Source organism: Pristis pectinata, chromosome 3, assembly GCF_009764475.1.
Source record: "Pristis pectinata isolate sPriPec2 chromosome 3, sPriPec2.1.pri, whole genome shotgun sequence".
NCBI lineage: Eukaryota > Metazoa > Chordata > Chondrichthyes > Rhinopristiformes > Pristidae > Pristis > Pristis pectinata.
Window position 1 is genome coordinate 70,014,507 of NC_067407.1, and position 260,336 is coordinate 70,274,842.

Sequence of the window (260,336 nt, forward strand, 5' to 3'; positions counted from 1 at the left end):
CCCCCCCCCCCCCCCGCTGCATGAAAGAGTTGCCCCTCATGTCCCTTTTAAATATTTCCCCTCACCTTAAATCTATGCCCCCTAGTTTTGGACTCCCCTACCCTGGGGAAAAGACTGTTACAGTCCCCCTTATCTATGCCTCTTATAATTTTAAACATTTCTATAAGGTCACCCCTCATTCTCCCATGTTCCAAGCAATAAAGATCTAGCCTGGCCAACCTCTCCCTATAACTCAGGCTCTCTAGTCTTGGCAACATCCTCAAATCTTTTCTGCACTCTTTCCAGTTTAACCACATCTTTCTGACAACAGGGTGACCAAGACTACACAGCACTCCAAGTGCTGCCTCACCAACAATTTATACAACTGCAACATAATGTCCCAACTCCTATACTCAGTGATTGATGAAGGCCAGTGTGCCAAACACCTTTTTCACCACCGTCTACCTGTGACGCTGCTTTCAACGAACTATTCACTTGTACTCCTAGGTCCCTCTGTTCCATTACACTCCCTAGTGCCCTACCATTCATAGTATAAGTCCTACACCTGTTTGACTTTCCAAAATGCACCTTCTCATATTTATCTGTATTGAAATCCACTTGCCACCCCTCAGTCCACTTCCCCAACTTTCTTCACCATCAACAACACCTAATTTTGTGTCATCTGCAAACTTACTGATCAAGGCTTGTGCATTTGCATCCAAATCATTTATATAAATAACGAATAACAAGGGTCCCAACACCGACCTGAGGCACACCACTAGTCACTGACCTCCATTCAGAGACACTACCTACAACCACCACCCTCTGCTTCCTAACTCTAAGTCAATTTTGAATCCACAGTGGGGGAAAAAAAAATTCCTCCTAATTTCAGACGTGAATCTTTGGAATCCTCTACCCTGGAAGGCTTTAGTGGGTTGGTCATTAATTAGTGCAAGAAATTATCTTGTTGAATGGTGGAGGTTTGAGGGGCCAAATGGTTCTACTCCTACTACTTAGGATGTTAAAGTAATTTGAGGGACTAAGGTTTTGAAAGGTATATTATAAATGCAACTCTTATTTTTGGTACCATTCCTTTCCACTATCTGGCACTCCAAGTTTACTATGCAATTAACAAACAGGTATATTACCTTAAGTACACTCCATTTGAAATGCATTCACTGGATGTTTGAAGACAATTACTAATGTTTTCTATACTTTTAGTCCCCTCTCTTCCCGCTCCCACTTTGTGACAAGTACCATATATTAACAGAAGTAAGCAGGTTCCATGGGTGCACTGGACAAATTCAGAATAAACTGCCAATTCCTGCAGTGGGGAATCTATCTTTTACAATTGCAGAAAACAAGACAATCAGTAACCTTGAATGAAAATTACAAAAAAAAAGTCTGAGATAATAACCAGAACTCAGACAAAATATACTTAAAGGCTTCTGGGTGATACAGCAAATGTCTTTGAAACCATGACTAAGGGCCAAAATAAGAGGGTCATTGATAAATCTAAACAGCAAATTCAGAGCATTTTCTTTCCCTAGAGACCAGCAAAACTATGCAAATCACTTTCCCCAAGGAACAGAAACAAGAAAGATGCATTTAAAAGGAAACAAGACAAGGAAGTAAAAAACAAGAATTAGTTGGAGAAAAAGGTCAATGTGGATCTACAGCACCGCAACAAATTGGGCCAACGTGACCAGTTTCTGTGGTGTACACACTACAAGATGGTGATACACTTTTCAGATTAATGTAATTGTTTTCAGATAATTCCTTTTTGACAGTCCTTTCTCTTTGAAGATAATCCTTTCTGGAAAATTGAGCATGCCTTTTTAGATGCAGACTAAAGAGTATAAAAGAATTTACTAGAAGCTGCATCAGGTGTAGCTACAATGGGGTGCCTACTCAGTAAAACTATAACTCAGAATGAAAACAACGTGCTTCAGTCATGCCACATCTAAACGTGCATAATGGAAGACAACAAAACAGCTAAAAAGAGGTGGCAGCTCTGAGCATAGCCCTGTACTTAGTTACATTGGAGAATGCAAAACAGATGGCTGAAATATTTGCTAACATCTTCAGTCATTAGTGCTGAGTGAATGATCTTCCTCAGCTACCTTGGTCTCTACCTCAACAAAACTTCCTTCTCCACTCTGTCCTGATTCAGGGTTTTGACCCAAATAGTCTACAATTCCTTTCCTCCCACAGATGCTGCTTGACCGTTGAGTTCCTCCAGGTTATTTGTTGCGCACTATTCATTTTGATATTATACTCAAATTATCTCAAAATAAATTCTTATGAACTTTAGTCATAGATTCATACTGGTCCATGCTGACATAGTCTTACATTGCTAGTTCTTTAAAAACAAAAATCCCAATCCTCTGGTTTACTACTAGCCCTTGCTACTTTACATGCCCTAGTTTTCAATTTAACTTAACTAGCTGTTTAATATCTGCCACTGTTCATCTGCTGACTTATTTCTTAGCTTAATAACCCAGTTCACTCTAGACTACTGCACCTTCATACCATTGTAATTGCCTTTAAGTCATTTATAGACACTGATTTTGGACCAGGGTTGCTCACCCTCCACATTGTGGTCACTATTTCCTTAAGGATTCTTTCCACAAGATCTTTTACTCATTCTTCTTCATTACTCATGACCATATCTAAAGTAGCCTGTTCCCAGGTAGGTTATGTAATACACTGCTCTAAGAAAAAGTATACCGCTCTAATATCTCTGATATACTGCTCCCTGAGGCACTCCACTCAACAATACCCTTGCCAGTTTGGTTTGTCCAATCAATTTGTAGATTAAAATTTCCCATAATAATTGCTTCAATCACCTGCTTCAACAGTGTTTCCTCCATCCAAATGCATTATGTCCATATATGACAGCACAACATTGATTCCATTTGGAACTCCTCAAACAATGAAGCAATGAAGAACAACATGCAACAAAATCTAGGCAACATTCAGCGGCATGAGCTGCTAAGTGTCAAGTTAGTTGTGACATAAAATGACAAGCAATGACCATCTCCAGCTAGAGGAAATGTTCTTTCCCTTGTTGTGCAACTGTATGACCATTACTGCTCCACCCCTCCACCATGAACATCTTGTGCACCTTCATTGGTCTGAAACTTGTCTGGACCAATCACATAAATATTGTAGTTTCAACATCAGATGAGAGTAAATGATAGCTCACAATTTGCCAAAACCCTTCCACCAACTGCAATGCACAAGTTAGGAGCAGAAGGAACATTCTCCCTTTGCCACCTCCTGCAAGTTTTCTTGCACAACACACGCTATCCCGACTTGGAAATGTATCAACAACTTTTCATTGCAAGAATTAAGCAACATTGGAACTCCTTATTCCACAGCACTGTGAACAAACCTTCACAAGGACAGCAAAAAATCAAGGCAGCAACTCATCACCACCACTTCAGAATGATTTAGGGATGGGAACTAAATTTTGTCCTTGCCCACAATAACATTTTAAATAACAATAAAATGCCCATGACAGAAAAGAGCTCAAGATCTACCAATATTTAAGTCTTCAAACCTGATCAAATGTCATCAAACACCCATCACTTTCATGATTGAGGCTCAGATTCTACTTAAATTGAAGACTTTCCTACTGAATAATAATAATCTCAACACCATACTTCCTCTGCATCAAGCATAGCCTTGAAGAAACCAAAAGCTTCAGTGAAGGACGATGATCCCTAGGTTAACTGATAATGGTTAGCACCCCACCAACATCACCCAGCCAATGATTTTATCATGGAGCTCACATACAATCTGGATTAACCAGCCTGAACATAGAGTCATGGAACACAGAAACAGGCCCTTGGGCCCAACTTGCCAACCTGAGCTTTTGCCTGCATTTGGCTCATTTCCCTCTAAACCTTTTCTGTCCACGTAATTGTCCAAATGTGTCTTAAACGTTGTAATTGTACCTACCTCTACCACTTCCTCTTGCAGTTAATTCCATAGACCCACCACCGTGTGGAAAAGTTGCCCCTCAGGCTCCCTTTAAATCTTTTCCCTCTCAACTTAAACCAATGCCCTTGTCTTAGGCTCCCTTGCCCTGGGAAAAAGATGGTGACTATTCACCTTATCTATGCCCCTCATGATTTTATATACCCCTAAGTTTGCCAGGAAACAAAAAGTCCCAGCCTTTCCAGTCTCTGCTTATAACCCAAGCCCTCCAGTACCGGCAACATCCTCGTGAATCTTTTCTCCACCCTTTCCAGCTTAATGGCATCTTCCCTATAGCTGGGCAACCAGAACTGCACACAATCCTCCAAGCGCCGTCTCACCAATATCTCAGACAGCTGTAACATGACATCCCAACTTCTTTACTCAAAGCTGTGACTGATGAAGGCAAGCATGCCAAACGCCGCCTTCTTCACCACCCTGTCTACCTGTGTCATTACTTTCAGAGATCTGTGTACTAGTACCCCTCAGTCTCTCTGTTCTACAACAGTCTCTGGGACCCTGTCATTCACTAAGTCCTATCCCGGTTTAACTTCCCAAAATGAAGTTCTAGATTTTTTTCCACAGTTTTATTCGCGTGGCCTGATGGTGCAGCAGTTAGTGCCGCTGCCTCTCAATTCCAGGGACCCAGGTCGAATATTAACCTCAGTTACTATCTATATGGACTTTGCACATTCTCCATGGCCAAATGGGTTTCCTCTGGATGCTCCTGTTTCCCCTCACATCCTAAAGAAGTGTGGTAAGTTAATTGGCCACTGTATATTACCCATTAGACAAAAGAATCAAAGGGGAGTTGATGGTTATATGCGAGAAGGTAAGTGAGATAGAAATGAAACTGATGGGGTGGCCCTGTTGGGAATCAGCATTGACCCAGCAGGCCATGTAGCCTCCTTCTCTGTCCTTGTAAGTAGACTTAGTCACGACAATACAGGCAGCAGAGAAGTACTAATGCTGGTGCACTTACTGAACACGAAAGTTATGTCAACACAGCAACTCGGCTCAAAGCAAATCATGGTTCTAAGACTAAACTTACAAAATTATCTAGGAGGCCATTGAGGTTCAATCTTGCATTTACTTCCTCAGCTATAAAGTGTGAAGTCCAAACTATCATTCATGGCAGCCAAGGCACTAAAAATGACACTTGTGAGACAAAAACAAGCTTATTGTGATGTTGATCCCGCACTGAGTGAAGCCAGGATCTCAGGATTGACAAATGACAGATCTTCTACTGCAAATGGTCAAATCAATTGCTGGTACTGCCGATGTAGATTGCTGACATGTATTTATGTTGCCAGGAAATAATCTTCAATTGCACTCTTCCTACATCATGCAGTTAGCAATAATATTTGTGCATGTCAGATTCTCTGGAACAGTTTCATCTCAAACGTTTTGAAAACTGCTCACACAGAACCTGTCACCGTAATGTGGATCTGATGTTGGACCTATACTAAACTTTACTACTTCCATGGATTTAATAACCTGAACTAAGTTACTACTTTTGGCTCCCGGGGACAACTGAAGGCCAAAGTTAGTTTCAAGTTGCTGAGAAGGTGGGGGGAAGAAATGCGTAGGACAAAGGGAATGTCTCTGATAGGATGAATGTGGGCTCGCAGTGAGGATAAGTTGCAGAGGTCAACTGGTCAATGTGTTAACAGGGCAGTTAGAAGGAGAAAAAAATGAACAAAATTTAGAAAATGAGGGTAGTTAGAGACTGAGGATAGAAAGGAACATTAAAAGTTGCAAAATGCAGGGCTGTAGGTAATTTTAGCAGATCAGACTAGGTTAATGGAGACAGAAAAACTGAATCAATGTTACAGATGGGTGGCTTATAGCAGAAATGGCCAATTCTGACTTAGAAAGCAAGTTATAGAGTCATACAAGACCCTTCGGCCCAACTCGTCCATGCTGATTGTGTTGCCCAGCGAGCTAGTCCCATCTGCCTGCATTTGGCCCATAGCCCTCTAAATCTCTCCTATGTGTACTTATCGAGATGGCTTTTAAACATTGCTAATGTGCCCACCTCAACCACTACTTCTGGCAGCTCATTCCAAGTACACACTACCCCTTTGTGTGAAGAAGCTGCCCCAATGTCCCTTTTAAATCTCTCACCTCTGATCTTAAACCTATGCCCTCTTATTTTTAGCATCCCCTCCCTGGGACAAAGACTATGTGCTTTCACCCTCCCTATGCCCCTCATGATCTTATATGCCTCATGACCTGAGTTATCTGAAGTCAGAGCATTTGATAGGATCCAGAAGGCTGAAAGATGGAAGGGCAGATGTGTTCCTCAAGCCTACATTAGACCTGACTGTACAGCCTAGGAGGCCACAGAGATCAGTCAGGGTGGAAGTGGGATCCACTTTAATTCTCCACTATGGCTGCTTACCTGGGTCCTGTTAGTGGCCAAACTGAACCTCAGAAATACATTATTGGTAAATGCCACTTGCCAAAACTTAGCAGTCATTTTCCTGCTGAGTCTGTTGGGTCTGGAGGCAAATGGCTAGACTGAATTCATCTTGCCTTCTGTGGACAGCACATATCTGGGCAATTGTTCACATTGAACTGAAACAGACACAGTTGTACTCAAACAGCATACACAGCTGGTTCTGGGGCAAAGTCTTGAGCACTGTAGCTAAGGATGTTGTTAGGACATAATCTTTATCCAGTGGACTCTTGAAATCATGCTGGGTGAACAGAGGGATTCAAGTCTGCTGCTGAGATGTTGGAAACCCCAAGACCTCGCCCCCACCATCTTGGTAGAAGATGTACCAAAAGCTTTAGCCTTGTTCTTGACACTACTTACTGGGCTTGCAAATGAGGATGAAGCTGCTCATCAAGCCTCCCTACCCATCTCTCTCTACCCATCACCCACCATCCGCTGTCTCCCAACTCCACCCCTCCCCCTCCCACAACTTGCTCCATCTCCATATCATCCCCCTCCTCACCTGGGTCCACCTATCACCTGCCAGCCCCTGCCTCAACCTTCCCCACTTTATACTGGCCTTCTTCCTTCTACATTCTCAATCCATATGCAGGATCTCAACCCGAAATGTCAGCCATTCCTTTGCCTCCACAGATTCTGCCTGACCCACTGTTTTCCTCCAGCAGATTGTTTTGTGCTCCTCTTCTCATCAGTTATTTAAGTGTTCATGACAGTTCTTGCCAAGTTGTCTGTAGAACCTTGACCTGATCTACGGGCTACAAAATGAAGTCAGGCAGCATCGCCGACAACAGCACATCCCTTCTCAATGAGCTTAATGCATTCTATGCAAGTTTTGAGCAGAAGGAGATTGGTATGTCACCACCCACCCCGACAGCCTCCAATGCACCTAAACCTATAGTTACCATTGAGGATGCAAGATCAGTCTTCCAGAGACTGAAGCCGCGGAAAGTGTCTGGCCCAGATGGTGTCCCTGGCTGTTTCCTTAGATCCTGTACAGATCAGCTGGCGGGAGTATTTGCAGACATTTTTAACATCTCCTCCTTGCTTCAATAGATACACAACATGTCTATGATCCTGTGTTGTAGCTTCACTTCATCTTCTACAATCCTCTGGACCAGGCTGGCCTCCTGTCTGATTGTAATAGTAGAATGGAGATATCGGAAGGGTCATAAGGTTCAAAGGTGGGGTGGAATACAGTTATACTGCTGATTCTCCACAGCACCTCATACCCAATTTCGAGTTACTTTTTTCTGAATCTACACAATCAGTACAATGGTGATTCTTCACAAGAAAAGGTCATCAGGACTTGCAGTGGTTGCTTCTACTAATACTGTTACTGACAGGCATTTGCAGCAAATAGATTGATGAAGACAAGGTGAAACAAGCTCTCTCTCGCACAGTCACCACCTGTCAGTGACCCAGTGTAACAACAAGATCCTTCATGACCCTGCTGGTAGTGGTGCTACCAGGCCATTAGCAGTAAAGTTCCACAGAGTACAATTCTTGCTCCCTCCATGTGGTGTTCAATATGCAGCAGCATTGATTCAGCAGCTAAAGTAGGTCAGCAGATGGCAAGCAGGAGGTTCTCATGACCACTTCTGCACCAGAATTAGGCCATTTCTTCCCTGTTGCATCCTTGATGAAGTTGTAGTGTCACAGAGCCCACTCCAACCATTAAAACATCCAATTACACTAAACCTACACTAACTCCATTATATTCCCCTCACATTCCCATCAAATCCCCACAGACTCTGCCACTAACCGACATGCGGGTCATTTACAGCTGCCAATTAATCTACCAATTTGCACAATTACAAGAGAATGTGCAAACTCCACATAGACAGCAGAGGTCAGAATCAAATCTAGGTTGTTGGAGCTGTGAGGTAGCAGCACTATCTGCTGCTGCACATACCACTGGCATTGAGAAACTTTGATCACGAAGTCAGAACTTCATCTCCCTCCAGCTGGAAGAGGACATGCCAAGGGACATTTGAGATGTCGTAATAGTGACCACTTTCAACAAAGGAGACAAATCAGATAGTGGAAACTCCAGAGGGTCTTCCTGCTGTCATTCACAGGGAAAGTCATCACCAGGGTCCCTTTCAACTCCCTCCAACTTGTGTCCAAAGTGCTGCTCTGCAATCTGCAGTGTGAATTCCATCAGAAGACACTCACACAAGCTCACATTCAGAGGCTGAGCTCCAGGTCATTGTTGACATGTTCACTGAAGCTCGTGAGAGAATGGGGCTTATATTACACATATGCAAAACAAGGGTCCTCTGTTAACTTGTACAAGACTGTCTGACAATAAAGGTCCATGACAAGACCCTGGAAATCTGGACAAACTGCCATGTTGCCTCAGCTGTGGAGATGCAGTACCCAGATGACATTCAGCTGTCTGAGTCATAGTCATAGAGTAGTACAGCATGGATACAGGCCCTTTGGCCCAATGAGTCCATGCTAACCACGGTGCCCACCCAGCTAGACCCAATTTCCTGCATTCGGCCCATATCCCTCTAAGCCCCACCCCTCCATGTACCTATCCAAGTGCTTCTTAATTGATATTATTGTACCTGCCTCAACCACTTCCTCTGGCAGCACATTCCATATACTCACCACCCTCTGTGTAGAAAAAGTTGCTCAAGTCCCTTTGAAATCTTTCCCCTCTCACCCTAAATCTATGCCCCCTAGTTTTGGACTCCCTTACCCTGGGGAAAAGAACATTACCGTCCACCTTATCATAATTTTAAACATTTCTATAAGGCCGTCCCTCATTCTCCTATGTTCCAAGGAATAAAGACCTAGCCTGGCCAATCTCTCCCAAAATCCCCGTAAATCTTTTCTGCACTCTTTACAGTTTAACCACATCTTTCCTACAACAGAGTGACCAAAACTGTATACAATGCTCCAAGTGCAGCCTCATCAACAACTTATACAACTACAACATAGTGTCCCAACTCCTATACTCAATGCCCTGACTGATGAAGGCCAGTGTGCTAAACGACTTTTTCATCACCTTGTCTACCTGTGATGCTGCTTTCAACGAACTGTGCACTTGTACTCTGTTCCTAGTGCCTTACCATTCATAGTACAAGTCCTACACAGGTTTGTCTTTCCAAAATGCATCACCTCACACTTATCTGTATTGAAATCCATTTGCCACTTCTCAACCCAATTCCCTAACTGATCAAGATTCCCCTGTAATCTACGATAACCTTCTTCACTATCAACAACACCACCTAATTTCGTGTCATCCACAAACTTACTGATGAAGCCTTGTGTATTTGCATCCAAATCATTTATATAAATAAAGAATAACAGGGGTCCCAACACTGACCCCTGCAGCACACCACTAATCACTGGCCTCCATTCTGAGAAACAATCTTGAACTATCACCCTCTACTTCCTACCTCCAAGCCAATTTTGAATACACCTAACCAGCTCTCCCTGGACTCCATGGAACCTAATCTTCCAGACCAGCCTATCATACAGGACTTTGTTGAAAGCCAAGTCCAAATAGACAACACTACCCTCATCTACCTTTCTAGTTACCTCTTCAAAGGACTCTAACACTACTTTCCTCGCACAAAGCCATGCTGACTCTTCCTACTCAGACACTGTCCCTCAGAATTCCCTCCAGTAACTTCCCCACCACTGATGTCAAGCTGAGCAGCCTGTAGTTCCCTAGCTTGTCTTTGTTACCCTTCTTAAACAACAGAACAACATTAGCCACCCTCCAGTCTTTGGGAACTTCACCACTGCCTAACAATGAAGCAAATATCTCCACAAGGGCCTCCACAATTTCCTCTCTAGCCTCCCACAAAGTCTGAGGATGCACTTGGTCAGGGCCTCAGGATGTATCCACCTTAAAGCACTGTAAGGCTGTTAATTCCTCCCCCCAGGTAATATGAATTTCCTCCAAAACATCTCCACTAATTTCCCTTACCTCTTGAACAACCATGATTTTCTCCTCAGTTAACACCAAGGAGAAATATTGGTTAAAAATCCCACCCATCTCCTGTGGCTCACCTACAGATCCCCCACCTCAACATCCTGTGCCTGACACCCTTGTTCTCACAGGGACTCCCACACCAGGGTGCTTCACCGACAGTGTCCCCACTTCAACGCTCCCAATACCCAACCGTTACCCCCACCCAGCAAACCTCCCCAGAAAGGCCGGGGGCCTGTACACAGCGGACGTCTCTCTTACTGACGCGTGTCCAGCGACTGTAGGCATGGGCGGGAGGGAGGCCGGTGGCCAGCCCCCTGCAGCAGCAGACACAGCGAGCCGGCAGCGACATGGAGCAACCGGCTGGTCGATGGCATCCGCAACTTCCGCTCAGGCACGGCGTGCTCCTCCCCCCCGCGCAAGTGCGCGATGGCGTCATCGACGACGCAGGCCGCGGCGGGAATTGCAAATCTCTTAGGGGAGAACTGAGTAACTCAGTAACTCCACCCCAGCCCAGAACGTACGTGGTCACAAACAGGATCTATTCTCGTCTTCGCTATACTTGAAATAACATTGTCCTCTAATGCTCTCAGACCATTTTTGGGAAGTCAAACCAAGACATATAGTGAATGGTGGGGCCCTGGGGAGTGTTGTAGAACAGAGGGACCTAGGAGTACAGGTACATGGTTCCCTGAAAGTGGCGTCACAGGTAGAAGGTAGTGAAGAAGGCGTTTGACATGCTGGCCCTCGTCAGTTAGGGCACTGAGCATAAAAGTTGGGACGTTATTGCTGGAATTCTACAAGACGTTGGTGAGACAGGACTTGGAGTATTGTTTATAGCTTTGGTCACCCTGTTAGAGGAAAGACATCATTAAACTGGAAAGAGTACAGAGAACATTTATGAGGATGCTGCCAGGACTCGAGGGAGTGAATTATAGGGAGAGGTCAGGCAGGCTAGGAACATAGAAAATTGAGGGGTATAATAGGGTGAACGCACATAGTCTTTTTCCCAGGTAAGGGGAACTACAACTAGTGTGGCCTCATCTATATTGGTGAGACAAAAACAGAGACTAGGAGACCGTTTCGCAGAACACCTGCACTCTGTCCGTAACCACAATCTGCATCTCCCCATTGCCAGTCACTTCAACTCCCCTTCCCACACTATCACTGATATGTCAGTCCTCGGCCTCCTCCACTGCCAGGAGAATTCCAAGCGCAAACTGGAGGAACAGCACCTCATTTTCCGACTCAAAATCTTGCAACCTAACGGCATGAATATTAAATTCTCCCACTTTAAGTAATCCCCACCCCCACTTCCCCACAACCCCCCCAACCATGCTTCTTCTCTTCTTCTCTTTCCTAGCCTCTCTTTTTTCCTACCCCTTTTTTCCTTTCTCTCCTTACCTTTGACCCATCCCCCAGCAGATCTGCTCTCCCTCCTCTCCCACACCTGCGCCCACCCCACATTCCCTCTTTTGTTCACCTATCACTGCTCTGTTTTTCCCTTCTATATATTGGCCTTCCCCTTTTCCTATCTTTAGTCCTGAAGAGGCGTCCTGACCCGAAACATTGACTGCCTGCTTTTCTCCATGGATGCTGCCTGGCCTGCTGAGTTCCTCCAGCATCAAAGTGTTTTACAACTAGAGGGCATAGGTGTAAGGTGAGAGATGAAAGAATTAAAATGGACCTGTGGGGCAACTTCTTCACTCAGAGGGTGGTCCGTATATGGAATGATCTGCCAGAGAAAGTGGTTGAGGCAGCTACAGTAACAACAGTTAAGAGAAATTTGGATAAGTACATGGATAGGAGGGGTTTAGAGGAAGACAAGCCATACGTGGGCAAATGGGACTAACACCATTGTCAGCATGGATGAGTTGGGCCAAAGGGCCTGCTTCCATGCTGTATGACTCCATGACTCAATGGTTTTATGCAGTTAGAATAAACAATCTGCATTTAATGTAGTAACATTTCCAAAGTTCTTCACAAGAGCATTAGCACACTAAGTTTAACAAATGACAGGAGAGATGGCCAGATAGCTTAATCAAAGAGATAGATAGATCATAAGATATAGGAGCAGAATTAGACCATTCAGCCCATTTAGTCTGCTCTGCCATTCAATCATGGCTGATTTTTTTTCAACTCCCACCTTCTCCCCGTAACCCTTACCAATCAAGAACCTATCAGTCTCTACCTTAAATACCCACAATGACTTGGCCTCTACAGCCCTCCGTGGCAAGTTAAGTTGTAAGATGTTAAGTTATATCTTAAAGAGGAGGCAAAGATTTAGGGTAGAAATTGGGAATGGAATTCCTGAGTTTGGTCCTTGATACTGCAAGCAAGACCACAAATGGCACAAGTAAAATTGGATATGCACAAGAAACCAGAACATATGAGCGAGGAGTAGGAGGACACCGCACAGCCCCTCAAGCCTACTCTGTTGTTTAGTGAGATCATGTCCAATCTGGTTGCAACCTCAACTTTGCATTCCTGTCTACCTCCAGTAGCCTTTCACTCCCTTGCTCACCAAGAATCTCTTCACCTGCCTTAACAATATTCAAGGACTCTACTTCCACCACCTCTGAGGGAGAAAGTTACAAAGACTTATGATCCTGTGAGCGGGAAAAATTTGTGTCATCTGTCTTAAATGGGTGATCCCTATTTTTAAACAGTGATCCCAGTTCTAAATTTTCCCACGAGTATAGAGATCTGAAAACCTTTGACGGGGTGGAGTGGGGGGCTAGGGAATGGTTACAGAGATAGTGGAAGGTGAGACCATGGAATGATTTGAAAACAAGGATGAAAATGTTAAAATTGAGGAATTGCTGGACCAGGGATCCCTCATGTTTATGAAGGATGGAAATGGGATTAAATCCATTCATTTTTTGGGATCTAGGTGGCACTGGCGAAGTCAGCATTTACTGTCCATCCCCAATTGCCCTTGAGAATGTAATGTTCAGCTGTCTTAAGTCCAAGTTATTAACATACATAAAAAATACAAGGGCCTAATACTGAACTCTACAGAATCAAATCTGACTCATTGCTACCTAACCAATCTTCTCTCAGTCATCAGCAAGGTGTCAACAATGCTATTAAACAACATTTACTCTCCACTAACCTTCTCACTGATGTTCACTTTGGGCTCACCAAGATCTCTCTGCTGCAGACTTCACAGTTCAAACATGGATCAAAGAGCTGATTACCAGAAGTGAGGTGAAAGTGAACGCCCTTGATATCCCAGCAGCACTTGATTGAGTGTGGCATTGCGAAAATGAAGTCAATGGGAACCAACAGGTTAGCACTCAGAACTGCTGCTTCACTAATTCCCTTCCTTCCATCATGAGGTCAGAAATAGGGACACTTGCCAATGATGCTATTTAAGGAAGTTTAAGGAGATTCGGCATGTCATCAAAGAGTATGACAAACTTCTACAGATGTACAGTGGAAAACATTCTGACTGGTTGCATCATGGCCTGGTATGGGAACTCCAACACATAGGAACACAAGAGGCTACAAAGAGTAATGGACTCAGCCAGTTCCACCACAGGTACAGCTTTCCCCATCATCAAGAACATCTACAAGAGGCGATGACTCAGGACCCTCACCATCCGGGCCATGACCTCTTCTAATTACTGCCATTGGGCAGGAGGTACAGGAGCCTGAAGACCCACAGCTCACGGTCCAACAACAGCTTCTTCCCCACTGCCATCAGGTTCTTGACACAACCTGAGAAACCCTAATTCTACCTTGGATGATATTTCCATCAACTTGCACAAATGTTGTTATGTTTTATTTTGTTTATTCTGTTGTGTGTAAGTCATGTATAATTTATGTTAATTTAAGTCTATGTAATTTATGTTTTCCATGTTTGCAATGTACTGTGCTGCTCCTGCAAAAAACTAATCTTCATAGCATCCATACCCTGGGTATGTCTGCCCATGGCAATAAACTTGAAACTTGTTTTGTCTTGGATAACACTGAGTTTCTTCACAGTTGCTGGAGCTCATCCAGGGAAGTTGAGAGTATTGCACACACTCCTGACATCCTTTGTAGACAGTGGAAGAACCTTGGGAAGTCAGGAGCTGAATACATCACTGGAGAATACTTAGCCTCTGACCTGTTTTTGCACTTATGTGGCCAGTGCAGTTAAGTTTCTGGTCAATGGTAAACCCAGAGTTGTTATGCTGGGATATTCAGTGATGGTAATGCTGCTGAATGTTGAGGAAATGTAGTTAGAGTCTATATGGGAGATGATCATAGCATACAATTGTACAGAACAAATGTTACTTGCCATTTATCAGCCTACACCTCAACATTGTCTTGGTCTTGGTATGTGTGCGGTTAATGGCATTGTTGTCTGAAGTGAATGGAAGCAAGCACTATGGAATCACCACAGCAAACATTTCCTTTCTGATTTTAAGCTGGAGGAAGAATCATTTGTCCTCCTCCCTTATACTTTTCCAGTAACACTGCAATTTTTACTCCTAATAAATTTATTCCATTTTCTTTCACACATTGCATTTCAATGGAACAACAAATCACAACCTGAACAAAAAATCCTTTTGTTATCTGGTTCATTAAATCACTATCTTTTGGTTATCTACACTCTGCCATTACCAACAATTTCCCTTAGTTACTCTGCTAAAATTCTACATAGTTCTGAACATCACCCATTGCCTTATTTTGTTGCAAGAAGTTCAGCTTCTCCAGGATCTTCATGTAGCAGAAGTTCTGTATTCCTGGTACTCTTCCAGTAAATTTCTTCTAGTCTCTTTAAGACCTTGACATCCTTTCTAATATGAGAACATAGAACAGTACAGCACAGGAACAAGCCCTTTGGCATATAACCTCTGTGCCGAACACAATGCTGAATTAAACTAATTCCCTTCTGCCTGTATAGGGTTCCATATCCCTCCATTCCCTGCATATTCATGTGTCTGTCTAACAACCTCTTAAATGCTACCAATGTATCTGCTTCCACCACTTCTTCCAGCAGCCCGTTCCAGGCACCCACCACGCTCTGTGTAAAAAAACTTGCCCCGCACATCTCCTTTAAACTTTCCCCCTCTCACCTTAAAGGTATGTCCTCTAGTAGTTGACATTTCTGTCCTGGGAAAAAGATTCTGACTGTCTACCCTATCTATGCCTCTCATAACCTTATAAACTTCTATCTATCAGGTCTCCCCTCAGCCTCCAATTCTCCAAAGAACAACCAGAGTTTGTCCAACCTCTCCTTATAGCCAATACCCTCTAATCCAGACAACATCTGGATAAACTTCTTCTGCACCCTTTCCGAAGCCTCCACATCCTTCCTGTAACAGGGTGACCAGAATTGCACACAATACTCCATGTGTGACCAAACCAAAGTTTTATATAGCTGCAACATGACTTCCTGGCTCTTATACTCAATGCCCTGACCAGTGAAGGCAAGCATGCCATACGACTTCTTTACCACCCTATCTACTTGCGTGGCCACTTTCAGTAAGCTATGGACTTGGACTCCCAAGATCCTTCCGTACATCAATAACAGCGTCCTGCCATTAAATGTATACTTTCCCCTAACATTAACCTTCCAAATGCAACACCTCACACTTGCTCAGATTAAACTCCATCTGCCATTTCGCCGCCCATATCTGTAACTGAGCTATACTCTGCTGTATCCTTTGACATCCCTCTACACTGTCCACAACTCCACCAATCTTTGTGTCGTTTGCAAAGTTACTAACCCAACCATCTACATTTTCATTCAAATCATTTACATATATCACAAACAACAGAGGCCCCAACACTGTTCCCTGCGGAACACCACTGGTCACAGACCTCCAGTCAGAATAAAACCCTTCCACCACTACCTTCTGTCTCCAATGGGCGAGCCAATTCTGAATCCAAACTACCAAGTCATCATGGACTCCACGCATCTTAACCTTCAAGGTCCCATGACCTTGTCAATGACTTACTAAAATTCATGTAGACAACATCCACAGCTCTGCCTTCATCAATCACCTTTGTCATCTCCTCAAAAAACTCAATCAGGTTTGTAAGACACGACTTGCCCTGAACAAATCCATGCTGACTGTTCCCAATTAGGCCATGTTTTTCTAAATACGCGTAAATCTGATCCCTGAGGTGAGCAGAATTTGCCGCAGATGGAGCTAGCCAATGATTTGTCAAGCTTTGGCATAACTTCCTTAATTGTTTTCTACTCTTAAGGTCAGGTATCCCTGATATTTTTTTCATTAGCCTATGTTCTGACACCTCTAAAGGTTTGTATACATATATAGTACAGCAAAGAGACGGGCCCTTTGGCCCTGTGCTGACCGTGATGCCAAAGTGAAATAAATCCATCTGCCTGCACATGATCCACATCCCTCCATTCCCTGCCTCTTAAATCTTGCTATTGTATTTGCTTCCACCACCATTCCTGGCAGTGTGTTCCAGGCATTTACCAATCTGTGTGAGAAACTTGCCCTGCACATCTCCTTCAAACTTTCCCCCTCTCACATTAAAGCTATGACTTCTAGTAAAGCTATGCCCTCTCCAAATGTCCCTGCTGTGACCCCTTTAAAATCATATTATTAACTTTATACCTCTCTTCATTCTTCAGAAGCTTTTAGCTGTCCAAACAAAGAGCTATTATAATGGAAAACTCACTCAGCGTCAGGGACTGTTTACATATAGTATTTCATGTGAATATGCAATTGCCTTTTTTCAATGAAGGCAAGCACGTGAGGAAATCTTGAAGTTTGTATTTTGCCATCTGAAATCTAACCTCACGGTAAATATTTACTCCCATTGAAACCACCTTCCCACCTGATATCCCATTATAAATATAATTCCATTATAAGTATAATCCCACTGTGACTATTGAAATTCTGCTTGACCACCTGGAACATAATTCAAAATTGTACCAAACCACTGACACAGATTCCAAACAGGAGAGATGGAGAGAACAAACTGAAGCTCTGTTTGCTCAGGTCAGGGAAAGAAGGGGACTGTGAAAATTAATATTAGATCAATTACGCTTGTTACTTGCTAGTGGGGTTTTACCTTAAAAGGGGACTGCAGTCAGAGGAGGATAAACTTTTCATTCACCAGCAGATGTTGGCAGGTGGACCATTGTGATAGAGCCTGCAGTTGGCGAATGGTGATCTGATCAATTGCCAGAAGCCGTTCCCAATTGGATCATTGGCATATTGTATTACCACTAGCAATCGCTCACAATCGCACTTGTAATCCCACGATGTTGTGCCAAACCAATGAAATGCCTAACTAAACTAATCCCTTCTGTTTATACAATGTACCTATCCCTCCATTCTCTGCATATTCATGTGCCTGTCTGAGAGCCTCTTAAATGCCTCTGTCGCATCTGCCTCCACTACCATCCCTGGCAGTGCATTTCAGACACCCACCACTCTCTGTGTAAAAAACTTGCCCCACACATCTCCTTTGGACTTACCCCCTCTCACCTTAAATGCATGCCCTCTAGTATTAGACATTTCAACCCTGGGAGAAAGATATCAGCTACCTGCACTATCTATGCCTCTCATAATCTTATAAGCTTCTATCAGGTCTCCCCTTAGCCTCCGCTGCTCCAGAGAAAACAACCCAAGTTTGTCCAACCTGTCCTTATAGCACATGCCCTCAAATCTGTACAGCATCCTGGTAAACATCTTCTGCATCATCTCCAAAGCCTCCACATCCTTCCTATAATGGGGCAACCAGAATTGAATGCAATACTCCAGATGTGGTCTAACCAGAGTTTTATAAAGCTGCAATATACCATCCTGACTCTTGATCTCAATGTCTCAACTAATAAGGTTGAAGTCGAGTTTATTGTCATATGCACAGGCACATGTATCCACAGGTACAATGAAAAACTTTCTTGCAGCAGTGTCATAGGCACATAGCATCATATAAGCAGCATTCACAAGAAAAACATAGATTATACCCAAGCATGTCATACACCTTCTTTACCACCCTATCAACCTGTGCAGTCACTTTCAGGTCACATATTTCACCCAAGACAAGTCATTCACTGTTTTATAGGTGATCTTACCAAAAGAACAAAGTGAGTCTACAGATCATGGCTTCTCTCATCACTTTGGTGCTAAAATGTTAATAGACAGGTTATCAAATGTAATACTCGTAAAACCATTCCTAGGTGACAAAGCAGCATTCCCAAGAGAAAGTTGTCAACTACCTGTTTTTAATTATATTTTCTTAATGTGCTTCAGAATTACTTGTGTGTGCACCAAACATCTTTCAATTAGATGTCAAATAGTGATATTAGACACTATTTTGTAATATGATTTTCCAACTTTTATTTTCCAACATCCATAATCACATTGTAAAGCTTGCTTTCTTTAGAAGCTCTGGAAGAACTTCACTGTTCACAACAATGAAACAAGGCCTCTCCTTTAATCAAAGTTTATCATGAGTGAATGCTTACAATCTGCTTCCTCAGCCTCTGTATGAATTGCTACCATAGAGACACATAGGCCTGGAGGCCAATTCTTATGCAAATATTGTAGCTACAGCTTATATCTCAGATAATCTGTACATTAAATTTTAGTCAAATCTCCACACAAGCCTGGTAGAGAATTGTCTCTTACAATGCTTAACTTTTTAAAGTATATCCATGGAAAACTTAAAATTGCATTGATAGTAAAATTGACAAAAATGCTTTGTGTTTTTAAAGAAACTAGATGAATACAATAAAACCAAATATTCTAACATATTTAAAACGCAATGTCTGCACAAAGTTCTTGATCAATGTAATGGTCTGCATTCCAGTGAACACAATGAGGCACAGCGGTAATTAACTGCTGATATTATCCAGTGATCTTCATTGCTACTAAACAACAAAGTTTATTCACAATTTATAATTGTGTTTTAAATGCTATCTTCCAAGTTAGAGGACAAAGTCCAATGCTTAAAAAGTAACTTCACATTGATAACTAGCATTGCTTATTGTGAGAAAAAAAGATACCAAACCTACTAAATGACAACACAGAATATACACAGAGTAAAATTGGTAAGAAAACACTCCACAGTTGAACTGAGCCAGTAAAACCAGCAAAATGATTCCAGACCTATTCTGAGACAGAGCTGTGACAGGCCTCTAAAAATTACTCAATCAGCTTCCTACTGGAAGGAATGTGTTCATGTTTGTGTTAATTGGTAGAAGGATAATAGCTCTCTCAGCATTAACCAAGTAGACCATTAATGCTCTATACGGGTGACCGTCAACTCTTGACTCCACTGCTTTTTTAGTAGAAGATAAGAAAATTGTAGAGGAGATGATACGGAGTGGAAGCACACATACCTATACATTTAGAGGACAAGAAATGTAAGGGCTTCCAGAATTCATGGAATTGCATTTCAGTGGATGTCACCACCTTCAGAAATGAAAAGGGGAAAACTGAGGAAAGGGGACAGGAAGTAGTTCAATGGTTTGAATTGTGTTTAACATCAATTCTGTTGATAACTAGACTGTCAACAACAAGTACTGATTAAGATGACCTGAGCTGCTTTTTATACAATTTCTGTTCGTGAATCCGAAGCTCTGAATTGTTTTTAATTGTAATTCTATTATCTTAAAGACTTAATTTAATCTAGAAAAAAATTAAATGAAGATGGTGAATTTCATCAGATCTTATAAGATTCCTTTACCTTTGGTTGCTAATACCTCAACTACATCCCCAAGTGGCAGTGGCACTTCTCTGGTAATCTGAAAACAAGATCACAGGAGTTCACTTTGCAGACCAGAAAAGCTGCTTGGACAACAATTATGCTGTCTCTGCAATAGCCACTAATCCTAAGAAAATGAACTAGTCAGAACAAGTTCGGGGAAGGGCAGAATCTCTTTTGAACAGGTGTTGATCTCAAGGCATTCATCCCTTTTTATTATTAATTTATTTTGGTGCAAATCTAATGCCAGCCCTTCCCACTAACAGCTGGCAAAATATACCCCGAACTTGGTACTCATAGCTGGAATGGAGGGTTAGCAGGATTCCACATCCCGAAGAGAAGCAGCAAGCATGAACTAAAATTACCTTCCAAATTCCCTACATTCTGGGGAGCCAAGATAATTGAAAGAACAAGTAATGAACACATAAAATAATTTTAATGCTGAGCTGCCACTGTATGAAAGTTAGTACTAGAGCCTAGCTACCTGACTGGACCTAATAAGAATAGCGTGTGTCAGGTTCAGATCAGATTGAGCATGAAAAAACATTGAGTCATTGGGGGCCAGCTTCTGAAATAGGCTGACTACATTTCAGTAAGTGTTCAATGGTGCGTGGAGTGGATGCACACTGTGTGCCTGAAATGGAATTCCTAGATAATGGCACTTACAGCAACTGGCAGGTTGGGTTGGTATGAAAATAATTTTTGGACTCAGTTTTAATTTGGATGGGCCATGGTTTTGAGTGGGGTTTTAATTTTATTCCTGAGCACAACACTGCCCAGGACTATCTACACCAGCTGGCACTACACTTCATGATTTTAATTCTTGTGGAAGTGACGTGCAATGTTATTGTCATTTCTCTTCTTTCCTTCGCATTGGGTGATCAGGCCAAGGAAGGGGATAAGAGGATGAGAATGAGATGGTTTGAGATGGAATGTATTTTACGGCAACAATGTAAATACCAAGAGGAGAAGATACTTCAAGTTTGTACAACAGGTGGTGAATGAGCATTTGTCAACTTTTAAAGCCCTCATCTTATTTTAATCATTATTTATCAATGAGGAAAACAGTGGACAAAGTGCTGTTAAAAATAAATAATGAATATTGACAACACATTATCAGCCAACGACTAGGATGTGGTGGCAGGGACTGTGGTTTCAATTTAGTCTCCACACTCATGACTACAATTACAGCAGTATCCTGAACACAGCAAGATTACTTCTCCAGAGAAAAAAAATCACTGAATGGAGCACACAAAAGATGCTGGAGGAACTCTGCGGGCCAGGCAGCATCTATAGAGGGAAATGGATGGTTGCTGTTTAGAGTCAAGACCCTTCATCTGGACTCCAGCAGATTCCAACATCTGCAGTCTCTTGTGTCTCCAGTCACTGAATGGAACACAGTCACATATTGCAAATTGATAACTTCTATACCAAAAAAAATTGCTATCCAATTGTTCAATTTCATTTAAATTAAGTGTTAAAAATAAATCCAATAATTCAATTCATGATGACGCCCTCCTGTAAATTGCAAATCCACACTCAACAGAATTGTTAATTTATAAACATTGCCCCATCAGAACTCTGGTCTGCTTTTAAATCTTAATATTACGGCTGCAATTGAAAGTAATACATCATCTTGCCATTAGTATAACTGCCAGTGACACTCACAGTAAAGAAAAGCAGCACCTTTTTGCCTCTGGTCTCCTATCTTAATCCCTCTCTTTTTGTGTATGAAATCCATTTTTGTCAAGAAGGGAGTGTTGCACCACTGTTCAGGGACAGCACTACAGCAGTACTCAGTGAGGTCATCCTGGATTGGCCAACGAGGGCATATGGATAGAATTTAGGAATAAGAAAACAGCAATCACTTTGATGGTGTTGTGCTATAGGCCTCCTAATAGTGGGAATTAGAAGAACAGACACAGAGGCAGATTGCAGAAGGGCATAAAGCAATAGGGTTGTAGTAGTGGGGGATTTTAATTTTCTAAATATTGCCTGGGATTAAGATATCTTTACTAGTTGCATGTACATCGAAACACACAGTGAAATGCATCTTTGCATAGAGTGTTCTGGGGGCAGCCTGTAAGTGTCATCACACTTCCGACGCCAACATAGCATGCCCACAACTTCCTAACCTGTACGTCTTTGGGAGGAAACCAGAGCACCCGGAGGAAACCCATGCAGACACGGGGAGAACGTACAAACTCCTTACAGTCAGCAGCTGGAATTGAACCCGGGTTGCTGGCACTGTAATAGCATTACGCTAACCACTAGGCAAGGGGCTTAGATGGGGAGGAATTTGTAAAATGTATTCAAGAGGGTTTACAAAGCATATGTAGAGACTCCTACCGTACTTGACCTTATCTCAGGGAATGAGGATAGGCAAGTGATTACATGTCAGTGGGGGAACCCTTTGAGAACAGTGACCATAGGTCAGTAAGCTTCAAGGTAGTCATGGAAAAACGACAAAGTTAGTCATCAAAGTAGTGCCCTAAAATGAGGAAAGGTGAATTTCAACAGCCAGGGTCTGGTTGGAGGTCTGTGACTAGTGATGTTTCACAGGAATCTGTACTGGGCCGTAGGTGTTTGTGATATATATAAATGACCTGGATTAAAATGTGGATGGGTGGGTTAGTCAGTTCGCAGATGATGCAAAGATTGGTGGTGTTGTAGATAATGTAGAAGATTGCCAAAGGATACAGTGGAACATAGATCAGTTGCAGATATGGCAGATGGAGCTTAATCCAGCCAAGTGTGAGGAGTTGCACTTTGGGAGATCAAAAATAAATGGACAGTACAAAGTTAATGGCAGGACCCTTAACAGTGTTGACGTACAGAGGGATCTTGCGGTCCAGGTCCACAACTCGCTGAAAGTGGCTGCACAGGTTGCTAGGGCGATAAAGAATATGTATGGCATACTTGTCTTATTAGTCAAGGCACTGAGTTCAAGAGTCGAGAAGTTATGTTGCAGCTTTATAAAACTCTAGTTAGGTTGCATCTAGAACATTGCATTCAATTCTGGTCACCCCATTATAGGAAGGATGTGGAGGCTTTGCAGAAGAGGTTTACCAGGATGCTCTCCTCAGCACATGCAGGAGGGCATGTGCTATGAGTAGAGGTTAGACAAACTTGGGTTGTTTTCTCTGGAGCGGCAGAGGCTGAGAGGAAACCTGATAAACGTTCATAAGATGATGAGAGGCATATAGAGACAGCCGGTATCTTTTTCTCAGGGTCAAGATGTCTAATACCAGAGGGCATGCAGTTAAGGTGAGAGGGGGCAAGTTCAAAGGAGATATGTGAGGCCTAGTTTTTTTTATATACACAGAGCGGTGGGTGCCTGGAATGCACTACCAGGTATTGAAGGCCAATATAATACAGGCATTTAAGAAGCTCTTAGACAAGCACATGAATGTGCAGAGAATGGAGGGATATGGACATGGTGTAGACAGAAGGGATTAGTTTCATTAGGCATTTAATTACTAGTTTAATTAGCTCATCATAATAGCATGGGCCAAAGGGCCTGTTCCTGTGCTGTACTGTTTTATGTTCTATATCCCAAAAGTACTTTAGGACATAATGTGATTCCATGGTAAATGGAATTTTTTAAAAAACTGCACATGATATAAAGTGGAAATAAAAAATATAAAATGCTGGAACCACTCTGCAGGTCAGGCAGCATCTGTGGAAAGGGAAGTAATTAACATTTCAGGCCAAAGACCCTGTGATTCCATTGTTTAGCACCTTCTTGTATTTAGCCTTATATCTCTCATTCTTCCAAACACTAGCCTAGCCTTCTCAACCTCTCCTCATAGGACAAACCCACCATTTCAGAAACCAGACTGGTAAATCTTCACTACGCTACCTCCATAGCAAATATAGTCTTCCTGAGAACTAAAACTGTACACAATACACCAGGTGTGGTTTCTCTAATATCCTATATAATTGTAGTAAAAGATTCTACCTCTTGTACCCAAATGCTCTTGCTATAAAGACCAATAAACCATTTGCCTTCCTTTTTGTCTTTTGCACCTGCCTATTAGCTTTCAGTGATTTGTGTATATGGATACCTGGGCCCCTTTGAACATCAACATTTCAGTCTCTCACCACTTAAATAATACACAGCATTTCTGATCTCCAACCAAAGCAGATAACCAATCGTTACTATAATAAGTACTGTGGCGGCACGGTAGCATAGCGGTTAGCGCAATGCTATTACAGCGCCAGCGATCAGGGTTCGATTCCCGTCGCTGTCTGTAAGGAGTTTGTACGTTCTCCCGTGTCTGCGTGGGTTTCCTCTGGGTTCTCCAATTTCCTCCCACATTGCAAAGACGTACAGGTAGGTTAATTTGGGTTTAAAATGGACGGCGCGGACTCATTGGGCCGGAAGGGCCTGTTACCACGCTGTAAATAAAATTTTTAAAAAAATTACAGGAATTACTTTTCAGGTCAAATCTCTTCCCACAGATATGGTCTGACCTGTTTTGTTTTATATTTCCAGCACCTTCAATATTTTTTTATTTTAGAATCAAAGGGTCATAGAGCTATACAGCATGGAAACAGGCCCTTCAGCCCAACTCATTTGTGAGGACCTAGTTGCCTCACTGAGCTTGTCCCATTTCCCTGCATTTGGTCCATATCCCTCTAAACCTTTTCTATCCAAGTATCTGCCCAAATGCCTTTTAAGCTTTGTAATTGTACCCACCTCTACCACTTCCTCTGGCAGCTTGTTCCATACTCATCACCCTCTGTGTGAGAAAGTTGCCTCTCAGGTCCCTTTTAAATCTTTCCTCCTCACAAATCTATTTTCACCTCATGTTACCACATTATCTTCCACCTGTCACTTAGCTTATCTATATTTCTATATCCACTTGAGGCCTCTTTGCGTCCTCAATACTTCCCATAATTTCACTTTGTTTCATGTTGTCTCCTCAGCCAAATTGTTGATATTGGAATTAAAAAAACCCTTTCATTCCACAGAGACACAAGAGATTACAGATACTGGAATCTGTGGAGGCAAAGGGACTGTCCTAATGCACTGTCTTGACCTGAAACATCGATCATCCCCTTGCCTCCACAGATGCTGCCTGACCTGCTGAGTACTTCCAGCAGATTATTTTTCGCTCCTTTCAGTACAACTGTAAGTGCTCACATTATATTTTTCCATTATTTAAACAGAGTGTTTGGCATATTTTAACCCACAATGATGGACTCGCATTTAATCATTAGCAGCACCAAGCCCCTGCCTCAGGCACTTTCCCATGTCAACCTGACAACTCACATCTACCTGGACAGGTGTTGCTTGGCTGACGTCTAAACATTCCCAACTTACTCAGCCCAACCTTAGAGTGATAATTTCACAACATGCAGAATATATCCTTCTAGAAGGGAAACAAAGCATTAAGGGCATCTCTACACAAACCCATGGTGTTTCTCAGCATTAGGTCCCTGAGAAAGTCCCCTTCTGCCACCAACAACCACCCTGGAAGTAGTGCGCATGCACCTGGCTGACGGCGGTTGGGAGGGTGTGGAAGGAGAGGTTTCTGGGTACCCAGCGCGAAACGTGGCGGAGCGGCTGCCGCTAGTTGATTGGCTGCCGCACGGCGGCGGTTGCGCGCAGGCGTGCGGCAGCTCGTCCGTAACCGTCAGTAATGGGTGATGTGGGGCTGAGCTGCGGAATCAGACGGTGAGTGAGTGATTCCGGATCCGTGGGGACCGGGGCTGTGGACCCGGAGTGATTCCGGATCCGTGGGGACCGGGGCTGTGGACCCGGAGTGATTCCGGATCCGTGGGGACCGGGGCTGTGGACCCGGAGTGATTCCGGATCCGTGGGGACCGGGGCTGTGGACCCGGAGTGATTCCGGATCCGTGGGGACCGGGGCTGTGGACCCGGAGTGATTCCGGATCCGTGGGGACCGGGGCTGTGGACTCCAACTGCTCCACCCACTGTTGTTTGGCGACTGGGTCGATGCTGCCGTCTTCCCGTCGCGGGAAGGCGTTCCTATTTAAATTAAACCAGTTGCACAGGCGTCTGCAACGTGGATGAAGATGCGTGTGGTACTGGTTCCCGAGGGCAGGTGTGGGGGTAGTGGTCTGCAAGGACTGGTCCAATGCCTCGCATGCAGCACTACGTAAAGTAAATTCGAAATCTAGCTCTCCAACATCTAAACTACTTGCAGTGGCTGATCCCACACCTATGTCTGCAGCTGGTCCAGTTGGGAGATGGCACCAGTGTGGAGATTCAAGATTCTTCTGTCTTGTGTTGTGAGAAAAAGTAGGCAAATTGTGGCTATCCCAAAATGGATAGGTCAAGTGGAATTGCTTCATCACAATACATAGAATTTGTAGCTCAATCATTGTTTCTTACTTGTGAGGAAATGCCTAGAACTACTAAGGATGCTCCACAACTTAAGAAATGTGCAAATTCATGTTCCATTATTGTATGTTAAGCAAGATAGTGTTGAGGCAAGCTTTAAGTAAAATAATGGCTGTGATTGTACAATTTAATGATATTCATATGTTGAATTTTGTTCAATGCTGCAGAATACTTTTGATGCAGCTTTATTGAGTTGCATGTCATAGTAACTGCTGTTAGAGTAATAGCATCAGTATGTATTTAAACCACTAGTTTGATTTACAGTTGTTCTGAATTAATTTCACCAAAAACTCTTGAGAGGTTACATATTGGAGAAAATAATCACTGTTGAAATTAGGGTTTTCACAAAATCACTATCCTTGGAAGGAATGCAATGAAGTTCCTCAGTGTGATTTTCTGGGATGAGGGTTATCCTATGAGGAGAGATTAAGTAGACTGGACCTGCATTCACTAGATTTTAGAATAACGAAGATGATTTTGATAGGGGAGATGTGGGAATGACATTTCCCCTGATTGGGGTGTTTGGAACACATGATCACATCTCATTCACAACAGAGATGAGATTTTTTTCAATCTACATTGGTAGTGAATTTTTGGAATTCTCTATGCATGAGAGCTGTGGAGACTCAATTGCCAGGTATACCGCAGAAAAGGATCATTGCAGTTTTGGATATTAAGGGAATGAAGGGATGTGGGATTAATGCAGGAAAATGGTGCAGAACTGAAAGATCAATCATCATCTTGTTGAATGACAGCCCAAGCTTAGATTTTAATGGCTGTTTGTATTTTTGTTTTGCAGTGATAACCATTTGTGGAAATAATCAGATCATTTTCACTGATCCAGATATGTCCGCTGCAGAAAGTATGTATTTGGTTCACTTACAGAGTCTGAAAGATGAAAAGAAATCCATGGCTTTTGCTTGAAAAATCTCATCACTCTCTACATTTTACCCACCATGTGGAAAAATAAAATGTAAAGGTTTTACAATTTATAGGAAAGGACTTTGATTTTCATTTGTGAGGACATTTCAGATATAAACCTTGAAATTATCTTGTTGTTTCAAACAGCTCTTAACACTAAAATTACTAAGATTTTTGATACAAGGAAACAATCATCCTGTAAAGTGCCTTATTACCAGACAGCTTCCTGGTAAATTTGTATAAATCTTATGTTGTACACTCTTTATTGCATCAACATCATCCCAAAGTTATGCAGTCCAAAATTGTGCCCAATGCTCCAACTGTAATTTTCAGCTCTTGTATTCTTTACTCAAAGCCATTAAATAAACATCATTATTAAGATGAATTTTTGCCACTATAGTTGGAAAACAAAGCTTTGCAGATCTTGTGTAATATGAAAGAAGGAATAGTTCTTCATCTAGTAAAACCATGAAAGGTAAAACTAGATGTTAATTTCACCAGGCTACTCAAATTGATGTCTTGCTTCACATTATTAGGAAAGATGTTTACACTGTAGAGATGGTATAGCATAAGTGTACTGGGTGGGGCTTAATATCTGGAGGTAAGAATAGAAAGTAAGACTTGGAACACTTGTTTTATTTTAACATAGAACATAGAAAAACTACAGCACAATTCAGGCCCTTCGGCCCACAAAGCTGTGCCGAACATGTCCCTACCCTAGAAATTACTAGGCTTACCCAAAGCCCTCTATTTCTCTCAGCTCCATGTACCTATCTAACAGTTTCTTAAAAGACCCTATTGTATCTGCCTCCACCACCGTTGCCGGCAGCCCATTCCATGCACTCACCACTCTGGGTAAAAAAACTTACCCCTGACATCTCCTCTATACCTACTCCCCGGCACCTTAAACCTATGTCCTCTTGTGGCCACCATTTCAGCCCGGGGGAAAAGCCTCTGACTATCTACCTGATCAATACCTCTTATCATCTTATATACCTCTGTCAGGTCCGTCCCATCCTCCGTCGCTCCAAGGAGAAAAGGCTGAGTTCCCTCAACCTACTTTCATAAGGCATGCTCCGCATTCCAGGCAGCATCCTAGTAAATCTCCTCTGCACCCTTTCTATGGCTTCCACATCCTTTTTGTAGTGAGGTGACCAGAATTGAGCACAGTACTCCAAGTGGGGTCTGACCAGGGACAATACCTCTTGGCTCCTAAATTCAATTCCCCAATTGATGAAGGGTTGATTCAATTGAGTCAGTTCCCTGACATATGCCTTCTTAACTACAGAGTCGACCTGCGTAGCCGCTTTGAGCGTCCCATGGACTCGGACCCCAAGATCCCTCTGATCCTCTACACTGCCAAGAGTCCTACCATTAAGACTTTATTCTGCCATCATATTTGACCTACCAAAATGAACTACTTCACACTTATCTGGGTTGAACTGCAACTGCTACTTCTCAGCCCAACTTTGCATCCTATCTATGTCCCCCTGTAACCTCTGACAGCCCTCCACACTATCCACAACACCCCCAACCTTTGTGTCATCTGCAAACTTACTGACCCACCCCTCCACTTCCTCATCCAGGTCGTCTATAAAAATCACAAAGAGCAAGGGTCCCAGTACAGATCCTGAGGTACACCACTGGTCACCGACCTCCACGCAGAATATGACCCTTCAACAACCACTCTTTGCCTTCTGTGGGCCAGCCAGTTCTGAATCCACACTGCAATGCCCCCTTGGCTCCCATGCCTCCTTACTTTCTCAATAAGCCTTGCATGGGGTACCTTATCAAACGCTTTGCTGAAATCCATATACACTACATCTACTGCTCTCCCTTCATCGATGTGTTCAGTCGCATCCTCAAAAAATTCAATCAGGCTCGTATTTTGCCACAAAAGAGGAAATCAAGTAGTGATTTGATGGAGATATTTAAAATGGAGGGAATGAGACAGTGTAGATAGAAGCAGGTTACCACAAAATCTTGGAAGTTGTGGCCCATAGTGTTGATGCTGTTTATAAAAGGAATATTTAAGCCTTCCAGTACTAGGTCTGTAGCTTGGTGGTAATGTGTCTTCAAGTAGAGATCCAAATACTTATATATGTATATGGGTCTCTGCCTCTACCACCCTTTAAGACAGTAACTGTTAGACTTCTGGATAAGAACATTTTTCCTTATTTCTGCAATTATTCTATCCATTCCTTAAGTCTTTGCTTCCTGGATTTTGACCCCTCTGCCAAGGGAAATGGGTGCTGCCTATTTATCTAGGCCCTTTCATAATTCTATACAGTCTATACTAAGTCTCTCACCCACTTCCCTTTTAAGGAACATAGCCTAGCTTAACCAACATTTCTTCAGCTAAAATTTTCCAGTCCTGGCAACATCCTTGTGAGGCTCTTCTGCATCCTTCTGCACCTTTTCTGTAATATAACCAGAACTGTGTAGTTACTGGAGATCTGACTAACTAGTACTATGCAAATTTCTAGCATAACCTTCCTACTCTTATTTTTTGCCTTGTGTAAAAAAGAAAAGCATCCCATGTACCCAACCACTTACTGACCTGTCCTGCTACCTTTACAAATCTGTGGATATACATCCCATCCTTTCAGTATCCTCAATATTTCCTTAATGGATGGATCTAAAATGATCTGCAAGATTTAAGTTGGGCTTTAGAACAGAGAGCAAGGGAAACCTGTTGTGCAGAGTTATTGACTGAAGCAGGCAATGAATAATTAAAGAAGAGAAAATATGATTTAAAACATGTACTTAAGGCAAAAAATAAAGATGTTTGGAAATAAAACAGGTACTTGGGATTCAGACAATTTCAGACATGTTGGGTGAACAGTGTGGACTGAACGTAGAACAGTACAGTACAGGAACAGGTCCTTTGGCCCACGATGAATGTGCCGAATATGATGCCAAATTAAACTAATCCCTTCTGCCTGCATATGATCTATATCCCTCCATTCCCTGTATATACATGTGCCTATCTAAAAGCCTCATAAACGCCACTATTGTATCTGCTTCCTCCACCATTCAGGCACCTATCCAGGCACCTACCACTCTGCAAAAAAAAACCCAAAAAAACTTGCCCCTCAAATCTCCTTTAAAATTTCCCTCTCTCCGCTTAAAACTGTGTCCTCTGGTATTTAATATATTCACCCTGGGAAAAAGATTTTGACTGCCTATCCTATCTATGCCTCTCATAATCTTATAAACTTCTTCCAGGTCTCCCCTCAGTCTCTGATGCTCCAGAGAATACAATCCAAGTTTGTCCAACCTCTCCTTATAGTTAATACCCTCTAATCCAGGCAACAACCTGGTAAACCTCTTCTGCACCCTCTCCAAAGCCTCCAGATCCTTCCTGTAATGGGGTAACCAGAACTGCACACAATACTCCAAGTGTGGCCTAATCAAAGTTTTATGCAACACGACTCTTATACTGGATGCTATACACTACCTTTATCTATCTACTTATGTTGCCATTTTCAGGGAGCTGTGAACTTGAACCCTAAGGTCCTTCTGTACCTCAATGCTGTTAAGAGTACTGTATACTTTCCCCTTGCATTTGACCTCCCAAAGTGCCAAACCTCACACTTGCCCAGTTAAATGCCATCTGTCACTTTTCTGCCCATATTGTAATGGATCTACATCCTGCTGTATCCTTTGACAACCTTCTTCACTGTCCGCAACTCCCCCAATTTTATGTCAACTAGCTGAGCTTAGTGGTCTTGTGTGTAATTGTATACCATTGAGATCTATAAGAGTATGAAGTGATGGGACAAATTTGAGAGTGTGAGCTGTAAGTGCCATAGTTGAATCTTAAGTGTTGAGGCTTTGGTTCAGGGGCTTTGGTGAGAGGAGGCTGAGCAGCAGAGAAGGATGTGGAGGATAGATCAGTGTGGAGCGTGCTAATATGCTCGGGCATTTTGAGATAAAGGAGCTAGTTTTGGGTCTCTTAAAGAATATTAAGGTGGATATCCCCAGGGCCTGATGGGATATACCCCAGGTTATTGAGAGAGGAAGGAGATGAGATTGCTGGGGTTTTGACCAAGATTTTCGTGTCCTCTCTAACTACAGGCGAGGTCCCAGAGGACTGGCGAGTAGCTAATGTTGTTCCGTTATTCAAGAATGGAAATAGGGATAATCCTAGTCTCAAGTCAGTGGTAGGGAAGCTACTGGGGAGGATTCTTAGGAATATGATGATGACCATTTGGAAAACCATGGCCTGAATAGGGACAGTCGATAGAGCTTTGTGCAGGGCAAGTCGTGTCTTTCTAACTTGATTGAGTTTTTGGAGGAGTTGACAAAGGTGATTGATGAAGATAGAGCTGTGGATGTTGTCTTCAAGGTCCCTCATGGTAGGTACATCCAGAAGATTAAGATGCATGAGATCCATGATGACTTGGCTGTCTGGATTCAGAATTGGCTTGCCCATAGAAGACAGAGGGTAGTGGTTGATGGGACTTATTCTGGCTGGAGGTCTGTGATTAGTGGGACCACAGGTCCATGAGGTATGTTTGTGATATGTATAACTGACCTAGATGAAAATGTGGATGGGTGGGTGAGTAAGTTTGCAGATGATACAAAGATTAATGGTGTTGTGGATAGTGTAGAAGATTGCCAAAGGATGCAGCAGGATCTAGATCAGTTGCTTTTCACGCTCTTATAGACCTCGATGGGGTACAATTACATACAAGACCACTAAGCTCAGCCAGTCGACACAAAATTGGGAGATTTGCAGACAGTGAAGAAGGTTGTCAAAGGATACATTAGGATATAGATCAGTTGTAGATATGGGTGGAGAAATGGCAGATGGAGTTTAATCCAGCCAGATGTGAGGTGTTGCAGTTTGGGAGATCAAATGTAAAGGGACAGTACTCGGTTAATGGCAGTACCCTTAAGAGTATTAGTGTACAGAATGATCTTGGGGTCCAAGTTCATGGCTACTTAAAAGTGGCTGCACAGGTTGATAGGGTGGTAAAGAAGACATATAGCATGATTGCCTTTATTAGCCGAGGCAATGAGTTCCAGAGTCAGGAAGTTGTGCTGTAGCTTCTCAAACTCTGATTAGGCTGCATCTGGAGTATTACATTCAATTCTGGTTGCCCCACTATAGGAAGGATGTGGAGGCTTTGGAGAGGGTGAAGAAGAGGTTTACCAAGATGCTTCCTGGATGAGAGGGCACGTGCTATAAGAGAGGTTGAACAAACTTGGGTTGTTTTCTTTGGAGAGGCTGACGGGTGACCTGATAGGGGTTTATAAGATTATGAGAGGCATAGATAGAGTAGACAGCCATTATCTTTTTACCAGGGTTGAAATGTCTAATACTAGTGGGGATGCATTTAAGGTGAGAAGGGGTAAGTTCAAAAGGGATGTGCGGGGCAAGCTTTGTTTTTACACAGAGAGTGGTAGGTGCCTGGTATGCACTGCCAGGGGTGGTAGTGGAGGTAGTTATGATAGAAGCATTTAAGAGGCTCTTAGATAGGCACCTGAACGTGCAGAGGATGGAGAGATATGGACATTGTGCAACAGAAGGGATTATTTTAGTTGGGCATTTAATCACTAGTTTAATTAAGTCTTCCTGTGCTGTACTATTCTATATTTTAGTCATACAGTTCTTGCAAAGAATAAGAGTTGTTACCTGAGGCCTTGAAGTTAAACACCATATGTGGTTTTGTTACAGACTCTTGATCTTTTCCCTTTCCTATTTCTACAAATTTTTATCCAGTGCTTTAACTTTTCTGATGCAGGTATGGCTAATTTTGAAGAAATAGAGAAGATGGCTGGACAGCATCCTAAACCTGTAGGTCTGGTTCTCGAATATGGTACTGCAGGATTCAGAGCAAAGGCAGAACAACTTGATCATGTGATGTATCGCATGGGCTTGCTAGCAGTACTAAGGTCAAAGAAAACTGCACGTACCATTGGTGTAATGGTCACAGCCTCCCATAATCCAGAGGTAATATTCAACAGTCAGTGTGTGGGTTTAAAGGGAATCCTGCTTATCATCATTTTAATTTTATTATCTGACTGTGTAGTTGCTGAAACCTAGCTGTAATTCTGTGAAGTGGTTCCATTATAACCACAACACTGTAATTCTACCATGATGTTATGTCCACAAAAAGCAGGACCAATTCAGCTGGGCCAGTTACCGCCCATGAACCTACCATCTTCCTTTCTTTTCTTTTTCAATCTTTTTATTAGTTTCCAAATTAATACAGATTAATATATTACATCGATGATTGTACATGTAATACAAAGAGGTCAAGAGAACAATCATGGCATAGATAATCATAAAGAATAATAAAATATAAAAAAAGTCTTTAGATCTAACGATCTCTTAGTAGATGAATATAATATAAAATAAAGGAAAGAAAAAGATTTATTGTGTATATAAAAGAAAAGGAAAAAAATCCCCAAATCAATAAAAAATTGTAAGTAATATAACAAACCAAACTAAAAAGAAAATTTCAAAAAAAAGACAAAAAAAAGAAAAAAAAAACTGGACTGAAATTTCTCAATAGAAACAGAGTAATATGTCGTCAACTCCGTTCCTCTAAATTGAAAAGTTAGAACCTACTATCTCCATCTTTAGCAAAGCAATAGTGAAAGGGGATATCATCAGTGCTAGTGAGTAATATTCACTCACCTGCTCATTTTAGGTACTATCACAGCTACTTTGCTCAAGGTTTCATTACTGTCTTGGTTCAAACATAGACAAAAGACCTGAATTCAAGAATTGATTTGAGAGGTACAGTATTTGACATTATGGCAGCATTTGAATAAATGTAGTCTTAAGGGGCCCCTTGTAAAGTGAAGTGTGCAGTGTATTTAAATATGTAATTAAGCCATTGGAAAGCAAAAGAAGACAAATGCTGGAAACTTAAAATACAAACAGAATATGCTGAAGTTGCTCAGCAGGTCAAGTAGTATCTGTGCAGAGAGATACAGTTAACAATTCAAGAGTGATGACGAAAGATCATTGACCTGACATATTAACTCTGTTTCTTAGAACATTAGTAGCAGAAGCAGGAGTAGGCTATTCAGCCCTTTGCTCCTGTTCTTCCATCCAATAAGATTATGACTGATCTTTTACTTCAGTGCCACATTCCTACACAAACCCCATATCCTTTGACTCCCTTAATATTCAAAAATCTGTCATTCTCTGTCTTGAATACATGCAGCAACTGAGTCTCTACAGTCCTCCTGGGTAAAGAATTCCAAAGTTTACAATCCTTGGTGAAAAAACTTCTTATCTCGGTCTTGAATGGCTGACCTCTTTTCTTGATTCTGAACTGGATCAATCACATTAATGGTTTATATGAGTATGGGAGCAGGTCAGAGATCGACTATTCTGTGGGGAGTAGCTACTTTCCATCAACTTTGAGGTAAAAATTACTGGAGGATAGATTACTCTGAATTTCTGAGATGAATGAAGTTGATACCACTTAGTAAGACTAAACAGCTAGCTTGTATTGAAGCCCACTTTAAAAATTCCTTTCACTACCAACATTTAAAAAGCAGGACAAGAAAGACTGAAAGGGAGGTAAGCAAGGGACAGGCTAAAAAACATGGTGGGTCTGATGGGCTGAAATGTGTTTTTTTCAGTGCTAGGAGTATTATGGGTAAGGAGGATGAACTTGGAGCCTGGATCAGTACATGGAATTATGATGTTGTTGCCATTACAGAGACCTGGTTGTGTGATGGACAGGACTTGCAGCTCACCATTCCCGGGTGTGATTGTTTTAGAAGTGACAGAGAGGGGGGTAAAGGAGGTGGAAGGGTTGTACTGCTGATAAGGGGAAATGTCACACAGTACTTGGAGAGGATATCCACAACGGCAATTTGGGTAGAGCTCAGAAATGGGTGCAATTACACTGATGGAATTATATTATAGGCCCCCCAGTAGCCACTGAGAGATGGAGGAACAGATAGGTAGACAGATTATGGAAAGATGCAGAAACAACAGGATTGTCATTGTGGGGGACTTTAACTTCCCCAGTATTGACTGGAACTTCCTTAATACAAGAAGCTTAGATGGGGCACGATTTCTTCAGTGCATGCAAAAGGGATTGTTGAAACAGCATGTGCAGAGTCCAACTAAAAGAGAGAACATACTGGACCTAGTTTTGGGAAATGAGCCAGGCCAGGTGACAGACCTGATAGTGGGTGAACATTTTGGGAATAGTGACCACAACTCATTACGCTTTAAGATAGTTATGAGTAAGGACAAAATTGGATCTTGCGGGAAGGTACTAAATTGGGGGAGAGCAAATTACGATAGGATAAGACAGGAGCTAAGGGGTGTTGACTGGGAGCAGCTGCCGTCGGACAAGTCCGTGTTTGACATGTGGGAATTGTTTAAAGACCAGCTGATCAGAGTTCAGGATTGACAAAGTTCCAGTAAGGAGTAAGGACAGGGATGGTAAGGTAAGGGAACCTTGGATGACCCAAGAGGTCCTAAATTTAGTCAGGAAGTAAAAGGAAGCATATGTAGGGTTTAGGAAGCTAAAATCAGACTGGGCCCTTGTAGAATATAAAGGTAGCAGGAAAGTGCTCAAGCAGGCATTTAGAAAGGCCAAGAGGGGCCATGAAATGTCCTTGGTGAGCAGGATCAAGGATAATCCCAAAGCATTTTATACTTGTATTAAGAAAAAGAGGATAACCAAGAAGAGGGTAGATCCACTCAAGGATAAAGGAGGGAATTTGTGCTTGGAGTCAGAGCATTTGGCTGAGCTACTACATGAGTACTTTGCATCGGTGTTTACCAAGGAGAAGGAATTAGAGGATAGTGAAAACAGAGGGGCATGCTAATGTGTTGGGACATTTTGAGATTAAGGAGGAGGTAGTGCTGGGTCTTCTGAAAAGTATTAAGGAGGATAAGTCCCCAGCGCCTGATGGCATATATCGCAGAATATTGAAAGACACAAGTGAGGAGATTGTTGGGGCTTTGACAAGGATTTTTGAGTCCTCACTAGCAACAGAGGACTGGAGAGTTGCAAATGTTGTGCCTTTGTTCAAGAAGGGAAATGGGGATAATCCAGGCAATTAGAGGCCAGTGAGCCTCATGTCAGTGGTAGGGAAGCTACTGGAGAGGATATTGAGGGATAGGATTTAAGTTTCAAGTTTGAAGTTTATTGTTGTCATGGGCATACATACATAGGGTATAAATGACATGAAAATTAGCTTCTTACAGCAGCAGCACAGTACATTACAAACATGACAAATATAAGTTAACATAAACTTAAATCAACATAAATTATACAAAACTTACACATGCACAAAAATAAACAACAAAAATAAATGACACTAGTGCAAGATTGAGAGAGAGAAAAAGTATAATCCGAGTTATGCACATTTGGAAAGGCATGACCTGCTTAGGCACAGTCAGTATGGCTTTGTGCGGGACAGGTCATGCCTTACAAACTGGATTTTTTGAGGAGGTGACAAAAGTGCTCGATGAAGGTAAGGCAGTGGACATTTTCTACATGGATTTTAGTAAGGCATTTGGTAAGGTCTGTCATGGTAGGTTGCTTCAGAAGATAAAGGTACATGGGATCCATGGTGAATTGCAAGTTTGGATTTGGAACTGGCTTGCCCATGGAAGACAGAGAGCAGGGTTGGAAGGCTGTTATTCTGGCTGGAGGCCCGTCACCAGTGGTGCTCCGCAAGGATCGGTGCTGGGACCTCTGTTGTTTGTGATATAAAGTATATCAATGACTTAGATGAAAATGTAGATGATTGGATTAGCAAGTTTGTGAATGACACCAAGATTGGTGGAGTTGTGGATATCAACTCCAAGGACTATCAAAGAATACAGCGGGATATAGATCAGTTACAGATATGGGCAGAGAAGTGGCAGATGGAGTTTAAGAGTTTAATCCAGGCAAGTGTGAGGTGTTACACTTTGGTAGGTCAAATAAAAGGAGGAAGTATACAGTTAACTTAGGCCCCTTAATGGCATTGAGGTACAGAAAGATTTTGGGGTTCAGGTCCATAGTTCACTGAAAGTGGCTACACAAGTGGATAAGGTTGTAAAGAAGGCATATGGAATGCTTGCCTTCATTGGTAGTGGTGTTGAGTATAAGAGTAAGGAAGTCATGATGCAGCTATATTAAACTTCAGTCAGACCGCACTTGAGTATTGTGTGCGGTTCTGTTCGCTCCATTACATGAAGGATATGGAGACTGGAAAAGGTGCAGAAGAGATTTATGAGGATGGTGCCTGGATTAGAGGGTATGAGCTATAAGGAAAGGATGGACAATCTTGGGTTGTTCTCCCTAGAGCATCGGAGGCTGAGGGGAGACCTGACAGAGGTTTTTTTAAATTATGAGAGGCATAGATAGGATAGACAGTCTAAATCATTTCCCCAGGGTAGAAATGTTAAACACCAGAGGATATGCTTTTAAGGTTAGAGGGGGGAAGTTTAAATGTGATGTGAGAGGCAAGTTTTTTACACAGAGAGTGGTAAGGTGCCTGGAATGGGTTACCAGGGGTAGTAGTGGAAGCAGGCAGTTTGGTGGAGTTTGAAGCTTTTAGATAGACACAAGAACATGAAGGGATATGTATGATTCACAGGAGGAGGACGTTTAGTATAAATTGGCATCAAGATCGACACAACATTGTGGGCCAAATGGCCTGTGCAGTGCTGTACTGTTCTATGTTCTAACACAACAGGAAAGGTAACGTATAGGTTTAAAGAAAGAAGTCTAATGCAGGAGTGTAGACCAAAGATATGGAGACTCAAGTTTAAATCTCATAGTAAATAAAAGATTAAAGCTGGTATTGCATCACACCAGGTCAGTTGAGATCAGCTAAATCATTAGTTGGGATTTAAAACTGAAAGTTTTCTAAATCTTCAAAATTCCAATTAATGGGATCCAGTTAACCCCTACTGTTTATGCAGTATGAAACTGAATTACTACTGTAATATTTGCAAAGTGATCTACTGTAAGAATAAGCTCTACTTTGTTGCTTATACAAATAATTTGGCCTGCAGCCCAGACTCATCCTCCCTGCCTGTATCTCTGGAACGACTGCATGAGTCCAATTGTACTCAGTCTCCTGATCCCCGAGTAGAGTGGTGGGGTCTGAATGGCTGGCAAGCACCAGCCAGCATACCACAGAGGTCCTAACCCAGGAACTCCAGATGGCCTTTGACAGCTCATTGGCTTTCAAAAGCTTTAATGCAGTTTTGAAATCTTTGATGGTTGGGGACATCTAGGAACTATTTAAATAGATTTAAATAACTATGTAAACTAAAATTATTGAAAATTTTAAAAAATACATGTAATAAAAACATTCAACTACTAACAAATAAATAAAATGATTAATATAAAGTAACTCAAGTAATTATCCGGCATTATTTTTATCCATAAAGTCAGTGAGTCCATTCTAATGAATGGGGTTGCCATTTGGATGCCAGTCCTTCCTAGTGCAAAGTTGTGAGACTGCATGTTAAGTTTATCCAGCCCTTCTCTTTGGCACCTCCAGTAGTGCAGGAGATGGTCAGATGAACATGCACAGAGGGCACTGGTGAGACCAGATGTGGAATACTGTGTACAGTACTGATCTCCTTATTTAAGGAAGTATGTTAATGTTTTAGAAACAGTTGAGAAAAGGTTTACTATGGGATGTAAATTTAGACTGGCCGGGTTGTATCTGCGGTGGGGGACCTTGATTGAGACATAAAATCCCGAGGAATCTTCACAGGTTGAATATGATGAGGATGTTTCCTCATGTAAGAATCTAAAACTATGAGGGTCAATGTTTTAAAAATAAGGGAGTCAGCCATTTAAGACAAATTAGGTGATTTTTTTTTTCTAGGAGGTTCATGAGTCTTTGGAACTCTCTTCCTAAAAGAGCTGTGGAAGTAGAGTTTTTAAATATTTTTAAGGCATAGATACATGATTGATAGGCAAGAGCGGTGAAAGGTTACGACAGGGAAATGGGAGTGTGAAATTGACGTTACATTCAGATTAGCCAGCATTTTTTTAGGTGAGAGAGCAGGCTTGATGGGCTGAGTGGCCATCCCTGTGCTGACCAAAGTGCAACCTCTCTACATCAAGCCTTGGTGATTCATTGCTGTGGGAGTGACAGCAGAGCGCAGGGTTTGATGCCAGATTCCTGGCACATCAGCATTCAGGCTGAGCAGATGTCTTTCAAAGCGTAAGAGAGTGTGTACGTTTGAGTGTTCAGACTGGAGGACCAAGAGCGCTGTAATAAATCAGCAATCTACAGAGTGGTTCCAATGTTAGTGTGAGATGTACTGAAAACTAAGTGGTTGGTAAACACAACAGCTTAATAAATGTTTTGGAAAAACATATCACCTATAAGAACATACAAATCAGCAGGAGTCAGAGATTTGGCCACTTGTGCCTACTCCACCATTCAATAAAATCACAGTCACTCTTTTGCGTCAGCTACTTTCCTGTACTAATCCATATCCTTTGATTCTCTTAACATCCAAAAATGTATTGACCTTTATCTTGAATGTACTCGATGACTGAGTCTCAACAGTCCTCGGGAAGTGAATCCCAATGTTTCACTACGCTCTGGATGAAGAAATTTCTTCTCATCAGTCATGGTTGGCTAACCCCTTATTTTGAAATTGTGATCCTTCGTTATAGATGCCTCATCTGGGGGAAACATCATCCCTGTGTCTCCATTCCCCCATCTCAGGAATCTGGCAAATCTTTGTTGAACTCCCTCTATCAGAACTATTTCTGCTCTTGGATCAGGAGAGCAAACCTGTGCATGTGTGGTCTCACTGGCATCCTATATAGTTTCAGTACGATCTCTTTACTTTTGCACTCAAATTCCCTTGTAATAAAGATCAACATACTGTTTGGGTTCTTAATTGCTTGCTGCACCTGCATTGGTTTGTGTACAAGGATATTGAGGTCCTTTTGAATATCAACACCTTATACTTTCTCACCATTTAAAATACCCTGAGTTCCTCTTTTTTTTCCATCAGTGTATAATGAAGAACTTTCTACCTTATATTCCATCTGCCATGTCCTTACACATTTACTTACCCTGTTATGACATCCTCACAACTCACACTGCCACTTAGCGTTGTATCCTTAGAGGTATACAGCATGAAACGGGCTCTTCAGCCCAACTGGTCCATGCCGACCAAAATTCCCATCTAAGCTAGTCCCATTTGCCCATGTTTGGCCCATATCCTTCTAAACCTTTCCTGTCCACGTACCTGTCCAAGTACCTTGGTGACATTGGCAGCAACGTGTTAAGTCTTTGCACATTTTCAGCATATTGACCTCATTAATTAATTAACAAGAAATTGGGAAGAAACAACAGTATTAGTCAACATCTCCAGATCATGCTAAGCTTTAGTTTCTTGCCTTGTACAGAACCATTTTAAATTATTCCTTTCCATTACAGGAAGACAATGGAGTGAAATTGGTTGATCCACTAGGAGAGATGCTTGCATCAACCTGGGAAGCGTATGCCACTCAGTTAGCAAATGCAGAAGAACAGGATCTAAAATCTGCTTTAACCAATATTGCTGAAAAGGAATCTGTAAATATGCAGGAAGAGGCTCGGATTATTCTTGGCAGAGACACACGGTATGTGTTACGGTTCTATGATCAGAGATATAGTTGGAATCGTAGAACATCTAATTTATTTCTCAGTTTGAGGGAGTGTGAAAGACTCAAAGTGAGGAGTTTTATCATTCCATTGTTCCAACTTTGTGTTAATGTTTGTGGCAGTCATTTTCATCTGAATAGCGTAGCAAGAAGGGAACTTTAAACTAACTCGTGAATTTTGTTTTACTTCTGTGATAGTATCTCATCATCATCTTGGAAATTCCCTAAATATCTAGATAATTAATTCATAGTTGATGAGCAAAAGGGTGTTTGAATTTCAAGGCATCAGACTTGGTACAAAACTCATGGTCAACTGGGAAGCTGTGTCTCCTGCCCTCCTATAATTCTTCTAACACCTGGACCACCTATAGCAGGCAATTATCCTGCTAGGCATCTCAAGAACACATATATATGGGATGTTGTCTTGCTGTGGTATATGTGTTTTTCTTTGGGAGCAGCACAGATGAAAACTGTTTTGAATTGTGGAGGCAATGGGCAATCCAGGCTTTGGAGCCATACAGTAGTGTAGGCAGTTTAGCAACTTTGTTCTACATTCTACGTATATAGACAAAAAATTTCAAATTCTGGAAATCTGAAGCAAAAACAGAAAGTGCTAGAGCATTCAGCAGGTCAGGCAGCATTCTCGTGGAAAGCAAGACACAGTCAGTGTTTCAGGTTGATGAATAAGTCATTGGCCTGAAACATTGACTCTGTTTATCTTATGAATGCTGTCTGACGTGGAGACATCTACCTTGGTCTTCAGAAGTATGGTCATTACTTGTGTTTGGTCAAATTTCCAGAATTGTCAGTGGCTTTGGAAAGGCATAGATGTAAGCATCAACGAAATATTGTGATGCAGGAAAGCAAAATTTGTCAACTGCTGGTTATCAATATTGACAGTTGATGGAACACCTACTGATGTGGGTCTCTTTTTGAAACATTATTTCATACTGATCTTGAGCACCATCCATAAACAATCCCTCTTGACTCAATCAAATTTTGTTTCAAATCAAACATTCACAAAAATGATGTTGAGGTTGTAGTTCTTTTTGTGATACTTGGCCTGAAGCCGCCCAGCTGCAAAAGTCATATTCATTGTTCTTCCAGCAGCCCAAGTGCTCTCCATTATTAAATATATGATGTTTTAGTCATGCGTATTAGTTGGAGTTTATAAGAATGCTTTTAAAAATGGAAATATTGCATCTACTGCATATCCATTATTTGATTTAACTATTTAAAAAAAAATCAATATGGTTGGTCACACTTAACCTATTCTTTTGAAATCCATACTAATTACTGCATTTTATCTTTTTGGTCTTCAGTTACACCTTGAATTTTGCAAACAACTTCAGCTTCTCCCAGCCAGTCCAGATATAGAACATAGATCAGTACACGCAGGAACAGGCTGTTTGGACCCCTGTGTCTGTGCCAACTATGATGCCAATCTAAAACTAATCTCATTTGTCTCCATATCCATCTATTCCCTGACTATACATGTGTCTATCTAAATGTCTCTTAAATATTGCTATCATATCTGCTTCCACCACCTCCCCTGGCAGCATGTTCCAGCCACCCATCACTCTGAGTTAAAATAAAATGCCCCTTACAAATCTCATTTAAACTTTCCCCTCACTTTAAACCAATGTCCTCTATTATTTAACACTTCCATTCTGGTGAGGGAGTGGGGGGTGGTGGGAAGACTCTGACTATCTACCTTACTTGTGTCTCTCATAACTTTATAAACTTCTATCAGGTGTCTCCTCAGCCTCTGACACTTCAGAGAAAACCATCCAAGTTTGTCCAACCTCGTCTTATAGGCAGTATGCTGGTGAACCAACTATTGCACCCTCTCCAAAGCCTCCACATCTTTCCTGTAATGGGGTGACCAGAATTGCATACAGTACTCCAAATGTGGCCGAACTAAAGCTTTATACAGCTGCAACATGGCTTCCCGACTTAAAGATTCAGTGCCCTGACCTATGAACGCAACCGTTCCGTACGGTGCTGTTACCACCTGATCCACTTGTGTTGCCACTTTCAGGGAGCTGCGGACTTGTACCCAAGGGTCCTGCCACTTACTGCATACTTTCCTGTTTCCTCCCAAAATACGTCACTTCACACCTATCCATGTTAAACTCCATCTGCCATTTCTCTACCCTAATTTCCAACTGATCTTTATCTTACTGTATCCTTTGACAACCTTCCTTGCTATCCAGAACTCCACCAATTTTCGTGTCATCTGCAAGCTTCCTAATCAGATCACCTACATTATTATCCAAATCATTAATGTAATAACCGAGGTCACAGCTGGTCACAGACCTCCAGTCAGAAAAACACTCCACCACCACCTTCTGACTTCTGCGACCAAGCTAATTTTGGATCCAATTTACCAACTCACCGTGGATCCCTTGTGACTTAATCTTCTGGACCAGCTTACCGTAAAGGACCTTGTCAACTGTTTTACTAAAGTCCATGTAGACAACATCCACTGGCTTATCCTCGTCAATTATCTTTGTTGTTTCCTCAAAAAAAACTCAAATTTGTGAGATGGGACCTCCCCCTGCACAAAGCTATGCTGACTATCCCTAATAAGTCCATGCTTTTCCAGATTTGAGGAAGTCCTATCGCCGAGAATCTTCTCCAGTTATTTCCCTACCACTCATATAAGGCTCACCGGCCTATAACTTCCTGGTTTGTCCCTGTTGTCCTCCTCAAACAAAGAAGCAGCATTGGCTATTCTCCAGTCAGCCAACACCTCGCCCATGGCTAAAGAGGATACAATGATATTTGTCAAAGCCCCAGCAATTTCCTCCGTTGCTTCCCGTGATATCTTGGGATAGATCCCATCATGCCCTGGGGATTTATCCACCTTGCAAAGTACTCACCAAGCATCTCATCCACTTCCCCTGGTTCCACACATAATTTTCCTTCTTTATCGTTGAGTGGACCTAGCTACCTTCTTGCTCATGGTATACCTATAAAATGCCTTGGGATTCTCCTTAGTTTTACTTATCAAGGATATTTCATGGCTCCTTTTAACCCTCCTAATTTCTTGTTCAAGTTCTTTCCTGCTTCCTTTATATTCCTCAAGAGCTTTGTCTGATTTCAGCTTCCTAAACTTGCATATGCTTCCTTTTTCTCTTTGACTGAGTCATACAGCATGGAAACAGGCCCTTCGGCCCAACTGGTCCATGCTGACCAAGATGCCCATCGAATCTAGTTCTATTTGCCTTCATTTTGCCATTATCTCCCTAAACCTTTCCTATCCATGTACCAATCCAAGTACATTTTAAATGCTGCTTACTTGTTGAATACTTGCTTCAACCAATTCCTCTGGCAGCTCATTCAATATACGGACTACCCTCTGGATGAAAAAGTTGCCCCTCAGGTTCCTATTAAATTGCTCCCCTCTCACCTTAAACCAATGCCCTCTAGTTCTTGATTCCCCAACCCTGGAAAAAAGACTGTGTTCATTCACCCCATCTGTGCCCTTCATGATTTTTTTATACCTCTATAAGACCACCCCTCATGCTCCCACACTCCAATGAATAAAAGTCAATCTCTCTATATAGCTCTTTCCCTTGAGTCCTAGCAACATCCTCGTAAATCTTTCCTGCACTTTTCAAGCTTAATGGCATCTTTCTGATAGCAGGGTGAGCAAAACAGGACACAGAATTCTAAATGTGGCCTCACCAATGTTTTGTACATCTGCAACATAACATCCCAACTTCTATATTCAGTGCCCTGTTTGATGAAGGCCAGTGTGCCAAAAGACATCCTTTGAAACCTTTTCACAGTCTTAAAGTATGTTCAATGGGAAAAAATAAGGTGAGACAATAATAAAGTATTGAAATTGATGGAAACGTGAAATAAAACAAAATCTTTGAAACACCCAGAAGGCCAGGCATTATCCTTGGAAAGAATTAACATTTCAGTTAGATGCTTTGATGAAAGGTTAATCAGAATACATCTAGAAAACTTAAACTTGCTAAGATCAGTACAAGAGAATATAAATAACACAATGGGTAAGTTAGTAGGATCAAAGACATCAGGGGAATCTGAGATGCAGCTGGCTCTTAATGCAAGTTGAAGTACACAGGAATATGAGGTTTGCTGAATAACTTTCTCTTAACTTTTTTAGATATTCATATTTACAAATAAAAAATGTTTTAAAAGGTCACGTTAAAGCAATCGTTAAACAAAATCAGTTGTTGTTATTTAATCCAGTTCTAGCTATCGCTTTCTGGTGCCCCTTTATAGCAATAGTGCCACAAGTAGCAATTTATTGGAACAAACGTAATGACCAAGTTGCAGGTAAATGGATTGGAGTTGATTCCCCAAAAAGTACAAAAGCCCTCATGTTGCTTTTCTGCAATGATGAGGTACAGGAAGGGAAGTTAGTTGACATTGATCTAGAATGGGTTATTCCTTTCTGAAAAACTTTCTGGATAAATTGGAATCCATTGTGATTCCCTCTTGACCAGTTTACCCATACTTATCTTGTAGACTAACTTTACGGTTGGCTTCTTAGATCAGAGATTTCTTGATTCTTCTGGAGAAAATCCTGATGGTGGCATAGTTTTGTAATACTCCAGTTAATGAAAATCAATAAAAAAACAGCAGATGCTGGAAATCTGAAATAAAATCAGGAAAAAAAAACAAACAGCAGGTCAGATAGGTAGATAAATCCCCCAGGCCTGACAAGATATTTCCTCGGACCTTGAGAGAGACTAGTGTAGAAATTGCAGGGGCCCTGGCAGATATATTTAAAATGTCCTTAGTCACGGGTGCGGTGCCAGAGGACTAGAGGGTAGCTCATGTTGTTCCGTTGTTTAAAAAAGGATCTAAAAGTAAACCAAGTAATTACAGGCCGGTGAGCCTGACATCAGTAGTAGGTAAATTATTGAAAGGTGTTCTGAGAGATCGGATATACAAGTATTTGAACAGCCAAGGGCTGATTAAGGATAGTCTGCATGGCTTTGTGCATGGTAGATGGTGTTTAACGAATCTTGAAGAGTTTTTTGAGGAGGTTACCAAGAAAGTAGATGAAGGAAAGGCTGTGGATGTTGTCTACATGGACTTTACTAAGGCCTTTGACAAGGTCCCACATGGGAGGTTAGTTCAGAAGGTTCAGTCACTAGGTATCCATGGAAAGGTTGTAAACTGGATTCGAAATTTGTTGTGTGGGAGAAGACAGAGAGTGGTATTGGATGATTGTTTCTCAGACTGGAGGCTTGTGACTAGTGGTGTGCCTCAGGGATCTGTGCTGGGGCCATTGTTGTTTGTTGTCTATATCAATGATCTAGATGATAATGTAGTAAATTGGATCAGCAAGTTTGCTGATGACACTAAGATTGGAGGCATAGTAGACAGCAAGGAAGGCTTTCAAAGCTTGCAGAGGGATCTGACCCAACTGGAAGAATGGGCCAGAAAATGGCAGATGGAATTTAATGCAGACAAGTATGAGGTGTTGCATTTTGGAAGGACAAATCAAGGTAGGACATACACAGTAAATGGTAGGGCACTGAGGAGTGCGGAGGAACAAAGGGATCTGGGAGTTCAGATGCATAATTCCCTGAAAGTGGCTTCACAGGTAGACAGGGTTGTAAAGAAGGCTTTTGGCATCCTGGCATTCATAAATCAAAGTATTGAGTATGGGAGTTGGGATGTTATGGTGAGGTTGCATAAGACATTGGTGAGGCCAAATTTGGAGTATTGTGTGCAGTTCTGGTCACCTAACTATAGGAAGGATATTTGTAAGATTGAAAGAGTGCAGAGGAGATTTACTAGAATGTTGCTGGGTCTTCAGGAGTTGAGTTACAGGGAAAGATTGAACAGGTTAGGACTTTATTCCTTGGAGCATAAAAGAATGAGGGGAGATTTTATAGGGGTTTACAAAATTATGAGGGGCATAGACAGAGTTAATGTGAGTAGGCTCTTTCCACCTAGATTAGGAGAGATAAGTACGAGAGGACATAGCTTTAGGGTGAAAGGGGGAAGGTTTAGGGGGAACAATAGGGGCAACTTCTTCACTCATAGTGGTGGGAGTATGGAACGGGCTGCCATCTGATGTAGTAAATGCGGGCTCACTCTTGAGTTTTAAGAATAAATTGGATAGATACATGGATGGGAGAGGTCTGGAGGGTTATCGACTGGGTGCAGGTAAATGGGACTAGCGGAATAACGTTTTGGCACAGACTAGAAGGGTCGAATGGCCTGTTTTCTGTGCTGTAGTGTTCTATGGTTCTATTCTATGGTCAGGTGGTACTTATAGAAAGAGAAACAGTTAACATTTCTGGTCTGGGACCCTTCATCAGAACTGGGGGGAGAAAAAGCAAGTTAGCTTTAGGTGCAGAGAAAGTGAGGTGGGTTAGTTTGTATTTGTAATGCTTTTGCTCTCTTTCTGATTGAAACAGGCTATTCCAATATGCCCGTAATTTCACCACCTGCCGAAAACTATTCCCCCAACAAATTGGAAGAGTGAAAAATAGGGCTTTTTACTTTTGGACATTGTATTCTTCTTCAGTAATTATCTGCAAGTCTATATTAAAAATCACAGTGCCTTATTGAGTTTGAATATTTGCTTTCTCTGTATATTGGAAAGAAAGACTATTTCTTGCCAATATTGAGAGATCAAAGGACAGGAAACAAAACTTTATAACTTTCATTTGAACTGAGGATTATTTGTCTTTTGGCTTTGAGTTTACCTGACTGATGAATTTTGTACTGAGTTAGAGATGCAGATTAATTCACCCGATTGTGACCAATTAATTTTCAATTCATGACTCAACTTAATTATGAGGTGATTTATAAGAAGCTGTAAATGAACAGCATGCTTTCCTGCTGTATGATATGAATACTATTTATCAGTTTATTTAACAAAAATGAGCTGCATTTCTGTTTGTATGTGTGCGTGTGTAAGACTGTTTGTTAGTGCTCTGGTCCTGTAATTTTGTGCTCTGAATGTTTTTCATCTTCAGGCCCAGTAGCCTAAAGCTTTCCCAGGCTGTTGTTGATGGTGTGTGTGTCTTAGGAGGAGCTTATCAAGGTATGTGCTGAAGTTAGGATAACTGTTAATTCTTCCAAAAGTGATCATATAATGTTCATTTAGTTCTGTTTGAATGTTAAAATTATATTTTAACCTTTGAGCTTTGATTAAAGGTACAACCATAGAACGTAGAACAATTACAGCACAATTCAGGCCCTTCGGCCCACAAAGCTGTGCCGAACATGTCCCTACCCTAGAAATTATTAGGCTTACCCATAGCCACTTCAGGATGGCACCCAAAACATTGACAAATGAAGAAATTGGTTGCCATTAAGTGCAAAATGTCCAGTGAGAAAAGACAATCTTTTAAAATCCTTGTTAAAATACATCCTATTTTAAGCTCCTCTCCAACAATTTGGATCACATTGTGTGTCAGTAATTTCACATGACAGAGACCCTGGATATTCTAGTGCCAAATTTGTCAGAACTGACAAAGATAAAATGTCGGAATGATGTTATTGAGCTGTAAGTTTTAAGTTATGTGATTCTCTTTGTTGTAGACTATGGCCTTGTCAGCACCCCACAGCTGCACTATATAGTTTGCTGTTGGAATACCATGGAGCAGTATGGAACTGCAACAGTTGAAGGATATTACCAGAAACTTGCTCGTGCATTTATTGCCTTGATGAAGCAGGTGATTTATTTTTCTATAAGGATTGATTACTTACAGAAAAGCATGGAAGTTAAAAATACCTATTGAAATTTTCAAATAAAATCTAAACTCTCCTAAGTGGTGTCTAGATTTGACAGCAATGTGATTGATATAGAAGACAAACAGAACTATTCTTTGAGCAACATTTAAGCCAGTGCTATAAAGATATATTCATTCCAAATTGATCACAGCTAGATCTGTTCCTAATCACTGAACAAAGAACAGTACAGCACAGGAACAGGCCTCTTGGCCCACAATGTCTGTGCTGACCATAAAATTAATTGCATCTGTGCCAAATGAAACTAATTGCATCTGCCTGCACATGATCCTTATCTCTCCATTCCCTGCATGTTCTTAAATGCCTCTTAAACTCCACTATCGTATCTGTTTCCACCACCATCCCTGGCAGGACATTTCAAGCACTTGCCCCGCACAACTTCCTTAAACATTCCCCCTCTTACCTTAAAGCTATGTCCTCCAGTATTTGACATTTCTACCTTGGGAAAGAGACTCTGATTATCTACTCTTTTTATGCCTCCCATAATTTTATAAACTTCTATCAGGTCTACCTCCAACACTCCAGAGAAAATAATTCAAGTCTGTCCAACCTCTCCTTATATCTTTAATCCAGGCAGCATCCTGGTGAACCTCCTCTGCATCCTCTCCAAAGATCCACATCCTTCCTGTAATAGGGCACCCAGAACTGCACACAATACTCCAAATGCAGCCTAACCAAGGTCTTATACAGCTGCAACATGACTTCTTGACTCTTGTACTCAGTGCCCCGACCAATGACGGCAAGCATGGCATACATCTTTACCAGGCTATCTACTTGTGTTGCCACTTCCTTTGAACTTGTCTCTTTTCTGATCATAAACAATGGGTTATCAATTAAAGGAGAAACTTTCCACTAGCTGGAACCATTTCAAATACAAATGAAGGTGATTGTATTAGATACAGATCAATGAACTCAGATCCAGCTCATCACTGGAAGAGTTCTTGAGTTGATTCATCAAGGACCTTCTCTCTAATGAAGGTGGTGATTACACACTATTCAGTTTCTTTTGCAAGATGTTATTATGAAGTAGTCATTGGCAAGTTTTTCAGGCATGAGGTGTTAATTGGCAAGTAATATTCATCCCAGATAAATGCCAAGCCATAACCATAACAAGAAGGATTCTTTAACCACAACCATGAAAATCCTGGAGGGTCCCTGTGGACAGTGACTGGGTACCCGTGTTAAGTGACTCATCTCCTAATTGTCCAAAGCTTTTCCACCATCTAGAAGATACAATTCAGGAGTGCGATGGAATTCTCTCCAGTTGGCTAAATGTCTGTAGTTCCAACAGCACTCAAAATTCAACACCATACAGGACAAATCAACGCGTATTCTCCTCGCAGCTTCCCATCTCTACTTTCACATCATCTGTAAATTTGGATGGATTATACTTGTTTCCTTCCTCTAAATCATTAACGTACATTGTAAACAGCTGCAGTCCCAGTATTGATCCCTGAAGTATCCCACTGCCACCCTGAAAATTATCTCCTTATCCCTACTCACTGCTTCCTGCCAGTTAGCGAATCCTCTATCCATGCTAATATATTTATAAGCTCTTAACTTGCAAAGTAACCTTTTGTTTGACACCTTGTTGAAAAACACTTAAAAATGATGTCTACTGGTTCCCTTCTGTCCACTCTGCCTGATGTTTCTTCAAGGAGCTCTGATAAATTTGTCAAGTTTGACTTGCCCTTCCTGAAGCCATGCAGACTCTGTGTGTTAAGGTGATGACTTTGCAAATATTCGGCTTAATAATTGATTGTACAATTTTCTAGTAGTAAACCTCTCTTCCTTGTTATCATTGTCAATTTTTATACTTCTCACTTGTTTTCCCTCATAGTTTATTTAGGTAATCTTTTAGTGGTTAGTTACAAATGGGAACAGGCCAGTGATGTCTCACCCAGATAGATGATAGTGAAGTGGCATTGAAGGAAAATAGTGTGGCCCTCTGTGTCAAGGGCTGCAGGAAGGTCAAAGGACAAGGGTGATATATGTACTCTGTCAAAAATCACATCGGATGATTATTAGTGGCTTTGATAATAACCATTTAGTCACAGAGTTGTGCAGCACAGAAGCAGGCCCTTCGGTCCACCATGTCCATGCTGCCCACTGTACCCATCAAGAATAATCTCATTTACCCTCATTAAGGTTGTAGTTTTCTGTGCCTTGGCAATTCATATACTTGTCTAGATGCTTCTTAAATGTAATGAGAGAATCTGCCTACACTACTCTTCAAGCAGCACATTCCAGACTGCAGCCACCCTCTGAGTGGAAAAAATTCCCCCTCCGATCCCCTCTAAACCTCCTAACTCTCACCTTAAACCTGTGCCCTCTTGTCTTAGATAGCTCCACTATGCGAAAAAGATTTTTACTATCTACACTGTTTATTTCCTTCAGAATTTTGTACACTTCTATCAGGTACCCCTTTAGCATCCTCTGCTTGAGGGAAAACTATCTCTCCTTGTAACTCTAGTGCTCCTTCCCAGGTAACATCCTGATGAATTTCCTCTGTATCCTCTCCAGTGCAACCATATCCTTTTTATAGTGTGGCGACCAGAATTGCACACAATACTGCAGCTGTGGCCTCACCAATGTTTTGTGGCAGTGGTATTATGGCAAATTTCCCTGGAGACATCCAAACAAGAAGTTTCCAGAAAGGTGGAGACTAATATGTGAGACCACGGCATATTTGTGGACTTTGGAGACTTGTATCCAAGTTTGTCGTTGATACAAACGTAGGTGGGAAAGTCTGTTGTGAGGAGAACACAAAAGTTCAGCAAAGGTGAAGTAGGAAAATGTACAGATGTTTACTTTGGTGGAAAGAGTAGGAAAACAATATTATTTACATGGTTTGATACTAATTCTGATGATCTGAGAGATCCAACTGTTCTTGTCCATGAAATGCAAAGTTAGCATGTAAGTACAGCAAGTAACTCGGAAGGCAAATGGGACGTTTGCCCGTATTGTGGGAGTGTTGGAGTATAAAAATAGGAAAGCCTTGCTACATCTGTACAGACATTAGTGAGACCACACCTGGAGTACACTGTACAGTTTTGAGGGAAAACTATCTCTCCTTATTGATCTTATAATAAGATCTTCTTATCAGATCTTATTGAAATACAAGCTTCTGTGGAAATATTTCCCCTGTGGGACTTTTAGAGCTGAGGGACATACCTTGGCAGAAAAGATTGTTCAGTTAAAACTGAGGTGGGAATCTCAAGCTCAGAAAACTTCGGATCTGTATCAAGTATATTCAAAGCTGAGGGAATTTTTGGACAACAGGGGGATTGAGGGTTATGGTGATCAGGAAGAAAAGTGGAGCCAAGGCCAATGATCAGATCTCATTGAAAGGTGGAACAGACTCAAGGGGCCACATCGCCTACTCCTGTTTTTTGTATTCTTTGGAGCTTTGTTTATATAACCTCACAGATTTTAAACCCTTGTGATATTCTCATGAAGCTCTCCCATATATCCTTGTGCCAGACAGTGAAATTGATACTTGCACTTCCTCAGTGAAATGAAATCCAAAATTACTGGCACAACAGTATATTTACAATGATCCATTAATCAGACCTAGCAGAAGAATTTGGAAATTACCAAGGTCAGACTGGTGAGCTACCTGAAGGTTACAAACTATCCAGGGCAGCTACCTTATGGAAGTGATGAGATATGGATGTTGAATACTGGGCCTAGCTTCGATCATTCATATATCAACTGCTTTTTCAACATGATATGGTTTCTGATAATTCAAGCTGCCTAACCATTGGTCCAAATTTCAGACATTTAAAAAATACTCAGGTGGGAAGGTATGATGATTTACTAAGATATTCCAATGTGAGATCAGTCTCAAACACATTATTTTGATGTCTCTCAATGTTTCATTTATCTGCAGGTACCTTGCCATCCAGAAGAAATGAGACAGCTAAATGTAGATGGGGCAAATGGTATTGGTGCACTGAAACTAAAGGAATTAGAGACTTATCTTGAGAAGAAGCTGAAGTTAAAGTTGTGTAATGATGGTACAACTGGCAAACTCAACTACCTCTGTGGAGCCGATTATGTAAAAGTTCAACAGAAGCCCCCTCAAGGCAAGTATTAATGTTTTTTCCCCCACTTTATACAAGTTTACAGTATTGCACTGTACAATCCATCATGTTTTTAACCACTGAAAATCAAAAATGCAGAGGTTGCATATCTGAAATGAAATCAAAGTGTTGGCAATACCCTGCAGACCAGGCAGCATCTGTAGGGAGGGAGTAGGTAACATTTCGGATCTTAGTGGTGGGTGCATGGAATGCACTCTAGGCAGAGGTAGTGGGGGCAGATACATTAGGGACATTTAAGACCCTCTTAGATAGGCACATGAATGATAGAAAAGTGGAGGGCTATGTGGGAGGGAAGGGTTAGATAGATGTTAGAGCAGGATAAAATGTTGGCACAATATTGTGGGCTGAAGGGCCTGTACTGCGCTGTAACGTTCTGTGTTCAAGAAATGTGTTTTAAGTTGCGAAAAAAGGAAGGAGTGGAGAGAACAAAGGCATCTGTGATAGGATAGAGACCAATCCTTGTGATGCCTTCTAGTTAAGAGGAATGAGGACAGGTAGAGAAAGGAAAAAAATTGGTAGGTAATGCTGGAACTACGAGGTACAGAACACAGCAGTTTTTGGAAATCTGAAACAATAGAGTGCATGAAATGGCCAGTAGATCAAGGAGCATCTGTAGAGAGTGATAAACTGAGTTAATATTACAGGAAGATGATCTTGCATCAGAACTGGTCCGTCCTGGTACAAGTAGGAAAGGCTGGTTATTCAAAATGGTTGAATTCAGTATTGAGCCCCAAGGGCTGCAATGTGCTTAGACAGAAGATGAGGTGCTGCTTCCTAAAGCTTTTGTTGGGACAGTGTAGGGAACAGAATGGGAGTGGGATGGAAAATTAAAGCGACAAGGTGGAAGCTCAGGATAAAGTGGTCACACAATCTGCATATTGATTCTACAGTGTAGAGAAGACCACTCAGTGAACACCAAATGCAATGTGCTAGATTGGAAGAAGTATTAGCAAAATGCTGCTTTAGTGGAAGGACCATCTGGGTCCCTGGATGGTGAGAAGGCAGGATTTGAAAAGGCAGATGTTGAATCTCCTGCAGTTGCATGGGAAAGTAGTTGGTGAAGAGCTAACCAGCGAGTCAGGATGCTGAAAAGGGAGAGGAGGCGAAGGTTATAAGATGGAATCTCTTTGAAGATGATAGATGATCCATTGAATCTGCAGGCTGGTGGGATGGGAGGGGCTGAGAACAGAAGTGTGGAAAATAGAAATGTATTTGAGGGGCCTGTCAACTCTGCTAGAGGGGAATCCACATTCATGAACGAGGAAGGTATCTCAGAGGCACACGAGGCCTCGTCACCAAAACAGATGCAATGGATATGGATAAATGGGGAGAATAGAATGGAGGCTTTGCAAGGGGAAGGCATGATGTAGTTGTGGGAGTCTTTGTAAAGGATATTGGTTGCTACCCTGTGCCCTGCAATGGAGGTAGAAAGACCAAGGAAGGGAAGGGAAGAGTAAGATGTGGAACATGTGAAAGTGAGAAAAGGGCAGAAATTGGCAGCAAAAGCAATGAAACCTTTGAGCTCTGTACCAGCTCAGGAAGTAGCACCAATAAAATTGTTAAAGTACTGGGGAAAGAGTGGACAGAGGGGCTGTCAGTAGGACTGAAACAAGGACTGTTCCTTGTATCCCCTCAGATATGGGCATAGTTTAGGGACGGGGGAGCTCCCATAGAAACACCTGTCACTTGGAAAAAGAGTGGAGTTGAAGGAGAAGTTCTTCAATGTGAGGCTGAGTTCAGCCAGGGAAATGAGTGCGACGGTGGAGAGGATGAATTGTGTCTCTGTTCAAGGAAGAAGTAGAAGGCCCTCTGATCATCCTGGTGTGAGACAGAGGTGTAGAGGAATTGGATGGCCATGGTGAAGGTGAGCTATCTGGGGCCAGAAAACTGGAAACTGTCAAAGTGACGGAGGGCATCAGAAGTGTCACATATGTAAGGGGGAAGTGAAAGGATGGGGAGGATGAATAGAGTTGTGTCAGGAAGAAATGGGTTCTGTGGGCAAGAACAGGCCAAAACGACGGTACTTATGGGGCTTGGGGAGAACGTAAAACAGTACAGCACAGAACAGACCCTTCAGCCTACAATGTCTGCACTGAACACAGTGTCAAATTAAATTAATTCTCTTCTGCCTGTACGTGATCCATATCCCTCCATTCCCTGCATATTCATGTGTCTAACAGCCTCTTTTGGTTTGGAGCAGAACCTCCCTACTTCTGTAGTCAATGTTCTGACAAAGGAAGGCCGGTATCCTATATGCTTTGCTACCTGCATTGCCACCTTCAGGAATCTAAGGCCGCCTTCTCAGAATTCCCTTTGTTCTTCAATACATGGTGCATGTCCTCACCTCGTTCCCAAAATGCATCATCTCATACTTGTGTGGATTAAACTCCATCTGCCATTTTTCAGCCCATTTCACCAACACGTCGATATTCTCTGCAGCCTGAGACTTACTTCCACACTATCAACAACTCCACCAATCTTTGTGTCATCCATGAACTTACTGATCTTGCCTCCCATATCCACATTTAAGTTATTCACGTATATTACAAACAACAAGTGTCCCAGCACTAATCCTTGTGGGACACCACTGGTCACAGGCATGTAAATGCAAAAAAAACTCTCTGCCATCACCTTTGTTGGATTAGGGTCTGAATTGCTACTTAGATTGTTAGTTTACTTGTAGTTTAACTTTCTTTATGCTTGCTTATATGTTTGTATAATCATATGTTGGTTTGTAAATTTTTAGTAGATTTTTAAGTTTCTTTGTAAGCCTGAAATGTCATGACAGCATAAATCAACACAATCCTTGTTGTTACTATCAGAGAAGACTTCCTCATCTAACCAACTTAAGCTAGTTTGCAGTATAAAGGGACAACATGAGGTCTCCAGTCCTTTGTTCCTGGCTGCTGCTTACTGTTACTTGCCTGCTTTTACTTCGTGTTACTTGCTGTTTCAAGCTGACACTGCTTGACCTGTACTTTGATGAACATCTAATGAAACGGCTGTAACCATAAGATTTGCACCTCATTCTTGACTTCCGAAGAACCTTCTGGACAATACCTCCAATATCGGAAAGCTATCAGGGATGCCAAGAGGCAATACCGACTCAAAATAGAGTCCCTGACCAGCCGTCAGTTATGGCAGGGCTTACATGCCATAACAGGCTACAAGACGAAGTCAGGCTGCATAGTTAACAACAGCGCATCCCTTCCTGATGAACAACGCATTTTATGCGTGTTTTGAACAGAAGGGAAGTGGATTGTCACCATCCACCCTGACAGCTTCCAATGCTTTTACTTCACAGTGATCACAGTGGAGGACGTAAGATCAGTCTTCCGGAGAGCGAACATGAGGAAAGCACCTTGCCCAGGTGGTGTCCCTGGCCGTGTGCTCAGATCTTGTTCTGATCAGCTGGCAGAAGTATTTGCGGACATATTTAATCTCTCCCTGCTTCAATCTGAGGTTCCCAACTGTTTTAAGAAGACCACTATCATCCCGGTACCGAAGAAAAGCAAAGTAACGTGCCTCAATGACTACCGACCAGTGACTCTGACATCCACCATCATGAAGTGCTTTGAGAGGCTGGTCATGGCGCACATCAACCTCAGCCTCCCAGACAACCTGGACCCACTGTAATTCGCCTATCGCCGAAACAGGTCTACAGTGGATGCCATCTCCCTGGCCCTACACTTAGCTCTGGAGCATCTGGACAGTAAAGACACCTATGTTAGACTATTGTTTATTGACTACAGCTCTGCCTTCAATACAATAATCCCAAGCAAGCTTGTCACCAAACTCCAAGACCTAGGACTCAACACCTCCCTCTGTAATTGGATCCTTGACTTTCTAACAAATAGACCGCAATCAGTGAGGATAGGCAGCAATACCTCTGGCACAATTATTCTCAACACTGATGCCCTACAAGGCTGCGTCCTCAGCCCTCTACTCTACTCCCTATACACTCAAGACTGTGTGGCCAAATTCTGCTCTAACTCCATCTACAAGTTTGCAGATGATACCACCATTGTAGGCCGTATCTCAAACAGTGATGAGCTGGAGTACAGGAAGGAGATAGTGAGCTTAGTGGAATAGTGTAATGACAACAACCTTTCCCTCAATGTCAACAAAACAAAAGAGCTGGTCATTGACTTCAGGAAAGGGGGTGGTGTACATGCACCTGTCTACATCAATGGTGCTGAGGTCGAGAGTGTCGAGAGCTTCAAGTTCCTGGGAGTGAACATCACCAACAGCCTGTCCTGGTCAAATCACGTAGATGCCACGGCCAAGAAAGCTCACCGGCGCCTCTAGTTCCTCAGGAGGCTAAAGAAATTTGGTTTGTCCCCTATGACTCTCACCAGCTTTTATTGATGCACCATAGAAAGCATCCTATCACGGCTTGGTACGGCAACTGCTCTGCCCAGAACTGCAAGAAACTTCAGAGAGTTGTGGACACAGCCCAGTGCATCATGGACACCAGCCTCCCCTCCTTGGACTCTGTCTTTACCTCTCATTGTCTTTGTGTAGCAGCCAGCATAATCAAAGACCTCACCCACCCAGGACATTCTCTCTTCTCTCTTCTCTCATCTTCCATCAGGTAGAAGATACAGGAGCCTGAGGTACCACCAGACTTAAGGACAGCTTCTACCCCACTGTGATAAGACTATACGATGAGATGGACTATGACCTCACGATTGACCTTGTTGTACCTTGCACCTTATTGCACTGCACTTTCTCTGTAGCTGTGACACTTTACTCTGTACTGTTATTGTTTTTAACCGGTACTACCTCAATGCACTCTGTACTAGCTCAATGTAACTGCACTGTATAATGAATTGACCTGTATGATCGGTGTGCAAGACAAGTTTTTCACTGTACCTTGGTACAAGTGACAATAATAAACCAATACCAATACCAGATCCAACACAGTCTTTTTTTCTGTTGCCAAGCCAATTTGGATCCAGTTTGCCAACTTGCCATGGATCCACGGGCACCAGCCTTTTGAACCATGTGGGACCTTGTCCGCGGCCTTAGTAAGTTCATGTAAATCACATCTACTGTCCTTCTCTCATCGATACACTTTGTTACCTTTTCAATCAAATTAGTCAGACAAGATCAGCCCCTGACAAAGCCATGCTGGCTATCTCTGACTAGTCACTGCCTTTCAAAGTGATCATTAATCCTGGCCCTCAGAATTTTTTGCAGCATCCTCCCTACCACTGATGTTAGGGTTATGGTCCTATATCTACCAGGCTTTTCGCTGCTGCCTTTCTTGAAAAAGGAGATCTTGTGTGCTGTGCTCCAGTCATCTGTTACGGCACTTGTAAAAATGTTATATGTTAGCCACTATTGTGTAAAATTCTCTATTATTCTTTTGAAATGGTGAATTCTTCACACATTTGCAGTGGAAGCAGTAATATTACTGCCAATCACTATTCATAAACATAGTCCAAGTTCACAATACCTGGAATTAAAAACTATCTGTTTTCAGTGTTTCTGTCATAAGTGATCTTTAGATGATATCATTGAAAAAAGGAGATTTTCTGTTTAGTGCCTGCTCTATCACTGTGGAAAGTGTTAACAGCTGCATTTTTAATTGCTGCAGGCTTAGATATGAAGGCAAACGAAAGGAGCTGCTCATTTGATGGTGACGCAGACAGAATTGTATACTATTACATTGATGAATCCGGATGTTTCCACCTTCTTGATGGTGATAAGATTGCAACTTTAATTACTACATTTTTAAAAGAGCTTCTTGCCAAGGTAAAAATTTTCTGTTAGTTCATTGGGGTATACTTTTCAAAGACATTGATTCAGTCATTATCTGTAGGGAGAACAGTCTGAAAAGTCAGACTATACTCCTATATTCTGTCCACAGATGTTGCTAGTGTGGTATGTTTCCATAATTTTCTGGTTTTACTTCAGATCTTCTGTTTCTGCAGTTTGTTTAGTTTTAATATTTGTATCATCATAAAGAACAAGTCAGGAAATCCTTTCTATATTTGGGAGTCAACAGTTTTGAAATCAGGTATCACCTTTACATAATTAGTCTTTTATGATAATTGACTGCAAGCAGAAAACACTGCCACAATTCACAACTTTTGTATAAGGAGGAACTAAAAAAAGCAATCAGCCATGGATGAACAGCAAAATACAGCATGATTGACAACTGACCTTGAAAGCTAAACATAATTCCATCAAGAATGTGAGAACTGAAAAAGGAAATCACAGAAGAAATTTGGTACTGAAACCAACAACTGCATTCAAGAGCCTGAAGAAGTTAACCAAAGCACACCAGACAAGAACTATGGCAACAGGAGAGAAGAATGGAAGATCACTAACTAAAAACACTTAAGTACACTAAAATTTGCAAAGGAACTTTTAACTACAACACAAAAATGGTACCCGAGGTTCTTGCCAATTTGAAGCTGATGAAAATTATAAGCTACATTTCTAAAGTCATTAGAAACAGGAAGAATGGAAGCACAAGTAATATACCTCCAGAATGTTTCATAAGTGTCAACAAGCAAGCTTCACCGAAGTGTTTCTATAAAGGGGTCTTCTTCAATGCACAAATTACCTCAGCATCAGCTTAATCAGCTAACCATGGGTTAGCTGATCATCCTATTTATGGGACAAAAGAAAGAAAGAATGGTAGGGTGAAGGAACCGTGGGTGACGAGAGAGGTGGAACAACTAGTTAGGAAGAAGAAGGCAGCATACATAAGGCGTAAGCAGCAAGGATCAGACAGGGCTTGCGAGGAAGGAACTTAAGAAAGGGCTGAGGAAAGCGAGAAGGGGACATGAAAAGGCTTTGGCGAGTAGGGTTAAGGAGAATCCCAAGGCTTTTTTCTCGTACGTAAAGAGCAGAAGGATGGCTAGGGTAAAGGTAGGTCTGATTAAAGACAAAGGTGGGAGGATGTGCCTGGAAGCTGTGGAAGTGGGTGAGGTTCTCAATGAATACTTCTCTTCAGTATTCACCAAGGAGAGGGGTCTTGATGATGCTGAGGACAGTGTTGGTGAGGGTAATGTTCTAGAGTATGTAGATATCAAGAGAGAGGATGTGTTGGAGTTGTTAGAAAATATTAGGACAGATAAGTCCCCGGGGCCTGACGGAATATTCCCCAGGCTGCTTCGTGAGGCGAGGGAGGAGATTGCTGAACCGTTGGTTAGGATCTTTGAGTCCTCGTTGTCCACAGGGATGGTAACGGAGGATTGGAGGGTGGCGAATGTTGTCCCCTTATTCCAGAAAGGTAGTAGGGATAGTCCAGGGAATTACAGGCCGGTGAGCCTTACGTCTGTGGTGGGTAAGCTGTTAGAAAGGATTCTAAGAGATAGGATCTATGAGCATTTGGAGAAACATGGACTGATTAGGGACAGCCAGCATGGCTTTGTGAAGGGAAGATCTTGCCTCACAAGCCTGATAGGGTTCTTTGAGGAGGTGACCAGGAAGACTGATGAGGTTATTGCAGTGGATGTGGTCTACATGGATTTTAGTAAGGCGTTTGACAAAGTTCCGCATAGTAGGCTTCTTCAGAAGATCAGAGGCCAAGGGATCCGGGGAAGCTTGGCCGTGTGGATTCAAAATTGCCTTGCCAGTAGAAAGCAGAGGGTTGTGGTGGAGGGAGTGCATTCAGATTGGAGGGCTGTGACTAGTGGTGTCCCACAAGGATCGGTTCTGGGACCTCTGCTTTTCGTGATTTTTATTAATGACTTAGATGAGGGGGTAGAAGGGTGGGTTGGCAAGTTTGCAGACAACACAAAGGTTGGTTGTGTGGTGGATAGTGTGGAGGATTGTCGAAGATTGCAGAAGGTCATTGATAGGATGCAGAGCTGTTCTGAGAAGTGGCAGATTGAGTTCAATCCGGAGAAGTGTGAGGTGGTACACTTTGGAAGGACAAACTCCAAGGCGGAGTACAAGGTAAATGGCAGGATTCTGGGCAGTGTAGAGGAGCAGAGGGATCTGGGGGTTCATATCCACAGATCACTGAAAGCTGCCTCGCGGGTGGATAGGTTAGTTAAGGAAGCTTATGGGATGTTGGTTTTCATAAGTCGGGGGATCGAGTTTAAGAGCCGCGAAGTGATGCTGCAGCATTACAAAACTCTGGTTAGGCCACACTTAGAGTACTGTGTCCAATTCTGGTTGCCTCATTATAGGAAGGATGTGGAAGCGTTGGAAAGAGTGCAGAGGAGATTTACCAGGATGCTGCCTGGTTTAGAGAGTATGCATTATGAGGAGGGACTAAGGGAGAGAAGGAGGATGAGAGGAGACATGATAGAGGTGTACAAAATATTAAGAGGAATAGATAGACAGCCAGCGCCTCTTTCCCAGGGCACCAACGTTCAATACAAGAGGGCCTGGCTTTAAAGTAATGGGTGGGAAGTTGAAGGGAGATATCAGAGGAAGGTTTTTTACCCAGAGAGTGGTTGGTGCATGGAATGTGCTGCCTGGGACGGTGGTGGAGGCAGGTACATTGGTCAAATTCAAGAGATTGCTAGATAAGCATATGGAGGAATTTAAAATAGAGGGATATGTGGGAGGAAGGGGTTAGATAGTCTTAGGCAAGGTTTAAAGTTTGGCACAACATTGTGGGCCGAAGGGCCTGTATTGTGCTGTATTGTTCTATGATTCTATGTTTATTGTAAGGAAATATGCCATAAAGTCATGGACTTCAAGGAAATTTGTGATGGGGTTTGATGAGAAGCACTTGGTTCAAAGTGATGAAGCAGGAGATTGTTAAATCTGTGGTGACACTTAACAGTATTGCAGCTATACCAAGGAGTGCTGATTGCCAATAATTTCATCAAATAGTTTGGAGTTGTTGAGCAGTGCACAAAGTAACCTGTTGTGCCTTTTCAACCTCCGTCTTGAATAATTCAAATAAGGGAGTTCCTGTGAAATTCTGTAAGGATCAACTGTCTCTTGATTTCTATTGGACTACAAGGACATCCGAGGAACTTGGATAAATAACAGGCAAAACTGCAAGAAAATGTAGAGTCAAAATAAATGCAGAGAAAAGCAAAGTGCAAGATATTTTCTGAAATCACTGACAGAACAGCAATGGAAAACCTGGAAGGAGTAGCAGAGTAAATATCGGGGAGCCACCATTGCAGAAGACTTAACTTCTAAAAAGGAAATCAGACCAGAATAGCCATTGCCACCAGTATTACACTGAAGATAAAGTTACATCTTTTGCATGCTGTAATCATTTCTGTGTTACTTAATGGCTGCACAGCATGGATCTTAGAAGAATGTTGAAGAACAAAAATTGAAGCATTTATAGTTTACTGCTGTTTGTGTCATAAACTAAGTTCTAGCCCCATGAGTCAGTCAGAAATATTTGTTTAGCTCCATTGATCCATTCACGTGAAAGAAAACCATAGGCTCTGGTTGGTCACCTAAGAAATTGGAATTTGCATTTCATTGTTAGAGGTTGTTGGGGAAGGCTGGATTCCCTTACCAACAACATAATGCAGACTGCTGTGGTTAGAAAGGGAAAAGGAGGTAGACCCAAGAATAATTGGGAAACCAATATCAAAGATTGAACAGGACTTCAGCCGAGTGTGTACAATGCTAGTCAAGCTCAGGATTGAATGGAGGAAGGTTGAAGCTGCATTTAAGGTTTCCTGGTCGTCACTGTGGCCTTGGAACTGGCTAGACTTAGTTTATTAAATAAATGTTTTGTCCTCCTTTCTACCATTTCCCCTAGTTGCATATAAACCCTTTTATATGGCTATTCTGATTTGTATTCTCTAAAATCAGTGATATTTAGATTAGTTATTTTCATGGATATGAACATGTTTTCTTGCCTAACTGTGTTATGAGCACGTGGTTTATTAATTTAAACCTGATGGTCCTTGCTTTGCTCCAAAATGGCTGAACAGGTGTTTTACAGAGTGGCTTTTTAAATCCTCCGTGTACCCTTAGTGATTTCCATTTCATCTTTTCTGTTTGCTCTGACAGAATCTATTCATTGCATTCACCTGAGCACTTGTTCTGTTAGGTTGCTATGACCTCGTCATTCTACATAATGTACCAATTTGCTGTGTATTTCTAGCCAGTTCAGGCTGGGCTAGGGAGCTAAATTGACTAATGGTCTTGCTTCAATTGGATAAACTTCTTGATCAAACTGAACAATTTAGTTTCTAATAAGTCTTTCCACCATCTACAAGGCACAGGTGTGGGTATAATGGAATACTCTTCACATGCCTAGATTAGCATTGTTCCAATTCTCAAGAAGCTTAACACCATCCAGGACAAAGCAGCTGCTTGCTTGGCACCCTATCCACCACACTAAACATGCATTCCCTCCAACACTGGTACACAGTGGCTGCAGTATATACCATATAGATGTCCATAGCAATGCTCATCCAGGCTACTGCAACAGCATTTATAAAACCTGTGACCTGCACCACTGAGGACAGGGATAGTGGATATACGTTAACACCACAACCTGCAGGTTTCCAAGTCACATAGTAACCTGGTTTGGGAATGTATTGGGAATGAAAGTCCTTCATCATTGCTGGGTCTAAATCCTGGAACTCCCTCTCCTGGAGCACCTTCACCAAGAAGGACTGCAGTGCATTAAGAAAGAGACTCTCCATCTTCTCAAAGGCATTTAGGGATGGGATCTAAGATGCTGGAAAATGAATAACTTTTTAAAAAATCGACTAGACTTGTTTCAAATTAAATTCCAATCAGGCTAATCCAAATGACAAATTAAATTATTTAGGGAGGAATTAGAATGAAGCATTTGTGGTTTGTCAAGCCTCACTTAGGGAGGACAGCTGCTGCCAGAAAATGTCTCCCATGCTCTTGATACCTTGTGATTATGAGGGACTTCAACAAAGCATTGTGCTGTTGCTGTTAGAGAATTCACTCCTGAATGAAGCAGAGGTAGGGTCTTGGAGGAGTGACTTCCATTCAATTTGGGTGCAGATTTTGATCGACCCTTAATTCCTAAACTAACATCAGAAGTTCAGTTTAATGTGAAAGAGATTTATATGAATGTCAAATAATGGTACTGTAATTATGGACCAGACTTGCTGTAGTAATTGTGCTGTTCTTGCTCAGGCAGATTTGGATATGCAGATAGCAGTGGTACAGACTGCCTATGCAAATGGAAGTTCAACAAGATATATTGAAGAGGTCATGAAGGTAATAAAGTTCTGAGATTGGATTTTTCCTCAACCCTTGCTACTTTTGGAAATTACTCATAATGGCAGCACAGTGGTGTAGCCAGTGAAGTCACTGGTCCCCAGGTCCAGCAACCTAGGTTCATTCCTGACCTCGAATGCTGTCTGTATGGAGTTTGCACATTCTCCCTTTCTCCCTGTGACTGTGTGAATTTCCTCCCAGGTATTCTGCTTTCCTCCCACATCTCAAAGGCATGCAGGTTGGTAGGTTAATTGTCTGCTGTAAATTGCTCCTAGTGTGTAGCTGAGTGGTAGAATCTGGGGAGGGGGGGAGGTCATGAGAATGTGGGGAGACTAAAATGGGATTGGTGTAAATGGATGCCTGAAGGTCAGCAAAGCCTCAGAGGGCCCAAGAGTCTGTTTTCCTGTATGGCTCTATAAACAATTCAGTAATATTGCTTTAACATGTAATTTTACCAGAGTTCCAAAAATCAGTGAAGAGCAGAACAAATCAAGTTAAGAATGGACACTGTTCCATTGTGGATTTAGAAATGTCATCTCCTGTTGGCTGATTACTAATGTATATGCTTGTGGTTTTTGTTAGGTTCCTGTACACTGTGTAAATACAGGTGTGAAGTTTTTGCACCATAAAGCTCAGGAATTTGACATTGGGGTTTACTTTGAAGCAAATGGCCACGGCACAGTAAGTGACTGAACGGAAAGCTTATCTCACCTGTTACAGAGTGCTTAAGTTGCAATATGTTTGGAACTGAGAAACTACTTGTACTACAGGCAGAAATTATGGAACTAAAAAAAGCCATATTGCAAATTTCTCAGATTTGTTGTATAGAATGGTAATTAAATGGCATGCAATGCTCACAAGGAAGAGTTAGTGTGGCTGTTCATTTACACATTTCAGTACCCAGTTAGAGGGAAACATGGACCAGGCACAGGCCTAGTCCCGACCACCCTCTTCCTTTGACAAGTTTATGCTAAGAGAAAGGTTTATGGTCAGGCAGGAAGGATAAACAACATTAGCTGTCCACAACAGCCACACAAATGTGCAATGTCAAAATATGCCACTGTACTTGCAAAAGGAATGGTTTCCATCTTAATTTAATCAGCTTGCTGTGGGGTGAAAAATATTCATTACATTCTTCACAGAATATTTAACTATGTAGGTGAACCTCAAAACATCAGACGACAGGGAAAGTGAAAGATGATGATAAACCTTGAATATTCACAATCACTGGGCTGAACCTGCTGAGAATAATAGTAGTGTTGTGGAAAAGTGTGCTTAACCCCAGTGGAGTTAATCCCATTACAATTGCAGTTTGGAATGCCCATACGATAACATATAGTGTAGCGGTTAGCATAATCCTATTACAGTGCCAGTGACCCAGGTTCAATTCCGGCCGTTGTCTGTGAGGAGATTGTACATTCTCCCTGTGTCTGCCTGGGTTTCCTCTGGGTGCTCCGGTTTCCTTCCACATTCCAAAGACGTATGGGTTAGGAAGTTGTGGGCATGCTATGTTGGTGCCGGAAGTGTGGTGACACTTGCGGGCTACCCCCAGAACATTCTACACAAAAGATGCATTTCACTGTGTGTTTCAATGTACATGTGACTAATAAAGATATCTTATAAAAGCAAATTTGTTCTTGCTCTAAATCAAAAATAGCATTGCAAATTAAATACTCCAACTCACTCCATCTCAAAGTGGCATTATGCATTTGGGGAGTAAATAAGAAATCTCTGCACTGGAATGGAGCCTCTCAGTCTGCCTGATAGAAAGGATAGATTTAAAATGCTGTCCTTGGAATTGAGAATGACACTTTCAGCAGTACTGCATCAAACAAATTTGAAATGTCTTGTCTTATTTATCCTTGCTTAAGGTCCTCTTCAGTAAGACAGCTGAGAGCAAAATCAGACAGATGGCCCAGGACAAAAGCCAAGTGGGAGAGAGAAGCAATGCAGCTAAGATGCTCGAAAATACCATTGACCTAATTAACCAGGTGAGTAAAATTTGGTAATAAAGCAAGTTGTGATTTGATATAATTCCCTTAATTCATGTTGGTGGATGATTTGCATAAAGGAATGCAAAAAGAGCTCGGACTGACTTGTCTCCTTGATTTGTCGAAGCTGCTGGCATTCGCTTGCTGCAGCAGAAGAGAGAGCTTGGGGTGGTGACAAGCAGCTAGAGGTGTTCTTGGACAGGTAATCGTGTAGAAAGTGAATATTGACATTCTGAAATAGAATCATGGTTTCAGCACAGAAAAAGGCCATTTGGATCATCTAGTCTGTACTAGCTCTGTATCAGAGCAACTGCCTAGTTCCATCCATTGGCCCTTTCTCTGCAGGCTTGCAAATTTTCCCTCATTGTGTATTTATCCACTTCACTCATGGCCAGAATGGAACCTGCTTCCACCAAGTAGTGCAAACAAAATCAATCTGTTTCAGCAAAGTCTCTCTTCCTGACGGGAAGTGTGAACAGACGTAAAGGATTACTCTTGGCTTTGTTTGGGAAGATCTACCTTGGTGTTTGAAGACTTCATCCTTTAGTTTATGAAGTGCACTTATTAATGCTGACTTTACAGACAGTTGGTGATGCCATATCAGACCTGCTGACAATAGAGGCCATCCTGTCCATCAAAGGCTTAACGATCCAGCAGTGGGATTTCATTTACACTGACCTTCCTAACAGACAAATGAAAGTAAAGGTGAGTCCATGCTTTGCACTACATTCATTTAACAGATCAGAGGTTTTGAAGGGTTGTGGATTGTGGGGACGTTGTTAAGGAAAGGACTTTAGGGTGTCCAACAAGCTTCAATGGTAGCACTTTTGGATCCTGATACAAATGGTGTGGGTGCTGGTCTTGGAGACTGGAGAGCATGATCTTGGCTGACACTTCAGTGCAGTTCTGAGGGAATGCAGCACCATTGGAGATGTGATCTTTTAGGCAGGGTGTTCAGTGACTGCCCTCAGATGTTAAAGATCCCATGTCATTTTATGTTGTTTTGTTGTGTCGGATTATTTAGTTGTTACTTCTTTTCCACAAGAAACATGCACAAATTGTTCTCAGAAGTTCACTGCATCATAACAGTAAATTAGCTTTAAAGATAACTTTAATTGATCATAAAGCAATTTGGGATGACAGTAACATCCAGGGTTTGAGCATTGCTAAGTATCTTGAAGATATCTGTAGTTATAGGTCAATTCAAAATGTGAAGAGGGAATTTCAACTGGAATCCACATGGAATAAGGTGGATTGGGACATTTGCCAAGGAAGGCGATGTGTGTTGGGGAGGCAAGTTTTGTTAAATACTGAAAAAACAAGAGGGGAAACAGAAAGGTGAACAATTCAGAAGAGAAACAAATCTCAAGGATGGAGAGCAGAGATTCTTCAGGATGGCTATTTCTGGAAAAGAGTGGCGCTGAATTAAACTAGTATCCAAAAGCAAGAGATAAAAACTGGGGCCTTGATCAAGATGTCCTCTCTAGCCACAGGCAAGGTCCTAAAGTACTGGCAAGTAGCTAATATTGTTCCGTTACTCATGAAGGGAAATAGAGATAATTGTTGAAACTATAAACCAGTGAGTTTCATGTCAGTGGTAGGGAAGCTTTTAGGGAGGAATCTTAGGGATAGGATTTATAAACATTTGGAAAACCATGGCCAAATTGGGGAGAGTCAGCATAGCTTTGTGCGGGGAAAATCGTGTCTTACTTGATTGACTTGATTAAATTTTTCGAGGTGACGAAGATTATTGATAAAGGTAGAGCTGTCGATGTTGTCTGTATGGATTGTGTCTATATGGATTTTGTGTTGTCTATATGGCTCATCCAGAAGATTAAGCTGCATGGGATCCACGATGAATTGGCCATTTGGATTCAGAATTGGCTTTCCCATAGTAGTGGTCGATGGGACTTATTTTGGTTGGAGGTCCATGGCTAAATGGTGTTCCACAGAGATCCGTACTGGGACCGCTGCTGTTTGTGATGTATATAAATGACCTGGATGAAAATGTGGCTGGGTGGGTTAGTAAGTTTGCAATACAAAGGTACAATATGAAGATTGGTGGTGTTGTGTATTATGTAGAAGATTGCCAAAGGATACAGTGGGACATAGATCAGTTGCAGACATGTGCAGAGAAATGGCAGATGGAGTTTAATCCGGCCAAATGTGAGGTGTTGCACTTTGGGAGATCAAATGTAAAGGGACAGTACACACTTAATAGCAAGACCCTTAACAGTGTTGATGTACCAAGGGATCTTGCAGTCTAAATCCATAGCTCCCTGAAAGTGGTTGCGTAGGTTGATAGGGTGGTAAAGAAGGCGTATGGCATGCTTGCCTTTACTTAGTCAAGGCACTGAGGAGTCGGGAAATTATGTTGTAGCTTTATAAAACTCTTGTTAGGCCACATCTGGAGTATTGCATTCAGTTATGCTCGCCCCATTATTGGTAGTATGTGGAGGCTTCGGAGAAGGTGCAGAAGAGGTTTACCAGATTGCTACATGGATTAGAGGGCATGTGCTATGAGGGGAGGTTGGACAAACTTGGGTTGTTTCCTCTGGAACAGCGGAGACTGAGGGGAGACTTGATAGAATTTTATAGGATCATGAGAGGCATAGATAGAGTAGACAGCCATTTCAACTCCAGGGTTGAAATGGCTAATACTAGGGGGCATGCATTTAAGGTGAGAGGGGGTAAGTTCAACGGAGATGTGCGGGGCAAGATTTTGTTTTACACAGAGTGGTGGGTGCCTGGAATGCACTGCCAGGCATAGTAGTGGAGGCAGATGTGACAGCAGCATTTAAGAGGCTCTTAGATAGGCACATGAATGTGCAGAGAATGGAGGGATGTGGACTTTGTGTAAGCAGAAAGGATTAGTTTAGTTAGGCATTTAATTACTAGTTTAATTAGCTCAGCACAACATTGTGGGCCAAAGGGTCTGTTCCTGTGCTGTACTGTTCTATGTTCAATGGAGAAAGATTGCAGACAAGTGCAGAGGGATCTAGGTGTGCTTGTGCCTGAATCACATAAAGTTAGCAGGCAGGTGCAGCACATAGTTAGGAAGGCAATGGCACATTGGCCTTTATTGCAAGGTATTTGGAGTTTAGAAATTGGGAAGTATTGTTACAATTCTATATGGTGTTGGTTAGGCCTCTCCTGGGATACTGCAAACAGTTTTTGTCCTCTTACCTAAGAAAGGATTTGCTAGTATTGGAGGCAGTCCAAAGGAGATTCGTTAACCTAATTCAGGGGATGTCTTATCATGTGACTGAAGAAATTAGACCTATATTCTGTGGAGTTTTAAAGATTGAGTGGTGATCTTACTGAAACATATAAGATCCTAAGGGTCGTGATGGGGCAGATGTTGAGATATTTCCACTGGTTGGGGAGTCTTGAAAGAAGGGACATTGATAAGCTGTCATCATTTAAAATCAAGATATGTAGAAATTTCTTCCCACTGAGGGTAGTGAAACTCTGGGATTTTCTACCCAGAGTTATGAAGTATTTAAAATGGAGATGGATAAAGTTTTGAAAGACTGGGTATTGAAGGCTCTGGGGATCTGCCACAGAAGAGGAGATAAGCCTGCTCTGTCATTCAACGCGATAGTGGCTTGAGGGGCCTAGTGGGCTTTGCTTCTCTTGTGAGGGTGTGAAGAAAGGACCATCACTCCACAAGGACTGTACAATGTCTCTTCACAGGTAGATTGGTGACATATTTATAATTTCTGTTGCAGTGTGCAGATTGTGAATGCACAGAGATGATTATTTGCAAATAAAACTGCATTTAACTATTGTAAAACCTGTGTATCAAATGAGAAAAGACCATTGCATTACTTATTTCCTCATTTTTCCCTTGCGCTTCTACAATGTTGATTCATGATTTTTGCTACTTTTGTAATTCCTGAAAGACCAGCTCTACCTGAACCTAATCTTCCATGTATTATAACAGATTGTGATAACAGTAGAGTGGAGCTTTTTACTTGGAGGTCCAATGGATGCCATTCATCATATACTGAAAAGGAACTTGCATTTACATAGTGTCCTGATTGCACCTTCCACCCTCCCCCCACCCCCTAGGATGACAGAAACTCCTTCATATTTCAGATACTTTTACAGAAAGTCAGCATTCACTGTGATACAAGTAAATATTGCTATTTGGGTATATGGTACAGCATGAAAAAAATGACCAGTTAGTGTGAAATAAAAACAGAAATCACCAGAGCAGGCAGCATCTGTGGGGAAAAAAAAAACAAATGTTTTGTGTTGAAAAGCCTATATCAGAACTGGTAAAGAGTAAGAATTAGTTGGAAGTTACAGGAAGGACAAAGGGAATGTATCTGACAGGGTGAGACCAGGGATACTGTGGTGATGTGCTGTTTACTCACTAGATGGCAGTTCATGAAACAACAAAGGGACATGTAAAAGCTGTGAGCTGCGGATTTGATGTTACAAAGAACTGAAACCAAAAGGAGATTGTTGTAAATACACAGTAGTCCATGGAGAAAGAAAAACAGTATTACAGTTGATAACTATACAGCAGACTAGCTAATTCTCAAAGTGAGTTGCCTAGGATTGTTGAATTCAATATTGAATCCACTATCTGCAGCTTTTTGCTGACTACTTAATATGTATTAGTAATGTTTAATTGAAGGAGGAATGTTGGTCAAATCGAGAACATAAAATCGAACATAGAAAACCTACAGCACAATTCAGGCCCTTCAGCCCACAGAGTTGTGCTGAACATGTCCCTACCTTAGAAATTACTAGGCTTACCCATAGCCCTCTATTTTTTTTAAGCTCCATGTACCTATCCAGAAGTCTCTTAAAAGACCCTGTCATATCCGCCTCCACCACTGTTGCTGGCAGCCCATTCCACGCACTCACCACTCTCTGGGTAAAAAAAACTTACCCCTGACATCTCCTCTGTACCTACTCCCCAGCACCTTAAACCTGTGTCCTCTTGTGGCAACCATTTCAGCCCTGGGAAAAAGCCTCTGACTATCCACATGATCAATGCCTCTTATCATCTTATATACCTCTATTAGGTCCCCCTTCATCCTCCGTCGCTCCAAGGAGAAAAGGCCGAGTTCCCTCAACCTGCTTTCATAAGGCATGCTCCGCATTCCAGGCAGCACCCTTGTAAATCTCCTCTGCACCCTCTCTGTGGCTTCCACATCTTTCCTGTAGTGAGGCGACCAGAACTGAGCACAGTACTCCAAGTTGGGTCTGACCAGGGACCTATATAGCTGCAACAATACCTCTTGGCTCCTAAATTGAATTCCATGGTTGATAAAGTATGCCTTATTAATCACAGAGTCAACCTGTGCAGCTGCTTTGAGCATCCTATGGACTCGGACCCCAAGATCCCTCTGATCCTCCACACTGCCAAGAGTCCTACTATTAATACTATATTCTGCCATCATATTTGACCTACCAAAATGAACCACTTCACACTTATCTGGGTTGAACTCCATCTGCCACTTCTCAGCCCAGTTTTGCATCCTATCTATGTCCTGCTGTAACCTCTGACAGCCCTCCACACTATCCACAACACCTCCAACCTTGTGTCATCAGCAACTTACTAACCCATTCCTCCACTTCCTCATCCAGGTCATTTATAAAAATCACAAAGAGTAAAGGTCCCAGAACAGATCTCTGAGGCACACCACTGGTCACCGACCTCCATGCAGAATGTGACCCGTCAACAACCACTCTGCCTTCTGTGGGCAAGCCAGTTCTGGATCAACAAAGCAATGTCCCCTTGGATCCCATGCCTCCTTACTTTCTCAATAAGCCTTGCTGATATCCATATACACTACATCTACTGCTCTTCCTTCATCAATGTGTCTAGTCACATCCTGCTCCTCTTTTGAATGGTGCATGGTATCATTTATCAGGCAGATAATATTTTGTTCTCACAATTTGGTATGGCAAGGAAGGATCAGCCTAGATCATGTGCTCAAGTGTCACAGTGTGCTCCTAACCTGCAACCTTCTGAGTCACAGAACTACTGCTGTGCCAAGCTGACCAGTTTGTTCTTTAAAGAATATATATTATTTTATTCTTTATCTGCTGTAGTTTGGGCTGTTATATCTGTCAGAGTCTTCACAGTTTTATAACAAAGAATGCAAGAAGTAACTCATTTAAGTATGATCAGGGAGCTTTTGTGTCACACCTCAGTTAGTTTTCTTAATGTGGAGTATTTTTTCCACTGAGCTTTGGATACATGCTAAAAACAGGAGTCCCAGCCATCACTATTTTATTTCCACACTCCAAACACTGCTGTATGTTTTAATTTGTACTAGGTATTGGACCGACAAGTGATTACCACTGTGGATGCTGGAAGGAGAGCAGTGTCACCTGCAGGGCTGCAACAAAACATTGATGCTCTGGTGACGAAATACAGCCTGTCACGAGCCTTTGTACGGCCATCAGGTACAGAAGATGTGGTCAGAGTGTACGCTGAAGCTGACACTCAGGTAAGACACTAAAATGTGTAGCTCCAGTGCAAAAATAGTAGAATTGGATGAAAATCAGCAACCCCTCATTCTGCCATTTCATCATTGGAGTTGCTTTTTCCCTAGTTTGGGTAACCAGTCCTCCCTGCAGCACTGGAAGGAGCTTTACCACAAGTCATATTCAGTCTTATACATTAAATATTTAGTAACACAACAGCATCAACTGTGACTGAGAATATGTTCTCCTAAATCCAGGCAGGAACATGAAACATTCAGACTATCTGAACTAAGTGGCTATCTATAATCAGGTCAATTTACAGCAGCCTCAAATCAACAGTTTTCACAATTATAGAACTGTTAAGATTCTCAGATACACTTTTTGAAAGCCCTCTATAATATCAACCCAAATCCATCGTTCATTGTACAACCCTAAGCAGAGGTTTGGTTTAATCAGATGATGCCTCTGAGTATTTATTCTATATTGGAAAGGCAGAATTTAAGAAATTGATACCAGCAGAAATCTTATGTAACCCATCACACTCACATAGAAGATTAGACTGGAACAAAAGACATCAAGTAGCTATCTCGCTATTTGGTACATTTGACTGACTGAAAACTTGATTCACACATGGTCTCTTGCCATTGGAATTGTGTGCTCTGGCTCCCTCCTCCAACTGCTTGGTTTAACCATTAATAATACCTGAATGAACTGAGGGAATTTCCTATATCTGCTGTATAATTAATGTCAGAGTAAAGTAAATTTTTCTCCCTGTAGACTATATAGAATAATTCCATCTCATAATCTGGAATGTGTGTTCTGGGATTTCTTTTCAACAAACCTATTTTACCTCTGGAAGCATCACTGAATTTGAGTATGATCTTTATGAATTGCACACATTTGGTGCCTGTATTTAAATGTGTCAAAAGTAATTCCCTACTGCGGCGTAGGTGACTTGTTACTGAGGATGAAGTGGGAGTCCTAAATTGAATAGATTTTTCACACATGCTTATAGAGTGTGATTTTTACATTTGTTTTGCAGGCAAATGCAGACACTTTGGCATATGAAGTAAGCCTCCTGGTGTACAAAATGGCTGGAGGAGTGGGAGAGGAACCCAAGTTGCTGCATTAAGAAAAAGTGGTGAAATGTTTTTTTGCACACTTTAGGTGCATCCTTATATTAACACTACATACAGGTGGTGGTTCATAGGAATTCCTGATGCCCTTCAAAACTAAATGTGCAGATTCTGTCACAGAATACTATTAGGTCTCTCAAAAAATTAATTACAACATTTCATGAATGGTTGGCCTGGATGTAAATACAGCAAGGGGACAAAACTCTAAGAGCAGGAGCTTCTACTTACAGTATGTACTTCATTTCTCACAAACTGGTAGTTTGAGGATTGAGGGAAGATGCAAACGTGGAGAATGAAATTTGTACAGCTTTGCAAGTTACCAGTCTTAACTGATGCTTGCAAAATAATATGTAAGGCTTTCTTTTAATTAGGAGGGAGAAGAAGTTCCATAGTTTAGTTTACTATTGTAAGGATACTGTGGCTATCAGTGAAGAAACACACTTGTGTACCATATGCATTTTTAAGTTCAGAAATCAGATTTATTTTGATGATTAAACTTGTATCTTGGTAACATTGCCATAAGGAAGGTATTGGGGGGTGGGGGCTCAAAAATAATTCTGGCATATCGCAAATTATGGATCCTGGAAATTATTCCTGCCCTACTTATATTCCTGTGCTAATGAATGAATAGGACACTAAAGATGTGGCTTAATTACAAGGTGTCTTTTCTGAAAATAATGAATTGTTTTCCTTTCTGCCTCTAAATGCTTTCTAACAAGTAAGCTGACAGAAACCAGTCGACCATTTGCCTGCTCAGGGTGATTGTAAAGTAACTTTTAATGCTGGCAGAATTCTTTAATAAATGTAACCATACTGTGATGAAAGGGCAAATGTTGTTCTGTTGAAAGTACTTTTCCCTACCCCTGGGGATTTTTTTGCTCAAAAAAGTGCAATATTCACTTATGAAAGTTTTTGATTTTTTTTAGATCTCATTTTTCTAAATTTCACAAAATCAAAACTACTTTTGGAGTAAATCACCAAACAACTCAATACTTTTAATAATAGGGTTTGAATAAATAGTTTTTAAACCATCAGTTATCCATAGTGGCTATTGGTTTCTGCATTTGTAGAGTCAAGAATGGATGCTGGTCTTTATTCAGTAAAAAAATAAAGTTTTATCTAAAGATTTTATAGTTCCTCATCACAGCTGCTGTAATGGAAGAGTAAACACATGTAATTCCATCATATTATGCTGTTTATTATCAAGTTATGTGTTCTGAGGAAAAATAAACATGATATTAATTTTACCTTATTCTCTGTGTAACTGCATCAACTAAATGTCTTTAAAACAATGGCCCTGAATCTCTCTGGGACAAAATGTGGCAGATTACAAGACTGAAAGTAATTGAGTCTGACTTTGTCTTAAGTTTTATTGAAGTAGTTCATCAAATAATGTGTGGCCCTCAGTTTACATTGTGCACAACCTACCTGAAGGTGCTTTCAACAGCCCAGAGGGATTACTTCAGCTCTGTCCTCCTTTAAATTACCACTGCTACACAGCCTAAGTTGGCTGCTTCAGATGGTATTTTTCTCACCACCTGGACTGGCAGCTTCTTGATACTTTTCACAGCTTTGATCTCTTCCTTCCATAGTCAAATCCTCTGCCTGTAAAAGCGTGTCTTTATCTGCACAGATCACAATGCCCGTCTTACAGTATATTCTGTACTCTGGTACAGACAAATACAGTCATAGCTGCAAGAGTCAGCATTCCATACCCAAAGGTACCTGCAAAGATCAAATTGAAACATTGTGGTGGAAAGCGGGCTTACATTACTTGTAATAGGAATTAGAAACATAGAAAACCTACAGCACAATTCAGGCCCTTTGGCCCACAAAGTTGTGCCGAACATGTCCCTACCTTAGAAATTACTAGGCTTGCCCATAGCCCTCTATTTTTCTCAGCTCCATGTACCTATCCAAAAGTCTCTTACGAGACCCTATTGTATCTGCCTCCACCACCGTTGCCAGCAGCCCATTCCACGCACTCACCACTCTCTGAGTAAAAAAAAAACTTACCCCTGACATCTCTATACCTACTCCCCAGCACCTTAAACCTACGTCCTCTTGTGGCCACCATTTCAGCCCTGGGAAAAAGCCTCTCATCACTTATACACCTCTATCAGGTTCCCCCCTCATCCTCCATCGCTCCAAGGAGGAATTGTATTGTACCATTTAGTAGCTGACAAAACAAAGATTTAATAAGTTCTGCAAATGGACACCAAGTGCATTTATTTAGAATCAAATGGAATAGTACAGTAATTTACATTCTAGACTCCATGATCAAAAGGAGTCAATGATACGATGACCCAATTCAGCATTCAGAACTCAATCTGTACAAGTAAAATTTAATTACATTTTAGTTCCTTATTTAAATACAAACTAAAATATACACCTGGCAGAGAATTTTTTTTGAATGATTACCCTCACTCCAGTGGAACACCATTATGCTTTTATGACACTTTCCAGAAAATCTTTCTCTAGTACTTCCTCAATTTTTTGTCTAGCTTTGTTCCAGAATGTCTTCTGGCTCTCAGTTTTAATGTCTTTGTGTGCAAATGAGTTTGTGCATGGGACAGGGTTCTCTGAGTAGCCAGTAGACCTGCTTGTGATTTTGTTGGAGAAAAACTGGCTGAGTACATTGAAGAAAGGAAGCAGCTGCTCGATGCTGCGGATGGAGTAAACAGTCAGGAGCAGATGGCCTGGTGCCCACGGTAGCGTCCTTCCCAAATTATCATCCTCTGGATTTTTCTGAAATAAGCAAAAGAATTTTGCAATGAATGGGATTCTAGTTAGAGCATGACATGATCAACCATAGCATACTCGAACTTTCCATAAGCCAGGAACTACACTAACTGCTCAATTCAATGGGTTACATAAAAACTCTTCTACAAACCGTTCACCTTACCTCTTTACAGTCCTTACTTTTCACTGTTGTAGCCCTTTGTCCTTCCCTGCATCAAAATATTGTCTCTTCCAACACATCCTCAAAACTGCACTCCCTGTTTGAAATCAGGACTCCCCTGCCTGGTATCCCTGTTGTGGGATATCTGCAACCACACTTGCCTTTATGGTGGTGTGGCTCCTATTGTCCTGCTGGCTGTTCCAGGAGGTGGAGTGATGAGTGAGCCACAGATGGCAGAACCCTAGGCTTGAAACTGTACCTCATGCTGCCAAAGGCCTTTTCCACTGTTTCTGCATGTCTGAGGTCAGAGACATTTAGAAACAGGTGAAAAATATTTTTTTTAAAAATCATAACACATTCAACTTTTGTAAATTAATAATAAAAAATAATTAGAATAAAAACAACAAACCTCTCATTTTTTTTAAAGTGAAAGCCACAGCTTCATTTAAATAAATGGGAGCATGCTAGATGCACCAGCTATGATTGATGCAAAACCTGAGTGACGAGATAAAAAGTATGTCCAGCCTCTCCACTCAGCACAATTAGGAACTGCACTAGACTCAGTGGAAGTCCAGAATGTGCTAAGAACTCTCTGGTTTTCACAGCAACAGCTAGCTAAAAATCAGTGTAATCTGGCCCACTGTAATTATTTTCAGTACAGAAAGTGTACAACAGAAGCCAGTCAGTCTAAAAGCCAACAAACTGAAGACCTCTGTCTGAAGGTTCTAAAAGATGGATACATAAATGGTTATCTTCCAGAACCCCAGAGATTCCAGAATGGTCCCAGCAAATACAACAACATTGTTCAAGGAGGGAAGAATTACATTGAACAAGAGGCCAACATTAGATGTTGGGAAGTGTTGGGCACTGATTATTAGGCAGAGTCAACACAGTTTTATGAAAGGGAAATTGTATTTGACAATATTAGATTTGTTATAAGGTTACACCTGTACAGTACAAGGGAATCACTGGGTGTACTATATTCAGATGTTAAGACACAAGATGCCACCCAAAAGATGAGGGCTCATAGGGGTGAGTGTGATATTTTTGCATCACTGGAGTATTGGACAGAAAATAGAGATTATGAGTATGGCTTCATTTAGAGGTTGGCAGGCTATAACTGGTGGGGTGCCACAAGGATCAGTGCCTGGACCTAAGCTTCCTTGAATCTTATTCCTTCATCTAAATTACTAATGTATCCAAATCTGCTGTGGAAAGAAAACTAAGCGAAGGCCACACAGTAAACGTAAAGGGATGTAAATAGGCTGAGAAGGGCAGATGCACTGTGATCAGGGTAAACGAGAGATTCATTTGGATGGGAAGAACAGGCAAACAATACTTATTGAATGATGCAAGAAACAAGCTGCTGGAGGAACTTAGCGGGTCAGGCAGCATCTGTAGAGGGAAATGGACAGTCAATTTTTCGGGTTGAGACCCTTCATTTTGGTCCAGATGAAACATCCCAAAACATCAAATGTCATTTAAACATTGTAATGTACCCATCTCTACCACTTCCTATGGCAGCTCTTTCCATTAACCCACCACTCTCCTGTCAACTGCAATTATACAGGGCTTGGTGAGACCACAGTTAGACTATTCTATAAAGTTTTGGGTGTAATCGGTACAAGGAGAGAGCCTTAGTATAATCCATGGGAGTTCTGTACTCCTATACCTCAGAGGTAATGAGAACTCAGAGTACTCAAATCCTCTTGCAATAAAAGCCAACAACCCATGCTTTTCTAATTGGGCCATGTTAACTCTCATGGCAAGTACAAAGGCCATATACATGACATCTATTTTCTGAACAAACCATTGTGAAGATCCTTGTTTCTCTTAATTAAATTAAGTGTTACATTAAAAACATTGCTTTGCTAAATAGTAATTGGATGTCTTGAGAGTAATACCATATTTCAATGCTGTAAGTACAATGTATTTTGCAAATAGTAGTCTGAGCTACTGAACAGGGCCCATCCAAACCAACCCAAGCAAGTGTCTTCAGCAGGGATGGAGGAAGAATCCAAGTGGAGAGAAAGGAAATAAATACCTTTGCTCTTTTCCTCAGCAGTTTGGCCAATCTAACCACGTAAGGTTTGAATTCTCGTTGGTGAGTTCCTTGTCTGCGAACCTCCAGCCCTGAATCATCAGATACTTCTGGAATGAAAGCCCAACGATACCTAAACAGAGTCAGAGTCAATCAGTGCAATGCATTAAATACATATTTTCAAACATTTTTCCAAAGCACGCAGAAGACAGAGCTCTAAAAATACTGAACAGTGGTAACCTAAGTACTGACAGTAGTTGTTACTTGCATCAATATCCATACTTTGGTTATCCAGGTCTAGATCCAGAATGAACATGAGCTAGGAGAGTCCTACAGGTTAATACTGCAAGTCCCATCAGTAGTTTGGTGAGTGAAGTCTCAAATTATATACAGTCTATAAGTTCCAAACCTGAACTCTGTTTTTCATAATAATTCTCTTAGGCAACTATAACTTTGCATATAGTTCCTCAAGTACACGCTGAGATACATCAAGGAACTTTCTATGTTGAAAAATCCATGATAGTTAAATTACCAAATGATTCCAATGTATTATTGTCTAAACTGGAGGAATGCAGATGAACAGCAAAATAAATGACAGTAAAACTCCAATACCCTGAATGCTTGGGACTTTGGTGGTGCCAGACAAGCAGATTTTCTGGACTACTGGATGTTATAGAATCATAGAACAGTACAGCACAATACAGGCCCTTCAGCCCACAATGTTGTGCCGACTTTTAAACCTCCCCTAAGACTATCTAAGCCCTTCCTACCACATATCCCCCTATTTTAAATTCCTGTCTTTTTTTCACCTCATTTATTTATTTATTAACAGAAAATAAAATTATTTCCTGTTAATACCCCAACAAACTTTTGATTCACTTTTAAAAAGTGTTACACGATATATAAAATTTTCCAGTGAATCCACAAAGTTTAAAGGGAGCTTAGGATCTGAGGATCTTAGGAGTGGGGAGGGAGCGTGGGAACGGGGAGCCCAGCGAGTGGGGAGGGAGCGTGGGAACCGGGAACCGGGTGACTCCAGAGGGAGTACAACAAATATCATCTGGTGAGCCAGATGCTGAATCATCAGGATGTCCAAATAGTCGGATAGCAGATTTATTAGAGTTTTATTATATCTTTTTAGAGGAATAAAAACAGAAAATGCTGCAAACACTCAGCAGGTCAGGCAGCATCTTCAGAGAGAGGAACTGAAGTTTGCTGAGTGTTTCCAGCATTTTCTGTTTTTATTTCAAATTGGTAAGCTGGTTTATTATTGTCACATATACTGAGGTACAGTGAAAAACTTGTCTTGCGTGCCATCCATAATTATTTCATTACAACAGTGCATTGAGGTAGTCCAAAAGAAAATAACAGAATGCAGAATAAAGTGTCACAGCTACAGAGAAAGTGCGGTGCAGGCAGACAATAAGGTGCAAGGTCATAATGAAGTAGATTATGAGGTCAAGAGTCCATCTTATCATGCTGGGGGACCGTTCAATACTCTTATAACATGGGATGGAAGCTGTCCTTGAGCCTGGTGGTACGTGCTTTCAGGCTTTTGTACCTTCTGCCTCGTGGGAGAGGGGAGAAGAGAGAGTGCCTGGGGTGGGTGGGGTCTTTGATTCTGCTGGCCGTTTTTCTGAGGCAGCAAGAAATGTAGACAGAGTCCATGGAGGGGAGGCTGGTTTCTGTGATGTGCTGAGCTGTGTCCACAAGTCCCTGCAGTTTCTTGCGGTCTTGGGCAGCGCAGTTGCCGTACCAAGCTGTGATGCATCTTCCTATGGTGCATCAATAAAAATTGGTGAGGGTCAAAGGGGACATGCCAAATTTATTTCTTTCCAGCATCTGCAGTTTTTCATATTTTCATTTACTTAAGAGGGTCTGGTTTGGAAGGGAAGTTATCTTAAATAAAGAAACTGCCTGATTCAGTGAAGCACTGACACAAAGTTCATGAAATGACATTACAAGGGACTAAGCCTTATAGCAAGTCGAAATGTCAGGTCGAGACCCTGCATCAGGACTGAGAGTGTAGAGGGGAGATAAGCCCGTCTAGGGAGTTTGGGGGGAATGGTGGAGCAAGAGATGGATCCAGGCAAGGAGGGGTGATAGGCAGATGGAGTCAGGTGGGGGAGGGAGGGATGGAGATAGTGACAGAGGCTGGGAGGTTACAGGTGGGGGCAACAAGGGGCTGCAGATGATGGAATCTGATAGGGAGGGAAGGGGGTGAGTGATACCAGATAAGGGAGGGAGGGATTGTGGGCAGACAGTGGGGGAGGGGATAAACCCTGTGTCAGGGTAGATTCAAACCTTCACCACCTCAGGATTATAGGGAATTTACAGAACACAAGTCTGCAAAAGCATTGATCAATGATTAAAGAGAGGTGTCTTGTACTCTTATCCAGCAAATATGTTTCCTCCTCTTACCGCGGATAACATCCACAAAAAGGGTAGTGATTTCAGACATGTTGTGTGCTTGTAAAGAAGCAACACTTTGCCAGTTACTTACATCTGAAACTGGGGAAGGTTTTCAGAAGGTAAGGTCAGTGCCAAATCCAAGAATTTGCACGCAGAGAGATAGAGGGCAAGCCAGCGCTGATTGTTGTAGGAAGTCGAGAACCCATTGCCGCCCATGTAGGTGGTTTCCAAACCAGACACAGATGGACCTGCAGTCCTGAAATGTAGAAGTGATTGAACATGGTAAGTGCTTACACTGTACCTGGCTCCCTGTTGCTGGCTGCGGCACAATCATAGCTCAGGGTTTTGGTTGCGATTTGCAGTATCCTGGAGCATTTCGAAAGGCCTCACTGGATAAAAGTCTAACACAGAAGGACCCCGTTTGTCCTTCCTGCAGATCTTTTAGCAAAGTGCTAATGTGTATTAGAGGAATGCAAAGGAAACCAGTATAATGTTACATATGATTTCATTAAGCACCTTGATGTTTGCTTGCCCTCAAACATATTCTGTTGTTTGTAACGACTAAGAATCGTCTCCAAAGTGATGTTTTAACAACAAGACTTACAACCATGAAAATACTGTAATTCATATTCAAACTTCAGATGGCAGGTTTCAGGGCAGGGACCAGGCACTAGTTAAAGTGAAATCAATCTCATTTTCAAGGCCAACATCTCAATAATGATGTTTAGGGTGAGAGCATTGGGTGCCCTTCCCCGGAGACTCAATCCTCTGAAGGTTCAAGGAGAAAAATTCATCAGAGTGGAAAGTCACAAGGCTATCAGTTTCATCGAGAAAACTACACTTACACGAGGAGACAAGAGGTCAGAAAAGAAGCAGAATCAACTGCGGAGGTGAGAAGGGATGGTCAGTAGAGGGGACGGCAATGAGCTGATACGTGATCTGTCATCCTCAGGGTTTAAGCATAAAACTGGCAACCATGAAAATAATACTGTTATTTAATTTCCAGTTAGGAAGTAAAACATCAAGTGGAAATGGCAGATGTGCTTAACAGAAAAACTATACAGCATTATCTGCTTAGATTTTAAAAAGACTACAGTGATTACACAGATTTAATTAAATTAAAAACCAAGTGGGAAAAGTTGAGAAATATAAACATTCTTTCAGAGAAGTTCAAGTGACCATGAAACAATGAGCTCTCATCATTGTATGGCATTCATTAAGTTTGAACTTGAATATTGCGCAGGATTGTTAAATTGTTAAGTAACTCAAATAGTCTCCCAGTATCTGATGAGAGGAAGGTAATTCAGTCAGTTTCAGACTGACTGACGAGACTAGGCTGGCATCCTGCACTTTCCTTCTCCCAGTGGAAAGGACGACCAGCCTGTTCCACCAGCACGGGTGGTCGGACTTTAGAAACTTGCTAAGCAGATGACAAACATAAAACTCTGATGGGCAGTGGGAAACCTTTACCTTGAAATGTCTTCATCTGCTGTCAGCTCCTGTTCAATCAGCAAAAACACCTGGACCTTCAGCGAAGGAGGAAAGAGGCAGAAATGATAAATGCATCCTCACGACTGGTTAAACAAAGCCTGCTGTTCCCTTGCACAAAAACTCTCTCCTCATTGAGGAGGAAGACCATGTACAGTGCAACAGAAGAAGCAATGTTGATATAATGTCTTCCCCTTGACATGACATCCATGGGAAGAGATCATACAGCGCCCACTTCAACAACATCAGCGTTCACTGCTGAAGCACTGATCAATAAACAATGTGCTCAGGCCCTCTAAGGATTCTGTCACCCACTCTGCTGTAATTCTCAAGGCAGTTGGGAGGAAATGGCCAAGGACGAAACCGAGTCTTGAGCAGGAACGATTGGGCAGAAACGTTCAGCTAGCGGGATTTGTGCATTAAACACACGACTTTCAGAGAATGCGGCACTCAGCAGGTCAGGCAGCATCTCATAGAACATCGAGCAGTACAGCACTGGACAGGCCATTTGGCCCATGATGTTGTGCCAATCTTGATGCCAATTTCTACTAAATATCCTCCTCCTGTGTAGCATCCATATCCCTCCATTCCCCTCAAATTCATGTGTTTATCTAAACTCCACCAAACTGCCTGATTCCACTACTACCCCGATAATCCATTCCAGGCACCTACCACTCTCTACGGAAAAAACTTGCCCTTCACCTCGCCTTTAAACTTCCCCCCTCTAACCTTAAAAGCATGTCCTCTGGTGTTTGATATTTCTACTCTGGGGAACGGATTCTGACCATCTACCCTATCTATGCCTCTCATAATTTTAAAGACCTCTATCAGGTCTCCCCTCAGCCTTCGACACTCTAAGGCGAACAACCCAAGTTTGTCTAAGCTGTGGAAAAAGAAGCAGAATTAACTTTTCAGATTGAAAACCCTGTGTCAGAACGTTAACTTTGTTTCTCCCTCCACAGATGCTGCCTGACCTGCTGAGTATTTGCAACTTTTTCTGTTTTTATTAACAATTTCCAGTGTCTGCAGTTGCTTTGATTTTCACAGTGATGTTTCACTGCCCTTCCTGAACTTTCCCATACATTCTAGACCAAGGACTGAGCAGTGGTGGGGTTGATACAAGAATGCAGAATGAATAGTTTGCTTCCAACAATGTAAACTGAGCGGGGAAAATGCATCCTGCTGGAGCTTCCTCTGGGAGGAGAGGGAGAAAATGGAAGGGAGGGGAGGCTTGGGACTGCATTCATATCATCATGGTTAACTTACCAGTTCTGTGATCATAGTGGGCCACAGGGAAGTGAGGTGACGTGCCGAGATCCGTAACAACAAGACACGGAAGAAGAGGAAAACCTGTGCGTGGAGCGTGGGGACCTGTGGCAGCCGCAGACTTTCCACCAGCCGTTCTGGAATAGAGCAAAACACCCCGGGAATTCACCAGTTACGTCAACGGTCAAAGACAATGCTCAATATAATAACACAAAGGAGGATTTTAGAACTGTACTGCTGCCACAAAACAACAAACTTCACAACATATGTCAGTGATAATAAACCTGATTCTGATCCTAGTAGAAAAATAATGCCAAGTTATTTAATGTTACTCTGCATAACCGAAATCAGAGGAGGAAGGTTTAGACTGCAGGAGAGATGTGGTCTGCTCAGTGAAGCAGCAAATGGAACTAAATCCAGGGAAGTCCTAAGGTGAAGCATTTGGGGAGGTGCAACAAGGCGAGGGAATAAACAGTGGAGTGGGAGGATAGTGAGTGGTGGAGGGACAGAGGAACCTAGGACTATAGGTTTGTAAAAAGTAGCAGGACAGGGCAATAAGGTGATTCAGAAGGCAGATGGGATGTTTTTCTTTATTAGCTGAGGCAAGGAATAAAAGAGTAGGGAGGTTATGCTGGAACTGTGGACAAGACTAGTTAGACCACAGTGTGAGCACTGTATACAGTTCTGGCCACCACACTATAGGAAGGATGTGATGCACAGGAGATGGTGCAGAGGAGATTCACCAGGATGTTGCCAGCACTGGAACATTTTAGCTGTGAGGAAACACTGGAACAGAGGAAGCTGAAGGAAGATTTAATCTACAAAACCGAGAGGTGTGGATAGAGTGAATAGGAAGAACCTGCATCCAGTAGTTGCAGAGTCAACAACCAGGCAGTATAAATTTATATTATTGGTATCAGGGTTAGTGGCGAGACGAGGGAACTTGTTTAACCCAGCGGGTGCTATGGTCTGACATTGCCTGAGAGTGTGAGAGAGGCAGAAACTGTCATACTGAAACAGTACTTGAGTGTGTAGTTGAAGAGGTGAGACTGCAGACCCAGTGCTGCAAGGGGGGAACTTCATGTGGAGAGTAATTGTTCAACCAGGATGGGCTAAAGGGCCTCCCATGTCACAAATGTTCGATGATGAGTGTGATGGTAAGTGTATCAGAGGTTAAAGGGATGATGGGGAGCTGCCGATGAGAGGTGCAGAATCACCTGTGACCACAGAAGGTTGCAACCAGTACGTGCAATGTGCCCTGTTAAAAGAGATCTTGTTTCTCCTGTTTCTGTCTCTGATGCAAGGCCATTAACCTGAAACAACACCCGTGTTTCTCCCTCCACAAATGCTGCCTGGACTAGGTTGTAATGAAATCTAGAGTTGACCAGTCCTTGTGAAACCCAGACTGAGTGCAAGAGGGCAGTTGAAGGGGAGTATGCGCCACTTGATGGCAATGTCAATGACATGCTCCCCCAGTGCTGATGATTGACAGTTGATGAATTAGGGATAGGTGGCTGGATGGACTTGTCCTGGGATCTATGGACAGGATACATCTGTGCAACTTTCTACACTGTCACACGGATTCTTGTGTTGTAACTAAACAGGGTATTGAAGGATGGCTAATTCTAAGGATAGTTTCAGTTTAATTCAGCATATATTTTGTCGCAGACATCATGGGCTGAAGGACCTGTTCCTGTTCCAAGGATAGCTCTTCAGTATTATGGCTGCAATGGCCAGTCCTGCAGTCTTGGCTGGATCCCATGCACTCAGCCACTCCCAGTGAACCTATTAGCTGAAGCCTTGTTTCAGCAGGAAGCCAAGATGACACATCCACTTAGCACTCCCGGCAACTTGTCTTTAGCACTCCTGTGCTGAACTCACCACTGCTGAAGATGGAGCTGTTCTTGGAACCTCCTGGTCCCAATGGCTCTTTAATTGTCCAACACCATTCACTGAAGATGACAAGATTGCTGAGATCTCACATTACATGTTGGTTGTAGGTTTGCTTTGCTCTGTCTACAAGATGCTGTTTTCATAGGTTGACACCTCCTTTTGGATTCTCTGGCTTCATAGTAATGATAGAGTGAGGGATATGCCCCAAGGCTGCACACAGTCCTTATGAGTCCTGTGCCTTATGGTACTTATTTTAGATTGTCAATGCAGCTATTCCAGTTGCTATGATAGTGCTGCCATATGATGTAGCATCGTCAGTGTGAGAATGAGACATTGTCTCCACAAGGAATATGGACTCGTCCCTTCCAGTTATCTCATGGACAGACACAACTGCCACGGTAGATTGGCGAGGACAAGGGTACATAGGTTTATCCCTGGTGTTGGTTCACCCGCTTCCTGCCAAAGACCCAGTCTCAGTAGCCATGTCCTCTCCCCAGCTTGTTCTGGGGAGGTGCTCCCAAGCCACTCCTGGTGACGAAGTCCCTCCTCCCAGAGTACATTCCGTACCCCTGCTACTTTTCATGCTTCTTTCAAGTGTTGTTCAACACGGAACAGCACAGTTGAGAGAGAACGGTGGGTGGAGTGTAATCAGGACGTTTCCTTGTCCATGTTTGATCTGATGCTATGAGACCATGGGGTCTGGAGACCGCATCGAGGACTCCCAGACCTTCTGAACTGAATGTCACTGCGTTTGCCCCTGTGGCAGGACTATCCTGTCGATGGGGCAAGACATACCGAGGGGTGGTGATGGATGACACTGGGTGAAAGGTACAATTCTGAGAGTACAATTATGGCACGTAGTCAGAGTACAATTATGGAGTAGTCAGAATCAGAATCAGGTTGGTTTGTGGCAGTGGAAGACATAAAAGTCACTAACAGTTACAAAAATGAATAAATAGTGCAACAGATGAATAACGTGATTGCCTTCATGAGTTCGTGGACAGTTCAGAAATCCGATGGCGGGGGAAAAGAATCTGTTCCTGAAACATTGAGTGTGGGTCTTCAGGCTCCTATAGTGATGGATGCTGCCTTCTTGAGACACTGCCTCTTGAAGATGTCCTCGATGGCGGGGAGGGTTGTACCTGTGATGGAGCTGGCTGAGTCTACAGGTGGTATTTGTGGGCAGCTGTCCAGTCCCCAGATGTTAATGAGGTGGTCTTTGCAATGTTGACTGGGCTTGACAGGGTACACATAGAGGACATGTTTCCACTCATGGGGCAACCAATACTTGAAGCCATTCATATAATGGAAATTCAGGAGAAACATCAAGGCCAGAATGAGAAACTCTCCCCCAAAAGGAGTGGCTGAGGTGAACAATATAAATTCTAGCTAAGGTCGATGGGGTGCTAAAAGTAAGAACACAAGAAACAGAAGCAGGAGGATTCATTACACGAACTAGCTGACCCTTTATTATGGGACTGAGAACCCAAGTTCTGGACAGCCCAGCTAAAGGAAACCCCTGCATCTACCTCATCAAACCTTGTCAGAATTGTGCAAGTTTCAATGAGATCACTTCTCATTCTTTTCAGCTCTGGAGATTAGAGACCCAGTCTGCTTTACCTATCTTCATAGAACAAGAACTTCCCATTTCAGGAATTGATCTGGTGAACCTTTGCTGCACTTCGATGGGGAGGCCAGTCCTGTCCACAATATTCCAGTTGCAGTCTGTATAATTGAACCAAGATGTCCCTTCTTTTGCAATAAACAGCATCATACTGTTTGCTTCCTAATTTCATTCAGTTTGCTGCTGAATGTACTAATTTCCAGTTAGGGCAAGAGAAGTGGGCAGGGGCTTATGCAGGATTTAGAGCCCGGCATGGACCTGCTGGGCTGAGTGCACTCCTTCTGTCCCTTGTCAGACTTTGTAATGTTCTGTCACGTAGTTGAAAACTAGTTGGATTATTACATGTATCAGCAAAACCTTACAGTTTTAGAACATTCAAATCTTTCAAATAATCAATATGAGCAAAGCCTTGTTTGAACAGGCCAAACTGCAGACAGTTTACTGATATATATAAATTGTTTTGGCTTTACCAGGCTGACAATATCACCACGATATCTCTGTGAGGTAACACTTGTAACTTCCCCTGCTTTTGAGTGTGCACGCTACATGACCCCAGTAGCTCTGGACAAGTGCCACCAACCTTGTATGTCTGGCAGATACTTCTGGTATTGGTCCACTTCACTGCTGAAGATGGCAAAGGCAAGTCTCTTCAGCAGCATCGCTCGCTGCTCCAGCTCTGCCTCACGACTCGCAAACAGATTGAGCGAGCTGCTCTGTGCTACTGCAACTCGAGCTGTGGGAGTGCAGGAGAAGCCATGAATACACTGCAGCCACTGGCATGACTCCTACTCACCTTCAGTTACATGTTTCACACACTCCAACCTGCAATCCTTTCAGCAACCTGCCAGCTCTGATGAAAGGTCACTGAGCTGAAACACCGAGATATCTGCAGATCTGCCCCAGCATTCATCAGCCTCTTCAGTAACTCCAACAGGGAGACTGTTTCTGATGCTTGGCCTACTTATTGGCAGGAATGAGCTGGAATTTCAGCTCCCGTTTCACCAAAATGCCAGCATCTCCTCTACATTTCAGTGGTTGATACGAAAAGCCAATTTAAAAACTCTCATCATTCTACATTTAACATTAAATATTGAGAGGAAACAGACAAGAAAATAAGGGCCTGGTGAAGTATAAATACACTTCTTATTTTTCAAAGGAAAATGTAAATGCCTAACGAAGGGCTTAGGTTGTGTTTACTGGTGCTAGCTTGGACTGTTTGTAGTTCCACTTCCTTTACATACATGGGGCAACTCTATCGATGCTCATATTTTAGCTGATGTTGAACTGAGGGCATACTCTTCTTCTGCTCTCAGCTGCGTTACTGCAGCATTGGTCACAAGAGAGGGGAGACTTGTTAAACAGGCTTTCAATGGTGTGACCAGCAATGTACCCAAACTGTCTTTAGCTCTGAAAAATGGCACGAAGTTGATGCTGGGCTGTGCATACATATTACATGTCCGTCATTATGTATGAAGCACTGGGTAATATCTTGATGTCCTCAGTTCAATTGCAGCACTTTATGCTCCACATGACTCTCCTTTCATTCTATTTCATTTAATTAGCACCATGATATTCTATTCTTTCTCTTTAAGTTATGTAGTTTCACCTTAAATTGGCTCAGTTATTCCCCGTGGAAGACAGTTTCACAGCCTAACTGCTCTTTGGGTGAAGATGTTTCTGAAACCTCTCAGATTTAATGGTGACTACCTTACATTTATGACTTTTGTAACATGGGAACTTTTTTTCTAGTGAAACATTAACAGATATTGCCCAACCTGCTGAGTGTTTCCAGTATTTCCAGCTTTTATTTAACACTTTGTCTTGCCTTAAGGTACCACTTTACATCAATTGTTGATATCACCCTTCAGCCTTCTCCCTTCTAGAAGAGAAGACAGTTGGACAGGTACATGGATAGGAAAGGTTTAGAAGGTTATGGGCCAAACACTGGCAAATGGGACTAGCTTGGAAGGGAATCTTGGTTGCATGGACCAGTTGGGCTGAAGGGCCTGTTTCCGTGCTGTATAACTATGACTCGAAGAGACACAACCTCTGCAGCACTTCTGGTATCATTGTTTTGCATCGTCTCAACCTCCATTCTTTTCAGAATGTGCATAGTTCTCAAAGTGTAGCCCAATTCTATACGTTTAACTAAACAACTTCTCTGCTTTACAGCTCTAACAGTGCTTTGCTTGCTTCTGTATTAACCTGCATTAACCATATAAAAGTAGTAAGGTGGATGGGCTAAAGTGCATTTACTTAAATGCAAGAAGCATCAGGAATAAGGGTGATGAACTGAGAGCTTGGATAAGTACATGGGACTACGATATTGTGGCTATCACAGAGACATGGCTGACGCCAGGGCAGGAATGGATATTGAATATTCCTGGTTTTCAGTGTTTTAAAAGGAATAGGGAGGGGGGGAGAAGAGGAGGAGGGCTGGTGATACTGGTCAGGGACACTATTACAGCGGCAGAAAGGGTGGATCATGTAGAAGAATCCTCTCTAGAGTCAATATGGGTGGAATTTAGGAACAAGAAAGGAGCAGTTACTCTACTGGGAGTATTCTATAGGCCCACTGGTAGCAGTAGGGATACTGAGGAGCAGATTGGGAGGCAGATTTTGGAAAGATGTGAAAATAACAGGGTTATTATTGTGGGAGACTTCAACTTCCCAAATATTGATTGGCACCTGCTTAGTGCCAAAGGTTTAGACAGGGCAGAGTTTGTTAAGTGTGTCCAGGATGGATTCCTGTCACAGTATGTTGACAGGCCGACTAGAGGGAATGCCATATTAGATCAAGTTTTAGGTAATGAACCAGGTCAGGTGACAGATCTATCGGTGGGTGAGCAGTTGGGGGACAGTGACCACTGCTCCCTAACCTTTAGAATTGTCATGGACAGGGATAGGAGCAAAGAAGACAGGAAGATATTTAATTGGGGAAAGGCGAATTATGGGGCTATAAAGCGAGAAGTAGGGAGTGTAAATTGGGGTGACATTTTTGAGGGGAAATGTACTATAGAGATGTGGTCGATGTTCAGGGATCTTTTGCAGGATGTTAGGGATAAATTTGTCCCGGTGAGGCAGAGAAGGAATGGCAGGGTGTGAAGGAACTATGGGTGACAAGGGAGGTGGAACAACTAGTTATGAAGAAGGCAGCATACGTAAGGTGTAAGCAGCAAGGATCAGACAGGGCTCGTGAGGAATATAGAGTAGCAAGGAGGGAACTTAAGAAGGGGCTGAGGAGAGCAAGAAAGGGACATGAAAAGGCTTTGGCGAGTAGGGTTAAGGAGAATCCCAAGGCTTTTTACTCGTACGTGAAGGGCAGAAGGATGGCTAGAGTAAAGGTAGGTCCGATTAAAGACAAAGGTGGGAAGATGTGCCTAGAGCTGTGGAAGTGGAAGAAGTATTCTCAATGAATACTTCTCTTCAGTATTCACCAAGGAGAGGGGTCTTGATGACACTGAGGACAATGTTGGTAAGGGTAATGTTCTAGAGTATGTAGATATCAAGAGAGAGGATGTGTTGGAGCTGTTAGAAAGTATTAGGACAGATAAGTCCCCGGGTCCTGATGGAATATTCCCCAGGCTGCTTCGGGAGGCGAGGGAGGAGATTGCTGAACCATTGGCTAGGATCTTTGAGTCCTCGTTGTCCATGGGGATGGTACTGGAGGATTGGAGGGTGGCGAATATTGTCCCCTTGTTCAAAAAAGGTAGTAGGGATAGTCCAGGGAAATACAGACCAGTGAGCCTTATGTCTGTGGTGGGCAAGCTGTTGGAAAGGATTCTAAGAGAAAGGATCTATGAGCATTTAGAGAATCATGGACTGATTAGGGACAGCCAGCATGGATTTGTGAAGAGAAGATCTTGCCTCACTAGCCTGATAGGGTTCTTTGAGGAGGTGACCAGGAAGATTGATGAGGGTAGTGCAGTAGATGTGGTCTACATGGATTTTAGTAAGGAGTTTGACAAGGCTCCGCATGGTAGGCTTCTTCAGAAGGTCAGAGGCCAAGGGATCCAGGGAGGCTTGGCCGTGTGGATTCAGAATTGGCTTGCCTGTAGAAAGCAGAGGGTTGTGGTGGAGGGAGTGCATTCGGATTGGAGGGCTGTGACTAGTGGTGTCCCACAGGGATCGGTTCTGGGACCTCTACCTTTTGTGATATTTATTAACAACTTGGATGAGGGGGTGGAAGGGTGGGTTAGCAAGTTTGCTGATTACACAAAGATTGGTGGTGCTGCGGATAGTGTGGAGGGCTGTCGAAGCTTACAGAGGGATATTGATAGGATGCAGAACTGGGCTGACAAGTGGCAGATAGAGTTCAATCCGGAGAAGTGTGAGGTGGTACACTTTGGAAGGACAAACTCCAAGGCGCAATACAAGGTAAATGGCAGGATTCTGGGCAGTTTAGAGGAGCAGAGGGATCTGGGGGTTCATATCCACAGATCACTGAAAGTTGCCTCACAGGTGGATAGGGTAGTTAAGAAAGCTTATGGGATATTAGCTTTCATAAGTCGTGGGATCGAGTTTAAGAGCCACGAAGTAATGATGCAGCTTTACTAAACTCTGGTTAGGCCACACTTAGAGTACTGTGTCCAGTTCTTGTCGCCTCATTATAGGAAGGATGTGGAGGCGTTGGAAAGGGTGCAGAGGAGATTTACCAGGATGCTGCCTGGATTAGAGAGTATGGATTATGAGGAGAGACTAAGGGAGCTAGGGCTTTACTCATTGGAGAGAAGGAGGATGAGGGGAGACATGATAGAGGTATACAAAATATTAAGAGGAATAGATAGAGTGGACAGCCAGTGCCTCTTTCCCAGGGCACCAATGCTCAGTACAAGAGGGCATGGCTTTAAGGTAATGGGTGGGAAGTTCAAGGGAGAAGTCAGAGGGATGTTTTTCACCCAGAGAGTGGTTGGTGCATGGAATGCGCTGCCTGGGGTGGTGGTGGAGGCTGATACGTTGGTCAAGTTCAAGAGGTTGTTAGATAAGCATGTGGAGGAATTTAAGATAGAGGGATTTATGGGAGGAAGAGGTTAGATAGTCTTAGGAGTGGTTTGAAGGTCGGCACAACATGGTGGGCCGAAGGGCCTGTATTGTGCTGTATTGTTCTATGGTTCTATATGTCCTGACCTTAGTCATGAATCTTATGTAATATAAGCCTTTTGTAAAACCAAATATAGTTACAACTACTACAATGTTCTTATTTCTATTCCTGTTAGTTCTTCAATAATTCAATGCAATTAGACACGATGATCTCACCCTTTTAACTCCATGATTTATAACAATATCATTTCTTTATCATATTTTAATGTTATTTGTCTTCTCTGTGTACTTATGTTATTTCATTGTTATTCTCTATGTTTTTCTATACCATCTTTGGGAATGAACCATAGAACAATACAGCACGATACAGGCCCTTTGGCCCACCATGTTGTGCCGAAAATGAAAAAGGAACAGAGTAGCTCAGGTCCCTTCGTGGATAAGGATGGGGAATTATTGACCGGAAATAAGGAAGTGGCAGTCTTTGAACAAATCCTTTGCCTCTTTCTGCATGGTACAAGACACTAAAAGCATCCTGATAACAGTGGGGTCTTGCTGCGTTTAAGACAGACATGAGGATACATTTTTTTCTCTCAGAGGAGCGTGGATCTTTGGAATTCTCTGCCCCAGAGAGCTGTGGAGGGGGAAGCATTGACCAGGCCAAGGTGGTCAGAATTTTGTTCTACCTGGGGAACAGGCAGGCAGTGGACCAGAGGCCAAGACCAAACCTTACTGAATGAGGGAGCAGGCTCGAGGGACCACATGGCCAACTCCTGCTTCTACCACCGGGAAGGGAAGAAATATCATCATAAAATTAGGAGAGGGAGAAATATTTCTCTTGATATTTGTGTGTCCATCTGATAATTTATTTTTAAATTCCTTGAACTAATTTATCACTGTAGTTTCTCTTTGCCTTCCAACTTACTTTATTCCTTGACTTCTATGTGTTTCAAACAATTACTTCCGCTTGGCAGTTGCTTTCATTCCACCGTTAGGTGGTCTACAGGGTTCCCATGTTTAATGTGATCAATCCCTCTTATAGAGGGAGTGCATAGACTTCACAAACAGATTTGGGCAAATAAGAATTAAACACAGAAAATGCTGGAAACACTTAGCAGGTCAGGAAGCATCTGTGGAGAGAGAAACAAGAGTTAATGTTTCAGGTCTGGCTCCTTCATCATTCTGAGTGTTTTCAACATTTCCATTTTTATTTCAGATTTCCAGCATCTGCAGGATTTTTTTGGATTTCATTTTGTGCAAATAAGGGTCAAGGTAAAGCAAAAGGGAGAAAACAAAACTTGGTTTTATCTGAAGCCTCAACTTCAGGTTGCATCCTTCATAATAATTTCTTAAATACCAGTGATTTCTCTTCACTAAAACAAAGTTTCCAATTAAACAATATGGTTATAAATAAATGTATGTTGTCTGAAATTCTTAAGTCTTTTATAATAAAGTCTGCGCATTTTGACTGGAAAAGATATCAGGTTGCACCTGCTGCAGTAATGAACTCATAGTTAATTAATTATTCAACTATTTTATTTGTTGGCTGTACCCTCAAAATATTTCACAGAGGGAAGTACAAAAATATTTCTGTTACATACAAAATGCTGTCAAGCAAAGACCAACAGGTGTGCAATAAAGGCAGAATAGAAGGAGCAAGATCAGTAAATCAATCTCAATGCTTACTCATGAGATCCCGGAATGTAGTTTTGTCATGAGTCATCAGGTGATCTATGATGGCTCTCCAACTGCAAAGTGTGAAACACAAAATCTATTAAACCTACTGTGGAAGAGTTTTCTTAAATCAAAGTGTGACATCACTTAATCAATTTATAAATGTATTGAAAATATTTTTTAGCCTATTTAATATTGTTCAACCAGAGGTCTCCCCTTCTTTTTCCTTGTGGGGTTTCTGTAGTTAATCCAAATTTGGGACTTTTATGTTTAGTTTGCATTTCTTGTTCTCAAATACCATAAATTCCAAATTCTCATCTTCAAGATTAGAACCAGAAGAAGACTTGGTCTTTTTTAAATTGAGATCTCCTTTTGGTTATGAAGAATGATTTGAATCCATTTATGTTGTGAAAACCAATCCATTCCAAGTTATTTCCTGTATGAAAACCATTAATACAGAACACTTAATTTGCAGAGTTTCTGGGGAAAATTGTATAAATGTCAGTAACATTATTGAATGAATAGTGCATGCGTTCATAACAACCTTTTGGATAAGTATCAGAGAGGCCCATGCCTCTGCATGCTCCACTTTGCACACGTCCATTAATACCACATAACTTCCATATTTGTGCCTGGTGCATCAGATCTTCCAGGGATCTAATCCCAAAAGCCACATTCTCTCTTCAGAAATATGTCCAACTGTTTCCTGGACCTGATTATGAAACTTGCTTCAGTGGCTTCCAGTAAGACATTACATGGATTTTATTATTTATCAGATAAAGCCAAATTATAAATAGCTATTTATTGGCCATCTTTAAGATAGATGGTTATTTATTCATCACATGAACATTGAAATTCACAGTGAAATATGTCTTATTGTGTTACTGAGAATGTGCTGGGGGCAGCCCACAAGTGTCGCCACTCTTCCAGCACCAACATAGCATGCTCACAGCTCCTAACCCATACATCTTTGGAACATGAGAGGAAACCAGAGCACTCGGAGGAAACCCATGCAGACTCGGGGAGAACGTATGAATTCCTTACAGACAGTGGCCGGAATTGAACCTGGGTCGCTGGCGCTGTAATACCATTATGCTAACAGCTACACTACCTTAGTCCATGGAATTTTGAGGGATAGTGAACAATTTTCTAGAGTTAATGTGTTAATTACTTTCACTGACTTGAAAGTCCACACTTTAACTAGGCCACACCATCTGGTGAAACTTGCATTAATTTCACTGATGCTTGGAATAATTGTGATCACTTATCTCAACAGTTTACATAGGTGACGAGCAAATAGAGTGAGAGGTGTTTCCTCCAGACACATTGAAAGCAAACAGCACATAACGACTTACTGACTAACACAGGATGCATCCATCTGAAAGAAGTTAGGGTCCATAAAAAGATCAAATGCTTCCTTTTTCCAAGCCCTCCTGGTATACTGATAGCCACTTAGGCTGCTGACCAACTGCACACAGGCTCGGTAACTCGGGGCATTGTGGGCACTAGAAGGGAAAGACAGACATTTCAGATCCAGAGAAAGCTGCCAAACGGTTCACTCCGAATAAACACAAAATCCCCATCAAAGACAGCTACAAAAAGCAGGAAAGCTATCCTTTCCTTAGTCCCTTGATGCACAAAGTTAATTTCTTGCTCCACATTGAGTTTAATGACTCACAAAAGCCAAATGGATTGGCTATTCTTGCCTACCATCCCTTTCCACTTGTATATTCTGCCTGCTGGGCACATCCCAGTAGACCAGACTATACAACGCACAGATGTACAACATTACAATTACATCTCAAGATTACTCCCTGTGCCATGTGCTAGTGATGGCACAAATAGGAAGATAGGACAACTGAATGTGTGGCTAAAGCACTGGTGCAAGAGGGGACAGCTTCAAGTTTTTGAATCACTGGGATCTCTTCTGGGGCAGGGGTGACTTAGTCAAGAAAGACGTTGCACCTGAACTGGAAGGGGGCCAATATCCTTGTAGGGAGGTTTGCTAGTCCTACTCAAGAGGGTTTAATAAGGCAGGAGGGAGTAATTCAGTGGAGCAGGTGGGGAGGCTGACCAACTGCATACAGTTACGTAGTGCACGCACGTATGTAGAAAATAGAACAGGCAAGTCCAGTGGGTCGAGACAGGAGGGGAAGCATGAGAGGGCCAATAGGCTTAACTGTATTTACCTAATGCAAGGAGCTTCACATGTAAGGTGGATAAGCTGAGAGTATGGATCAGGACACAGGATTATGTTATTGTTGCAATCACGTAAACATAGTGGAGGGAAGAGCAGTGTTCCAGGGTGTAGAAGCTTCAGATGTGACAGAGGGGCTGCAAAAGAGGAATGGGGGGTGGAGTTGGAGTTGAGCTGCTGATCAGGGAGACCATTATGGCAGTCCTCAGGGAGGATATCTGGAAACTGTATGTTTAAAATTTAGGAATAAGAACACATCTATAGGCAGGTTGCAGAAGGATGTAAAACCAAAAGGGTTGTAGTGGAGGAGGATTTTAACTTTCCCAATATTGACTGGGATTGCCTTAGTACAAGGGGCTTTGATGGAGTGGAATTTGTAAAATACATCCAAGGATGGGTTCTTGGATCTTTTTTTTAAGCAGCCCTAGCCACCCTCTTAATACATTGATAGAATCTCTTGTGATTTTGCCTCACCTAGCCTACCAGATCCCTCTCATATCCTCTTTTTACCCTGCTAACTTATCTCTTAATTACACTCCTACACTTCTTGAAGTCATCAAGAGATTCACTAGTTCCCAATTGCTATCTGCAGTGTATGCCTCCCTCTTTTTTTTTAACCAGAGCCACATTATCTCTCATCAGCCAGGGTCCCTGAAACCTTCCAGCCTTTCCCTTCATTCGAACAGGAACATCCAGGCCCTGAACTCTTGACATCACACTTTTAAAAGCCTCCCACTTGGCAGACACTCCTTCCCCTGCAAACAATCTTGCCCAATCAACCTCTGCAAGATGCCCTTAATGGCTCCAAAATTTGCTCTGCCCCAGTTCAGGACCTTAACTTGTGAACCGACCATATCCTCCTCTATTCTAAAACTAATAGGATTATGGTCACTGGACCCAAAGTGCTCGCCGACAGACACTTTTGCCATTTGCCATTCCCCTGAAGTAGGTCCAGTGTCACAGCCTCTCTAGTAGGTCACTATTTATATTGATAAAGGGAACTTTCTTGGACACATTTCACAAATTCCACACCATCCAAGGCTTTTACACTATGGTTGGCCTAGTCAATATTAGGGAAGTTAAAATCTCCCACTAATACTACCCTATTATGTTTACAACTAGCTGCAATCTCTCTACGTATCTGTGCCTCCAATTCCCGCTGACTATTGGGGGGCCAATAATACAATCTCAGAGTGACCCTTCCCTTCTTGTTTCTGTTCCACCCATATGGCCTCACTAGATGATCCCCCAAGATTATCCTAAGGTCCTTTGTTACATCCTCTTTCATCATGAAGGCAACTCCCCCTCCTCCCCTCTCACCTGTACCTCTGTCATGCCTGTTGCATCTGTATCCTGGAACACTGAGCTGCCAGTCCTGCCCTTCCTTCAGCCATGTTTCTGTTATGGCTCTTACATCCCAGTCCCCAGAGCCAATCCATGCCCTGAGTTCATCCACTTTACCTGTTAAGCCTCTTGCATTGAAATAAATGCAGTTTAAACCAACGGTCTTTGGTCTCCCTTTACTGTGCTCCTGTCTATTCTGCTGACTAAATTTCCTCTCATAGGCTACTGTTTTATCCCCTGATTTCTGCTCAGAGTCCTATGCTCCCCCTCCCGCCACTCTAGTTTAAACCCTCTAGAGTAGCACTAGCAAATCTCCCAGCCAGGATATTGGCCCCCCTCCAGTTCAGGTGCAATCCATCTCTCTTGTACATACTAAGTTTTTCCACATAGTGGGTGGTGAATATTTAGAATGACCTGTCAGAGGACATGGTAGAGGCAGATACAATGACAATGTTTAAATGGCATTTGGACAGGTACTTGAATAGGAAAGGAGTAGAGGTTTATGTCGCCTACTGCAAGGTAAATTGGATTAGTGTAGATAGACATAATGGTCAGTGCGGGACAAGGTGGGCCAAAGGGCCTGTTTTTCTGTGCTGTACAGTTCTATGAATCTCTGATTAGCAGCACATTACATAGACAAGGAAGTTTAACTGTCCCTTAATGACCACATCATTTCACCCGATCAGAGAAATTCACTTTATTCCATTCTTTCTCCGGACCCTCGCTGCTACCAACATAACTTGCTTCTCTCCTTTCTCAGTTCCAATGAAGGGTCTTGGACCTGAAACGTTAACTCTGTTTCTCTTCCCCCAGATGCTGCCTGACCTGCTAAGGATTTCCAGCAATTTATATTTTTATGGAGACTTCTTGATCTGCAGTTTTTTTGATAAGCATGCGTTGAATTGCAGTCCCACTAATGCACTCCTGATACATGTAGGACAGGTGTGAAACAAGTCATTAGTGCTGGTCTCAGAGTCAAAGATAAGAATAAAATAAACAACTCCGACAGATATTTTCTCCAAAAGAGGAAATTGTTTCACTTGAATCACAACATAAGGCAGCACTTAAAATGCAGTCACTTGGATTCTACAAAACAGGTTTTATAAATGCTGACAATATTTTGAGAGAGCACCCACTGTTGCTGAACAGATGGTCTGTAAGGAATGTACAGCTATGTTTCAGTTAAGCAATTAGTGTTGGACACCTCACTGGCATATCAGATACCAATGAAGTGGAAGCACTGGAGCTTGAAACTGTGGTCTGTACGGGTCCCCTGGACGTCTTGTCATGCTGGGTGTAAAGCAGAGGACAAGTGAGGGATTAATTCAGCCAGTTTTCCAACTCACTGCTGCACTGCACATTTGGGAAATAAAAAAAGTGATTATTATGCTGGAGTAGAGAGACATGGAGGTACAGGAAAAAAAATTCTTAAGGAATGGAAATTTTGACCTCATCCAACCACCTCCCTGTACAAAAACAAACCCGACAGAGAAAATGGTTCAATTCTACACCGAAAACAATGCGTAACAGACATTTTGCGCAATCTGAGAAACATCAATTGAAAGTTTAATTGCAAGGAATTCATATCTGTTTTCTGGAGACACAAAAGACTGCAGAGGCTGGGATCTGGAGCCAAGAAACAGACTGCTGGAGGAAATCAGTGGGTCAACCAGCATCTGTGGAGGCAAAGATATCATGGATGTCTCAACCCAAAACGTCAACCATCCCTTTGCCTCTACAGATACTGCCTAACACACTGAGTTCCTTCAGCAATATGTTTTTTTGCTGCAAATCTGTTTTCTGTTTACTTAAAGATCATGGTACAGTCAGCAACACCGAAAGTTACAATGGGAAATCAGGAGACACACAAGCTGGATATGCACTTCCAAGAAAAGGTCCACACTGGGCAAACTTGGCTTACGAATAACAAAATCACAATTACATTCCATGCAATGGGGTAAGTTGAATACCTGTGATTGCGAAGGTAGGGCACCACATAGTACATAATATTAACAAGTAATGGAATTACTTTTTCCTTTTCATCACTGTGGAAAACCATGTCCAAAAGGTGAGCCAAAACCTGAAAGAGAGTGGTACAGAAAACTTCAATGTCCACTGATGACTCATCAACTTTTCCAGTGTACTTTCATTATTTATAGCTACAAATACTGACCTACAATATACAAGGCCAACAAATACTGAAAAATTAATTCTGCACCAACATTGCAAAATTGCAACATAAGCATGAGAAAATAAAGTTTCAAGAAAGGTTTTACTACAGTCTGAAGATTTAGGCTGTCATGGGCCAAACTGTGCTGACTGTGCTTCAGAGTAACAAGTATTCTTGGATTAGCTAACCCTTGTATTAAACAGGCCAACTGGGGAGTCAAAGTGGGCTGAGATTCCCCAATGTTTAAATGGGACATTTTTAAGTGAGGTGATTATTTGATCTATTTTTAACTGATTTTAATATTTTTCATCATTGTTTAATGTTTTAACACACAAAAAATGTTTAAGAAAAAGCTGGAGACGCAAGAGACTGCAGATGCTGGAATCTGGAGTAACAGGTTAAGGCCTTTCATCTGGACTTAAAGATAAGAGGGGAGATAGCCAGTATAAAGAGATGAAGGGAAGGGGTGGAGCAAGAGCTGGCAGGTGATAGGTGGAGTCAACTCTCCATTTCCCTCTACAGATGCTGCCTGACCTGCTGAGTTCCTCCAGCAGTTTGTTTGTTGCTTTATAAAAAAGCATCCCAGCTTTGGGAATTTCCAAAGTATCAAGGGCTGTCTGGGTGTTTTGCAGGTAGTGTCTCTACATCCCTGAGGTTTCACTACCTTGAAGGTGGAGACTAAGCTCAGTCCTCACCATCCTGGCCCAAATACAGCTGGATGCAGCTCAAACCCAGCTTGGTTTGGCCCCACATGTTTAGAGATTTATCTGGTGAGAATTTCCCCTGCTTTTAAAACAGCCAAGTGGCAGGCCACTGCTTCCCACGCCACCGCTTCCCACGCCACCGCTTCCCACGCCACCGCTTCCCACGCCACCGCTTCCCACGCCACCGCTTCCCACGCCACCGCTTCCCACGCCACCGCTTCCCACGCCACCGCTTCCCACGCCACCGCTTCCCACGCCACCGCTTCCCACGCCACTGCTTCCCACGCCACTGCACTCAAACAACAGTCCCCCTGTCATAAGGAATCTGAGCTTTATTCACAGTCTGTATCTGCCAGTAATGTTTCTTAAAGTTGTATTGGGGATCTCATGTTGACTGGGTGAGGTTTATCCAGCAATTTATCATAAGAACGAAAAAAGTCTCAAACTACTTATCAGGCTTTAATAAACTGATGAGGGCAGGGTGGTAGATGTTGTCTACAGGGACTCTAATGAGGTCTTTAACAAGGTCCCATGTGGTAGGCTGATCTGTAAAGTTAGGATCCAGAGCGAACTAGCCAATTGGATACAACATTGACTTGGTGGTAGGAGTCAGAGTGTGGTAGTGGAGGGTTGTTTTTCAGATTGGAAGCCTGTGACCAGTGGTGTGTTGCAGGGATCAGTGCTGGGTCATATACATTAACAATCTGAATGAGAATGTGGGTGGCATGATTAGTAAGTTTGTAAATGACACCAACATTGGTGTAGTGGACAGTGAAAAAGGTTGTCTAAGGTTACAACAGGATCTAGATCAACTGCAGAAGTCAACAAAGGAATAGTAGATGAAATATAACTTGGCCAAGTGCAAGGAGTTGCATTTTGGGAAGTTAAACCAGGGTATGACATATACAGTAAATGGCAGGGCCCTGGAGAGTGTTGTAGAACAGAGAGACCTAGGGGTACAAGTACATAGTTCCCTAAAAGTGACTACACAGATAGACAAGGTGGTGAAGGCGGCGTATGGCATGCTTGCCTTCATCAGCTACGGCAACAAGTACAAGAATTGGGCGACGTCATGCTACAGCATACAAGGTGTTGGTGAGACCATACCTGGAGTGTTGTGTGTAGTTCTGGTTGCCCAGCTAAAGAAAAGATGTCATTAAGCTGGAAGGGATGCATGAAAGATACACAATGATGTTACCAGGATTGCAGGGCTTAGGGTGATAGGGTTAACGTGGAAACCAAGGTCTTAAATTTAAACAGTCAGTTACCAGGTCTGAAAGGCACTAGCTGAGGTGTATTTGAAAATCAGATTGTACGATGTGGTAGCAGATAAATAATGACAAACATTCAAGGAAATAGAGAGACACAGCATGGAATCAGGTCCTTTGGTCCATCGAACATACCAACCATCAGCCACCTGTCCACACCAATCCTACATCAATCCTATGTTTTTGTTATTCTCCCCACATTCTCATCAACTCCCCCCAGATTCTACCATTCACTTACACACTAGGGGCAATTTACAGTGCACATCTTTGGGATGTGGGAGAAAACCAGAGCACCCATTGGAAACCCACATGGTCACAGTGAGAACAAGCAAACTCCACACAAAGGATCTGAAGTCAGAATTGAACCTGGGTATCTGGTGCAGCAAGGCAACAGCTCTACTAGCCGTGCCACTGTGCTGCTCCCTAATTAGTTCATACTTCTCAACTGATACGTATTCCCTACTGGAAAAGTATTAGCTGGAAAAATTAAAGATAATATAAGATTACTAGGCTTACAATGTTGTCCAAAAAAATAGGTAAGCTGAAGGTTTGGAAGTGTTAAACATCAGCAAAGAAGTTATTATTTGCTAAATCTCAGGCTAAGAAATTGATTTAAAAAAGGACCAAAATAGAATACAAGAATAAAAACTGATTTTAATAGTTTCTGCAGGTAAAAAAGGGAGAGAAAAAAAGAAAAAAAGTGAAATAAAGAGGGAAAGAAAGCCCCCTTAGAGGCTGAGTTAGGAAAGATTATAATGGGGAATAATAAAATGTGAGAGCAAATATTGAGCAATTTATTAATTCTATTTTTTCACAGCAGAAGACACAATGAACAGTACAGGAAACTATGGGTACTATGACAGTGAGACTCTAACATAATTAATGCTGACAAAGATAAAAATACATGAGAAATTAATCTGACCAAAAGCCACCAAACCCACTGGCAAACCAGTTCATCTGGATTTTCAGAAGGTATTTCATAAAGTACTAAATAGGAGGTAATTACACAATTCTGAGGTTCACTGATTGGCAGTCATACAATAGGCTACATGAATCTGTGGTTGGGCCTCTGCTATTTATAACCTGTAATCTCAGTACAGTCATGTATCATCTACAATCAGGTGAAAGGACCAAGGGTAATATATTCAAGTCCGCAGATGATAAAAACTAGAGAGGAAGGTAAGCTGTGAGAGGTTTAGAGACTGGAGTTGATGCAGCAGCACGACAGACTCAAGCAGCTGTATGGTTTAATACTAATCCTCTTCAAGTTTGAATTTTTTTAAATGATCTATGAAATGTTAAGCAGTGTTTAGGATCAAATTTCAAATAAGTTCATTGTCCAGCAATACACATTATTGAGGGAACTTTTGCTGGACAATACATTCCCTTAATTAATTTTTATACTTCATTTTTTTTAAAAGAAGCTGAATGATCAAGATTATATTCAATGGTGTGTGGACAGCTGGTTCTTGACTGTATTGGAGTAGTTTAACAATACTGGAAACTGCTATGGTTGGGAGCGGCTGAGTCACAAACAGCTTATGAGCAATGATACCCTTCAGAACCACCCATTATCAAACAGAAAGCTACAAACCAGGGCTTTCTGCAATGACTCCATGAGTAGTTGCATTTTGTTTGGTTCTGAGATGTACTGAGGAAGTTGGCCAAATGTTTGATCCTCAACCCACACTGCAACCAGTGGGAGGCATAATTACTGGATTCTGAGGAGAGGGCCAAAGGTTAAAATCCTGATGGCTACTTTGCATGAAAATATCTGAGGACAACATCAGGATCAGACACAATTCCCTCAATGTTGTATCAACAGAGTAAAATAGGCTCACACCAAGAATCTTACAGTGGTCAAGTACCAGAATGTTCCAGTGAAAGTCAGTGTCTTCAGAGGTGGGTGGGCGTACTGGAGGAAAGAGAAGACATAAGCAAGATGCAAAGATTTACATACCTCAGCTAATAAGGTCAGTGCATGCACACTGTAGACAGAAGGTGCTATATTGGATATCTCCATCACTGGGGTCAACATGATATCTGGAAAGGGTAGAGAACAGAACAGGATTAACTGCAAGGTAAAAAGATACTTCATGAAAGCCAATAGTACAATGATTTATTGGAGCATTTCCTCTAAGTAACAATTGAAGATTACAGTTCGTGGTCAATCTAAACTACAAAGATTCATTTTGCCTCCTCCAATTCATCCTTTGACAATATCCCTGACCATCTCCCAGCTGCAATGGAAAGTCTAGGACTACATTACTGTAAATGTAAGAGATATAATGGTCACACTTTATTGTCAATTACAGAGGCCAACGGTGCTGATGAGCTGGAGGAAGACTACTCCCTTTAAGTGAGGAGGTTGTAGATGGGGACAGTTGGAAGTGTGTAAGGTGTTAAACATGTGAGTATTGGCTGCAGTGATGAGAGCGAGAGAGGAGGTGTGGGTGGGTTTGGGGTCTGGATATAACAACAATATAAACAGAAATTTTGGAAGAACTCAAGTAGCATCTGTGGAATGAGAAACCAGACGTTTCAGGTCAAAACCAGCTTTAATGAAGGGTTTTCAATCCAAAACATTAACCGATTTCTCTTTCCACAGATGATGATCGACTAGTTCTTCCGGCATTTGTTATTTTGTTGCAGATTCCAACATCTGCACTTTTACTTGTTATCAATGGTCAGTAATAATAACAGGAAATACTGGAGATACTTGGTAGATCAGGTGGCATTGATGGAGAAAGAAATAGTCAATATTTCAGGTCAGTGATCCTTCATTAGAACTGGAAAAGCGAGGATGCAGAGTGCAGAGGGACTGGGACAGAGAGAACAGAGAGAATAGGGTGGAGACCAAGGTTGGCTCAAAACTTGGCTGGTTCGCAGTACCACAGCCAGGACGTTGCTGGATCCAGTTCTCTCAGTCATGAAATGAATTGAATTGGCAGAAGTCAAGATGGATTACCCACTTGGCATTTCTGGCTGATCACGGTTGCCACCTTGTCTCTGGCACTCACATGCTGGGTCCTGTCATCACTGAAAGTAAGGACCTTCTTGGAGCTTTCTCCACTACCATTCACAACTAAACATGGTAGAACTGCAGGATTCTGATCTGATCCATTGGCTGTGGGATTGCCTAACTCTGCCAATTTCATGCTGCCTTGCAAGTATCTCATTTTGAGATGTGCCAGGCGCTGCTAGCCTGCCTTCCTATAACTCTCACTGAAGTAGGGTTGTAACAGTAGATGGAGGGCCAGCTGTGAGATTACACACTGTGATTGTGGCCATTTCTGCTCTTACAGATGATCCACAGTGCCTCATGGATGCCCACTGTTGAGCATACCCATAGAGTAAACCAACATCCTTTTGGTATTGATGTAGAACACAGAAACAAGCCCTTCGGCCCAACTCATCCTTGCCAACCAAAATGTCTATCTGAGCTGGTCCCATTTTCTTGCATTTGGTCCAAATCCTTTTCTATCCATGTACCTGTCCAAATGCCTTTTAATTGTATTTGCCTCCACAGCTTCCTCTGGCAGCTCATTCCAAATACCCACCACCCTCTGTGTGAAGAAGTTGCTCCTCGGGCCCCTTTGAAATCTTTCCCCTCTCCCCTTAAACCTATGCCCTCTAGTTTTAGACTCCCCTACCCTAGGAGAAAGACCATCCACTTTATATACCTGATCTTATAGAGCTATATATATCATGATTTTATATAGCTCTATAAGATCACTCCTTGGCCTCGCACGTTCCAGGGAAAACAGTCCCAGCCTCTCCTTATCACTCAAGCCTTCCAGTCCCAGTTACATCCTTGCGAATCTCTTCTGCACCCTTTCTGGTTTAATGACATCCTTTCTGCAGCTGGGCAACCAGAACTGTACGCAGTACTCCAGGTGTGGTCTCACCAACGACTTGTCCAGGAGCAACATGATATCCCAACTCCTGTACTCAATGCCCTGACTGAAGAAGGTGAACAAACGTCTTGTTCACCATCCTGTCTACCTGTGTTGCCACTTTCAGGAACTGATGTCCCTATACCCCTTGGCCACTCTGTTCTACGACATTCTCCAGGGACCTGGCATATACAGTTCAAGTCCTAGAGTGACTCACCATTTCTCTACACCAATGTCAAAAAGATCCTGATTGGCACTGTATAAAATTGCACAAATCAACATCTAAGCTGCAAGTGAATCATGCATGATTGGCCAGGGATAAAGCACACGGTCTTTGCATCAGCACCGTTTTAGTGCACATTTTCAATGGTGATTGAGTTCTTACTGCGAGATGTCCCAATAACGTTTCTCCAATCCTTAATAAGGATTAACTGAGCAACCATTCTGAGCAGTTCACATTGGCAGTACAACATAAAGGATTCTGTAATCCCTAGAGAGACGTGCTGTTGCCTGCCTTGTTCACACAGATCCAGGAACCCCCGTAGAAGGTGTGAAACTGTGTCAGACTGCTGATGACCTTTGAAAATCAAACGAACTGCAGTAGCTGGAAACCTGAAATAAAAGCAGAAAATGCTGGAAACACTTGGCAGGTCAGGCAGCATCTGTGGGAAGAGAAACAGAATTAACCTTTATGTTGAAGACCCTTCATCAGAACAGGGAAAGGGAAAAACAAATTAGTTTTAAATTGCAGAGGGTGGAGGAATGGATGAATAAGACAAAGGGAAAATCTCATTTAGGGCAAGGCTAAGGTTGCCATGGAGATAGGCTGTAGATGAAATCATCCAGTTGATATGCAGGCAGTGAGAGATGGAGAGAGAACATGAACCATAAAGTGTGTGAAATGCAGGGCCATGGGAATACCCAGAGGTGAACCATGATGGACCACAGATGACCTTTGTCCATTTGTTCATTTTGTGGCTTAAAGTCACTGCTGTTTTTTCTTTGATTCAAAGGAGATTTCAGATATTTTCCATATTTGTATCTCCAGTCAAAGAAATTCCAGGTTTTGACAATAACTTCACCTTTTAGTATTTTCTTTGGAGATGATAATAAGTACATTTTTTCAGTTATACTGCAATGCCTGCAGCAAGAGCTCAGTTGTCATTGAAGGTCATTGCGAACTTCTGTCACTACCTCCCAAATTAATGACTATTCGCGTCATCCCAGATGACTGTTCCATTCTTGGGTTTCGCATGTGCCTACATAGAGTCGTAGGGTACAGAGACAGGCCCTTCAGCCCATCTCATCCGTGCCAACCAAGGTGCCTACCTCAGCTAGTCCCATTTGCCTGCATTTGGCCCATATCCCTCTAAACCTTTCCTATTCATGCACCTGTCCAACTGTCTTTTAAAGATTGTAATTGTACAACTCCTCTGACAACTTGATCCATACCTGTATACCCACTACCCACTGTGTGAAAAACCTGCTCCTCAGGTCCTCTTTAAATCTTTTCCCTCTTACCTTAAACCTATGCCCTCTAGTTTCAGACTCACCTACCCTGGGAAAACAACTGTGAACATCCACCTTATCTATGCCCCTCATGATTTTAGAAACCTCTAAAAGGTCTCAGCCTCCTCCACACCAGGGAAAACAGTCCCAACCTACTTAGTCTCTCCTTATAATTCAAGGCCCTCAGTCCCAGTAACATCTTTGTGAATCTTTTCTGCACCCTCTCTAGCTTAATCACATCCTTCCTTTAGCATGGCGACCAGAACTGCAACCAAGTGTGGTCTCACCAACGTCTTGTACAGATGAAGGCAACGTGCCATACACCTTCTTCACCACCCTGTCTACCTGTGTCGCCACTTTCAGGGAACTATGTACTTGTACTCCCAGGTCTCTGTTCTACAACACAGCCTGGGTTCTTTTAATATATGCCTTTTAATCATACCTTCAACATCTCTTTCCAGGTTGCTTCCTTCTACAAGGATTTGTGGAGAAGCCTTTACTTCTAGGTTCCTCCTGAGCCAGGTGGTCTGTTCCAGGGAGGAGCCTGCAATGGTCCCAATGGCCTCCACTATCTTATGGGTGACGTCCTAGGAAACCAAAGACACACACAGGCTGCTGATGTCATGCAGGGGAACAGAGATGCAAAATCTATTAATTCAGCAAAATCTATTAATAAAGCATATCTACACAATGTAACTACTCTGACCTGGAGATCTCTTTGGTCCTTTTTGCTTTCCAAGTTGGGATTTTTCATGATGAACTCATTGAGCACTCTAAAGACACGTTAAGAACAAACTTACATTAAAAAGTCTCCCACATGCTCCAAACATGCAAAATGTTAGACACCCATTAATTATTTTCTACAAGGTGGTTATTACTTTATCACCAAACATGGCAGTCAAAGTCCCATCAACAGTAATCGATTGTGGTGATATTGATTTACGGATGAATAATTACCAACAGGTACACACGATGTCTGTATGTACTGATGCTGCCACTGTGCTTTAGATGTTGTAAATCGCACACCACACTTATGACAAATGGCTACATTACCTTTATAAATATAAACATTCAAAAACTTTGGATACAGATTATTAAACAACGTCTAAGTGCATTACCTCCATTAGAAACACCAAGCCCACTGAACTAATTACCGAAGAATCAAAATGGATTTGCAAGGCACACAGAGTCATGGAACTGTACAGTACAGAAACTGACCCTTGAGCCCACCACATCTATGCTGACCATTGTACCTCAACACTATTTCCATTTACTGCATTAGGCCTTCTATGCCTTGGCAATTCAAGTGCTTGTCTAGATGTTTCTTAAATGTTGTGAGAGTATCTGCCTCCACTACCTCTTCACACAGCATGTTCCATACTCCAACCACCTTCTATGTGAAAAAATTCCCCTCAATATCACTATTTCTAAAACATATAAGATTAGATGAGCATTGAGAGCACAAGCAAGCATTTTGCCAACACAAGATTAACAACTTTACAATTCCTCCCTTCATAGTTGAGTAACAGATGACCTGATATTTTGATTTTCCTTTTCTATCACACTTCTGTTATGCGTCAGGTTGCCATAGGATTAAGATGCCAAAGATTGGTGGGCCTCCCTCATATTCTATAATGACAAAAGGAGGTGGCCATTTGGCCCATCAAGTCTTAGAGCAATCCATTCCCCCCACTTCACTGTGACTTATTTTCTCTCACATGTCCACTAACACCCCCCTGGTTCTTCCACCAACCATCTACATCAAGTTTAGTTTACAGTAGCTTTTAAACTAACAACCATTAGGTCTTATGTAGTCAGTATAAAGTGGCCCACTAAAACCAATATAAAAGCAGCTTTAAAGCCCCTGTTGTTGAGACATAAAAATGTATCCCGTGCTGACCACCTTAAAGTTCCCTTCACAAATTTAGTTGTCCTTCTTACCCAAGGATGAGGAATTGTCCAGGTGGGGGGAGATAAAGTTGAACGGAATCCTTCAGCAAAGTCAAAAGTGATGGCCAGCTATCAACTAAAGTCTGTACTGGAATCCTGCAAAAGGGAAAGTAGATCAGCTTTATGGTGTCACTTACCATATAGTCATAGTCATAGAGTTGTACAGAACAGAAATAGGCCCTTCAGCCCACCATGTCCACGTTGACCATTTAGCCCATCTATATTAATCCCATTTGCCTGCATTAGGACTGTATCCTTCTATGCCTTGTCTACTTAAGTGTCTGTCTAAACACCTCTTAAACATAGTGATTGTATCTGATTCCACCACCTCCTCTCGCAGCGCGCTCCAGATATCAATTACTCTATGTGTAAAAAATTTATCCCTCAAGTTCCCTTTAAAATTCCTTCCTCTCACCTTAAACCTATGCCCTCTTGTTTTTGATGCCCATAGCATGGGTAAAAGATTCTGACTATCTACCCTATCTGTGCCTCTCATAATCTTATATACCTCTAACAGGTCACCCCTCAGCCTCCTTCACTCCAGGGAAAACAAGCCCAGCCTATCTAATCTCTCCCCACAAATAGTCCTCCAATCCAGGCAATATCTTGGTGAATTTCCTCTACACTCACATCCTTCCTATAGTGTGGCAACCAGAACTGCACACTATAGGTGGGGCCTAACATGAAAATACTTTTCCTGGGCAGCTTTGGTCAATAAATTACTTTGAACTGGAAAATGGGCTTGAAAATTTTGCTGGAAAAACTTTAATACCATTTTTAAAAACACTATGCATGTTAGTTCTCAAATACAACCATCCAAACTGGAAGACCTCTCAGGAGAGGTGAAAGATGCACACAGCCACTGCAGGCAGATCATAATCAGGTTTCTTACCACTGACATATGTTGTAAAATTTGTTGTTTTGCGGCAGCAGTACAGTGCAAAAATTACAGAAGTTACAAAAATAAATAAATAGTGCAACAGATGGCCTGGTAATGAGATTGCAACTGTCAGCTCCCCAGCTACCCTGTGGTTAAGCCATTTTATTATATGAATGACTGGCATTAACACAAGAGTTAGGGCTGACTGTGAGGTAGAACAAGAGCACAGTGAGGAGCTCATCAGGTACAAGCAATGTGTGGCAAAACTAAAGCCACAGTGATTAGAGTAATATTGCTGTACAGAAAAAAGCCACAATACCTAGCATATTCTTTATATCATCTGTAGGTTCACTTGTCTTCATCATAACTGGGACAATGCTGATTCTATATCCTTCTATAGTATGTTTTTATTCTAATTCACAGAAAAATCTAGATGCATTGCCTTTACTTTGCTCATGAAAATCCATCCCAATTTACTGATGCACTAGAATACTCTTAACTTATTTCATCTTCACATGGCTTTAATCAGATTGGATTGAACTGAAGTCCAGTTATAGGGAACCCAATTTTTATTATACAGACTGGGAGGGAAAATCACCTGGTTAGTATATATACGTAGTGTCACTAAAGCAAATTACCTTTGTACATATGCATAGAAAAACTGCAGCATACAGACTTCCAGTGAGAGCTGTTTCTGGAACATATGGAACATAAGACAGTTATAAGATGCACACTGAATATTAAACAGAATTTTTTTGCATCACATTTAAAAGGTAACCTTCAGTTACCACCATATTTTGATTGGCATCTGCCTTTACCATACCTGCAGTGCCCTCTGGTGCTTCACTGGACACACAGGTACTCTACTGCAGCCAGTTGAAAGCAAGGTTTAAAAGCAGTTAGTCCAAAGAAAATTGGTGCAGGGGAAATTAGTTTCCCACCCTCCCGCTCCCCCCTCCCCCCCCCACCAAAGAATTCTTCCTCCTAGAGAAGAGGACTAGGGCTTCAAGGACATTGTGAGATTGTCAGCAGCAGTAAGAAGTGGAAAGTGACAGTGACTGAATAGGAACTGATTTACCTTGGAAGTGATCGGGGAGGGAGAAGAAGGTTGGTGACCCTAAACACCTTCCTATGTTTACCCAATGATACATTGTTTTGAGCAGAGTTGGCACTGATTAAGACTTAGTGCTTAAACAGCTAAGACCATTCAAAATATAACATGGTAGTCAAAATAATGACCAATGATACATTGTTTTGAGCAGAGTTGGCACTGATTAAGACTTAGTGCTTAAACAGCTAAGACCATTCAAAATATAACATGGTAGTCAAAATAATGACCTAACTTAAAAATTTTAAAACTGGAAGATCATTTATACACAAGTTGTTAGCTCTTGTAACAAGGGCAAAACGAGGATATGAGAAGGATCTGGCAGGCAAGGTGAAGCAAGATCCCCAGAGATTCTACAGGTATATTAAGAGTAAAAGGGTGGGTAGGGAGAGAATATGTCCCCTTAAAGATCAGCATGGCTGTCTGTGTGTGGAACCAAAGGAAATGGGTGAGATTTTTAATGAATATTTCTCTTCAGTTTTTACTGTGGAGAAAACAGTAGAGATGAGGGAAATGAGTGGGGATGTCTTGGACCACATATCAATCAGCAGGGAGGTGGTATTGGAGGCTTTAAGTGCATTAAGGTGGATAAATCCCCAGGGCCTGACTTAGTGTATTCTGGGACCTTGTGGGAAGATAGAGAAGAAATTGCAGAGGCCCTTGAAGAGATTTTTGCTCCATCTCTGGTCACAGGTGAGTTTCTGGAAGACTGGACAGTGGCTAATGTGATACCATGGTTTAAAAAGGGTAGACTAGGACTTTATTCCCTGGAACGTAGGACATTGAGGGGTGACCTGATAGAGGTACACAAGATCATGAGGGGCATAGACAGGTCGAAAACACAGTCTTTTTCCCAGGGTGGCGGTGCTAAAAACGAGGGGGCATAGATTTAAGATCAGAGGCGAGAGATTTAAAAGGGACATTAGGAGTAGTTTCTTCATGCAAAGGGTGGTGCGTATTTGGAATGAGCTGCCAGAAATAGTGGTTGAAGTGAGCACATTAGCAACATTTAAAAGCCATCTCAATAAGTGCATGGATAGGAGGGGTTTAAAAGGGGTTTAGATGGCTAAGGGCCAAACATGGACAAATGGGACTAGCTCACTGGACAACGCAGGCGGCATGGACGAGTTGCGAAGGGCCTGTTTCCATGCTGTATGACTATTTATTTGTCTGATTAGTAATATATAAAATTATAAAAATACAATCAGCATCCTACAACAAGGTTCTTCTTCTTGTTTCACGATAACAAACCATTATTATTTTCATGCGACATGTTTTTAGAGATAAAGTGTGAAGTTACTTAGAACACAAATTAGAGATTAAAAAGATGGATAAAGATATGATCAGAATAAAGCAATGGAGAAGTGACCAAAGGAAAGGTGGTATAAGGAGAAAAGGGGATGGCGGTCAGAGTAAAACAACAGCAGCAATCACTTCTGCCTTCCACCCCATTGCAGACCAGCTGAGTCTTAAGTGAGACAGGAGGCTATTTGGCCCATCGAGTCCATGCTTGCTTCCAGCAGCACAGCATTCCCATCAGTACCATTCCACCTCTCCTACTTCCCTATATTCTCTCAAATAACCTTCAACTTTTTATTTCTGTTGCCAATTACCTACACTATGGGGCAATTACAGTAACCAATTAAGTAAGCTACTAGCACATCCAGAGGAAACCCACACAGTCACTGGAAGAACATGCAAATTCCACACAGACAGCAGTGGAGGTCAGGATTGAACCCAGATCAATGGAGCTATGAGGCAGCAGCATTACCAGCTGCATCACTGTCCTGCACTGACTTTAGTAGGAATGAGCAAGGGCAAGAGGGCCCTTGATCAGATGAAAGAAAAACATAACCAGTGAGGCTTACAATGCAGAGAAACTATGGATGTCGATGCATTTTGTCAATTCCTAATGACTCCACTGCTTATTTTATCCCCTCTCTTGGTCAATACCTTGAGACAGCCTCTGAATAATATTGCACACTATAGCATTAAGACCATACAGTGTGGGTACATTATTCAGAAGTTGCTGGTGTCACTACATGCTTTTGACCATGAGATAGGATAAAATGAGCAGTAGAGAATATCAAGAGTTTGATAAAATACATCAACCAGTGCATTTGGAGTAAGTGCAAATGACATGGATTGTACATCAATGATTTATAGCACTTACAATGTGGCTTTTAGAATTAATATTCCACATACCTTCTCCTTGGTTGAGGCTGGAGGCTGTTTTAAAACTTCCTTCACAGTCTGGATAACTGTCTCGGCTCTCATTATACTAATTGAGCGCACTAGTTCCACCAACAGTAACTGTTCAGAACAGGGTACAGGAATAACCTTCAAAAATTAAAGTTAAAAGTTATTTACCTTTCCATGTGCTCACATAAATCAGCGACAGAAAGTCAGCCAGTTACAACAGTGGTGATGATGGTAACTGCCATCAACCATGAGTGTAATGTGCTCAGGAAACTGGGAGACACTAAGATCTGCAGTGCTTGTGAACTCAGGCACAGATTTATAGGATAATAAAAGTTGAAAATTATTTAATTTTCAAATGCCTTCATATAATACAACGCAGGAGGCCATTCGCCCCACTGTGCCTAGTACATCAGAACTGAAATTAAATCTGTAAAGTTGTGCCCAAAAGTACAGTACAGTGGAAACATTTTCATACCTACATGGCAAATTCCCACCAACTATGCGACTTCCCCTGCACCCTTCTGAGCTACTGGCTGGTATGCATTTGCCATTTGCTCAACAAGGAATTCTCCAGAATCAGTTAAACAACAAACAGATCTTAGACAAGGTTCTTAGTGGTAATAAATTAAACATTGATCTACAAGGGTAATCTTCATGAAGATTTATCTGTTCAGGCTGCCCTAAAATGGGGTTCTTTTCCTTGGGAAGGAGAGTGGGAGAAAATCTGATCATGATATTTACAATCATGAAGGGTATAGACAGAGTAGATTTGGAGAAACTGTTCCCTTTAGTGGAAAAATCAAAAACTAGTGGTCACAGAACGAAGGTGATTGGCAAAAGGACCAAAAGTAACGTTAGGGAGAAATTTTCAGTCACATAGAGTGACTGGGGATCTGGAATGCATGGCCGGCTTCAACCACAATGTTCTCAAGGGAGTTGGATAGATGTCTGAAGGAAAGACTTTGCAGAAAGACAGGGAAAGGTTGGGGGAGTGGGACTAGTTGGGTAACTTTCAGATAAAACCAGGATAGACTGAGGGGTCAAATGGCCACTTATGGTGCTGTGATTGTTCTGTAATTCTGTGAAGCTTTCACACGACCCAGATGACCTTTCATAAGCGTGGGTTACACATCAGCAGTAAACAAACAATCTCAAGTGGTTTTATTGTGTATTTTTCCTCATCATTTCAAGGTTTCTGCACCATTTAAAAATTCACAGGAGCATTTCTCTTCCACACAGATTAATATTTTAATGGAATAACCAATACCTGTGCAGAAATTAGTCATGTAGTGTGTGTTGCTGATGGCAGAGCCCAGCTTAGTGCAGATGGGCAAAAAGGCCAGCACGGATATGGTGGGCCGAAGGGCCCATTTCTGTGATGTATGACCTATGACTCTATCCAACCTGAGACTCATAGGATCTGCCTACGTGTGTTGAGTATGAAAAATATTTTAAGTCTGGGGTTGGGGTTGGTGTTGGCTTGGGCTGGGCTGACTCAGTATTTTACAGATGACCACTGTGTACTCTCACTATGAAGTGGTTTCTCTCAGAAAGAAGCAGTGCCCTCACAGAGGGTGAATCTAGGCTGAGAGATCCAAGGAGAGGCTGTGGGAAGGTCCTGGGACAGAGAGCCTGTGATCCTATTGGAGGAGAGAGAGGAAATAGTAAGAAGCACACCGAAGGTTTCTTTCCCCCATGGGGGTGAAGAATGGCCTGGCGGAGCTGGATGGTGTGGGCTCTGTGCCTGGTACAGAATTCTGGAGAACAGCCTGTTTGAGATTATCTTTAGGGTAAAAGTTGGATTGGGTATGAAAGAAATTCTCAGCTCTTGGTCTTAAATTGGATCCAACTGTCCACAGTTGGGTCAGGTTTTAATTTACAACCGAGCTGATCAACAGCTGACTGGGTAACCACCAATAAAGCTCACGTTAAAGGATACGTAAGACAGACTTAGAGAAAAGTCTTGTAAAATAGTGTTTAACAATCAGGTCACCTCATTCATCGGCACTTCGTTTCCTTCAGGACATTATTATGACTCTATGAAACAGCCATGGGTAAACTCTATAACAAAAACCAACCAGCTATAGTTTGAAAAAGACCTGTGGTTCAACTAGGTGGGAAAACAGCAAAAAGTAGTGACAACCACCTGCTAGACTACCGTCTCAGCCCCCAGAAACACCGCACTCCAACACCTTACCTTGTTTCTGCTGGCACTTGAGTTCTCCCTTCTCTCATTCCAGACAAATGCAATAGCAGCCATGAAGTGTACACCGTGGTTCATAGAGATAGGACCTAGGAGCTCTAAGATCTGTTGTCGGAGACTCTAGACAGTGTAGGAAGGATGCAGAGTTTATTGATAATGCAGGGAAACCATTCACAAAATCATCGCTGAATTAAATGAATGAGCTCATGTTCTGAACTGCTCACGTTACATTCTGCTGTCTATATCAAAGAACGTAGAATGGTACAGCACGGGAAGAGGCCCTTCGGCCCACAATGTTATGCTGAACTAATTAAACTAGTAATTAAGTGCCTCACTAAACTAATCCCTTCTGCCTACACAATGTTTGTATCCTTGCATTCTCCACACATTCATGTGCCGATCTAAGAGCCTCTTAAACTATCGCTATCGTATTTGCCTCCACTAACACCCCTGGCAGTGCATTCCAGACATCCACCACTTTGTGTTAAAAAAAAACTTGCCCCACACATCTCAGAATGGCAGGCCGTGACTAGTGGGGTGCCACAGGGCTCGGTGCTGGGACCGCAGCTGTTTACGATTTATGTTGATGATTTAGATGAAGGCATTGTGAATAACATTAGCAAGTTTGCTGATGATACAAAGTTGGGTGGCAGTGCGACATGTGTAGAGGAAGTTAGGAGAATTCAAGGTGATTTGGATAGGTTGGGTAAGTGGGCAGATACTTGGCAGATGAAGTTTAATGTGGATAAGTGTGAGGTTATCCACTTTGGGAGCAGGAACAGGAAGGCGGATTATTATCTGAATGGTGTGGAGTTAGGTAAGGGGGAAATACAAAGGGATCTAGGAGTCCTTGTTCATCAGTCACTGAAAGTGAATGAGCAAGTGCAGCAGGCAGTGATGAAAGCTAATGGAATGTTGGCCTGTATTACAAGAGGAATTGAGTACAAAAGCAAAGAGATTCTTTTGCATTTGTACAGGGCCCTGGTGAGACCACTCCTGGAGTATTGTGTACAGTTTTGGTCTCCAGGGTTAAGGAAGGATATCCTGGCTATAGAGGGCGTGCAGCGTAGGTTTACGAGGTTAATTCCGGGGATGTCGGGACTGTCTTATGCTGAGAGGTTGGAGAGACTGGGATTGTACACACTGGAATTGAGAAGATTGAGAGGGGATCTGATTGAAACATACAGGATTATTAAGGGATTGGACAAGATAGAGACGGGAAATATGTTCCAGATGTTGGGGAAGTCCAGGACCAGGGGGCATGATTTAAGAATAAGGGCTAGGCCATTTAGGACAGAGGGGAGGAAAAACTTCTTCTCCCAGAGGGTTGTGAATTTGTGGAATGCACTGCCTCAGAGGGCAGTGGAGGCCAATTCTCTGGGCACTCTCAAGAAGGAGCTAGATAGGTTTCTTATAGATAGGGGAATCAAGGGATATGGGGACAAGGCAGGAACAGGATATTGATTGTTGAGGATCAGCCATGATCTCAAAATGGTGGTGCAGACTTGAAGGGCCGAATGGTCTACTTCTGCTCCTATTGTCTATCTCCTTTGAACTTTGCCCCCTCACTTTAAATGCATGCCCTTTAGTATTAGACATTTCAACCAAGATACTGGCTGTCTACTCAAATTCTTGGTTTCTTGGTTTAGGTTCTACTTGTTTTCATAAGGATTCTTCAAGCCAATTGGCGAAGACGAGGGACAACTGCTTGCCCTGCTCTCCTGGATCCCTGTAGAAACTGCCATGATGATTTAGATTTCAACCGTAAGTTCCAGTTGAAGAGTCCATGGTCACGTGGAGAAAATATAAACTCCATGAAAATGCAGCAGATTAGGTGGTGGTTAGTGCGGCCATTCTAGTAAATCTCCTCTGCACTCTTTCAGTCTTACAAATATCCTTCCTACAGTTAGGTGACCAGAACTGCACACAATTATTTTTTCTTGCAGTCATAGTTGTTTGATTGCTGAGTTTACACTGAGACCACAATGATTGTTTATTGACAGAAAATGTTTAGTAACATAAAACCATCTATACTTTCTAAAACTTAATACTTGTGTTCAAAGTTTGAGCAAGTGATTAAATGTTAATGACTAATAATTTAATAATCTTGCCTTAAATGAATCCCGTGAAATATTAAATATGCTAATTTCTCTACACTGGAAAAATTGACATTTCACGTGACAATGCAGGGTCTCGACCTAAAACATTGACCACCCCTTTGCTGCTGACCCACTGAGTTCTTCCAGCAGTTTGTTTTTTCGCTCCCAAGTTTAAAAAGTGGGGAGGGGAGGAGAAAGCATTTAGAATGTATGGTGTTGTTTTTGTTTTATTTATTTGTTTCTTGGGATCTGTGTGACATTGGCCAGTACTTATTGCCCATCCCAAACTGCCCAACTGCATGGCTTGATTGTCCATTTCAGGGGAAAGGGCACTACAGAATTACCTGGATTGGTGGGACTGGAGTTGCAATATACCAGACTGGGTAAGCATGGGAGATATCCGCTCCTGAAGGACAAAGTGTATGGGAGTGAGCAAAGTTTATAAATTCTGTGAAATTTAAAGCTATTTAAAACTTCTTTAGTTCATAAGATCATTTAATTATGTTTGTACTTGCTGCAGATAAACTGACCGACTGTCATTTTGACTGCTTTATAATTTACTCTGATGACTATGCAATGGAAACTTCAGCACCACCCACCTTTGTGGATCCCAGGTTGATGGTAACAGCAGAGGCAACTGTGGTTCTCTCTGTTGAGTCTGCAACTTGTAGGATCCCCCACAATAGGCTCACGGATGACATGATGGTGTACAGGATAAAAAGTATTCCATTTCGTGCTTCAGTCAAGTACTTCTGGTCCACTGTAACCAAGAACTGAAATAGGAAAGCAGACAATTATCCATTTAATAACTTAAAAATCTATTAAATAACAAAAATCTTACAGTGTCAAACTTTGTCATTATATGCTCAGATATTCACAAATATTTTGGAAACTGCCTTCTCAGACTTTGACAGCTCCCCAAGAAGAACTATTGACCGTGAGAGGGTCTCATTAGCGGGACAAGTTTATGCAGACAATTTCCATTATGAATGTGAACATGGGAATTTATAATGGATTTATAAAAGTGTTACAATGTGCAGCTTTAAAGTGGGAACTGACTTATGCCAGTAGTGCTGGTTCACATAAGCAGATTCTAATTTGAGCAAGAAATTGGAATTGGAGTAAACCATTTGATCCCTGAAGCCTTATCGACCATTCGATCCCTGAAGCCTTATCTACCATTCAATAAGATCACATCTTGTCTTCAACTCCATCTTCCTGCCTGTGCCCCATATCCCTCGACTCCCCGATAATCTACAAATCCACCCACCAGTCACCCCTCAGTGCCTCCTTAGCCATCTGAGGTAGGGCATAACAAAAATTCACAAACATCTGAAAGAAGAAATTCCTCATCTTCGTGTTTCATAGGAGACCATTTATTCTGAAATCATCTCCCCTAGTTCTACGTTCCATCACGAAAGAAAATATCCCTCAGCATCTATCCTGTTAATCTCCTCAATATGATCATTATTGATTCTTCTAAACTCCAGCAGGTCCAATCTGTGCAACTTTTCCTCAAAAGAAACACCTTCATTGCAAGAACCAACCTAGTGACTCTTCTCTGAACTGTCTTCAAGGCATGTTTATCAATCCTTAAAACTGTATGGGGTGCCTCAGGTTTGGTCTGACCAACAGTACTATTATAGCAAAACTTCTCTACTTTTATACTCTATCCTGTTGCATTAAAGGCCAACATTTTTACCTTGTTAAAGATTTGCTGTAGCTATGTACTAATGTATACTGTGTACAAGGATCCCGCTCTACAGCTGTATTCTGCAGTTTCTTTATATTTATGCAACACTTTGCTTTTCCACTCTTCCTACTAAAGTGGGTAACACCAAACTTTACCACACTATACCCTATCTGCCAAATGTTTGTCCACTCACCTACACAGCTAAGTCTCTTTGTAGACTTTGCGTGAACTCCTCACTCCTTTCTTTGCCTGCTACCTTTGCATCAGCAGCAAATTCGCTTATAATATGTCTGGTACCTTTATCTAAGTCATTAATATAAAGAGTTAGGCCCCCATTTCTGATCCAAATGGCATCCCAGTAGTACCAGCTTGTCAAACTGAAAATAACCCATTTATCCTGACTCTCTGCATTGTTAGTTAGCTAGTTCTCCATCCATACAAATATATTATCAAAAATGCCATGAACTCTTACGTGCATATGAAATGTTTTGAAATACACATCTATTAGTTCCCCATTCTCCACCATGCTCATTACACCAAAAAACTCCAATAAATTTGTCAAACAAAATACATAAATCACTCATAAAACCGCATCGACTGTTTGATTGACTTACAATTTACTACATGCCTTGCTGCTGCTTCCTTGGTAATGGCTCCAGCATTTTCCTCATGGCAGACGTTTGGAATAATCTATCAGTGGGTGAGCATTTGGGGGAGAGTGACCATTGCTCCATAACCTTTAGAATTGTCATGGACAAGGATAGGAGCAAAGAGGACGGGAAGATATTTAATTGGGGAAAGGCGAATTTTGAGGCTATAAGGCGAGAACTTGGGTGTGTAAATTGGGATGACATTTTTGAAGGGAAATGTACTATGGAGATGTGGTCGATGTTCAGGGATCTTTTGCAGGATGTTAGGGATAAATTTGTCCCGGTGAGGCAGAGAAGGAATGGTAGGGTGAAGGAACCGTGGGTGACGAGAGAGGTGGAACAACTAGTTAGGAAGAAGAGGGCAGCATACATAAAGGTGTAAGCAGCAAAGATCGAACAGGGCTCGTGAAGAATATATAGCAAGGAAGGAACTTAAGGGCTGAGGAGAGCGAGAAGGGGACATGAAAAGGCTTTGACGAGTAGGATTAAGGAGAATCCCAAGGCTTTTTTCTTGTACATAAAGAGCAAAAGGATGGCTAGGGTAAAGGTAGGTCCGATTAAAGACAAAGGTGGGAGGATGTGCCTGGAAGCTGTGGAAGCAGTATTCACCAAGGAGCGAGGTCTTGATGATGCTGAGAACAGTGTAGGTGAGGATAATGTTCTAGAGTATGTAGATATTAAGAGGGAGGATGTGTTGGAGTCGTTAGAAAATATTAGGACAGATAAGTCCCCAGGGCCTGACGGAATATTCCCCAGGCTGCTTCGTGAGGCGAGGGAAGAGATTGCTGAACCGTTGGCTAGGATCTTTGAGTCCTCGTTGTCAATGGGGATGGTACCGGAGGATTGGAGGGTGGCAAATGTGGTCCCCTTATTCAAAAAAGGTAGTAGGGATAGTCCAGGGAATTACAGACCGGTGAGCCTTACATCTGTGGTGGGTAAGCTGTTGGAAAAGATTCTAAGAGATAGGATCTATGAGCATTTGGAGAAACATGGTCTGATTAGGGACAGCCAGCATGGCTTTGTGAAGGGAAGATCTTGCCTCACAAGCCTGATAGGGTTCTTTGAGGAGGTGACCAGGAAGATTAGTGAGAGTAGTGCAGTGGATGTGGTCTACATGGATCTTAGTAAGGCGTTTGACAAAGTTCCGCATGGTAGGCTTCTTCAGAAGGTCAGAGGCCAAGGGATCCGGGGAAGCTTGGCTGTGTGGATTCAAAATTGGCTTGCCTGTAGAAAGCAGAGGGTTGTGGTAGAGGGAGTGCATTTGGATTGGAGGGCTGTGACTAGTGGTGTCCCGCAGGGATCGGTACTGGGAACTCTACTTCTTGTGATATTTATTAACGACTTAGATGAGGGGGTGGAGGGCTGGGTTAGCAAGTTTGCAGATGACACAAAGATCGGTGGTGTGGATAGTGTGGAGGGCTGTCAAAGCTTGCAGAGGGATATTGATAGGATGCAAAGCTGGGCTGACAAGTGGCAGATGGAGTTCAATCCAGAGAAGTGTGAGGTTGTACACTTTGGAAGGACAAACTCCAAGGCGGAGTACAAGGTAAATGGCAGGATTCTGGGCAGTGTAGAGGAGCAGGGGGATCTGGGGGTTCATTTCCACAGATCACTGAAAGTTGCCTCGCAGGTGGATAGGGTAGTTAAGAAAGCTTATGGGATGTTAGCTTTCATAAGTTGGGGGATCGAGCTTAAGAGCCGCGAAGTGATGATGCAGCTTTACAAAACTCTGGTTAGACCACACTTAGAGTACTGTGTCCAGTTCTGTTGGCCTCATTATAGGAAGGATGTGGAGGCATTGGAAAGGGTGCAGAGGAGATTTACCAGGATGCTGCCTGGATTAAAAAGTATGGATTATGAGGAGAGACTAAAGGAGCTAGGGCTGTTTTCATTGGAGAGGAGAAGGATGAGGGGAGACAGGATAGAGGTATACAAAATGTTAAGAGGAATAGATAGAGTGGACAGCCAGCACCTCTTTCCCAGGTCGCCAATGCTCAAAAGTAAGAGGGTATGGCTTTAAGGTAATGGGTGGGAAGTTCAAGGGAGATATCAGAGGGAGGTTTTTCCACCCAGAGAGTGGTTGGTGCATGGAATGCGCTGCCTGGGGTGGTGGTGGAGACTGATACATTGAACAAGTTCAAGAGATTGTTAGATAAGCATATGGAAGAATTTAAGTTAGAGGGATATGTGGGAGGAAGGGGTTAGATAGTCTTAGGAGTGGTTTGAAGGGCGGCACAACACGGTGGGCCAAAGGGCCTGTATTGTGCTGTATTGTTCTATGGTTCTATGGGTAACTGGGCAATAGGTTCCTGTTTGTTTTGTCTCCCGTCCCTCTTGAATACAGCATTACATTTAAGATATTCTAATTTTCTAGAATCGAGGGAACTTTGGAAGATCATAATCAATGCACTTACTCTCTCTGCCACCACATCTTTCAAGACCCTAAGATACAGGCGATCAGGTCCATGGGCCTTTAGAACCATTAGTTTACCCAGTAGCTTTTCCTCCTACAGTAGTGTTTTAAGTTTCTCTCTCCCACCTCACCCCCCCCCCCCCCCCCCACCCCTTTGCTCCTGTATTTACTACTATTATTAGGATGGTTTTAGGGTCTTCAAGCTAAAAATATTTGTTCATAGTTCCTGTCATTTCCTTATTTTCCATTATTTTTCAAGTCTCATCTTCCAAAGGACCAATGTTTATTTAGCTCTTCCTCTACTCACTCACACTTAATGATCTGCTTTTACATTTCTTGCTAACTTACTCTTGATACCATCCTTAGTCAGCTTGGGATGAATGTTCCTTCTCTTTGAGCCTTTATTTCTCAAATCATGTCACCTGAAGATGACAGTTAAATGCAAAGTCACAGCAGATTGCTTAGTTTATTAGATAATTGCCAAAAATAACCCATTACGTTGCGGGGAATGTTTCAGGTCATTGAAGATTCTGAAGTAAAAAGTTCATCGGCATCAACAACATAACTTCACATAATTTTGTTGGCCATAGCGTGAAATTTAAACAAAATCACTGGCCAAATGCAATAAATTCATAAGAATTAAGCCTAGAATTGTTGAGTCCTTGGACAGTGGAATCAAGATAACTGGAGTGTGAAGCTAGCCAAGATTATTTAGTTAACTTGGTTAGCTCCTGCCTATTCATTATTACTAACCAGCTGCCAACTCAGTGCAGGTATTGAGTACAAGAATTGGGACGTCATGTTACAGCTGTACAAGGTGTTGGTGAGGCCGCACTTGGAGTATTGTGTGCAGTTCTGGTCACTCAGTATGGAAAGGATGTGATTAAGCTGGGTGCTGCAAAAAAATTCACAAGGATGCTGCCGGGACTGGACGTATTGAGCTATAAGGAGAAATTGGATAGACTGAATAAGCTGGGGCTGTTTTCCCCGAAGCATAAGAGGATGAGTGGTGACCCTATAGAGGTTTATAAAATCTTGAGGGGCATAGATAAGGTGGATGGTGAGAGCATTTTTCCCAGGGTGGGGATGTCTAAAACTATAGGGCATAGGTTTAAGGTAAGAGGGGAAAGATTTAAAGGGTGCCTGAGAGGCAGATTTTTCCACACAAAGGGTGGTTGGTGTATGGAACGAGCTGCAGGGGAAGTGTAGAGGCAGATACAATTACATTTAAAAGGAAAGGTTCATGGACAGGAAAGGTTTAGAGGAATATTGGCCAAACGCAGGCAAAAGGGATTAGTTCATTTGGTCAGCATGGATGAGTTGGGCTGAAGGGCCTGTTTCTGTGCTGAATAACTCTATGACTCTGCTTGTTTTAAGGTTTCATTCTGTCATTGAACATAACAGGATGAAAGGCTCATCAGCGCTATTTTTCATTGGTTGCTCTTCACAATGAATAACAGATGTCCTTTGCTAAAGCATCCAATGTAAATTTTCAGATGCTATCAGGTTGTTCAACCCCATTGTTTCATATAATTACAGTTAGCATTTGGTTCAAAGTGGCATTGTTGATTTAAGCATGATTGTGTTCATTTCCAGAATCAAAACCATGGAATAAAAATAACATTTTCAACTTCAGTGCACAGATTTCAGCTGCTGAAGTGAATGACATGAAGAACTCAGCAGAGTGGAACACTTCTCTTGGCTATTCCTCGACTTAAAGAAACCCTCACAAAGCATCAGGCCCCGATGGTGTACCTAGCCAGGTACTGAAAACCTGTGTCGACCAACTGGAGTGTTCAAGGACATCTTCAACCGCTCACTGCTGCAGTCAGAGGTTTCCACCTGCTTCAAAAGGGCAGCAATCATACCGGTACCCAAGAAGAGCAGGGTGAGCTGCCTCAACGACTATCGACCAGCAGCACTCACATCTACTGTAATGAAGTGCTTTGAGAGGTTGGATATGGCTAGAATTAATTCCTGCCTGCCCACTGCCGCAACAGGTCTACAGCAGACGCAGTTTCACTGGCTCTCCACTCTGCTTTGGAGCACCTAGACAACAGCAAAGCATACGCAAGGCTGCTGTTTAATTGATTACAGCTCGGCATTCAACACCATCATCCCCTCAGTATTAATCACCAAGCTTCTAAACCTGGGCCTCTGTCCCTCCCTCTACAACTGGATCCTTGACTTCCTCTTCGGGAGACCACAGTCAGCACGGATTAGTGATAACATCTCCTCCTCGCTGTCAACCAACACAAACACACCTCAAGGATGCATATTAGCCCACTGCTTTACTCTCTCTACACTCATGACTGTATGGCCAAGCACAGTTCAAACGCCATCTACAAATTTGCCAAAGTCATTGGTAAAATCTCAGATGGCGACGAGGCAGCGTACAGGAATGAGATACATTGGCTGGTTGAGTGGTGTCACAACAACAACCTTGCACTCAACGTCAGTAAGACCAAGGAATTGATTGTGAGGAAGTCGGGAGAACACACACCAGTCCTCATTGAGGGGTCAGCAGTGGAAAGGGTGAGCAGCTTCAAGCTCCTGGGCATCAACATCTTGGAGAATCTATCCTGGGCCCAACGCAATGATACAATCACAAAGAAGGCACGCCAGCGGCTCTACTTTGTTAGGAGTTTGAAGAGACTTGGTATGTCACTAAAGACTCTTCTAAATTTCTATAGATGTACGGTAAAGAGCATTCTGACTGGTTGCATCGCAGCCTGGTATGGAGGCTCCAATGCACAGGATCAAAAGAGGCTGCAGAGGGTTGTATATTCAGCCAGATCCATCACGGGCACAACCCTCCTCACCATCGAGGACATCTTCAAGAGGCGGTGCCTCAAGAAGGCAGCAGCCATCACTAAGGACCCTCACCATCTGGGACATGCCCGCTTCTCGTTACTACCATGAGTGAGGTGGTACAGGAGCCCGAAGACCCACACTCAATGATTCAGAAACAGCTTCTTCCCCTCCGCCAAATTTCTGAATGGTCCATGAAACCATAAACACTATTTCATTATTCCTTTTGTTTGCACTTTTTATTTATTTTGTAATTTATAATAACTTTGTCTTTGCACTGTACTGCTGCTGCAAAACAACAAATTTCATGTTATAAGACAGTAATAATAAATCTGATTCTGATAAGGGAGGTCTATACTAGGTTAGTCATGTGACCTCTCCCATGCACAGGTGAGACCAGCACGTTGAGGGATTTGCCCGTGAGAAACACCACCAGCTCTGTCCGCACTTTGACAGCGACATGACCAACTATGTCAGGACTTTGGCAGTGTCAACAAGGCTCTGTGGACCTCTCTACTTTCCTGAGTGCAGTGCCATCAACTTTATGAAGATCTACACCTGCTTGATTACAGCACCCTGAATGTTCATTCACTTTTATTAGTTCTATTTGTTTCCCATTCCATCCACCACTGGCACACAGTGGCTGCAGTGTGGACCATCGACAAAATGTATGGTAGTTACTTGCCCAGGCTACTCTGACAGTACCTCCCAAACCTGTCACCTCCATCAACAGAAGGACAAGGGCTGTAGATGCATGGGAACACCACCACCTGCAGGTTCCCCTCCAAGTCACACACCATCCTGACCTTCATCGTCAGTGGGTCTAAATCCTGGAACTCCCAGCCCAACAGCACAGTAGGAGCACCTACACCAGAAGGACTGCAGCAGTTCAAGGCAGGAACTCACCCCCACCTTCTCTAGAGTACTCAGGCATAAGAAATAAGTGCTGCCCTTGCCAACAATACACAGATACTAAAAGCAAGCAACAAAAAAAAAAGCAAAAACTGGGGCCAGTTAAGAAGCCTGCAATCGTTAGGTTGGATGTTCAGTTTATTATCATCTCTCCTACTTCCTGCATCAACTTCATCTGACCAACTTGTGGAGACAGATGCAAAGTATTCATTCATTCTCTCAGATACATCCCCGTTTCACAAAGATCTTCTCTATCGATAATCAACATTACCATTCTGTTAACTTGTCATCTATACATACATGAAAGGTTTTAGAGTTCCCTTTAACATCATCCATTAATACTTTCTCACAATTTCACTTTGCCCTTGCATCCTTTTCCAATCTCCTCCTACATTCTCTCTGCCTAACTAGCCTTCTGCTGTAGTCTGTGCCCAGCACTTGTCATACATTGACCTCCAGTACGTTTGACATCCAGAGTGCTCCAGATGTTTGCCTGCCGTTGCACACAATTTTTGGCCTCCTTCCTTGTCCAGAATTAGATGTGCACTGCAGCCTTCATCGTTGAGTAGAAATCACCACTCTTCTTGATTTTTTTCCCCCCACAATCTAAATTGAGATAATTGCAGCTTCTGCTCCTATTAATTTATTGTTTTTTTATTTCTTTGAAAGTAGGCTATAAATTTGTCGTCCTCATTCTCCTGAATGGGGGGGTGCATGGTGTACATCCAATCAATGTAGCAGCCCCTTTTCCATTCATTAGTTCAATCTTTGAACCCTTTAGTCTGTGCAACTGCCTTGTCCTTCTTGGCAAAATCCTGGAGAATGAGTATGTCATTTCCCATAGTCCTTATGCACAAACAGGGTAGTTAGTGGACCCCAGTAGCTCATAAGCTCAGCCTTCGAGGCGTAAACCTGCACATATTGATCAAGGGAAGACCAGGGCATGCTCATTTTCGTTTCGTTTCGTTTCCCTTTTCTTTGACAGAAGCAAAGTTCTTTGAAATGGGAGGATTCCTGATGTACAGTGGCATGCAAAAGTTTGGGCACCCCTGGTCAAAATTTCTGTTACTGTGAATAGCTAAGCGTGTATAAGATGACCTGATTTCCAAAAGGCATAAAAGTTAAAAATGACACATTTCTTTAACATTTTAAGCAATATTACTTTTTTATTTCCATCTTTTACAGTTTCAAAATAACAAAAAAGGAAAAGGGCCCGAAGCAAAAGTTTGGGCACCCTGAATGGTCAGTACTTAGTAACACCCCCTTTGGCAAGTATCACAGCTTTCTGTAACCAGCTAAGAGTCTTTCAATTCTTGTTTGAGGGATGTTCACCCATTGTTCCTTGCAAAAGCCTTCTAGTTCTGAGAGATTCTTGGGCCATCTTGCATGCACTGCTCTTTTGAGGTCTATCCACATATTTTCGATGATGTTTAGGTCAGCCAACTATGAGGACCATGGAAAAACCTTCAGCTTGTGCCTCTTGAAGTAGTCCATTGTGGATTTTGAGGTGTATTTAGGATCGTTATCCTGTTGTAGAAGCCATCCTCTTTTCATCTTCAGCTTTTTGTTTTACAGATGGTGTGATGTTTGCTTCCAGAATGTTCTGGTATTTAACTGAATTCATTCTTCCCTCTACCAATGAAGTGTTCCCCGTGCCACTGGTTGCAACACAAGCCCAAAGCATGATCAATCCACCCCCATGCTTAACAGTTGGAGAGGTGTTCTTTTCATGAAATTCTGCACCCTTTTTTCTCCAAACATACCTTTGCTCATTGCAGCCAAAAAGTTCTGTTTTAACTTCATCAGTCCACAGGACTTGTTTCCAAAATGCATCAGGCTTGTTTAGATGTTCCTTTGCAAACTTCTGACGCTGAATTTTGTGGTGAGGAAGCAGGAAAGTTTGGATTTCATGAAAAGAACACCTCTCCAACTGTTAAGCACGGGGGTGGATCGATCATGCTTTGGGCTTGTGTTGCAACCAGTGGCACGGGGAATACTTCATTGGTAGAGGGAAGAATGAATTCAATTAAATACCAGCAAATTCTGGAAGCAAACATCACACCGTCTGTAAAAAAAAAGCTGAAGATGAAAAGAGGATGGCTTCTACAACAGGATAACGATCCTAAACACACCTCAAAATCCACAATGGACTACTTCAAGAGGCACAAGCTGAAGGTTTTTCCATGGTCCTCATAGTCGCCTGACCTAAACATCATGGAAAATATGTGGATAGACCTCAAAAGAGCAGTGCATGCAAGACGGCCCAAGAATCTCACAGAACTAGAAACCTTTTGCAAGGAACAATGGGCGAAAATCCCCCAAACAAGAATTGAAAGACTTTTAGCTGGCTACAGAAAGCGTTTACAAGCTGTGATACTTGTCAAAGGGGGTGTTACTAAGTACTGACCATGCAGGGTGCCCAAACTTTTGCTTCGGGCCCTTTTCCTTTTTTGTTATTTTGAAACTGTAAAAGATGGAAATAAAAAAGTAATATTGCTTAAAATATTAAAGAAATGTGTCATCTTTAACTTTTATGCCTTTTGGAAATCAGGTCATCTTATACGCGCTTAGCTATTCACAGTAACAGAAATTTTGACCGGGGTGCCCAAACTTCTGCATGGCACTGTAGATGTTGCCATCCAGCTTCTTAATTGATTAAGCTTCCCAAGTTCCAGTGTGAATCATAAGCTACTGCAGTGGAGCTTTATGCAACATTTTTTTTTACCTCTGCAGTTCTTTGGTCTGGAAATTTTACCCTGTTTGTTGTCACAAAATAGCCAAAACAAGAATCACAGGGAAAATAAAATGTAGCAACACAGCAAAATAAAGTTGGTGATTAGGGATAGAAACACCTTCAGAGGAAGCTGATGTTTCTTATGTTACAGGTTGCCAGAAAGCCAATCAGACTGTAATGGAAGATGGCAGACCCCTGGCTATGAGGATTCATGTTTTCAAAAGTTGTTGAATCAAGATCTCCGAACAATTGTTTAATCAGTGATCTGTTTGATGATGATGATGATGTCATTAAATTGCCAACACAGTTATACTCAATAACATAGGGATTAAAAACTAAAACATGATAACATAAGTAGGTTGCATAAGTCACAAATATAGCCTTATACTGCCAAAGAAAGGGATATAAAGAAGGAGACACAGAGGAAATAGTGTGGGCATAGGAAGAAAAGCTACAGAAGGAAGGAACTTTAAATTGGGAATTCTGTTGTTGGATTCAGAAGTGTTTTGATGAATCCACTGGTTGAAATTCTTAACCAGATTGACATATAATTGAAGCATTCCTCAAAAAAAAAATAGCGTTTGTTGAAGTGAGCATTTCTATACACATCGAAAGTGCACAAAATCTATCTTTTTTTCAACTGTCAGGATGCACTCTCATTCACAGTTTGTAGCTGCAGTAGAACCAGTACATCACTTCAATGAAGGCGCACCCTTTGTAAAGCAATCCTCACCACAATCCCCAAACCAGACTTCTCAATTCAGGGAACTGATGAGGGAAAAAAAAAGAGGTTTCTAAAAATCAAATTTAAGACTTGTGGCATGCAACCTCATGGATTCTTAACTTAAATCCTTCTTACGAACGATGTGTGGGAGAGGGGATGGGCGAAGGATGCTGGGGTGCAGAGGAAAGAGGGACAGTGAGAGAGATTTGTCAGCACAATCTACAGTGCCCACTTTCCCTCTCTGTTGTTCTGCAGGACACCAGCCGGAGACTCGCTATATAATGCAGGCTCTTATGGACTGATTTTCTGCATAGTAACAGCCTCTGCATACCAGACTCCACACTCTGATGAATTCTCACCACAAAAGCACTACATCCCATCAGCTGATAGATAGAGCTATTTGTAATGGACCCAGGCTCCAGTAACTGTCCTCCTGAGCTTGGCTTTCTACTGCCTGTAACTCACCAAATTTCTCAGTTCTGGCACCTCTCCCTGGGCACACCTGGGGAGACAAAAAAGATGAAAGGGACAAAAGCAGGAAAGTCAGGAGAATGAAGAGTGAGTGAACAGGAAAGAAATAAACAGTGTAAAGAGAACAGCAGGAGAATACGAGCCTAGAGTGAAAGGAAAACGTTGAAAGAAATGGATAGCAGTGAAGGAGTGTAGCAAAAGGAAAATAATGTGAACATTCAAGACAAATGTGAGTAAGGCAGGGATGAGTGAGGATTACTGAAATAGGACAAGGACTCCCAGGAAACCTGATTGAATTTTTTGAGGAGGTGACTAAACACATCGATGAAAGGAGAGCAGTAGATGTAGTGTATATGGATTTCAGCAAGGCATTACATAAGGTACCCCATGCAAGGCTTATTGAGAAAGTAAGGAGGCATGGAATCCAAGGGGACATTGCTTTGTGGATCCAGAACTGGCACAGCTTTGTGGGCCAAAGGGCCTGAATTGTGCTGTAGCTTTTCTATGTTTCTATTTCTATGAAACCCAAAACAGAGTTAGAGTGGTGCTCACTCATAACGCTGTCTGATTCAATATTGGTTTGTGCCCCAAAAGCACAGGCAAAAAGTAAAATCGTCCTCCACCAACTCTTAATGAAAGCTTAGATTTGGAGGCAAGTGCTCATCTCTCATCTCCAGAACAGCAGCATTGACTTCTTGTAGATACTGACCTGACATTTCACACAGGATTCTTGCAAACATTCAGAATCAGAAATATACAGCATAGAAAGAGGTCCTTTCAGCGCACCTCATCCATACCGACCGTGATGCCTATCTACAGTAATCCCATTTGCCTGCATTAGGCCCATATCCCTCTACTTGTTTCCTATCCAAGTATCTGTCCAAATGCTACTTAAATGTGGTAATGTATCTGCCTCCACTACATCCTCTGGCAGCTCATTCCAGATAACCACCATCTCCTGTGTAATAAAGTTACCCCTGAGACTTCCTTTAAGTTTCTCCCCTCTCACCTTAGACCTATGCCCTCTAGTTCTAAACACCCTTACCCTTGGAAAAAGATTCTGACCATCTATCCTATCTATGCCCCTCATAGTTTTATAAACCTCTATAAGGTCACCCCTCGGCTTCCTATGTTCCAGTGAGAATAAACCCAGCTTATCCAATTTCTCCTTGTAACGACAGCTCTTCATTCCAGGTGACTCTGACCTTCCCATTTCCTGACCACTTCAATTCTCCACCCCACTCTAAGCTCTGTCTGTGGCCTCCTGCACTGTTACAATGAGGTCCAATGCATACTTGAGGAACAACACCTCCTCTTCTCTCTGGGCATGTTGCAGCCTTCTGGACCAGATATTGAATTCTACACCATCTGTGGTATTGCTGGAGTACCTTTGGAGGGGAGTCCAATTTAACCAGCTACCTATCAGACAGCTGGTTAAGCTGGAGCCCCCTCAGACAGAGTTAATTACTCAGGGGGAAAACAGGTGCAAGAACCAGTGTATATGAACAGCTATATTCAAACTCAGGGCTCACTGGACGACATAAACTGAAACTTAGGAGAACTTATTCAGAAGGAAGTGTTTAATTGTTCACAAAATTAGGGACTAATCGCCAAATTTTCATATGTGATTCCAGCATTTGAAATCGACCCCACCACTGATCAGGCAAGGTACAAAAAGAACCTTGATAAATCACAACCTCATTTGTTTCTTCCTACATTGGAGTTCTGTATATCTTCACAGTCACCCCCTCATCGATTTTCAGCATGTCACAGCACTGAAAAATGTCTTAGGGTTATGTGAAAGAGCTGGCTGTAGAGTGCTGCTGCTGAATTGAAAACAAACAATACTCAATAAATGTCCTTGTAACAACTAGTGAGGTATAAAGTGAGGAATGCCATGGAGTCATAGAAATGTACAGCACAGAAAGGGGTCCTTCAGCCCACCAGTCCACACATCAATCAAGCACCCACTTACACTTACCCTGTTTATTTTTGCCCCATTTTCATCACCTCCCCCCAGGTTCTACTACTTATCTACACTCTAGGGGCAACTTACAGTGGCCAATTAGCCTAACAATTGTGCACATCTTTAGAATTTTGGGAGGAAACTGATGCGGTCACAGGGAGAAGGCATAAACTCCACAAAGACGGCACTGTAGGTCAGGATTGAACCCAGGTCTCTGAAGCTGTGAAGCAGCACTAGCTGCAACATCATGCCACTGTCACTGGGCTGTTATCAGCATGTGTTTAAAGGAAACTGACATGAGTGTAAATTTTTGTGCTGATAGATGGAATCCTCTCATTCTCACAGTAATGTGCCTCAGCCAAAGCTCCAGAACACCACTTTCATTTTCCATTTCCAAGACCAGCACCAAATTTAGGGATGGCCAACTTCAAATAAGGCCTTGTATTCAGGCTGCCAAGTTCAACAGGGGCAGGACAACTTCCATCACGGAGTCTAACCCATGGTCTATTCCAGTTCCATGAATTAAAAACACACCATTCCTGAGCATTCAGATGTTCAAATTAAGTTATCCACAGTAGTGATTCAAAAATCATGGTGTAAACATCTCAGTTAAACAAGGGAAAGGACAAGGAGCCAACATTTAAAGACTCAGCTTGAATTTTGAGTCCCCTTTCCACTAAGTATTCCTTTAATTAGCAAGCTGTCAGCTGTAGCATACAAATGGAAGAATTATGTTATTTGACTGACTGAGATTAGCTTTGAGTCCTAATCAACAGTACAAAGCAGCAGCCAATGGAAGAGGAAACAGCTGAAATCTGTGCAAATGCAGGGACAGCAACAGCTATCAGAAAGAGGTTTAATTTTTGGTCAACTGGCTGCTAAAATAATGTTGTAGTCCCCAGACTGCATAATAAGCCAAATAAAGATGAAAAGAGAGGGATATGTTTTAATCACCAGCATAGTTTATCACTGCAATTCTTTCTGTACATTTCAGGCTGTGTTATGAAATTCCATTAACTTGTTGACTTTTTAAAAAAACTCTTAGATATCTATAGCCCTGTTTAAATTTTGTCTATTCTATGTGATGCCAGAGTTATATTTTTGGTGCTGGCAAAACATCAGTAGTTGAATGTGTAACTCACCTGGTGGTACTGTATGGAAGGGTCTAACAGGCAGTAGTGAATAATTGTGGTCATGCCTTCGAGGAGAGTAAGAACCATATCTGGTGCAATGCTCACTGCCATCCATGTGGGTCTTTGGAAAAGCAGACAAAGCAGATTTAATAGGCTTGCACTTTTAAAACACCTCAGAAAGAACCATGTGTTAAATAAAATACAATCTTCAATCAATGTCTGAATATAGTGAAGTTTGTACTCACTGATTTATTTAACAATTTAGGTTTTATCTACAGCTCTGCTTTCCCTTTTTTTAAAAAAGGAATCAATATAGGAGCAATATTTAAATTTCATTATTAAACCAATGGAATATTTATAAAATTAAGTGGTAAACATTGTAACCTCTCTTTGCCATAACCAAGGGAACTGAAAGTTAATGAAGTGAGCTGGGTTTTAAGGATGAAAGATTGTAGTTGTCGATTGATACAGCCTCAGTCACATCTGCTTCTCCCATCATGTGCCAGTTCTGTATGCAGTTCCCCTTTTCTGCCTGCTCGCTATGTTGAAATCAAGACTTATCGCTAGGAAAATGTTTTTTTGTTTAATCAAGAATCACAAGTTCGTAAATCTATCAGCTTGTTTCGGAGTTGTCCAAATTTGTACAACATACTCTCTGTGTAAGAAACGAGGCTGTTGACAAACACTGGGTTGAATTGTACATGCCTCTGGTCACTGGCTTTATAGAGACCCCCAGCTATGTCCCCCCAGTCCACTCCTGACCTCCACACCAGTGTGGAAATTCGGGACAAGCTGAAGGTCAGATATCAGTGCATTTGACCCCTTGCACCTCCACTGGCCTCACCAGGAGTGCAACACTTACGTGCCGAGCGGAACGGACCGCCACACTCAGCCTCCTGCCTCTTAGTTTTAAATTTGAATAGAGGCAACAATCTTGATTTCAACCACAGAAAAGTGCAGGTAAATGGTTATCCATTTTATTTCGTAGATTGAGAGATACAACATGGAAACAGGCCCTTCGACTCACTGAGTCCATCACTAATTTACACTAATCCTATATTAATCCCATCTTTAATCTCCTCACATTCCCATCAACTCCCTCTAGATTCTACCACTTACCTATGCACTGGGGGTGACTTACAGCAGCCCTGGGTTCAATTCCGGCCGCTGTCTGTAAGGAGTTTGTACGTTCTCCCTGTGTCTGCATGGGTTTCCGCCGGGTGCTCCAGTTTCCTCCCACATTCCAAACTCGTACAGGTTAGGAAGTTGTGGGCATGCTATGTTGACGCCGGAAGCGTAGTGACACTTGCGGGCTCCCCCCAGAACACTCTACGCAAAAGATGCATTTCACTGTGTGTTTCCATGTACATGTGACTAATAAAGAAATCTTATCTTATAATCAATTAACTTACCGACCCACACATTTTTGGGATGTGGGAGGAAATCGGAGCACCCAGGAGGAAACCCACGCCATCACAGGGAGGACGTGCAAACTCCACACAGACAGAACATGAGGTCAGGACTGAACCCTAGTCTCTGGAGCTGTGACACAGCAGCTCTACTCACTGTGCCACGTATTTAACTTTTGTGTACTTAGTTAATTTCCAGTAGGATAAGGTATCCCTGTCTACTACAGACATTTAAAAGCTGTCAGAAAGAACATTGATGAAATGCGGAGGGGGAGCATGGGTGGCAGGCAGGTGGAAGTGGTTGAGGCAGGTACAGTGACGATTTTTGAAAGTCAGTCAGACGTGTACATGGATTGAAAAGATTTACAAGGTTATGGGCCAAATGCTGGCACATGGAACTAGTTTGCATGGGGCATCTTGGTCAGCATGGACCAGTTGGGCTGAAGGGCTTGTGCTGCATAACTATGAATTCTGTCCAGCAACTGAAATTTCAAACTCAATTGGCTCACTGGCAGGAATTAAAGGAGAATGAATGGTGGGTGTTTTAGTACTTGGACAGCCATCTGCAGTGGAGCTCCCATGAACATACAGATTAGGATCAGTAGTAGGCCAATTTGACCTTGAAGCCTGCTCTGGCATTTAGTAAGGTTGTGGCTGACTTGAGTGCAACCTCAACTCCACATTCCCATCTACCACCCTACCCTTTCACCCACTACTTAACATCCATCTACCTCTGCCTTAAAAATAATCAAAGACTTTGCTTCTACAGCTCTTTGAAGAGAGTTCCAAAGACTTACAACCCTCAGAGGAAAAAAAATTGTCTTAAATGCACAACTTTTAGAATAACCTTAGTAAGCTGCAGAATACCCTTAACTATTGAGATCGAATGGACTGTCATCAGACCTCCAGGAATATATTTGAAGAGATGGCAACCCAACTAGCAGAAGGCTACTTACAAGCAAACTCTAACAGTCATGGAGTTGTAGAGTTATACAGCACAGAAACAGACCCTTCGGCCCAACTCGTCCATACCAACCAAGTTGCCTGGCCAAAAACCATTTGCCTGTGTTTGGCCAATATCCCTCGAACCCTTTCCAATCCATGTACTGTCCAAATGTCTTTTAAACATTGTAAATGTAACTGATTTTAGCAACATGATTTTAGTAACTATCCACTATCTAACACACTGGAATTTTTGCATTATCTAGGGAAGATGGTCTTGGTTTAACACATCATCCAAAAGAGAACATCTAACAGTGCAGCACTGCCTGAGTAGTGCATTGAAGAGTCAGCTTCCACTACTACCTTCATCTTACTCTTAATCATCAACAACGAGATGGAAGCTGTCCCAAACTGTATCAAGCAACATTTATCAAGAGATACTGGGATCTGGAGCAACAAAAAAAAAGAACTACTGGAGGAACTCAGTGGGTGGAGCAGCATCTGTGGAGGCAGAGGGATAGTTGACCTTTCGGGTTGAAACCCTGCATCAGGACTAAGAGTGTAGAGTGGAGATAGCCAGTACAAAGAGGTGAGAGGGAGGGGTGAGGCAGGGGCTGGCAGGTGATAGGTGGAACCAGGTGAGGAGGGGATGATGGGCAGATGGAGTCAGGTGGGGGAGGGAGGGGTGGAGGAAGCAACAGAGGCCAGGAGGTGATTGATGGAGACAACAAAGGGCTGCAGATTATGGAAAGGAAGATGGTGAATGGAACCAGATAATGGAGGTATGGTGGGCAGATGGAGGACTAGGTGGGGGAGCCTGAAAGAAACAGAGTGACAGGGATTTGGGATGAGGATTTGGCAAGAAGGGGGTGTGTGAGGACCTGGGTGGATCAGGAGAGAGAATAGGGAGGGGAATTGAAATGGCTAGCAACCAGGGCTTGAGATGGCCACTGTGGACAGAGCAAAGGTGCTCAGCCTAGTCTGCGCTTGATCTCACCAATATTGTGAGCACCAATTGCAATAAACAAGGTTGGAGGAGGTGCATGTGAATGTTTGCCTCACCTGGTTGCTGGTGAGGGAGGTGGTGTTGGGACAGGTGTTACACCTCCTACAGTTGCATCTATCAAGAACTTCGTCATGTGTTCAGGGAGGGTTTGGCCAGCAACACTCAGCTACAGACTTCAATAAAGTTTTGGTCCAAACATGAACAAGAGCTGAATTTCTACAGCAAGAGTAATTGCCCTTGACACGGTGGAAGGATTTGACCAGAAGCAGTTTCAAGGAGCCCCAGCAAAATTAAAGAAAGTGGAAATCAAAGGAAAAGCTCCAAAAACATTGAAGCTGCTGCCACAGTAGGACAGACACTGGTTATCCTGCAATGAATGATGCACCTCTTGATTGCCCATCATTTACAAAGGAAACGCCCAGTGTGATGGAACATATCATGAAACATATAATGATACTTATATAAACCAAAGTAGTTCCCCACCAATCAGATCAAGACAGCCTCCCTGATAGCCACCAAAGCTTCTTTAACAGCACCTCCAAAACCACGCCCTCTACCACCAGAAAGACTGGAGCAGGATGGACAAGCGATGCCACCATCTACAGGTACTCCTCCAAATCATAAACCACCCTGACTTGGAATTATATCACCGATCTTTGTTTTTGGGACAAATCCTGGACCTCTGTAGATGTCATCAGTGGTTCAAGAAGATGGCTAACCATCACCTTTTCATTGACTTTTAGGAATGGGCAATAAATACTGGCCCCCTATCGACTCCCACATCTTGTGAAAGAAAAGTCATGGTCTTCAGCGGTGCAGAGGTTCAGGACTCCAATGTGAATGTGCAAGTCCTGAACTGCTGTGTGGCTGATCACCGTAAATTTCCCAAATGTACTCTGACATTTAGCAGTTGAGTGCAAATTTCCAGACACTGGGAAGTCTGCAGAAACATCAATTCCTTTTGACTCAATGACTGCATTGGAGGAATGATTTAACAGAACTCATTTAAACGCATTTAATTGATTATAAGTGTTATCTCTTTTTTTCAATATCTTTAAAAATGTAATCACGTGTTTAATTTTTACAAGATCTTCAATGCTTTTGAATTACTGACATCCAGTTCAGACCCCTCGGAGCCTTTCAGTGATGGTTGGTGCTATGCAGGCACTCACTGATCTGATGGGAGATTGCTCTGCAGCACATGCTCGAAGTAAGGAAGGATTAAACATAAAAGCAGTTGGTTATCATGGCTGGTTTGTGGCCCAGTGGAAGACTTGGCCACTGATAAACACCCCACCTGCTTGAAGTACAGATTTACACTGAGACCAAATTTGTGGAAGAATTTTCCATCTAGAGTGGCTCATTTCCTCTAAATGAAAACAGTCAGCTGCACAGATATGTTGTAATAGTTACAAAGTGGATGCTATTAAGTTTTCTGCTGGATGCGTAATATGATTTCTAGAACGAATAAGAAATAAGGGTCTCGATGCAGGGTTTTGACCCAAAACATCGACAATTCGATGCTGCTTGACCCGCTGAGTTGCTCCAGATTTCAGCATCTGCAGTCTCTTGTGTCTCCAGGAAATAAAGGTTGCTCTTCAAGTCACATAGGGCGTTACATTTGGCTTTGATAACAGCTGTTCAAATCCAACCCAGATGGATGGATTTGAACATAGAGCTCCCAGAATGCCAGCCATGGATTTGGGGGGGGGGGGGGGGGGGGGGGGTGGGGGGGGCGGTGACAGCACATTCAGGACTTTGAAGAGAAAATGGTTGGAAAAGGGGGATTGGTTAGCAAGGACAAAGAGGTCAATGGTTGTTTTATTTTGCAGAGCAGGTTGATAATGATGAATCTGAAGAGGTAGGGAACACAAACTACAGTATAAGCATTGGTCTGCATTGTGCTGGATCAATGATGATGAAACTACTGTTCTTCTTTGTTATTACTTTGAGAACTGACAAGAAGATCAGGATTTCCACACAGTTTAATGAGGAAATCAAAAGTTCCTGTCAGTGATTCAACACACCACCTCAGGTTGCAACGTTTGCAGGCTTTTCCAGTGGAATCAACGGAAATTACCTGTACAGAGGCGAACATAAGCTGGATATGAACTAGTCCACTATCGAACCCCTCTGAGGATCTTACGCTTATTTATACAATATCTAAGTGAGTTTTTAGTGGCTTACCAAGCACACTAACTGGCTCTAAATAAACACATTTTCTGTAAATGTTTTATACTTCCTTCCCATAAATATTTCAAAACAAATACCAGAAGGAGTGCAGCAATTCAAGAGCACCTTCTCAAGAGCGATTAGGGATGGTTAATATACGCTAGTCTAGCCAGTGACACCAAGATCCTGAAAAATGAATATAACCCTCTCTCAGTTAACACCAATCTATGTCATTCATTTTCTTTCTGTTACCACCCTGTCTTTTCATCCTCCCCACTCCTTCCCATTTTCTGTAATTTAAAACATGTCAGTTTTTTTTTTAAATTTTCCCAGTTATGGTAAAGGGTCATTAATCTAGCAATAACTTTGTTTCTCTCTCCACAGATGCTGCCTGACCTGATTGGTACATCTAACACTTTGTTTTAATTATGTGAAAAGGATTGGCTACCGGTACTGTCAAACAATCTTCTATCTACCCAAAAAGACACAGCTTAGAATAGTATTTCATTAGTCTCTGGAAGAATTATAAAAGAATACAAAAACTGAGCTTCGGGTCACTTGCTGCTTGAATTCTTTGTCTCACTTCCATTCTGACTGTTGTCTTCAAACTCTTACACTGCCAGGTTCAAGGAAAGTCCAAGAAAGAGCAACTCATCTTACTTTACTATCTTAGAGTCAACAGTGAGTGCAACAACTTCATAATCTGCTTTCCCCTTCTCCCCAGCACCTGCCTATCACGATCTTTTACCTGCATCTACCTATCACCACCTTGTGCCCACCCCACCTCCCCTCTTTTGTCCATCTATCACTGCTCTGCTTTTCCCTCCTATATAATAGGCTTCCCCTTTTCTTATCTTCAGTCCTGAAGAAGGGTCCTAACCCAAAATGATGACCGCCTGCTTTTCTCCACGGATGCTGTCTGGCCTGCTGAGTTCCTCCAGCATCATTGTGTTTTTCATCTAGATTCCAGCATCTACAGTTCTTTGTTTCTCAACTTCATAACTAGTACTGCCATTTTTTTCTTCAGAAAGCAAATGCTAACAATGAATCTTCAATTAGTCCTGGGTCACAACCTACCACAAACCTTCCGTTCTGTCCTCTGCATCGTTTCCCACTTTTGTTGTCTCTGCACATGCTTAAAGTCAATCAAATTTATAACATATTTTATTCTTCCACATGGTCATAGACTTGAAGTGTTTACTCTCATTCTCTCTCACACATTCTTCCTGACTGCGGAGTACTTGCATTGCTTTAATAGAATGTTACATAATTGGGTAGGAAACCCCAAATAACAATGAATAATATCATATCTCACTAAGCTAGGCAACTCAAAGATAGACATTAAATTAATGAAAAGTTTCAACCGTAAAACATTGAGCTCCTAAATTAAATTTATAAGTTTCATCCAACATCTGACTGTACTGGAGCACGTTATTGTGAGCGAGCTCCATAGCTGGTTTCCCTTGAAACCTATTAAACTGCGTTACATTCTTAAAATGTGTGATGTGAAGAATAAATATAATCAAAAGGAGTTAAAGGTAACAAACCAAACCAATCTCAAACCTTTACAGTACATACCTGATGTTTGACATTCCAGACTCATACTTATACTGATGGATTAGGTTGTCCAGATTTCGGCAAAGTTGTGATGTGACAGCTGTCACCACCCTCTGCAGTACTTTCCCCATATATGGGAGAACTGATGTGATTAATCCAATCCACTGGGCATCCATTTTACAGGAAAAGGGTTGATTCAATGCCCTAATCACCGCGGAGATGAACATTCCCTGAGAAGTAATTGGTTGGGAGTGTAGGTACTGTAAGGAGGTCAGTGGCTGTTGCGGATTACTATTCTCTAGATCGGAGGTGACAAATTCATAGCCGGTCTCATTGTCCTCAGATGCAACCATCACCCGGTGCTCCAGAACAATCAATCGCTGCACCAGTTTTAGTAACTGGGTCTGTAAGGTGCTGCAATTGTCAATTTCATCCTCTGAGAAATTGATGATACTGTCCTCCAACAGCCCCTCTTCAATAGCTGTGATGTTCTTCCCAGCTGTTCTCAGATGGTGCCATTTCTGTGCACTGAAGATAGATGAAAGCAAACAGTGAAGGACCACTTTCTGAACCTTACACTTTAGTAACATATCAGAGATAAAGCTGGCAAAACCTTTGGCAGAATTTTCCGTCACTTTTGCTAGTTCCGTAAAAAGTAAAGTTAGGATCTGGATGCTTACAATTTGCAAGTTTCGGTTTCCAGAAAGATCTTGTTGAGTCACTTTCACATGAGTTGGATAGTAGCTCCTCAGGAAGTATAAACAGAGAGAGATGATGATCTCTATGTACATAGAGCTCCGGAAAGCATGACTGGAATCAAGTGGGATGTGACTGTAGAAGTCCCTCCCCATCACTGAGATTCTGTGCCTGGCCATGAGGTTCTGGAGCAGGGAGAGCTGTGGAGTGTACGTATTATTTACACTGGTGGTAGAAATTGCATTGACAAATCCTGCGGGATTTGCTTTCAAGATGGCTTCAATGGCAGATAGAGCGTGCAAAGCCCTTGTAGAATCACATACTTGAAGATAGAGTAAAACGTGCTGGTATAAAGGATGAATATGAAATTTTGACGTTTTCCAAATTCCTGGTGATCCAACATCACTCTCGATTTCAGAAACCTCACCCTCACCACAGCTATACCAGTTCTCCAAATCCAAACTGTCTCCAAAGAACACATTAAGTGGCTTCATTTTTTCATTCTGAGCTTTCTTCTTATCATCTTCCTTTTTTCTGTTGACTTTTATCTTGGGCTTTGCACCAGGTGGTTTCGGGAAATCTTTGAACCCAAGCTCCATGGCAGACAGTTTCTCCATTGTTTTCCCATGTTGTCCTAAACGCTCACCAGTTGGACTTCTTTTCAGAGACTGCACCTCCTCTGCAGAGAGGCTGTAGTTAGGTGAAGGATTCTCAGATGTTGCAATAGATGGTGATGATCTGGGTCTACTTAGACTCTCAGTCATGGTCCCAATGCCACCATCAGTAGAGACTGAAAAACTTTCAGGACTGGCACTTTTAGCTATCTCATTCAGAGAACCTCGAGCAAGCACTCCTTTACTTTCACTTTGGACAGAACACTCTGCCACCTGTATGTTAATGCTTGATCCCACTGTACTGGTCTCAGTGGATGTTGGAACCTGATATTCAAGAAGTTCAGACTTATCTTTTAATCCATTTACAACAGCACTAATCAAATCTGAAACCACTTGCTGCACTATATCATCTACCGAATCTTCCGACCAAATCTGTGAACTCCGATTGGTCTTCAAACTGCTCACAGTCAGGAGCTCTGCCTCATAACTGCTGTTGTCTCCTGCTGAGGACTGGGAACAGCCAGATTCTGAACTGTGGAGCATTTCTGCCTGCTGTTCCTGTAGATCAAAGTCTGACACTCCAAACGGCAAGGTCTCGCTGCTTGTGCTCAACATAGACAACCTGTCACTCAGAGGGTTCACTGTAAAGCTGAAGTTTTCCATCTCTTCTGCACCTAAATGTTTGCTAACAGGTCCTTTTGAAGGTGGATGTTTTCCAGGGTCAAATGACAGGTGTCCAAAAACTACGGGATTAAAAAGAAAGTCTATTTGTAAGAGATTTCTTTTCAGTTAAGATATACCAATACTGCTAACGTTACCTTTGAAAATTTGGTAAAATCACATTTAAATTATGCTTTCAGCATTATTAACTAACATCACAATAATAAAATGATGAAATTTGCAAACGAACACCTCAAGACCTCAAGGAAATAGACAAGATATTCAAGAAATATGTTTGCATTTAGTAAACTCACTAGCTAATCATTTGCAAGCATCTGGATAAGTTAGAACATAGAACATAGAACAATTACAGCACAATTCAGGCCCGTCGGCCCACAAAGCTGTGCCGAACATGTCCCTACCCTAGAAATTACTAGGCTTACCCATAGCCCTCTATTTTACTCAGCTCCATGCACATATCTAACAGTCTCTTGAAAGACCCTATCGTATCCACCTCCACCACCGTTTCCAGCAGCCCATTCCTCGCACTCACCACTCTCTGAGTAAAAAACTTACCCCTGACATCTCCTCTATATCTACTCCCCAGCACCTTAAACTTATGTCCTCTTGTGGCCACCAATTCAGCCCTGGGGAAAAGCCTCTGACTATCTACCCTATCAATACCTCTCATCATCTTATACACCTCAATCAGGTCCCCCTCATCCTCCGTCACTCCAAGGAGAAAAGGCCGAGTTCCCTCAACCTGCTTTCATAAGGCATGCTCCACATTCCAGGCAGCATCCTTGTAAATCTCCTCTGCACCCTCTCTATGGCTTTCACATCTTTCCTGTAGTGAGGCAACCAGAACTGAGCACAATACTCCAAGTGGGGTCTGACCAGGGACCTATATAGCTGCAACAATACCTCACAGCTCCTAAATTCAATTCCCTGGTTGATGAAGGACAATATACCATATGCCTTCTTAACCACAGAGTCAACCTGTGCAGCCTCTTTGAGCGTCCTATGGACTCGGACCCCAAGACCCCTCTGATCCTCCACACTGCCAAGAGTCCTACCATTAATACGATATTCCGCCAACATATTTGACCTACCAAAATGAACCACTTCACACTTATCTGGGTTGAACTGCATCTGCCACTTCTCAGCCCAACTCTGCATCCTATCTATGTCCCTCTATAACCTCTGACAGCCTTCCAAACTATCCACAACACCCCCAACCTTCGTGTCATCCGCAAACTTACTAACCCACCCCTCTGCTTCCTCATCCAGGTCGTTTATAAAAATCACAAATAGTAAGGGTCCCAGTACAGATCCCTGAGGTACACCACTGGTCACCGACCTCCACTCAGAATACGACCCTTCAACAACCACTCTTTGCCTTCTGTGGGCCAGCCAGTTCTGGATCCACACTGCAATGTCCCCTTGGATCCCATGTCTCCTCACCTTCTCCATAAGCCTCGCATGGGGTACCTTATCAAACGCCTTGCTGATTTTCTAATAGGACAAAGAGTTATTTTCTAATAAGACAAAGAGAAAAGTTGCATTGTGTAAAGTAAAATTAAGTTGCAATACAAAAAATAAATAATAATGATCTGTCAACGTTGGTATCAACTGGGAAAAATCTTCCAAATATTTGAAACCATTTTTTTTTAGTTATTGTTTTCACTTAAAATAATATGCACTTTAACAGGCAGCAACATTCTTCAGTTGGGAATCTGACTGAGCAGGTGTTAGTTATGGGGAGAGGAGGAGGGAAGGTTGGTTCAGAGGAGGGAAGAAGGACTTTACTTCAGATTTCATAACAGAGTAATTAAAACTCACAATTTCCAGATGATCAATATTATAATGATTGGTGAATTAAATTAAAATTCAAAACAGATTAACAACAAGACTTTCCATATAATAACACTTATTAAAAGGACACCCACCATCAACAGCATTAATTGCTCCCAAGTAATTATCTCCTTCTTCTTCAATAGAAGTATTCTTGGATTTATTTATGTGCCTTTCTATTTGCATTCGTTGCACGGAGATGCGCTGGGTTTTTGGATGAAGGAGCAGCAGAAGTAGTGGCTCAAGGATTCTCGCAATGTCATGTCTCTGGATGACTTGATTCAGCCAGGCCTGAGCTACTGAACAAATAGAGCCATCTGTGCTGCTCAGGCTGTCAAGCATTATAAAAAGAGATCTGCCAAAACAAATATAAATATAAGCAATATTTTGCAAATATCTGAGTGGATCAGAGACATCAAGAACATAATTTAGAAGCAAGATCCAGCTAACAGAGCAGGAATAAATGGGTCTTGTAGGTACGGCAGTGCTTGGGCCCCAGTAATCCACAATATTTATCAATGATCTGGATGAAGGAACCAAATATAATATAATATTGCTAAGTTCACTGGTGACATAAAACTAGGAGGAGTTGTGTGCAGGGTACAAAGAGGCTTCAAAGCAATTTAGATAAGTTAACTGAGTAGGCAAATACATGGCAGGTACAGTGGATAAATATCAAGTTATCCACTTCAGTAGGAAAAACAAAAAGGTAGACTATTACTTAAGTGATGAGAAGTTGGGAAATGTTGATATACAAAGGGATCCAGGTATCCCTGAACACCAGTCACTAAGATCAGACATGGCAGTTAATAAGGCAAATGCTACTTCATTGTAAGAGTATTGACCAGGAACAAGGATTCTTGACACAATTATACAGCATCTTGGTCAGACAATACCTGGAATATTGTGCATTATTTCATTCTCCCTGCCCAGGAAAGGATATATTTGTCACAGAGGGAGTACAATGAGGAGAGATTGGGGCAACTGGACTTGTACTTACTACAGTTTTGAAGAATGGGAGAGCTCATTTAAACAGCAAAAATTCTGATAGGGCTTGACAGGATGAGTGCACGGGAGGCAGTTTCCCCAGGTTGGAGGGGTTCTAGAATGAGGGGTTGTAGTCTCTGAACATGGGGTAAGACACGAGAAGAAACTTCTTCTCTCAGGGGGAGGTGAATTTTTGGCATCTTTGGTGTGTCACCAAAGACTCTTACAAATTTCTATAGATGTACAGTGGAGAGCATACTGACTGGTTGCATGACAGCCTGGTAAGGAGGCTCCAATGCATAGGATCGCAAGAGGCTGCAGAGGGTTGTAGACTTAGCCAGCTTCATTATGGGCACAACCCTCCCCACCATCGAGAACATCTTCGAGAGGCGGCGCCTCAAGAAGGCGACATCCATCACTAAGGATCCTCACCATCCAGGATATGCCCTCTTCTTGTTACTACCATCAGGGAGGAGGTGCAGGAGCCTGAGGACCCCACACAATGATTCAGAAAAAGCTTCTTCCCCTCCGCCATCAGGTTTTTGAACAGTCCATGAACACTACCTTATTATTCCTTTTTTTTGCACTATTCATTTATTTTTGTAATTTATAGTAATTTTGTGTCTTTGCACTGTACTGCTGCCACAAAACAACAAATTTCACGTCATATAAGTCAGTGATAATAAATCTGATTTTGATTCTCAGAAGGTGGTGGAGGCCAAGGAGAAGACAGATTTCAAGACACAAAAGGTATCAAGAGGAATGGCAGATAGTAAGACTATGGTACTGAAACGATCATACTGAATTGAGGTGCAGGTTCAGAGAGCCGAATGGTCTACTCCAACTTCTCAATGGCTTTGACCAGAACATGGCTTGGAATTAATGGATTTTGTTGCCAACTGAGGTCACCATTCATTTGGTTGACAGGTACACACACACCTCTTGTGGGCTTTCACGTAGCAACATAATGGTTGTTGAGAATCTGATGCAGAGTGCTATTCTCTACAAAGGATCTAAGATATATGTGAACAGGAAAAGCACAGCTTCTCTCTTATTGAGGTATGCAGAGTCTAGCTTATTCGAATGGCAGCTCAAGCAAAATGTATTCCATCAATGTCTCCATTCAACCTATTAAATCACCTAACTCAAGTTCTGCAAAATCCCTGCATCATTTTCTGCTTTACTTCAGACTTTCAGCATCTGACTTGCTTTTTCGATCTCCCCATTTTCCTCAATGCATCTGTGTAACATCAGAAAATGTATTTCACTCTATAACCCATAATATTTATTTTGGCATTTAAAAATACTTTTACACTACAATAACATACAGCTTTTAAATTCACTGACCTGTCAAAAGTGCGTTTAAAGGAAGAAGATTTGTTGATGAGAAGGTCACGAGTTATGTGCCAAAGCACTGAAAATTTTAAGTGAGCTTCCATTCGTATTTTCTATAATAAAAGGACAGAAGTTAAAACCACATGTTCCACAACAATAATGCAATGTTCAGTTCTGGCCCAAGGAGGAAAAAAATTGGCAGCTAAGCTGGGATATCATACAAAAAAAAAGTAACCTTACTTGAAGCTAGCTATGAGTACCTCATGTTTAGAAAATTTGCACATCTGGCCGCTTCCTCATCCCCAAATTTTAACTATTCCGCCTCCGGCACCTGTACCTTCATCTTTCAAAGCCCCACACTAACCTCACAACTTCGCCACCTCTCCTTTAAAATGCTTCTGTAAACCTACCTCTTAGATCAAGCTTTTGCCCTAATCTAGCCTGGCAACAATTATTGATATCGCTCCTGTGAAACACCTTGTGACACTTTACTAACTTAAAGGTGCTAAAGAAATAGAAGTTGTTGCTGCTATTGTGGTGCATTCTCACTAGAAGAGTGAGAATGGTGCATTCTCAGTAGAAGAGTTCTACTGGGGAGAGTTTAAAATAGAATTGTTGGGGGGTGGGATCCGTACTGGAGAGACTGGGGAAGAGGTGTTTGGCTCTCAAATAGAGGAAGCTAGGAGTAAGTACCATAGGCAGGTGATAGAGAAGGGAAGTGTTCAGACAGGCTTGAGATGTGTCTATTTTAACACAAGGAGTGTTGTGAACAAGGCGGATGAGCTTAGAGCTTGGATCGATACTTGAAGCTATGATGTGGTGGCCATTACGGAGACTTGGATGGCTCCGGGGCTGGAATGGTTGATTCAAGTGCCGGGTTTTAGCTGTTTCAGGAAGGACAGGGAGGGAGGCAAAAGAGGTGGGGGAGTGGCACTGTTGATCAGAGATAGTGTCACGGCTGCGGAAAAGGTGGACGTTGTGGAGGGATTGTCTACGGAGTCTCTGTGGGTGGAGGTTAGGAACAGGAAGGGGTCGATAACTGCGCTGGGTATTTTTTATAGGCTGCCCAATAGTGACAGAGTTATTGAGGAGCAGATAGGGAAGCAGATCCTAGAAGGGTGTGAGAATAACAGAGTTGTTGTGATGGGGGATTTTAATTTCCCAAACATTGATTGGCATCTCCGGACAGTGAGGGGTTTAGATGGGGTGGAGTTTGTTAGGTGTGTTCAGGAAGGGTTCTTGACACAGTATGTAGATAGACCTACAAGAGGAGAGGCTGTGCTTGATTTGATATTGGGAAATGAACCTGGTCAGGTGTCAGATCTCTCAGTGGGTGAACATTTTGGTGATAATGATCATAATTCTATCTCTTTTACATTAGCACTGGAGAGGGATAGGAACAGACAGACTAGAAAGGTATTTACTTGGAGTAGAGGGAATTATGAGGCTCTCAGGCAGGAAATTGGAAGATTAAATATGTTGGCATATTAAGTATGTTGGCATATGCTAACATATTAAATATGTTAAATATAAGGTCAAATATGTTGGCGGAATATAGTATTAATGGTAGGACACTTGGCAGTGTGGAGGATCAGAGGGATCTTGGGATCCGAGTCCATAGGATTATCAAAGTGGCTGCGCAGGTTGAATCTGTGGTTAAGGAGGCATATGGTGTATTGTCCTTCATCAATCGGGGAATTGAACTTAGGAGCTGTGAGGTATTGTTGCAGCTATATAGGTCCCTGGTCAGACCCCACTTGGAGTATTGTGCTCAGTTCTGGTCGCCTCACTACAGGAAAGATGTGGAAGCCATAGAGAGGGTGCAGAGGAGATTTACAAGGATGCTGCCTGGAATATGGAGCATGCCTTATGGAAGCAGGTTGAGGGAACTTGGTCTTTTCTCCTTGGAGAGACGGAGGATGAGGGGGGACCTGATAGAGGTGTATAAGATGATGGGTAGGTGTATTGATAGGGTAGATAGTCAGAGGCTTTTCCCCAGGGCTGAAGGGGACATAGGTTTAAGGTGCTGAGGAGTAGATGTAGAGGAGTTGTCAGGAGTAAGTCTTTTACTCAGAGAGTGGTGAGTGTGTGGAATGGGCTGCCAAAAACAGTGGTGGAGGCGGATACGATAGGGTCTTTCAAGAGATTGTCAGATAGGTACATGGAGCTGAGTAAAATAGAGGGCTATGGGTAAGCCTAGTAATTTCTAGGGTAGGGACATGTTCGGCACAGCTTTGTGGGCCGAAGGGCCTGAATTATGCTGTAATTGTTCTATGTTTCTATGTTCTAAGAATCTCATGTTCAAATATTTAATAAAAGAAAGACTACAAGGCTGGCAATTTTATATCAGACAAGATCCAGCTGTCACAAGAATCACAACTGGTAAAAGAATAATTATATATCTCGAAGGTAGTAATTTATATCACAGGGTGAAGCTTTGCTGCTTTTTGCATGAAGCAGGAACATATTCACACAAAATTTTATGTTTACAACAGTTCACAATTATTGCTTCAAGTCTAGTTTTAATATGGTCTTCTGGATGTTGCAAACAACATAATTAGTGATGGTTAGGTAGGAACAGAATGTTTGCTGCAAGGGACTGGTTTTGGTTCAATGCATTAGGTTTCTTCCACCTGTGTTATAGCGTAAACCTTCTAGTTGTAATTCAGTCACAAATTCAGGCACCACATGTTTTACAAGAACGCATTTTAACGGAAAACGCAAAGCATGCTAAACTTTCCAATCCACTAAAATTAGACAGCATGTTCAGAAGTACAAACAGAATTTGCTGTGAGAAGAGAAGGAAGGTGTTGACAGTGGAGAGAGAAGCATTAACTCTGTTTCTCACTTTACAGATTCTTCTAAGCATTCCCAGCATTTCCACTTTAATTTCAGATTTTGAAAATTCACAGCATCTTGGTTTTCAGTTCTCATACCTGCTCTATCATGGGACTCTTGTTAAGTTATTTAACTCCTAAAGCCACAGAAGAAACTTTAAGACCAATTACATTCAGGCCAAAAGTTCAGAGAGAACCATAGAACCATACAGCACAAAACAGGCCCTTCGGCCCACCATGTTGTGCCATCCATCAGACCACCCTCACACTACCTAACCCCTTCCTCCCGCATATCCCTCTATCTCACATTCCTCCATATGCCTATCCAACAAGCTCTTGAACCTGTTCAATGTATCTGCCTCCACCACCACCCCAGGCAGTGCATTCCAGAGCAAATATAACATTATCCAGCATCTTCTGGTTACACACTACAGATAACAGTCATGCATCAACTGGAAGAAAAAGAATATTTGGCCCATCAAGTCAATACCAGCTCAATCCCAACAATGCCATTCCCTCACTTATTTCCCAGTAACCTATTCTCTCTCACATACCATCCACTCCACCCTGATTTTCCCACCACCCACCTACATTAGGGGCATTAACCTGCCAACGAATATGTCTTTGGGGTGTGGGACAAAACCAGAGGAGAAACCCATGTAGTCACAGGGAAATCCTGCAAACTCTACACAGACTGCATTGGAAGTCATCATCGAGCCAGGGGTCACTGAAGTTATAAGGCAATGGCATTTGAATGAGAAATTTTTCACTCAAAACAAATTTAATTTTTTTATTTACTAACCTATGACTCTTATTTACCTTAAGGGGCAACCCTCATGAACTAGCCATCTTGAAGGCACAAATAGCACCAAGCAATTGTTACTCTACAAAGAACAAAAATAAATATCTAATTATCAAGAGATAGGCCTGGAATTTCTCCTCCCAACTACATGCTCAGGCAAGTCTCTCTCTCTTTCTCTCTGACTTTTGCAGCTTTCTGCAAAATGTGAAAGCTTGCTGTGGTAGATGGTAGTGCCACCATCTACCACAGAACAAACTCATGTCCAGGTAGGATCTCAATCAAACATTGTCCGTATCTTCATTTGCAAAAGGCCCAGTACATGCTTCAGGCCCAAAGGATAGTTCATATTTACCCTCACCAGCAGGGCACATGCATACATCTGGTCAGAAGTGTGTGTACAATTCCTGCCTGCCATTTAGAGCTTTGCATGGCATCTAAAAAGAGCCACTTTGTCATTGTAGCTGTTGATTTGTCAAGGAGAGCAAATGCAGCAGCACTGATCTCAGTGCAGTAGTCATGGCCACATAATGATCTCAGACAATGGAAGTACAAATCTTGTATGACATCCCCATACCTTGTCTTTATGCAGCAGTTGCTGACTTATGACATCTTCGCATACACTGGAAGATGGAACAAGATTATGCAGCTGATAAAACAGTTCCACACTCCTCTGATAATATTGGGGTGTTTTCTCCCCAAGCTGGTTCCAAAGTGCTACTGCCACTTGCTTAAGAGGAAAAGAAAACAAAATCAATGGTATTTTAATTGTTAATTGATAAACAGTGCAGCATTAATACTTCCTATAAATGTAATGGTTACTTCCACCATTGATGGTACAGTATATTAATTTCACTCTTTTAATTTAGTTGCTACCAGCGCTCCCTCATTGTAGTCATTTATTTGTAATCCAATATTCTTGCGATTCCCAAGGATGAGTATTACATATCTGATTCACTGCAAAATCTGGTGATTTACTCAGAAGCGATGGCCATTCATGGTGATGTTTCCTTAGTTTAATAAGTTGCTTCTAATCTCACATTACAAATTCAGATCTGCTGTGAACTCCTTATTGGAGAAAGACATCTTTGTCATATCCATGTTCTCTGAACATCTCAATTTTTATGGGGCGTGATTCACACTGCCAGATTGCTTCTTTGTATAATTGCAAAACCCAGGAATGCAACAGAAGCTTTTGGTTATGATTTAGATCGGACTTTCTTGTCCTTCACACACGTCTCTTCAGGCTATGAGAGGCCGATAAGGTAGATAGTAGGAAACTTTTCATCATAGCAGAGGTATCTAAAAACTAAAGGGCATAGGTTTAAGGTAAGGGGAAGGATATTTAGAGGGGACCTGAGGAAGAATATTTTTCATCCAAGGAGTGGTTGGAATTTGGAAAACACTGCCTGAGGGGGTTGTTGAGGCAGAAACTTGCAAAACGTTTAAGTAGCACTGAGACAAGAACTTGATTCACCAATGCATAGAAAGCTATAAACCAGGTGCTGAAAAATGGGATTAGTGTAGATGGGTACTGAAAAGTCACATGGACCTGGTGGATCAAAGGACTTGCTTTGTAATACAGAAACATCTCCCTGATACAACTCCAAGTTCCCCAAAAATTACCCACTGAAATGTTGAAGTCAAGTCTGATACAAGTAGCCAACCTGTTTCATTTCATTATTTGCAGACTCTTCCCATAATTCAAAACAGAACATGCTAATCTCCTCACGTCGCTGGGCCTTCCTGATCATTTCCAACTACTCTCGCTTCATTCAAGGCTACTTGAAAACTTGCTACCAGATAACCAGAGTATTGTTTTGAAAAATGTTTAAATTACCCATGATTCTATTCACACCAAGAATAAATGCAAGATCTTCAACCTTCTAACACAGAGGGTAGGAAATGTTTGTCGATTACTAAAATAAGTGTAAAACAATGCTTATAAAAACTTAATGAAAGACTATGTCTTTTTCCCAGGGTAGGAGAGTTTAAAACTAGAGGGCATAGGTTTAAGGTGAGAGGGGAAAGATTTAAAAGGGATCTGAGGGGCAACTTTTTCCACACAGAGGATGGTGGGTATATGAACAAGCTGCTAGAAGCAGTGGTAGAGGTGGGTAGAATTATAACATCTAAAAGACATTTGGATAGGAAAGGATTAGAGGAATATGAGCAAAACGCAGGCAAATAGGACTAGCTCAAGTAGACACCTTGGTCAGCATGGGCAAGTTGTGCCAAAGTGCCGTTTCCATGCTTTATAAATCTATGACTCTAATAGTTACTTATTATGACACAGAAGCCATTCAGACCATCGGGTCCATACAGGCTCTCAACAAAGCAATCTCATCGATCCAATTCTCGCCTTCTTATTTCTCTACAGTTCCTGTCTCACATGCTCATCAAATCCCCTCTGATGCTGTTGCCACTTACCATCACTAAGGGACAATTTAAAGTAGCTAGATGACTTACCAGTACATCTTTGAGAATAAACTACTCTTATGAATCTACTGCATAATTTGGAAAAAAAATAGCATAAGCATGCACAGCATTTTACAAGGTTTAATTAAACTTTACTGAAGCATCTTGCACTATTATTTAACCAAGCCATGCAGAATGATGTGCATTTGTTATTTTAATGACAGTCATTAGGGAAAATAAGTGTGGAGATGAGTGGATGCCAATACCTTCAATTAGAACAATACAGCACAATACAGGCCCTTCGGCCCACCATGCTGTGCCGGCCTTCAAACCACTCCTAAGACTATCTAACCCCTTCCTCCCACATATCCCTCCAACTTAAATTCCTCCATATGCTTATCTAACAATCTCTTGAACTTGACCAACGTATCAGCCTCCACCACCACCGCAGGCAGCGCATTCCATGCACCAACCATTCTCTGGGTGAAAAACTTCCCTCTGACATCTCCCTTGAACTTCCCACCCATTACCTTAAAGCCATGCCCTCTTGTATTGAGCATTGGTGCCCTGGGAAAGAGGCGCTGGCTGTCCACTCTATCTATTCCTCTTATTTTGTAGACCTCTATCATGTCTCCCCTCATCCTCCTCCTTTCCAATGAGTAAAGCCCAAGCTCCTTTAGTCTCTCTTCATAATTCATACTCTATAATCCAGGCAGCATCCTGGTAAATCTCCTCTGCACCCTTTCCAATGCCTCCACATCCTTCCTATAATGAGGCGACCAGAACTGGACACAGTACTCTTAAGTGTGGTTTAACCAGAGTTTTGTAAAGATGCATCATTACTTCGCGGCTCTTAAACTCGATCCCACGATTTAAGAAAGCTAACATCCCATAAGCTCTTTTAACTACCCTATCCACCTGTGTGGCAACTTTCAGTAATCTGTGGATATGAACACCCAGATCCCTCTGCTCCTCTACGCTGCCCAGAATCCTGCCATTTACCTTGTATTCCACCTTGGAGTTTGTCCTTCCAAAGTATACCACCTCACACTTCTCCAAATTGAACTCCATCTGCCACCTGTCAGCCCAGTTCTGCATCCTATCAATATCCCTCTGTAAGCTTCGACAGCCCTCCACATTATCCACAACACCACCGATCTTTGAGTCATCTGCAAACTTACTAACCCACCCTTCCACCCCCTCATCCAAGTCATTAATAAATATCACAAAAAGTAGAGGTCCCAGAACCGATCCCTGTAGTACACCACTAGTCACAGCCCTCCAATCCGAATGCACTCCCTCCACCACAACCCTCTGCTTTCTACAGGCAAGCCAATTCTGAATCCACATGGCCAAGCCTCCCTGGATCCCTTGGCATCTGACCTTCTGAAGAAGACTACCATGCAGAAACTTGTCAAACGCCTTACTAAAATCCATGTAGACCACATCTACTACACTACCCTCATCAATCTTCCTGGTCACCTCCTCAAAGAACCCTATCAGGCTAGTGAGGCAAGATCTTCCTTTCACAAATCCATGCTGGCTGTCCCTAATCAGTCCATGATTCTCTAAATGATCATAGATCCTACCTCTTAGAATCCTTTCTAGCAGCTTATCCACCACAGACGTAAGGCTCACTGGTCTGTAATTCCCTGGACTATCCCTACTACCTTTTTTGAATAAGGGGACAACATTCGCCACCCTCCAATCCTCCGGTACCATCCCCGTGGACAACGAGGACTCAAAGATCCTAGCCAACGGTTCAGCAATCTCCTCCCTCACCTCACGAAGCAGCCTGAGGAATATTCCGTCAGGCCCCGGGGACTTATATATCCTAATATTTTCTAACAATTCCAACACATCCTCTCTCTTGATATCTACATACTCTAGAACATTACCCTCACCTACACTGTCCTCAGCATCATCAAGACCCCTCTCCTTGGTGAATACTGAAGAGAAGTATTCATTGAGAACCTCACCCACAGCTTCCAGGCACAGCTTCCCACCTTTGTCTTTAATCGGACCTACCTTTACTCTAGCCATCCTTCTGCTCTTCACGTATGAGTAAAAAGCCTTGGGATTCTCCTTAACCCTACTCGCCAATGCCTTTTCATGTCCCCTTCTTGCTCTCCTCAGCCCCTTCTTAAGTTCCTTCCTTGCTACTCTATATTCCTCATGAGCCCTATCTGATCCTTGCTGCTTACACCTTATGTATGCTGCTTTCTTCTTCCTAACTAGTTGTTCCACCTCTCTTGGTTCCTTCACCCTGCCATTCCTTCTCTGCCTCACCAGGACAAATTTATCCCTAACATCGTGCAAGAGATCCCTGAACATCGACCACATCTCCATAGTACATTTCCCTTCAAAAATATCATCCCAATTTACACTCTCAAGTTCTCGCCTTTCCGCCTCATAATTCGCCTTTCCCCAATTAAATATCTTCCTGTCCTCTTTGCTCCTATCCCTGTCCATGACAATGCTAAAGGTTATGGAGCAGTGGTCACTGTCCCCCAGATGCTCACCCACCGATAGATCTGTCACCTGACCAGGTTCATTACCTAAAACTAGATCTAATATGGCATTCCCTCTAGTTGGCCTGTCAACATACTGTGACAGGAATCCGTCCTGGACACACTTAACAAACTCTGCCCCATCTGAACCTTTGGCACTAAGCAGGTGCCAATCAATATTTGGGAAGTTGAAGTCTCCCACAATAATAACCCTGTTATTTTCGCATCTTTCCAAAATCTGCCTCCCAATCTGCTCCTCGGTATCCCTACTGCTACCGGGGGCCTATAGAATACTCCCAGTAGAGTAACCGCTCCTTTCTTGTTCCTAACTTCCACCATTTTGACTCTAGAGAGGATCCTTCTACATTATCCACCCTTTCTGCAGCTGTAATAGTGTCCCTGACCAGTATTGCCACCCCTCCTCCTTTTCTCCCCCCTTCCCTATCCCTTTTAAAACATTGAAAACCAGGAATATTCAATATCCATTCCTGCCCTGGTGTCAGCCATGTCTCTGTGATAGCCACAATATCGTAGTCCCATGTACTTATCCAAGCTCTCAGTTCATCTCCCTTATTCCTGATGCTTCATGCATTTACTTAAATGCACTTTAGCCCATCCACCTTACTACTTTTATAGCCTCTACTCTGCTTCTCCTTCCTCAAAGCCTCTCTGCCTGTTAGATCTGACTTTTCCCCATCCCCTTCTTCCTCTGACCTACTCCTCCGGTTCCCATCCCCCTCACAAACTAGTTTAAACCCTCCCAAACAACCCTAGCAAACCTGGCTGCAAGGATATTGGCCCCCCCCCCCCCCCCCCCCCCCCCAGTTTTGGGTGTAACCCGTCCTCTCTGTACAGGTCCCACCTTCCCCAGAAGAGATCCCAATGATCCAATTAAAGCTTTTCAGTTTGTCAAAAGCATTTTCGGGGATAGGTTTAAGGTAGGAAGGGAAGGATTTAAAAGGGACCGGAAGGGCAACTTCTTCACACAGAGGATGGTGCATATATGGAATAAACTGACAGAGAAAGTAGTTGAGGCAGGTACAATAACAATATTTAAAAGACATTTGGATAAGTACATGGATAGGAAAGGTTTAGAGGGATATGGGCCAAATGCAGACAAAATGGGACTCGCTTAGATGGACACCTTGGTTGGAATGGATCAGTTGGGCCGAAGGTCCTGTTTCCATGCAGTATGACGCTATGACTGTAAGTCAACATTTAAGAGGTATTCCTGTCATACCATGCAATTTCTTAAAATGTTGCAAATCTAAACATTCTATCAAACAAAATTTTATGTGCAATATAATGTTTAATATAAAACATTGAAATTTAGTTCCCTGTACAGCAGAACCATTTTTAGCAGCTAAGGCAGAAAGTCTTTACCATTCATAGCTCAAAATCTTAAAAAATGTACTCACCTTGAAAAATTCAGTCTTCTGAACCATAAACTTGAGGTTTCCTAGTGTTAGTGGTGGCATGATGACCACAGCCACTGTGCCCTGGTTTGGACTTCTGGGCTGTGCTGGTTCAAGGCTGTTCAAGTTTTCTCCACTAACAACAGCAACCGATTGAGCTAGGCCAACTAAGTCAAGCACCAGTGAAATGGCAATACTCTGAATGCTGAAGTCACTGGCAAAACAGCAGGCAGTCATGAGGGTTTGGAGCCAAAGTGGGGGCTTTACCTGTGCACAATCTAAAGAAATGAAAATTAAGACTTCAACTTAAGAAAATTATTCTAAATGAACAGTCTAAAGATTACAATGTACTGTCACAAATCTTGAATCAACAGCAGATAAATAACCAAAAAGAAGATTCATTCAGAAAAATGAATGACATTTAAACTTGCATTCCTACAACAGGCCAGTTAACAGCAGAAGCCTAAGCCCTCTGTGCAAAACAGGTGCAGATTAGGGTTAAGAATATATTTTATATACAAATGCAAAAAACTGCATTTGGATAGGAAAAGGTGATTCAGTCCCCTCAGGCTGCTCCACCATTCAATTAGCGTCTGCCTGATTTGCACCAGAACCTTACATTAGCTCCTTATTCCTCAACAGGAACTTAAAGAGGAGAGGGAGTGGACCAGACACCTCTTGACTTGATCCAGCATTCAATAAGATCTTTCCTCCCTGGTCTGGTCTTTATAATCTTGATTTCCCTTTGGTTTAAAAAAACTACCTAAACTCAGCCTTGAACAGTGACCCAGCCTCCAGGCACTTCCACATATACACTCCAGAGAGCATAGGTAAATTGGTTTATTATTGTCACATGTACCGAGTTCTGAAAGCATATACTGTACCATCAGGCTCAAGGACAGTTCTATCCCACTGCTATACGACTGTTGAATGATCCCCTAATACGATCAGATGGACCCTTGACTTCACTATGGCCTTGCACTTTATTGTCTGCCTGCACTGCACTTTCTCTGTAACTGTAACACTATATTCTGCATTGTTATTGTTTTTCCTTGCACTACCTCAATGCACTGTTGTAATGAAATGATCTGTATGGACAGCATGCAAAACAAAGTTTTTTTTTTACTGTACCTCAGTACATGTGACAATAATGACAATAATAATAAACCAATTTAATAACGGTGGAAAACCTTCCCTCATAGCAAATGTATGTAAAACTAGAAGACAGAGGTTCAAGGTAAGAGGTTTAGATGGGATCTGAGGAAGAACATTTTCCAGTTGGAATCTGGAACACACTGCCTGAGTGGGTTGTGGAGGCAGGTACTCTCACAACATTTAAGATGTATCTGGACTGGCACTTGAAGGCACAGAAGAGCTGTTGCTCAATGGGATCGGAATGGATAGGTACCTAGTGGCTGACACAGACATGGTGGGCTGAAGGGATACTCTATGACTTCCAATGAAATGTGATCTGTGTTTGAACTAACGTTTGCCATGTAGTGGCAAGATTACTAGCACACGTATTACTAACACACTGGACAGGCAGGTCAATTTAATCTTCCACAAAACTGAAAACAAGTTCAAAAACTGAAGAATTAGAATTTGAAGAAAACATTGCAAACAGTGAGAGGGAGTCATCAGATCAATGACTACTATTCACCAGTAAATAATGTATCAATATACTTATTTTGTTTGTGACAATTCACTTTCACTAGTTAATGAAAAGGTTGATTAATTGATGTATTGATCATATTCCTATGCAGTAACACTTGGTAAACACTACTTCGAATTGCAGCCCTCAAAAAGGATCTTTGTATAGCAGAAATGGTTGGCATAGTACAATCTTTAGATCTTAAAATGAATTTATTTCAAAAAGTAATTTATAGAACAACTAAGACATGAATGGCAATTTTTGAAATGTCTATTTCAAAAACTCCCACTCACGTCCCAACTGTTCGCATTCATTCCAATTAGAAGGAGCTGTGCTTACTCACTACTGTGGAACCCTTCTAATCTCTTCCACCTGCTGTAAGGTCATAGGCTATATCAGGTGGGGAGAGTCTAAACACTTGCCATTGGCATTCAGCAGCATTACCACTCCCAAATTTCCTTCCAGGAAGGTACCGTTGTTCAGAACATTTACTGGGCCAGCCGTGCAAATAAAAGAACACACAAGACTTATTATCCCGATGAGTGGCTCACTTGACCATTTCCAAAGCCTTTCCACATCTCACAAGTCAGGCACATGGTAGAACACTCTCCCCTTGCTTGAGTGGGTAAAGTTGCCATACACTGAAAAAGTTCAACACGCTCACCGTGGACAAAGTTCCACCAATACTTATTCAATATCCTAAACATTCCATAGGTGTGGCATGGTGATAATGAGTAATGCCTACAAAATGCAATCCAACAAAGCTTTACTACCCAAACTATGTGCTCTACTGCCTTGAAGCGAAGAATCAACAAGTACATGGGAACATCATCCCTCTTAGTCACATTCCTTTAGTATTGCTGGGTTGAGACTCTGGAACTCACTACCTAACAGTACTATGGAATTACCTTCAAGTCTTGGACCACAGTATTCAAGAAGGCAGCTCACTGCTACCTTCTCAAGGGACTTTCCGATAATGTCCAGGTTCCAAGAAATACAGAAAAATGTGTGGAGCTGAATGCAACTGGGCAATTTTTAGAAAACACTGCAATAACACTACAATGTTGTCCCAATCTTATAGAGGGTACATTGTGTTCATTAATATTAAAGACCATATCATTAGTAGCATGAAAGCATTGTCTAACTCTGCACATCAAGGTGCACGCATGAAAACTTACCAGTTTCTGATTTATTGCTGTGAGATGAAGATGCCAGATTTCCTTCTGCAATGTAAACAGGAAAGCTGGAGCACTCAAAGAAAAGTTGGCATGCAGCAGAGAAGGATTGATGATACTCTTTAGACCCTTGATGTGGCTCTGTTGCTGGAAATGTCGCATCACCTTTGCCAGCAAGGTTCTGGTCATTGGTCTGGCTTCTGTCTCTACATAGGTCCACGTGGAATTCTGTTTCAAATGCCTGGCAGACAAATTCACTGGGAATAATGTAAAGAGTGATAAGCTGGGTCAAAAACTGCTCAAAGTATTCCAGACAATACTGCATTGTTGTCTTCTGAGCAGAGGTTCCCACAGGCACGGCCACTTTATCCTCCTGTGATGTTGACGACGGTACCACTGTGTCCTCAGACCCAACGGTGGAAGCAGTTTCCGTTTCTGAGGAAGTGCTGCCCTGTGGCACTGACCCAGAAACTTGACCTTCAACCAGAACTCTGTCAATGTCATCTGTTTTGTCTGCTTGATACTGCACAAACTCAGTGAATCCACTTTCAGATGACTGGCTACTTGGAGGATTTTCTCCATCTTCAAATACATCACCAGATGCCCCAAGGTTGGCTGCTGACACCTGGAAAAAGAAAAGGACAGAATGAAAACTGCCAGGAAAACTAAGAACCAGTTCAGTGAAAATTTCACATTTTGAAACCTCATTTCTGGATTAAAGTGACACCATCAGGAAATGTGCCAACCACAGAAATAAGGTTATGGATCGATGGGTAGGATGCACTGGTGAAGACCGATGGTGAAGTGCAGTATTTATAGATCAGAGAAAGAAACAAAGATATTCTTGTCTGAAGGATTCCCACATACAGAACTAAATACATTCAGCAGAATTCTCTTTCACCTTTTTGAAAAATATCAAATATTATAGTCCAACCGAAGACAATGTAACCAGACCAACACAGAGAAACACAAACAGTAGAAACAACAAGGTTTGCCCTATCTGACCAGCTGAGTATTTTCAGCATTTCAGTTTACATTCCAGATTTGCAGCATTAGGATTTTATTCCCATTTACAGCTGGTTTCCCACCTATTGTGTCACGCTATTCTAAAGTCATGCACTCTATTCTCCCATTCATCCTCCAACAAAAAATACCCAGCGGTATTATGGGATGCAATTCTAGAACAAAAACTCTGGTAAACTGTAAACCTTTTCATTCAAATAGCGAAGTTGAGGGTCTCTCCAGACTTTGTTGTCCCTTTAGTAAAACAAATATTGGAAAATAAAAGTAGAGAGCTGACCGATTCTGCTCTTAATTCAACATCTCCATGCCTAATAAGAGGGTATTTGTTTTAGACAAAAGTCTGCAAATTTTTTTAAATGGATAAGGTTTCAACATCACAAACAAAGAAATACTCCATAAAAACAGTAACTAATCCCACAATAAAGTTTACCTTTTTCTCTTCCTTCTGTTGAGCAAAGCTGGAGTGTCCTGGGAAATGTAGTTTGCATTCTGCCCCAGGTGACAGCAAAGGTGGTTGTACTTTACTTAGTATCTTCGAGCACAGCTTGAGGCAGTCAGTGAGCTCAGAGAGGCACAAGGCCTGCAGGTGGCTGGTCAGAGCAGAGACCATCCGCACCAACAACTGGGGCAAATGTTCTGTTTGAATTTCAATGTACGTCTCCTATGGATCAAAAGGCACCTTTAGTATGCTGTTTGCAAACAAGCTGACCACACAGACAAAGCAGAAGCAGATTGGTGAATCAATGGCTCGTTGTTTAAAATAGGAATTGCAATTTTCCTCTTCAATGCGAAATATAATTGGCAAGTGCAGCCAATGCACTGAACTCAGTAAAGCTGGGTTACTCTTGATAATCTGGAAACTTGATTTTCAATCTCAATTTACTTTCCCAGCACAAGAATTCAGAAGATACAAACACCTGCAGAATTGCCCAGCGTTTAGAGTCAGTGAAGACATCAGCATTCTTTCAAGACAGGAGTAGTAGAGCAGGAAGAGAAATGCTCCTTGTGTCTTATCCCAGACAAGCCAGCAGGATAGGTGAGGGTTTCTTAACAGGTTACTGATGCAGGTCATTAAGAAATAAGGGTTAGTGTACTATTAATACAAGTCAAATTTCAACAACCAAATAGTTGCCAATCAACCTTGCAAACAAAAGAAGTACTTCACACTCCTTGCATTGCCCATAAACCAATCATGCAACTGAACTGAATGATAACAAGCATAGTAAAACAAAGTATATTTTCCTGGAAATGTGGCTGACAATCACTCAAATAAAACAATATCATGACCTCAAGCTTTAGCTGAATAAGAATAGGCAAGCAAAATCTATTTAGCTTTATTAACAGCCAATTGCTGCAGGGATCAGGGGTTTCAATAGTTATTTTGATTATATCATATTTCAGATGTGTGCATCACAGACAAAGCCAGCATTTCAGATGTGTGCATCCCCAGTTGTCCTCCAACTGCTTTCCAAAATCACTTCATTCCTTCTGGTGAAGATGTTCCCCTTAACGCTGTTGGGCAGGGAGCTCCAGAATTTAGACCCAGCAATGATGAAGGATCAGTGATATATTTCCAAGTCAGGAGAATGTGTGACTTTTGGGAAAGCTACAGACACCAGCTGCTCTTGTGGTAGATGTCATGGGTTTGGGAGTAGCCTGGGTGAGGAACTGCAGTGCATTTGATAGATGGTACACACTGCAAGCACTGAGCACCATTTGTGAAGAGAAAGAATATCTAGGGTGTTGACCATGTACCAAACAAGTGGGCTGCTGGATTGAGCCTCTTTAATGTTGCTGGAGCTGCAGTCACCCAATCCAGTGGAGAGCATTCCATCACACTCCTGACTCGTGCCATGTAGTTGGTGGAAACTACTTGGGGTGTCAGGAGATAAGTCACTTCCTTCAGGATACTCAGCCTCTGATCTACTCTTACAGCCACTACATTTATTTGGCTGGTCCATTCAAATTTCTAGAACAGTACAGCACAGGAACAGGCCTTCCGGCCCATGATGTTTTGCCATATTAAGCAAATGACACCTAATTCCTTCTGCCTGCACATGGTCCAGATCTCCCCATTCTCTGCATAGTCATGTGCCTATCTAAGAGCCTCTTAAACACCTCTATCATATCTGCCTCCACTGCCACCCCTTGCAGCGCATTCCAGGCACCCATTTCTCTCTGTGCAAAAAGCTTGCCCCACACATTTTCTTTGAACTTAACCCCTCTCGCCTTAAATACATGCCCTCTGGTATGAGACATTTCCATCCTGGGAAAAAGATACTGGTTGTCTACTCTATGTCTCTCATAATTTTATAAACTTCTATCGGGTCTCCCCTCAGCCTTTGCCGCTCCAGACAAAACAACCCAAGTTTGTCCAACCTCTAATCCAGGCAGCATCCTTGTAAAATTGAACGCCATACTCCAGTTGCAGCCTAACTAGAGTTTTATAAAGCTGCAACATAACTTCCTGACTCTTGAACTTAGTGCCTTGATTAATAAGGGCAAACATGCCATAAGCCTTCTTTACCACCCAATCGACTTGTGCTGCCAATTTCAGGGAGCTATGGACTTGGACCCCAAGATCCCTGCATACATCAATGTTGTTAAGGGTCCTGCTAATTTCTGGTCAATGGAGACCGTCAGTATGCTGGAGGACTTGACAATGGCAATGTCATTGAATATCAAGGTGGGTGGTAAGATGCTCTTTGTTGAAGATGGTCATTGCCTGGCACTCTTGTGGTGTGAATGTTACTTGGCATTAATCAGACCTTGCCTGAATGTTGTCTAGGTCTTGCTGCATGTAGTCACGGACTGCTTTGTTTTCCAAAAATGAACATTCTGCAATCATCTGTAAACATCCCAACTTATGATCTTATGAAGGAATGTTGGTCACTGGTGAAGTACACCTGGTGCTGCTCCTGGTGTACCCTTCTGCACACGTTGAACTAGGGTTGATCTCCTGGTTTGACTGTAACAGTAGAGTGAGGGATATGCTTGGCCATGAGCTTACAGATTGTGTTGCTGTATATTTTTGAGCTGTCAGACCTCTAGCATCCAACTCATTTAGCACAACTGTAGTGCCACACAGTACATTGAAAAAGTTCTCCCAGGACTTGGTCTCCATAAGGATTGAGAGATGGTCACTTCTAACAATTCTATCATGGACAGATACATCTGAGAGATTGGTTGGTAAGACCGAGGTCACTTTGGTTTATCCCTCATGGTGGTTCCCTCACTATCTGCCAATTTGACAGCTGTCCTTCAGGAGTCAGTCAGTGGTGGTGCTACCTCACCACCAACTGCTGTGCAAACAAAGCATTCTGAATTGAATGAGTTAAAATTAACTTGCAAATTAATTCCAAAACTGTTTATTTGGGAGTGATTGGTCATGGTGTGGTTCCATCGTACTTCACACACAATGAAAGAAAGTTGTGAACAAAAGATGATAGTACAGAAAGCAAAGCTGATATGTGACGTCACATTCCTCACAAATGTTATAATATGGATGACAATTCTCAATCTTCAGAAACGGCTCAGCAAGCAATAAGTATTATAATTATTATATGTAGAAGATATGAAGCTTTCCCAAAGGTTGAGATAGTTTCTGAAACTATATAAAAATCAGTGTAACTTTTCCTATGGATAACATCAGCAATAATAAACGTATATTCTGAATGTTACACAGTAAATATTCATTCAATGTTACCAGGGATTCTAATTCTGGTGGATGTGATGAATTTTGCATACTTTTGCAAAGTTTCTTAAATTTCGCTTTCATTTCAAAATTTTAGATGGAGATAATGTTTTATTAGCACTCAAACAAAATAATATTTTTGCTGATCTATATTAAACAACTTGCTAACTTACTAGCTGTAAAATAACATCTTGAATCAAAAACTGACTTTGGTATAACCCTGCAATGTGCCACCTGAAAAGGCAATAAATGGTTCTTATCAAAGTCATAAGTAACGTTCAACATCACAGTGGCCATAATAAATCATCCAGTCTCATCCTTCTCGACTTATCTACAACTTTCCACCAATAGTCCACACAACCCTTACCCAGCAGCTCTCCTCCACTCCTCTGACTGAAGTGCCAAAATAATTTCCCATCTATCAAATCAAAGACAATCAACTGCAACACTTTTCTTTTTCCAGCATCTGCAGTACAATCTCTGGACTACCCCTGAAGATCTATCCATTGATCTCTTTCTCAGCTATGTGATTCTCTTGCTGACGTCGTTTGAAAAAACATCCACATAAATAGATGTTTCTATTGGAAGGGTGAGCCTTGGGGAGGATGCAGAGAAGCTGCAGGTTGATTTGGGTGGGTTGAGGGAGTGGGCAGATACTTGGCTGATGCAGCATAATGTGGATAAGTGTGAGGTTATCCACTCTTGTGGCAGTAACAGGACAACAGAATAATGATAGAGTGGGAAAGAGGGAGGTGCAGCAAGACCCAGGTGTCCCTTTTCACCAGCTTCTGAAGGCGAGCATGCAGATATAGCAGGTGATTAAGAGGCAAACTGTTTGCTAGCCTTCATAGTGAGATGATTTGAGTGAAGGAGAGTGCATGCCATGCTAAAATTGTACAGGGTCTCGGTGAGACCACAGCTGGAGATGTGTGTGCAGCTTTGGTCTCCTTATCCGAGGACAGACATTCTTGCCGTGGAGGGGATTTAGTGAAGGTTCACAGACTGATCCCTGGAGCAGCAGGACTGACATATGAAGAGAAATTGGGTCAATTAGGTTATATACACTAGAGTATGGAAGAATAAGAGGTGATCTCACAGAAACCTACAACATTCTAACAGGACTGGACAGATTTGATGCAGGAAGGATGTTCTCAATGGCCAGGAATCCAGGACACAGTTTAAGCATAAAGGATAAGTCATTTAAGACTGAGGTGAGGAGAGTGGTGAATCTGTGGAGTTCTCTACCACAGAGACCAGTTGAAGTCAAATCATTAAATATATTCAGGAAAGAGCTGGATATTTTCTTAAGGGCTAGCAGGATCAAGACATATTGGGGAGAAAGCTACGACAGGGTATTGAACTTGGATGATCAACAGCAGTCATAATGAATGACAGAGCAAACTTGAAGGACCAAATAGCTTACTCCTGCTTCTACTTTTCTAAGTTTCTATTTTATCACTTCGCTTGACCTCTCCAGAGACTCTGATCTGATGTGAGGTACAACATCCAACAACGGATAAGCAGAAATATCCTCCAATTTAAAAATGCATGGAAGAAAGAATGAAGCCAAAGCAGAAAATGCAAACTCTGTTCCCTGTCCATCTCTGGCCTCTGAAGTTGAGCTAGACCATGCACAATCTTCATGTGTATTTGGCCCAGAGATGAGCCACAGTGACAATGACCTGCTCCATCTCCAAGACTGGCTACAACTCCGAAGGATCACCCAACTCAGACCCTGTATCAGCAGAGTTTCTGCTGAAACCCTCCTCCATGCCTTTGTGACCTCTAGACCCGACTACTTAAAAACCCACCTGGCTAGCTTTTCCACCAGATGTAAAGTTCTGCTGCGTTTTCCTAAACTCACACATCATGCCTGCTTACAGTGGAACCCAGTCCAATACTATCTGCCTTACAACCTTCATTCTTGCTTTAGTCTCCAACACTGAGAGCACTGCACTCCTCCAATTCTGGTGTCTTCTGCTTCTCAATTTTCCACACTGGCAGCAGTATTTTCAGTTCCACTGTCCATAAGCTCCCTCCATAAACCTTTCTACTTCTATCTCCTCCTTCAAAAATTGCGATATTTTTTATACCCAGCCTGATATCTCCTTCTGTGATTCAGTACCAAAAGGCGCTTTTATTGATTTAAGATTTTTTTATTAGGCACTTTGGGCTGCTTTGCTAAACAAACAGCACAACATAAATGCAAGTTATTGAAATTACTGAGCCAGAAAATTTAGCACAGATAAAAATATTTTATATAAGACGGATCCCTAAACCCACTTCAGAACTGCATGCAATGATATCACTGTGGAACTGATGAGGATGCAGAAAGTTTAGATGAAGTGAGACAAGGGTGTGAGTCCCATACCTGACATAGTACTCTCATACTTCGAGTAGGCTTTAAAAAAAAGAAAGCAGAGGTTTATCAAAAAGGCATAGTTGTCACACTAAAGAGGACAGCAAGAAATTACTGCAGCATTCCTGAAGAACTCTTGCAGTTCATACTAGCATTTTGCCATTTTCAGTTGTCTTTAAATGTCTTATAACTATCCTTGTTCAATTTTAAACAGATTCAGTACTTATTAATTTCAAATGAAGAAGAGATCAAGATGAGCAACATATCCTGCTACATCAAATGAGAGATCCTAGAACATAGAAGACATAACAAACTTAATTAATGAAATCACATTCATGTGCTTCGCCCCTTGATACAGTTTTTCGTGTTTCTTATATTTGCCACAACTCCCAAATCAGGAAGAGACAGAATCCTCCAACAATTTTGGACTTTGGTCATTGAACAGTGTGCCACCGAAGTAATGGGAAATTGTCCCTGACAGAACAACAATTATCATGGAAACCCTTGAGCCACAGCCCAGCAAGCAGACAGTGCCTTCACAAGAAGGGACAGAAGTGAACAGACTCAAGATAAAGAGAGTACAGAAGCCATATCAATCTTTCCAATTTCACTGAGCATATACCTTTGAGAGAACAGCTTTATATTTTCAAAAGATGGCTGGAACAGAGATTAATGATGGAACTTGGATTTAATTCTTTTTTTAAAACATCAGAAGTTCCAAGTTGGATCGCATAATTAAAATTAAAAGGGTGGATGATGGTTGAACTAAACACATATTTGGAAGAATAATCAGTATACTCATCTAGGAAAGTTAAACAAATATTTTTCTCTGTAAATACAACCATAGCAATTATCATATTTGCCAAGGGATTTCAAAAATAAAAACTGACTGAAAATCACAGCGCTAAAATTGCAAATCATAATGCTTTGTAAATGTAACTAAAATACTCAATGTTGTTCCGTGTGAAGAATTTAGTGGTTGAGCAGTTGATGAATATAACACTGTTTGTGATCCATTAAAATATAACACTGTTTATGATCCATTAACACTGTTTATGAACCATTACTACTTACATATTAGAACGAGGCTGTACATCTGACCAAGGTTTCACTTGCACTTCTTCCAATCTAGTATACTGCATTCAGTGTTCACAATGTGGCCTCCTCCATATTGGGCAAACCAAACGCAGATTTGGTGACCACTTTGCAGAACACTTCCTATCAGTTCACAAGGGTTTCCTGACCTACTACTTTAATTCACCACACACACTCTAACCTCCATGTCTTTGGCATCTAGAATGTTCCAACAAAGTCTGACAAGCTTGAGGAACGGCACCTTATCTTCCATCTAGCCATGATGCTGCCCTTGGGACTCAATGTTCAACAAATTTCATTTAACCAAACTGTTCCTCTAGAACAGATGCTGCCTGATTTCACTTTCTCTCTCTTCTCCAGTTCTCACTGACCTGAAACACCAATTCTTTTATTCTCTCCATAGGCGCTGCCTGACCTACTGAATATTTCCAGCAGTATCTTTCTACCCCCCGCCCCCCCCCCCACCAAGGTTTAACTATGTCCAGTTGAGTTTCCAAGGCTGATCAAAGAGAGGCAAGGAGTACATTATAGGAAAGGTGCTTTTACAGCACTGCTTATGAACAGTGGCATTTTCTATCAGGCTTTGAAGCTTCCCTGCTTCCCCCACCTACCATCAGGCAGGGATCTGCAGGGTGCACAGAATCTACAGAGATTTTGCACAAACCCAAGTAGAAGCTCCCTGAGCGGCAATCTTTTCTAGAGGCCTTGTCCAAATGAGTGCCAAGGCTGTTAATCAGGCTGACAGAGCTCTTCTGGAGAAAAACACATTGCATGCTGTGCACCTCCAGAACCCCTTCACTCCACCTATCCACCCACCCACCCCAGTAAACCAAGTCATCTATCCCAGGAAAAAGTTATCAAAGACATGTTAAGATGTTGCTTTACTGCCAGTTAAAGGAAGCAGTAATGATGTCCTTTCCTCATCCCAACTGCAGAAACAGCATCATAAATGGCCCAATTATCTTTAACATGTAAGTTGTAGTTTTAACTGGTCAACTAAGATGAAAGGTGGATGATGATACTTATATCTAGAGGGAGAAAAACAATGTTTTTCTTGTGTTATTTAGTATAAGAAGATTTTGTTAAATCCAGTAAAGCTCCAATAATCCAGCATCCAATTGTCAGAAATCCTGAAAGGTCAGCATCTGGCTGACTCATTGGTCCTCAATGTGAACCAGAGTACATTGGGGTGTGCAGCTGGAGCAGGAGAGTTGGGAGGTCCAGAGAGCATGGACGGGGCTGGGGTCCAGACTGTAGGCGGGCTTTGTGGCAGGTGCTGGGGTTGGGGTCAGGAACGTGGGTGGATTTGTGGCTGGGGACAGGGTCTGAAGAGCTTGTATATTTCCCACTCAATTTAAACTCACCAGGTTCACTCAAAGGTGGTGAAATAAAGTATGTTTGGGAATGAACAGGAGTAACATCCACTGGTCAGGAAAATCTGCCAGCTCAACAAGTCCCAAAGGTGACAGATTAACAGAGTTTTACTGGACTGGGTACTATTTGTTCAGTCTCCTGGATAACCTTTATTCATTAACAAACATTACTAAACAGCAGCTTATCTGATCATTATCACACTGTAGGAACTCATTGTGTGCAAGATGGCTAGCAATTTCCTACATTACAAGAGGAAGTATATTTCACAAACACTTCAATGGATGTAAACTGCTCTGAGACTCTGAAGACCATGAGAAACTCTATACAGATGCAAGCATTTCCTTGTCTTGCTGAACTATGCTGCTAATAAAAAAAATCAGTGCTGTGAAAAATCAAAGTGTGAAAGGAGGAGCTTTGCTGGTTGCCTCGCTGGAAATGAGAATATAATGTAGCAGCGAAGGATGTACAGGTCTGTATGGTTATCAATCGACCAGTCACACTATTCCCTACAATAGCCATGACACAGCTCAGGAAAGAAGCACAAACTTACATTAACTGCTTGCAACTGAATCTGACAAGTGAATTCAGAAACTCCGGAAAAATCCAAATGCATGTACACCAACCATTGTAGTGGGCTCAGGAATTACTGTCATCAATTAATAAATTCAAATCCTCCATTTTCTTTTAAATACATCTAGTCCTTCACGAAAAGAGGTTAGTTGTACTGAGGAGGCGTTATTATGTAATTAAATAGTATGAGAGACTGCCTGTTGGCACTCTGTAGCACATACAAGGGAAACACATTATTTCTACCACACAGTCTCTGGTAAAGTAGCTTCAGTTAGGGCATGTGTGATATCTGGATTGACACAGGAAGAATGATATGCTCCACCTTCCAGAGTGGTTTTCATAAAGATCTCATCATTCAGATTGTGACACAAGAGACTGCAGATGCTGGAATCTGGAATGTAAAACAAACTGCTGAAGGAACTCAGCAGGTCAGGCAGCATCTGTGGAGGCAGAGGGATAGTTGGCTTTTTAGGTGGAGATCCTGCAACAGGACTGATCGATAAGCTCATTATTGAGATGACTGCGATTATTGAAACTCTTTAGGAGATTCAGCATTACAATCTTCTGAGTCATGGTCCCAGAGACTAGACTTTATTTTAAATGTAGCAGTTTGTTTGAACAGCTGTCAATGTTGCAAAGAGCCCATTCAAATTTTCAGGGAATGGAGGCTAAATGTTCTCATCCAGCTGAAACTGGTAGAAACTGGGTACCATTCCACTGAAGAGTCAAGGCAAGACTCTTGAACTGAAGAATGGTATTGACAGAAGGCTCTAAGGAGGATTGTCACACGGTTCATAACTTATTGAAACTATAGTTCATAATAATATATTGAAACCTGAACTTAACATTTTTGATTGTCTCATGACTAACGTCCAAAAAACTCACAGGCATGACTAGATGGAGGTATTAAAAAAAAGAAAAAATATATACGTATACCATTGAATAAAAAGTAAATTTTACTTTTTCCAAGATACTTTGATTATAAAAACTGACACTGTTAAGACATACTAGTAAAGGATTATAGTAGTAAAAGATAATGCATTCAGAATTCATTTATTTTAGGCCCTGCTAAAATAATTTAAATTATTGTTCACAAAGTTAATAAAGATGCTTTCCATTATTACTTAGTGCAGATTGCAATGTATGAACAACCACTGCTGCATGACATTCTGAGAATCCCAACTAACACGATACAACAATATCATGCTATTCGTTGACAGCAATTCAGATTCTACACCAAAAAGCAATCTAAATGAAGGGGTCTCTTAATGCTGTGAAAAAGCAGTAAGATTACATGTAGCTTTATAGTTTGGGTTATCACCGTTCTTTCCCATAAGAACACAACATTTTGCCAAGTTTTCATACTTGAAATACAGTATATTTTTATACGAGTAATTTATTAAGTCATATGAAAAAGTGAATATTTTGTAAGGTTGTCAAAATGCAAGTGGCACCTTTTTCCTCCCATATTTTATCTAATCCCTTTCTCTACAATTATAAACTTACAGATTGCAGCAAATTGCGACAATCTATAAGTTTATAATTGTGGAGAAAGGCATTATATAAAATGTGCTACTCTTCTTAAGCAAGGTCCAGTCAAACCTTCCCCCACCCCTCCACTCCCACAGTTCATAATGTATTGAAACTATGGTTCATAACATATTGAAGCCTGAACTTTTTGATTGGCTCATGACTTGTGCATATTTTCCTTCAAACTTTATTTTCCACTTATAAACAATAGCCGATGTAGTTGCTAAAGTTAGAATGTTGAACCTTGAGTACAATGTAACTTAAACTGTTATTAAATTGTTAATGTTACTAAAGCTTAATGGTAGAATACTCAATGCAAATCCCAGTCAATGTCACTTCTTCAAGGCATTCACTTGAAAGGTATAGCTCTGTTTCTCATCTCCACTGGTTTTTAATTCTGATGCTTACAATGACGGAAATCAGTTTGGGTGAAATCCTTACCAATGATACTATGTCCAAGAGGAAGTCTACCAAGAGACAGAATTCACCCAGAGAGTACTCCGACATTTCCTTGCCACGAGACGAGGCCTGCAACCTTGCACTCAGTGTTCTCCTGATGAGAGAAGCACAAGGTGAATATTATTTGTCAATATGAATGCAGACTTGATCTTCCTAATATATTTCTGTGTAAACAATTAAGTATAGAAAGACACTTTCATTTGTGTGCTTCTTTCACAATTGTTCTATACTGGGCCAACCTAATTTTCAATCTCCAAATTATATTCCACGCCCCAACTCTCACCCTGCATTTTACCTATCACCTGCGTGCTCACTAACCTCAACTAACCTGGGAAAGCAAGCCTCGAATTTAAATTTCTCACCTTTGTTTTCAAATCACATCACCCCACTACCCCACTCCCAAAACTCCTGACCAATGCCTGAAAGTTTCCCAACTATTAACTCTGAGACTTCTGTACTACTCTAATTCTCTTGAATACACAAGTTTTAACAGGCAGACCTTGCTAAGGCCCTAAAGATAGGAATTCCATGTCAAAACCCCTCTGCTTCTCCAACTTTTCCAGTGCTAAATTGCTCCTTAAAACTGATGTTTTTCCATCAAATCTGCTATGGCTTGGTGTCACGTTTTAGAGTCACGGAGTTGCACAGCACAGAAATGGGTCCTTCAGCCCACCACGTCCATGCCAACCTGTTTGCTCATCTACACTAATCCCGTTTGCCTACATTAGGACCATATCTTTCTATGCCTTGCCTACCTAAGTGTCTCCTCTGAAAAGTGGTTTTGTTTGATGATATTCCTGTGTTGCGTTTTGGGAACATTTTATGTTAAAAGCTTCCAAAATAAATACAAATTGCTTCTGTAATAGGCCATGTGCAAGGCAAGATTCTCACTGTACATAACTGTCAATAGCATCATGTAACTCATTAAACTATCATACTCCAAGCATACAACTTTACTGAACTTAATAAAAGCACAGTTTTGCTGCAACTCAGTAATAATTAGAGGTAAATGCTTAGATAAAGTCAAGAACAGTTGTACAAATCAGTAAATGCTGGAAATTCATGGGAGGTCAGAGAACATCGTTGGAGAGAGAAACTATTAACATATTTCATATTGATGACCTTTATCAGTCTCAACAATTTAATTACAATTTTCTATCTATAAATGCTGCCTAGCCTGTTGGATACTCCCAAACATTTGTATTATTTTATTTAAATAATCGTTTAGCACAGACCAAACAAAAATCTTGCAAACTTTCCACAAAAATTGTCCCAAAATCTTGAAAAACAGTACAACTCTGAAAAAACTCTGCTCTCTTGTTGAATATCACAATACAGTTAATAAAAGACTTACCTACAACATTCTTCAAACCAACGAGCTATATAGTCCCACATGTAATATGGTTCAAATGAATTAAACAGAAGATTTGCTGTTTTAATTAGCTCTGAGGTTTTCTTATTTTCTCTCATTTTACTGAAACAAAGAAAACAAAAATCAGTGTTCTGCCAAGCTTGGAAAACATGGTACTATTGAAATACAAGTAAATAATTCAAATGATTTATTGTTTTAAACAGAATTATTGATTTTATTTCCAACATACTGTAACTAATATTTCACACCAACCAAGCCATATACTAATATAATTTAAAATACTATGCATCAGTGCTGTCCAACAGTGAAGATAGGAACTAACAAAGTATTCTGCCATACGGGCATAAAAGGCTGTACTAGATCTATTCCCAGGCACTACAGTTAAAGGAAGAGCAAGCTCCAACTTACTGTTTGAGTTGGGGCACATGCTGCTCCCCATATCCTAACTCTACCTCTCATCTCTGTATTCTATTTCAAATTTAAACTTCCCCTCCTTTTCAAATTCCTGCAGAGCCTTGTCACAGAGCAGAGTCTTTGAAGCACCCGCACCTGTAAACCCCAGCTTTACAGAAGCTCCTAAAACGCCTTGGAATCCCTGTACTTCTCCAACTCTGGGCTCTTGCACTTTCCAATTCTAACTGCCTCACCACTGCTTATCTGACTGACTGTGATGGTGAATTTAGCACATTCTAAAATGGAGTTATCCTTTTTAAAATGCAGTGTCTTCAAATGGATCAGCCCTAAACTCTGAAATTTATTTTCTAACACTCTACACTTCTACCTCCCACTCCACTTCCTTTAAGATACACATGTGCCTCTCTGACCAACCCATTACTTATTTATCTTAAAAAAGAATCTTGTTTTCTATTTTCTGTTAAGAGTCTCTGGATGTTTTACATTAAAGGAGTTACGACAAATGTGCATTCTTTTCTTGAACGACAAGGTCCAATAGGTTGGTAATAACATCTGACAGGATAGAACATAGAACAGTACAGCACAGGAACAGGCCCTTCGGCCCATCATGTCATTCCAAACTAATTAAACGCCTAACAAAACTAATCCCTTCTGCCTACACAATGTCCATATCCCTCCATTCTCTGCACATTCATGTGCCTACCTAAGAGCCTCTTAAACACCTCTATCGTATTTTGCCTCCACCACCACCCCTGGCAGCACATTGCAGGCACCCACCACACTGTGTGTAAAAAAACTTGCCCTGCACATCTCCTTTGAACTTACCCTTCTCAGCTTAAATGCATGCCCTTTAGTTTTAGACATTTCGACCCTGGGACAAAGATACCAGCTGTCTACCCTCTCTATGCCTCTCAATCTTATAAACTTCTATCAGGTCTCCCCTCAGCCTGCAGCTCCAGAGAAAACAAACCAAGTTTGTCCAACCTCTCCTTATAGCACATCCCCTCTAATCCAGGCAGAATCCTGGTAAACCTCTTCTGCACCCTCTCCAAAGCCTCCACATCCTTCTTATAATGGGGCAGCCAGAATACAATGCAATACTCCAGATGCAACCTAACCAGAGTTTTATAAAGCCACAACATAACTCCCTGACTCTTGAACTTAATTCCTCGACTAATAAAGGCAAACATGCCATATGCCTTCTTCACCACCCTATCAACCTGTGCAGCCACTTTTAGGGAGCTATTGACTTGGCCCCCAAGATCCCTCCGTACATCATTTGTCATTATCTGCATACCATCCCTTTACATTTGATTTCCCAAAGTGCAACACCTCACAGGATTAAACTCCATCTGCCATTTCTCTGCCCCACATCTGCAACTGATTTATATCCTGCTGTATCCTTTGGCAATCTTCTACACTATCCACAACGCCACCAATCTTTGTATTTTCTGGGAACTTACTAACCTACCCATCCATGTTTGCATCTGTATCAGTTAAATACATGACAAACAATAGATGTCGAAGGACCGATCCCTGCAGAACACCACTACTCATAGACCTCCAGCCAGAATAAGCCCCATCAACCACTACCCTCTGTCTTCTCTGGGCAAGTCAATTCTGAATCCAAATGGCCAAGTCACCGTGAATCCCATCCATCTCAATCTTCTGGATGAGTCCACCATAAGGAACTTGTCAAATGCCTTACTAAAATCCATGTAGACAACATCCACAGCTCTACCTTCATCACCTCCTCAAAAATTTCAATCAAGTTAGTAAGACACGACTTCCCCGCAGAAAGCCATGCTGACTGTCCCTAATTAGGCCATGGTTTTCCAAATGCTTATAAATCCTATCCCTAAGAATCCTCTCCAATAGCTTCCCTATCACTGACATGAGACTCACCAGTCCATAGAACACTACAGCACAGAAAACAGGCCATTCTAGTCTGTGCCAAAACTTTATTCTGCTAGTCCCATTTACCTGCATCCAGTCCATAACCCTCCAGACCTCTCCCATCCATGTATCTATCCAATTTATTCTTAAAACTTAAGAGTGAGCCCGCATTTACCACATCAGACAACAGCCTATTCCACACTCCCATCACTCTCTGAGTGAAGAAGTTCCCCCTAATGTTCCCTCTTCACCCTAAAGCCATGTCCTCTCGTACTTATCTCTCCTAATCTAGGTGGAAAGAGCCTACTCGCATTTACTCTGTCTATACCCCTCATGATTTTGTAAACCTCTATTAAATCTCCCCTCATTCTTCTATGGTCCAAGGAATGAAGTCCTAACCTGTTCAATCTTACCCTGTAACTCAACTCCTGAAGACCCGGCAATATTCTGGTAAATATTCTCTGCACTCTTTCAATCTTACTGATATCCTTCCTATAGTTAGGTGACCGGAACTGCACATAATACTCCAAATTTGGCCTCACCATAACATCCCAACTCCTATACTCAATACTTTGATTTATGAATGCCAGGATTCCAAAAGCCTTCTTTACAACCCTGTCTACCTGTGACGCCACTTTCAGGCAATTATGTATCTGAACTCCCAGATCCCTTTGTTCCTCCACACTCCTCAGTGCCCTACCATTTACTGTGTATGTCCTACCTTGATTTGTCCTTCCAAAATGCAACATCTTACACTTGTCTGCATTAAATTCCATCTGCCATTTTCTGGCCCATTTTTCCAGTTGGTCCAGATCCCTCTGTAAGCTTTGAAAGCCTTCCTCGCTGTCCACAACGCCTCCAATCTTAGTGTCATCAGCAAACTTGCTGATCCAATTTACCACATTATCATCTAGATCATTGATATAGACAACAAACAACAATGGTCCCACCACAGATCCCTGAGGCACGCCACTAGTCATACATAGGTCTTCAGTCTGAGAAACAATCATCCACTACCACTCTCTGTCTTCTCCCACACAGCCAAATTCTAATCCAGTTTACAACCTCTCCATGGATACCTAGTGTCTGAACCTTCTGAACTAACCTCCCATGTGGGACCTTGTCAAAGGCGTTTCTAAAGTCCATGTAGACAACATCTACAGCCTTTCCTTCATCTACTTTCTTGGTAACCTCCTCGAAAAACTCTACAAGGTTCGTTAAACACGATCTACCACGCACAAAGCCATGCTGACTATCCTTAATCAACCCTTGGCTGCCCAAATATTTGTATATCCAATCTCTCAGAACACCTTCCAATAATTTACCCACTACTGATGTCAGGCTCAGAGGCCTGTAATTACCTGGTTTACTTTTACAGCCTTTTTTAAACAACGGAACAACATGAGCTACCCTCCAGTCCTCCTGCACCGCACCCGTGGCTAAGGACGTTTTAAATATATCTGCCAGGGCCCCTGCAATTTCTACACTAGTCTCTCTCAAGGTCCGAGGAAACATCTCGTCAGGCCCGGGGGATATATCTACCTTTATTCGCTGTAAGGCAGCCCCTCCTCTTTAATCTCTATATGTTCCATGACACTACTGCTTGTTTCCCTTCCTTCCATATACACTATGCCAGTTTCCTGAGTAAATACTAATACAAAAAAACTGTTTAAGATCTCCCCATCTCCTAAGGGTCCACACGTAGACGACCACTCTGATCTTCTAGGGGACCAATTTTGTCCCTTACTATCCTTTCACACTTAATATACTTACAGAAACCCTTCGGGTTTACCTTCACATTATCTGCCAAAGCAACCTCATGTCTTCTTTTTGCCTTCCTGATTTCCTTCTTTAGTATTTTCTATACTCTTCAAGTACCTCATTTGTTCCTAGTTGCCTATACCTGCTATACACCTCTCCCGTTTTCTTGACCAGATCGCCAATATCCCTTGAAAACCAAGGTTCCCTATGCTTGTTAACTTTGCCTTTAATCCTGGCAAGAACATGCAAACTCTGCACTCTCAAAATTTCACCTTTGAAGGCCTTCCACTCACTGAGCACATCCTTGTCAGAAAACAACTTATCCCAATCTACTCTTCCTAGATCCTTTCTCATTTCTACAAAATTGGCCTTTCTCCAATTTAGAACCTCAACTCGGGGACCAAACCTATCCTTATCCATAATTAACTTGAAACTAATGACATTATGGTCACTGGACCCAAAATGTTCACCTACACATACTCCTATACTGTCTATACCTGCAGTCCTCACATGATCTTTTTCCTCCTCCACCTCACTATCTGGAGGAGGAAATGAGGTGGAGGAGGAAAAAGGTCATGTCTATAGGTTCCAGGATGGTTCCTTCATACAGAAAGGTATTAACAATAATGGTTAAATTCATGCAGTGCGATTAGTTATCATGGAAATTCCCCTGCCTTTTTTTCCTAGTTTTCCTCAATGCCCTTGAATTGGAACAAGGTTTCTACTGTTCCTAATCCACATGCTGCCAACTAAAACATTCTTTTGATAGCCACAGGCCTCTTATGGTCCTTTATGCCATTTCTATAAAACACAGTTTTCAAGAAAATTAGAGCGTTTGATGTTTCTTTCACACTTAGATTTAGAAAAGTCACAGACTACCAGGCTAGTCCTTGAGGTACTGTATGTATGAGGAATGAACCAAGTGTGTACTAGATGGATTTCATCCAGTTCAGGTACTTAACCACATGTTAGTACAGAAGCTCGCTGTCTACCCTCAATTCAATCTTTGACCCAAGCATTTAAAGTATAGGCTTTGACAAATGGGAATGGCAGGCGTGTCAACGTAGGCTCAGGATTAAGACATTCTCTTTAAAATGTATTGCCCATGTTACCTGCTGTGTTGATGAATTTAGCACACTTTTGAATGCAACCAGCATTTCTTAAAACGCAGCAAGCTCCACGGCAGTTCAAACATTTTTGGAAATTAAACCAAGAGTCAATGTGAGAAAATTAATTTTTTTAAACAGTATTTTGAAGGCTGACAAGAAAAGATGTTGGTGATTCCAGCACTTAAAAAAAATATTTTCATTTAACTAGCTGCTAGTTAAAACCTAACTGTTGCACAAGATTGAGTGAAATATCAGCAGAGACATTAAATAGATATGGACATTTTGACTCTGTCTCATACTTTAAAACATGCATGATGCCCAAAAAGTAATTATTTTGTTGTATTCAACTTTTTTTACATTGTATATTGATGAATACAAATGTCATTAACAATGGGCAAAAATTTAATCTTTTTAATCATCTCCAGGTGAAATAAGAGAGACAAAGCCAATATCTGAGGTCCATGACCCTTCTCAGCCTGTTCTAACAAGGATCACTGCCCCGAAACATTGGCTCCATTTCTCTCTCCATGGGTGCTGCCTCATTTACAGCATCTGCAGTTTTTTTTACAATTAGATTCCAGGTGAAAGATGCTACAAATTAGAAATAATCACAGTTCTTTCAACAAGTTTGTAAGCAACCCAATTAAATTATTATACCTGCTTAACTGAGTCTGGTCTTTGCTGTAGGAAGGTTGTGTTTTCAGGTTCAATTCAGCCTTGCACTGTGAATGTAATGTTCTGAAAACTTCTATAAGTACATCTTCTAGGATTGCTGGCCCTGGAATGACAGAATCAACTCTAAAAGGACATAATAGGAGGCAACCTCTGTTGAACAAAAAGTTCACAGGAACATTAGCAACCACAAACATAAAGGTAGGACGCAACCTAACCTGGTGATTATATACCCGTTCTCACGGTCATTGCAGAGTTTTGTGTTGTGTGTGGGTCGTGCCAATAAGAAGTGAGACCCTTAAATCAAGTTCTCGCAGGGCATCCCAGAAGCCTGATTTAACTTTAGTTGGTTTCAGGAAACTTGGCAGACAAAGAGACATGGGAGTTGCTGGCTTAAGAAGCTTAGTATTTTTGCTGCCCTGCTAGTTAGCCAAGAGGAGCAGAAATGCACAAACACAAAGAAATATTAGATTTTTGTTCTGTTAGTCACGGAGTTATACAGCACAGAAATAGGCCCATAAGCCCAAGGTGCCTTTCTGAGCTAGTCCCATTTGCCTGTGTTTGACTCGTATCCCTCTAAACCTTTCTTATCAATGAACTTGTCCAAGTGTTTTAAATGTTGTAATTGTACCTGTATCTACCACTTCCTTGGCAGCTCATTCCATTTACTTACCTCCCTCTGTGTGAAAAACTTGCCCCTTAGGTCCCCTTTAAACCTCTCCTCTTGTACCATAAACCTATGCCTTTTTAGCTTTAGACTTCCCTGCCTTGGGACAACAACTATGACCATCCACCTTATCTATGCCCCTCATGGTTTTATAAACCTTTATAAGTCTTCCCTCAGCCTCCTTCACTCCTGGGAAAACAGTCCCAGCTTATTCAGTCACTCCTCATAACTCAAGCCCTACAGTCCAGGTAACATCCTTGTGAAACTTTTCTGCACCTTCTCTAGCTTAATCACAACCTTCCTATAGTACAGTGACCAGAACTGTGCACAATATTCCAGGTGCAGTCTCACCACCGTCCTATACAGCCGAAAGATGACGTCCCAACTCTTGTAATTAGTGCGCTATCCAATGAAGGCATCCATAGCATGCACCTTCTTCGCTACCTTGTCTACCTGTGTTTCCACCTTCAGGTACCCCGAGGTCTCTCTGTTTTACAGCACTCGCCAGGAACCTGTCATTCACCATATATGTCCTGCCCTGGTTTAACTTCCCAAAATGCATCACTTCACACTTTTCTGAGTTAAATGCCATCTGCCATTCCTTGGCCCACTTTCCCAGCTGATCTAGGTCCGGTTGTAACTTCAGACAAACTAATTCACTGCCCACACCACCAATTTTGGTGTCATCCACAAACCTACTAATCATGCCACCTACATTTTCATCCAAATCTTTAAAATAAATGACAAATAACAGCATGGATCACTGCGGCACACCACTGGTCACAGGCCTCCAATCTGAGAAACAGCCTTCCACTACCACCCTCTAATTCCTTCCCTGGATCCCATGTTATCTCACCCTCTCACCTTCCGGATCAGTCTACTATGTCGGACTTTGTCAAAAGTCTTACTAAGGTCCATGTGGAAAACGTTGATCTATTCCCCTGACCACCCTCCTCCCTACCTCTCATTTACTTGAAATTACTTCAGTTCGTAATACAATACCTAGTTCTGGCTTGTCCAGGAGACTAATGAGTATGCGAAAAGGTTTCAGATCATGCAAAGGTGTACGTTCTTCCTCTCCACATCCTTTCCCCTGCAAGATTCCTATCATGGCCTAAAATCAAGGAGCGGGGAGGGGGAAGAGGGGAGAAAAACATAAGATTAATTGGCTCAACAAGGAAAATCACAGGGCACAGATTTTCCATATAAAGCTACAAATCAGGCAGTTAACAAAAGCAGGTTTCAGAAAGTAACATTTGTACCTGTTCCTTCACTTTCTACCTGTTACGATTTCAACATTTAAACTTCTACAGTCATTTCTGGGCTAGCAAATTACCAAGCCTTGTTTTCTATTTGATAAATTCAAAAATGTATACATATTGGTACATTTAATGAAGGGTCACCTCACATTTCCCATATCAAGTTCAGATCTCAGGAAGGGAAAACAAGAGTTTCAATTTACAAAATACTTAAGTAGCTCTGACAAAGAGTCCTGGACCCAAAACATTAACTCTGTTTCTCTCTCTAGATGCTGCCTGACCTGCTGAGTATTTCTAACATTCTTCGTTTTTGTTTCAGATTTCCAGCGTCTGTTTTTTTATTAAATTTTCTTTTCTTTTAAACTGAAGCAAAAATATTTATTAGATTTTTATGAATGCCTGAAGGTCCTAGATATCCTCAAATAATATTAATGCAAAAGAAATTACTATTTTGCATATTAACAGGATAATATAAACCTAAAATTGAGTTATTTTGTCCAGATATGGGTAGCAATGAAATAATACTTCTTCTCCATCCACAGTTACGTTCAGTTCAACTTCCTCTTACAAGTCAGACCTCGCAAAACACTTCATTTATGCTCATCCCACAACTTTTGTGGACAGACGTCCCATAAATCAAAACGTGAAAAGCCCATGCCTGTAGTGACAGATTATTGTGCCCCTGGATCATAAGGTCATAGTCCATCTCACAAGATCACAAGATAAGGGAGCAGAAGCAGGCCATTCGGCCCATCGAGTCTGCTCCAAGGAAAAGGGAAAAAGAAATGGGGTGGGAAAAAAGAGAGAGAGAAAAAAAAACTATTCTAATCCCATTTGCCAGCCTTATCCCCATATCCCTTGATACCCTGACTATTTAGATATCTGTCTATCTCCTCCTTGAATACCCCCACTGATCTGGCCTCCACTGCTGTGCGTGGCAAGGAGTTCCACAATTTCACCACCCTCTGGGTAAAGAAACTTCTCCTCATCTCTGTCTTGAAACTGTACCCTCTAATTCTAAGATTGTGCCCTCTGGTCCTGGACACGCCCACCAAGGGAAACAGCCTAGCCACATCTACTCTATCCTTACCTGTCAACATTTTAAATGTCGCTACGAGGTCCCCTCTCATCCTTCTGTACTCCAGCGAGTACAGTCCAAGAGCCGACAAATGCTCATCATACTTAAGCCCTTTCATTCCTGGAATCATTCTCGTAAATCTCCTCTGAACCCTCTCCAACGTCAGCACATCCTTCCTAAGATGCGGGGCCCAAAACTGCGCACAGTATTCCAAATGAGGCCTCACTAGCGCCGCGTAGAGCCTCATCAACACGTCCTTACTTTTATACACTATACCTCTCGAGATGAATGCCAACATAGCATTCGCTTTCTTAACCACCGATCCAACCTGGTGGTTAACTTTTAAGGTATCTTGTACGAGTACCCCCAAGTCCCTTTGTACTACCGCACTATCAATCTTCTCTCCTTCTAGATAATAATCTACCCGCTTATTTCTACTTCCAAAGTGTACAACTGCACATTTCTCAACATTGAATCTCATCTGCCATTTCCTTGCCCATTCTCCTAAACTGTCTAGGTCCCTCTGCATTCTTTCTATTTCCTCTATGCTCCCTACTCCTCCACTTATCTTGGTGTCATCCGCAAACTTAGCCACACAACCATTTATTCCATCATCCAAATCATTGATGTACAAGGTAAAAAGGAGAGGCCCCAACACCGACCCTTGCGGCACACCACTAGTAACCGGTAACCAACCAGAACGAGATCCTTTTATTTCCACCCTTTGCTTCCTGCCAACCAGCCAATTCTCCACCCATTTTGCTACCCTGCCCATAATTCCATGACCTCTCATCTTATTAATCAGTCTCTTGTGAGGCACCTTATCGAAGGCCTTTTGAAAGTCTAAATACACAACATCTACCGCCTCTCCCTTATCCACCCTACCTGTGATTTCTTCAAAAAACTCCAATAGGTTGGTCAGACAGGACCTCCCCTTCACAAAACCACGTTGACTAGGTCCTATCTTGCCTTGCGCCTCTAGGTATTCGGTAACCTCCTCCTTGAGGATAGACTCCAATAATTTTCCCACCACTGACATCAGACTAATAGGTCTGTAATTGCCTTTGTGCTGCCTCCCACCTTTCTTATACAACGGAACTACATTCGCTACCCTCCAGTTCTCCGGAACCATGCCAGAATCTATCGATTCCTGAAAAATAATCGCCAATGCCTCCGCTATCTCCACAGCCACCTCCTTCAGAACCCGGGGATGCACCTCATCCGGTCCGGGAGACTTATCAGCCTTAAGCCCCTTTAGTTTTCCAAGCACCTTCTCCCTATTAATCTCAATTGAACTCAGCTCCAATTCGTGAGACTCCTGACTAATGGGCACATTGCTTATGTCCTCCACGGTGAAGACCGATGCAAAATATTCATTCAATTCCCTTGCCATCTCACTATCATCCATTATAATACCTCCTGCACCGTTATCAATTGGTCCTATGTCAACCCGTGTCTCTCTTTTATTCCTTATGTATTTAAAAAAACTCTTAGAATCCTTCCGAATGTTGTCCGCCAGCTTCCTTTCGTAACTCATCTTTGCTTTCCTAATGACCTTCTTAGTTTCTCTCTGCAGATTTTTAAAATCGTTCCAATCTTCTGTTTTCCCACTAATTTTTGCTACTTTGTACGCCGCCCCTTTTGCTTTTATTTTATCCTTCACCTCCCTCGTTATCCACATCTGTGCCTTTTTTCCATTCAAAACCTTCTTTTTTCTTGGAATATATCTGTCCTGCATTGTCCTTATTTCCTGTAGAAATTTCTTCCATTTCTCCTCTGCCGTCCCTTCAGCTAACTTACTCCTCCAATCAATTTGGGCCAACTCATCTCTCATACCTTTGTAATTTCCCTTATTCCACTGAAATATCGATACACCAGTTATCAGCTTCTCCTTCTCAAACTTGAAACTAAACTCAATCATATTGTGATCACTTGTTCCCAGTGGTTCCTTTACCTTTAGTTCCCTAATCACCTCGGGCTCACTACACAGCACCCAATCCAAAACAGCCGATCCCCTGGTGGGCTCCTCAATAAGTTGCTCCAGAAAAACATCCCTTAGACATTCCACAAACTCACTCTCCTGAGTACTACCACCTTGCTGCATTTCCCAGTCCACCTTCATGTTAAAATCCCCCATAATTATCTTCACATTGTCACTCTGACATGCTTTTTCTATCTCAATCCACAACTTATGGTCCACTTCCTGACTGCTGTTTGGGGGCCTATATATGACTGCTATTATTGTTCTTTTACCCTTGCTATTTCTCAGCTCCACCCATAAGGATTCCACCTCCTCTGACCCAATGTCCTTCCTTTCTATTGATTTTATATCGCTACTAACCATCATGGCACCTCCCCCTCTGCCTACCCTCCTATCCTTCCTATATACTGTATACCCCTTGACATTCAGTTCCCAATCACATCCATCATGAAGCCACGACTCAGTGATTGCAACGATGTCATATTTATTAACCTGTAGTTGTGCCACTAGGTCATCTACTTTATTCCTGATGCTACGTGCATTTAAATATAGTATGTTTAGACTGGTATCTGCTATTGATTTTATTGTACCTCTATTGATCAGCAGATTATCCTGACTTTCTACCTGTCCATCCTTCTTACTATCTTCGCTACCTACTATCTTAGACATGTTCGTGTAGACCTCATCCCCTATCTCATTAGAACATAGAACAATTACAGCACAATTCAGGTCCTTCGGCCCACAAAGCTGTGCAGAACATGTCCCTACCCTAGAAATTACTAGGCTTACCCATAGCCCTCTATTTTACTCAGCTCCATGTACATATCTAACAGTCTCTTGAAAGACCCTACCACATCCGCCTCCACCACCGTTTCCGGCAGCCCATTCCACGCACTCACCACTCTCTGAGTAAAAAAACTTACCCCTGACATCTCCTCTATATCTACTCCCAAGCACCTTAAACCTATGTCCTCTTGTGACCACCAATTCAGCCCTGGGGAAAAGCCTCTGACTATCTACCCGATCAATACCTCTCATCATCTTATACACCTCGATCAGGTCCCCCCTCATCCTCCGTCTCTCCAAGGAGAAAAGGCCAAGTTCCCTCAACCTGCTTTCATAAGGCATGCTCTGCATTCCAGGCAGGATCCTTGTAAATCTCCTCTGCACCCTCTCTATGGCTTCCATATCTTTCCTGTAGTGAGGCGACCAGAACTGAGCACAATACTCCAAGTGGGATCTGACCAGGGACCTATATAGCTGCAACAATACCTCACAGCTCCTAAATTCAATTCCCCGATTGATGAAGGACAATACACCATATGCCTCCTTAAACACAGAGTCAACCTGCGCAGCCACTTTGAGCGTCCTATGGACTCGGACCCCAAGATCCCTCTGATCCTCCACACTGCCAAGAGTTCTACCATTAACACTATATTCCGCCAACATATTTGACCTACCAAAATGAACCACTTCACGCTTATCTGGGTTGAACTGCATCTGCCACTTCTCAGCCCAACTCTGCATCCTATCTATGTCCCTCTGTAACCTCTGACAGCCCTCCAAACTATCCACAACACCCCCAACCTTCGTATCATCCACAAATTTACTAACCCACCCCTCCGCTTCCTCATCCAGGTCGTTTATAAAAATCACAAATAGTAAGGGTCCCAGTACAGATCCCTGAGGTACACCACTGGTCCCGACCTCCACTCAGAATACAACCCTTCAACAACCACTCTTTGCCTTCTGTGGGCCAGCCAGTTCTGGATCCACACTGCAATGTCCCCTTGGATCCCATGTCTCCTCACCTTCTTCATAAGCCTCGCAAGGGGTACCTTATCAAGTGCCTTGCTGAAATCCATATACACTACATCTACTGCTCTCCCTTCATCGATGTGCTTAGTCACATCCTCAAAAAATTCAATCAGGCTCGTAAGGCAGGACCTGCCCTTGACAAAGCCATGCTGACTATTCCTAATCATATTATACCCCTCCAAATGTTCATAAATCCTGCCCCTCAGGATCTTCTCCATAAGCTTACCAACCACTGAGGTAGGACTCACCGGTCTATAATTTCCTGGGCTATCCCTACTCCCCTTCTTGAATAAGGGAACAACATCCGCAACCCTCCAATCTTCCGGAACCTCTCCTGTCTCCATCGACGACGCAAAGATCATCATCAGAGGCTCTGCAATCTCCTCCCTCGCCTCCCACAGCAACCTGGGGTACATCTCATCCGGTCCCAGCGACTTATCTAACTTGATGCTTTCCAAAAGTTTCAGCACCACCTCTTTTCTAACATCTACATGCTCAAGCTTTTCAGGCCACTGCAAGTCCCCTCTACAATCCCCCAGATCTTTTTCCGTGGTGAACACTGACATAAAGTATTCATTAAGTACTTCCGCTATTTCTTCCGGATCCATACACACTTTCCCACTGCTAGCATAAGGGTAGTATAAGGGAACCGTTCAACAGTCTTATCACAGTGGGGTAGAAGCTGTGCTTAAGTCTGGTGGTACGTGCCCTCAGGCTCCTGTATCTTCTACCCGATGGAAGAGGAGAGAAGAGAGAATGTCCCGGGTGGGTGGGGTCTTTGATTATGCTGGCTGCTACACCAAGACAATGAGAGATAAAGACAGAGTCCAAGGAGGGGAGGCTGGTGTCCGTGATGCACTGGGCTGTGTCCACAACTCTCTGCAGCTTCTTGCGGTCTTGGGCAGAGCAGTTGCCATACCAAGCCATGATACATCCAGATGTTTTCTATGGTGCATCGGTAAAAATTGGTGAGAGTCAAAGGGGACAAACCAAATTTCTTTAGCCTCCTGAGGATGTAGAGGCGCTGGTGAGCTTTCTTGGCCTTGGCATCTACGTGATTTGACCAGGACAGGCTGTTGGTGATGTTCACTCCCAGGAACTTGAAGCTGTCAACCCTCTCGACCTCAGCACCATTGATGTAGACAGGTGCATGTACACCGCCCCCTTTTGTTTTGTTGACATTGAGGGAAAGGTTGTTGTCATGACACCATGCTGGAGCTGGAGCTGTGAGACAACAGGTCTATGAGCTGTACCATTCTACCACCCTTCACTGTTCTCAATCACACTCGCCACAATGTCCTACCTCACGTCCATTAAGTTACCCACTGGAGTGGAGTAGTCTACAGGACGACATCATCTCCACTCTAGAACAAAAATCATCCCAACAGCTATTAAGCATCAGTATACTTTTGAATGTACACTTTCCAAGGATAACATGCACGACCTCAAACCCAGCACAAAGCTCGTGGTCCACCAGGCAGCAATGATCCCTGCCCTCCTGTCTGCCTCAGAGACATGGACTACCTTTAGCAGGCTCCTAACAGCACTGGAGGGATACCAGCAATGTTGCCTTTAGAAAATCAGCTAACTCCATTGGCAGGATAAGCAAACCAGTGTCAGCACAACTCCCAGGCTAACTTCTCCAGCATCAAGGCCCTAATTACCTTTAGTCAGCTCCGACATATAAGCCAATCATTTGCACCCTCAACACAAGACACCCAAAACCGATACTTTATTCTGAGTTCCGTCAGGGCAAGAGATACCAGGTGGAGAGCAGACGGTCTCAAAGAGTAACATTCCCATTCATGACCGTTCAAAATGGAAAAGCGACATTCAGGACGGCAAGGAGAACCTTCAGTCCATTCACTGGCAGCACATAGAACCCCAGTGAAAATGGATGAAGGAGCACACCACTTCCCAGACTATAGTATCTACCATCCACCCCAACCGTGGCAGGATCTATGTTGGGCACCTCAGAACCCACAGAGCTGGAGTCATCCTCCATGCCTCATGTCAGCATGAAGAGGCAACAACTAGCATACAGCAATGGCATTTTACTTTATTTTAAGATGGTTTTGCTATTATCCTCTCTTTTAACCTTCTTAATCTCTTCCCATTTATAATTTTTGTATTGGAAGTATACTCCCACATTTACCTTTACATAATCATCAAATGCCATTTTTTTCCCCCAATCTCTCTATACATCTACAGAACCCCAGCATTTGATGCACACTTAGTAGGATTTATTTTAATTCTGTACCTTTAAATATCTCCCATTGCTGGTCCACCAGAAATTCAGGTAAATTCCACATCAGCACCTTGATTTTTGGCAACTCTTTTCTTTTATCTACTTTCAGCATGAACTTGTTTAGATTCCAGTCACTATTCTTCACTGTTCTCTTACCTTCAAGTACTAATGTGCCCTCATGACATCCTGCATTATTAAGCAAGTAATGTGCTGATTAGGAAAGCAGTCTCAGAATATAATGTTCTGATCATGGACATTTGAATGTTCCCAATCAACCTTGAATAGTTTGTCAGCTGTTGTTATAGATCTGAAAACAGAATGCCCAGATTCTTCAAGGGTTGGAATAACAAGTGTACCTGAATGAGTAGATCTTTGGAAAAGGTATTAAAATAGTAGATTGCATGTTCTTCTGGATTGCTGTGCCTGGTGCTTCTGGGGCCTACAACAACACCATTGTTATCGAATCCTAAATAAAGTGAAGAATAAAGTTAAATGCACATAATTAAAATGTGTATGTAGATGGCTACTATAACATTTTGTTTGCTTTTCCTAGGATTAAATACAAAGTTTTTTACTCACCAGATTGTAATCCATTTAAAGAGAGCAAAGAAAAAGTCACATAACTAGTTACTCAATGGTTATATTTGTTCAACAGAAACTGTTGGCTTTATGGACTAAAATATCACTTCACACTGAACGCTTACACTTCATACTAAATCTCACTGTCAGCTTTACATTCTTGAAAAAAAATCCAAATGCACACTGGGTGGTTTATAAAAAGCTATAAAACCCCAATCCAATTCCTTATTTAAATTCAAGACACAACTGCTGCAACTAATATGAAAAGAATGAAGTGAGAAACTAATCTGGAGACAAGATGGGCCACAACAAAAAACACCATAATTCAGTTTTCCACTGTGAATCAATTAAATCTCAGTAAACTAAACTGCACAAATGCACACATCTCACTTTACCTACTCTTATAAAATCATTAAAGAACTATGAAAATCAAAAACAAATGCAGACCTCCCTCATTACAAGGTTTGGCTGTTACACTGAGTTCATAAACAGACTATAATCCAATCTGTATTCCTCAATGATGCGCTCCGTACAATGGTGGCTGTATACATCATTCTATCACTGCTGACAGATAGGAACTGATGACCCTTATCAGAGTTAAATTGCCCACAGAAAAAGTCTTGTAAATCAGTAAAAGGTTTACTGATTTTCATAATGGAGACTGTTTGTCAAGGGTACAAGAGGCATATACTATTTTCTACGTTGTATTCAGGTGTACAGTTGTACCAAAGCAAGTGATGCATCATCACAGAATGTCATGATGAGCAGACAAATAAACTTCTGATTACTGAACATATAAAATAGCTTAGTATCTGAACTAACTTTTCACCATCCCCCAGAATGTTCAATGTATTCTTATGGGTAGAGTTAAAGCACAGAACATGCCCCTTTTCATTTAAGTACATAGATGGATAAGTGCGTCGAACTCACCAAGAAGCCACGCGTACAGTCTGCGATTGAGGGACATATCTCTCCGAAGTACCACGTGTAAAGCTGCAGATAATATCTGGATCATATCAGGGCGAGTAGCCTTATGAAACAGAAGGGAGAAAACGTATTTGTCTCATTGAGGAAGGCTTGATACTGAAGTACATTTTGCTTTGCAGAACACCTTTGTTCAATCAGCAAATGTGCCCCCTATCTTCCCATTGCCTGTCACTTCTCCAGCCCACTCCCTCCCCGACTTCAGCCCCCTCCACTGTTCCAATGAAGCTCAACACAAGCTGGAGTAACAACACCTCATCTTCTGACTTGGGACAATGCAACCTTCCTGACTCTATTAGTTTCACATCATCAGCAATTCCAGTCTTTGTATTACCACATTTCCAGTATTTTTCTTTCCTTTGCTAGTATTGTCAGGTAATTATTTGTTTTCTCCAATTTACAACCCCTCCAGACCTACTTTTTGTTGTTCACTCTTTGCTTCACCATCCTCTGTCACCCTGCTCACCTCTGTTGTCATTCTGCCTCCCCACACTTTCATCCTCTCCACTCTTCTCCCCTTTCTCAGGATCTTAACACTTGTTTTACCTCTACAAAAGGTCACCGACCAAAAATATTAACTGTTTCCCCCACACACAGATGTTGCCTGACCTAAATGTATATTTCCAACATCTACAGGATTTTATCTTTGGAAAGGAACCAGAGTCTGGTTTGCTTCTTTTACATTGACATTAATCTTCACTATTATGATCAGTGAGTTGTGTCTTTGTACCCCTAGGACTTTTTGATCTACACTATTTCAACTTTAATTATCCCTGCAGCATATTCCTACACCCGTTCCTTCCCACCTACCCATAAAGGTCATCTCAGAGTTATCCATATTGACATTTATTTCCAAATTACCCACCTATTCTGTACATTCATTAGTGTCTCCTTACCTGTCATTGCAGCTTTCCTCAAGATTAACTAAACCTCCCAACTTGCTGTTTTTGGCAAATTTTTACATTCCACCTTCAATTCTTGTGTCCAACAGAAATTTAAATAATTAACTGGCCTTTTCACACAGCTTAAGTAACATCATGAACCTGACCTGCATGAACCAAAGTTCACTACATATGTCTTAACCACAGAAATGTGGTAAAAACACCCAAGTGATGTTTTCTATTCAATTTATTATACCAGTTAGGAAAACTGGAAATGTAGTGAAATGTGTGCTTGTAAAGCAAAATGAGCAGCAAAAAAATATGGAGCTAATTGTTGGTAAAGTAGATTTACATTAGATGTAATGTAGGTAATTGAAGTAATGTAGACCAAATCCATTCAGTATGATGCTGCTGTATCTTAACATATTGCAGCAGAGTCTAAACCAAATGCATGAACCAATTTATAGCACTCAAATAATAATTAACTCAGCACAGTAATCCACACATTTGTCTGCCACTTCAACCCTGACCCCAGCTGGATCACATCCATCCCTTCTCCACCCTCACAATTAGAGATAGCTTATCACAATAAATGTCAAAGATCCTGACAATGCAAAACATAAGAAAAAAATTCCCTGAATTTATCTGGAACCTTGAATCCCTGATTGGGGATTTCAAAGATTCTCAAGTAAACTCACCCAATTCCACACACCTCATCCAAAAACATCTCAAATTTTCAGTAAAGCAACTTCGAAATTGAGCCTGAGCAAGGGCAGACATTCCTAATGCATTAAGGATCATATCATCCAGGGACACTTTCAACCCAAATGCAAAAGAAAGTGAGGTGTCTTCTTGTAAAGTTTTTTTTTGCCATCTCTACTTTATTTTAGTTTTAGGTGTTAGTTGCAAGCAATTACAGTTTGTTTCAGAATGTCCAGGGAGGTAATTCATGGTACGCATTGCGTACAGAAGCATGTGGGTAGTTTTAGTGCTAAATCTACAGAAAGGAACTATGGGTTCTTCTTAAAAGAAAACAGCAGTAATGAAAAAAACAAATCTAGAGATTCAAATACAGCAATCCCAATTTGCAGTTGAAAATGTTGTTCTCTAAAAATGTATTTGATAAAACCATTTACAAATTCCTCAGCAATATATGCAAGTGGGGACTAGCAACACTGAATGTTTTAATGTCAGCAGTCCTGTTTGTGACTGTTGGGAATTTACATCAATTAGCCTGGCGGTGAATTAACTTACGTGGGACCAAGTTCAAAAAAAAGGGTGCCCGATTATAATTTAAATATATGTTTGTGGACAGTCAAAGTTCAGTCAATTTTGATTAAATGAATGAAGAAGAAATGGCACGGTTGGGGTTGTGATCATGCTCTGGGGCAGATGGGAGAGAACCATCAAACAGGCCAGATTTGGATTACAGGTCTAATGTTGTGCACTATGGACCTACACAGTTCCCAGGACATGTTCCCTCTTTTTGCGGATGGCAAAATGAAGAGAAAAGAACCTGCTGCATTTATATAAAACCTACCACTGCCTCAAATTCCCAAAGCATTTTACAGTTTACAGTTAATGAAGTGCTTCCAATTTGCATGCAGCAAACACCTACAAAGACTAACGTGATAATGTCTGCAAATTGTTGATGCTGGCTCAGGGATGGATTGCACAGAACACCAGAGATTACTCCACTGCTCTTCTTTGAAATAGAGTCACAGCGTTGTTTAGGTGCAAAGACAAAAAATACAGGAGAGCTAGCTAATTGGATACAGAATTGGCTTGACGGTAGAAAGCAGTGGTGGATGGTTGTTTTTCCAGACTGAAGGCCCATGACTAGTGGTGTTCCCCAGGGGTCATTGCTATTTGTGATCTATATCAGTGATTTGGATGAGAATGTACAAAGCATGGTTAGTAAGTTTGCAAATGACCCTAAAATAGGGTGGCGTCATTGACAGTGAAGATGGTTATCAGGATTTACAAAGGGATCTTGACCAGCTGTGTAAATGGGCCAAGGAGTACTAAATGGAGTTTAATTCAGATAAGTGCAAGGTGTTTTTGGGAAGACAAACCAGGCAGGGCTTTCACAGTGAATGGCAGGACCCTGGGGAATGTTGTAAAACAGAGGGACCTAGAAGTACATAGTTCCCCGAAAGTGGCATCACAGGTAGACAGGATGGTGATTGGTATGCTGGCCTTCATCAATCAAGGCATTGAGTATAGAAGTTGGGATGTTATGTTGCAGTTGTACAAGATATCAGTGAGGCCACATTGTGTTCAGTTTTGGTCACCCTGCTTTAGGACAGATGCCATTAAGCTGGAAAGAGGGCAGAGAAGATTTACATGGATGTTGCCGGGACTCAAGGGGCTGACTTATGGAGAGAGGTTGAGCAGGTTGGGACTGTTTTCACTCGAGCATAGGACAATGAGGGGCAATCTTATACAATGATGAGGGGCATAGATAGGGTCAATGTCTTTTTCCCAGGGTTGGGGAATCAAGAATTAAAGAGCATAGGTTTAAGGTGAAAGGGGAGACATTTAATAGGAACCAGAGGGGCAACGTTTTCTACCCAGAGAGTGGTCAGTATATGGAATGAGCTGCCAGAGTAAGTGGTTGAGACGGGTACATTAACAATATTTAAAAGGTACTTGGACAAATACATGGATAGGAAAAGTTTAGAGAGATATGGGCCAAGTGTGGGTATATGGGCCTAATCTAGATGGGAATCTTGGCCAGCATAGATCAGTTGGGCCAAAGGGCCTATTTCCTCGCTGTATGACTCTATAACTACTCATTCATTGCTACACTGGGGTGTCAGGCCAGAGTTTTCTCTTCTCAAGGTTCTGTAGTGAATATTTGAACTCTCAAACTTACAAATCAGAGGCAAAAAGTGCTTCTAAATGAACCACAGCTGACACTAATGCCCACCATCAACTGGTCAAATGTCCATTCTTTTTTTACCTACAGTATCACCCGCTAGCTCGTGCTCCTTCCCCTCCCACCAAACCTTTTATTCTGGCTTCTGCCCTCTTTCCTTCCAGTCCTGATGAAGTGTCTCGGCCTGAAAAGTCGACTGTTCATTTCCCTCCATGGGTGTTGCCTAACCTGCTGAGTTCTTCCAGCATTTTTTGTGTGTTGCTCCAGATTTCAGCATCTGCAGTCTTTCTTCTGTCTCCATTTTTTTAAATTTTGTTTTTATATGTACAGTATATGATCTCTGCCATCTCTTCACCAACTTTTATTAATATGCAGAGATCAATTCAACTGATCCAGGGGTTTTAATCTGCATACTTAATATCTAAGTTAAGCAGATGCTCATTTTTTTTTAAATAAGTAAATTTATTTTTGTCATGGACTGTGAAGTTATCCAAAATCTGCTAAAATGAATTAAGTTCAATGGTGTGCGCTAGGTTTTCATTCTTAAAAAGAATTACATGTCATTTTGATAAGTGCATAATTAATTGTCTACATCCTTTACCTCAAGGAAGGACAACTTTAGGTTGATGGCAGTACTATTTCATAGCACTCAGTCAGGCAGCATGATCATCTCATGTTGTGTACAGTTTTAATGTCAAGGTCATTATTTCCATTGGTGAATCTTTATACAGATATCCCCATTTCCTAACTGTCTCTGTTAGAAGGTGTTTAGAGAAGGAGGAGGGTAAGAACACGAGTCTTTGGAAGCTAAGATACAGTGAGCTGAGTGCCATTCTTCCATGCTGAAAAGTTCAAAGATTCTCTGAATATCCCAGGCACAGCAGCTGTATATAAACTGCGACTTATTATATTTTTGGGTTTTCTAATTGAAGTATTCATACCTGATACAGATGAAAAGGGAAACAGAACAGAATGAGATCCAAGGTACTCCTCTGCACCAAGACACTGGAGTCCTGGACTGAAACACTTACTGCTTCAACCTACCAAAATGAAGAAAAAAGCAATGTTATTCAAACATTGAGAAAAGGTTGACTTAAAAGCACTCTGGATTAAAAATCAATTATGACTATTAATTCAGCACCTTTATGTAATTTGCCTAACATCCTATAACAAAACTAAGTACCTAAGTAAAATATTCAGAAATCAAAACTACCCTGTATTCCGCATTGTATTACTGCTCCAACAATCTGAACAATCAATGAAAGAACGCACAAAGTCTGAATTTGAAAAACCTTTTCACTAAATCACACCAGTCCAGGTTTTTCCCAAGAGATAAAAGCAAACCTTTTAACCTCTACCACATAATGAAGTAGGTTCAGTAATAACTCTATTTTGAGATATTATGAAGATGGCAAAACTACTCTATTAAACCTAATCAAGTCATTCCTATCCAGAGTAATTAGTTTACAAAGGAAGGTTCACAATTGTTACAATTCAGCAGTCCAACAGTTTTGGTTGACAATTATTTTTAACCCCCTGTAACCTGGCAATTAACATTTCATGAGAGTCCAGGATTTATCCACTTAAAGAAAAATATCCTTATTCATTAAAAATTATGTTGTACCACCAGGATATAAAACACAGCTTAAGATATGAAGAGTATTTTTAATCTTTTGCAAATGCTTTCATGGTACTTGATTATCTCGGGCCCCTCCAGTTATTCAGAAAAAGCCTTTCTCAAAAAACCAGAAACATTGATCTGTGATAAAATGATGGCAAACACTGTTGATGTCTAAGAAAGCTCTAGAAAATTATCTGGATTTATTTCACCTCCCTCAATGCTAATTTACTTCAGCAACACGGGATCTTTGTCATCCAGCAAAGGGTGATGTCATTAAGTAGGTTACAACACAATGAAGAATTCTCATACACAACAAACTAGGAAGTAACAATCACATTTTAATCATGCCTTTTGAAATCTTACAGAAAACAAAGATGGGGACATGAGATTCAGATAGATGCTGAAACATCAAACAAACTTTATGAAGAAATATTTATCATTTTTAAGACTCATGGAATTGCCACGGAAAGGAAACCTGTGATAAACCTTACAAGGACAATTCGCATTTCAGGTCTAGGGAGGCTGAACAACTGTAATTATGACAGCACAAGTTACACTTCACTTAAGAGTTAATGTTATTCCAACGTGAGTAGTGCACAAAACATCAGAGCTTGTGAATTAAGCAATTTCTGAAAAGATTAGCATTTGCAAAGGCTTCAAAAACACTTTGGCGGGCCAAAGTATCAGTGAAAAGAACTGGATTTCTGCAGTATGTGCCCACTGAAGCCAGTCTGAGGTTATAGCAACAACGTAAAGGCAACAAACTGCCAACAGCTTCACCCTCACTAAAAGCACAATCAGATAAGGTGTTCTGTAATGGCATACCCTTACTAACAGACGTCAACTTTATTTTATCAGCAAGAGTGGAAAGAATAAAGAAATAATATCATGACACACTGATTTATCACATCCCATAATTTCAGCACCGCTGCTTTGGTACTGTCCTTCATTATCATCTCTGCAACGTCATGTCCTCACGAGCAATGGCGACATTGTAGTATAATCACCATCTCCCCACCAGATCAGACAGCTCTTTATTATTGCAATTTGTGATATCAACCCAATCTCCTTCAGCATCCTTGCTCTTGAACAAAGACATCAGCTATATTGTCCTTCTCACTGTCTGCTCCTGCACAGTGATATCACTCAGAGGGGTAAGAATATTTGCCCTTGTCTTTACCAATGGCTGAAGCATCTATCCATAGCAACACTGCAAGGCATAACTACCACCCAGACTCAGTGGAGACAGAGCCCATCTTTGCATCAAGGACACTCTTCACATCATAGCATAGATCAGGCAGCTCAAAACTGGGCACCCATCCACCTACTCTATCATTACAATCAACCCTGGTTCAATGAGCAGTGTACAAGGAGCAACACCAGGCATGTCTAGAAATGAGGTGCAATGCAGGACCACATGCATGTTACACATAAAAAGCAGCAAGTAATAAACAGATTCCAAAGCCAATAGATCAGAACAAAGCTCTGCAGTCCTGCCACATCTAGTTGTAAATGGTGGGAGTCGATTAACTAGTTGGCAGGAGGAACACACAAAAAGCTGGAGGAACTCAGCAGGTCAGGCAGGTGATAGGTGGATCCGACAGTTTTAAGATCATCCCCACCCTCACCAATGACAGGGCCAAGTTGATAGCAAATCTCTAACAATCCATCAATTCCTTGATGTTGGGGAGTTCCTGGTCTGCAGAAACAACAGCAAGGAAGAATGGAGGAACAAAGCTCCCACGGTGCCAATGGTTGCGCAATATTTAAAATAAGGTCTACATTCAGACCTATTTCAGCACTGCATCCCGTCACGGATAAGTTTAATATATGAGGCAACTTATCTCATTCACAGTAAGGTACAGCACAGAAACGAACTCTATCGGCCCACTCGTCCATGCCAACCATGATGCCCATTTGTGTTAATTCCATTTGCCCACAGTGGGCCCGCAGTCATCTAATGCCTTTCCCAAGTAACTGCCCAAATGCCTTTTAAACATTGTAATTGCATATGTATTGAAGCCAGTTGACTACTGTGCCTACCAACACTGTAGGGGTGGGATGGTGCAGACTGGGTTAAGTAGTGGTTTACAAAAGGGAACTGGATATATACTCAAAATAAAGATTAGAGGGCTACAGAAAAAGGGCAGGGGAGTGAGAGGCTAATAGGTGACACTTTCAGAGATAAGACAAAAAGCTGTATTATTCCTTGATATAAAATGCCAAATATTTTACCTAAATTTATATATCTATTTCAGGCTTTACCTGGTTTTATTCCCAAATCTTTCTTTGACTCTCTTGAGTCAATTATTTCTTCCTATATATGGAATAATACACATCCTAGACTAAATAAAGTTCACCTTCAGAAGGTTAAAAAGAACGGAGGTTTAGCCTTACCTAATTTTAGATTTTATTACTGGGCAGTCAATATACGAAATTTTATGTTTTGGTTACATTACATTAATCAAGAGGCTCGTCCAGTATGGGTCTCTTCAGAAATTAATTCTGTTAAAAAATTTTCTATTATCTCTTTGCTTGGTTCTCCACTTCCAATATCATTAAGTAAACTTGGCAGATGAGATTCAATGTTGAGAAATGTGCAGTTGTACACTTTGGAAGCAGAAATAAGCGGGCAGATTATTATCTAGAAGGAGAGAAAATTCAAAGTATGGAAGTACAAAGGGACATGGGGGTACTCGTGCAGGATACCTTAAAGGTTAACCACCAGGTCGGATCGGTGGTAAAGAAAGCATATGCTATGTTGGCAATCATTTCGAGAGGTATAGTGTATAAAAGTAAGGAAGTGTTGATGAGGCTCTACGGGGCACTAGTGAGGCCTCATTTGGAATATTGTGCGCCGTTTTGGGCCCCACATCTTAGGAAGGATGTGCTGACGTTGGAGAGGGTTCAGAGGAGATTTACGAGGATGATTCCCAGAATGAAAGGGCTTACGTATGATGAGCGTTTGTCGGCTCTTGGACTGTACTCTCTAGAGTACAGAAGAATGAGAGGGGACCTCATAGCGACATTTAAAATGTTGATAGGAAAGGACAGAGTAGATGTGGCTGGGCTGTTTCCCTTGGTGGGTGAGTCCAGGACCAGAGGGCACAATCTTAGAATTAGAGGGTACAGTTTCAAAACAGAGATGAGGAGAAATTTCTTTAGCCAGAGGGTGGTGAATTTGTGGAACTCCTTGCCACATACAGCAGTGGAGGCCAGATCAGTGGGGGCGTTCAAGGAGGAGATAGATAGGTATCTAAATAGTCAGGGTATCAAGGGATATGGGGATAAGGCCGGAAATTGGGATTAGAATAGGGTTTTTTTTGTCCCCCCCCCCCCCCCCCCCCCCAATTCCCCATTTCTCATTTCCTTTTTTCCCTTTCCCTTGGAGCAGACTCGATGGGCCAAATGGCCTGCTTCTGCTCCCTTGTCTTGTGATCTTGTGAAACTAACAGATATTTTAGTAGTTAAACATGTTTTGAGGATTTGGTTATAATTTAGAAAATATTTTGGTTTATTAAGTTTTTCTTTGTCCAGTCCCATTTGCTTTAATTACTTTTTTAAACCTTCTATGACTGATGTAGTTTTTAAAGAGTGGGACAAGTTAGGTATCACTTGTTTTCAAGATCTGTTTATTGGAGGAAACCTTTCTTCATTTGAACAATTGTCTACCAAGTATAATTTACCAAAAACTCATTTTTTTTAAGATATTTACAAATTAGAGATTTTCTTCGATCTCAATTACATTATTTTCCTTTGAGTCCTGATAAGAATTTATTAAATGTAATTTTTAATTTGGAGCCTTTTCAGGATGGCTCAATATCTAATATTTATGACAGATTACTAGGAATGAGTAAGGTGCCACTAGATAAAATTAAAAACGCTTGGGAACAAGATTTGCAGATGTCAATTTCTGAGGAAACTTGGAATGAAATTCGTCATTATGTGCTCGTCATTCTCTCCTTCGATTTAAAGTGGTCCATAGAGCTCACTTGTCTAAAGATAAATTATCCCGTTTTTATTCTGATATATCTCCTTACTGTGACAAATGTAATAATGGAGTGGCTTCCTTAATTCACATGTTTTGGACGTGTCAGAGTCTTAAAAAATATTGGACAGAGGTCTTTCATACTTTTTCTGTACTTTTCAAAATAAATTTTAGACTTAATCCTTTGACTGCACTATTTGGGATTGTTGGAGAAAAAGATATAACTTTGAAGGCTTCTGATTTACATATTCTGGCTTTTATTTCTCTTATAGCCAGGAAAGCCGTATTGCCTAAATGGAAGGAAGTTACTCCGCCTATTCATGCTCAATGGTTACGGGACGTTATGTAATACTTGAATCTAGAGAAGATACACTGTTCAGTTTTTGAATCTAACCTAGACTTTCAAACCCTGTGGGGACCTTTATTGAATTATTTTCAAAATCTCTGATTTGGGGACTAAAACGCAGATACTGGCTGACACGGTTACATTTTTAAAGGTTTTTCCTTGTTTTTTTCCATCTAACAGCTTCGGGTTTTGGTAGTGGGAGTAGATTTTTTTTTAATAAAATATTTCAATTTTTTTTCCCTTATTAACCAACTTCTATATGTGATTATTAATTTAGAGTATTGTAATCTAAGTATGATTTAATACAACGTATTCAGTAGTATTTTTATTCTCTTTCTTGATGCATGTACTCTATTTTTTTCCATGGATTCAATAAAAATATTGTAAAAGAAGATATAAAATGCCCATTATGCAATGGTAATATTCATCAAAACAAAGGTATTTTGATTCACATAGGCCTTAATCACATAATGTGCAAATCTGTCCTGACAAAAATGATAAGGACGTTTATAGCAATATAAAGGGCCTGGTAATCCACTAGAATTGCGCAGGTGATACTCAAATGCTTGAAGAGACTTCATAATATCTATTTTAACCAAAATCAGACAGTACATTTGTCTTAACCTGAAAGAAGCTAATTATTTTTACTACAGCTTTCAGATGTCATTCACTTCAATATGACATGGATTCTTTAAAAAGGGGGTCTACATGGTAACGTAAAATTATCAGTACCATCAGCTCAATGTCGCTACCAATAATATACAGTTGGTCCTCCATTGAAAGTTTCCGGTTCAGATGAGAAAGTACAAAGGTGATTCCAGGTAACCGCACAGCAGGACTGGTCAAAATACTCCCCCAAAGAGCACCGTAAAATGCAGACTGCTCCACCGCAGCTGCAACTTTCTCTAGCAATGTGTTTGCCCTGCAATATGAAGAAAAGCCATTCTTAATCATTATAACACAAAAGGCATTTGTGTCCCCTTAAGCAATTCCATTCATCTAGGCTCCCAAACTTTTTATTCTTGTCTATTTCTAGGAATGTTATTGACTGCATCTCAGCCAGAGCCAGTAATGGCCAGCATAGCCTTTTCTTTTACGTAAAAAGAGCCCTAACCTGCTCCATCTTTCCTGTATGTCTTTGGTAAACCATCACATCCTTGTGTACAAATATCAGGTCAAAGCCATGCATTAAGGAGGGGCTGCAGCTCTCAAACAAAAACTTGAAAACACATTTAAAGATATTTTAATAACTGCTGTGATTATCTATTTTAACTTTCACACAGAATCCTGTTTTGAAATTTAGAGATTGCAGTAAAAGAGGTCATAAACAGCTTGAAGTTTTTCCTCAAAGCATTGGGAGTGATATCTGTTATTTATTATGTTGCAGTTGTACAAGATGTTGGTGAGGCTGCATTTGGAATATTGTGTTCAGTTTTGGTCACCCTGATATAGGAAAGATGCCATTAAGCTGGAAAAAGTGCAGAGGAGATTTACGAGGATGTTGTTGGAATTCAAGGGACTGAGATATGGAGAGAGGTTGACCAGGCTGGGACTTTATTTATTTGGGCATAGGAGAATGAGGGATGATCTTTTAGGGGTGTATAAAATCACGAGGGCCATAGATTGGATGAATGCACACAGTCTTTTTCCCAGGGCTCGGGAATCAAAAACTAGAGGACACAGGTTTAAGGTGAAAGTGGAGAGATTTAATAGGAACCTGAGGGGCAACTTTTTCAGCCAGAAGGTGGTCAGTATATGGAATGAACTGCCAGAGGAAGTGGTTGAGGCAGGTACATTAACAACAATTAAAAGGTACTTGGATGGGCACATGGATAGGAAAGGTTTAGAGGGATATGGGCTGAATGCAGGCAAATGGGACTAGCTTAGATGGGGATCTTGGTTGGCATGGACTAGTTGGGCCCAAGGGCCTGTTTCCATGCTGTATGACTCTATGATTCACAAGTATGGGTGCTACTAGCAAAACCAATAGTTACCGTCAGTCACTAATCACACCTGACAAGGTGTTGCACTACAGATCATGTGATGAAGGTATTCCCACAATGTTCTCGGTTAGCATTTTCCATGATTATCACACAGGGATCAGGATGGGACAGTAAGTCTGGGTGGTATGCAATTTTAACAGAGAGGTTGCATAGCTGGGAGATTGTTTTCAATACAGCTGATCAGATGGGGTATTATAAAAGAGTTATTAAACAGCAATGCTGTTTAGACCAAAATGATACAGTTTAAATAATCTGATGTTATTCAAGTCTGTGGTATTTTAAAATCTGTGTCAAACATTACTTGTCTTTTGATGCTCAAATATAGTGTGTACATACCCATTTTTTATACCAATGACTGATTGATCTTACTGCCTTTATTCGTGATCAATAATTTCAATATCTAGAATGTTGAGTGGTCCTTCAAAATTGAGCCAAAATCTGCCCATATGTCTTTCTAGCTCTAAACTGGCAGATCAAATACAACTAAATTTGACCTTGCTGAAGTTTTGTATCCCAACACCACTGGTGGGAATGCAAAGAGATTTGTCCCATCAGATCCTCAGGACAACTTGTAGTGGACAAGAACAGTATTCTCCAAAGAAAGGCCATTAAAAAAAATCTGTCTTAGCACATAAATCTGAAATACTTCTTTGTGAACAGAGGGGGCACAGCTTTTCTCCCTCCCAGTTGATGAGCAGTGATTATAGCCATCTGTAGACAGTTCAACTGCTCACCCAGTCTGAACTGAACTGCCAATGATTGAGCAAACTCCTGTAGAGGTTTGAAGGAGATTTTGATAGGATAGATTCTAAAATTCACCGTTAGAAATAGTATGGGGCTTACAATAACATTCTATATTTAATGCCTACTGAAACTGTACTCTGACTCAACATTTTAGTTCAAAGAAATGATTAATTCTAAAATATTCAAATACTAAAAAACTTACATTTCTAAAATTCCTCACCATACAAACACTGCAAAGGATTTTACAACATTAACTGCTGGAGCAATTATTAAAAATAATCAGATATTCAGCATTTATGATGTTAAAATCCTTCTGACTAAATGAGGCAACACGTGCATGAAGAAGCTTCTTCCCACAATCTTGTCTGTTCAGCTCCCTGGAAGCTTCTTAGTCCCGTAAATCAAATATGCACCAAACAAATTCTCACCTGTCGTAGTACTCAGAGCCTTCTTCCAGGCCTGGTAATGTCCCAGTCAGCAGTCCTTGAAGCCCTGGCTTCAGAGTTTTGCCCAGAGGCAGGAAGTAGACTTCATATAAGGTCAGAAGCACAGGTTTGACAGACATGGCCGCATTGCCAAGAAGAGGGAAAAGGCCAGAACTGAGGAGAGAGTAAAATAATTTCCAAATATTGTTGTTAAAATCATTCTCTCCTCCTCTCCTGAGTGAAACAACTCTGCCAGAAACATAGTTTACAGACATTAACTTTAGGTATGTTTCAGTTTAATAGCTTGTTTTCATCAGTACAGCTAGAAATAAGGATTACTTCATTGTGCAGAGCACCACAACCAAATAAAGTGGTTAATTGGCGTCGCATGAACACTTCCTGGTGCAGGAATTCTTAAGTGAATTTCTAATTCTAGCAAATTACACTAAGCAGATGATATTGGCAACATGTTCATGCTGCATTTATTGTCCTTCACTGGGTTGCCTCAGTAGGTGATGGGCCTGTGTCTGAAGGGAACGGTTTTCACAGATGAATGACTTGAACAATCAACCACACTGGCTGGCACTGGAATCATCAATGCAAGTTAGACTGGGACACTTGAAGTTACTTTCTCTTAAGGACACCAATAAACCCATTTGGCTTTGTCGACAAAGTGCTGGTGTTTAGAATCAAGATTTCTGGTGCTAGCCTACAGTTTCCAATATACAATCTATGTAAGTGCAGCACCATAACCACTGCACTGCCACACTCACCAATGCTTTCATTGTAAAATTAGTCAAAATGTAATTTTATTTGTAAATGTTAAAAGAACCCAGGCATAGATAACTTCTCCACAATATGAAGTTCAGGGTCTGGAACATCTTGGACGGTCCCGTCAGTGACAGACCTGAAAACTGCTCCAGTATCATAGGTCAAGAACTGAGAAGCCCTTTGTCAGTGGTGGAAGGAATTTCCCTCCTACCCACCCACATCTGCCACTTTAGCCACCTCAGAACCCAAAACCCAGAATGGATTCATAGAAACGTGCAGCAGGGAAACAGGCCTTTCTACCCACTACATCCATGCTGACCAGTGAGCACCCATCTATACCAATCCCATCTCCCAGCATTGGCTCATAGCCTTCAATACCCATGCAATTCAAGTGCTCATCTACAGAGAACAGAACAGCACAGGAACAGGCCCTTCTACCCATGATGGATGTTGTGCCAAACTAATTAACCTGGTAATTAAATGCCTAACTAAACTAATCCCTTCTGCCTGCACATGGTCCATAATCCTCCATTCTCTGCACATTCATGTGCCTATTTAAGAGCCTCTTAAATGCCCCCCCCCCCCAACCACTCTCTCAAACAGTGCAATCCAGCTACTCACCACTCTCTGGGTAAAAAAAGACCCGTCTCATATCCCCACAGAATCTCCTCCCCCATATCCACAATCCCAAGGCTGCCTGAAGAAGAAGAACTTGAAGAAATAGTGAGGAAGGCAGTGTTAGATATTCAACATACCCATTTACAGCAATGTTGCCACAGGTTCTAGTCAAATTACTTTTCAATACTTTGGACATCACAGTGGCCTGTTGCCTATTTCATACATTTCTTGCTTTCAAACATTTAACTCATTGTATTAAAAACTAATTAACTTTTGCCCACCTGTACAAGAAGAGATCTTTTGCCAGCCTTTTGGAACCAATGATCTTAAAAATAATCTCATAGGTTTCCAGAGCTTTTCTGTGAACACCACTGGGCAGTGCTGGGTGAAGACACTGGGCCAAGCGCTTGCCAATAGTTAGCTTCTTTGGGACCACTTGGTACTTTGCATTGTTCTGTAAAACCTGCACATAAAAAACTCAGTGATCAGTCACGAGATATGCAATACTAAGGCAACAATCCATGCATAGAGTTCAAATCTAGCTCTGTCTACAATGGTATACAACTGGTATTAATATGAACTCAGCTTACCATAAATACCAGTCCTGCACAAATTTTTCAAAGAATATCTAGTTTTCAGATCCACTGATACCTCTGTGCAAATGCCCCTAGAATGAGTGATGCTCCGAGGCATTTATTTACTAGCATGAGTTAAATTTATAACTGAAACATGACAATAGCAGTGTGTCCTGGAATTCATTTTGCATACATTTATTTTCCTTAAACATCTGGAGATTGTAAGTTTTATTCCCCAAATTTTATTTGAAACACCATGTAGAAAGGTTCAGAATGCTTAAAAATTAAACTAAAAGCTGACCTCAGTAGGATTCTTCTACTGTATACAGTGTGCAGGGCTGCATTTGAGTCCAAAGGAACACAGAGGTTTTTGCACTCAAGACAACGTATCAGATTAACTGTCCCTTAATTGCTGATCCAGAGGTTCAGGGCTGATTAAAGGCCTACATTTCTTTTTGCTACTCATGAGACGAGTTTGTGGAATAAAATGGCATAAGGTCACGACAGAATGTATTCCTCAATGTGACAGAAATTAACCTCAATCAAAAAGAGCAAGATCTTGGGTAGATGATGCATTGTTGTAGATGAAGTTCAGCAATCGTCACTTGTACAAACGAGCAAGCAGAACAGTTCTTTGATCACAAGCATTTACATCTTTTCTGAGAACTAAAGAGGCAACCAGAGTTCTCAGAATTCTGCTACTAAAGTTGCATCAGCAGCTTAATAAGAGATTTGGTTCATTGTATGTAGGCTGAAAATAATTATTGTATTATTCTGTGTACTTGAAATTGTCTTTATTTGCTGCATCAGAACAGCAGCTGTGATACTGGAATAAAGTTAATGATCTGCCATGGAAAATATCATATTATTCTGCAGCTGAAGTCTTGCTGTCCGATCAAAACTGGTCAAACTATATGGTGATCAATAAGCATGAGTGGTATTTATTTATTTCATACTGAATATTGCAGGTGATGCCTTTGTTTCTTTACAACTTTCTTTAGAAGTGCAATACAGAAATTTTAGTGTTAAGTGTTCTAGTGTTAACAGGAAATTGTTAATAGCTTCCTGGATAGAGAATGCTTTTTCCTATTATCATCAACAATAGCCGTAGATCATTTAGTAGCTATCTCACCTCTCAGTTATAAGGGACTTACTACGCCGACACTACTGTGTAGTATCAAAATCCTAAATTGCTGGAGGTGCCTTCAGTCAGATAAGACACAGTCCTGGAGTTATACATCACGGAAACAGGCCCTTCATCCATGCCAACCAAGATGCCTTTCTGAGCTAGTCCCATTTGCCTGCATTTGGCACATATCCCTCTAACCTTTCCTATCCATGTACCTGTCCAAACATTAGATATTAGATTGAGACCTGCCTGTTCCCAGATGTGGCACCATTTTACAGATGAATTGAAGCCATTATTTGTCTTTCAGTTTATTTCCCTGAAACAGATAACTTAGTCATTATTAGGTTGCAGTCTGTGGGAACTTGCTGTGCACAAACTGGCTGCCGCATTTTCCATATTATAATAGTGCCTAACCTTTAAAGATGCTCCATTGCCTGTAGCTTAGTGCCATTGCCAGATTGTGGAAGTTCAGGTCTTTTCCCTTTTATCACTTGTCACTCAGTAAGCCATTTAATGAAAATGAAAGATATTATAGAAATTGCATCTTGATGACCAATTTTGTCATCAAAATATTCAGTGGAAAAATGTAACTTCTTTAAATAAGGTTCCGATTTTGAAATCCAACAGTAAGTATTTCAAAAAATACAGTTCCTTATAGAAAATCCCATTCCAGTACAATGCTACCAACATAACACTAATTGACCCAGAGGACCAATATTCTATATTCTTCTTTGATGTAGCGTCACCCGAGAAAACAGATAGTGTCTTGATTCAACAACTCTTCTGAAAGACAGTGAAGCACTGACTTGCTCTGTACTGGATCGTCAGCCTGTATCTAGTGGTGACTAGTGGTGTACCGCAGGGATCTATACTAGGACTTCTGCTGTTCACGATATATAATGTATATAAATGACTTGGATGAAAACATGGATGGGTGGGTTAGGAAGTTCACAGATGATACAAAGATTGGTGGTGTTGTGGATAGAAGAGAAGATAGCCAAAGGATACAGCAGGATATAGTTCAGTTGCAGAAGTGGGCAGAGAAATGTCAGTTGGAGTTTAATCCGGGCAAGTGTGAGACGTTACAATTTAGGAGATTAAATGTATAGGGAAAGAACACAATTAATGGCAGGACCCTTAACAACATTGAAGATCCTGTCATTAACTGTCAGTCCTGATATAGGGTTTCAACCCGAAACTTCGACAATTCCTTTCCTCCCACAGATGCTGCTCAACCCACTGAGTTCCTCCAGCAGACTGTTTGTTTCTTCAGATTCCAGCATCTGCAGTCTCTTGTGTCTCCTTAGCAGTGTTGATGATCTTGGGGTCCACGTCCTTAGGTCCTGGAGAGTGGCCGCACAAGTCAACAGGGTAGTAAATAAGGCATATGGCATGCTTGCCTTTATTAGTTGAAGCATTGAGTTCAAGAGTCAAGAAGTTATGTTGCAGGTTTATAAAACTCTAGTCAGGCCACATCTGGAGTATTGTAATCAATTCTGGTCACCCCATTACAGGAAGGATGTGGGGGCTTTGGAGAGGGTGCAGAAGAGGTTTACCAGAATGTTGCCTAGATTAGAGGGCATGTGCTATAAGGAGAGGTTGGACAAATTTGGGTTGTTTTCTCTGGAGCATCAGAGGTTGAGGGAAGACCTGATAGAAGTTTATAAGATTATGAGAGGCATAGAGAGGGTAGACAGCTGGTATCTTCTTCCCAGGGTTGAAATGTCTAATACTAAAGGGCATGAATTTAAGGTGGGGGGGGGGGGGGCTCAAAGGAGGAATGCAGGGGAAGTGTTTTTTTTTTACACACAGAGTGGTAGGTGCCTGGAATGTGCTGCCAGAGGTGGTGGTGGAGGCAGATACTATACAGGCATTTAGGAGGCTTAGATAGGCACATGACTATGCACAGAATGGAGGGATATGGACCATGTGAAGGCAGAAGGGATCATGGGCCGACGAGCCTGTTCCTGTGCTGTCCTGTTCTATCTATGAATTAGGACCCTGTCCAACAATTTTCCAAGACAAACTACTTTAACTGTCAGCTTCCTGGATAGAGAGCAGACCTATAGAAAAACAATTAAATGACCTGTGAAACAAACACACACCTTGACCAAATCTCTTATTAAAATGCTGAAGCAACTTAAGTACTGAATTCACAAAGCTCTCCGGCAAGTAAAAAAAATTAAGGAACATGAAACACAGATGACTCACAGTTCCAAATTATACAATATATCAAGGTTTCATCTTTAATATGTAGTAGAAATGTCAGGAACATTTTACGTTCAAAGAGCAGTAAATATCATTAATATTTCATCAGAATCAATTTTCAAAATTTTCACTTCCTGCACTTACCTTGTTAAGTTTACCCAGTGCTGATATTAGATCTGCCCATTCACTGGAATACTCAAAGCTTTTCAATGCTTTATCCACTGCTGCTACATAGTTTCTGTATTTAGAGTCGCCCAGTAGCTCCAGTTCCTCCGTGTTCATCCTTAATTATACACCTGATGTCCAACTCCAAACTCATCAAAGATCATTTAACCTGGAATATTTAAGGTTTTGAAGTCTCAAATAACAAAAGGAAAACAATTGCATTTTCTTAAATAAAGCAAGAAAATCCATTTTAATACAACAGCACATTTAATTGCATGATTCTTGTAAAGTAGGCAGTTATAGTTTTGACACAAAAATGTGACTAGCTCACTAAAGGGAGTGCCTGCCTTGTGTTCTTACATAAATCATTTCAAGTTATTGCCCTAGAACTGAATGACTTTGAATCCAATTTCAAACTTGAAATTATTGAGGCACTGTGTACATTTTACTGGGCATTGCACATATCTTAAGTTTAATGTAATGCTTTGAAACTTTCAACTGACGTAATACCCTACAAGTGAAAAATACTCAGCAGATCAGACAGCATCTGTGAAGAGAGAAACAGAGTTAAGGTTTCAGGCCAATACCCTTTTGACATAACTAGGAATAATTATAAATCAAACATGTCCCCCTTCCCTACAACTTAAAACATGCTACAGTCACCAGGATAGATTAGAACAACTGAGATTGTTTTCTATGAAGAGAAGACTGAACATATAAAACCATGAGGGGATTGGACACAGGGTTCTTAGAGTTATGTAGCATGGAAATACGCCCTTTGGCCCAACTCATCCATGCTGACCAAGATGTCTATTTATGCTAATCCCATTTGCCAAAGTCTGGCCCATTTCCCTCTAAACCTCTCCTATCCATGTACCTGTTTAAATGTCTTTTAAATGTTGTAATTGTACTTGCCTCTCCCACTTCCCCTGGCAGCTCGTTCCATAAACCTACTACCCTCTGTGTGAAAATCTTGCCCCTCAGACTCCCTTTAAACCTTTCCCCTCTCACCTTAATCCTATGCCCTCTAATTTTAGACACCCCTAACATGGGAAACAGACACTGGCTATCATCCATATCAATTCTACTCATAATTTTATACAGCTCTATCATGTCACCTCTCAGCCTCCTTCACTCCAGGGAAAACAGTCCCAGCCTATCCAATCTCTCCTGATAATTCAAGCCCTCCAAGCCAGGTAACATCCTTGTGAACCTTTTCTGTACCCTTTAAATGGGTGACACACAAAACTAACAGATAAAATGCTACCTCAGATTTCCGGGAATGAATAATTGAATTATTACACCAACTAACCAACCAGTCACCAGAGCCACAAACAATCTGCTGGAGGTACTTAGCGGGTCAAGCAGCATATGTGGGAGGAAAGGAATTATCGATGTTTCAGGTCAAAACCCTGCACCAGGATTCCAACACCTGCAATCTCTTGCATCTCCATGGTCACCAGAGAATGCAGCCGGAAAGTAGGGCCATCTGAGCCTCTGCTGTAACGAGAAACTCGACATTAAGGTGCTGTCGGATTAGGAGCAACTTAAAGAGGCCAACCCAGAATCAGAAACTGAAACTAACCCTAACCCCAAGCTTGAATCGAATGTTGAAGTGAAAAAGACTGCAGAAAGAGTGAGCTAAGTAGTAGAAGAAAACTCAGGCAGATAACCAAAAAAAAGGATAGAAAATCATATTTAATCTCCGAGGTATACTGTTGCTTGTGAATAGCAAGTGCTTAAAAGAAAGTCACTAAGCAAAGGTGCAACTTCTGAACTGTAGTGAAACACTGTCATGACAGGAATTTTAGAGACTATTCTCTTTGGTGGGGTGTTCAAGGACTAGATGTGAAAGGGGAAGAGAATTGAGAGTGACAAGGAATTATTTTTTTTAACTGAGCATGCAGTTGATATCTGGAATGCACTACCTGCAGATGTAGTGGAGGTAGGTTCCATTGTCACCTTAAGAGGAAACTGGATAAATACAAGGTAGAGAAAAATTAGCAAGATGACAGAGAAAGGTCTGGTGTGTGGGATGAGAGAGCTATTGTGGTAGAGACTTTCCATTCATCTTCATGTTAGAAGAGGAATGCTACCCGACAACTGCAGTGTTCAGTTCTATTCACAACTCTCAGATCTTCAGTGTGTGAAGCAGTCTGTGTCACAATACAGCAAAATCTGGATAACAATCAGGCATGAGCTAAATGACCAAGAGAAAGTCTCACCACCTGCTCCTGACATTTGATGGTATTACCAATACTAGGTCTCCCACTGTCTTCATAGTTGTCATCATTATTGACCAGAAACTTAACTGAACCAGGCACATGTGGTTCTAAAAGCAAGGTAGGTTTTGGATACACTCAGCAAAACCGACCTCATAACTCCTCAAGACCTTTCCATCACTTACAAAAGCCAACTCAGCATTGTGATGATGCCCATTTGATGAGTAATCCAACAAAAATTCAGAAAAAAATAGTCCATTTCTTCGGCATCCTGTCTCCCATCTTATCATTCCTTCTAATGCACGCATTGAAGTACACATCATCTGTAAATGTACTGCAACAACTCACCAAACCTTCTGTGACAGCACTTCCCAGACTAGTAACCTCTATCACCAACGAGAACAAGGGCAGTAGGAACACATGAAACCTGCCTCTTGATTTACAAACCTGCCACTTTCAGAAACTTCTTGATTTAGAAACATTATCATCCCTTGATCGTCACTGAGTATCAATACTTCCAAAAGGAGTGCAATATTTCCACAAAGGTGGCTCACCACCACCTTCTCAAGGCCAATTATATTGGCAAATAAATGCTGGTCTTGTCAATGATGTCCACATATCATGAATGGGTTAAAAAAAACAAATTTTCTTTACAATTTCTGCTTCCAAGGAACCTAATTTACCTGAATGATAAACTGACACAACAGAATTGAGGAAAATCAAAGCAGATGGAGTTTATTAATAGAATATTATGTAAAGTTAATTTGGCTTCTGTACCCTGTCAGATTAAATTAATCCTCACTTTCTTCTATTGATCGTTAAAATCTCTTCCATTGTTTATTAAAAATGTACAAATTTGATTAAGTTTTTATTGAAGGTACTGGATAAATTATAATTAGCAACATTAAGAAACTTTAATTCACTCACACTCCACCCACTGCACTGCATTTAAAGAGCAGTGGAATGGATCTAATTATGTTCAAGGGGAAATTGGATATTTAACTAAAGGGAACGAGATGTAGGGCTACGTAGAACAAGAGGGAACTGAGATTATTTGATAGCTCTGCCTAAAAGCCACAACCACATTGGGCCAAACAACTTCTTTCTGTGCTGTATGATTCACTGATTCTAAACAGGAATGGCTAACATAAAGTATGCTCTAATACATTGCCATTTGTCTTACCACCCCCCTCCCCCCACACACACACCTACAAACATCCTAGGAAATAACTAAATAACAGTGACGCTGCAAGTAATGCTGCTATTGCACAACTCCAGTGCTCCAGGTTCAATCCTGACCTCTGGTGCTATCTGTGTCGAGTGTGCATATTTTCTCTGTGACCACACGGGTTTCCTCCAGGTGCTCCAATTTCTTCTCACATCCCACAGTGGTGCAAGAGAGTTAATTGGCTACCATAAATTACTCCTAGTATAAGTGGGTGGTAGGTGAATCAGGGAAGTTATGAGCAGGTGGGACAGAATAGGCTGCAGGGAAATAAGTGGGGAAATGGGACTGATGAGATTGGTCCTTTAATGTTGCAAAAAAAAACAAAGGATCCAAATAATTTGAATCATGGGGAGGGGAGGGGAAAAAAGATTTACAAGGATGTTGCCAGGACTCGAGGGACTGAGTTATAGAGAGAGGTTAGACAGGCTGAGCCTTTACTCATTGGACTGTAGGAGACCGAGGGATGATCTCAGAGAGGTATATAAAATCATGAGGGGCATAAAGAGGGTGAACGGTCTTTTTTCCAGGGTTGGGGAATCGAAAACCACAGGACATAGTTTTAAGTTTAGAGGTGAAAGGTTTAATAAGAATCCGAGGGGCAACTTTTTTTTTTACACACAACAGGTGGTAAATATATGAAACCAGCTGCCAGGGAAAGTGGTTGAGGCAGGTATCTTAAATGCATTTAAGAAGTATGTGGACAGGTATATGGATGACAAGAATTTAGAGTAATATGGGCCAAGTGCTGGGAGATGGGTTTAGCTTGAATATACATCTTGGTCGACATGGACAAGTATGGGCCAAAAGGCCTTTTTCTGTGCTCTACAACTCTATGACTCTATATCCTTTTAAAAATAACATTGCCCTGGTATCAAATTCAAACCTTTCCTATAGACAACACGTCTGTCCCTAAAATACCTTAATCTTAGTATTCATAACCTGCACTATAGCTGTTTTCTCTTTGCTCTCTTTCGTAATGGTCATGGATAAAGGGATAACTGAGCATTTTCTGTGTTTAGGCAAGAGCTCAGTTCCAACTACTGCTTCTGATGACAATCACATTCACCACAAAAACAGGGATGACCAAGATAGGAATCTGGCATCAAACAAGAGCTGGGGCAAATCACAAAGTCATCAAAAGGCATCAAAGAAAGTCTGGCTCATGGTTCCTTCTACGATTCCTCAACAACATGATCATCCACCTAAATCAAAAAGCAAGATGAATTGGGAGCAGAAACAACAGTAGGAAGAAGGCAAATGCTGGTATAATTTTAGTTTCTAAGCAACGCAAACCACAAGTTCAGTAAAAGGAACACTGCATTACAGCTCATTGATTAATAAACATTGTGAATTTTCCTTTAATTTTCAGTTTATGCAAGATTCACAAGGTAACAGCCCAGTATAAGTGACAAAGGGGAGCAAACATAAAGCATCAGAAATAAATTCCAAGAGCAATTACAGTATACAGGTCTCTATTGTTGTTGTCATACAAGCAACACAGACTTAAAATGAAGATCTTGTAAATCTGGACTTTGAATGCTTATTCTCACATACAAATTCACATTGAATCCTATCAGTGTAGTGAAACTACATACCATACAACAATCACAAAAGCTTCCTTGTACTCAGTTTCTTTGCAACCGGTTGCTGTCAGCTATGGGTGGGCCTTCACAGACAATAAACCGGCTATTCTTACTCCTTAAATGATAATCTCAATTGTGGTTTACAAGCACTAGATTTTTCCTTTAAAGCCATCTGTTACCCTGCAACACAAAAGGTGCAACTGCTCAAGAAGTTCTAGAGGGATGTTCAATTTCTGTGGAACAAGTTCACTCTGACCGAGTCATAGAATTGCACAGCTCAGAAACAGGCCCTTCAGTCCACCTCATCCATGTCGGCCTTTTTGGCCATCAACACTAATCCCATTTGCCCACATTAAGACTGTATCCTTCTATGCCTTACCCATTTAAGTGCCAATCTAAATGTCTCTGAAACATAGCAATTGTAACTGATTCCACCACCTCCTCTGACAGCACGTTCCAGATATAAGCTATAAGAATCATAGACTCAGAGCTGTAGTGATAGGAGACTCCATAATTTGGGGAACAGACAGGAGTTTCTGTGGCCGCAAATGGGACTCCAGGATGGTATGTTGCCCCCCAGGTGCCAGGGTCAAAGATGTAAGTACCTGTCCAAATGTCTTTTAAACGCTGTAATTGTATCTGGGCATAGATAGGGTAGATAGTCATAGTCTTTTTCCTAGAACAGGGGAGATTAAAACTAGACAAGATACATTTAAGGTGAGAGGGGACAAATTTAAAGGAGATCCAAGGGGCAAGTTTTTCCACACAGAGGGTGGTGGGTATATGGAACAAGCTGCCAGGGGAAGTGGTAGAGGCGGGTACAATTACAACGGTTAAAAGACAATTGGACAGGTACTTGGATAGGAAAGGAGTACATATATCATAGGACGGTACAGGACAGGCCCTTCAGCCCACGATGTTGTGCCAAACTAATTAAACCAATGACTCCTAATCTAATCCCTCTTCCCTGCACATTGACCATATCCCTCCTTTCTCTTCATATTCATGTGCCATTCCAAGAGCCTCTTAAACACTCCTGTGCTATCTGCCTCTGCCAGCACCCTGGCAGTGCATTCCAGGCCCCCACAGCTCTGTGTAAAAAAAAACTTGCCCTGCACATCTCCTTTGTACTTTCCCCCTCTCACCTGAAATACATGCCCTCTAGTACTAGGCATTTTAATCCTGGAAAAAAGATACTGGCTGTCTACTCCATGTCTCACATAATTTTATAAACTTTCATCAAACCTCCCCTCAGCCTCACCACTCTAGAGAAAACAGCCCCAGCTAGTCCAACTTCTCCTCATAGCACATGAGGAGAGGTTGGACAAGCACAGAGAAGAACACCTTTCAGCCTCCCTGAAAGTGGCCGCACAAGTCAATAGGGTCATAAAGAAGGCAAATGACATGCTTGCCTTTATTAGTTGAGGAATTGAGTTCAAGAATTGGGTGCTTACATTGCAGCTTTATAAAACTCTAGATAGGCCACATCTGCAGTATTGCATTCAGTTCTGGTTTCCCCGTTACAAAAAGGATCTCGAGGCTTTAGAGAGGGTGCAGAAGAGGTTTACCAGGATGCTGCCTGGATTGGAGGGCATGTGCTATAAGGAGAGGTTGGACAAACTTGGGTTGTTTTCTCTGGAGCATGGGAGGCTAAGGGGAGACCTGATAGAAGTTTATAAGATCATAAGAAGCTTAGATAGAGTAGACAGCTGGTATCTTTTTCCTAGTGTTGAAATGTCTAATACTAAAGGGAATGCATAAGGTGAGAGGGGGTAAGTCCAAAGGAGATGTATGGGGCAAATTTTTTTTTTTTTTTTTTACACACAGAGAGTGGTGGGTACCTGGAATGCGCTGCCTGGAGTGATGGTAGAGACATATATGATTGAGGTTTTCAAGAGGCTCTTAGACGGGCATATGAATGTGCAGGAAATGGAAGGCTATGGACATTGTGTAGGCAGAAGGGATTAGTTTAGTTGGGCATTTGATAACTAATTAAATTAGTTTGACACAACATTGTGGGCAGAAGGGCCTGTTCCTGAGCTGTACTATGCCCTCCAAACCAGGCAACATCCTGATAAACCTCCTCTGCACCCTCTCCAAAGCCTTCACATCCTTCCTGTAATGAGATGACCAAAACTGAACGCAATACTCCAGATGTGGCCTAACCAGAATTTTACAAAAATGTAACATAATTTCCTGGTTCTTGAACTCAGTGCCTCGACTAACGAAGGCAAGCATAACATATGCCTTCTTTACCACCCTATCAACCTGTGCGGCCATTTTTAGGGAGCCATGTGCCTGGACCCCAAGATCCCTCTGTTCATCAATGCTGTTAAGGATTCTGCCATAAACTGTGTACTCTCCCTTTATGTTGGATCTCCCAAAGTGCAACACCTCACACTTGCCTGGATTAAACTCCATCTGGTATTTCTCCATCCGAATGTGCAACTGATTTACATCACACTGTATCCTTTTGCAATCTTCTATGCAATCCACAACACCACCAATCTTTGTGTCATCTGCAAACTTACTCACCTACAGGCAAGCCAGTTTTGGATCCAGGCAGCCAAGTCACTGTGGATCCAATGCATCCTAATTTTCTGAAGGAGTAGAGGGATACAGACCTAATGTAAGAAATGGGAATAGCATAGAAAGGCATCATGGTCGAAATGGATGATTTGGGCTGAGGGCCCACTTCTGTGGTGTACAACTCAGAGTTACAGTTACATAGCATGGAAACAGGCTTTTTGGCTCAACTCTTACATGTCAACCAAGGTGCCTTCCCAAGCTGGTTGCAATTTCCTGCATTTGTTTCATATCATTATCTTATAAATCTCTATGTCATCGCTCAGCTTCCTGCATTCCAGTGAGAATAAACCCAGCCTATCCAATCTCTCCTTATTGGTAAATCCCTCCATTCCAGGCATTGTCCTGGTGAATCTCTTCTGCACTCTTTCTGATGTTATCACATCCTTCCTGCAGTGTGGCAACCAGAACTGTACACAATACTCTAATTGCAGCCTGACCAATGTTTTGTACAAATGCAACATGACGTCCCAACTCTTATACTCAATGCCTCGGCCTATGAAGGCAAGCATGCAAAATTCCTTCTTCACTACTCTATCCACCTACGTCGCCATTTTCAACGACATATGGACTTGCACCCCAAGGTCCCTCTGTACGTCAATACTCCTAGGGTCCCTGCCATTTACTGTCTATGTCCTGGTGGTGCTCGACATCCCAACTGTTTTTTTTATTTCACTGGTAGCAATGAAGTTAAAATCAACCTGCTATCAACCTCCCTCACACTAAAAATTAATTAAATACAAATGGGGAGTCTCATTCCTTCAAAATTTTTTTGGTTTAATAATTAAAACAAACTACTCTTCCCTTAATCTAATCTTTCATCCAGTCTTCATTCCTTTCTCTATACTTTGTTTTTATACTCTCTTTGTAAAAAAAATTTCCTCTCATGATTCCCTTTAAAACTCCTTCCTTAAACCCATCCCCTCTTCTTGTTGATACCCCCTACCATGGGGAAAAGATTCTGACGATCTACCCCAACTATGCCTTTTATAATTTTATACACCTCTATCAGGTCACCCCTCATGCTCCAGAGAAAACAACCCCAGCTGATCCAACTTCTCTCTGTGACTCAAATCCTCGAATCCAAGCAACATCCTGGTGAATGTCTGCACTTTTTCCAGCGCAATCACATCCTGATGTCACAAAAGTTATTTCTCAACTTCTAACATTCTTAGTCATCAGCACATGGTTTGGGATGACAGACAGCAATTTATTACACATAACAAAACATCTGGACAGCAATAGCCTTAAAAAGTTAAGCAATCAAATCTGGACTTTTTAAAAAAGGTTAAGCCAATCTATTTACAGAAAATATGCACTTTTTGTTTAGAAATCTCAAAAAAAAAGGCACAAAGTGTCTGATGGATTGGTGCAACAAATCAGATGGCTAGAGCGAGAAAAAAATAAAAGAACCAATCTAGAATTTATATAGAAACAAAAACAGAAAATGCTGGAAGAACTCAACAAGCCAGGCAGCATCCGTGGAGACAGAGGCACAATCAACGTTTTGGGTTAATAGTCCTTCATCAGAATCAAAGCATCCATCTATGCTGCTGAGTTCTTTGGATTTCCAGCATCAACAGTACTCTTCTACAACTGCATTTATACAGCATGATTAAAGTGGTGAAGTACTTCACAGGAATGTAATCAGATAAAATATGACAGAGCCTTAAAAAGATACTCATAAAGCAACATATTTTTGGAAATCAGAGTCTATAACATAGAAACAGGCCCCATATCCATGCTGACCATCAGGTACACATCCATACAAAAAAATCTGAAATGAAAACATAAAACGCTGGAATTATTCAGCAGATCAAACACATTTGTTGAGAGAATAACAGAATTCATGTTTCAGGTCAAATAACAGCCGGTGCCTGGATGAGTAAAGTAGAATGAGAATTCAATGCCATTAAATAGAGACTGAATGAAAAATTGGATTAAGGGGAAAAAAATACAAAAAATGAAATTTGTTTAAAATATCAAACAATTAAATCCTGAAGGGATGAGACTACCTATTTGTATTTAGTTCACTTTCAGTGTCCGAGAGGTTGACATCAGTAATTAACACTACTAAACTGCAAGTGACTTTAACTTTACCTCAGTGCTACCAGCGAAGCAAAAAGTTTCAATACACTCAATGCATATGAATAGAGAGCAAGAGAATGAGAGGCGATTTTGCAAAGTTAATGGCAGACAGCAAATGCTATGTGTGCTGGTCTGAAAATGGGACTTCCACACTTAAGCAAGCAGGAGTTATCAGCCTTGTTATACTGGCATCAATTTTTGGGCTGGTATATCTTTACTTCTTAAGGGCGGCATGGTAGCCTAGCGGTTAGCACGACGTTATTGCAGTGCCAGCGATCAGGGTTCAATTCCCGCCACTGTCTGTAAGGAGTTTGTACATTCTCCCCACGACTGCGTGGGTTTCCTCGGTTTCCTCCCACATTCCAAATGGTTATGTAGGTTAACGTGGGTGTAATAGGGTGGCGCAGGCTTGTTGGGCCTGTTACCATGCTGCAGAAATAGAGTTTTAACTTCATCCAAATGAAGTAAAGTACATCCTTCACAGTCACGGTGCCTCGAGTCATTCCTTTCTCACTGCATTGCTTGGCAAACACACGATGTGAGAGTTCATGACCAAACATCCAAAACCAGCACTATCTGCCAGTTTTGTTTTGGTGCCAGCTTTGGGCTCATCTGTCAGAACCCTCTCCTTCAGTAAGGAAGTTACGAGTTCGAATCTCGCACAGGGATTTGATCCCAAGGCATTATTTAGCAGAAGAATACAGAAGTTCTCCCCGGTGCCCTGGGAAATATTTTCCACTGAACAAACACCCACAAACAACAGATTGCCTGCTCATTATCTTGTGATACTTGTGGATCCCTGTTGCATGCAAATCAGCTGCTGCATTTCCCCACATTATAGAAGTATTACAACATTTGACCGGTACTTCATTGACCAAAAAGTGCTTTGGGATGTCCAGAATCCGTGAAAGGTCTTCTTTTTGGCCTCCAAAGTCTTCTGCCCCAGTCCACACTGCAAGGAGATGCAGCAGTATCAACAATGGACAACACAAGAAAAGGCTTCCAGGTCAAAGACAGTACAATACAAAACTAACTCGCATGATAGTGCACATGTCAATCGCCAAGCTACAGCTCAAATCCATGCCATATGGTTATAAATCCAAGTCTTTCTTTCGAATTATTTGATTGTAAAACAGGTAAACTGGAAGGTATTGCCCATCCAAAAATAAACATGAACTCTCTGCATTATAATAGCCAACTTGCTGTAGGAGAAACAGAGAGAAGGGGGCAGAAGAAGGTGGGCAAGTTAGAGTTCCAGCCAGACCCATCCACTACTTTTTTTGTCAATTTAAAAATCAACACAATAGATATTATGACAATCCCCCAAAATAAGAACAGAAAGTACTTAAAATACTTGGCAGCTCAAAACAGCATCTACAGAGAAAGAAACAGAGTTAAGCTTTCAGGTCAATAATCTTTCATCAGAGTTAGGAAAGTTGGATATCCAACGGATTATGTTGCAGAGAAGGGGGAGGGACGGAGAGAACAAAGGCAATATCTGTGGTAGGACGAAGAAGTCTGAAAGACACTTGGTGCCAGCTGAGAGAACATGGAACATAAAAAAACTACAGCACAATTCAGGCCCTTTGGCCCACAAAGCTGTGCCAAACATGTCCCTACCCTAGAAATTACTAGGCTTACCCATAGCCCTCTATTTTACTCAGCTCCATGTACATATCTAACAGTCTCTTACAAGACCCTATCGTATCCGCCTCCACCACCGTTGCCAGCAGCCCATTCCACGCACTCACCACTCTCTGAGTAAAAAACTTACCCCTGACATCTCCTCTATATCTACTCCCCAGCACCTTAAACCTATGTCCTCTTGTGGCCACCATTTCAGCCCTGGGAAAAAGCCTCTATCTATCCGATCAATACCTCTCATCATCTTATACCCCTCTATCAGGCTCCCCCCCCCCATCCTCCATCTCTCCAAGGAGAAAAGGCCGAGTTCCCTCAACCTGCTTTCATAAGGCATGCTCTGCATTCCAGGCAGGATCCTTGTAAATCTCCTCTGCACCCTCTCTATGGCTTCCACATCTTTCCTGTAGTGAGGCGACCAGAACTGGGCACAATACTCCAAGTGGGGTCTGACCAGGGACCTATATAGCTGCAACAATACCTCACGGCTCCTAAATTCAATTCCCCGATTGATGAAGGACAATACACCATATGCCTTCTTAACCACAGAGTCAACCTGCGCAACCACTTAGAGCGTCCTATGGACTCGGACCCCAAGATCCCTCTGATCCTCCACACTGTCATGAATCCTACCATTAATACTATATTCCGCCAACATATTTGACCTACCAAAATGAACCACTTCACACTTAGCTGGGTTGAACTGCATCTGCCACTTCTCAGCCCAACTCTGCATCCTATCTATGTCCCGCTGTAACCTCTGACAGCCCTCCAAACCATCCACAACACCCCCAACCTTCGTGTCATCCGCAAACTTACTAACCCACCCCTCCACTTCCTCATCCAGGTTGTTTATAAAAATCACAAAGAGTAAGGCTCCCAGAACAGATCCCTGAGGTACACCACTGGTCACCGACCTCCACGCAGAATACGACCCTTCAACAACCACTCTTTGCCTTCTGTGGGCCAGCCAGTTCTGGATCCACAATGCAATGTCCCCTTAGATCCCATGTCTCCTCACTTTCTCCATAAGCCTCGCATGGGGTACCTTATCAAATGCCTTGCTGAAATCCATATACACTACATCTACTGCTCTCCCTTCATCAATGTGTTTAGTCACATCCGCAAAAAATTCAATCAGGCTCGTAAGGCAGGACCTGCCCTTGACAAAGCCATGCTGACTATTCCTAATCATATTATACCTCTCCAAATGTTCATAAATCCTGCCTGTCAGGATCTTCTCCATCAGCTTACCAACCACTGAGGTAAGACTCACCGGTCTATAATTTCCTGGGCTATCCCTACTCCCCTTCTTGAATAAGGGAACAACATCCGCAACCCTCCAATCATCCGGAACCTCTCCCATCTCCACCAATGACACAAAGGTCATCGTCAGAGGCTCCGCAATCTCCTCCCTCGCCTCCCACAGCAACCTGGGGTACATCTCATCCGGTCCCAGCGACTTATCTAACTTGATGCTTTCCAAAAGTTTCAGCACCACCTCTTTTCTAATATCTACATGCTCAAGCTTTTCAGGCCGCTGCAAGTCCGCACTACAATACCCCAGATCGTTTTCCGTAGTGAATACTGACGTATTCATTAAGTACCTCTGCTATTTCTTCCGGATCTCTACACACTTTCCCACTGCTGCACTTGATAGGCCCTATCCTTTCGCATCTCATCTTCTTACTCTTCACATACTTGTAGAACACCTTAGGGTTTTCCTTAATCTTGCCCGCCAAGGCCTTCTCATGTCCCCTTCTGGCTCTCCTAATCTCTTTCTTAAGTTCCTTCCTTTTAGCCTTGTACTCCTCCAGATCTCTAACATTACCTAGCTCTCTGTACCTTCTGTATGCTTTTCTTTTCCTTTTGACTAGATTTATTATAGCCTTCGTACACCATGGTTCCTGTATCCTCTCGTGACTCCCGTCTCATCGGAACGTGTCTGTGCAGAGCTCCACACAAATATCCCCTGAATATTTGCCACATATCTTCCGTAATTCTCCCAGAGAACATCTGTTCCCAATTTAATCTTCCAATTTCCTACCTGAGAGCCTCATAATTCCCTTTACTCCAAGTAAACACCTTTCTAGTCTGTCTGTTCCTATCTCTCTCCAGTGCTAACATAAAGGAGATAGAATTATGATCACTATCACCAAAATGTTCACCCACTGAGAGATCTGACACCTGACCAGGTTCATTTCCCAATATCACATGAAGCACAGCCTCTCCTCTTGTAGGTCTATCTACATACTGTGTCAAGAACCCTTCCTGAACACCCCTAACAAACTCCACCCCATCTAAACCCCTCAGTGTCTGGAGACACCAGTCGATATTTGGGAAATTTGGGAAATCGATGTTTGGGATGTTTGAGAGAGTGGTGAAGGCTCCCTCACTGCAGTTGATCTGTCTGGAGTAGATACAAATAGAAGGAGATAAATGACAGGGGAAAATTGCTGCAAAATGAGGTACTCACTGTTGCTGGAAATATGAAACAATGCAGAATTCTGGAAATACACCACAGCTTGGGCAGCAACTGTAGAGATATTTTCAATCTCCAGCACTTTATTTAATTTTAGATTTCCGGCTTCGTTGAACAGTTTCTATTCCAAGCCTACTCTGGCCCCATTCCTCAACTCTTTCTCTGTTATATCAACAATTGCATTGGCGCCACCTCTTGTACCTGTGCAGAACTCGACAGTTCGCCACTAATTTTCACCCTGCTCTCCAATTCACTGGGACTATCTCTGATACCTCTCTCTCCTTTCTCAATCTCTCCATCTCAGGAGATTCCTTATCTATCAACATCTTCGACAAACCCACTGACACCCACAGCTACCTCGATTACAGCTCCTCCCACCCTGTCCCTTGCAAGGATGCTATCCCTTTTTCTCAATTTCTCTGCCTCCGCTGCATGATGAGGCTTTCCACTCCAGGACATCCGAGATGCCCAACTTTTACTGGCTTGCCTCCTACTTTGGTCAAGAGAGCTTGCACCCTTATCTCTGCCATTTCCCGCATCTCTGCTCTCACCCCTACCCCTCCCAGACCCAACAGGGATAGGGTCCCCCTTGTCCTCACATTTCATCCTACCAGCCTACGTACCCAACACATCATTCTCCGCCACTTCCGCCATCTCCAACGGGACCCCACCGACAAGCATATCTTCCCCTCCCCACCCCTTTCTGCCTTTCACTAGGGACCGCTCTCTCCGCGACTCCCCGGTTCACTCCTCCCTCCCCACCCATCCCACTCCCACCCTGGGGACTTTCCAATGCCCCCACCATAGGTGCAACACCTGCCCCTACACCACCTCCATCCAGGGACCCAAACAGTCCTTTCAGGCGAGACAAATATTCACCTGCACCTCCCTTAATATCATCTACTGCATTCGGTGCTCCAAGTGTGGTTTCCTCTACATTGGTGAAACCAAACACAGACTAGGTGACCATTTCACGGAACACCTACGCTCCGTCCATAACCACAATCTGCATCTCCTCGTTGACACTCACTTCATCTACCCTCCCACTGCATCACAAATATGTCAGTCCTTGGCCTCCTCCAGTGCCAGGAAAAGTCCAGGTGCAAATTGAAAGAACAGCATCTCATTTTCCATCTTGGAACCTTGCAGCCTAACAGCTTGAACATTGAATTCTCCCACTTTAAGTAATTCCCTCAACCACGTCCCTCCCACATCCCACCCATGCCTCTTCTTTTCTTCTCTTTCCTAGCCTCTCTCTCTTTTTTCTACCCCTTTTCCTTCCTTACCTTTGACCCATATCCCAGTGGATCTGCTCTCCCCTCCTCCCCCGCACCTGCCCATCACTATCTCTTACCTGCATCTACCTATCACCACCCTGCCTCCCCTCTTTTGTCCACCTACCACTGCTCTGATTTTCCCTCCTATATACTGGGCTTCCCCTTTTCCTATCTTCAGTCCTGAAGAAGGCTCCTGACCCAAAATATTGACCGCCTGCTTTTCTCCATGGGTGCTGCCTGTCCTGCTGAGTTCCTCCAGCATCATCGTGTTTTTCATCCAGCAACTGCTGTGTTTTGCATCTCACAGTTCCTGCATTTTTCTTTCTTTTTCCTCAATTCTCAGTCATCTCTGTTTACCCACACTTCCTCCAGACAGATCAGGGACCGTTCACATACATTAACCACCTCCTTCAGTTGGCACCACCACCCTTTGTATTATTCAATCTCTCTTGGTCTTCACCCTAACTCTGTTCTCTCCTACCCTCCCACTCCTTTATGATTTCTGCCTTGTCCCATTGCTGATGAAAGCCACCAACCTGAAATATTAACTGTTTCTTTCTCCACAGATGTTGCCTAACTTGCTCAGTACTTCCAGCATTTTCTACTTGTACTTCCAGCAGCTGGAAGTACAAGATTAGGATACACCATTTTCAGCTCTACAGGAAATTCTCACTGAGTCACTGCTGAACACAGCAGTTAAACAGATCAGGACTCTGGTTCTTCAGATCCCAGCTGTGTCACCAGGAACCCTTCTCCATTTAAAGCTCCACATTCTCCTATTCTTATCAACAAGCAGTGCTGTTCCACCTTCACTGAAAATCAGATATTACAGAAAGTACAGAAACAGTGCCATAACAAGAAGCAGAATAACTGCAATAGAAGACCACACTGCTGAAGTGAACTTATTATATTTTAGATAAAAACTGTCCAGAATAACTCTGTAATTGATGGCCTTCATGTTTGATTTATTTCTGAGGTGCTGGCTGTCCAGACTGGGAAATAACAGCTACCCAAGCAACGGCATTACCAGTCACTCCCAGGATTAGCAGAAAGTGAAACGGAGTCAAAATTCCCCTACACTGCCGTCAAAGACTTGTACCTCACCTCAGAGTGACACCTTTCAATCTTTCACTGAAACAGCTAATTAGCCCAAAAGTAGCCAACAACCTGAGATCAGGAGCAGATTTAAGACCTCATTTCATCCTCTGTACAAAAGGTACAGAGAGCTAGGTAATGTTAGAGATCTGGAAGAGTACAAGGCTAAAAGGAAGGAACTTAGGAAAGAGATTAGGAGAGCCAGAAGGGGACATGAGAAGGCCTTGGTGGGCAGGATTAAGGAAAACCCTAAGGTGTTCTACAAGTATGTGAAGAGTAAGAGGATGAAATGCGAAAGAATAGGGCCTATCAAGTGCAGCAGTGGGAAAGTGTGTATGGATCCAGAAAAAATAGTGGAGGTACCTAATGAATACATTACGTCAGTATTCGCCATGGAAAAAGATCTGGGGGATTGTAGTGGGGACTTGCAGCAGCCTGAAAAGCTTGAGCATGTAGCTATTAGAAAAGAGGTGGTGCTGAAACTTTTGGAAAGCATCAAGTTAGATAAGTCGCTGGGACCGGATGAGATGTACCCCAGGTTGCTGTGGGAGGCGAGGGAGGAGATTGTGGAGCCTCTGACAATAATCTTTGCGTCGTCGATGGAGACGGGAGAGGTTCCGGAAGATTGGAGGGTTGCGGATGTTGTTCCCTTATTCAAGAAGGGGAGTAGGGATAGCCCAGGAAATTATAGACCGGTGAGTCTTACCTCAGTGGTTGGTAAGCTGATGGAGAAGATCCTGAGAGGCAGGATTTATGAACATTTGGAGAGGTATAATATGATTAGGAATAGTCAGCATGGCTTTGTCAAGGGCAGGTCCTGCCTTATGAGCCTGATTGAATTTTTGGAGGATGTGACTAAGCACATCGATGAAGGGAGAGCAGCAGATGTAGTGTATATGGATTTCAGCAAGGCGTTTGATAAGGTACCCCATGCGAGGCTTATGAAGAAGGTGAGGAGACATGGGATCCAAGGGGACATTGAAGTGTGGATCCAGAACTGGCTGGCCCACAGAAGGCAAAGAGTGGTTGTTGAAGGGTCATATTCTGCGTGGAGGTCAGGACCAGTAGTGTACCTCAGGGATCTGTACTGGGACCCTTGCTCTTTGTGATTTTTATAAATGACCTGGACGAGGAAGTGGAGGGATGGGTTAGTAAGTTTGCGGATGACACGAAGGTTGGGGGTGTTGTGGATAGTTTGGAGGGCTGTCAGAGGTTACAGAGGGACATAGATAGGATGCAGAGTTGGGCTGAGAAGTGGCAGATGCAGTTTAACCCAGCTAAGTGTGAAGTGGTTCACTTTGGTAGGTCAAATATGTTGGCGGAATATAGTATTAATGGTAGGACTCTTGGCAGTGTGGAGGATCAGAGGGATCTGGGGTCCGAGTCCATAAGACGCTCAAAGCAGCTGCACAGGTTGACTCTGTGGTTAAGAAGGCAATCGGGGAATTGAATTTAGGAGCCGTGAGGTATTGTTGCAGCTATACAAGTCCCTGGTCAGACCCCACTTGGAGTATTGTGCTCGGTTCTGGTCGCCTCACTACAGGAAAGATGTGGAAGCCAATAGAAAGGGTGCAGAGGAGATTTACAAGGATGCTGCCTGGAATGCAGAGTATGCCTTATGAAAGCAGGTTGAGGGAACTCGGCCTTTACTCCTTGGAGAGACGGAGGATGAGGGGGACCTGATCGAGGTGTATAAAATGATGAGAGGTATTGATAGGGTAGATAGTCAGAGGCTTTTCCCCAGGGCTGAATTGGTGGCCACAAGAGGACATAGGTTTAAGGTGCTGGGGAGTAGATATAGAGGAGATGTCAGGGGTAAGTTTTTTTACTCAGAGTGGTGAGTGCGTGGAGTGGGCTGCCGGAAACGGTGGTGGAGGCTGATACAATAAGGTCTTTCAAGAGACTGTTAGGTAGGTACATGGAGCTGAGTAAAATAGAAGGCTATGGGTAAGCCTAGTAATTTCTAGGGTAGGGACATGTTCGGCACAGCTTTGTGGGCCGAAGGGCCTGAATTGTGCTGTAATTGTTCTATGTTCTATTTCTTGCTCAGTATGTCTTTTTCCCAGGGTAGGGGCATTTAAAACTAGAGGACACAGATTAAAGGTGACGGGAAAGATTTAAAGGGGACCTGAGGGGCAACTTTTTCCACACAGAGGGTGGCGAGTATAGAACATAAAACATTACAGCACAGTACAGGCCCTTCGGCCCACAATGTTGTGCCAACATTTTATCCTGATCTAAGATCTATTTAACCTTTCCCTCCCACATAGCCCTCTATTTATTTTTGGTACATGGAACAAGCTGCCAGAGGAAGTGGTAGAGGCGGGTACAATGACAACATTTAAAGGACTTTTGGACAGATATATGAAGAGGATAGGTCTAGAGGCAAATGGGACTAGCTCAGCTAGATATCTTAGTCAGCATGGAAAGTTGGACTGAAGGGCTTGTTTCTGTGCTGTATAAATCTGTATACAGTGGCTGCACAAAGTAACTGGAAGCATGCCAACTTCTCAGTTTTTTTTAAACAAAATCTGGGTACTTCAGTGTCATTTCCAAGATACATCTGATGGGTCAAATGATGGAACGTAACGTAAAAGAAAAAATTTCAAAGTAATCAAGAGCAAAAATGGTAACTTCAATGGTCAGGAATTTTTCATCACCTCAGCTGGGACTGCATGTTACCCTGCAGTTTTGTTGTGGTAGAGCAGCACAATGCATCCTATTCCAAACCACCAAGTCAAGCATTCACAACAGTAAAGACATTGGGTTTTATGTTACAAATTTATTGTTAGAATCTTCAGAGCTGTAACTTATGATTTGTTGGACATGGTATGTGATATTACCCTGCCTTTTGAATGCACAGCACCTTGTTACTGAATGTTGGTAAAACAATATATAAATTTACAAAGTTTTCACTAATCAAGGAAATACAAAAATTCCTGAGGAAAACAAAACTCTGATAATTAGGCACGCTCTGAACATCAGTGGTGTTGGACTGGCAGATTTTCCAGACTATTGGATGTTGTTTCTATTAATACCACAGCACACTTTTCAGAGTGTCATTTATTTTAATGTCCTTACTCTGTATTGTTATTATTATAAGTTTTCCAGCGAACCAGCTAAGTAGAAAGGGAGTAGGAGAACAGAGGCCCTGGTGAGACAGAGGGAAGTGTGGGAACAGGGGCTCTAGTGAACGGAAGGGGAGCATGGGAAAAAAAAAAATCACCTGACAAGCAAGATGCCAAACCATTTGGGATTTCTCATCTTCTACAAACCCACCGACTCCCACAGTTACCTTGACTACACCTCTCCCCACCCTGTCACTTGCAAGGACGCCATCCCCTTCTCCCAGTTCCTCCGCCTCCACCACATCTGTTCCCATGATGAGGCTTTCCATTCTAGGACATCAGAGACGTCCTCCTCTTTCAGTAACTGGGGTTTCCCTTCCATCACCATCAATGCTGCCGTTACCCGTATCTCCTCCACTTCCCGCATGTCTGCCCTCACCCCCTCCCCCACTCTGACATAACAGGGGGCAGGGCTCCCCTTGTCCTCACCTACCACCCCACGAGCCTCCGCATCTAACACATCATTCTCCGCAACTTCTGCTACCTCCAACAGGATCCCACCACCAGGCACATCTTCCCCTCACCCCCCTCTCTTTTTTCCGTAGGGACTGCTCTCTCCACGGCTCCCTTTTCCACTCGTCCCTCCCCACTGATAACCCCCCAGCACTTATCCCTGCAACCGCACCCAGTGCGACAGCTATCCCTACACCACCTCCCTCACCACCATTCAGGGCCCCAGACAATCCTTCCAGGTGAGGCAGCTCTTCACCTGCGAGTCCGAGGGTGTCATTTATTACATCCGGTGCGACCTCCTGTACATCGGTGAGACCCGACGCAGATTTAGTGACCACTTCATCAAGCGCCTTCGCTCTGTCTGCCGCAACAGCCAGGACCTCCCGGTGGCCACCCACTCCCATACTGACATGTCTATCCATGGCCTCCTCTACTGCCACATTGAGGTCAGACACAGGTTGGAGGAATAACACCTCATATTCCGCCTTGGGAGTCTCCAACCTGATGGCCTCAATGTTGATTTCTCGAACTTCCGGTAACCCCTCCCCTTCTTTTTCTTCCCCCCCACCACTCCTTTGTCTTCTCTTATTCCTGTGGCTCCCTTCCCCTGCCTCGATGACCTGCCCATCTCCTCCGCCCTTTGTTCCATGGTTCCAGATTCCAGCATCTGCAGAATTTCTTGTGTCTCAGCAAATTATTGGAGTTTTACTGTTACAGCCTCTCTGCTTATGACTAGCTTTTTAATCAACTTTTACAAGCAATTTCTAAAATAGTCTCAGAAACACAATAACTCTGAAGACCACCTAGCTCACCCTCATTAATTCTCCCATTTATAGACTGATGAATCACAGGCAAGGGCAGAACTTGGTACCTATCCCCCAACTGCATTGTTGAACTGCTATAGTTCTTCTGAACATACACCCAGTGTTGTTGGGTGGGGAGTAGGGATTTGGACCCTGTGACAAAGGACTGACTACTTAAAGTAATTTTATGTCTTGCACTGTACTGCTGCCACCAAACAACACATTTCACGATATATGTCAGTGATAATAAACCTGATTCTGAAGATATATTGACAAAAGAGATTCTTCAGCTGCTGGAATCTGGAGCAATACACACAAAATGCTGGAGGAACTCAGCAGGTCAGGCAGCATCTATGGAGGGAAATAAATAGTCGATAGTTCAGGTCGAGACCCTTCATCAGGACTGAAGAAATGTTTCCAGATTAGGGTGGTGTGCAACTTGGAGGGAAACTAGCAGGTGATATGCCCACAAACCTGCTGCCCTTGTCCTTCTTGGTGATAGAGATTGTGGGTTTGGAAGATGCAATTAGAATACCGCAGGTATATTTTGTAAATGGTGCACACGGCGGTGATGATGCTTCAGCGACAGAGTGAATGAATGTTACAGGTGACTGAAACAGGATCAAACCAGTAGGCTGCTTTGTCAAGTGTCCCAATTTTGTTGGAACTGCACTCATCCAGGGGAGTGGCAAATAACTGGATGGAAACAGTTTACTGAATGCGAGGCTAGTTCTGGGTGCCTAGTTGTTGTGTTGGCTGGTCCCATATGGTACCCAGTACTCAGACATTTCTTGCTATGGATGAACTGAAATGGGCTGGATCATTCATTCAGCTATTGGCTAAAGGTTGCAGCAAATGTTTCAGCCAGGCCTTTGGCACACATGCTCCGTTTGTGTCAAGGACAGAGATGTTATGGTGGGCCGAAGGGCCTGTTTTGTGCTGTATGGTTCTATGTTCTTTGAAACTCTCCCTCCCACCCTCCCAGTTAGGTGTTTAATTGTCCAGCCCCATTCACAACTGGAGCACTGATCTGATCCACAGGTTAGAGGAAGAAAATATTGCTCAATTTTATCTGAATGTGTCCCTTGTCAAGATACTTCTCCAATTAGATCTAAAGTTCTCAACATTTACCAATAACTATTTGGTATGAACTAAATCTGGTACCACAAATTAGTGTGAAGTAGCTGAAGAGTTTGCTGCTCTGTTCACAGCCCACCTATACTTTCTCAAGATGCCAAGTAGTTAATTCAATAATTAGTATCATTATTATCTGGACTGGCTTCTCTAATTAATTAAAAACTAAATAATAATTGGAAATTAAATAACCTCTTCCTTGGCTGATATAAAACATTAGATTTTATAAGCTTCTTATCCATAAATAACTCAAGAACTATATTTGCAAATGTTCAAAACAAAAAGATACCAATACAAGGACCAATGCTGCAATGCAATTTGCCACTGCAAATTTACACCCAAAATGTAACATTTTAATCTCATCTTTGTTGCATGGACAAGGGAAGAAAATACTGGGACAGGAGTACAAACTAAACCACACTCGGCTACTGTCATACACAATCCAGCAGCATCACAGCAGGGTTTGTAGAACTCAGGAATAGGTTGACCACAGCAAGCAGTCAGTACCAGAGTTATGTTTGTTGAATTGAACAGTCCAACCCATTGGACCTTGGCATTCTGCTAGCTGGTAATGAAAGAAAATACGATAAAAAATGAAAATAAAAGCAGGCTACGAATCGACCCAAGATTAATCATTAACTGCGTTAGGTAGAGCGCAGAATAAAACTACAGTGATAGGAGTCATAGAGCAATACAGCACAGGATACAGGCCCTTCGGCCCGAGTCCATGCCAACCACAGTACCCGCCCAGCTAGTCCCAATTTCCTGCATTGAGCCCATACCCCTCTAAGCCCTGCCCCTCCATGTACCTATCGAAGTGCTTCTTAAATGATACTATTGTACCTGCTTCAACCACTTCCTCTGGCAGTTCATTCCATATACTCACCACCCTCTGGATGAAAAAGTTGCCCCTCAGGTCCCTTTTAAATCTTTCCCCTCTCACCCTAAATCTATGCTTTCTAGTTTTCGACTCCCCTACCCTGGGGAAAAGACTGTTACCATACACTTTATCTATGCCTCTCAAAATTTTAAACTTCTATAAGGTCACCTGTCACTCTCCTAAGCTCCAAGGAATAAAGACCTAGCCTGGCCAACCTCTCCCTATAACTCAGGCCCACGAATCCTGGCAACATCCTCCTAGATCTTTTCTGCACTCTTTCCACTTTATCTGAGGGTTTCCCATAACAAGGCGACCAAAACTGTACACAGTACTCCAGTAGAGACACAAGAGATTCTGCAGATGCTGGAACCTGCAGCAATACACAAAAAGTGCTGGAGGAACTCAGCAGATCAGGCAGCATCTATGGAGAGAAATAAACAGTCGACGTTTCGTGCCGAGACCCTTCATCAGGACTGGAAAGGAAGAGGGCAGAAGCCAGAATAAGAAGGTGGGGGGAGTGGGAGGAGCACAGACTGGCAGGGGATGGGTGAGTTCAGGGGATGGGCAAGTCCAGGTGAGAGGGAAAGAAGATGTAATAAGCTGAGAGGTGATAGGTAGAAGAGGCCAAGGGCTGAAGAAGAAGGAATCCTGTAGGAGAGAGCAGTGGATGATGGAATAAAGGATGGGGGAGGGGAGGGGAGGAGATGGGCAGGTCATCAAGGCGGGGAAAGGGAGCCACAGGAATAAGGGAAGACAAAGGAATGTGGGGGGTGGGTGGGGTTAACCGGAAGTTAGAGAAATCAATGTTAAAGCCATCAGGTTGGAGACTCCTAAGGCGGAATATGAGGTGTTGTTCCTCCAAGTGCGACCTCACCAACAACTTATACAACTGCAACATTATGTCCCATCTCCTTTACTCAGTGCTTTGCAGCCAGCATGCTAAATGCCTTTTTCACCACCTTGTCTACCTGTGACATTGTTTTCAATAAACTATGCACTTGTACTCCTAGGTCTCTCTGTTCCATTACACTCCTTAGTGCCCAACCATTCATACTATAAGTCCTACATTGGTTTGACTTTCCAAAATGCATCACCTCACACTTATCTGTACTGAAATCCATTCGCCACTCCTCGGCCCACTTCCCTAACTGACCAAGATCCCCTTGTAATCTGCGATAACCTTCTTCATTATCAACGACACCTCCTAATTTCGTGTCACCCACAAAATTATTGACCAAGCCTTGTGCATTCGCGTCCAAATCATTTATACAAATAATGAATAACAAGGGTCCTGAACCTGTCACACACCACAAGTCACCGGCCTCCATTCTGAGAAACAACCTTCAACCATCACCCTCTGCTTCCTACCTCCGAGCCAATCCAGCTCTCCCTGGATTCCATGGGACCTAAACTTGCAGACCAGCCTACCATGTGGGGCCTTGTCGAAGGTCTTGCTAAAGTCCAAATAGACAACATCCACTGCCCTACCTTCATCTACCTTTTTGGTCACCTCTTAAAAAACTCTAAAAGATTAGTCAAACACATCTTCCCATGCACAAAGCCATGCTGACTCCCCTTAATCAGACTCTATCCAAATGCTGGTAGATCCTGTCCCTCAGAATTCCCTCCAGTAACTTCCCCACCAATTATAATTACTGAGAAACTATAAAATGGTGACAGACATATCTAAAGTCTTAAGTAAACAAGGGAGCTAATACCTTCCAACAAGTGAATGGAATTTTAAATGTATTTCATGTAGAATATTTGAAAACTCTGTTGAATGGAAGCACTGTTGCAACTTTAGAATAACTTAAACTCTGGTGCAAAACTAACCAATTAGAAGAGATTGCAGATGCTGGAATCTGGAGCAAATAAAGTGCTGGAGGAACTCAGGGGGTCAAGCAGCATCTGTGGAGGGAAATGGACGGTCAACATTTCAGGCTGAGACCCTTTGAATCTAGATAAAGTTTGGGATAACCACATTTGCAGAGGGTAAAAATTGCGAGGCAAATTCCAAACAATGGTTAAAGGGTTTCAACATTGACGCCAAAGATGCAGTGACACGCTGAAGGTATTTCATTCATTTTCTTGTTTAAATTTGCAAACTTTCTCCTCTGCTCAGTTTGTGACTCTTAAGCCCTTTTTCAATGTCACACATAGATAAAGATGTTACAGGAAAAAAAATTCCATTTAATGGTTGAATTTTTAAGTGGTCCTCGATGTTCACTTTGGTTAAAGAGCAAGTTAAAATGAAAATCAAAATTTAAAGCGAAACTACATTTTAATTACAATGTCTGAAATTAGCTGACCCTCTTCAGAGACTTTGGAAAACCAAGGTTCAGTCAAATAGTATTTCCTGTGATATATCTAGCTACCTTACTCAAACTAAACTTTATAGATTCATAGATATACAGCATTGAAACAGACCTGAGGGTTCAACTCATCCATGCTGACCAAGGTGCCTACCTACGCTGATCCCATTTGCCAGCAATACACACAAAATGTCTGAGGAGCACAGCAGGTCAGGCAGCATTTATGGAGGGAAATGAACAGTCAACATGTTGGGCTGAGACCTCTCATCAGGATTTTGAATGAATCCAATCTCTCCTGATAATTCAAGCCCTCCAATCCAGGTTACATCCTTATGAATCTTTTCTGCACCATGTAATTGGGCGACGCACAAAACTAACAGATAAACTGCTGCCTCTAATTTCCAGAAATGAATAATTGAATTCGTAAACTAACCAACCAACCATGGTCACCAGAGAATGCCACTGGGAAGTTAAGCCATCAAAACCTCTGCTGCAATGAGAAACTCCACACTGAGATTAAAATGGTGTTGGAATAGAAGCAATTTAAAGAGGCCAACCCAGGATCAGAAACTGATCTCGCTCAAATGGAATGCTCAAGTGAAAGTAACTCATCAAAACAGGGGTGGGAAAGCAAGAAGTGGTTGGGACATGGAATGCGCTGCCTGGGGCGGTGGTGGAGGCAGGTACATTGGCCAAATTCAACAGCTGACTAGATAAGCATATGGAGGAATTTAAAATAGAGGTATATGTGGGAGGAAGGGGTTAGATAGTCTTAGGCGAGGTTTAAAGATCGGCACAACATTGTGGGCCAAAGGGCCTGTATTGTGCTGTATGTTCTATGCAGAAGGAGTGAGATAAGCAGTAAAAGAAACATCAAGCAGGTAACGCGCAAAATTGGAAATAAAAATTGCATTTAACCTCTTTAAGGTACTTATGAATTTTTGCATGTCAATAGCAAGTGTCAAGAAGAGAGTCAATGAGCAAAGGTTGAAATTCTTGACTGCAGTCAAACACTGTCATGACAAATTTTAGACAGATGATGCGACACCAGAGCCAGCACTTACCTGCCACTGTAATGTTGCTGCCTGCTGCCAGCTCTCACCTTATTGCCCAATCCTACCACGGCAGAAACTATTGAAGGAAGTCACCTCTTCATCCACCATTTAATTAAACTGCTGGCTGTGGACAGGCTGGACCAAGCTGAAATGGTGGTGATTCAGGAGACTCTTCCCACGGCCGTAAAAATCCAGCAGCAACTGACCCAGTTGTAAACTGGTAGCCACAAATGACAATAATCCAGTAAACAATGACCCAGTGATAATCTAGTACACAGCAATAATCTAGCGGACAAGTACCTGTAATAATTCAGTAGACAATCTGGTGATAATCCAATGGAAAGGTATCCTGCAGAATACCCAGTGGACAGGTAACTGGCAATAGCACAGTGCAGAATACCCAGTGATAATTCAGTGGATAGTATCTGGTGATAATCTCGTCGACAGGTCCCCTTCTGGTTAATCCAAGAGACAGGTATCCTTGTGGTTAATCCAGTGGACAGGTGCCCTGTAGTTAATGCAGAGGCAGCAGTTGCTGATAATCCCGATGACAGGTCCCTCCGGTAGCCGCCGGCGGTGACGGAGGGGCCGATTACCCGGGAGCCCTGGGGTCCGCCATCGGCCAGTACCGAGCCGCCCCTCCCGCCTCCCCCACTTCCCAGGCTGCAGCGCGCTGCGCGCCGCTCTCTCCCGTCCCTCGGTCCCGCTCCTGACTCGTCCCCCGGAACACTTAGGTCGCACTTTTGGTTCCTACCCCGGCCGCCTTCTGCCTCTGCGTCCACCCGCTCCGTACCCCAGTCCTCAACCCCAGAAATCATCGGGAAGTGTAACATCAGGAGATTTTTATTTACGTCTGAGCACCTCCAAAGGCGCTGGGTGCTGCCCTACAGTAGCCCACAACAATGAAAAAATTAAAACCACGCCATTGCTCAAAGTCAGGAGATCAGAAATCGGAGCACAGTCGGCCCTTCGTGTCTTCACTGCCATTCATCAGGATCATGGGTGCTGTATTACCTCAGCAACGTTGCCCTTGATTCTCTTAATGCCCAGCAAAATACCGATCTCTGCCTCAAAACAATTCAGTTACTGAGCTCGTAGAGCCCTGGGTAGAGAGCTGCAAAGTTCACTGCCTCCTGAGAGGTCCACTCCTCACTCTGAGACTGTGATCCCTGGTCGCAGACCCCTCATTTAGTTCTGGCGAGCTGGGAAGAATCTTGCAAGTTTCATGAGTTCTCCTCTCGGCCTGCTCTACTCAATGTCTCCTCATATGGCAACCCAACATGCCTGGAACTACTGCAGTGAATCTTTTGCAAGTACATCTTCTTGTAGATTAGTGTTTACGCTGCAACTGCAGACTCATCAAGGCCCTTGTATAATTGTGGTAAACCAGTTAACCAAAGTCAGTAGGCAGAAGGGAGGCTACTCATTAGTGTGTTGGGCTGACCACATTCTATACTAATTGATTGGGAACAGCTGTCAGAGTCGATGACTTTTTACCTTTGCTCTTAGAAGGAGATTATTTGGCCCTTGAAGTCTATGCCAACAATCAGAGCATTGCATCAGTCCCATTCCCCCACTTATTTCCTCTTTCACATGCCCATTGACTCCCTCAATTCTCCTGTTACCCAAGGGATATAGAACATAGAACAGTACAGCACATGAACAGGCCCTTCAGCCCACAATGTTTTGCCAAATAATTAAATTAGCAATTAAAAGCCTACTGAACTAACCCCTTCTGCCTACACAATGTCCATATTCCTCCATTCTCTGCATATTCATGTGCCTTTCGAAGAGCCTCTTAAATGCCTCTATTGTATCTGCCTCCACCACCATCCCTGGCAGCACATTCCAGGCACCCACCACTCTGTGTAAAAAACTTGTCCTGCACATTTCCTTTGAACTTATCCCCTCTCACCTTAAATGCATGCCCTCTGGTATTAGATATTTCCATCCTGGGAAAAAGATATCAGCTGTCTCCTCTACCTATGCTCCTCATAATCTTAGAAACTTTCTTATAATCTTATAAGAGTTTGCTACAGTCAATTGACCTACCATTCTGCATGTCTGGGATGTGCGAGGAAACAAGAACCTGGGGAAACCCACGTGGTCACAGGGAGAACAGACAAACTCCACGCAGGAGGTCAGAATTGAACCCAGGTCACAGGATCTGTGCAGCAACAGCATGAATTGCTGCACAACTGTGCTGGGGAGCAGTACAGGGCACAATTGTCACATCTGCAGGTGACACAAATTTGGAGGTGTGCTGAGCTTGGGAAAGACAGTAATAGAGAGTCTGGTGGAATGGGCAGATGAACTGTAATACGGAGAGGTATTATGTGTTACATTTTGGTCAGAAGTATATAAAGAGGCAATAAAAACTAGAGGGCAGATAGGGTACAATAATAGAGATTGTGGGTACATGTGCATATTTTATGGGATCCATTATTAAGGACCCCCCTACCATCCAGGCCATACCCTCTTCTCGATGCTGCCATCAGGTAGGAGGTACAGGAGCCTGAAGACCCACACCTCACGATTCAATGACAGCTTCTTCCCCACTGCCGTCAGGTTCTTGAACAGACCTGAAAAACCATAACACTACCTTGGACTATAATTTCCTTTTTCTCTATGCTTGTACTAATGTCATTATGTTTATTTTAGTTTATTTTGTCATGTAAATTATTTATAATTTATGTTAATTGAAGTCTAAGTTAACTTTTGTTGTCAAGTATATAATGTGTATAAAGCTAATTTTTCATAGCATTGATACCCTAGTCTGTCTATGACAATAAACTTAAACTTGGAATGTGATTGAAAAATTATATGGGATCCTGGGCTTTATGAGTAGAGGCATGGAGTACAAGAGTAAGGAAGTTAAATTGAACTTTTTCGACCACAATCGAAGTATTGTGTCCAGTTCTGGACACCGGACTTTAGGAGAGATGTGAAGTACTTGCAGAGGGTGCAGAAGAGATTTGCTAAAATGATATAAAAACAGAAATTGCTGGAAACACTTGGCAAGTCAGGCAGTATCTGTGGGGAGAGTTAATGTTCCAGGCCAATGTCCTCTCTTGATTCTGCATTGAGGGACTATATCATGTGGATAGATAGAGAGGTTCTTGAAAGTGACATGTTGCCAGGGGATTTGGGTGGGTGGATGGATGGGTGGGTGATATTATGAAGGATATAGGGTGGATAGAGGGAACCTTCTCCCATTGGTAAAAACACAAGGACACAGAATGAAAGTCTCAGGCCAAAGAGCTGAACGTGCCCTAAGAAAAACCTTTATCTACAATGCATTATTGGGGGGCGGTGGGGGTAGTGGAAACAGATTCAATTGTAGCATTCGAAAGGAACTGGATAGGATCTGAAACAGAAGAATTTTCAGGGCTCTGAGGAGGTTCCACGAGGTCTGCCTCTTTCTGCAATCACAGATCTCAGGTATTACCATATAGTTCCATTTCACCAGCCAGTGTCTGAACAGCCAGCATGTAGGACACACAGCAAGGTTTCCTGAACAATACAACACAACACACATAGCAGAAAACTTGGTGACATTCAGCACTTAACAAAACTGTGGGACTACATGAAAAGCTGCATTAACAAACACACTGAATCATCTTTACTGTAATCTTAAGGAACAAGTTCATAGATTCAGAGTTATGCCACATAGAAACAGGCCATTCATTTTAACTCATCCATTGCTGACCATTTAGTCCCATTTGCCTGTGTTTGGCCCATATCCCTCTAAACCTTTCCTATCCATGTACCTATCCAAATGTCTTTTAAACATTGTAATTGTACCCACCTCTACAACTTCCTCTGGCAGCTTGTTCCACATACCCACCACCCTCTGTGTGAAAAACTTGCCCCTCAGGTCCCCTTGAAATCTTTCCCCTCTCACCTTAACCTGTGCCCTCTAGTTTTAGACTCCCTTACCCTGGGAAAACGACTGCGATCATCCACCTTATCTATGCCCCTCGTGATTCCCCTTCAGGGAAAACTGTCCCAGCCTATCAAATCTCACCTTATAACTCAGGCCCTCCAGTCCAGGCAACATTCCTGTGAACCTTTTCTGCATCCTCTCTAGTTTAATCACATCCTTCTTAACGCGTGGTGACCAGAACTACACACTGAAAGTGCAGTCTAACCAATGATTTGTACAACTGTAACATAACGTCCTGTATTCAGTGTCTTGGCCAGTGAAGACAACCATACCAGACACCTTCTTCACCATCCTGTCTAACTGAATTACCACTTTCAGGGAACTCTGAACTTTTACCCCTAGGTCTCTCTGTTTTACAACACTCCCAGGGCCATACCAGTCACCGTGTATGTCCTGCCCTGGTTTAACTTCTCAAAATGCAACACTTCGCACTTGTCCAAGTTAAATTCCACTTGCCGTTCCCTTGCCTATTTTCCCAGTTGATCTAGATCCTTTTCTAACCTTAGACAACTTTCTCTACTGTCCAATTCTGCCATCGTCTGCAAACTTAACATGCCACCTATATCCTCATCCAAATCGTTAATCTAGATCCCAAACAACAATGGACCCAGCACCGATCCCTGCGGCAGACCACTGGTCACAGGCCTCCAATCTGAAAAACATCCATCCTCTACCACCCTCTGACTCCTTCCAACAAGCCAATGTTGTATCCAATTTGATATCTCACTCTGGATCCCATGTATTCTAACCCTCTGGACTACCCTACCACGCGGGACCTTGTCAAAGTCCTTGCTAAATTCTACGTCAATCCTCTTGGTCATCTCTTCAAGAAACTCAATTCAATTCGTGAGACATGACTTCCTACACATAAGCCCATGCTGACTATCCCTAATCAGTCCATGCCTTTCCAATTGCAAATAAATCCTGTCCCTCAGAATCTCCTCCAGTAACTTTCCCACCACTGATGTTGGGTACACTGGCCTGTAGTTCCCTGGCCTGTCCTCGCAGCCCTTCTTAAATAAAGCTGCAACATTAGCCACCCTCCATCCTCCCAGTACCTCACCCATGGCTAACAATGATATAAATATTTCTGCCAGGGCCCCAGCAATTTCGTCCCTGGCTTCCTACAATGTCCTGGGATATACTTGGTCAGGCCCCAGGGATTTATCCACCTTTATGTGCTTCAAGATCACCAACACCTCCTCCTTCATAATGTTGATGTGTTTCAGGATATCACTGTTCTCTACTCCGAACTCCCCACCTTCCATGACCTTCTCTATGGTAAAACCAGATGAGAAGTTTTCATTTAAGGCCTTGCCCATCTCCCGTGGCTCCAAAATAGACAACCACACTGATCCTTGAGGGGATTTACTCTCTCCCTAGTTACTTTTTCACTCCTAATATACTTACAGAATCTATTAGGATTCTCCTTTACCTTATCTGCCAGGGATACCTCATGTCCTCTTTTTGCCCTCCTAATTTCCTTCTTAAGTGTACTCCCACATCCCTTATACTCCTCAAGGGACTCACTTGATTCCTGACATGTGCCTCCTCCTTTTCCCTTACCAGAGCCTCGAAATACCTCATCAGCCAGGGTTCCATAGCCCTGTTAAGCTTGCCCTTTACTCTAACCAGAAGGTGTCGGCCCCGAACTCTCCCTGTCTCCCTTTTAAAAGCCCCCCACTTGCCAGATGTGTCTTAACCTGCTAACATCCTCTTCCAATCAACCTTTACAAGTTCCTGTCTAATCCTATCAAAATTAGCCTTGTCCCAATTTAGAACTTGAGGACCAGTCCTACCTTTTTCCATGAAACTAATAGAATTATGATCACTCGTCACTAAATGCTCCCTCACTTCCTGAGAGAGGGTTGAGTGTAGCTCCTTTTCTAGTTGGGCCATCGACATATGGCTTTAGAAAACTTTGAAGTCCCTGCCTGTTCTGCCTACTGGACCTTTACATGAGCTTTTATCCTTCTCATCTAATATACTACCACTTTAGGTCCATCCTCCTGCTAGACTAAGCTGTAAATGTGAGCTCATCCAAACCTCTGATATCCAAAGCCCTCATTCCTGTGCCAGCTGACCAACAATGGCTCCTGGTTAACCAATGCCTCCATTTATAAATTCCCATCACTTTCAAATCCTTCTGAATATGTCCTGTCCTCTGCTCCAGCTCCACAACCTATGATATCCGTGTGAGATTCAGATTTCTTAATCCCATATTTAATCACTGCTTTTTATTTACTCCAACTGGTCATCTGTCCTCATATCTCCATGTATTACTTTGTGCTAAATTTTGCTCAGTCAATACTCCTCTGAAGCACCTCAGAACATTTCACAATGTTAAAGAGCAGACCATAAATAAAAGTAAGTGAAAATTTTAAAAAAAACAATGCTGGAAATCTAAAATAAAAACAGAAAATTCTGGAAATACTCAGTTCTGATGAATGGTCTTTGACTTGAAACATTAACTCTGTTTTGCTTCCTGCAAACGCGTCCTGACCTGTTGAGTATTTCCAGCATCTCCTGATTTTATAATCGTAAATACAAGTTGTTGCTGCTGTCTTATATCATGGTGATGATACATGATATATGACAAACCATAACAGAACCAGCTAGTTAGTCTCTCAAGCATGTTCTACAACTCATTGTGACCAAGGGTGCTCCACATACCAACCTTTCCCCCAGAACTCATTCATACTTTGGTTACAAAAAAATATGTCATTCTCAAATTTAATATCCACATTCTCAAATTTAATGTTGATTATCATTCAATTCCCCTCCCCATGCAGAAGTGTTTAAATTTTCAACTATTTTTCTATCAACACAATCAGCTTCCCTTAAAATTTGGCAAACTTAAAATCAAATCACCCCAAACTTTAGGAATTTCAGGACGACCACCCTAGTTTCAGCACTCCCATCTCATAATTTCATTCTGGAAACAAGTAAATCTACACTGTACCACATCCCCTCCAATACCATAGAAAGCATCCTATCTGGATATATCACAACTTGGTATGGTAACTGATCTGCCCATGATCACAAGAAACTGCAGAGAGTTGTGGACACAGCCCAGCACATCACAGAAACCAGCCTCCCCTCCACGGACTCTGTCTATACTTCTTGCTGCCTTGGTAAAGCAACCAAAATAATCAAAGACCCCACCCACTCCAGACAGTCTCTCTTCTCCGCTCTCCCACTGGGCAGAAGATACAAAAGCCTGAAAGCATGTACCACCAGGTTCAAGGACAGTTTCTATCCTGCTGTTATAAGACTATTGAACAGTTCTCTAGTATGATGAGATGGACACTGGACTGGACCGTACCGGACCGGACCGTACCGGACCGATTTATTATTGTCACATGTACTGAAGTACGGTGAAAAGCTTGTCTTGCATACCGCCCATACAGATCAATTCATTACACAGTGCATTGAGGTAGTACAAGGTAAAACGTTATAGAACCATAGAATCATAGAACAATACAGCACAATACAGGCCCTTTGGCCCACCATGTTGTGCCGCCCTTCAAACCACACCTAAGACTATCTAACCCCTTCCTCCCACATATCCCTCTATCTTAAATTCCTCCATATGCTTATCTAACAATCTCTTGAATTTGACCAACGTATCAGCCTCCACCACCACCCCAGGCAGCGCATTCCATGCACCAAGCACTCTCTGGGTGAAAAACCTCCCTCTGATATCTCCCTTGAACTTCCCACCCATTACCTTAAAGCCATACCCTCTTGTTTTGAGCATTGGTGCCCTGGGAAAGAGGCTCTGGCTGTCCACTCTATCTATTCCTCTCAATATCTTGTATACCTCTATCATGTCTCCCCTCATCCTCCTTCTCTCCAGTGAGAACAGTCCTAGCTCCTTTAGTCTCTCCTCATAATCCATACTCTCTAATCCAGGCAGCATCCTGGTAAATCTCCTCTGCACCCTTTCCAACGCCTCCACATCCTTCCTATGATGAGGCGACCAGAACTGGACACAGTACTCTAAGTGTGGCCTAACCAGAGTTTTGTAAAGCTGCATCATCACTTCGCGGCTCTTAAACTTGATCCCCCGACTTATGAAAGCTAACATCCCATTAGCTTTCTTAACTACCCTATCCACCTGTGAGGCGACTTTCAGTGATCTGTGGATATGAACCCCCAGGTCCCTCTGCTCCTCCACACTGCCCAGAATCCTGCCATTTACCTTGTACTCCGCCTTGGAGTTTGTCCTTCCAAAGTGTACCACCTCACACTTCTCTGGATTGAACTCTATCTGCCACTTGTCAGCCCAGCTCTGCATCCTATCAATATCACTCTGTAAGCTTCGAAAGCCCTCCACAGTATCCACAACACCACCAACCTTTGTATCATCTGCAAACTTGCTAACCCACCCTTCCACCCCCTCATCTAAGTCGTTAATAAATATCACAAAAAGTAGAAGTCTCAGAACCGATCCCCATGGGACACCACTAGTCACAGCCCTCCAACCCGAATGCACTCCCTCCACCACAACCCTCTGCTTTCTACAGGCAAGCCAATTCTGAATCCACATGGCCAAGCCTCCCTGGATCCCTTGGCCTCTGACCTTGTGAAGAAGCCTACCATTCAGAACCTTGTCAAACGCCTTACTAAAATCCATGTAGACCACATCTACTGCACTACCCTCATCAATCTTCCTGGTCACCTCCTCAAAGAACCCTATCAGGCTAGTGAGGCAAGATCTTCCCCTCACAAAGCCATGCTGGCTGTCCCTAATCAGTCCATGATTCTCTAAATGCTCATAGATCCTATCTCTTAGAATCCTTTCCAGCAGCTTACCCACCACAGACATAAGGCTCACTGGTCTGTAGTTCCCTGGACTATCCCTACTACCTTTCTTGAATAAGGGGACAACATTCGCCACCCTCCAATCCTCCGGTACCATCTCCGTGGACAACGAGGACTCAAAGATCCTAGCCAACGGTTCAGCAATCTCCTCCCTTGCCTCACGAAGCAGCCTGGGGGATATTCCATCAGGCCCCGGGGACTTATCTGTCCTAATTTTTTTTAACAGCTCCAACACATCCTCTCTCACCAACACTGTCCTCAGCATCATCAAGACTCCTCTCCTTGGTGAATACTGAAGAGAAGTATTCATTGAGAACCTCACCCACTTCCACAGCTTCCAGGCACATCCTCCCACCTTTGTCTTTAATCAGACCTACCTTTACCCTAGCCATCCTCTCTCACCAACACTGTCCTCAGCATCATCAAGACTCCTCTCCTTGGTGAATACTGAAGAGAAGTATTCATTGAGGACCAACACTGTCCTCAGCATCATCAAGACTCCTCTCCTTGGTGAATACTGAAGAGAAGTATTCATTGAGAACCTCACCCACTTCCACAGCTTCCAGGCACATCCTCCCACCTTTGTCTTTAATCAGACCTACCTTTACCCTAGCCATCCTTCTGCTCTTCACGTATGAGGAAAAAGCCTTAGGATTCTCCTTAACCCTAGTTGCCAAAGCCTTTTCATGTCCCCTTCTCGCTTTCCTCAGCCCTTTCTTAAGTTCCTTCCTTGCTACTCTATATTCCTTACAAGCCCTGTCCGATCCTTGCTGCTTACACCTTATGTATGCTGCCTTCTTCTTCCTAACTAGTTGTTCCACCTCTCTTGTCACCCACGGTTCCTTCACCCTACCATTCCTTCTCTGCCTCAGCGGGACAAATTTATCCCTAACATCCTGCAAAAGATCCCTGAACATCAACCACATCTCCATTGTACATTTCCCTTCAAAAATGTCACCCCAATTTACATTCCCAAGTTCTCGCCTTATAGCCACATAATTTGCCTTTCCCCAATTAAATATCTTCCCGTCCTCTTTGCTCCTATCCTTGTCCATGACAATTCTAAAGGTTATGGAGCAATGGTCACTGTCCCCCAAATGCTGACCCACTGATAGATCTGTCACTTGTCCCGGCTCATTACCTAAAACTAGATCTAATATGGCATTCCCTCTAGTCGGCCTGTCAACATACTGTGACAGGAATCCGTCCTGGACACACCTAACAAACTGCGCCCCGTCTAAACCCTTGGTACTAAGTAGGTGCCAATCAATATTTGGAAAGTTGAAGTCTCCCATTATAATAACCCTGTTACTTTCATATCTTTCCAAAAACTGCATCCTGATCTACTCCTCAGTATCCCTACTGCTACCGGGGGGCCTATAGAATATTCCCAGGAGGGTAACTGCTCCTTTCTTGTTCCTAACTTCCATCCATATTGACTCTAGAGAGGATCCTTCTACATTATCTACCCTTTCTGCAGCTGTAACAGTGTCCCTGACCAGTATCGCCACCTCTCCTCCCCTTCTCCCCCCCCCATCCCTTTTAAAACACTGAAAACCAGGAATATTCAATATCCATTCCTGCCCTGATGTCAGCCATGTCTCTGTAATAGCCACAATATCGTAGTCCCATGTACTTATCCAACTCTCAGTTCATCTCCCTTATTCATGATGCTTCTTGCATTTAAGTAAATGCACTTTAGCCCATCCACCTTACTACTCTTATAGCCTGTACTCTGCTTCTCCTTCCTCAAAGCCTCTCTACCTGTCAGATCTGACTTTTCCCCATCCCCTTCTTCCTCTGACCTACTCCTCCGGTTCCCTTCCCCCTCGCAATCTAGTTTAAACCCTCCTGAACCACCCTAGCAAACCTGGCCGCAAGGATATTGGCCCCCCTCAGGTTCGGGTGTATCCCGTCCTCTCTGTACAGGTCCCACCTTCCCCAGAAGAGATCCCAATGATCCAAAAATCTAAAACCCTCCTTTCTGCACCAACTTCTCAGCCGCACAATTATTTGCCATCTCTTCCTATTCCTACCTTCACTATCGCGTGGCACTGGCAGCAATCCCGAGATCACCACCCTCGAGGTCCTGTTCTTCAGCCTTCTGCCTAGCTCGCTAAACTCACTTTTCAGGACCTTTTCCCTCTTCCTACCTATGTCGTTGGTAGCAACATGAACCACAACTTCTGGCTGTTCTCCCTCCCACTCTAGAATCCTGTGGACCTGATCAGTGACATCCCGGACCCTGGCACCTGGGAGGCAACATACCATCTGGGATTCATGCTCACTGCCACAGAACCTCCTATCTGTTTCCCTGACTATCGAGTCCCCTATCACTACTGCCTTCCTCGTCTCCTCCCTTCCCTTCTGAGCAGCAGGACCGGTCCCAGTGCCAGAGACCTGGCTACTGCTACTAGGCCCCGGCAGGTCATCTCCCTCAACAGCTTCCAAAGCGGAAAACACGTTACTGAGGGGAACAGCCTCTTGGGTCCTCTGCTCTATCTGTCTGTTTGTTTTCTTTTTCCTTCTCTCTCCCCTGACAGTCACCATTCTATCTACTTCCTGGACTCCAGTAGTACCTGCTCTAAGGAGGGTGACCGCCTCTTTATGTACAGTATCTACAAAACTTTCCCCCTCCCTTCTCCTCCTCGATATAGAGAGCAAAGTGTCACAGCTGCAGAGAAAGTGCAATGCAGGTAGACAATAAGGTGCAAGGTCATAATGAGATAGATTGTGACGTCAAGAGTCCATTTTATCGTACTAGAGAACCATTCAATAGTCTTATAACAGCTGGATAGAAGCTGTCCTAGGCCCTGGCGGTACGTGCTTTCAGGCTTTTGTACCTTATGCCCGATGGGAGAGGGGAAAAGAGAGAATGTCCAGGGTGGCTGATTATGTTAGCTGCTTTACCAAGGCAGCAAGAAGTATAGACAGAGTCCATGAAGAGGAGGCTGGTTTCTGTGATGTGCTGAGCTGTGCCCACAACTCTCTGTCATTTTTTGCAGTCCTGGGCAGAGCAGTTGCCATACCAAGCCGTGATGCATCCAGATAGGATGCTTTCTATGGTGCATCAATAAAAATTGCATAGTATCAAAGGAGACCTGCCAAATTATTTTTAGCCTCCTGAGGAAGTAGAGGTGCTGATGAGCTTTCTTGGCCATGACATCTATTTGGTTGGACCAGTACAGGCAATTGGTGATGGAACTTGAAGCTCTCAACACTCTCGACCTCAGCATCCTTGATATAGACAGGAACATGTGCACTACCCCCCTTCCTGAAGTCAATGACCAGCTCCTTTGTTTTGCTGACATTGAGGGAAAGGTTGTTGTCATGACACCATATCACTAAGCTCCCTATCTCCTTCCTGTGCTTGGACTCATTGTTATTACTCTGTGCTATAAAACTTCAACCCACCTGTACTCCAACCTTATACTGTAGCTATGAAAGCCAGAATTCCATTTCCAGAATTCCATGATTCACTCCTGCACCTATCAACTGAAGTTCATGGAATTAAATTTTGGTTGCAGAGTTAAAATGCATTGTTGATATTATTTAGTGTGCTTAGAGCTACCAATCATGGATGGATTTTCTACCTTAAATAAATAACATCCAGAGATATTCCTATGTTCACAGTATCTGTCATCTCTTCAATAAATTCCAATGTGGAGGCTTTGGAGAGGGTGTAGAAGAGGTTCACCAAGATGTTGCCTGCTTTGGAGAGTATTAGCTATAAAGTGAAATTGGACAAACTTGGGCTGTTTTCTCTGGATGGTGGGTGCTGAGAGAAGTTTATAAAACTATGAGAGACATAGATAGGATAGACAGTCAAAATCTTTTTCCCAGGGTGGAAATGTCAAATACTAGAGGGCATTATTTTAAGGTGAGAGGGGAAGTTCAAAGGAGATGTGCAGGGCAAGTTTTTTTTTGGACAGAGAGTGGTGGGTGCCTGGAACGGACTGTCAGGGGAAGTGATGGAGGCATATATGATGGTAATGTTTAAGAGGCATTTAGACAGATACATGAGCAGGCAGTAAATGGAGGGATATAGACTGTGTGCGGACAGATGGGATTAGATTAATTTGGCATCATGGTCAGCACAGACATGGTGGGCTGAAGAGCCTGTTGCTGTGCTGTACTGTTCTAAGTTCAATCTGTAATGTTCTCACCAACTTATTTCAACACTATAGAAACTAACTGGTCCTGGCCGTTGTTTTATTCTTCACTGCTCACTTTAATACATGGAATGATTACAGCAGACAAGGAGGCCATTCAGCCCATCATGTGTGAACTGGCTCTCTACCAGAGCAACTCCCTAGTTCCTCCTACTGGCCCTTTCTCCAATTTTTCTCCACCATATATTTATCCGATTCCCTTTTGAAGTCACAGTGGTTTAGAAAAAAGTTTTTCTTCATGCCATTCTTGATTCTCTTCCCCCTTATATTACACCTGTAATCTCTCATCCTCGATCCCTACACCAAGGGAAACAATTCCAGTTTCTCTATTCTATCCTCGTAACTGTAATCCCTCATGCCAGTGAATCTTGTAAACCCTTTCTGGACCAATTCTGATTATTTCACATAATTAAACACCATACTCCAATTGAGGCTGGACCATTGTCTTATTAAAGTTCAGAATGACTAAAACTCTGCTGTTATACTCTCTGCTGATAAAGCCCAGAACAGTGTGCGCCTCATTAACCACCCTCTCAACCTCCCCAGCCACTTTCAATTACTTGTGCACACAAACAGGTCCCACTGCTCCTGCACCTCTTTTAGAACAGTGTCCTTTACTCCATGTCACCTCTCCTCATTCTTCTTCCCAAAATACATCACCTCACATTTCTCCACATTAAGCTTCATCTGCCGTACCTCTGCCCATTCCACCAGTCTGTTTATATCCTGTTGGAACCTCTCACTGTCCTCTTTACACTTCACAGTACTGCCAAGCTTTGTGTCATTTGCAAGGTTCAAAATTGTGGCTTTCACCTTAAGTCGGCATAATATATAAAAAAGCAACGGCCCAACACCAATCCCTGAAAAACACCAGTGCTCACCTTCCTCCAGTCCAAAAAGACAGCGAGTTCCTGTCCCGGATTCTGCATTAGTTTTGTCAGGATGTCCGAGTTGCTGCCATCTTCCTGTACTGTAAGTGATGACACAAAGTAATTATTCAACATGTGCACTATTAGAAACATAGAAACATAGAAAAACCTACAGCACAATTCAGGCCCTTCGGCCCACATGTCCCTACCCTAGAAATTACTAGGCTTACCCATAGCCCTCTATTTTTCTCAGCTCCATGTACCTATCCAACAGTCTCTTACAAGACCCTATCATATCCGCCTCCACCACCGTTTCCGGCAGCCCATTCCACGCACTCACCACTCTCTGAGTAAAAAACTTACCCCTGACATCTCCTCTATACCTACTCCCCAGCACCTTAAACCTATGTCCTCTTGTGGCCACCATTTCAGCCCTGGGGAAAAGCCTCTGACTATCTACCCGATCAATACCTCTCATCATCTTATATACCTCTATCAGGTCCCCCCTCATCCTCCATCACTCCAAGGAGAAAAGGCCGAGTTCCCTCAACCTGCTTTCATAAGGCATGCTCCGCATTCCAGGCAGCATCCTTGTAAATCTCCTCTGCACCCTTTCAATGGCTTCCACATCTTTCCTGTAGTGAGGCGACCAGAACTGAGCACAGTACTCCAAGTGGGGTCTGACCAGGGACCTATATAGCTGCAACAATACCTCTTGGCTCCTAAATTCAATTCCACGATTAATGATGAACAATACACTATATGCCTTCTTAACCACAGAGTCAACCTGCGCAGCCACTTTGAGCGTCCTATGGACTCGGACCCCAAGATCCCTCTGATCTTCCACACTGCCAAGAGTCCTACCATTAATACTATATTCTGCCATCATATTTGACCTACCAAAATGAACCACTTCACACTTATCTGGGTTGAACTGCATCTGCCACTCCTCAGCCCAACTTTGCATCGTATCTATGTTCCGCTGTAACCTCTGACAGCCCTCTGTACTATCCACAACACATCCAACCTTCGTGTCATCCGCCAACTTACTAACCCATCCCTCCACTTCCTCATCCAGGTCATTTATAAAAATCACAAAGAGTAAGGGTCCCAGTACAGATCCCTGAGGTACACCACTGGTCACCGACCTCCACGCAGAATACGACCCTTCAACGACCACTCTTTGCCTTCTGTGGGCCAGCCAGTTCTGGATCCACACTGCAATGTCCCCTTGGATCCCATGTCTCCTCACCTTCTTCATAAGCCTCGCAAGGGGTACCTTATCAAATGCCTTGCTGAAATCCATATACACCACATCTACTGCTCTCCCTTCATCGATGTGTTTAGTCACATCCTCAAAAAATTCAATCAGGCTCGTAAGGCAGGACCTGCCCTTGACAAAGCCATGCTGACTATTCCTAATCATACCTCTCCAAGTGTTCATAAATCCTGCCTCTCAGGATCTTCCCCATCGGCTTACCAACCACTGAGGTAATACTCACCAGTCTATAATTTCCTGGGCGATCTCTACTCCCTTTCTTGAATAAGGGAACAACATCCGCAACCCTCCAATCTTTCAGAACCTCTCCCGTCTCCATCGATGATACAAAGATCATCGTCAGAAGCTCCGCAATCTCCTCCCTCGCCTCCTACAGCAGCCTGGGTACATCTCATCCGGTCCCGGCGACTTATCCAACTTGATGCTTTCCAAAAGTTTCAGCACCTCCTCTTTCCTAATATCTACATGCTCAAGCTTTTCAGCCTGCTGCAAGTCCTCACTACAATCACCCAAATCTTTTTCTGTAGTGAATGCTGATGTAAAGTATTCATTAAGTACCTCCGCTATTTCTTCCGGATCCATACACACTTTCCCACTGCTGCACTTGATAGGTCCTATTCTTTCCCATCTTATCCTCTTGCTCTTCACATACTTGTAGAATGCCTTGGGGTTTTCCTTAATCCTGCCTGCCAAGGCCTTCTCATGTCCCCTCCTGGCTCTCCTAATTTCCTTCTTAAGCTTCTTCCTGTTAGCCTTATACTCTTCCAGATCTCTAACATTACCTAGCTCTCTGTACCTTTTGTCAGCTATTATTTTCCTTTTGACTAGATTTATTATAGCCTTTGTACACCACGGTTCCTGTATCCTCTCGTGCCTCCCCTATCTCATTGGAACATGCCAATGCAGAACTCCACACAAATATCCCCTGAATATTTGCCACATTTCTTCTATACTTTTCCCTGAGAACATCTGTTCCAAATTTAATCTTTCAGTTTCCTATCTGAGAGCCTCACAATTCCCTTTACTCCAAGTAAACACCTTTCTAGTCTGTCTGTTCCTAACTCTCTCCAGTGCTAACGTAAAGGATCACTATCTCCAAAATGCTCACCCACTGAGAGGTCTGACACCTGACCAGGTTCATTTCCCAATACCAAATCAAGCACAGCCTCTCCTCTTGTAGGCCTGTCTACATATTGTGTCAAGAATCCTTCCTGAACACACTTAACAAACTCCACCCCTTCCAAACCCCTCACTGTCTGGAGATGCCAATCGATGTTTGGGAAATTAAAATCTCCCATCACAACAACTCTGTTATTATCACACCTTTCTAGGATCTGCTTCCCTATCTGCTCCTCAATATCCCTGTTACTTTTGGGCAGCCTATAAAAAACACCCAGTAAAGTTATTGACCCTTTCCTGTTCCTAACCTCCACCCACAGAGACTTTGTAGACAGTCCCTCCGTGACGTCCACCTTTTCTGCAGCCGTGACACTATCTCTGATCAACAGTGCCACTCCCCCACCTCTTTTGCCTCCCTCCCTGTCCTTTCTGAAACATCTAAAACCCGGCACTTGAAGCAACCATTCCAGTCCCTGAGCCATCCAAGTCTCTGTAATGGCCACCACATCATAGCTCCAAGTATTGATCCAAGCTCTAAGCTCATCCGCCTTGTTCACAATACTCCTTGCATTAAAATAGACACATCGCAAACCAGTCTGAGCACGTCCCTTCTCTATCACCTGCCTATCCTCCCTCTCGTACCTACTATTAGCTTTCTCTATTTGAGAGCCAAACACCTCTTCCCCAGTCTCTCCAGTTTGGATCCCACCCCCCAACAAATCTAGTTTAAACTGTCCCCAGTAGCCTTAGCAAACCTCCCCACCAGGATATTGGTCCCCCAGGATTCAAGTGCAACCCGTCCTCTTTGTACAGGTCGTACCTGTCCCAAAAGAGGCCCCAAAGATCCAGAAATCTGAATTCCCACTCCTTACTCCAACCCCTCAGTCACACATTTAACCTCCTCCTCATTCTATTCCTATACCCACTGTCGCGTGGCACGGGCAGTAATCCTGAAATTACTACCTTTGAGGTCCTGCTTCTCAACTTCCTTCCTAACTCCCTATAGTCTTTTTTCAGGACCTCATCCCTTTCCCTACCTATGTTGTTGCTACCAATATGTACCACGACCTCTGGCTGTTCTCCCTTCCTCTGCAGGATATCTTGGACGCGATCTGAAACATCCCGGACCCTGGCACCTGGGAGGCAAACTGCCTTCCAAGTTTCTCTCCTGCGTCCACAGAATTGCTTGTCTGCCCACCTAACTATAGAGTCCCCCATCACTAATGCCCTCCTCTCTCCTTCCCTACCCTTCTGAGCCACAGGGCCAGACTCTGTCCCAGAGACACTGCCACTGTTGCTTCCCCCGGTAGGCTGTCTCCCCCAACAGCACTCAAGCAGGAGTACTTATTGTCAAGAGGTACAGCCACAGGGGTACTCTCTAGTACCTGACTCTTCCCCTTCCCCCTCCTGACTGTGACCCACTTGCCTGACTCTCGTGGCTCCAGTGTGACCACCTGCCTATAACTCCTTTCTATCACCTCCTCATTCTCCCTGACCAGACACAGGTCATCGAGCTGCACCTCCAGTTCCCTAACACAGTCCCTCAGGAGCTGCAGCTCGACACACCAGAGGCAGGGAGACTCCCAGAACTCCCACATCTGACACTGAGTACAGGAAACTGCACTCATACTCCTTCCTTTACTCAAGTCACCTACCTTTCCTCGCCCCTTTATGCCTAAGCCCCTTGAGCCAAAGCCCAACCACTCTGCTCCCTCTCACTCTGCTGCCTGCTCCGATGCTGCCCGCTGGATATGGCGGTTTGCTTTTTAAACTGCCCGCGCTTTACATGCTGATGTCACACGCCTGCGCAGTCCTGCCCCACTATCCCTGATGAGAACTTATATTAAAAAACTTGTAAAAAAAGAACCTTATAAAATGAAACCTTATAATAAAAACCTTATAACAAAAAAGGAAAACTTATCTCTTCTTAAGTCCCGACACCTGCCGAAGCGAAACCCATGAAACCTCTTACATTGTATTACTTTTATTTACAATATCCCCTGTATGTTGTTTCTGAACAACCTCTTTTTCCTAATTTTAATCTGTTTGTGTAGATTTTGATATCTTTTATTCATGACCCCTTTTTATGACTCTTTCTATGTTTAGTCACCTTTTGATGCTCTCTGTTTGCTTTTTGCCAGGATTAAGGCTGCTTTTACTTTTTGCATGCTTTATCTTTTCCTTACATCCTTGCCACCCATGGCCATTTGACAACTGGCATTCTTGCCCTCCAGAAGTATGACTGGCTTTGCATTTTATAAATTCTCCTGCTTACCCAACAACAGATTCTCCAGTTTACTTTGAACAGAATCTGTCTCGTTACCTAGAAGTCCAGTCTTATCGAATCACATCTTAGTCTCTATTTCATGTTTCTCTCTTTCGAGCTGTACATTGAATTCCATCGGAAAAGATGACTATTAGATACTTACACATTGTTAGACTCTTTCTCATTTCCAAATCTGATTTGCCCTGAACCCTTGTTGTGTCAGGACATATTGTTGCAAAAATCCATCCAAAACACACACCAGAAAATTATTGTATTCAGCTGTGAGCTGGTCTACTTACCCCGATCCATATGTGTCAAAAATCACCCAATAAATCCATCCTGTCCCTTGCCATGTGTGTTTAGTTTGTGCACTTTGCCTCTTCACAGCTGCTACCAGGAGGTCAACACAACTCCTGTCACACTTAAATCCTTTCCCATTTCTTCCACTGGCTGGCTACCTCTCATTATTGCTTTGCTCATGAGTGGCACAATTTCATCCCTAATCACTTGAGACACTCATTCCCCCCAACTCACCATGTTCATTGTCTTTCCTGCAGACTTTATTTTTTTAGGTAGTTTAACACCAGACATCTTTAGTTCTTGGTCCAGAATCTTTTGCAATGGACACAATGCCAGACCCTTTACTGTTGAAATTTATTCAATTTGAATCTTTTATTCTGGGTATTTGTAAGATAAAGAGTGCAGATACACAACTGTGGATTTCAAAATGATGTGCATGGATATTTCACCCACATCATCAAAAACTGTAGGCTATTCTTGTACAAAATAACTGCTGCATTTGCCAAGTGACAATTATGACTATACTTTCAGCTGAAAGAAGAACCTTCTGAATTATTTTGTCACATTTCCTAAAGAGTGTGAGTAAAAGTGACCACAAATTCAGGTTTTATTTTCCCATTTCAATGTTTGAACAAATTAATGCAATCCAAAAATGCTCAGGCAAATGGAAACACAATTAAGCAAAGCAAGATGGATTAGCATTTAGATGACACGAGTCAGTGAGGGGGAAATTTTAACTTCTGACATTGAAATTCAATAGGTACTCGCAATTCTCTTTCAATGTGTTGCCTGTTAATAATTGTGCAATTCTGCTGAGACCTAAGCTCTAGGTTTTGTTTAAAATCTATTCAGTTATGGTAGAGTATAGTCCTTGTAGCTAATCCAATTTCATTCCAAGGAGCTGTGTTCTTAAATGTAATGGATTAATTTTTTCCCTTTTTCATGTAGAAAAGAACTGCTTAATTTCTCAAGCTGCAAATGAAATAGCATATGAATAGTTTTATTATCCACTGAGAATGTGACTTTCGTGGTTGGAACAAAAAAATTGCCGGTCATGCCACATTTCTTCCGATTGGTTCTTTCACACATTCTAACTTCTCTAGTGGAGGTAAGAGATCCTACAGCACTCTGTGAGGAAGTGCATTGGGAATTCTTCCCAATATCCCACAGAATGAACACAGAGCCTCTCCAATTTTCTCTCCATTAACTTAAATGGATGAAAATCTGTACAGGTTCAGGTCAACCAAGCACAGAAGCAGGAAAACCTGCCTGTTGGACTGATAATATCGTCAGGTTAATACTTAACATAAATTGGGTTGAAAATGATGATCAATAAGAAAGCAGTCAGTGTTAAAGAAGGTAATGCATTCATTAATCAATCAATCTTTGCACTGCTGACAATTTTTGACACACCCCCTTGTCTCTGCTTCTTTCACTGGTTTCATCAGAATTAACAATTAACTTGAATGATTTCCTCTGCTCCACCATTTTTCCTATTTTCCTCACTCCACTGCATTCAAGGACCCACCATGGTGTCTCCAACCTTCCCTATTTCCCCTGCTAACACTGGCATTTATTTATTCTCTTCTCAATACAACTGAAGCCTCATCCTGCATGAGCGGCCTCACAGAAGTCGTTATTGTACTGATGCCAAACATTGCAGTTCTGTCGGCCCCATAAGGTAAAACTGTTCTGAGGACAAACCTGCAGCATTATGTGTCCTTTTTCACATTTAATTAACATTAGTGGGTCTTCAGAGAATTTTCATTTTTATTGCAGGGCTATTTATATCAAACAGGAGTGTGTCAAGACAGTCTAATTACTCAGACACAAAATATTTCTTTAATTTCTTTACCCTTTTCTTATTGTACAATATCATTTCTCCCACCTCTGTCTGAAGGAACACACATTAACTTTCACACCATCAGAAATAAACTGCATGATCTGTCTTCACAACTAATGCAGTCAGAGGTATCAAGTCTAAACTCAGGATATTGGGAAATGCTGTACAAGACATAGTAACATAAATAATTCAATAATGTTTCATGATGCTAGGATGTCACCATGAGGAATCTTGCTTGGAATATTCTACATGGTATGTGAGCTGATGTTGACATCTAATGGCCCAGTGTTTTTCAATGAAGAGTTATACATAGATGAGAGATTTCAGAAGTACTGGGGTGTCAATTTGTGCAACATCACCACTTAAGTGAATCAACCAACAATGGCATCTCAACGGGGGAGGGCCAGCGAGTCCCAGAGATTTTGTTAACAGTTCCTGTGCACCTTTCATTTTAAACCAAATATAAACTTGGACAAAGGAAGAGGTTAATTTGCTGATTTTATGTGCTTGCAGACAACATTAATTCCCTATTATTCTTATGGGAAGGATCCGGTAGAATGGTTTAAATCAGTTCTGAGCTCCATACCAACATCCTACAGCAGGAGCACAGGATTACAGCATACTCACTTGAGGGTTCTGTTGGGATGACTCTGCCAATTTGTTACAGAGCTGATGGAGTAACTTGGTCAGCTGGTGACTGTGAAGTTACTTTGGGCTATTGTTGATTGGTTAACTGGTGATGCTGCTTAATGGAGAACCTCCCTTTGTGATGCATCATAATGGTTGTTTGTCCTGGGCATGGAGAATATGCCAGCCTTGGTTGACTGCTGCCTGTCTGTGTGGAGTTTGCACACTCTGTGACCACCTGGGTTTCCTCCAACTGCTCCAGTTTCCTCCCACATTCCCACATCCCAAAGAAGTGCGGGTTGGTAGGTTAGTTGGCCACTGTAAATTACCCCTAGTGTGTAGGTGAGTGGTAGAATCCGGAGTGGCGTGGGGTGGGGTGGGGTTGACGAGAATGTGGGGAGAATAACAAATGGGATAATGCAAGATTAGTGTAAAATGGGTGGTTGATAGTCAGTGTAGACTCGATGGGCCGAAAGGCCTGTTTCATGCTGCATCGCCTTATGACCATATAAGTGTGACTGATTCAAAGGCTTGTGGGAGATTCAAGATACACTCTGAGGTCTTGAGGCTAACTAATGCAGACTAAAGTTTCAGCACAGTTCTGGAGAACTGTTACAATGTCAAAAGGGCACCAGACTGAGGCACATCTGCCTCTGTTTGATTCATGGAGACAGTTCCTGAAAATCACCTGAAGATGATGTGTGGGGGTTCCTGGTATTCAACAATTACCCATTAAACATCATTGAAAACAGATGAAACTGGCCACAGATGTAACTACCCACTGTGTGACTTTCTGTGCTGAACCACTGCAGTGTGACTGCAATGACAAGGATCCTTTTCTGGTTGGCTACCGGTTACTAGTGGTGTTCTGCAGGGGTCGGTGTTGGGGCCGCTTCTTTTTACCCTGTACATTAATGATTTGGATGATGGAGTAAATGGTTTTGTGGCTAAGTTTGCAGACGACACCAAGATAAGTGGAGGAGTAGGGAGTATTGAGGAGACAGGAAGGTTGCAGAGAGACCTAGATAGTTTAGGAGAATGGGCAAGGAAATGGCAGATGAGATTCAATGTTGAGAAATGTGCGGTTGTACACTTTGGAAAAAGAAATAAATGGGCAGATTATTATCTAGAAGGGGAGAAAATTCAGAGTACAGAAGTACAAAGGGACTTGGGGGTACTCGTGCAGGATACCCTAAAGGTTAACCACCAGGTCGGATCGGCAGTAAGGAAAGCGAATGCTATGTTGGCATTCATTTCAAGAGGTATAGTGCATAAAAGTGGGGAAGTGTTGATGAGGCTCTACGGGGCACTAGTGAGGCCTCATTTGGAATACTGTGTGCAGTTTTGGGCCCCATATCTTAGGAAGGATGTGCTGATGTTGGAGAGGGTTCAGAGGAGATTTACGAGGATGATTCCCGGAATTAAAGGGCTTACATATGATAAGCGTTTGTCGGCTCTTGGACTGTACTCACTGGAGTACAGAAGAATGAGAGGGGACCTCATAGAAACATTTAGAATGTTGAAAGGACTGGACAGAGTAGATGTGGCTAAACAGTTTCCCTTGGTGGGTAAGTCCAGGACCAGAGGGCACAATCTTAGAATTAGAGGGTACTGGTTTAAAACAGAGATGAGGAGAAATTTCTTTAGCCAGAGGGTAGTGAAATTGTGGAATTCTTTGCCACGTACAGCTGTGGAGGCCCGATCATTGGGGGCGTTTAAGGAGCAGATAGATAGGTATCTAATTAGTCAAGGTATCAAGGGATATGGGGATAAGGCCGGAAATTGGGGCTAGAAAGGAATAATTTTTTTTCCATTTCTCATTTCTTTTTTTCTTTTTCTTTTTCCCTTTCTTTTCTCTTTTTCTTTTTTTCTTTTCCTTAGCTCATGGAGCAGACTCGATGGGCCGAATGGCCTACTTCTGCTCCCTTGTCTTGTGATCTTGTGATTTCAAATGAATGTTGGGGATGACCTAGGATGGTCAATTTCTAGGGAAACAACTTTCTATAGAAATGTGGATCATTATTAACAGGCATGGAAACCAATGTTTGGCACGGCTGAAAGTGTGGATAATTTAGACAGCAGTATTTCAACAGAGGCAGAACTAAACATACAGATTTATAATAAGCCAATTAACCATCAATTCTCAGTCTGGTTAGACTATAAGAGCCCACAAATGGAACGTTAGATCTATAAGTTTCAGAGACTCTGTACGATCTGGTTATACAACGAGGAATGGAGCAGGTTTGAGCAACAGAGTAAAGGGATGGGCTGAAGCCCTCTGCAGAAGAAAGAGATAATCATGGCATGTACTCATGTACTTGTCACTGCCCACATCCACCCCAGCACCCCCAACACCATAGAGTTCTATGTATTAGCTTGAAGGAGACATTGGAAGAAATTGAATTGTTTTTTCTGGAGTGTTGAAGGCTGAGGGGAGACCTGATAGAAGTTTATAAATTATGAGAGGCATAGATAGGGTAGACAGTCAGAGTTTTTTTCCCAGGGTGGAAATGTCAAATACTGGAGGACATAGCCCTAAAGTGAGATGGGGGAAAGTTTAAAGAAGATGTGTGAGGCAAGCTATTTTTTAGTGGTGGGTGCCTGGAACGTGCTGCCAGGGGAGGTGGTGGAAGCAGATACAATAGCAACATTTAAGACAGACACATGAACAGACAGGGAACGGAGGGATATGGACCATGTGCAGGCAGATGGGATTAGTTTAAACTGGCATCATGGTTGGCACAGACACTGTGGGCCGAAGGGCCTGTTCCTGTGCTGTACTGTTCTATGTTTGTTCTATGAGTATGGAAGGATTAAAATTTCAGAAGTGGAACACACCCTTCTGGCATTGACAGGTGTTGGGGTGTGGTGGGTGGGCAGTGCAAGGATCACCTGCTCTCTCAAAGTGAGTCCTTAATTTAAATATATGAATGAGGTGGTAGGACTTCAGTTTTAGCCAGGTTTCAAACTGAAATCTGGTTCTGCAGGCTTCAGGAACTCTGGGGAGTGGATCAGCATGGGGCCCACTCCTCCCTTAAGCAAACCCATGAACTATCTGCCTGTCACACCCTCAGTCCCTGACCAATCATTCTGGCCTGCTTCTCCCCATCCCCAAACCCCTGCCATCCCGTCACCCACAGCCCAGCTCTGCCCTCCGATGCTGCAGCCCAGGCAGTGGCAGCATGGGTGAGGCAGCTGGAAACGGCGATGGGATCTGAAGTCCTGTCAATATTACTTTCAGAATGATTGTTGGCAAATCCACATTCCTGGCATTTCTGGCCTTGACCCTTCACTTCCCCACTGCCTCCCGTAAAGATTTTGTCCTTTATTGTAGAACTGAGGGGTGTTGCACTGCTGGAGGTCCTGCGGTTTGGATGGAATGTCCCACTGAGGCTCTGTCTGCCTTCACAAGGACTAAGGAACAATCCCATGCCACCATTCTTCCTGGTGTCCCGATCAGTATGTATGAACCTTGTGGGTCAGAGCCCCACATCTCCTTGTTTCACGCTGCTCAAACAGGGGGCCAGGGGTGGCAAATTCACTCGGAAGCATTCAGGTAACAAAATGAAGCCGAACCTTATAGAGTTGGGAAAGGGCCACGTGTCACTGTGTGGAAGTGGATAGCAAACACTTCTGGAGTGCAGTCTGTAGGACAAGAACAGATTAACTCTTTGATGAAAGTGGGAGGTGTGGAACAGAATTGTCACTGAGACAAGACTGGGTTGCTAGGCAACAAAATCAGAGCTTCACTTTAGTCGTGCTTCTTCACCAAAGGTAATTCTGCGCCTTGCAGTGTAACCTTGGTTACTGATTGGTCTATTGTAGCACCGCTCTCGATAAGTTCATTCATTATAAATTCCTACTACTCCTCCCTTAACCGAACAGTGCCAAATGGAGAATATGTGGGGTCTTAGAATTGTTCATTCATACATACGTACACAAACCCTTCCACACATCCTCCAGTGATTGTGATCTGCAAATTAATAGAGTGGCACAGGACTTTGTTTCTGAAAATTTAAGCCAGCAGTTATGGATTCGTTCTGAATCCAAACCACTCTTCCTCCTTGTATGAAATAAACAATCGCAGTGAGGAGCAGAGTTCACATCAGATGTAGAATAAGCAATGCAGAGTTGAGACAAGTTCCATGTGTGACAAAGAGGGTTAGAATTATTCTATCCACCCTGTATGGTGGGACTGTATTACAAACACCTAACATTCAGCATAGGCTTTCTCTACCTGGATTCAATTCTGGCCGCTGTCTGTAAGGAGATTGTATGTTTTCCCCATGTCTGTGTGGGTTTCCTCTGGGTGCTCCGGTTTCCTCCCACATTCCAAAGACGTACGGGTTAGGAAGTTGTGGGCATGCTATGTTGGCGCCGGAAGCGTGGCGACACTTGCAGGCTGCCCCCAGAACATTCTATACAAAAGGTGTATTTCACTGTGTGTTTCAATGTACAATAAAGATATCTTATCTTACATCTCTAGTGGGAGCAACTTTAATTGGAACAAGTGTGAATAAACAGCTCATCCGCAGGATAACCCTGACAAGGTGCTGTTGTGACACTTGAATTTATATAACTGTAGATTGACTGCCAATAAAGGAAACTATTTCTACACAGGAGGGAAATAGGGAAAGGAGTTTTATGAATTGGATGTTTGGGAGTACAGGGGAATGACAAATTTCCACTTAGTGACAGACCTTGGTATGTGCAGCAACACAAAAAGTGCTGGAGGAACTCAGCGGGTCAGGCAGCATCTATGGAGGGAAATGGACAGTTGATATTTTGGGTCCAGACCCTTCATCTAGACTTGGTTTGTGCAGGTTACATTTTAGAGTACAAATTACCAGGTTGAACATCTTAGGTTCATAGGAGCAGGGCAGGGGTATCCAGTGCCCACTAACACCATTTACCAGTCTTGATTTTGTATCGCAGATCTGAAAGTTTCAGTTTCCTTAGCTTCTGTTGCCTTTGGGGAGGGAAGGAATCACATATTTCCACTAAACTACATGTAAAACTGCTTCCAGAGTTCACTCTCAAATGCCTGGCTCTAGTTTTATTGTTCCCACACCTTAGGAAATGGATTCTCTGCATTGCCCCAAATAAGTCAGCCTTTCCCTTAAACATGAGGGAATACAGGCCAAGTTTATACAGCCTGTACTGATAATCTAGCTCTGTGCCCTTGCATGTTCTAGGAATGTGGTACCACCCCCCCGCCCCCGCTTGAAGACTGGGAGTTCCCATCTCAAGGTTTAGTGTCCAGTCCAGGAGGGGCCTGGACTTTTGTGGCTTGTACATAACCTCTGTCACTTTGTAATCCAATGTCAAGAAGAAACAGGCCATCATTCATTTGTCTTTTTGATTCCTTCTTGTACCTTTATAAATGATCAGGATGAAAGCACTGGTTGCTATATTTGCACATTATACAAAGGTGGGTAGGAGACTTAAGTTGTGAAGAGGACTTAAGGCCACAAATGGCCATGGACAGGTTAAGTGAGGGGGCAAAGATCTGGCAAATGAAAAATAATGTGGGAGAATGTAAAATTGTCCAGTTTGGCAGGAAGATTAAAGCAGAACTTGTTAGAGATTGCAGAGTTCTGAGAGGCAGAGCTAGGATGCAGGTACAGCAAGTAATTAGGAAATCTACAGAGTGGTACATTTATTGCTCGGGAATTAAATACAAGAGTAGGGCGTGGCTGAGACCTCTTCTGGAATACTGTACTTGATCAGTCTCCTCAGTTAAGGAAGGATGTGAACACATTGCATGCAGTTCAGCCTGATCCCTGACTCCACCTTAGCCCTACCCTACCTGTCATCCTTCACTCCTCCTCGGTCCACCAGTCACCCA

At 42.3% G+C, this 260,336-nt stretch overlaps 2 protein-coding genes across 7 annotated transcripts; one reads left to right on the forward strand and one right to left on the reverse strand.

Moving 5' to 3' along the window:
• Positions 1-25,612: 25,612 nt before the first annotated feature.
• On the forward strand, positions 25,613-74,816 carry pgm3 (phosphoglucomutase 3). The gene is made up of 14 exons (XM_052011967.1): positions 25,613-25,743; positions 27,233-27,295; positions 33,108-33,316; positions 40,762-40,946; positions 47,948-48,015; positions 48,516-48,649; positions 52,618-52,813; positions 58,434-58,591; positions 63,902-63,985; positions 64,568-64,666; positions 65,857-65,976; positions 66,559-66,681; positions 72,279-72,452; positions 73,472-74,816. Exons 2-14 carry the CDS (start codon positions 27,280-27,282, stop codon positions 73,559-73,561), a joined length of 1,656 nt encoding a protein of 551 aa, XP_051867927.1. The 5' UTR covers positions 25,613-25,743; positions 27,233-27,279; the 3' UTR covers positions 73,562-74,816.
• A 967-nt stretch (positions 74,817-75,783) lies between these two features.
• Positions 75,784-233,870, reverse strand: dop1a (DOP1 leucine zipper like protein A). Of its 6 annotated transcripts, none has more exons than XM_052011959.1 (37): positions 233,541-233,870; positions 207,253-207,442; positions 203,478-203,659; positions 201,811-201,981; positions 199,368-199,557; positions 193,622-193,720; positions 188,865-188,964; positions 187,712-187,821; positions 179,974-180,085; positions 178,290-178,410; positions 172,435-172,554; positions 171,063-171,174; positions 160,430-160,660; positions 158,980-159,601; positions 156,154-156,428; positions 150,385-150,537; positions 146,184-146,284; positions 143,945-144,204; positions 140,047-142,078; positions 132,949-133,060; positions 118,032-118,205; positions 115,328-115,453; positions 113,134-113,268; positions 110,459-110,514; positions 108,932-109,036; positions 107,697-107,763; positions 107,433-107,577; positions 103,546-103,628; positions 99,414-99,523; positions 95,258-95,407; positions 93,915-93,976; positions 87,772-87,924; positions 83,675-83,811; positions 82,391-82,446; positions 81,012-81,176; positions 78,512-78,641; positions 75,784-76,313 (listed from the first exon to the last, which is right to left on the reverse strand). In XM_052011959.1, the coding sequence occupies exons 2-37, from the start codon at positions 207,388-207,390 to the stop codon at positions 76,008-76,010; spliced, it is 7,401 nt and encodes a 2,466-aa protein (XP_051867919.1). In that variant the 5' UTR covers positions 207,391-207,442; positions 233,541-233,870; the 3' UTR covers positions 75,784-76,007. The 6 variants fall into 6 exon arrangements, with proteins under 6 accessions (XP_051867919.1, XP_051867920.1, XP_051867922.1 ...); XM_052011960.1 differs by having other exon boundaries at positions 233,288-233,870; XM_052011962.1 differs by having other exon boundaries at positions 187,712-187,794; positions 233,250-233,870.
• Between the last annotated feature and the right edge of the window lie 26,466 nt (positions 233,871-260,336).

What these genes read in the sequence shown, in the direction of transcription:
- pgm3 (XM_052011967.1), top strand. An exon ending in CAGCCTCCCATAATCCAGAG is followed by an intron (nt 33,317 to 40,761) that starts GTAATATTCAAC and finishes TTTCCATTACAG; the next exon opens with GAAGACAATGGAGTGAAATT. An exon ending in TTATTGCCTTGATGAAGCAG is followed by an intron (nt 48,650 to 52,617) that starts GTGATTTATTTT and finishes ATTTATCTGCAG; the next exon opens with GTACCTTGCCATCCAGAAGA.
- dop1a (XM_052011959.1), bottom strand. Translation starts at nt 207,390, where the DNA reads ATGAACACGGAGGAACTGGAGCTACTGGGCGACTCTAAATACAGAAAC. An exon ending in AAAGATCTCTTCTTGTACAG is followed by an intron (nt 201,982 to 203,477) that starts GTGGGCAAAAGT and finishes CTCTCTCCTCAG; the next exon opens with TTCTGGCCTTTTCCCTCTTC. An exon ending in CAGCCTCAACCAAGGAGAAG is followed by an intron (nt 110,515 to 113,133) that starts GTATGTGGAATA and finishes CATATGTTCCAG; the next exon opens with AAACAGCTCTCACTGGAAGT.